Genomic DNA, 284,393 nt, shown 5'->3' on the forward strand with positions numbered 1-284,393 from the left:
TTCAAACATGTAAAACCTGAATATAGTTTAGTGCAGCACTAAAATTGAAATGATAAGCAAAGCAGCACACAGGTCAGAGTGTGAGTCGTTGCCGTTCTGTAAAAACACCCTGCTGGTTCTGAAATCGATGTGACAATCGAGGTTTGTCCTGCAGTGGCATCCTGTCTCAGCAGGCTGAAGCACAAAGTAGTGAGGTCAGTACTTTTTAGCATAAAACAGCAGTGGGAGACTGTGTGTTAATGTGTGTCAGTGTACGAGTGTGAAACTGGTCAGTGCTGAAAAACCAAAACAGATGCTGCATGCTGAGTAAGATCCTTAACAGAGAAAATAGAGGTTTAAATATCATTTTTTTACATGACGTCATACAGAAATTTCATTTATTTTAATCAATATTTTAGCCTACAATAGATGTTCTCAAAGTTCAATTGAGTAGCTGTTTACAGCTGAGAATTTATGTTTTCAGGTTAATTTAGTGAATTAAATACCAGACAAATCGAGGTACTTCTCACATTAATGAAAAAGGAATGCACTTCCAGTTTTTTATGACATTGAGCTCTTGTTTGTAGAGTTTGAATGCACTTATTGTAAGTTGCTTTGGACAAAATCATCTGCCAAACGAATGTCACGTAATGTAAAAAGAAAATCCTGTAAAGCAATTCTTGCCATAAAGTAGTCCTGCTCATTGATTTATGACATTGCCCTCAAAGACCCAATACGACGAGACATTAGAGCGATCGCTACCTCTGCATTAAGTGCCTGGCAAAATCCTTGTGGGGTGACAAATTCAAAAAAAAAAAAAAATTGCTCAGCCCTACAAAATATCATGTTTCAGCTTTTCAGAGAGATCGATTAAAAAAACCATCAGTGCCATAATACATCGTGGAACAGAAGTTAAAGCTTGGTGGTGGAGTGGGACATCGGCTCTCAAACACTTTCACGGGCAAATGAGTGTACATTCTGAGCATCTATACAATGTGAAGCATGAAGAATAAAATTACTATAAGTAAGGTACTACATACACCATACCATACGTACATGATAACTATGAAAGTGTATTGTTGAGAGTCGATGTCCCACCCCACTACCAAGTGTGCTACCTAATAAACTAACAACTGAGTATACTGTATATGGTTTTTTTAGGTTACCTATCTATAGTGTGCATGTTTTTGTACGTCCTTTTCCTGCTGTGACACTTGAATTTCCCTGTGTGGGATCAATATCTTGGTCATCATAACATTAATTTAGTTTACCATAAAGAATGTAAGGTTAAGCCTCCTCTAACTTTCCCTTTAAATGCACCGATAGTAAGAATGATGTATAATTTACGTCACATTAAAGAGATCAGCATCACTGGTGCATTGTTAGTTTAGGATGCAGGTACTGTAGGTCCAATATAAGTCAATACTTCTTAGTCTGACTGGTGTTACAAACCAAATATCATTCCCTGGAAAGGAGCTGGGTTGGCTTGAACATATGTTTTTATCTTTTAAGTCTGCATTTCTACAGTTTTGTTCTATTGTTCTATAATATTATGACCTTCATACAATGATCATCATAATGCAATCTGACACTTTGGTTTGTTGCTTTTTCCTGTGGAAAAACTAAATCCTCACACTTATTTGAGTACATACAGCATGGTATCAGTTTCCTTTTACATATCCAATGTATTAAATATCAGTGACAGTCCCTGACACAGCCCGACATGAGATGTTTATTTTGTTGCTTGTTTTATTGTTATGATTTTTTTGTAAATTCATTACTCTTTTATATGTAGTTTCTTCTGTCTCTGAATGTGTGTGGTGGGTCATCCAGGGGCCGGTCAATATTTCAGTATCATCGTCTTATTGGCTTTGAGTGAAAATGTGATCGTCACACTGCGTTATTGTTTTACAAAATTCTGCTTTTTAAATTAATGATTTCAAGCAAACTTCTATTCAGGACAAACTGATAAAAAAAAACTAAAGAAATTGCTGTTAAAAGCTTTTGTCTGACATGTGTAAAGAGATTTTTTGGCTAAATATTACTATTAATATTAATGCCAGCAACACGGACCACCATAAAGTTGCTCACCCTGACAAGAATAAACCTCTGCAGGAAACACAAAATCACTGTTCACAATGTATCAGAAACCAGCCGCTGGAAAATGTCTGCTTTATAAGTGATGATGTTAAAGAGAGGCGAGGTCAACAGCCCTTACCTTCTCTTGTACTCGTCTCTTTCTCTCTTCACTTTGGCCAGCACGTTGTACAGGGCCCTGATCTCAGGTGTGATGGTGTCGATCTGGACCCCGACACCGTCCGGGTGCGTCCAGGAGACCCCGGGCCCGGTGACGCACGACTCCCTCCCGGTACCAAACCTGCGGGTGTGGTTGAAGGACCAGATCGTCCCGGGGAGGAAGCGCGGGGGAGGAGGGGGGATGTTGTTGGTGTTCGTCCCGATGTGAGAGGAGTCTCTCTCATTGATGTTTGTGAAGGTTTTGGACGGGTCGATGGGACTCCGGGCCGGGCTGCAGAAACCGGACGTGGTGAGGTTGGAGTTTGAATCCGTGGAGACTGTGATCGGGTTGAGGTTGTTTCCCAGCAGGTATTTGTTGTCAAAAAGCGGAGGAGGGTTCAGGGTTGGAGAGAGGAGGCCGCCGGGCAGGTAGGCCGAGTTGTTGGCGTTGTGGAGCGGGATGAGGCCCGGTCTGGCTGGAATTGGCCCAATAAATCCAGTCTGGACCCCTATCTCTTTGGTCAGCGGCTTCTTGTGTCCATCCCCTCCGCAGCTATCCTCAAGAGCCTGCTGCAACTGCTTCTCCAACACTTTGTTCCTGCGCTCCAGCTCGTGCACTTTGGCCAAAAAACAGCGGAAGCGCAGGTTCAGAGTCTTCAGTACGCTGATGTTGGATCCCAGGTCGTTGCGCAGCGCCGTGGCCGCCGGGGGCACGCGGTGCAGGGGGCTGCTCAGGTGCAGGTAGGCGAGGCCCGACGGCGGCAGGGCGCCCAGGTCCAGCCCGGACAACCCATCAGGCCCGAACCCGCCGTGGTCCCCCAAGAAGTAGCCAGGCTCCGGGATGGCGGAGTCGGTCTGGCCCGTCATCTGGTGGTGGTGCTGCTGCGGGACCAGAAAGCCGCTCTCCCCCAGGACCGGATTCATGCTCGAATAGGAAAATCTGAAGTGCTCGAAATCCGGCATGAACCCAGACTTCTTTATAGTCAGCTCGGCAAGTAATTCCGTCTAAAATCGGATTATTGTCCCCAACCGGAATCAGGCCCAGCAGCCTCGTTTTTTGAGTCCTTCTCCTGATTTCACCCGATGATCACCTTTATGCAGAGGAACTCTGGGCTACAGTCAGGTAATGCGGTTTTAAAGGATGCTTTATAGGCCTAAAATCGCAGCAAAATAACAAATTCCCAATAGACTATTACAGCAAACGTATGGGGAATAAAAATAATATAAACTACAGCAAGGTGCCTTTAAACACACAGCTGGTCCCTGCTGCTAAATTAGATTACTGAGTTTACTTTTATACAGGACTATTGTCTAGTCGACAGATCACAGTGGCGACGCGCACTTTCATAAAATGTTTATTCTAAGCCTTAGAATAAAGCGATACGGAGATATTTTGTAGCTTTAATAAAATGTAAGCACCCTACCTGGTAGTCAGGAGGAAACACGAACTTTGGCAGCAGATAATGAGGTGAAATCAGTCCGAGCAGAGAGTGGAGCAGCGGTGCAGCAGAGCTCAGGAATAAACACAAGTGAATGACTGCGGCTTTCAGATACCGTACTGACGGCAATGGAGGAGCACCGGGGGGGGGGGTCTGAGTTACCGTAGTGACCAGAGTAGAGGTGCACCTGTGCTAAAGCCGCCCAAATAGGGAGATTTAATACATCCTGGATTCATCCTAAATAGGATAACGTTACACAGTCGAAAGTGTTTTAAAATATGTTGTAGTGCAACTTTCAAAAAACAAGATCAAGCTAAAATGGCCACCTTTATTCCGGGCTGTTGCAGACTCACAAAAGGTCAACACGGCTGAATTAGCTAATCTAGGTCTAGCTAATGTTAGCAAACTAATTGCCTCCTCCCGTAAATTAAACAATAACGTTAACTTACCGGTTACAAGGCTCCAGTAGTACAGCTTCATTAGTACCTAATTAATCTTATAACACTTACACACGCCTCCAAATTAATTTGTTTAAATTTGAATTTTTAACTCTGCCAGTTAAAAACATGCTAGCTAGCATTCAGAAACTGTTGATCACTGTATGGCCGATTAAAGTCAGCTAGCTAATGTTAGCTAACTTTACACAGAAACATTAGCTAACTATCTGACTCTTTCAGCAAGTCAGACGAGTGAACGGTCAGTAAAATTGTCTCTCATAAACTTACTGGGCTGTTTGTCAAAATTGTGAACCACATATTGAGACTCTTTGTGCTTAACGAGTGGCACTGTAACAAAACACTTTGGAGGTGTCAGATTTTTTTGTGTGTGGTTCATGTACAGAAAAAGCTGCACTGTCGTCTGCACTTACCCCCGCCCTCTCCTCTGGGTGTCAGGCTAATGTTGCACCAGGCTGCTTTTATTTTGGCTTTTCTCCCAGAAACAAATTTCATACACTGCACCAAACCCAATGTCACTTGTCTGGGCAGGACTAACAGAACAGCTTTAGGATTATGACTGAAAAATGGCCAACAGCTCACTGTTAATAAAATATCTATCTATATATCTATATCTCTATAACTAAATGTTTTACTGAATAATACAGACAGAATAATTAAGATTTTGGAGTTACATGTTAACACAACGCACTCCACCACCATTATCTTGTGAAAGTATAATTTTCATCCCTTCCGTAGAGTTCCTCCGACTTGGAGAATTCATGGTAATGGAGTATTAATGTATACTAATGTTAGTTGTTTCCTTTCACTTGTCACCCATTTCTATATTTCAAGGTTTAGGGTAGCAGCATTAAAAAAGGTAGACACTGAAGGCAGGCGCACCATGGACAGTTTCATCTGAACCCATTTAAAATAATAAAAATAGACCTACTGTTTAGAGAGGTATACACACTCATTTTGTACAGTGGGTACAATATACATCATAAAATTGCAAGTCTTTCCACAAACTGAGGACTTTATTAGTTTGCATGCTAATATCTGGAGCCACTGCATGTTTAGTGCAACAAGACCATTCAGTACAGTTCAGTGATGGAAAATCATCTCTACAAACACTGCTTACTGCAGTCCTCACTACTGGACAGAACGGAGGTGACGTTATCATATAAAAAGGTATCATCATCAGTTTGTCGTAGAAGAGTTTGCTCCCGGAGACGGATGGCACAGCATCCAGTTACAGGTGAAGGAAGAGGGAATTATGGGAAGGAACGATGAGTCGTGACAGGACTTTACTCCTTGGTGAACATGTGCTGGACCAGGTCGCACACTCTGTTGCTGTAGCCGAACTCATTGTCGTACCTGCAGGCAAACAGTGAACAGAGATTGAGGTTATAGAGAAAGTAGGATATATGGGATATTAATGAATGGGGGAAAAACATCTCCCATGAGAGGTCAACATGGTCTGAATATTGAGAAAAAGGCTTTAATTTTAAGAATTCAAGGATTCCAGTCATGTAGTCTGGCATGTAACCTTTGTGAGGGTTACATGCTGAAGTGTGTATGTTTTAAGGAATTGTGCTCTAATGAAAAAGGTGCACAGCACCATTTTATTGAATGAAAAAATGGTGGACACAGTGTCAGCACAGAATTTAAATAAAGAAGCATTGACATTTTGGTTATAGACCCTAACCCTTTTTAGAAATTCAATTCAATCGTCATATGAAGTTAATTCTATATAATGTTTGTCAAAATAAAATTAGAAAAGTGTCCATGTTGCACAACCATAAATACAAACTTTTAATTGTCATGTTTGGTATGATGAAAATTGGCTTTTTAAAACTGTTTTTAGTTTCTTTTGTAAGGATGCAGCAACATGGGGCAAATTACCCAAAGGAGGAAAATAAGTGTATGGAAACTTCTTCTGTTCCTCTGAAGAGGCAAAGCTGCCAAATGACCCACATACTCAAACAGCAGAACACCAGTGCAGTTGAATTAGAACCACTTCTTAGCCACACCAGCTAAACAAAGCCGGGAACCCCTCCTCCCTAATTACATATAAACTTTGCACAGCTGATGTTGCTAAATGTGGATCAGAGTTTTCACTGAAGTTACACTGGTTCAGAGGCATGAATGAGCCTGTGGCACTGCGCACTGTTAACTCACCATGAAACCAGCTTGACAAAGTTGTCGTTGAGAGCGATGCCGGCGCCAGCATCAAAGATGGAGGAGTGAGGGTCGCTGTTGAAGTCTGTGGACACAACCTGAGCAGAAAGAGGCGAACGCAACTGTTTACACATGCAGAGGCACAGTGGATAGAGCTGTCCACATGGTCTGTAAGAAACTGGAACAATGCTACTGTATGTCATTTCTAAATGTACCAACTTTAAAAGTACAAATATCTGCAGATTATTTTCAGTTAAATGATACTTTCAGTTCTTTTAAGGCCACAAACATATGAAAGAGGCCAAAGGAATTAAGGAAAAGTGTTAAGTGTGATCTGCCACGTTATTGTAGATGTGCTGCCATCTAGTGGCTCATATATGGCTCTACACACACTCCCATAAAAATTACATCCGACTCCAATTCTGTTGTCTTGTAGGATATGTGGACATGTGTTCTGTACCTGGTCCTCTGTGTATCCCAGAATTCCCTTCATGGGTCCCTCAGCAGCGGCCTTGACAACCTTCTTGATGTCGTCGTACTTAGCCTGAAGGGCAAGACATTTTAATTAAACTAACAGGGTGAATTTACATCATCGACCAGAAACTGAGGGTTAGGTTTCAAAATGGCAGCTTGATTTGAAGTGTGAGCTGGGTAGCATCTCAAAGTCTGAATAACAGTTATGTTTCAAAACTACAGAGGGCTCTGAATGACAAATCTGTCGATCTTCAGTGGAAGGTCGAGCTCAAGATTTTCTTCCCCTTTGACCCCAAATTTACAGTAAAAAACTTGTTAAACTGGGGAAATAGGAAATTATCAGCTGTATATTTGTTCCAAAGTAAAGCAGCCACATGGTTAAACTGTTATATATGACCGATAATAAAGCTTCATATTAATTATTCATAAAAAGGTAAAGAGGCACTTACGGGCTTCTCCAGACGGACAGTCAGATCAACGACAGAGACGTTGGGGGTGGGGACACGGAAAGCCATACCGGTCAGTTTGCTGTAAGAACAAGACAGTCGAGAGTCAGACACAAAGTAAAAACATCAAAACACATTAGTTACAGCTGATTTTAGTTGTGTTTTCTTCTCATTAACAGCCTAGAGACTGATCCCCACAGGGATATGATCTTTTCTTGGTTTTCTCCTCCACAGGAAGGTCAGAGGTCAAGCTCCCATATACAGTCTATGGTCTGTCCCAATGCTTGCCATATTTGCATGTACTCAACTGCAGACTTGTTTGACGCACATCCTCAGCGTCAAATGTTTTCTGTCAAAATTCTGGCAGGATAAATGTCTTTTCAGCAAAGGTGGATATTAGGACAGCCCATTGGCAGGGAATGAGCATCTTGATCAAGGACACTTCAGCAGGGTGAACCAGGGTCCTCTGGCTGGGTGATGGTCTGATTACTCAGGTCACACTGCCCAAACCTAAATAAAAATCAGGTGAAAGTTAACCGTACCCGTTCAGCTCGGGGACCACCTTGCCCACGGCCTTGGCAGCTCCAGTGGAGGCGGGGATGATGTTCTGGGAGGCACCACGTCCGTCCCTCCACAACTTACCAGAGGGACCATCAACGGTCTTCTGTGTGGCGGTGATGGCGTGGACTGTGCTCTGGAAGAGTGGCATCAGAATACAGATTCATGATTTATGTGTTGAATAAGATAAGATTGTTAAGACTACATCTTGTGTATTAGGAAATGCTGTGCTGGCTCTTTTGTTCTTGCAATAAACTGAGCATTTTATTTTACACAGCTACTCTAAACAGTACAAATATTCAGAAAACTGGTAGCTGGTCAGTTATCCAACAATCCAGCAAGTTAGTGAATTTTGCCTGTGGAAGGTAGCTGCTCTGATAATTCTGGTTCTTCTTAAAACACTAGGAAATATAATTTACCTGATAATATGAGACAACAAACCACATTGATGACTAATTATTTCAATTAATAATACAAAAGAAAATGGCTAGTTTCAGCTTTTTAAATGCTTTCACAGAAGTGAGTATTTGGGTTTTTGGCTGCTGGTCAGACTAAGTGAGCTCATCAGAAGGCATCACTTTGGGCTCTGATCGCTTGTAATTTGTTAACGTGGTCTATAAAATGTGAAAATGATCTTAAAAAAATAGATAAATTGATAACGAAAACATTAGTTTCAACTGCTCAGCTCTAACTATGACCAGAGGACTCAAAAGTAAAGTTTCAGGCTCCTTCTGTAATAACAGTTGTCAGACTGAGACAGGATGTAAATTAAGTTGGTGTAGCAGTGTGACTCCAGTGTGTAATTTTAATCAATGAAATGTCTGAGTTCTTTACCATGAGACCCTCAAGGATGCCGAAGTTATCATTGATGACCTTGGCGAGAGGAGCCAGGCAGTTGGTTGTGCAGGAAGCGTTGCTATGTAGACAAGACCGAGAGTACACGTTAGAAACGATACAAAGTTCAGGTACTACTTACATCAGAAGTGCACAGACACTCAGTATATTTTAAGAGATGATCTTGGTTTGACATTTGTTTTTTGGCAGAGTACTTAAAAGCATCCAGATGTTCACATCTGTCCTTGACACGCTGTGTCACACTGACAGGAGGACCAGTGGACGTCACTCCAGCCAAACAGACATGTCTCACTTCAGATAATTAATCTGTCCAATCTAAAGGTCATCATCATTATCGACTACAACTGACATTGAGCATTTTAAAAGATACTGGTTTGGGGCAGTGGTGGCCTAACGGTTAGCGAAGCGAGCTTGTGACCGGGAGGTGGCGGGATAAATCTGGGTGGGGAAAGTGAAAAAGCAGCGCTTGCCCCTCCCTCCCACTGAGATGCCCTCGAGCAAGGCCCCTAACTGCTCCAGTGGAGCTGCTCAGTGGCTAGCGGATCGGACTGCTGCTGTACTGGGCAGCTTCCGGGTGTGAACGTGTAACTGTGCAGTTGACTCCTGCACATCCAGTGTCAGCAGCGACTCACCTGACGACCTTCATGGAGTTGTCGTACTTGTCGTGGTTGACGCCCATGACGAACATGGGAGCGTCAGCGCTGGGAGCAGAGATCACCACCCTCTTAGCTCCGCCCTTCAGGTGAGCCTACAGACACACACAAGGGGTGTGATAATATTTAGGCCCTTTACATGAAGACTTTAATGATGTACTGTAGGTAAGCAATACATCATCATTTCTGTATAATAGTCATTCGTAGCTCCCTTCATGCTCTAGAATAAAACAATTTACTAGTACATGCTCTACTTTTTCTTTTATCTACTCTTCTACAGTAATAAAAACACAAATGATATAAAAAAAACAGACACACAATCAAAAAATAAATAAAATTTTCTTTTTTGAAATATAAAACTGGGGTTATAGTTAAGTTTGAGAAAACCGACTGCTTTTTCCACCATGTTTATGTTACTTTACTGACTTACAAACAGGTGAAAATAAAGTTCAATAATCCTCTTACGTTTTATCAGTTCTCAACAAATAAAAATAAAAAATTCAGACTGTTTTAGGTTTTTTGCTGAAACAATCCATTCTTAATCATCTTCCAGTGAAATCATCCTGGGAGCAGTTGGTAAACTTACAGAGGCTTTCTCGATGGTGGTGAACACACCGGTGGACTCCACAACGTAGTCGACTCCAGCATCGCTCCATTTGATGTTGGCGGGGTCCCTCCTGTACGTCATCACATACAGGAGAGGTTAGACAGCATCCGGACTGTGCTGGAAACAGACTCACAGGGTCCAGCTGCTAAAAATGTAAATCTGAAAGTGTACATACTCGTGGAACACCATGATGTGCATGTTGCCAATGACCAGCTTGCCGCCCTCGGCCTTCACCTCTCCGTGCTTCCACACACCGTGAGTGGAGTCATACTTGAACATGTAGACCTGCAGGAGGGGAAGATAGGATGAGAGGGACATTTAAAAACACAAGTACGGATACCTGCATCTTACAGGAAAAGACCTATTTGAATAAAATAAGAAATAATCAGTGAACAGAGTCTTTAATCGTAGTGTAGCTGCACCATGTAGCCTCAAATCTCCACAGGTAGGTTTCTAAATCTTTTTTAGCTGCCTCCAGTTCTTCTCCCCCTAATTTTGCAGACTAATCTTACTAAATTTGTCCGCCTTTTACATTTAGTCGTTAGCTTACAGGATCGTGCTTGCTCATATTTCACTCTAGGGGCTCAACACAGACAACATTTTACCCAGAATGAACTTTGGAAAGGCTCTGAGAACCATATCTACAAATTGTTCATGAACCATTTGGAAAACGGTTTCTCTCACCATATACTCCAGATCGATGAAGGGGTCGTTGATGGCCACCACCTCGACCTTGCCTCCGGAGGCGGCGGCACGGGTCACCAGGCGGCCGATACGTCCGAATCTGAAATGCATGAGGATGCGGTCAGCATGGAGAAGCAAAACTCAGCAGGATCATAGCGGAGTCAGAGTGTAAAGAACCAATTTATTTGGTTTAGAAAATTCAAACAGCCAGACATGGATGCATGAGCTTTAGATGAGTTTCTCTAGGGATTAAATCAGACAAATATTTACTATTTTAGATACCTTAAGGACGTGAACATTTTTAAGCCGCCACAGATTGCAGGACAAAAATGTCAGGTATATATAGTTGAAGTGGCAGGAAGCAATACTTAGGTCCCTCTGGCTCCAAGCCCTTGACTTGTCCAAACTGAATAATTTAAAAACCTCTTATCTTTTATTTTAGAGCAGCTTTATGTGTAAAATCAAGACCGCTTCCTCCACCTCACACCACATTTTCCCCCTTTCTGACCAGCAGGTGGCACTGAAACCCAAACTAAGATGGGAGTCCCAGCAAAGGACGGCAGGGCCATACAAGGCCTGCCAACCTTGACTGAAGATAACAATAGTTGGCACCGTCAGCCAAAAGCCTGTTTACGCCTAATATGGCTGCCGTCACAGCAGGTCAAACAGCGAGGGCCCTGAAAGCGGAGAGGGGAACAAACGAAGGGCAGATTTTTATTTGACATATTAATCACTTCAATGACAATTTCATCCAGCAGGAAAAAGGAGACATCAGTAGGGCTCTGATAATTAGTGATAATCTAAGAGTGAGAAATTAGGGGAGAGAGATCTCCTACATCCTTCATTTTAACTCAACTACAGGAAAATAGAAATGTACTGCAAGAGAACTGTCCAAGTCCACTCAGGTCTACTCCTGATAAATCTGAACTAGTGTGGGATAAATGGCACTGTCTGATGTCTTAAGGGAACATTTGAGAGCCTGAGAGAAAAGAGAGAAAGCTTAATTAGTTGACTAAAGGCAGGTGATGTTTTGAGGGCAGTTAAAGGGAAGAAATGATCGGGAGCCACATTTTTCAAGTCCTAGTGTTGTTAATACATCCTCCATCTGACTATTATGACAAGTTAAAATTCAAACCACCTCTTGATGATCCAAAAAGCTGATTTGGTTTTGCTTCTTCACTACTGTCTGACTGGCAGAGCCCAATCTGTTCCTGCTCGTTGTTTCATAAGTTTCATGAAATCTTCCAATAAATGCATTCGGTCAAAAGTACAGAGCAGAGTTTCCACATAATAAGTAAAGTTCAGCTGGTGAAATTTGTATGTTTGCACAGTTTGTCCATACAACAGAAATAATGGCTATCTGACATGAACCTTTATCAGAGCACAGACGAGGCTGCTGCAGTCACGCAGAAAATAATCTAAAAAACTTCTTTAGTGAAAATACGTACTGAACCAGGCAGGTTGAACTGACCTCAGTCAACACCATTCACAAGTGCAAATAACTCATTCATAAGAGCATTTATTCGTGACAAGCCAGATTGTGTCGGCTCACTCACTGATTAGGAAATTATACGAACCTGCAACTCTAATCCCAGGACGACTGTATAAATGTCCCAGAAGTCACTGTGTCGCCATAACAAAAAAAAAAGTATATAGGACCATATAAAGAATAGAAAGTTGAAGACATGCCACAGTGTGGTATAAAATCTGTGCTTCACATGTTCAGCACTGACTGAGTAACACTGCATATCTCCAGCACTCAGGAGTCACATTACATACCTACTGTGTGTTCTCATGGGACAGTTTGAAACTTAACCCTGAGACAATCACACACACAGCGTGCCAAAATAAGAGACCCCGTCTATCTAAAGAAAGGTCAAGGTGCACCAAGAAGTTAACAGCTTTAGGTAACGAGGTTGTCCATCAAGTCAATCCTGGGTCATCTGCAAATCGTCATGCAACCTAGAAGCACAACGGCAGCTTTTCATGTGACAGTGGATGTTTGTGTTTTTATCCAAAGCATCTTTGGTAGCATTTGTGTGCACATTATAACACTAACACTGCTGTCTCAGCAGTACATATCAATGTGCTCAATCTCATACCTGTTAGGAAAATGTATTTTCTTTGAACATTTCTACTGATGCTGTCATAAGGCTAATATACAGATATGTAGGAAACGGCACGGTCACATTAGCCTCCCATCCAATAAAACTGTCTTGCACTCAGCTCTGAAAAAGGATGTGATGTCTAGTTCTGATGCAGGTGATAAACAAATATTGAGCAAACTGAAAAAAGTCTATGAGAGCAATTCTGCAGTCTGGTAGTGTGGTCTGTGTAAAACATGGTGAGGGCAAACGGCTAGAATAGTGACGTCTCCATTTTCAAACACAGCAAACCCTTGTATCCACAGCTCGACTGTGCGAGTTTGCAGGGGAAAGTTGAAAAAAGGTGAACTTGCGAGTCTCCCAGAGTCCGTCAGGAGATCGCACCAAAACAGGATACACATAATTGAATAAGTTAGTGGTAAGGGCTTCACTTGAAATGAACGGGAGACAGAGCGAATATGTGCAGAGAGCTGTGCTAATGTGAACCAATTACAAAAGAAAAAAGGTACGCACACACACACACACACACACACACTGAAATCAAGCTTTTATTAGAATCGTTTTGACCCGACAGATGTCCTCCTTAGAAAAAAAAAAAAAAACAAAACTATTTTATTTCAACTTTTATTTAACTCAAAACTGAAGTGACAGAAGTTTTTTGGATTTGGAGAATTGTCTGGGGAGAGGTTTGCACTCGGCACAAGATTTAGGAATGTCAAAGAGTAGGAAAAACTAAAAACTGGCAAACTACTGGCGCATCGCCATAAAACTGCAGGGTTTTTTACTTTCATGAGGAAACTTTTCCTCTGCATTTGACCCCTTCTAACTATGTAGGAGCAGCCAGGGGTCCAACTACTGTTCTGCCTTGCTCAAGAGCAGCGGCGAAAGTGCCAGTGGACATTGCAGTTTTCCTCAGTTAGTTTTTGGGAAGCCACCAAGCAGCCAGAAGGCCAAAATGGACCAGAGCCCATCTTCTGTTTCTGAGGCTCAGTGTTGGTGTTGGTACGAGGCCAGGATCAAGGAGCTAAATCTCCCTGCAGCCTGACAGCAGCTGCTTCACAGAGGAGGAGAAAATGTTTCACCGGTGATCTCCAAGTCTGAGCAGCGTCCATAAACCGCCGGCCAGATGATCTCTGAACTTCAGCGGAAAGGTTAGAGGGTTAAAAATAGACGAAGGGAGAATAAAAGGAATGTGACAGCTGAGGAGAGCAGCGATACAGACAGAGAGGGGATTGGAGGGGTCTGAAGGGTGCGGAAGAAGAGGGGACGCCAACCGTGACACCACAACACCACTGGACTATAAATAAACAGAGAATAGACGGGTCCTGTCCAGAGTCCTCACCTGTCACTGTAACAGCATTTGGGCAAAGGATAAAAGGAAAAAGACGCTCAGGTTTATTTGTCACGTAAAGTGTCTTTCAGTAAAAGACAATTCAGGAAATTAATTCGTTTTTTCTGCTTTCTTCAGCCTCGATCACATCTCGAAAGCATAAAATCTACGACTTCCATCTACTTCAGAGAAAAATCATAATCTCCTCAGTGAATCACATCCTTCTTTCCAATTTCCTCTCCTTCAACTTCTCTATTATGCTCTTGTCTTAAAGTGAAATAAATTAAAATCCACTCTTAGATGAGGGTCACAGAACATTGTCCGGGTCCTGAGGCTAGAGGACCTTTACACTCCCAATAACTGGATGCTTCTAATATCAGTGATTTAGAAAATTAAGGCTTTTCTACTTTTGCCCTCTTATCACATTGTTCTGAACTGGAGAAGAATATAACAAGGTTGTGTAAGGCTGGGGGCTTGTGTATCTGCTGGAGCCTTTCCACACTCATCAGACACCTCTAATGGCCACTTAATGAGCCGCAGGATGCCACGTTTCTTCAGACATGGAAGAAGAGGGTGACCTTGAGGATTTGGGATGCAGCTGACTGAGTAGGGATTTTTTTTTTTTTACCTGCTGTCAAGATCATCATCATTGCCACTCATCAAATACTTCCACCATTAAAAGAAAATGTGGGGAGGTCTCCTTTCTTCTATTAAAAGTTGTTTTTGTTGCACTTCCCGAGGTTTGTGTTTTGCCCCCGTTTCATTTATATTTTTATTAATAAATGCCGCCTTATTTGTTTGCACAAACTGATATTTACAGATCTGCTTCAACGTCCCTTTACACGAGTTGGAAACACTAAATAATTAAAACTTTGGCATGGATTGGTCTAAAGGGACCGGCTAAGAGTAAAGCTTTCATTAGAGTCTATATACTGCATAAGATCCACTGATTCTCCAGAGGACACTGCACAAAATGACTAAAGCTGTAAAGATGAGAGCTTTTCTTAGTGACTAAAATAAAAAACATCAACTCACCCGTTGATTCCGATCTTCACCATTTTTGTCTGATCTGGTCTAGTCCTCACTGGAAGGGAGAAGATTTAGGACACATTTATTATCCAAAAGCAACACAACACACGTCGTTTATGCAAATACCCATAATTACACTACTTGACTAAAACCTGGAATAAAAATACTGAACTTAAACAAGCACATACATGGAAATTTTACACAAACATGAACTTGTTCAGTAAACTAAACGTTTTAAAAGCAACATGCAGATCAATTAGAAGACCAGATCAAAGGAATTATTATAAGATGAGATCCTAAAAAAAAACTCTGTGAAAAAAGTTTGTGTCCCACCTGTCAGCGTAAAAACCAGAACTAAACTCTCAAAATTCTTCCACTGCACTATTTTAACAACTTCAGTCCACCTCAAAACGAAAATAAGTTGACACGTACCGTTTGTGAAGGCACCTCAGTCCGCCTGTCCTCTGGGGAAGAAGTGAGCGCGGGGACGAGCCGAGGTGTCGTCGCCATTTATCCCCTCCGCGCGCCGCCGGACACGCCCCCAGAGTGCCAAGGACGCGCGTGCGCAGCTGCCTGTCAAAAGAGTTTATTTCAACCACGCGTCCAGAGGTTTACAGTGATTTTTACGCCAGCTGAGAGGTGATACAAAAGCCCTAAACTAATCGGAGCTTTGTTAAAACCACTTATTTTACTTTGACAGTCTGTGATTTATAATGGCCTATTTTCAATTAGAGCTAATCTTCCGCCGAGCAAAATAGTTCCTGGGCAGCAGATTAACGATGTGGTTGCTAAGCGACAACGGCTGAGTAACGACAAAACGAGGTGGTGATTTTCAGATTTCTCTTTAGCATGAAAATCAAAGACTTTGTAGATTTTGAATGAAGAAATTACACACTCATCTTACAAATGAAAAGTTTAATTCAACACGCTCAGGTGTTTTGCTGCTACAGCCTGACTTGGGCTGCTATGACCTGTAGCTTATGGTGGCTAACGTCAGCTAATATTAGCAAACTTTTGATAGATATTGCTGTATAAGTGACACAGTTTGCTGACTATATGAGTCTTCTGCATGTGCTATTGTTACACTACCATTTACAGTTTTCCTGTGATTGTCACTTGTCACTGCTACAATGGCTGTTATTCAACAAAAGTCACATAGTTTTCACTTTAAGAGTCACAGGTGCATTTACAAATGACAACATCAATAATATTTTGAGTAAATGTGTATCTCAGCTAATCCAAAACTTAATTTGAATAGGCTGAAACATAGTGACAAAGAAAACGTTTACATGGCATTACAACATCTTACATTACAACATATCTCTCTATCGATCAACCAATACTGGAGTTTTGAGGCGATACTGAAATCGATATTTGAGGATAAAGAAAATCGGATTACAATAAATCTGCTGATCTATATATATATATATATATATATATATATATATATATATATATATATATATATTTATACACATACAGTATATATTTTAATAGTTGAAGAATAAACTTGTCCGTGCTCTCTGGTGTGTAAACTATGTAATAATGACACATTTTCTAAATTATCTTAAACACATCTTTGACATTTCTGTACTGCGATTTCTTCTAAGCCGACATATACACCTGATATGTAAAATGGGCTATGAATCTATCTATAATATATCTATAATAAAACAAACACAATATATAATAGAACCATGAAAGCTTTGGTGCTTTGGTCTAATCACATAACTGGCTCAACAACACAGGTTGTTTCTGTGAACTCTCCATTCAGCTGCAACAAGCAACAGGTTTGTTTTAGTGCCATTGATTTAGAAATAATAGCTATTGACGAAAACACCACTTTGTACATTAATTACTTCACACACAGACTTTAAAGAGGGAGACCCCCCCCCCATCCAGTCTCACATTCACTGTATGACACTTGGTCATGTGATGCTGTGGAGCCCACTCCTACGTGAAACATAGCACGCACAGAGAGGTGGAGATGAAATGTCATGGCAGGTTCACTTCAGCTGCCTTATATACTATATGCATATAGTTTTATCTCACTGTAGGTCACGTAGCTTTTTATATTTTTAGCAAACAGTCTAATTCAGAGCACTTGAGTACAGCTGTGGAATAAGCATAAGAAAACCAGAAGTCCATTTTTTAATAAGAAAATAATTTGTGCAATATTTTACATCTGCTCTGTGTTAAGTTGTTGATCAATACTAATGATTAAAGGATTAGGATTTAGTGGCATCTAGGGTTGAAATTGCAGTTTGCAACCATTTGAATACCGCTCGCCTCACCCTCCCCTTACAAGCGTGTAGGAGAAACGCCCTCTCTAGAGCCAGTGTTTGGTTTGTCCGTTCTGGGCTACTGTAGAAACATGGCGGTGCAACGTGGCGGCCTCCGTGGAAGTGGACCCGCTCCCTCTGTAGATAAAAACGGCTTATTCTAAGGTAACGAAAACACAACGATTCTTATTTTCAGGTGATTATACACTAATGAAAACATACTTAGAAATATTATATTCAATTTCTGCCAATAGCTTCTCCTAAATGTTACACACTGGACCTTTAAATACTCCACTGCATTTTCCTGCATAAACAAATCAATAGACTTATTTATGAAGAAATGATATTGATATCAGTGATTCAGGTGAAACTGATGTAAAGTTGTTTTGAATTGAAATTTATTTTGGCATGCTAGAGAACATGTTTGTTGTTCTGTGATTCCTGGAGGCCTGCTGGGTGTGTCTGATGAAGCTCAGTCTCTGCGCTGCAATCAAGGAGCAGTTAGAGCAAACGCACGGCTCCTGGTACTGCGCTTATTTGCAGTAAGCTGTATGAAATCAGCGTAATAATTTCCCAACATGGGCTCATGCAGCAGTGGCAAAAAGTCCTGAAGTGACGTAGCCACTGTACATGCTGCACAAAAGAACAACTGTGAACATTGCAGAATACACTATTATGACAAAATTCATACCGTACCTCTTTCTGAATCATGACAAACAATCCCACTCTCCCAAGTTTCAACAAGCAATGTAACCCAGTAAGCACTGATTTGGTGAACTTAAGGTCAAAAGATGTTGAGGTTTAAACTGAGCTAAATGTGGTTGATTGCTGTATTTCAACATGCTGTTAAGAACTGCTTCACATTAAAATACAGTCTGTAAAATGCTGTTGAAACAACGGTTATAAGTCATCCAAATTTATAAGACAACCAAATTTAGCCTAGTTATAACGTAGAGAATGTCTCATAAATCACCAAATCTGTGCTTACTGTATAACACTTGGTTTAAATAGGTACCTATTAATTCATAAACAACTACATAATTAATTTTATTTCAACGAAAATTTGAGTTGGCTTCAGTTCCCACGGCCAAATAAAGAAAAAGATCAATGTAATAATGTTTGTGTTGATTGAGAGCGCTGTCTATCTGAAATCTCCTGTGTATCCTTCACAGAGAGACAGTCCAAGTCTATTCTTGGATAATAAGTCTGCAGATCGCCACAGATCATAACTCACATCCATTATATTCTGTCAACACACTGTTCAAACACAATAGAGCAACATCTGTCCAGTCTGTTATTGATAGTGTGGGCAGGGCAATTTATTAGGTAACATGACCGGGCTGAGTGTGCCAAAACAAACTGAAGAGCTTTAAAATATCTTGTCACTATGACGCATAGCATTTAGTTAAAGATCTTCGGCTATTTTTACTGTTATTAGACAGTGACCACAGAGAGAGACCGGAAGGTTTGGGGAAACGAGGTAAGTGGTGATGGTACATTCCCCGTTTGCCAACACAGAACACAAAACAACCAAAGTCCATCATGAAATGTGTGAACTCTCAGTATCTTTTGGCCCTTTAAAATTATGTGTACGTCTGAGCCAAGTCTCAAGTTTTCATGAGCAAATTGCTCAGTTGTAAGTTTTTCATGTCTGTGAATGCTGACTGTTAAAGTGACATGCCATCTGAATGTTTTCGTCTCCTGCTGCATTATTAGTGGTTTTTAAACACCTAAGATTAAGTTCTTTCAGTAGGTCTAATAATCAAATTTTGAAGCAGCGTGGCTTTGCAAAGCCTGTCTGCTGTGTAATTTATTCTTTATTGTTCCGGGATTTTATTTTCGGTCAAAACAGGAGGAAATAGTGTATTTGTTGGGGATTTTTTGGCGGCGGATTAATCCACATTTGGTGTTTTTGGACAACAATGGAGCTCTATGGCAAAGAGGAAAAAGATATATCAGGCAAGAGTTACATCTCAAGTCTACACCTCCATCAATAAGCAACATGAGTCATGCATGGGATCCACACCTGTGCCATTTCGAGTACTCACAATGCTCCGGGCCCATGAACATACAGTTCTTTAAGTCAGTCAGTGCAGGGTGACGTAAAGGTCAGCCTATAAATATGACATCCAACCTTCCCCTGCACCGAGCCCGAGCTCTCTTCATATAGTCTTTTCAATATGTCAAAGGGTGTGACATTTGGCCGGACGACACGTTGAGCCAGGCCCCGCCGGTCGGGGTCAAAGATGGAAAACGTCTGGAAATCAAAATGTGACTGAGGGTTGGTTTGAATGTTTGAATAAAACCTTAACAGCACACAAAAAGAGCAAAAGGACTAAGATTAGATAAACGTGGTTCTTTTGTGTGGACATGCATGTTATGGTGTAATGGTGTACATACCTGCAGTTTATATAAGATCTAGCTTGAGAAATGCATTTTCACTGGTCAAGGGTGCATTCCTGCTGCACTGATAATTCCCACGATCCACCACAACCATGCTTTATCAAAAAATGGGAACCTGGTTGCTATGACAACCCCTGTGATTGGTCAGCTGGTTAGTAATTTAAGTTTCACTCTATCCCGTCTGATATTTGTCTTTCTGCTTCTCAGATTGTAGAAACGTGTTGGTTTTTGGTTTTAAATTTCCACAACAAGCTCTTCAGAGCCCCTCCTTTACCTGAGGCTGTTACTTTCTTTTTTTTACTGTTGGTTTTCAGTTTCACTGCAGGTGAGCTAAAACTCTTCATTTCTATTCTGTGACACTGTGCTGCTGTACTTTACCTAGAAAGTTACCTGTTGTGTGCCCATTATTGGAGCAATAATGCCTTCACTGTCAGCAAGTCTACTGATATGAAATGATGCGATAAATAAAGGTCACCAAAATCCAAACTTGTCCACACAGATCAGCCACACCAGATAATGAAATTGGTTTCTGTGGGGCTGAGGTGTAATGTAAATAAATGTTGGTACCTGTAGTTCATTTAGAATGACTGTGACACACCTTAATTGCCCAATCAATAAATGTGATGCGTATCCTTTTTATTTTGGTCAAATATATTCATATGCTCATGAACAAAAACCCCTGTTTCTTCAGCTGACAGAAGGCCACGGTCAGAAGGCCAAAACATTATTGGCATTTTTTTGCATAAATCTTCCATTTCTGGCCTTGAGAGAGTCACATTTATCATATCAACCATTTATTTTTTGGACTGTAGCTCTCCAAAACCTACGAGTACGGTGTCTTGGTTTAGTAATACTATATACAACCACTAAAGGTCAGAAGACATGGTGTGCTACTGAAAATGATCACATATTTTCTGCTTAGATTCTGATTGACGTCTGTCAACTCTGTCCAAAGGTCACATGTTGAGTTGGCTTTTTAATGGGTAAAGTTTTATTCTGGTTTTATGTATAGAAAATGTGTGGCTGCTAAGAGAGAGTACACTGTATCCTACATAATAGGACATTTCTGTTATGTAAATTGAATCTTTGGAAATGTCCTCTTTCAGAATGCTTGGAACTGTACATTGTGATTTGCAATGTGATCAAATTGGTTTTTGCTGCTGTCTAATGTCTTTAAGTGTTTGAGAGAGAAGATTACAAGACAACAGATGCAGGACACTTTAATAAATAAATAAACCAAACCAATGAAAACCAGAAATACAGTATGACACGATGCTGTTTGTGAGATTTACTTCTAGCAAATCTGTTTCAAAGCTACCTGATGAAAATGGTTAGGTTACTCCCATAATAAACTGGTTTCTGTATCATGGAAACATTTGGGTTGACGTTAACGTCCCTGGCAACAGAAATGAAAAACCACATTCACAAACCAAGAGCCAACTCATAAGTAAAAGGCATTTTACTAAGTTCACAGGGCAAATAAACAGGCTTACAGCTGGCAGCGTGCAGGCAGTCAGACCAAACACATCAAACATCAGCAGGCAGCCAGGCAGGCAGGACTACAGCAACAGGTGATCAGAACAGGTGATCAGCCCACAGACAGGATTTTTGTGTGTCGTCCTCCTTCCTGAAAACAATACAGAAAGAAAACGCAGTGTAAAAATAATTCAGTTCGACTGGCTAAAAAAATGAAGCTGCAGCCACAAAGTAATCAAAGCAGGAAATCAACTTAACTGTTCTCATATTGTGTTGTTTTTTCTTCTCTTCATCATTTTCTATGAAATGATTAAATCCAAGTCGCCCCAGGAGGCTCAAACTGTTTATGGAGATGACCTTTAATAATTTCATTTTAAGCTGATGACATTTACAGCATTTCCTCTTCATTAAAGAGTGGATGTGACGGGTGGATGTGGGAGAAAGAAAAAGAAAGACGCACCACAAAGGTCAAGAAGCAGATTTGAGTCCAGACGAAGCGAGTGGGCGATAAAACCTGCTGAGCCACCAGGACGACAAACACAGAGTCTGTTTAGCATCTTCATGTCTACTCACATCTCCATCTTACAGGAAGTGGCATTTTGGAAGCTTTATACTAAAGTGTGATAAGATATGCATTTGAGTTTAAACTAATCGTCTGTGACTTATAAATAAACGTTTGCTTTGCAATTCTCATTATCAAGCTCTTAACTTGCTGAACACCTATGTATGGTGGCAGGGAAAAAAGTCCTCAGGCGCACAAGAGATGACGTGTTGAGAAAACAGCATCACCAACAGAGACACAAACTTCACCAGGATATAAAGAAGATTAATAAGAGTCTACAGCCATGCCGGCGGCTCTCTGAGGCTTTACTTAGACACAGCGGTGCTTTAAACTAAAGCTAGCATCTAGATGCTAACATGCTCACAATGACAAAGGTAACAAGCTGATGTTTAGCAGGTATAATGTTTACCGTGTTCACCATCTTAGTGAAGCAAAGTATTAGACACATTAAGAATTTGACCTGACTGAGAAGAGAGGGCATAATGGATATGTTACAGTCCAATGCAGAAATAATTTTTCATGCAAACTTTAAGCAAAAGAAATATAGTTTCTGCACCAACTGACAAGTGTGTGGACGTCTTCTTCAGTATGTAGATGTCAGACACACTGAACCACACAAATGAAGAAGCAGTGATCTCTGAACCTCGAGGATAAAGAGAGAAGAGGAGGTTCAGGGACAGACGTGAGAGAGAGAGAGAGGGTGTAGGAAGAGATCAATGTACAGTCAGAGAAAGGAGAGAAAAGATAGTAAAGAGAGCAAAACTGTCTAACCGCAGACACTTGAACTGTGCTTTCAGTGACCGAGCTTTACAGTCCAGTTCAATAAATGGAGCAAAGCACAGCGTTTACTGTTTCACTGCTGTGTGGCGCCCCCTAGTGAAAATATGCCGAGGCACCAGGAGACACCCCATCAACAGAACGTGAGCGTGGAAGTTCGTTCTTGGCTTTTAGAAGCAGAATGTGTAACAAAATAATCTAAGATCACAACTAGACTCAAACACCAGACCAAATCCACCCGAGTCAGCTCCCTCCGCTCAGGAAGTTCATGAGGTACAGTTTGAAATCTCCAAAAAGCTAGTAAGTGGACCTTTGAGCTTAGAATATTTGGTTACACATCAACAAAATGATTAATGAAGCACAGATAATGTAGCAGTACACTGAATAAAACTGCATTAAACTAAGTGGGCACAAAAGTTCAATCTTAACCATGGAAACCGTCTGACAAAACATCTCATGGTGTACTTATTATCTTTGGAGCTTTCATCCACATCTTACGGTTTTCCTCAGTGGATAGAGTTTGCTAATTTTGTTCAGTTGTCATGGATCATTCTCCACGACAACTGGGCAAACTCCAACCACTGAGCAAGACTGTGAGATGTGGTTGAAAGCTCCAGAAAAAAGTTGTAAGTGGATGTTGAGGTAACTTTTTTTTTTTTTTGTCAAACTGTACAAAACTAAAAACTTAACTAACAAATACATCAACGTCAGTTCGCTGTTTTGGTCTGAATCACAGCAGAAAAGTTTATTTTGGTACACATTCCTTAATTTGCAAGTTAACGAGGGGTTTTAAACAGAGTCCACATGGACTCACAACTGTTTATTGTTTACTGAATTTTCATAATTTGACATAGTGGATGGTCAACCGCAGATTGATTGTGAAATTAGTTTTATAGGATTATTGTAAAGATCTGAGAATGAGGTTAAGAGCATACAGAATGTGTTGCTTTGTACTGTAAAATGGATGTTCAACCTTTTTAACCATTAAGGGGTTAAAATAAAAAAGAATATTCTAAAAAGATGGTAATATTATGTTTTTTTATGTACTTTGTCTAAAAGGAAATATGGTATTTTGTAAAAAGTGTTTTCTTTAAATATGACGATGATAATATTTGTGTAGGCTACTTAGTATCTATGGTGATCTATAAGTTACATGACTGATCAATGGACTTTATAAGGATATTGGAAATCAGTGGTGGAAGTACATTTACCCAAATACTTTACTGTACAATTTTAATTACTTTAAGTGCATTACTTGAGTATTTCCATTTTATGCTACTTTATGCTTCTAAATATGAATATATATATGAATATATATATATATATATATATATATATATATATATATATATATATATATATATATATATATATATATATATATATATATATATATATATATATATATATATATATATATATATATAAAGCAGTTTAAAGCTCCACCTCGACCAGCTGCAACATTAACATTCTGCTTATATGTTACTTTGCTTTCACTTTCGATACTTTCAGTAAATTTCCCTGGAAATACTTCTGTACTTTTAATTAAGTACATTTTGAATGCAGGACTTTGACTTGTAGCTGAGCGTATTCATAGTATAATAATCTGAATACTTTTACAACCACAGCTGGAAACAGCCTCAGACACCATATTTTGGCAAGACTGCCAAAAAGGTTTGGTGAGGTGAATAAAGCGTTGTGTACTGGAGTTGTGTGACTCTTTGCCATCATTTTGCCTCTCTGGTGTTCAAATCAATTAAAGAAAAATAGATGAAATTGTGTGAAAATGAGAAACTTGCTGCAGCTGTCAGATGTAAACAACCATCACTTTTTCTCAATTACTTGCTCTGGTGTAATTTCCAGAGGTCGGTTTAGATTATGTTCTCACTCCTAATGAACTATACAGCTGTTAACTTGGGGACAAAAAACCAAGACATAATTTTTTTTAGGTGGCACGTTGCCATTATTTGATGCAATCAAGTTTGAATCTCACTCTCACGAGGCCAAATAAACCAAAATTAAAGGAAGAAACGCTCCAGAGGTCAAACAAACGTGAGCAGAAAATAAAATAAAACTAAACAATGCTGACTTGCAGATCACAACTAGAAATGGCAGCGGTTTGTGATGATCTCATTAAATGAAGTTCTGTGTGACTGCCACCTCACAGGCCGCCATTTTAACCGACCTCCTCCTCGCGGGATTGGACCATCCGTCTTCATCGAGCTGCAGCCTCTGTCTCGGCCAGACCGACTAAACCTAAGAGCTTTTCTGGCAGACGGAGAGCGTGTCGTCCTTGTCTTGTCCTCTGTTACAGGAAGGGGCCTCTAATCAGCTCTGCGGAGAGGATGCAAGGATAACTGGCAGGAAACCAGGTGAGGAGAGGTAAATGAGATGGGATGGATGCTGCTGAGGTGGGCTGTGTGGGATTTTCCATTCATAATTCATTCACCCAGTTGTTTATTAGTTCACACTGCAAGAATGGAATATTTGGAGAAGTGTGACATTTAAAAAATCTCACAGAATGACATTTAAAGAATTGTTTACTCTTTTAAATAATCTTATAGTCAAAAAATCGCACTACACTGGCAAAGTATGTTCTTGTTTTCTCACACAAAACTTTTAATAATTTCTTTTCCCTGTTTGTTTTTTCAGTGTCCATGCATTAACTCACTCAACTTCCTTTCATCTTTCATTGATTAATTTGTCATTCCTCCGGCTCATTCATCATTTTATTCATTAATTCTGCCCTTCTATACTGAAGTGGCAGACACCTTTTAAGGTTATGTTAGGTTACATGAGGTCATCAAACAATTCAGCTGTCTTTTATTTATGAATGAATTCAACACGGTAAAAAGAGGACAGAAAAGTTTCTAATCATCTGATGCTAAAGATAGTGACGTTGGCACTGGGGGAAAATGTCTTTAAGAAAAAACTTTTGTCAGTCTGGATTTTCATCATGAAAGCTCCCAAAATGCATCAGGCGTGGTTTTTACATTTCTCATACCAAGGCCAATGAAAATTCTCAATTCTGATTGGCTGGAAGATGTGGATTAACTTTTAGTAACCGGACGGTGTAACTGGACACCTATGATGCAGGTGTTTGTTTGCAGCTCCAGTATTAAACTGTGGGTAAAGGCAGCAACAGCGAGGCTTAGGTAAAGAGTTGGGAGCTAAGGTTAAAAAAAGATAAATAGCTGCTCTGTGAGAAACACGCAAAATACATTTTAAACATGTTTGATATTTGCTTGAATCCGCATGTCATCTCAGTTACGTCATCTCCATGAAACACACACACACACTCTTATAAACCACACACACTGCTAACTTAACTGCCACTCTGTATGTGTCACCTGGGCTTTGTGCTGTCTCTGGCTCTGTCAGATTTTTCTGCTGAGGCGTTGAGGAGCTCGTCACCTCCACAGCTTATCTGAAGTCCTCTCCGACAACAGAGACTCAGAGCTGGTCTGAGGTCTGCTGCTGTCACTCAGATCGCTTCTTCAGCCTCTGAGAAGACAAAACCAGAAATAAAACCTCTGGGGACTTTTCTCTGTAGCTGTGGAAAAGAGTTTATATATGTTATTGTAATCAGAGGAGCAAAGTTCTTGTTTTTCTGTGTAAGCATAATTAAGTAATACCAGTAAAAATGTCAGTATCAAACATAATGTATGGAAGAGTCGAGCTTAACGTTACCTTTCATCTCCAGACCTGGGGATGTTTTCAGATCAGTTGAAGAAGGAAACCTCATAAAAGAATGAATGGATGGAAAGAAAGGCAGACAGACGAAAGGAGAGGAAGAAAGAAAGAAAGGTACAACAATACGAGAGTATGGTGCGGTGCTGACCTGATACCTTATGGTAAGTTAGCAAACACATTGACATTATATTAACAGAAAACAAAATGTCAAAATGAAAATTTCCCAGCTGAGAAACTCCATGGCTGCTAAAGCTCACCTGAAAGTCCCCTCACACTCTTTAATTTATTATTTTCCTGACTTTCACATAGCCTGACAGCTTCTGCCAGCACACCTTTCTCCTGCCTCTGTAGCACTATGTGTGGAAGAAAGTGAGGATAAAAGTGAGGAGGAAGTGTGTAGACAAAGTACAAACGATGCAGTGTAATTAAAGGATAGGCACAGTTGTTCAAGTCTATCTTAAAACAATAGTCAGGGGTCCATATGAACACTGAAACCGTTTTTGCTGCAATCTATGCTGACCATTAAAAGATCCCTTCCTAATGCACTTCCAATAGTGATGGGGGACAAAAGTCCACAGTTCTTGTTCTGTGTAAAAATACATTCCACAGTTCATCTAAAGTGAATATGAGACTTCAAAAGTCTGATTTTGGCAAATCAAGTGGTTTTCTTCCAAAGTTACGGCCTTTTTAAAGCAAAGTTCACGCTTTATGTTACTTCCACTGGCGCTCAAGAAGGAAAAACTGAAACAGAAAGAGGGAGATTTATACTAAAAAGACTGTAACTTTCGAAGATATTCACTTGATCTGATTAACTCAGACTGCGGAAGCCTCATATTAATTTCAGATAAACTTTGGGATACATGTTTACACATACACACTCCCATCACTTAAAGTGGGAGCGCATTCGGAAGGGATATTTTAATGGCCAGGAATGATTACACAGAGCAACACCTGTTTCAATGTACATATGGGCACCTGACTATTGTTTTAAGACAGCCTTGAAAAATTGCGAACCTATCCTTTAATGTTAGTCCAAGCAGCAACCCCTGAGGTTACAGCCTCATTCAGACCAGAGAGAACATCACATCCACTTAAAAGGGTTCAGGTAGGGATTCAGTCATTCTGACAGGATACACAATGTCGGACATTCATTCATTGTGGCATACAGGTTGGAGCTGCAACCTTTTTTGGAAACGTCCTTTCAAAGTATTAGACCACTCTGCTAATTAGGCTTTTACACCTTACAAATAAACCACAAGAGAAAGCAACAGTAAGCAGTATTTCATTTAGAGAGCTGAACTGAAATCTTCAGCTACTTTATAAATGAAATTAACCATCAGGAAAATGACCAGACGTTCTTCAGACATTATTTACATTTTACACCTTTAGCCAAAGATCTCGTCCAAATCTGCAATGACTTCAGGAGCAAAATTTATGTCTAAGGTGTCCCTCTGTACAAAAAAATGTGCCATGACCACTTGAAATGCCTTCAAATTAAAATGTATTTTCAAAGTTTGCACTTTAAGAAGTTTAAACTAAAGATTAGGTCAGTTTCAGTGAGAGTTGTTATTTTGTAATGCAGCTTGAAGTAGATGTATTGCTGGGTAAGGATTCCTGCACTTTGAGGAGTCATGTTATGTGATTTTAGTGGACACCTGCCAGCCAAAAGGAAAAATGATTTTCTGTGGCCACGGGATAAACGCTTAAAACCACGACTAGCTCCTGGCCTTCTGTCATAAACTAAAAAAAACCCATCTTTTTCAAGATGTACCTCATTGTCTTTTCAGTCTATTTAAAAAGCTCTCCAGTCTCTCTTTCTAGCTCTTAGTCATTGTCCTTTCTTAGCCTCGCTGCTGTACACAATCACTCTGCGTTCGCAGGAAAACATGCAGGACACTGAGTCTGCAACATGTCTCATGTCATATACAGCTGGTACACAGTGCAGTCAGAGAGTATTAGGACACTGATATGATTTTCATTGTTTTGGCTGTGTATTACAGTACATGTGATATTAAACACACTATGTGGTTAAATTTGAGGGTTTTTGCATCCATATAGGGTGACCAGTCTAGGACTCGCAGCACTTTATAAACATAGTCTCCCAACTTTAGGATAATCATGCAGGACAATTATCCTTAACATACAGACACACCAGCTAAGGAGTTGTTTCATGGCCAAATGGGCTGGCCAAGTCATTCACATGACCTCAATCCAACTGATCATATGTTTCACTGCTGAAGACCAGACTGAAGGCAAAAAGCCCCAAAAACAAGCAAGAATTGAAGATGGGCTGAGTACCATCAGGGAAGATGCTGTATGAAGAGTCTGCTTCAGAGAGTCACTAATTGCAAAGGATTTACGATGTCATGGTCACTTATCCGATTGCTTTTTGTCCCCTTAAAGTGTGGGACTTTTCATAAGACGGGCTACAATTCCTACACCTAATGTGAAAGTGAAAGCCTTCTATTAAGGCTTAAAGTCAGCGCTTTAACCTCACAGTCACTGATTAACTTCAAATCCAACATGCTGGAATACAGAGCCAACAGAAAGAAAAATGTGTCACTCCTCTAATCATTGCTGTCTGCACTATATGATAATGCCATACCCTGTGGTCCTTTGCATGATAGAAAAACGCTCAAGAAATAATCAAAGCCGAGGACGGAGGATTTTGCCTTTTGCGCTCTCAGAGTTTCCATTACATAGCTTTGGTTCCCCGCTCTGCACAGAGACAGTGAACTCGACCCTCAGGAGTGGTTTGTTTGGGTTTCAGAAGCCTGACGTGCGGCCTAAATGCAGCTTCAGAGGCCTTTTCACAGCAGCGGGGAGCCGAGCAGCAGGGCAATGCTGTGAGCAGGAAACAAAGAGTATCGATTCAGCCGGACTCAAGTGTGGGATCAATCGTTATGGCATTTACTGTGAGCTCTGTGAAGCCCCGGAAGCTGCTGCTGGACTTTGTGTCCCCGTGTTTGTTTGTGTGTATATCTGTGTGTGGGTGTTAGTATGTGACTGTGTGATCTGTGTGTGAACATCATTATTCATGTCATGATGCTCCAGTGACTCGTGGTGAGAAGACACAGCGCTGATGTGTCATGTGTTTGTGTGAACTGAAGCGACAGCCTTCATGGTGCTGAATGGAGGAAGTTCATATTCAATAGATATATAGACAATCTCCAAACTCGCAATACTGAAGCGTAACTTAGCACTAAATACACTTTTTTGTTAGTAAATTATATAGACACTATATTATACAATCAGTATTCAACTTCCCCGAGGTTTAAGGCAACATAATACCAATATTAAAGAAACTGAGAGCGTGCAACCAAAAGGATGGAAATTTGCCCCAAACTCTTTGTTCAGCACTGTAAACTGTAGTAGTAGTTTACATCCTTCCTACCACTCATTCACATCCCCTATCACCGCCACTCCCCACTGCCTCTGCTTTGCTAACGCTAGCCGGCGTGTTAAAATAGTACAGCCGCCATCTTGTCCGTACTGACACACCCTGGAGTACACTTCTACATCACTGCAGCGAGATGACAAGTTAAACCACCGGAAGGCAGATGCTCTTCAAAGTGAGCAAACTTTGTAGCATCATTAATATTGTATGTTATCATTATCACATGTAGCTGTAGCATAGTATACAGTATATGTATTAAATTATGTAATGTGTCTGCCTCTGTCCCTCGGCCCCGCCCCTCCCGTCCTGCAGAGGAAACCCTGTGTGTGGAGGCCTCTCTAAGCAGTCAGGGCGAGCAGTTAAGGAGCGAGTCCTCCTCTCCGGGTGCCAAGGACAGGATTAGCCAGCAGACAGCCACGCCGCGGCCTTCACCTCGCCCTGACCCGCCCCGTCACCCACACACACATCTCCACAGAGACACGTCTGAGGACGCTCAACACCAACTTTTCCTCAACAACTCCTAACCTGAAGCGAATCCTTTCAAGCCTCCAGATGGCAGCCAGAGTTGACTGAGTTTTGATGTGAGTCTGTGATGATTTATAGCACAATAAACCAAAAGGAAGGGGGGAAAAAACATGTTCACCAGCTAGTCTCTAGACTATCTGTCTACCGTTTGGTACTGAGCAGGTAGCAAACGGTGGGTTTATAAGAGCTTATTTGCTGAAAACAGCTGCTAATGGTTTCATACTGGGGTTATAATACTCAACCATACAGTGTGCAGCCGGAGAACCATAAACAGTGAGCTAATGGAGGCTAAAAGAAACTAAAAGCAAACCTCCATTGTCCAGAAACTATTAAAAACACATCAGTGAGCCGCACTGTTGCACTGGGTGACATGTTCCTTCATTACCATGAACACACACACTGTAGTTTATTTTGACTCAATCACACACACACCGTCCTGCTGCCCCAAATGCTCACTAGAGCACCACATGTGGATTAATCCGCCGCTGAAACTAGTCCCCAACAAATGCACTATTTCCTTCTATTTGAGTAACATTTGCTAAAAACTACAGTGTCCAGCGGTTTGGGGACATTACTGAGCCTTTAAAAAAAAAATTCTATATAACTATATATTTGTGACGTATTTTTAAAGATTTGCGTCTTCAGTAGGAACCAATGGGCTTGGAGCTGAGAGCCACAGACAAGTGAGGGAAGTCATAAAGTATTGAGAGACGGACGGTCTTTTCATAGGATTTGTTGACAAGAAGAAAAATATCACACCAGCCTTACCTCAGTCCTATAAAGCTGCATGATTGTCCTCCTATTTCTGTCTTTGGCCTGCAGGATAAAGAAAGGACAAAAACAAATTGGACAATGCTTCAACACCGAGGTTCAATTCTTATTCTTCATGTGGTTTGTTTTGCAACTAAAAAGCAACTATTGTCCACTGAAGAGCCTTTCATCGTTTTCTTTTGTCCTCGTACGTCCCCTCACAAACACACAGTCACACAAACAGACAACCAACCAGCTGGACAATTATGCATTCATGCACACACACACACACACACACACACACACACACACACACACACACACACACACACACACACACACAGCTATAAATAGTAAGCTACGTGTTTGTCTTCATATGCAGATACATAACATTTCTCCTTCTTGTCAGCTCTCTCTGTTTCTTCAGTTTCTTTTCTCGCTCCCTCGTTCTCACCTTATCTCACCCCCCCATCTCTGCTCCTCCAACTCCCTCTTTCTTGTCATTCCTCTCCTCTCTCACCTGGAATACCAATAAACCTCCTCCTCATCCCTCCTTCCTCCCCTCTCCCTCCCCTCCCCCTCTCATCTCAAGTTTTTTATCCTACAGAAGCTCATATTCCCCATAAATTTTTTCTGCTTGAATTCTTTGTCCTCATCTCTCAGCATGACTCATAGACTTTACCCTCCTCCTCCTCCTCCTGCTCCCTTCTCTTCATCCCTCCATCCCTTCACTCTCTCAAGATTTATTTGGAAAGCATCCACGGTTGCTCGGGTTTTACCTCCCTCTCACTCTTTCTATGCTTCTTCCTTCCTCTATAATTTCTTTCCTCTCCCTTTTTTACCCTTTTCCGTACAGACAAACTCTTGATACTTCTTCACCAAAGACCACCCACCAGCTTTCCATCTCTTCCCCAAACACAACTTTAAATTAGTGAATCCGAATCAACATTTTTACTGTGATCAGAGTAAAGTGCTGTATTTGCATATATCTGTGGGATCTCCGTTCTCTGCACCACAGTACATGTATGCAGGACATTACGTTGTCATGGTGACATCTGTCTGTGAATCTAAAGTGTGTTTACAGACTCATCACGTGACTGTTTTGATCTGCAATGTGAATTTTTTTACTCATAAATACGTCCCCCCCTATTATAATAATAATAACTTTATTTGTACAGCAGCTTTCATGCAAAGATGCAGCCCAACGTGCTCATCAAAACAAGATGAGATGAAAATAAACAATAAGTAAAAAACAGCAACAGCAGCAATAGCAATAAGTGAGAGAAAAACAAACAAACAAAAACAGTTAGATAACAATACAATAAAACATGAACGATGATACCAGCAAAGTTAACCCAAATTAAAAGCCAAATTAAAAAGATCTTTAATAGGTCTTTAATTTCTTTTTAAAATGAAATTAAGTTTGCTGTTTTAAGATCCAAGTGGAGGGTGTTCCACAGTTTAGGGCCATAAATGATCTCATCAGCCATTACATACTGTATTAGATATTTCCTTCATAAAGTTTAAAGATCGATCAGACTGTATACACCTGCATACACTAGCTACACTTTACTCCAGACAAATAATGCAAATACATCCATTTCCCCAATATCCAATACATTTATTTTTGGCTCTGAAAACTTAAGCTGAAAGTGAAATGACTCATTCTGTCATGGACGTTTGCAGTTTGACTGTGGCTGGCTCTCTAAAAGCAGGTACAGGAAATGTGATTGCTTTCAGGAGCCTAAAGTGAATACTTACTGGGCTTTGTAAAGTCTCTAAGTTGCCATGTAATGCTGAGAAAGACTGCTTGGGATCAAAACCTCTATTCTCTGTAATTTAGTGAAAACTTCTTTTCAAATCTTTTCTGTTAGGAATGAAAATGTCGATGCCACTTGGGAAATGAGACATTTAATCATCAAGTCCAGGAAGCACTTGTGCTTCAAATTCACAAGCGACATTTTTGTTAGGGAGGGAAATGCGATTTTCTCAATGCTGCTAGCGTGAGATGTTGATTCAGTATTGTTGTATATCAACTTTTCAGTGGAATCATATGATGACATGATCATATCATCATCTGATAAAGTCTGCTGATAAACCTGCCTTACTGTCTAACTACTATCACAGTACAGGACATCCTCCTGGATAATTTGGCTTTAACAGGTTAAAGAAACAACACTAAAAACAGCAAAACTACATACTACATTTGGAAGGACTCCATGCAGCATCATTACTGTGCCCTGCTGTCAACATCTCAGCTGTCACAATAAGCCGGCAGAGCAAAGCGACTCACTGCTGTTACTGCTTAACTTGTTTTACCTGACTGTGAGCTCAAAGTAAAGATAGAGAGACTGAAAGTACAGAACTGAAAAACTGATTTTCCCAAATGAGATTATCCACCGTTTGAAGAAAATAACCTCTACTCCTTGTTTCAGCAAACATCCACCTGCTGCTCCGTAGCTGCGGCCTGATCCCTGAGCTGTCTGTGTGCGCTAAGATCAGTTGCGTAATTACCGGTGAGTAATTATGTGTTTTGTCCCCATTCGATGACATCAGGATTGCAGTGAGGACTGTAAATCTGTCAAACATCTCAGACTGTGCTGGTACAACTCTGACGACAGAGGAAGGATGACACATTTTGGCACCTTGTGCTGGTGTTTAGGAGAATTATACTGCCCGGTCTGATGGGGCAGCTATAATTAAAAGCGAAGATGAAGAGCTGCCACAGCAGCAGGCCGGTTTTAATAAAACCTGAGGGGATGATGTAGCTTTTTACGGTAAGATTCTTGGAGGAAGACATGTTAACTAGTTTAAGACAGAATATTTTGTTTCTGCTGAATTCCTAACAAATATCTTCGAATCTTCAAAATTAATAAATATGTTTTTTAAATGCATATTTACCCTGCAGTGTGTAATGTGATAAAGCTGAAAAAAGTTTAAAAATCAAAACAAGATCTTGTCTTCCGTCATTAAAAGGATAATGTTTGGGGAACTTTTATGCATGTCTTTGCATGCAGTCTGAATTATGTTGACAGTTTAACTGATTGTATGTAAAGACATATTTTAGTTTTGGTTTGATGTTATACTTTAAAACCATGTATCTCCAATTTTAGAGACTTTTATGTTTCCGGATGACCTGAAGGTTTTATTGCTCCTTTATGGCTAAAGAAAATTTGACTTCCCAGACCAACAGAACTTTCTAACAATCCACTGGATTATCTCAAAAATGCATTTTCAGAAAACATAAAACAAGACTGTTTTAAAAGTAAGGACATACATGTTTTTTATAGGACCTCAATTACTTGTTTACAGTTACAATTACAGTTTATGACAACTTGGGTCTTATTTTTATCATCATTTCTATATCAGTTATGATAACATTGGACTCACCAAGTTAATTGCTGAGCCCTGGGAACAAGGTGACATCTCTCGGAAGGAGTCACACGATCACACAGGTTGTAAACAAACCCCAGGTTAGCCGAGCTTCTCTGAAAGAGAAAACAAATGAGTCCTCCCAACTAAACAACGAAACATGGAATTTGTCACTGCCTTCCAAAACGACTCATATAAGCTTTTTTATTTACATTTTATCCGACGCTCCTATCTTTAGGATGTTTCTAGGTTTGGGAAAGTCGTGGTTACAAGAAACCAACATTGACTGGTAGGAAATGTGAGATGAACGTCAGTCTCCCGTGTCAAAGTCTCGCGCTTTGTTGACTCATCCATTCATCCAGAACTCAACTTTGACTGCGCTCTCACTTTTACTTTCTGTAAATAAAGTGGCTTATTTAGATCACCTGGGATCTGTGGTAATAAACCAGAATTATTCTTTCAATCTAGGCCACTATCTGCACATTGTTGTATGTTAAATACTTGCTTGAGACTGCCCCCCCAAGAAAAACAACAGCATCATTTCAGCAAATTCAAAAGGAGTAAAGGAGTAAATACTGTGATGCTGTAAAAGGCCTTCTTTCCTCCTGACAGTCAACGTTTTTAGCCATGACCACGATCGTTCCCTAACCTTAACCAAGTAGCTATTTTAACCCAAACCACCATATTTTCCTAACCAGGTCGTTTTTGTGCCTAAACCCAATCAAACCTTAACAACAGTGGTGTCAGATCAGAAAACCGGTTTTATTTTTGAACAGTAATTTGTAACAGTTTTGAAAGGCACAGACACTTGATCAGAAAATGCTTACATGTGTAGTTCTGGAGGGAAATTACAAATAATGTATTGTAATTTGGAGGATCTGTTGGCATGCTCAGAAGTCTCTCTATATAAAGACTGGGAGATTGTTTTGGTTAAAGTGTAAGATGTTGTGAGTTCTCAAAAAAAAGCTGTAAAACCCTGCAGCTTAGTTGCCTGTATATTTATTGAGTGTGGAGTTCACAGAGTAGAGTTCAGGGCTGTACTTCTGTCTGAGATGGAGATCGAGTTAATAGAGTCAGGAGCGCCGTCCTTCCTCGCTGAATCACTGTGTGTTTTCATATTCATATTGTGTGAGACTGAGATGGAGGGAGGCAGCTGGGGAGGCAGAGAGGAGGCGAGGGCAGAAATGTTTGGAGGAGGAGAACAGCTGTACTGCATTGTTCGAGGGAGACAGATGAGAGATGAGAGGAAAGGAAGAGGAGAGCTCAGCTGCAGACTCCAACAGGCTGAAGCGTGGCACATATTACATGCATCAAATATCGCTCGTATCAACACTTGCTCGCCTTTACTCAAGCGGAATAAAACTTTCAAATCCTCCAGCGATGATGAATATAAAGAAGATACAAATCAGACAGGTCATCAGGGGGCAGCATCTGAGAGCAAATGATGAGTAAGCATGTTGCTGTAGGAGCAGAGGAGCATGCATGCGGTGGGACTAGTTTAAAGGCCATCAGCTGACACTTCGGCATGGTCAGATAATGAGAGTATCCACGGAATAGCACCAAACCTCTAGCTCACCAACGTTACAAGCAACTTGTAAAAAAGTAAAGGTTCAAATGGTCAGATGCAGACAACATTCTCGCCCAACCAATATTTTTCCAGATGGTGACAAGTCTGAGAGCACAACAGGTTTCAGAGATATAAACAATCAGCGGCTGATACCAGTCCCTCGCAAACCGTCACTCAGTAGCATACAAAAAACAACTTTAATGCTTCGGATTTTTTAAAAACTTCATGTTGCCAATTTTTCTTGAAAAACTAATGACACTACACTGCACTGTGTGCGTTTTAAATGACAGGAGAAGATGAAATGTATTAGATTACATCACATTAGTGCGCAATTACACTGTCAGCAGGGTTAGCTGTTATCTGTTGCTTTTGAAGTAAGCAGACTTACTTTGAAGTGACATTAACAGCTCAAATTATGTTGAATGGTAGCTGCGTATTTTAGTAAAAAAGTGTTTGCAACATTTCGAGCACATGGACAGACAGTGGATTAGGATGCAGTAGTGGTTTATGGTCTATGGTTGAAAGATGTAAACTTTTCAGAACCACCTTTCAAGCCAATAAAGCTGGTTTGGGCTGTTTTGTAGCAAAATCCTCCGAGCTCAAATCTGGTAATTCAGGGTTGGTTATTTTCAAATATAATTTATTAAAACATTTATCTCTTTCTATCTCTGACTGTGCAAATTGTCGGAACTCAAGCGTCATGTGTTGCAAGTAGATATTCAATGCCCAGTGGGAAGAAGCAAAGAGACAGAGATTAGTCAATTTGTTGCGTTACCCTGGAGAGCTAATGGTCAGTAATGGATGTAATAAAGCTAAAATACAGCCTCAGGTCTCAGGCTGGGTCTGAAATTTGGCAGCAACAGTCGAGTACAGCCCGGCCAGCTGACCGGTCTTTAAAACACAGGTACAGGTCAGGTTCAGATCTCACTTTCTGGCCAGCCTGTCCAGACCTAGATTCATCACTGCAGTTTTCTTCCTGGGTGAAAACTGGATTTTTTAAGAAATCCATCCATTATCTATATCTGTTTATCCTTTGCATGGGTCGAGGGCAGTTGGAGCGTATCTCGTCTCACATTGCTGGGATAGGTTTCCTGTTTTGGGGACCTCAGAATTGCTTATCTGCTCTTTGCAGATGATGTGGTTCTGGTGGCTTCATCAGACCGTGACCTTCAACTCACACTGGGGCGGTTTGCAGTCAAGTGTCAAGGAAGGAACCTTACTTTGGGGGTTTTTCGGGCACATCCAACTGGTAGGAGGCGCCGGGGTAGACCCAGAACACGCTGGAGGGATTATATATCTCATCCAGCACAGATCTCCCAGGAGGAGCTAGAAAACGTTGCTGGGGAGAGGTGACCTGGCCCCAGATAAGCGGGGGGAAATGGATGGATGGATAGATATAGATATATACTTTATTTTTTCTTATTTTTCTTTAACTGCAAGAATTTCTGAGCTGTGCTTATCGCAAGAGAACTTGTTTGATGTAAACTATGGTAGCAGTGCTCTGCAGAAAGCAACAACGTTTTGGTGCATGGAGATGTACACTCAGTTGCCAGTTTATTAGGTACAGCTAGCTAAAACCAACGCAGTCTAATACAACAGTGCTGCAATAAATCCTACCTTCATGAAGATAATGTTTAGTTTTTATTGAAACTGTTTTAGTTGGTGTTGGTTCAACTGTATGGCCATTTTGGAGGATGCAGTTTGTGGTGCTGTTGAACTGTATTGCATTATACAGAGAGGTGTTTCTGTTATTTAGCCTACCCTTATTGATATAGATGGGGTGGACAAAATATTAGAAACACCTGTCATTATGGTATCAATGCTTTGCAGGAAGCAACAACTGGCACATGGGGACATAAAATCTGGGTGAAAATCAGTTTGAACTTATTCACAATGTTCACTGAAATCAGAGCATTTTTGATTAAAAATCTAGACTCAGCCCAGTGTTTGTGTCCAATCAAGCTTTGACAGCTTCACTGTGTTTCGTGTGTAACACATTGTGTGTGTGTGTGTGTGTCCATGTCCATGCATGTTTGCGTCTGAATATGTGTGCGTGCATGAGAGCCAGAAAGAGAGAGAGAGAGAGAGAGAGAGAGAGAGCGATAGAGCGACGTCGACAATGACTGAGGGAAACAAGAAGTGTGTGACGACGGAAAGCAGAGAGGGAGAGAGAGAAAGAGAGGAAGCGAAGTGGATGACACGCACATACACACCCTCTCTCTTCTCACATACGGAGGAGAGGAGGACAGTGAAGAAGAGGAGACAGAGAGAAGGAGGAGACAGAGAGGAGGAGAGGGGAAAGCGCAGAGAGTAAGAGAGAAATCCGGGGAGAAATGCCCGCTGGACGGATGGATTTTATTTTCCCCGAGCTGCACGAGCCTCTGTAAGACACCATGGGCTGCATAGGATCCCGGACGATCAGTAAGAACACACATCGCTTCATATTCTGCCATGTGGAGGGGTGGATGGATGGATAGAGATAATTAAAAGATAGAGGAATGCGTGGTTTTGCGGGGCGGGGGTGAAACGAGATGATAAGAAGAGATGAAGCTGGAGCAATGAGGCACCGGCAAATATAAACCTAGAATATTCCTATTATACTTTTATAATAATCCTGCAGGGAGTTGCAGCACTTCAAATGGGATTTTCTGCTCTTTTTCGGTGACATAGGGAGTTGTTTTTTGGGGTGTAGTGTCTGTATAGTTTACTATAGGGATTACATCTCATCGTGTGTGTGTGTGTGTGTGTGTGCATGTGTGTGCATGAGTGTGTGTGTGTGTGTGTGTTGGAGCGGAGAGGCGGGACAGACAGGCAGCAGGGATGTGAGCAGAATAAGATGCGGCTTGACGTTCTCGTCTCCACATGGATGACACCAGGCAGGAGGTAGTGAGTGTGTGTGTGTGTGTGTGTGTGTGTGTGGGAGAGAGAGACACACACACACACAGAGAGAGAGAGAGACCTCCGCCTTGCCATAAAACTAAGGTCATTGCATGCTGGGTGTCTGAGAAAATCCCCCTCTCCTCCCTCCTTTCCTGTCTCCTCCTCCTCTCCTCCCTCCTTCCACTCTCTGCCCTCATCCCTTCTTTCCTTCCATCCTCTCCTCCCCTCCATCCTCTCCTTCCTCACCTCTCATCTCCCTTGCTTCTCTCTACTGTGCGTCATGCAGCGACGTAATAAATTGAAGACGCAGGCAGTGCACACCGGGTTTTCACACACACACACAACACACACACACACACACACACACACACACACACACACACACACACACAGATATGAACAGGAAGCCCGGGAGCATGACTCGTGCAGGATGAGTCAGAACCGGGCCGGTAAACTCAGGTGTGAGCCTGAACACTCTGCACATGTAGGTCAATTCTGCAAAGTCAATGATGCTACACACACGATTCTTTACTATACTTGTGAGGACCGTCTTTGACATGATGCAGTAACCCTCAACTTAAAGCTGTGTCTACCCTTAAAGTCGAACTGAAATTTCGTAACATTTTTGCTGAGGAATTAGTATACATTTCCTTGGTGTTTGTTTTGGAGTCGCTGTGAGATCTGACAATCTGGTCACTCTTGTCATTGCCACAACTGGACCCATGAAAGAGAGACAGCTACTGCTAGTTAGACCCCCCTCCTTCATATAATGTGGGGCAGCAGGTAGAGCACATGGTCCATTAATCGCAGGCATCTGCAGTTCGATCCCCCGCTCCCCCTATCCACATGTCCAGGTGTCCTTGAGCCTGACACTTAACCCCAGATTGCCCCCACTGATAAGGCCGGCGCCCTGGTAGCTCGCTGCCATCGGCGTGAATGAGAGGGAAAGTGTCAAGCGCTTTGGATAAAAGCGCAACACTAATGCAGTCCATTGACCAGTCTGGGACGAACACAGCACTGAGTGTGCAGGAGCTGCCGGGTGTTGAAAAGTAACGTGTGAATCACTGCTAACGTTAGCAAGCTAGGCTGACTAGTTTCCACTAGTAAAATACAAACTTAACCTAGAATGGGTTCTCCCAGTTACTGCATGTTGAAGGGACAGATGTCCTTAATTGCTAACAGTGCATAACCAACGCTAGAGGGGAAAAAACATCTTGTATCAACATTTTAGGCTATACACACTCTGACGTGCCCCAGTCTGTCGCCAGCACCCAAGTTGACGGTGCATCTTTTATCAACCATCAACTGAAACGTCAGTTAACTGCTGCCATGGGAAAAAACCCACCCAGAGGCCTGAAGCTGAGGCGCTGTTTCCACAAATATCCTATATTTAATACAAGTATCATTGCAGTTTATATTCCCCAATACAAAAAGTAACCCTAAAATCAAGCCTTAAATCTGAAACAGTCTTTGAAGAAGTGAGGAGCAGAACAAAATGTCCTCACTCTCAAGGTCTAAACCTGGTCCTCACAAAGACGGAAGCACAAGAGCGCACACACATACAGCTTTAAATCTTCTACAGAAGCCTCATCACTACAGACACTAAGACCCAAGAGACACGCTTCAAACTGCTCTGCTGTCTGTTCAAGGAAAGCATGGTCACTCCTCTGTGTGTGTGTGTGTGTGTGTGTATCATCATTAAGTGAAGCATGCAGCCGGTGCATCCTGCCTTCACATGCCCATGTATGCAGACACACACATTGTACCAGAGGACAATCACCTCCCTCTGTCTTTTAAACGCTCCATCAAAGCCTCATCAGCTCCTTTATGAAAACAAATGGAGGCTGCTGGGGGATTTAAATAAATAAAAGGAGGGGAAATTTGACCTTTGATTGTCATTGAGCTGGGTGGACGGACGTCGAGGGATCAGGGGAGGGATGGAGGTGGCGGTTGGTGAGGAACGATAAGGAAAGGGAGGGTTTTTTGTGAGCAGGAGCCTGGGGTGTGAAGAGCCAAAAATAATGTCCTGGTGTTTTTTGGTTTCATAAGTGGGTGTGTTCCCCTTTGTGTTTAGCTTTCTCCTCTCATCTTATCTCCTCTGGCTGTCTCTTTCTCCCTCCCTTCCTCCCCTTCTCTATCCATTATTTGCGGTGTCAGAAGTAGATCAAAGCATATTACGCTAGCTATGTGCCCGGCATGTTATCTCACGCCGGTTGATATTCTCATTTTTGGAAACGCTGTGAGGAGTGAGGTCGACTGCATCTGCAGCAATGCTTCAGGTTTTCTTTAAAATCTGGACTAAATGCTTGTTTTGCTTCTACAATATCTGCAACTCAATGATGTGATTCAGTCTGTTTCCAGTTTAGTGTCTGACACTGCAGGGACTAGTGTCTTTCTTTATGTGCAGGAAATACACGTTTTACATATGCAGTTTGTTGGAATAGGAGAATAGGAACTGGGTAGTTTGCACAATTAGCAATAGCCACCGTCACTGAGCACATAAACACATGCGTGTCCTACAGAAACTGAACAGAAAATCAAAGATAGAAGACAACACAGCCTCACCCTCATTGATATCTCTTGGATGTGCAGTGCAAGAAAACCACATCAATATGCACTTAGCAAGACATAAAACAACTTTTATGGATGGACGTTTTGTGACCTTGTGTCAGGGACACAGTGGCAGCATTGTTGGGACCAGTGCATTGAAGAACTGATGGAAAACACACACCTATTCTAGTGAGGTGCTGGTTCGCAGGTACTGAGGACAATAAAGAAAGGAGGGGAAAGCCATCGCCTTCGGGATAAAATATTGATATAAACATTGTTATCATAGTTTTTATTGACTTTCTGTCTTAAAGTGAAACTGGAAAACTAAAAAAAAATCTAACCATTTTCATATCTGCTGCCTCTCTGGTTAAGGCCTGGAAAATTCAGCATTATGGGTAAAGGAAATGAACATTGTCTTGGTAGGAAACAGAATGAGAACCCGGGTCTCTGGGGTTGAACTCAAACACTTTGTACGCCCAACCATCTATCCCAACCTCCTCCTTTAGAGGTCGTTTTAAGCAGTTTGACAAAACAAACAACGCTAAAGTTCTCTGGAGAGGACGATCTCCATTTATCTGACTTAAAGTCAAGCCGTGCGGTTTTTGTTTTACCTCTAGCTATGCAGCAGTTTTTCTATGAGTGGCTCCCCGTTTTGTTTGTCTCATGCACGCGAGTCATGTGACACATATTCCCACCGATGGTGTCACACTATTCCACTGATCTACCGGAGGCAGTAATGCGTCAAGATATGCAGAAATGCACCGGCAAAGGCAGAAAAGAAGAAGACTGCTTGCTAATAAACATGAGTCTAAATAATGCTGGTTTCAAACGTTTAACAAAAATCAGCTTTGCAAGTGTTTTATGAGGAAGGAACTAGCATGTCCATATTAGCACTTTGTTTGAGGGTGGTTTCATCTTTATCTGAGGAACCCCCTAGAGCTGACAGTCTTTCAACTCATAGGAACTGCTTCAGTGTACTGGAATACAGAGCCAAAACAATTAAAAAACATATATGTGCTCTAGTACTTTCTGACCACCCAAAATACACTTAATGCAATGCCAAAATCACAGATTACAATATAACAAGGGACCTGAGTCAGAATGTCCTTGAAAGTTCATAATATTCGAATAAACAAAAAGGCAATAATTAGGAGAACAAATCTTTGCATTTAATCCTGCTTTTTACTTACTTATCAAATATTCATATGTGAATGCAACAAATGTCCAACGTGGGCCCCTGTAGGCAGAATGCTGCACTGACGGTTCATTTTTCCTCACACCCAAGTTGGTACACAGAGGACAGCTACTGGACAGAAGACCAATTAGGTTTTTTGTGGGTTGAACGATTTACCAACTCATAAAGTAACAATAATGCAGAGGATGAGGCACATTCTTTCCAGTTAATTCTGAGTGAGAATAATTGTTTATATTCAGAAAACAAGCAGCTTGAAGTAGAGAATATTGGCAGCCAGCATTGTGAGAAAAATACTGATGCCACAGTCAAACCTCTGCATCAGAATGGACAAAAAACGTGGAAGATGGACTTTTTGGGGAGAGAGAAGGCAACAGAACACCACCATCTTCAGTAAGAGCCAGTTGTTAAGTGTTTTACCAAAATACATAAACAGTTTTATAGTCCAATAAAACCTGTTCCAGTAAAAGGACCAGAGCACCCCTGTAAACTCAGATGGAAGGATTGAACAAAAGTGTTGCAAGGATCGAGAGGCAAACTTGAAAACAGTGATGTACTGTGTGACAGAGCTTGTTAAATCGGTCAGAGTGATAGGACAGCCCCCAAATAACTCCAACTTATTGCCTGCAGAATATTTCCTGCTGTTTCTTGCGAGGAGCATCTATTCTTATATTAGGCCTGAGTGCGAGTGGCTGCTGCTAAAAATAGATCCGGGGTAAAAGAGGGAGGTCAATGAGAAACGGAGGGAGGGGAGGGGAGGAAAATGTTACAGTAAATATGGGTCAACAGCTCTCTCACTCTCTGCATTTCTTCCTCCCTCATTCACATCTCACCCTTGACTTTGTGCAAGTGAATCAAATGTCGAATCCAAGAAGAAGTCTCTTCTCTCTGGAGATCTGTGGAAAATAATACAATGAATTAGAAAAGAACCAAAAAAAGAACTGTTCCATTGTATTTTTATACATTACCTCAGACAGTCTGCAGTATCATTGTGGTTTGGTCTTTCAGTGCTGTATTGTTTCTCTCAGCTGTGTGCCATTTAACCAAATCATCACTGCTTTCCGTTTCACTCAATTATCCTCCAGTTACAGTAGAGCTGATGTTTAGCAGTCATCACTCAGACAGCGGGACAGTAACAAAGAGAGGCTTTCAGGCTGACAGTTCCATCTCCATACGTCACAATCAGGGCCAGGACGGCCATGACTTCTGCAGCTGACAGAAGCTTGTACTAATAAAAACGATCACTGAAGACGATCGAGGCGTTTGATGTACTGAAAGGCTGTAAATTGTCATTTCAGGCTTTTCCCATCCACTGTGTGAGAGCTCTTCCCAGCAGATTTAAGACTGCTTTACCTGGGAAATAAAATCTGTACTGCAATGCAGCTGAGTCTAGACTGTGCCTAAATATATCTGTTCGATGGCTAACCGCTCAGGATTTGACATATCAGGGAACTTACACTGTTTAATGTAACTTCTGTGAGACACCAGTTGACCAAATTGTGTAATTTCAGCCTTGAAAGGGAATAATTAGCCTACAACAAAGCACTTGCACACCAGAGTGTCATATGAACAGGTGTGTCGGGTCAATACTGACTGGTTCTGACAGGATCACAAAATCCTGCACACTGTCGATCACTTGGACTCATTTTATTTGCGTTTAGTTGGTCTGAAGGTCAGATGCTTTTTTGGTTCTTTCACAGTCTTGAAAGGGAAAAAAAGATCAGATGAAAGCCTTTCAAGCATTTCTGGATCCTACTACCTAGTTTAGCCCAAGCAGATACAATGTAGATATAATGCCGAGTCAAGCCGCAGAGTATCTGCTCTTTGCTTGGGTGAGTGTTGGATTCAAAGGCAGTTTAAATGTAAGAGGGCTCAGCAGATTTATGACGCCACAGCCTGAAACCCACTGCTGGGTGTTATGATAAAACAGCATCGTAAATCATATATCATCAAGTTCCATACTAAGGTGCAACTGAGGTATCTCCATGACAACTGTGCAAACTCCATCCACTGAGGAAGACTGTGAGATGCTGTTGAAAGTTACAGTAGGACCGTTTTGTCAAACAAAAGACATTTTGATTCAGAGTAGACTGTTATCTACTACTGCTAAGTCCTAGTCCTCTCTGAAGAGAATAAACACGTTGAAGGTTGAAGGCTGTTTCACTCCTTCCAAAATCTGCCGTCATCAGAAATTCTGAAAGCCTGAGCCTTTTTGTCTGGATGAACAGCTTCCAGCAACTGTTTTCTGTCCAACAGATCTCCCTCCAAATCCGACCCAGTGGCTGACAATGGGCACAGCAGCATGGAGGTTGTCTGAGGCTGCATGTCGTCTTCACTGCTGCTTCTCTCTTGTTTATGATAATTGTACTGACGTAGTGAAGTGCAGCTGGAGTTGGACACTGCAAAACAGGGTGTCAGGTGTTGGTCACCATCACATGAAGACAGGGTTTCATTCAACATCAAAACATCTTTTTGTGTTTTTAAAAAAGAGATACAGGCATGCATAAAACCTACTGTAAAAAAGCACAAGGTCATACAGCGAAGCAAAGTGGGACTGGTTGTTCTCACTGAGGGTCTAATAGCAACTGTTACAGGCGAGAAGTTGTGAATCTCTTTGGCACTTAGAGCATTACAAAAAAATTAGGGTTTCTGTTCTTTGCCTGTGTTGATTGTTCACAGTTTCTCCATTTATTTACACGTCTTTTTGTCAAATTCAGTGAATATATCTCCTCACAGTTCGCTAGCTGTCCGTTCTGTGTGTACGCTGAAAAAAACACTCTGGTGTTGGTACACAGCCCTGGCTCTGTAAATGGGAAACAAACAAAGTGGCTCAGACTGAGCCACACAACACTTCAGCTTACTTTCTAGTTTCCCAAGATATGCTGTTGTGATGTTAGCTATAGCAGCAGGAGAGTTGTGAGCGTCGCTGTCTGGAGCTGCTGTGCTCGCTCTGGGAAACCGTCTCGTCCTCTCTGGCTGTTAGCTTCGCTTCACTGTAGCGACAGTTTGACTTACCCACAACCTAGCTAACGTTAGTTACATTACTTGCTGTGTCGTATTTGTCATGGTACACCACCTTTAAAGATATGAGCATAATTGATTAAGACAGCTACATTTCTACTTGAAGCTGTTCAAACAATATTTTTACATTAACAATTGATTAAAAAATTTGTAATGGGAAAGGTGTCACTTGTAGTGATAAACTCACAGAGAGTTAACACCTGTCCCGACTGATTTGGCGTCTTTAAGTTCATTGTTTTGGTTTTAAAACTTTACTGTTTCGGTTCACTCTCACAGCTCTCATTGTTACCTCATCGTTAGCTGGTTGCAAACATCCTCCATATCAACATTGTAAGATGAAAATATGTCAGTTTTGTGTTTACAGCTTGTTACGTGACCAAAAAAATCAAATAATAGAATTTTAAATCTTCTGATGGATGCAAAGCAAACTTTAGAGGCGGCAAAATTAGACATAAAATAAATTCAAAGACGTGAGTGGACGCCAAATCCACCCTGAGGCTTCAAAGTGAGGCACTGAAATTGATTGACATTTCAATTTGTAATAGTCACACTTGAGTTCCCTCTTCTGTGGCGTGAGACAGTGCCTGAAAGCATGCGAGTTGGGAACCCTGGTTGGAGGCTGAGACTCAACACCACTCACACACGATCAGTTTGTGCCAGCTGCCTTACATCTGTACAGTGTACAGTACACTGGCTGTTTGTACTTCTTCACAAGCTGTTTGTCTTGTTCACAAGTTACTTAGAAGTTTATAGCAGAGAGAGGAAATGAGTCTTAGCCGGATATTTATGATTCAGTCCCAGTGCAGTGATATTTAATACGTTATGCCCGTGTTTTAGGTTTTCTGCTGTTCTGAAACAGCTCCACCTGTTGGTCAGTCAGACAGCCATTTGTCACCTTTCAGTCTTAATAACGGGGACAAATATAAGATGCTTCATCAGTTACCATCAGTTGTGTAAAGATTGTAATTCTTTGAACAATTCTACTTTTTACTATTTTAGCAGCAGCGCTTTTAAAAAAAAGCTATGAAAATGAAAAAGAACTCAGGGATATTTTATTCACGTTTCAACCTCGAAGCCCTTAATTAACAGATTTCCTGCTTCAGCATGGTCATTATACAGCACTGGATGGCTCAATGAGCAGTAGTATTGCAGTGTTACTGAGGTTAGCTGTTCACCAGCAATTTATAGTGCTGAATGGTGCATTAGCCAAAAAGGTTCAATGACATATGTAAATATGTAAACTATTATATTGTTCTTTCAAAAGTTGCCTTATGACAATCAGCTGTACGGATTAACTGCCATCGTTCTCATGTGTAACATATCGATATTACAAGGATATTAATAATGAAATCTATACATTAAACAGACGCTTTGTTTGTCAATGTTTGTGTCATCTGAGATGTAACCTTATCCGTTAGTCTGTAAGTGTAGTCCTGTTTTGGCTTCTGTGTTTCAGTTGGCAGGAAACAGCGACTGAGTGAGACGCTCCGACCAAGAGTAAAGAACAGACTCACAGTTTGGCAGGCAGCAGCTCGATTTCCACATAAATAAACACAAGGTTGGATAATGCAAGTCGTATCTGATGTGACACTTGGCCTGTGCGGTCATCTGTGAATGCAACGCGATCAGAGCGGAGTCCTGCTGGTTTTATTTTTAGCCCAATCGATTCAGGCCAGTAATGGAAAAAGAAGGTGATTCTTCCTTCAGGCTTGTCTTTTTCGGAGTCTCTCGTTTCTCGTTTTCCCCTCTAAATTTGCATCGCAATGGCTCTGTGGCCCTGCTCTAGGTTCTCAACATGGAAGCCTGAAGCTGCCATGCCACATGAATTTTTAGTAGACATGTGACAAGCAGCTTGGAAAGTAACTAAGAGCTGCATCAGGCAATTTCACAATTTTCTAAATGGCACTCAGAGGTAACTGCTTGAATTTCAACACTCAAAATTCCTGTAAGGTGATGTCAGCAAACTGCATACAGCTCATGTTTACCATCTTAACTGGTCTGTGTTGCTTTATACAAATGAAAAAGGTGACAGGTTGTATTCTGCTCTGAGTTTTGACTTAATTTCATGAGGTAAATTGTTCAAATTCTCAATTAGGGTCTCAGTTACTTGGGATGCAACACTCTTCTTTGTTGCAGCAGTAATTTGTGATTTAGGCTCAAAAGATGAGTGTATTTACACATATACAAGATTTATACATATAAATTTACAGAGTGAGATGCTCCGCACACATGCAAAGGAGGACAACTGTCCTCTCACATTCGTTAATTAATTGTCTTAACCCACTTACCCTCTCCAAGGTCTTGGGGAGGGGGCGGACAATGTGTGCTGGGACACATTGTCCTTTTATAAAAACGTTTATCAAGACGAGCACTAAAGCTTATCTATTGGCTCGCCACATACTTCGATAGCACAGAATGTCTCACTTGGTCACACAGTCTGGTCTGTTTGTCACTTCTCTGACAGGGAGATTCAGTCCCATTTGTCCGGTAGTTTGCAGGACATCTTGACAACTACATAACACACTTCAGTGAAAGTTAGTTGAGAGTTTTGGCATTGACCAAGGAGGAATGGGTTGGCTTTTGGTGTGAATAGCGACACAATATGGCCATTTATAAAAGCACTTTACATTATTGCTCATAACTCCCTAACTGTGAAACATAGATTCCTTTGTTCTAGATGGATCTATCCATACGGGCCACACCCTTCTCCGTCTACTATTTTCTAGTTATCATAACATATTTGGATGACCCAAGATATTAATTTGCTTTTTAAAATTAAAGGATAAGTTTGGTGTTATTCTATATTCTCTTATTGTCAACCAATCCCATGAAAAGACCAACAACGTGTTAATACGTCTCTCAAGCTCAGCTCCATGCCCACTGGTTCCTACTGAAGATGTAAATCTTTAAAAACCTCATAAATATATAGTTTCATTTTAAAAAAAGGCTCAGTAATTTCCTAAAACAGCCAGACACTGTAGTTTTTAGCAAATGTTACTCCAACAGGAGGAAATAGTGCATTAGTTGGGGACTATTTTCCGTGGCGGATTAATCAACATTTGGTGTTCTAGTGAGTGTTTGGGGCAGCAGGACGGTGTGTGTGGGACTGAGTCAGAATAAACTACAGTGTGTGTGTTCATTGCAATGAAGGTCACCCAGTGCAACAGTGCGGCTCACTGATGGGTTTTAATAGTTTTTGGACAACAATGGAGCTCTATGGCTCAGAGGAAGAAGATTTATCAGGCTGTGATACACACACACACACACACACACACAATACTTGTTAGTAGATCCATTCATTGTTGGTTTGGACCTTTTCATGGGATTTGTTTACAATAAGAAAAATGTAGAATTTCACCACACTTATCCCTTAACTGACTGGACTTTAACATTCTGTAAAACTGGCTTAATTGACATAAACTGCCATAATTCTTGGACATATAGTGTAATTGCAAATTTAGAAGCCACATACATATGACATCTGAAATATCCTAATGGCATTTTACATATCGGTGGCACTACAACATGACAAATTGGAAATAAAACTTTACACAATTCATCTTCTGTACAAAGCCCTAATTTTCTCTGACAGGACTTACGTATTCTCCAAAAGCTGCTTTCTAGTTAAACAATTTAACACTCCTCTGTGTTCGTTATTCTCTGTCAGGTGCATTTGAGGTGTCACCTTACACAGGAAAACCTACTCCCTCCCCGACCTGGACTGACCGACAAATGTCCGGTATACCAAGTGGTGACTATAGACTATACACTCTATTGCCAATTCTATGCAGACACCTGGACATTAGACCCATGTTATTGTTTAACATCTCATTCCAAAGCCATGTGCATTAATCTGCTGCTGTAACAGCCTCCACTCATCTGGTTTCAGGCTTTCTGCCAGATGTTGGCTGCAGGGATCTGCTCCCATTCAGCCACAAGAGCATCAGTGAGGTCCAACTCTGATGTTGGGTGATCAGGTCTGGCTCACAGTTGGCATTCCAGTTCATCCCAAAGGTGTTAGATGGGGTTGGGGTCAGGGCTCTGTGCAGACCAGTCATGCACTTCCACACCAAACTGGGGAAACCTTTTCTTTATGGAGCTGGCTTTGTGCACGGGGGAATTGTCATGTTGAAACAGAAAAGAGACAAACACAAACTGTTAACACAAAGTTGGATTCTGTAGTAACCACCCTGCAATGAATATCTCCCCATGTGTCCTACAGTATAATCCATGTTGGGAAGCAGTCTTTGTTTAATAGAAGCTCCACAATGTTGCTCAGCCATCAGCGTGGACTCTGAGTCTTCTTAAGCTGCTTGCCTGGATAAAGCTTTACTGTTTTTTGGGGGGTTTAAGAAATAGAATTACAGTTTGCCTCGAGGAAGGCTGAACAGCAAGCTGAAACACCAACATACGAAGACGAATTTACTGCATTCTCTCCCCTGGGTGTGAAAATGTCTTTACAGGACCTCACACTAAGAATACTGTACAAGATAAAATCAAATTACAGAGGTATAACTGGAAGCCAGCACACAGTTTAGTATTTTGTGTGTTACTCTGACTGCACAGTTGAGAATCTCACACTAAACAACAGTATCAGAGCGGTGTGAGCGCCAACACGGCAGTGACCTCGCCTGACCTGGAATCAGCACACAAGCCATTGAAATTAGCCTCTAACTCCTTCTTCTTCTTTTTAGTCAAGCACTGTTCAAGGCCATTCGCATGCTGTCAAAGCTTCATGGGAGCCGCTCGTATTTCACGATCCAGTACATACTCATATATTTTTGAATATGCACAGAGAACCCAGGAACATGGTTCAGCTTTTTAGAGACACAGATGAAGGACACTTTCTATGTGAAAATTTAATGAGTCACACCAAAAATACCACAGTGTTAAAGAAACAAAACGTAAGGTAAAGGTAAAAAAAATGAACCGGAAAGTCCAGTTTGAGTAATATGATCATGAGTTTTAAGCTGTTTATATTACTGAGAGATTTTACAAGTCTGGATTGTTCTGACAGCAGCAATCATTTTATCCTCAGTAGAATAACGGCATTCACGTTTACAGTATTTTTGGGGGCATTTTAGCCATTATTTGAAGGTAGACAGAAGAGGTGACAGGAAACAAGGGGACGTTGTGGTCATAGTATATGTAGCATGATATTAACCGCCAGGAAAGCAGGATGCCCCGTGTTACGAGTACTCTTCCTGGGATGTGCGTTTGGATGTATTTGATTGACTAACACAGCAGGGTTGGATGATTTGACAATATATGAATGAGAAATTTGTCAACCATGAGAGCCTTTACCATACCGTTTATATTGATCCTGCTTTTCCTGCCAACTAGTGGGGAAAACAGGCTTTTTCCATAACCGAGGTGAGGCACCAGGTGTGAGGTGCGGCTTGTTGAACTTGTAACCACACACAGCTGTGATGTTGTGTGTGGTTAGAGGTTCAAGAGACTGACTTTTTGTTGGAGACCTCTGACTTGGGATCCCCATGTGCCAACACACTGGTCTCATTGAAGGGAGCACAGTGTTAATGACAGTGCTGATATCGGTCTGAATGAAGCCTTAGAGAAGCTACTGGAGCAGAAGCTAGCACGGAAATTGGGCAGGACTTCTGCTCTGCATTCTTAAACTCAAGTGTTCTTGTTAGCAGCTGGTTGCTCATCACTACATCAGAATCAGAAATACTTTATTGATCCCCGAGGGGAAACTCTTTCGTTACAGCTGCTCGCTGTCACGTCAGTGCACACAGGAATAGAAGCACTAAGCAAATCAAAATATAATACACTATAATACAGCTAAGATAAATTAAGTACGAGTAGATATAAGTGTAAAAGCTAAAATAAGTGTAAGTACCAAAGTGGATTTAGAGGTTGATAAGTATGTACGGTATAATACAATGTAATAATATGAATAATAAGTAATACGTAATATATCTACTGTAGGTTGTTACACTGATTTTGTACATTAAGATAAAGTATTGGAATTTACTGTATATGGATATATTTACTGTTATTATTATTATTGTTTGCCAGTTGTTCATCAGGTGTTGAAAAGATGGTTAACATGGAAATTTAAAACTTTATGAACTGAGGAAGAAAACAGCCATTTATGCTTGTGTAAATATTTCTAGCTATTCAGATTATTACCTCTTCATCTCAACAGTCAAGAGAAAAGAGAAAGAACATTGTGTTTTTCTTTGGGACATCAAGTCCCAAAAAGAAACTTCCAGAAGCTCGAGGGAATCTGGGGTGGCCCAAGACATCTTATAAAATGCTAAACACACACACACACACGCGCACACGCACGCGGTCAGACAGAAGAATGGACGGATGGATGGATGAAGGTATTACCCCGACAAGCCGTAGTGAGGAGGACTCCCTTAGTGTTTGGTGTCGGCTCAGAGCGTCCGCCGCTGAAGCGGAGGTGAGTCAGAATCCAGACTTCGCTTCGGATCACTGTCACAGGCCGTGTGTCACCTCACACACACACCTACACACACAGAAACACACACCCGGTGCCCAGAGCGATGGCAGCAGACAGGCGAGGGTCTGCCAGAGAGAGCTGTCAGGACCTATTGTTGCAGCGTCCCACAATGCCACCCTTCCTCAGACACTCACTTGTGTGGGTGTGTGTGTGCCAGCGTACAGTGCAGGTGCATGTGTGTGTATTCGTGTGTGAGTCTATGTCCATGTGAAGCATGTTGTTGAAATGGCTTGTTTGTGGCAGCTTTCTCTTTTCCGCCCTGCTGATCACCTTTAAGTTCCTCTTACCTTTTCTCCTCGCTCTGCTTTCCTTCCCCATCCCTCCTCCTCTTCCTCTCTTTCCTGTGATACTTAAACCTGAATTTACTTCCTTCTCCCTCCCTATCCACACATTTTCTCTTCTTTGTTGTTTCCTAAGCAATCAATTCCTCTTCCCTAATTTCCTCAACTCTTCCACTCATTGCTTCCCTCTTCATTACAGTCCTTCTCTCTCCCTTTCCCTCACTCCCTGTTCCCAGTCTTCCCTCTCCCACCTGTGTCCCTGTGGTGCAGTAATGCAGCTTTATTATTCCTTGTGGAGCAGTTAAAGCAAGGCAGTACTTTAAATGTAACACATTTTCTACCACAAATCCGCCTTTTCAATCTCTCCATCCCCCTCTCCCCCGGTGCCATTCACCATCCTCTTGTGTTTTCTTTCTGCTCTTAGATAATCTGCAAAAGCAAAAGCTGAACTAGTTAATTTTGTACCCAAATGACAGCAAAGACATTTAGGTCTGTGTATACCAAAGAAAACCAAATAATGGGCTGAAACAATGCAGAGACAATTAGTCAATTAATTGTTGGCAGACAATGAATCAACTGATTAGGTCATCTATCAAGTAAATTCTCTAGTTCCAGCTTCTCAAATGTAACAATCAGCTGCTTTCTCTCTTTCATTTCATGTAAATGGTGTGCCTTTGTGTTTTGGACTGTTGGTTGCAAAAAGCAAACAATTTGAAGACGTCATCTTGGGCTCTGAGGACTTGTGATGAACAATTTCCACTATTTCCTGACATTATTTAACCAAAAAACCAAAAACAAAACTACGACAGATTAGTCAACACGGCATACATTGTTTGTAACTGCTCTCCTTGACGACGCATACTTTAAGCGTTTTCTGATCTAACACGCCTCAGCAGGAGGACAGCCTTTACCAGTGCCCTCCAAAACCAATACAGATCAGTGTTAATGTTAAAAAATTAAACGGTTTTCTCTGTGGCTAAGGTTTGGTTAGGATTAGGGTAAGATCATGGTTTGGGTTCAAATGAATTCTTGGTTAAAGTAAGGGAACCTTTATGATCAAGGCTAAAAGAAACCAACATTAACTGTGGGTAGAAAATGGGAAGTCAAGTCGGTGGATAGATGGGTCCAACTTTTTGTTGACCCATCCATCCACCGCGACCTCCTCTCTCTGCAGACTTTGTGCTCTGTATCAACGTTTCCTCCTGACGGACGAGAGTCACTAGTACTACAGCCACTAGAGGGCTTGGTCACTTGAACGTAAACAAACGTTATTTTGGGGCATTTGCTAAAATGACTCGTGCTGTCGTTTTTCTTAGGGAGGACAGTCTCAGATTGATGAATAATGAACCAAAGATGTGAGAGGAAACAGATAATGAGTGCTGTTTTTTTTTTGTGGATAAACCAAAGACAGTTCGGATTTTTGCTTTTAAGTTTTAATTCCTAACTTCCTGTGAGCAGAGAAATGACCACACAGTTCTAGATAGCGAGTGGAGATGGGACAGTCCTCTCTACTGCTGCCCCTCTTCACATTTAATGCTGATAAAACAGGTGTATTTCTACAGAAATATCTGTTCTGGTGCAGCTTTGAAGACAGATTAAATAAAGTTGCCTAAATCTCTCTCTGACTCTCTCTTTCAAAGAGAAATTTGAACACATTTCAATGGTTTGAAAGTAAAAAACACAACTGTATTGCCAAAACTGTCTAGCAGATTGACTGAGGTAAAAACTCTGTTCTTGGCTAAATGAAGCGTGCAGCTCCAGCAGGCCATTTGGCAGGCAGCACTTCTCTGTCATACATTGATGTCTCAGATTCATTTCCCTGAGACCTTCTGCTTTGTTGCCAAACAGATTAGAGCGTGCAGCACCAACATCTACATCGATGGCCTTGTAATCTTCAGACTACAGAAAAATAGCCCGAGGAAAATGTAGCCAAGGCTTTCTAAGGACAGAAGTAGTCAAAACAAAAACTGTAGCTGTTTCATATGGTTGGAAATATTACAATGGAAACCTAACCTGCTTCTTTTCAATTACGCAGTCAGTGAAGTGAAGTTTAGCTGCATTCACAAACTAATTTGAATCTTTGTTTGTTTTGAGATAAAATGTTCAATTTGTTGTGTTGTTTTAGTTACTTTGATTTATTAGTGTGAATTATCACTGTGCAAGTTAATGGACTACATTACACAGTATCACAATCCAATTATGTACTGAATACAGAAACGGATTGTTTTCTAATTATTACAGAATTGATTACCACTGTAAACAGTTTATGGAAATCATGGCCTTTTCAAGATAATAAGAACAGCTATTTATACTTGTTTATATTAATGGAAATCATAGATCTTAACTATTTTTAAACCTATGCCTATAAATAACATCTAAGGTCATGAAGAAGAAGGCCTTCCCTTTTATATCCGATGGTCCTTTGTTTTTGTTCGACTCCACTGCAGAGACTTTGGTTACGTGCACAAACAGAAATGACCTTTTGCTCAAAGGTCAGTAGCCTCACACATTCTGTACCAAACCACAGAAGCTCAGAGCTGCATGTTTCACAGTCTAACAAGCAAACATTACACTGCAGTCTCAGAAAACACAATTTATCATCACACTCTGAATCAGATTAATTACCAAGTACAATGCACGGGCAAGAATTAGCATCTTTCACATTAGAGTTATGCCAATTTTCCCCAAAGTCATTACACGGGACCCAACTCTCATTTGTGCGAAAAATCCTCTGCTGCACAATAAGTTATGTAGTTTGATTATAAGTCCGTCAATCAACAGAAAATGTATCTAACTAAATTATTTATTATTATATTTAACTAAAATTCCAAACACTGTGTCATTCCAGCTTCTCAGTTGTGAGAATTTGCTGCTTTTCTTTGTCTTAAGTGACAGTAAACTGAATATCTTTGGGTTTTGGACTTGGGCATTTTTCACTATTTTTGGACATTTTATACATGAAACGATAAATCAATTGAGAAAATAATCTGCAGATGATTTGATAATGAAAATAATTTCTGCTGCAGTCCTAGAAATTTTAAAAGCATGAGATGAACATTGCATGTTTTTGAATCCATCAGCATACAAATACATTGATGTTAGAGTTGATTAAAACCCATAACAAAAGTTTCTGGTACTGAACTCATTTTTTGGCTACTTTGGCCACAAAAACCTAAAAAAACCCACAAATGTTTTATGATTAAATCACACAGACCCTCATAGAACCTCGCTGCCTTGTGGCTGTAGAAAGCAGAGACTGGGCTTTGACAAACAATTGCCCGTTTATACATCCAGCATACACAGAGCAACTTTAACATTCATGTCGTGTTTCTGGCCAATTGACAAATGTCAGTTGAATATTCGCTCTGTTTTGGTATTCTTTGGTGTTAAGTGTTTAGCATGAATAATTATTTGACAAATTTGAAAAATGTCACTTACTCTGATTCACTGTTGGTGTCAAATAGATGAAATCTAAATACAACAAGGTCTTTTATGACAAAAATTGAATATGAATGAATATATATTTCTGAAAATAAAATGTATTTTTTGCTTCTGTTTAGCATCACTGTGATCACCAGCTTGACTTCTGTTTTACCCATATTTCTATTCACACTACATAACTTCCCTTCCCTTCCTCTGCTTCTCCTTTCTTCTTCTTGTCCCCCTGCTTTTCTTATCTTTCCAGCTTTTTGCTTTATCTTATTTTCCCAGCAGCCCTTGCTGTTCTCTCCTCGACATACCCTCTGCCCTGCGGTTTTGAACTTCGATCAATCTCTCGGTTTTGTTCCTCCGTTTCCCTCTTCACTATTTCCCCCTCTCTGGTTTTTTGAGAGCCTTCAGCTTCCCTCTATGTCTCTCTCACCCTCTCCTTTCTCCCCCGTGGCTCCGGCAGGGAGCTCCATCAACTCCAGAGGTCTCTGGTGTGTGAGTGTGTCTGTGTGTGTGTTGTGTGTGTTGTTGACTTGCTTGTGTATGTGTGAGTGAGTTTGTATGTGCCTCCATGCGTGTGGGTGTGTTGTGTGGAGTAAATGGCCTCCAGGATCCCCTGGGTCGCATCTCAAATGTACTCACAGAGAGCAGAGTCATGACTAAGACTGCATGCCTTTCATTAACACTGAGAGAGAGAAAGCATGTCTAACAGAGTTGGATAAGTCAGCTGAACTCACTCCGCACAAAGAAATGTTATCCTTCACCCGAAGTACTGGGTCAAGCCTGAAAAATGTCAAGTCAATTTTATTTATATAGCCCAATATCACAAATTTTGCCAAAATTTGCTTCAAGGGGCTTTAAAATCTGTACAGCTTACAACACCTTTTGTCCTTAGACCCTCGATTCGGATGACGAAGAACTCCCCTTTTAACAGGGACAAAGGGAAAAAACCTCAGGAAGAGCAACAGCAGAGGGATCCGTCTCCCAGGACGGGCAGACACGCAATAGATGTCGAGTGTACACAGTAGATTTACAACAGAAAATCAGAATATATACAATTATGATGACAAAATGTAGATTGTAAAACATAAGTGAAGAGGATGGATCCAGGAGGACAATTGAGCAGCTTCTGATCGGAGCCACACCATCTCCTCTCCACCACAGAGACCTGGAAAGAGGACAGGCCACACAAACACAGAAGAGGACAACAGCATTCACACAGACAGAAGAAACAAGCATAGAGAGAGAGAGACAGCCATGATAACAAACTAGGGAGAGAGGGACAGGCTGCATCTCCTGGGGAACGAAGATCCAGATCAACAACTGGATGAGGCACCAAAAACCAGGAGAGAGAGAGAGGTCCCAGGAAGCCTGAGTGCCTCAGCAGAGTCAGACTGTCTGATGTCAGCAGGAACATTATTCCAGAGAAAAGGGGCACGATAGGAAAAGGCCCTGCAGCCAGAAGACTTCTTTTTAACTCTGGGGACAGACAGGAGACCAGTATTCTGGGATCGGAGTGTACGGGATGGGACATAAGGTTTAATGAGAGCAGAGAGATAAAAAGGGGCGAACCCATTTACAATTTAAGTCATCAGAAGCACCAAGTCCGAACATGACATGGATAGGGAGACAATGACACCAGTGAATTTTCTGGTTTTAGTTAAGATCCTAGCTGCAGTGTTCTGAACCATTTGAAGACTTTTAGTAGTAGTGCGCGATAGGCCAGACAACCAAAACGTTACAGTAATCCAATCTAGATGAAACAATGGCATGAATTAGGATCTCTGCATCAGCCAAGGACAGAAAAGACCTCATTTTAGCTATGTTGTGTAAGATCAAGTGTAACACCAAGATTCTTGGCTGTCGAGCTTTAAGAGATCACACAGTTGTCGAGAGTTACTGTTACTTGATCAAACTGGTGTCTATGTCGGGCAGGGCCAATGACCAGCATCTCAGTTTTATCAGAATTTAGGAGCAGGAAATTACATGACATCCAGGATTTCACAGCAGATAAACGGGCCTCTAGATTTCTAGTTTGAGCATCATCATCTGCCTTTACAGGCACATGCAGCTGAGTATCATCAGCACAGTAGTGGAAATTAATTCCAAAACTTCGTATAATTTGGCCAAGAGGTGAAATATATAAAGAGAAAAGCAGAGGGCCAAGAACAGAGCCCTGAGGTACTCCATATTTGACATCAGAAAATAATGATAAATGTTATTATAAGAAGACTGTGTTCTTCCAAAAAGATTTTATCCATGTGAGAGCCAGGCCAGAGATACCAAAGTAGTTTTCGAGACGATCTAGTTGAGTATGCCGTGATCAACTGTATCAAAAGCCGCAACGAGGTCCAGTAATAGAAGTACCTAAGTTGAATTTGAAATGTGTTATGAAAGATGTGTCTGTGTTATGTGTGTTTGTGTGTGTACACATATATAAATGTATGGGTGTGGGCCTCCTCAGGTGTTCAGGAATGACCAACTTTGAAATGAGTTTGATTTTGTTTCCAAAATCAGACAGAACTTGATAAACTCTGATTATATCATTTTGGGTGAAGATGTAAAAGTTTTGAAATACTGTTGAAGTTATAAAAAGTTTAAAAGAAAATTCCTCCTCCTTCGTCTGATGCTCTTACACTGTTAATACCATACCACTCTGTAATTTTAAAGTAGTCACTTTCCTTTGAGATTTTTTTTTCTGCTGTATAAACTCCCTTTCTTGTACAGCATCTACCTCTCCTCTGTGTGACTGTCCTCACCAGACACAGTATATTTATGTTAAGTAGCAAAGTCAGAAGTAGTTGCTGCAAAAAACTCAAAAGGCAAACAAATCGCATTACATCACCTCCGCCACTTCTCACCCGCAACTGTGAGCCTGTCAATGCTTGTAAGCTAGCAAGTAGCTTGCTCAGTAGCAAACATTGTGTAAAGAAGCAACCTCAAACTTTCTCAAACAGGTGGGGTGTGCGATTCTGGAGAAATCCAATAACATGACAAATACCATGATATAGTTCGAACAACGACACAGCAAGTAATGTAACTAACGTTAGGTACTTTATGGGTACAGTTGCTGCTACGAAGCTAATTGCCAGAGAGGACAAGACGGTTTCCTAGAGCCAGCAAACTAGCTCCAGACAGCGATACTCACAACTCTCCTGCTACTATAGCTAACATCACAACAACAGCGTATCTTGGGAAACTAGAAAGTAAGCTGAATGTCCGTGAGCAAGTCATTTAACGTTACCTGACACACAAATCATGGCTGGAATAGTGTTGTGTGGCTCGGTTTCCCATTTACAGAGCCAGGACTGTGTACAAACACCGGACTTTTTTTCAGGCACATACAGAACAGACAGCTAGCGGACCGTGAGGAGATATTCGCTGAATCCCATACCCACCCACCTTTGAAGACTCAAGTTCCTGTTCCACCACTGTATGACTTTTTCGACAAATCACTGCAAAGCTTTCAAACTATTTCTACCGTCATTTGCATAAAGTTAAATCTTTTCAAGTTTCAACCCCTCCCTTTGTTGATATCGCTTGTAAGTTGTATGTCACCTGTTATCCCACAATGCTTTGAGAAGCGATTCACTCTAATCTACAGAAGATGAATAGGCTGAACTTTGCTTTGCCCTGAATAACGTTCAGGGCAAGGGTGTGGCTTTGACACTGGAGAGTGCAGCTCACAATCAATATTGGTTTGTATTACTGATGAAGGATGGTCTTTTGCTAATCTGAGCCAAGTAGGTTTACTTCCCTAACCTTAATCTGGATGTGACAGGTCAGAAAAATGTATCATTAGTATTATTACTTAGTTATTTTCATACATAACAGTCATATTGCTAATTTTGGAAGGTACTTACAGTTACATTACTACAGCTAAAGAGGCAATAATCAATATTTTTATAATAACAATGTATCAGAGATAACAATGTGAAAACATTGTGACAATGTGAAAGGAGACTCTTGTAGTGATAAACCTACAGAGAATGATCTGCATCTCCCCTCGGCTTTATGGAGCTTTATAGTGAGTTTCAGCTCATTTTTTAGCTGTCCAGCCCACAACTTTTTTTGGTTCACTCTCACAGCGTTGTTTTCGGCCACAACGGGCAGCTGTTTTCATTGAAAAAGCTCTAAAAACCCACTGTTCACTACCTGCTCAGCACCCAGTTACAGTCCACTCTGTGGGGCTTTTTAGCCTCTTTTAATTGTTTTGGGTTTTCGGCCCACAACTTTGCTCCAATGAACCTCATTTCCAGTCACAGCAGGCAGCTTTTCCAGCTGAAAAGCTCTGATTAACACACTGTATGCCACCTGCTCAGCAGCAAACAGATGACAGACACAGTTAGCGACTAGCTGGTGAACATAGTGGAGCGTTTAGCAGCTAAAGAGCCAGATATTTCCCTCAGGAGTTTGTAGAGACCAAAACAGAGCTAAAAGAGAGTGAATATTACATTCACCATGTGGCCAGAAACACGACTCCAAATGAACGATAATGTTGCACAGTAACTGCTGGATGTGTAAATAAGCAACTGTTTGCTAACAAGTTTGCCACTTATTTCCGCTGCAACAAAGTGACCAAAAAAATCGCAGGTTTAACAATATCTATAGGGCTGAGAGAATGAGTTAAAAAAAACACTCAGCATGTCTTGTAGCTGCATTGCATTCTGATCTGTTTTCTGTTTCTGTGGAGGTAGAAATTGTTCTTTGTTCATCCCCTGTGCTGATGGATTATGGACTGTTATTGATGTTGGTGCTAAATGGCGATTTAAGAAAGAAGCCCTCATTCTTTGATTCAGTGGGACTGAAACCAAAACATTTACTGTTGCTGATGTCTAAAACGTTTTCTGATATCAGAACCCTCTGTTGCTCTACCCGGGAGGACTCCCCTTGAGAAAAATATCATAACTGAGTGGACCAGCCTGGTGAAATGAACCTGAATGGAAATGAAAACATATCAGGGCAGAGCAGCCTCACTGCTATCTGTAATAGCTGCTGGAAAATTCTGATGTGTCATCATGCCATGGACATTTAGTCAGTTATCAACAAGAGGAAGGAAAATACACCACTTAGCATCAACATGGGGCCAGAAATGCCAGAAAAGTTGTTGCTGTTTAAACAGCAATAATTACATAAGAGTGTTTTATTTTTTCCATTTAAACACATTTCTGGACACTAGCAGCATTTTAGAGAATATAAGGAATTGTTTGGAGTATTTTCTTCCCAAATGGACATATAGCATTTTGCAATCAAGCCTTACATCTAGCTCAACAGTAGGTTATTTTCAACCTGTATGAATTGATTGCTTGGAATGTCTTTGGAACAGAGCTGTCATTTCTTGTCCCTTGAGATGAAGTACAACATCTCCAAACTGTATCTTCTACCAGTGAACAGTGACCACCCCCACACCCTTCGTAGAAGGGTTTTACTGATATTGATTTGGATGGAAAGCTTAAGTCTCCATTGAAGGCTGAGGTATTTTTAGACGCTGTCGATTGGCAGCGCTCCCTTCAGTGGGGGTGGGACCTGGCAGAGAGCACGAAATCAATGCGGACGGCATCGATGTGGATGTTGGGCCATATGTTGAGAATACAATACATAAGAAATATCGGCTCTTAGTGCGAAGTAGACTGATAAGTGAGTCCAGGCTGCTTTATTGATTTCAGCTGTTAAATCCACTTCAATCAGCCTTTCATCAGAAAGGAGATGAAAGCGAGGTAATGGGCTAAAGGAGGATTTTTAAGCTTTGAACAATGAACTGTTCTACTGCTCAAGATTATTCCTGCTTGAAACAATCTTAGTGATATTCAACAACTTAAGCAATTTTCTACATAAGCACCCTTATCTTGACTTCACTTATTTGTAGCTGAAGTCGGGCTAATTTCATAGCACTTTATTTTAGTGTCTCCTGCAGCAGTTTGGATCCAACAGGAGCTGTGGGGAGGCGAAACAGCGTTTTATCTCAGTTCTTATCACGCGATACTAGAGATGTAGGTTATAATTTGTGTTAACACGGGGGAGGCCTCTCCTTTCATCGCCACTTAAATCTAATATCCTTCAACAGCTCAGGCCTCGCTGACTCATACAGGTCGTGCCCCCCTGTGCCAAGGCATGGTGTGGATAATTAATCTAATTTTAGCGCTGGCTCTGAGTGTTATACTGGACAGAGATTGCATTTTTACTCAATGTTGCAATAAAAGATTGATTCCAAGAAGAAACACTGGTTTCATCTGATTCTTTATGATCCATGTGAGAAAACTGAGCATGTTTACCTGCACACTAGTGTCCTGGTTATGAGTCATATCCTGTTTTTGTTTATATTTGGGGATATAATCATTACATGGAACACAATGTCACAAACTAGCTGAGAGGCTGTGACAAAGAAGGAGCCCACAAAGGAGAAATACTTAAACAAAAATAAGTTAGCGAGATCAAGTGTGAAAATTAGCAGTGCATTTAACAACAATTTTGATAATCCATTAATTGTTTGTCATAAAAAAAGAAAAAAATGCCAAATATTTGCTGTTCCAGCTTCTCAGATATGAAGACTTGCTGCTTTTTAGTATAAACTGATAGTGGTAATTTAAAACAAGCAATTTGAAGATGTCACCTTGGGAAATAGTTTCATTTCATTTCATTTTTAAAAAAATTTTTTTTTTACATTTGATAACTAAATAATTCATTAATGAATCAAATATATAATCAACAGATTCATCAGTAATGAAAATAATTGTTACTTGTAGCCCTAAATGCATGGCTGTGTGAGATATGTGCTGTGTAGGTGTTGAAAGCTGCCAAATCAAAGAAGGAAGACATACAAGGTGGATGCCAGCTGGAAGCGAGACAGAAAATGAGCTGATGGGCGAGTTTTAATAGCCTTCAGGGCCCAGGATGACCACATCAGCTGACAACCCTCCCAAGGCTCACCAGACAGAGGGGAAGAGATGACACAAAAGAGTTATTCATATCCCTGATTAAATGACTTAAAGTTCTCAAAGTTTCTCAGTGTCTGCTGTCTGTGCAGGCTGGTCATCTGCATCCGTCTGTCATCTCTGTTGTAATGTTTAAATGATCAAAAACTGTTAAGAATGAACCTTCTTTGGTATACACTATGGCTGCCTGAACACTTGCTGTAGTTTAACGCTGGATTCTGGATATGGCTTCTCAATTTTAACTGCTTGTAATGGAACATAAGCCTGACAAGTGATACTCATACATCCTTTTCTACACACTATTGGCCTTAGAGTTGTACTTTCATTGCAAAATGCTGTTCGTGACTTTCAATAAGAGGGACAAATGCAACAGAACCAAATAAAACAGACACAACAGGTTTTGCTAGCTCCCCCACTTGCAGACAATAATTAAGTAAATACCAAGATGTTTTAAGTTGGTCTTGAGCTCAGTTTTTGGTGTGTGGTGAGCCATTTCTTCATTTTTGACTATGATTACTGTATACCATTAATCATGCTGCTTGTTTTTCTGACTAACTATTACTCCTCTTTATATCACACTATTCAAATAGACCAGCTCACATATTCAAACTTTTCAAATCGAGTATAAGGACGCCTCTGGGTTTCTGTAACAAGTATTTGCTGTTTACATGTGCGAACAGAAACGTGATTTGTGTGCACATAAACATACTCATTCTTTAATTTTCTAACCTCCTTTATTCCTATTGTTCATTTTTATTTAACCTTTATTTATAGAATAGCAGACTGTGCATTGATGTATTTTCAGTTTTCTTCACTATGTCATCTTTGGTTGCTCTTGCAGGAAAAAGACTGTTTCTACTTCACATTCTCATCTGACTTTTCCTGCTTGTTTTGAGAATCCAACCAGGGACCCTACACTCAAAATCTAAACCTCCCCACTGCCTGAGCCACCACTGATGCCGACTCATTATCTCTCCACCGCTAACACACACCATACTAATCCTGGTCTCATTTTGTCTAGACTGTGTGGAATTACCTATCTGTCTACACCATCTATAATAAAAGTGCTGCTCACTCATTGTGAGCTTGGTGACAGAAAAGCAAGTAATGACTTCACATTTGACAAAAGCATGCCCAAAGGTACGTGGCCAGGCAAGTTTCAGGGATACAATTTTTCATAATTTGTGCACACAGATTAACAGAATAGAAAATATCTGTTATAGATTATCCCATAGAATACATATAAAGGATGTAAAAGGACAATGTGCTAAAACCCCAAGTATATCCACATATCTCCAGTTCAAACTCAAACTGTATTAAACCCAGGCACCCATTTAATTTGTCCGTGACAACTTTTACTATTTACTTTACACTGCATTACACAGCGGCATGTGTGCACCAGCAGCCAAAGCTGGCCAGCAAAGAGTAAACAAGGAACTGAAACAACATCCAATGTAGCATCAAAACTGCACGAGAAAGAGAGTACCAAGGGACAATGACAAATGGAAATGACAATATTCATTTGAAATAATGACTTCAATAATTTGATAGTACCTCTGCATTAAAACACAGCTAACAGCCTGTAACTTCAGTTCCTACGGCTACAATAACTGTAGCATTTATTGTAGAGGGAAAGAATTAAGTAATTTGAGGGAACAATTTAATGATTTTGAGTCCATGGATTTTCGAACATCTGCTGAAATGTATGAAAATGTAGAAACGTATTTTATATTTGAATTTGTAAGGGATCAATATGTGGTATATCTCATCAAAAAAAATTTAAATGTGTGATTCTACAGCTCATGCAACAAGAATCCCCAACAATTTCTAGAATGAAAAGATCTGTTTTCTTGCTTTGAATAGTGGACTACCATCACTGAACATGGAACACAAACAAAGGCTGCTTCCCCAGGTGGAAAAACAATTGAGCCAATCAGGAGCTTTGTCTTCGCCAAAAAATTGGCAACATAAAAACTGTGACAAGCTTGGATGAGATCGACACAGTTGCACAGGTGGATGTAAGTCGACTTACAGAGAAATAAATCCCTTAAATTGTCACATTCCTTCGATCAACATGACAAACGTTAAGTTAACGGCTCCTGGCAACCGCTTCTGTGAACCGCTTCTGTGTTGACTGAAAATGACGTTGTCGAGATGGATACGTCACTCGATACTGACTGGTTAGTACAAAAACAAACAACCCCTCCCAAAAAGAAAACTGCTAACACAAAGACGATGAAAATAATGAAGTGAAAACAAAAAAGCAAATCAGTCTGATTATCAGGCTAGAATACTGTCCCTGAACGGTGTTAACACGGACACTGAAGACAATGATTTAGCAGGGATACATTAATGCTTTTCACATGTGTGCTTTCACAGGTTGCATTGGATGAGCTGATTTACTGTTAAGGTCATACTCAAGGTCATCGTGTAATGGAAGGAGAGGGTTAAATCAGTTATCAAAATCTTCAGGTTCTGGCTTCTCTGGTCAACAGCCACTGTTTTCTATTTTATTACCACTAAATTATTAAAGTAGCACTCCATTATTTATGATAATAACTAGCACAACGGCTTCCCCTTTTATCACCCTCAAATACTTTAGAATCATTTCTGGCCTTCATGACTCATACTGGTTGTGCCCTCTGTGTGCCAAAGCTTGGCATGGATAATTGATCTAATTTTAGCATGGTGTGTTTGTGTGTGTGCGAGTGTGTGTGTGAGAGGGAGAAATACTGGACAGCGTTGTCATTTTCCCTCAGCGAGCACGTTGAAGGCTGCATCAGTTTGACATACTGTTATCTCCTTCTCCCTCTCTCTGTCAGTGTTCCTCGCTCACTCCTCTATCTTCCTGCTTCTCCTTCCCTCGTTCGCCCTCTCCTATCATTGACGGTTGAGACAAAGTAATTGTGTATTCTGGACTGATATTTTGTGTTTTCTTGCATCTGTGTTTCCTGCACATGGCTTGATACCTGTAGCAACTGACGCACCTGTGATAATGAAATTATCTTAAATTCATCTCTCTCTGTTTCTTTCTTTCTTTGGCTCTCCAGCAGTGGATGCGGTGCCGGTACAGAAAGATGGGGATCAGGTAAAATGCTATTATCTTTTTTTTTTTAATTCCTCCACCATTTGTGCACACCTCAATCTATTTTCCCATTTTGCTAAAAGCCACTGTGACTGAATACAAAAGACACTGCTGCTGGTGTCCTCAGCTCTCCTCCTACATCTGAACAGTCTCCAGACAGAAATGGCGGTGTGTGACAGTGTCATTTCTTGTCTCCTCAAATCTGAAAGAGGTGAGAAAAAGAAGCGCTGCTACTCACCCAGAACTGCCTCCTGCTGTTAGACGACCAGGCCTCGGCCTCAAGAAAGGTCGCCCAGGTCTAAACTTTGAAAAAAGAAAAACGATTCACTGTGTGTATTTTTTTCTTTTCACAGTATGTGTGTGTGTGCGTGGGTATGAGCATTTGTCTCTGTAATCCAGCACATTGGAATTTAGCTGAATTAAAGGGGAACTCCACCTATTTCACTTATCAAAGTCTGTTTGCAGGTCTCGAGGAGTGCTACTGCAAATGTGAAAAGAGTTGCCTTTTGTGGCTCCAGCTGTGTGAAATTGCCTCACGTGATGTCACTTAAGTCAGCATCGGTTGGGGCTGAAGACTACAAGTTTGAAAATGAAAAAAATCTGGAGGTGTGGAGTTAGAAAGGAGTGACCTTACCGCTCCTCATCTCTGCTTGAGGCTGGCAGTTCAAGGCTACATTAGCCGCTACTAACATAACACACCTGAATCTTTGACTGAACTTCTTTAATGAAGAAGAATGTGTGGGATAAAAAAGACAATGGTTCTGCTGCATCTTTTTTTTTTTTAACTGTCCGTCATGAGTCCGACAATGTTATAGGAGTGCTAAATCAGTACTCTTGTAATGACCAGTAGGTTAAAGTGCTTTCTTTCAACTTTAATTTGAGGGTGTTTAAATTCCTGTTGTGTAAGCAGTTCGGACACGCAAACCTTTTTATACATAGTCCCCCGATTTTAAGACAATGCACCAGAACAATCTTTCTAACATAGACAAGGAAGCCAAACTGTGGGATGTTCTTGACTGGCTGAGTCAGTCACCTGACCTCAGTCCAACTGATTATTCCTTTTACCGCTGAAAACCAAATTGAAGGCAAAAAGCCCCAGAAGATGAAGAGAAGCTGACTGCTGTACAGGTTTGGCAGAGCATCACCAGGGACGTCTGTGAGCCGTAGACTTCAGACTGTCACTGAAATATTAAATATGAGTGTCCAGGTAGCCGAGTGGTTAAGGCGCACACCATATAACCGCAATGTCCCCACTTCAGTTTGTAGCATGTCACACCCCTCTCTCTACCCCCTCAGGTCTTACCTGTCTCGATACTTCTAAACAAATAAATATTATATATGAAGGGGGGGGGGGGGGTTTGTTCAAGAAAGTTTATGTTAATTGGTTATTTCTGCTGCCTCACAGCAAGAAGGTCCTGGGTTTGAATCCTTCGGCCAGCTGGGGCCTTTCTGTGGAGTCTGCATGTTTGTCCCGAGCCTGCGGGTGCTCCGGTTTCGTCCCACAGTCCATTGTCCAGATTAATTAGTGACTCTAAATTGTCCGAGGTGTGAATGGTTGTCTGCCTGCATGTGTCAGCCCTGTGATAGCTTGGCTACCTGTCCAACATGTACCCTGTCTCTCATCCAATGTGAGGAGGGAATGGCTAATGCCCTCCCGCACGATAAGCAGGTATAGATAGTGGATTTCTTTTGGGCTAGGAGAGTTGGGGGCTATGCATAAAAAGGGCTACAGTTCTTCACTGTTCACTTGATGTAAACGTGAAGACCATCAAAAGAAAGCTGAAAATCAGCACTTCATCCTTATTTTTTTATATTAAATCCACTGTGCTGCAATACAGAGACAACATAAACAATGTGTCACTGTCTTAATACTTTCTGACTACACTGTATCTAACAACTGTTCCGTTGTGTGTTTGGTGAAATAATCCTTCACTTAAAAAGCAGTATCACATACTAAAGTTTCTTTTCTCTTGAATGGAAAGAAAGTGTCTTAGAAGAACCACCCTGCCTTAAAGATCTGGCATTTCGAACCAGACAAGAAGAATATTAATAAATACTACCGAGCATGTCTCAATATCTGGCAAGAAAATTGAAAATAAAATGAGGACATACTGACAGAAAATATTGGTATCAGCCCTCAGAAGCTCATATTAGACAAATCTATGTGTACTCCTGCGTGTATGCCTGCATTCTCGTGAATGGGTGTGAAGGTGCGTGTGTGTTGATAGTCTCTTACCAAGGCCACAGAGCCGTTCTCCCCAGGGCTCAGACTATTACTGAGCTATGTATCACTTCTCAGCTGTGGACCCTGGGGAAACTGAGAGAGCAGCAGAGAGAGAGAGAGAGAGAGAGAGAGAGAGAGAGAGAGAGAGAGAGAGAGAGAGAGAAAGACAAAAACGGAGACATCCATCTTATTGTTTTTCCATCATTGGCTGCTGCTTTCTTTTCTTTAGTGTGGTCATTTTTCCTCCTACACACGGTTTGGAAGGCCGTCATACACCAGTAGTTTTAATACTGTATAAATGTTTTATATTTAATATATATAATTTATATATTTGTTAACATCATTACATTACTGCTAAATCAATTACACTGAAAGACAAGTGAAAGAGCAAGATGGAAATAATCTGTAGCTTCCTTCTGATGCCAGTGGTAGGTACTGTAGTCCCAGTGACTTTCTTAAAATTAGGACCATATTTCCCATAAACCCTGTTGCTCTCTGTTCACCTGCCTCCTCCCCGGAGAGAATAAACATGTTAGAAATGATTTCTATATTCCTGCCATCAACAGAAACTTTGAAATATTGCACATATTTCAGACTTTTGGTAAGAATTTGGTGGCCATGGCATCAGTAGCGGAATTCATTTTTGATCAAGTGTTGTTCCTGTTGAGCATTGATCTCATAGCAGCCCTCGAGTTGTTTGCTTCCTCAAACATGACTTATCGGCTGGAATTTATAGGCCTGCAGAGAGAGAGGCCAGCAGGTGGAGAGGGATTTGACAAAATATAACACAGGAGCTCAGAGAGATGACTCAGACTCAGAAACAGGGGGCTCTGGACCAAGACAAACAAAACACTACAGACTATAAATATATACTATAAATACTAAATACTTTACAGTCAGAAACACAAACAGACTATTCTAAATGTTGAAGGAAAAAATACAGGCTGTGAACATGAGAATCAGAGATGAAATCGGAGGACTAGACACAGAGACATCTAAATATAAAACAACAAATAAAGAGTTTACAGAATAGCACAGCTGCAGAAATCTGACCAGAGATGAAAAAACAAGGTTAAGAGTCTACCGCCATTAGCAAGTGGTACTTTGAGCTACATACTACATGGGCATGCTAACATATTCATAGTGACAATGTTAACATACTGATGTTAACCATCTTAGTTTAGCATGTTAACATGTTAATATTTGCTGATTAGCACTAAACACAAAGTATAGCTGAGGCTGATGGGAATATCTTTAGTTTTGCACGTATTTGGTCATAAATCAAAGTATTGGACAATGAAAATATTTACCTGATGATGGCGCTAGATGAAAAGTTAAGGGATCACCAAAGTTATTACAATTCATCCTGAGGGGAACATAAATGTGTGTACCAAATTTCGGAGCAATCAAGCCAAAAGTTGTAGTCGTTTCACTGAAAACCCCAAAATGTAAACCTCATGGTGGCACCAGAGAACGTGTCAGGGGATCACCAAAGTCAGTAGGATTTATCCTCTGGGGACCATGAATGTCTGTACCAAATTTCACGCCAATCCATGCTATAGTAATAATAATAATAATAATTTCAGTCTGGAGCAGAGAGGTGGACACTGCCATCCCAAACAGACTTTTAGAAAGTCAATGAGTTTTTTAAACTGCACTAAACAGGTGTGAAAGCACCCTTAAAACTTTACATCACAGACACAAACTAGAGCTCATGTTTTACTAATGAACATGGGAATCAAAGGTATGAGCTCATCATGCTGGACTCACATGAGCACATTAAACACTGTCAACTAAAATGAAGGAACATCCCTGTAGCATTAGGCTCAGTGAAAGGCACATTAGCTGAAACATCAGCCTGTTTGTGGTTCCACTAAAAGTCAGATCAATACTGAATGCTCCGATCAGATATCCTCTGAGGATATGTGCCTTCCAAATACACACAAGTCTGACTAAAAGGATGGAAAACACAAACAGATCTGACTGAGCTCAGCTAAACTCAAGAATTAATTTATCACCATTTAGTGTTTTTCCTCAGTCCGGGGTTTTAGACTTCAAATGAGTTTCTGAAAGATGATACCACAAAGACATTTTCTTGAAAGCCGCCACTAGATATTTCACCACTATTCAATTTCTTTAATGTTTTCCATTTTCATGCCAAAACTGTAATGTTTTCCCACCAGGATTTGAATAGTAAAAGTTTCTGAAACTGAATTTCCACATCATGTGACACTAAAACTAAAGCAATTCTTTAAAGATTAGCAGCTCTTTAAGCAAGATGATCCCACAGCTCTAAAATTTAAATAAATTACTTATCTTGCATGTAGTACAAAACCCTATTACTGCTTTCTATTACGTACTATTATGTTATGACTTATTGTCCCATTGAACCACTGATAAACTTTAAACCTTTTAACCGACGGGGCCTCCAAACTTCTGATGTTATAAAAGAAAAAATATGAAATGAAAAGACCTCCTGAACCCCAGAATTTATCCTTCACCCTTTAAAAAATGGTTTTCTGTGCTTCCCTGAATAGATTCTTAATTTATTAGAAGATTAAGTTAAACAGTTTTGTCATATAATTACTGTATATATTACTGTATGTAGTGAAATGATTTGTAGCATGCTTCTGCTATGACTGTCCAAAATATCTACAGTACATTACATTATAAGAAAGCAGAAAATAACCACAATAGAAAGTAATTATGTACCCCGCATAGGGTCCAATGCATGCTGGGATAGGCTTACGCACCCTGTGACCACGAACAGGATAAATAAGTATAGAAAATGGACAGATGGATAGAAGGTAGTTATTATTGTGTAAACTATCTGCTCCAGGAAAATGCTTCTAAGGCGTAATTTCCTTCAGCATAAAGAGCTGATTTAACCAGCTGGGCACAGAGTTAAATGTTAGAGCTGAGAATGTCAGTTTACTGAGAGACTGTCAATGTTATCGTAGCTGAATGGATTTGAGTTTCAGCTCGCACAATGCTGCTGCGTCTCACTTCGATTCAGGAAAATCCACAATTGACGAGGCTACAGGGAAGAGCTCAGCTGTTATATATTTTATGGAGTCTGAATACAAAATATGAGCGCACGCACACACACACACATTACAAAGATGGTGATGATGCTTGACTTTTCGTCCTCGGTTGACCATGAGAGCTTAACATTCACACACTGAGGGATGCATCTGAATCCAAATCCTGCGACCTCTGACGCAAGCTGTGTTAATAATACACACACTCACTCTCTCTCTCTCATACACACACACACACACACACACACACACACACACACAGTCCAAGGACAGAGATGACACCACTATTACCACTTGCGTCTCATCACACGTTTGACCATTATAAATCATGGTTGAAACCTCCTACACACACAGTTATTAATTCTTTATGTGAGCTACATACTGACCCTGAACCCTGTTGTGTTTGCAATTTCTGAATAATTTAGAGGGCAATAGCTGCAGTTTTCTGCTCCATAGCACAAAATGATCATAATTTATCTGCAAAGGGTGACAGGGTCATTGATTAATACCAAGGGTTGAATGATTAGCTGGGACAGCTTCTGAGATTTCAGGATTTCAAGACTCACTGTGCTGTATCTTAGACTTATGTAATTGAAGAAAATACTTTTTTTTTTTTTTTGCCATGCTAGCGGCATTACTCTAGGGATGGCAAAGTTTGGTCGCTCAGTCTACCACTTTCGTCCAGACAGAAATAACTCAAACTATTGGAATAGATTGCATAGATGAATTGTTGACAATCCTACTGATGGTTTTTTGTTAAATGTCTTGACAACTATTACATAGACTGCCACTGGTCCACACATTCATGTCTCCATCAGGATGAATTTTAATAACTTTAGTGACTCCCTGACTTTTCATCTAGCACCATCATCAGTTTAAATGTCCTGCATTATCACTGAGCGCATGCAAACATTAGCATTTAGCTTATAGCACTGCTCTGCCGAAGTACAACCTCTCAGAGCCGCTAGCATGGCTGTAGACTCTCAGTCTTATTTAACAATATATCGGTAGCACATTCTTGTAAGTCACTCTTTACATAGCATTTATGACTTGTAACCAACTGTTAAGAAATAATTTACTAATGTTTTATAGATCCTTAATAAGCAGTTAATAAGCACAACTTTGGGGTTTATCCTCCTCCAGAATGACACTTGCTTTTTGTTTCTTTTTGCTCCAAGAGACACTTTGACCTTTAGAAAAGAGCTCAAGAGTAACTGAAGCAAAATCTGCTTATTGACATTGTCAGTGTTGGGGTTCTCACTTTCTAATAAGTCATATCCTCAGTTACAGATGTTAATAAGAGGGTTACGACAACAATCCATTAAAGGCTACAGTTCACAACAAGTTGTTAATAGACATATTCTGGTCCATATGCTAAGATTTTTTTCCAGAAGGAAGCGGCCAAACAGTCCAAAGTCCATTGGAGGGGTCTTCCTGATGGATCAAAGAGTTAAAACGATAAAGCAAGTATCATATCAGGAGGATATACGCCAGCTACAGAGATTCTTCGCAACCTGGCAACCCAAAAGTTGTTCTTATTAATCTAGTTTTATTTCTATAAAGTATTAGTAAATGCTTTATTAACCATAAATAAAGCCATTAGTTACAACTTATAAACACTTTATAAAGGGTGAATTATTAGAGGGTGATACCAATATCTTTCTTTAATCGGTATCCGTTCATAGTATTGTAGCAACACTGAAAGTATAGGTCTTCCATGCAAAAAGGAGATGAGAGTTGACATGACAAGAGTTGTTTGACTTCCCACAAGACACCAACAGGGGTCGATAGAGGTCATAAATGACTCAATGTCACTGAATACATTAACATTTAACAAAATATTTAATAAGCATAACATAATACATTGCTGTTGTTGAGTATATTTCTCTTATTAGTAAAATTCAAATACATTATTATTTTTTAAATAATAATGAGCTGATTCCTTCTCGGTTTCCTCGGATCGCTGAGTGACTTATTCTAGTTGTTGAAAGATTCATTTGCTTCAGTCCAAGCTGCAGCCCCACTGCTGAGCATGTTCATTAGCTTTTGAGATTAAATAAGCCATTATTCAATTAGTTTGGTTTAGTCAGTACTGTGAGTGTTACACAGTAAGTGTTAGTGATTAACGACATGTTTGTTCAGGAAAACTCCTTTCGTGAATAAATGAAGGTTAAAAAGCGTCACTGAAGTTATTTCTTGGTATGTTTTTGCTCAGGTCTAGTTCTCACCCAGTTCACCCAGTGTGAATGTTACTTATGTATCTGTATGAATTATTCCCCAGATCTTTCCCTGTTCTTGTTAATGTAAATCTGAGGCAAAAACCCAACAAGGCCACTGGTGACTTGTGCTTCACTAAATCCCTCTGCCATCTCAGGGGCTGCTTTGTTAGAGGAGGATTATTCTTATTCCTCATTCACTTGTCATGAAAATAAACATCTCTGACATGAATATTACATCGATGCTTCCGAGAAAGCGAAAGGGAGGGCAGAATTAATTCTAGCTTTCAGTTATGGCTCGCCCGTGGTTTCAATTTGCTAACCATCCCCTGGATTTGACACTAGATGAAAAATGTTAATCAGGTCTATAAGGCCTTAAACCAAGTCAGACCCAAATTCACATTCATTCATTTAGATATTCTAGTTATAGAGTCTCTGAGCCAGCAGCTGCTGATTAAGGCATGAATAAATACAAAGACAGAGGCCGACCTCCATCTTAATGTTTTATCACCACTGGTACATTGCTTTCTGTTCTTATTCTTTTATTGCCAAATTCAAATGGGGTTGTGCATCTTCCACCAGCCATGTTATTAAAGTATTAGCATTTTTATTATTATTTGGTTTGTTTCTTTAGATGACCTTATGTCCATAGCCGATCTTACAAGTAATAATAACATCATATGAAAAGGCGTCTGACCTGTTCCATTACTTTTTCTTCTTAATATCTTATCTTTAATGCCTCTTTCTGAGCAGCCACAGGCACGTAGGAATGAATGATGCACTTTTAAAGCTGCACAAGATTAGATTTTTTATGTGTCCACCTCTTATTCATCTGAAATCACACAATTGAGGCTACAATAAGAGAAGAACACCTTTCCCCACAATAAAAATGCTGTTGATTCAATCTATTTGTGTAATAAATTTGTTATTACTGTTGGCTATGGTCACTACTCTGCTGACAGAAACTAACCAAACAAGACATCAGAATGAAGAGAGCGAGCCGTCCATTAAAAACCCCAAAAACAAGCATTAGTGTAGTATGTTCTTCTTCTTTCTTTCCTCTGGTATCAAGCATCATAGACCAGTTGTGTTGGTTAGTCGGGCATACTATTGTTCTGGTAAATGAAGGAAGAGTGCACGTGAAACGCATGTGCAGGTTAAAATAAGATAAAATATAATCATTTTAGTATTTCCCATAAGCAATAGAGCAAAATAATCAACATAAAATCTGACTTAATCTGATGTTCAAATGTTAGTATCCTCTTTACATTCACTAATGTCACATTATATGTAGGGAGGGTTCTGCATTAAATGGTTAGCTATGTACATTTTTCTCACTGAAGCTGTGCTATGAATGGAGATACTGTCCTGCACAAGCAAACACATTTTAAAGATTAAATATCATAGTTTACATTTCATATGACCATAAATTAAACTCCTGAATGTTTCTAAAATCTATTTGAGCCACCTCTGTAGTAGCAGCAGCTTTGTAAGGACAGGAAATAAAGTTTGGCATTTACTTTGACACAGAGTTTAGGGCATTTTCCGTTTCACCTCTCATGCAGTCTGTGATCTGTGGCTTTGTAGGGTTCAACTATGATAACAAGCTTTAAGAGCCAGTAGAGAAACTCTTTGGGGCACTGTGACAAAAGGCCTGAAGTTAAAAAAAAACAAGTATTAAAAAAAAATAAATTTTGACAGCAGTGTTAGCTGTATTTAAATTCTCTGGAGCGACCACAGTTTCCAAAATGTTCCTCTTTCCTTTGTGTCTGTTGTACAGTATGATGAATATGCATGATTGTCTGTGTGTGTATGTACGTGCATGCATATGAGGACACAGAATAAATGGTGTCCAGGTTTGGCCACCCATCAGATTTGTTGTTGCCCTTGGCAACAGGATCACCGCTGAATGGTATCCATTGGTTACCTAAACATTCTGAGCAGTGTAGATGGACAAAGAGGGATGGTGCAGCTGACAACACACACACACACACACACACACACACACAGTACTACACACAATTACCCAATTTCTATATTTCCCCTCCTATTCCAAAAACTGCTTCTCATGTCGTCTGTCTCTCTTTCTACACTTTGACTCAGCTGAAAATAAAAGCTGCACTGCACAGCTCATACTGTACATGTGTCTACGGTACAGTTTACTGGTTTAAGTGCCTGTTCGAATCAGAAAAATAATCATTCTCAAGCTTGCTGTTTTAGTGAGCTCCTGATACACAAACACTATGTAGACTGAAAATGGGGAGACTGTTGTATTTTGCACAACCGTGGATTATAAAATTTCAGAATATAACTGAGGGTCTATCACAAATGCATGCAGCATTCAAAGATTGCATTTTTAATTCAATGTATGACCAGATTCACCCAAAATATAAAGTAGTTCAAGACTAAACACACTTCAAAATCTCTCCAAGAAACGACTTAACTAAGTAAAATTTTGATGTCCTTCAAAACCGAATGTGAAATTTTAGGAAACCTAGGAAACTGCTGACACCCGAATATCCCAAATGTAAATGTTCAAATTACTGTAATTCAGGACTAAGGCTTAAGACCAGTTTCTATGTCCCAAAACTTCTCTTCCCTCTTTCAAATCTCCTTCTTCTCTTCCTGCCTTTGCTATACCTGTACTTTACTCCTCCCCTTCTCCCTCTCTTTCCTCCCCTCTTCTCCCTCCTCTCTCCTCCCTCCCCCAGCATGGCCGTGCCGAGTTTTCCTGGGAAGGAATCAATGTAAGTCTCTTTGTTTAAATCTCCTTCTTTTCACTCACCAAATATCCTCTTCTTGTCATTTCCCCCTCCATCACTCACCCACTACCTGAGTTTGGGCTTTGAGTATATAAGTTGACATCCTGCTTGTTTATCCTTCTGCCCCTTCCCACCTCTTCCTGCCACTCTTTCTCTCTCTTATCTCTCTCTCCCACTCCCTCTCTCTTATCCCCCAGTTTTTATTTTTCTCCCCATAAACTCTCCCTCCCATCCGTCTCCTCTCTTGGCCCTGCTAATCTACTGTACTGCAAGCTTCATATATATACAGAGTCACAGATAACAGGCTGTAATAAGCTTATCCTATCCACAGCTGAAGCCTTCGTACAAGTCCCAGTTTTTAGTGAAAGCACTGCATGATGAAGTGCATCGCTACTGAACTGTTTCTGTACCTTCAGCAAAATTTATTTGCACAATGTGAATTTTGTCGACTCAAATATGCTTTGAGGCAAATAATCTCACAGACACACTTCTGTTTCAAGCATCAGAGGTCTGGAGAAATGCTCTTATACAATTACTGAATTCTTGTACTTGTGGTTTGTTTTTCAAGCCAGGGGGGTCCAAGTTTGCGTTGTTAGTTTAGGTCAAATGCTAGCAAATTTGTTAGCAAATAAAAAGCAAGTTTTATCAAACTTGTCTGACAGCCTGTCATGCTTTACATGGGAGAGAGAAACTTTCATCCATAGCGATACATCAAAGCCCTGGATGAAATATACATACATATTCTCCCTTAAGTGAAGGCTTCCTTCTACATCCAGCAGACACAGGTGTTTGTGTCCACCTGATGAATATAAGTCCAATATTTACTCTCCTTTTAGCTCTGGTTTGGTCTCCAAAACTCCTAAATATTGTACTTCCTTCGCCACTAATTACTACCTTTGTTTAGTGCTGGGCAGGTAGTGTAAAGAAGGTTAATCAGAGCTTGTTTGTTGAAAACAGCTGCTTGCTGCTGCTGGAAATGTGGTTGATGAGAGCTGTGACACTGAACCATGCAGTACACTATGAGCTAAAGGAGGCTAAAAAGCTTTACAGAGTTGATATGTTACTATGAGTGACCCCTTTCAACATGTAGTCATTTGATTTAATGTCAATACAAAAAAGCTTCATGAATGCAGCTTTAAACATTTGCATGTGAGATTTATTTAGGTATGAAGCTAACAGTAGCTAACAGTTTTGCTGTCCTACCAACAGCAGAAAGACATGCTCAGATGTCGTTGTTTAAATGCAACAGGTTTGACATATGATGAGAGCCCAATGCTGCTGCACTAATTGTTTACATTTCTCCAGAACTCTGTTGTTTTACACATTAGTGTGGCTGTTGGAAGGCACAAAGGGAATTTGAGAAAGACTTTTTTTTTTGTTACAAAATACACGTTCACTTCTGGTTTATTACATTTGAGGATGAACAGGCTCTAGTGAACACAAGACTAATGGAGGGGAAATCCATGATCATGGATTGCTATAATAACTACATCTGTATGCCTGCAGACTTACTGGCTGCTATATTATTACACCATATAATGTTACTGTTACATGCAAAGGATATACAGAAGATAGGATAACACTTGGATGATACTCCACTTGTACACCACCGAGGGACCAGATACAATCAGTTTGCCTTTATACAGTAATTAATGCACTTTAACTCGAAATATTACATCACATCTATCACACAATCCCCCGTGTAACACAGTGCACATGTTTTCCCTACTATTTCCCACTATAATTAGCTGTTGGGAGGACCTCATTAAGAGCCAGGCTGTGTCTCTGTGTTCATTAGTTTGCTGGTTGGTTTGCCATGAGCAGTGGTGCCAGGAAGTACTGTAGAAATCACAGCATGAGCAATATCAGGTTAGTGTGCTGTACACCCGAGTGTACTTGGTCTGAGTGTCTTCATTGAGTATCCCGATTCTCCTCTGTCTGGCTAAAAAATAGTTTTTTTAATTCCTCAAACACTGATTCAGTTCTTTAAGCGTCCTGGAGATGTGGAATATGTTTATGAGTCAGTTTAACCTTAAATATCACAAATCATTTGAGGCTGTGTGAACCGATGATGTTTATGGGCGGGTGGTGGTCACGTGACGCTTCATGTTGATGCATGTATTTCACATGAGCTCTTAGTTTTTTCCACTCAAAGGGTGGAGATGACAAAGGGCATTTGAGATGCAGGAAGGCCCGAGTGAGATGGAAGACCACTGTTAAACTAGAGAACACAGGTTTAAGCCCCTGTCTCTGCCCTGAAGAAGAGACCTTGAGCAAAACAATCAACACATTCTCTCATTATCATATAAACATCCTGCTAAAATGTACCTGTATTAATCTCTTGGCCGTTGTTTCCACTATTTACCCATCTAATATTTGTACTGTATATAAGCAATTTTACATTTTACTTGTGAAAACACTATATCCATCAGTAATTGGTCCATATCATCACGTTTTACATGATGATTTTGTGCCAATTACCAGCTGCTGTGCTCACCAAAGACTCTGTTGTCCATTTAAATTGCTTTTGAATCACCACTTAAGCATCCATTTTTCCTTTTAGCCACAGTATATCTATGATTCTCTTCTTTTCAATCAATGATCCCTGTAAGCCATTTACAAAGTGTTCGAATAATTAACCCTCCTTTCTTATCCCCTCTATTACAACCTCCCTTCTCTTCTTGTATGTCCCTCAAACTATTTTCTGAATTTTCAATCATATGCTCTCTTCACCTCAATTTCTTTTATTCCATTTTCTCTTTCTTGCATTTATCTCTTTCTCTCTCATCTATTCTTATTTTGTAATTTTCCCTGTCACATTGCATTTTTTTTATTTTATCTACATCCTCCCTCCTCTTGCATTCTCTCATCCACCCTCTCTGCTCCAACCACACCTCACCCCCTCCCTCTCTCTTTAGTTGTCCATGGAGGACACTACTTCCATTCTGCCTCGTCTCAAGAGGAAGCCCGCCAACTCCTATGGGATCGGTGCCCTGGCTAAGTCCTCTCTGACAGGTGTGTCAGGTGTGTGTCTGTGCTGCTAGATGGTAAAACAGCCCCCATGTTGCCTCCACATGCTCCACAGAGGTTCAAGGGTGAAGTTGTTGTTGAGAACTGACAGGGGCTAAACATCCTTTCCCTGTTGTGTAAAAGATAATTTTTGGTTTCTTTTCGTGTGATATTCGGATGGTTATTTGGTGCCAGAGCACTCCAGCAGCCAAATGATCAATGTGTGGTTTGGTTTAACGGTAATCACCATACAGAATCAGAAACTATTTTTTGCTAGAGCTGCTACAATATAAATGAGAGTAAATGGAGCATATAAACCCACTAAAAGGTTTCTCAACTAATTTGTACTGATTATGACTGAAATTTAAATGTTAAGTTATCATGCATTTACCATTAGCTTCATTGTGTTAAGGTATGTATGGGTGTTGCTAGGCATCCAAACCACTCATTTCACTTTGCAAAATGGAAAAAAAAAAAAAAAAACCCACAGAGTTGTTTGGCAAAAAAATGTAATCTGGCCCAACTTTGCTGCAACGCAGTGCTACGTCATCCAGCAATGCACTGTGTTGGCCTTTCAAATACATGCAAGTGCACATGCCTGGTAGATCACTCTGTAATGTGAACACAGTAGTTTGACTGGTTACATCTACAAATTGTCTAGAGAGAAGAACTTTTGAGTGGTAAATTCCTTCCTCGTAGTATTATAAAGTGTTGTGTATTGTGCAGCGCAGCCTTTAAACTCTGATCTGTTACTCGAACCATCCCCCCTGGATCGTATAGTTTGGGTTTTATGCCTTGAACACCTATGCCAGTAGGATGCCAAAGGCTCCACTTAGGTTTAACTCAACCAATTAAACAATTTTTGCATCCAGAGCAGCCCTTCCTTTGGGATTTGTTTGAATAATAATAACTCCATTCTGCTTCTACTTTCCCCTGGTTTCTGCACTGCTTGCAGGCCAAAGAATCAACTGACACACTTGGAAAAAAACAGGAATTATCTTTTCACCTTTGCCATAAATGGTGGATTTCGTAAATCAAACCTTGCCTCAACAGACAACTTCAATCTAGAGCAGGAGGAGGAGGAGGAGCTGGGAACCAACATGGCCGCCCCTGTGGGTGCCCCTTCCTATATCACTCCCTACTATCCCTTCTTTTCCATTGATATCAACAGCACACGTCAATGACAGACACATTTTGCAGAGTCATTGATGGAAATCCAATCAGATCTTTGATTTCAAAGAAACTAAAGTAAGTGAGATTACTTACTTTAATTACTTACTGAAGCATCTCCACAGGCGTGTTGGGAAATGTAGTGTATTTGTAATGTGGCAGTGTGGCCCACTATTTGTGAAGTAGTGACTCTTTTGTGCAGTGTCGTGACTTCAAGTGGCTGGTACTTCTTTTGTGCTTTGTGCTTCAACCTGTAGTGCGCTGTGCTTTGTAGTGTTTAAGTGTAGCACCTCAGTGTTTGTGTAAAAAGTGTTTTTTGTTGTATCTGGTGCACTTTAAATAAATCTCTCGGTATCATTTAACAGTGTATAGCATTATTTTTTGAGCCTTTGAATAGCCAAGACCCCAACACCCTCCCTCATCCCCATTCTTTCCATTTATTTTTCCATCCCCAATTAGACTCTGCAGGGAGTGTTTGATTTTCAAATGAGATTGGCTCTCTTTGTCTAAGGGGAAAAACTGTTTCTATTTATAACTCAGCCTGTAACTTGCCCCCCGGACCGGGAGAGCAATTTCCGAAGCTCTGTCTCTGTTTATTCATGCCTGTTTGATTTTAATTTAATTTTTTATCGATCGGCCTCTCTGCAAGCATTTGACTCAGTGTACATGTCCCTAGTTTGAATCCTGTATTTGCATCTTAATTGGGCAGAGATTTGCCAGTGGACCCTTCTCAACGTTCTGTTTACACTCAAGGATTACTTTCCTCTGCTTCTCTCAGTCTCTGTAACACGTTTTTAATTACGCAAAGTCTAATGAATCTCATTTATTCTGTTTACCAGGAGATGAGTAATGGCTTTAATTATTAATATGGGTTTGTCAGCATTTCCACCGTCACCCCTGTCCTTTTCTGTTCAATTCAACAAATTCTAAGGAGCACTTAGGCAGCCTTGTCCAATTTGTCACTAAGGGTAGCTCATGTCAGCTGACCTCTGACCTGTGCACTCCTGTCTGTCACCTGAAGATTTAGCAGGTTTTGCAAAGGTCTGCACTATTATGTAGCAGATTCATCAGTTAATTTATTTTATTATTCAAGAATTACACACAGTATGTTCAGTCATATATCTGAATATTTTACACTTTTAGACAGATTACATTTTTAAGCAAAATATCAGAGGTTCAGAGGCTTCATTGCTATATGAGTTCACCTCTATGTGACATTTGACTGGTGCTCTACACCATTCTCTGCTCATCCATATCAGTCACATCATTGTCATTTAAAATGGCAGATAATGATGTGATTGATATGAATAGATGGTGTGTGGTGACAGACTCATTTTGATGATTAGCATGCAAGTATGAAGTGAAAAGCGACAAAAGGTTTAGATGAGGGTTTCCCGTAGATATGGCCAGTAGATATTCTGGGGCTAGATGGACAGATGGAGCAGATTGTTGCTAAATTAGAAAACTTGTTCTCAACGAACCTAGCTTGGATAAAGATTTTTAAAAGGAAATGAAAAATTCAGCATGAAAACTGAAATTTGAAAGTGCAAATTCATTTTGACAATCTTCACAGCCTACTAGATGCATTTCAATATACTTTAGTGCAAAGTAGCTGCAAGGTCATTCATGTTCTCATACCCAATCACAGAACTCTCTGAATTCATCCATACCGTACATTTACTACCCCATTGGCATTATCTATTTTAGCTTCATGTTTTAAACAGTTTTCCTACAACATTACACATTTTCTCATTATCATTCTACTTCCCCCGGAGCCCCAGTTGGAGGTGTCGTCAACTGCAGAGGCCAGAAGTAGTTTTGACAGTGTTTGTGTGTGTGTCTGCTGTGTGTGTGTGAATGTGTTTGTGTGTGTGCTGCTGGTCTGCCCCTCCTGCTCCCCCCATACCTGTTGTAGGTGTGAGTCGCTCCATGAAGGACAAAGTGACCAAGCCCACTGCCATGGCCCAGGGTCGCGTTGCGCACATGATCGAGTGGCAGAGCTGGGGCAAACCATCTGCGGGGCCTCTGGGGGCCGCGGGACATACCAACCTGCAGAGGGAAAAGGAGAGGAGGATGGAGAACGACGCCTACAGCGACCTTAGTGATGGCGAGAAGGAGGCTCGCTTTGCTGCAGGTGAGGGTACATCTGAGTACTGAATGTACAGGTGCTACACTGTCAGAAGAACAGTACTGCTGCATCTCAGCTAGCATTGATACTACTCTTACTCCCTCTTTAGGCATCATGCAGCAGTTTGCGATCTCTGAGGCGACTCTGTTCGGCTGGAACTCGATGGACGGGGAGAGTATGGGAGCTGGCTCCAACCAGGGCAGCGTCGCTCACCTCAGTGAGGTCAACCAGGAGAGCATCACCAGCAGAGGTACTGCAGTTTAAACCTTTCTGCGAATGGCTATTGCGCATGACTACAAGGGGTAGACCCTCATTGCTTCTACTTTTAAACTGCTGCAGTATTTGGTTGGAATCTTTTACCTTGATGGCACATAGTGTGAATCCATAGCAAGGATCTGGAACTGGAACTGTCATAAACCTACAGCGAGAGGTTATATAAGGGAAGGGGATGAGTCATTTGTGTTGTTGAAGCCAATGAAGCCTATCTGCTTAAAAACAGTTACAGCATAACTACAGATACTGCATTCTCACTGTAGACTTACAATTGTGCTAAGTGTAACAGCTCTAAACAGTTCTGACACTCAGTCATATGTCTTTGGACCACACAGTCAACTATTATGTTTTCTATTATGCAGAGATGCACAGTTTGAGAAAATTAGAGCCCAGTTGGAAACTAAAAACAGCCACATCAGTTATTCTGCCGACCAGCTGTAAAGGACTTTTGGAGGGCAGGCACACAGCTGCACATTTCTGCCTTTCATTGCTACTGGGCACTTACTCAAAAACATCCAAATGACAGCCTGTAATTTCTGAAATATCAGGATTGTCATGAGTGCTTGGGTAAGAGAATTTACCCCAAATCTAAAAGACCAGTTGTATTCAAATAAGGAAATGAACTGCATGAAAGGTGAAGTTAAGAGGATTTCACTTTACACTTGGTTGAATAAAACAAAAACAGTTTGGGACAGTAACTCATATCCTGATTTGTGGTTTGAGCCTCAGGTGGTAAGATGTCTGTTTAGTTTAGTTGCACATAGGATGATAAAACAGAAAGAAAGGAAGGGAAGAGAGCAATTTGCTCAGGCAAGATTAGGAAACCCCATCTGACCTCACAGGAACAGCCATGTAACTTCATAAAAATCAAAAACAAACAATTCTGTTTCTTTTTTTCCCTGGCTGTTCAAAACTAAGAAAAAAAAACAAACATTTGAAACCTGGACTTGCGTGCCGCTTTCACTTGTGCACAGAGTAACACTGTAAACTGTTTCTTTTTCAGTTCTTGCTGGTGTTTAGCAAAGCAGAGCGGTGTCCAAACCCTGAGGGACCCTGTAGGTTAGCACAAGGACTTAGCCCTGCTCTCATTAACAACACCATATGGGCTCTGCCCTGTGCTTTATCTAGCATGCAACACCAACAGACACGTACAGTACACACACACACAAACAAACACAGCAACAATTAAAAAGCTACTTAACAGCAGCATTAGGATTGAGGGGATGTTTCTCCTCCGCAGTCTGAGTGTTCAGCCCCCCTCCATGGGTTATACTCTATAATACCAACACTGCTGCTGATAGGCTAATCATACTCCCATTAATGTTATTATAGTTTGCTGCTTTTGGATGAGGTCAGGTTTATCCCTGTGTATGGCTTTAAAAGAGCATCTAAACTATGCCTTTGATGAATGAATCAGGGTCTGAGTTGGATTTAAGTCTCTTCTTTATAGTGTCTTTATGTTTTTGTCCATCACATTGTGATGCATATTTATTAATTTTCTAAAAAATAACATTATTTGCTCGACACTGTTTTCAGAATCAAGGCGTTTGGCTCCCATCCGGAAGTCATTCACAACTGAGAATGACTTCCGGATGGGAGCCAAACGTCTTGATTCTGAAAACAGTGTCCAGATGACTACGACTGAAACCTTTTCTACGATAGAACACTCCTGGACGAATGAGGACTACACCGTCTTATTATTTGCTCGAATCTTTTAATTTGTGAAAAGGCTGAGGTCTCTAAGTCTTATGTCATGTCATGTGTTATGTAAAAACATGCAAATGTTGAATCCTTGACTTTCACTGAACAAGAAGAATATAACTGAAAAGTTGAATTGAAAAGTGAGCAGGGAAATCCTTAAAATTATTTTACAGAATTTGGTTGTATTCTCTTGTAGTTGTTGCCACCACACACGTCTTTTCCGTTTAATAGTGGTGTTAAAACAGATGTCTGTGGGAATCTGTGGTTGTTCCTCTTGTTTTTCCTACACATTTTCTCGGTGCAGTCTTGCCTTTTCCCCATTCATTGCTAAAATTACATTTTCATCCATTACTCTCTCTTCTCTTTTGCACTATCCTCTCTTTCTCAGTTTTTTCCCCTCTTAAACTGTTAAGTTTCTGTCTGTGCCTGTCTGTGTTTCGCCGTACAGACCAGGTGCTCCACCACTCCTCTGCGGATGTGTGGCCTCACACCTACGTCTCACAGGGCCTGTACTGCCTGTCGTCCTCAGATGCCTGGGACCCAATCACCAGCCAGCCCTCGGGCGTGGCCTCACCTGCTGCAGGCTCCTACATCATGGCTACTGGTGAGGATTGAATCTTCGCTCTCACACTGTGTCATTACACTCGGCCGTGTCTCTGAGCGTGTTTTATGGTTGTTCCAGGTGGCAGCAGTGGAGCTGGGGGTACACCTGGTGAGGCGTATGAGGGGACAGTAGGCGGTTACCTTCAGCAGCACCAGACTCATTTCACCCTGCAGCAGCACAACCAACTCCAACAGCTCCAACATATTCACCACTACCAGCAGCAACAGCTTCTGCAGTACCAACAACAGGTTAGTAGTACTAAGACTGTTCATTTATGCAGTGTGTTACTAATGACTCTGGCACTAACAATGCTAAGCGAGCAGCATCAGGTCTACCGGCAACAACAGCTAATACAGAGGCAACAGCATGTCACTAGTACTAGAATACTAGTACAGTATTCACATAGTAAGAGCAAAATCATTAACTGGAGTAACAGGTCAGAAGTATTGCTATTGGACTGTATCCATAGAATGTTTCAGCAATGGCTCAAGCACAAACTCTTAAATTTTGTTCATACAACTAATACATTGTGAAAAAACTCAACGCTGCCTGGATTATGTATTTATTGTCTTTAGGTGTGTCAGTCGGTCGGTCCACCACTTTGGTCCAGATTTAAGTATCTTAACAACTATAAATGGATTGCCGTGACATTTTGTGCAGATATACATGGTTTGGAAACGATGAATCCCAATGACTTTGGTGATTTCTTGACTTTTCATCTAGTCTCACCATGAGATTGACATTTGTGGTTTTTAGTTAAATGCCTCGACAACAATTGCGATGAAATTTGGTACACTGGACACTCATGCCCCCTTCAGAATGAATTGTTAAAACTTGATGCTAACATGCTAAACAAAACATTAGCATTTAGCTGAAAGCACTTCTTGAGTGATCAGACTGATTGAAACAATGAACAACCACGTTTAAATGACAGGCGTCACTTCCTGTAAACTGGTTGGACGTGTAGGCTGTGTGGCTTTTATTGGTGTAAATCAGCTACTAACTTCCAGCTCTCAGGCTGCTGGGAGGTTTTCTGCAAATGAAGTGAGTCATGATGAACTGTGACACCCAAAGACTTTTTTTTTGCTTCGTTGGCTGCTCTTGCATTGGTACATCTCAGAGCTCATTAAATAACTGAGGGTTATGAAATAATAACTTGAAAAGGTCAGGGACTGTTGAGACCACGATGGAAATGACCTTGTTAGCTTTACTGTGTGTATTATATGGTTTCCCTTGTGAAGGAGACTGAATAGATTGAATATATTACACTAAATTTATAATAAAGCTTTTCAATCAGTCAATTTTCTGAGCATCAGGCAATGCATGAGAGCCTGAGACATTTCCCCACTGTTCCCTGCAGCACCATCCCTGACTCATAATTTAAAGGGGTATTAAAAGTAGATGCAGACCATTATTATTGACTAGGAGGAAGTGAAAAAAACTGGCAAAAGTATCCTTCTCCTACACAAGTCTCTGACAAAGACTGCTAAATGCTGGAAGAATAAAACTGCATTGTCATTGGACGAGGCTTTTAAACCCTCCTAGCTGAAATGTGTTGTGATGTAGTAGCTCACTATAGCATTGTCCATTACTGAACAGCTGAAAATGTCAGGAGCTGGAGAGCTTTGGAGTGTTTTGAATCTCATGTGGGTGGCAACATTTTTGTTCCAAACAAAAACAAAAATCAAGACATGTGGCCACTGGTCAAGTAACTGTTATTATTTTATAGTAAATCTTCATTAATTATCTTTCCTTCCTTTCCTATCTCTGACTACAGTCTATGGAGCACAGGCCACATAGTGCCTCCCATTCCCTCCAAGCCACTCCCAACAGCACCATCCACAGTCTCGGTCCTCCCACCCACCCTCGGCTAGCTGACCTGTGGGGAGCTGCGCAGGTCAAAGCACACCACGTAGGCACTCACCTGCTGAATCCAAATGGTCAGATTACAGACTTTGCGGACTAGATGATAGTTTAATATATTCTAACAGAGCAGCTATGACAGTTTGCAAGGGCACAGAGGTGCGTGAGTGTACATGCAGTCACAGGCAAACAGGACAGGCATATCCATTTAGTCAATGTTACAGAGTGAGTGAGACAATAGTCATCATAACAATTACAGCATGTCTTATTATGCATTTAATACTCTCTTGTTATTGTACGAAGGTTTATCTTCTTTGATCCCATTTCTCAGGCACGTTATCTTCAAAGGTGAAAAAAGTGCACTAATCATAGTATTATTGTTAATATTCTGCACAGGAATAGCATTTTTGGTCATTTTCTATCATTCATCTTGGCTAATATGTTTTTGTCTTCTGGATCTGGCTTTGTTTATATCAGCAGGCATATTTAGCACACATCTGTAGTGCAGTGAATGATGGGAGAAACTGCCAGTGAAGTCGGCAAGGTAGGAGACAGGCTGGAAATCTGCATGGAGCACTGCCAAAAGTCTGCATGACGGCCTATAGCGGACTTGATGAATTTTGACAACGGACATTCTTAAATCCGCCCGGTCTTCAGAGTAGCATGCTGTAAAGTCCGCAAGTTTACAACTCTAAGCATTTGGATTCAGCATCTGTGTCTGTTGGACCTACCTAAGTATCTGTCTTTTCTCTCTGATGTCCTGCACAGCAAACCAAGCTGTGGTCGGGGCAGGGGGAGAGCATATTCTGCTTGTCCATCTTCCTTCCTTCCTTCCTGTCTTCTTTGTCTGTTTCTTTTTTTTTTCTGTGACTGTTACCAGGAACTGAAATTGAAGCATTGATTTTAGTCTGTGATAAAACATCTGTTGAAATGCTAGTAACCTGTTGACTCCTCTTCCAGTTTAAAATAGATGCAACAAAAAAAGACAAGCAATTAAATCAGCTAATTTAACTGGTTGCAGGTGGAGATCGTTGGGCAGCTGAGTGGACAGATGGCTGAAATGGTCGGAGGGGTGGTGGAGACAGTCGGAGAGGAGCCAGAGCCTGAGTCTGAAGGAATCCCTGAGCAGCATGAAGAAGAAGAAGAAGAGGAGGAGCTGACAAAGGTGAGTTACCTCTATAATTTCTTTGCTAAAAAGTTTGATAATAAATTACCAAAAACCAAGTCTTCTTTCAACTGGAACAGCCCCAAACCCTTGGTTATGGTTTCTGCGGCAGTCCGAGTATCCTAAAAACTGATACATGAATGAAATTAGATTGAAATGAAGGCAATCAATTCAAAAAGATGAGAAAGTTATATATATAAGCGAGGACAACATGTAAACACTTAATAATAAAAAGAAATAATAGAGCCTTACTTACCTGTGACACAGCGCATCTGTAAGGTCCCAAACTGTCTTTTAAACACTTAATTTCCTGTCTTTACAGGTAGAAGAGGTAACATTAACCTTGGAGCCGGAGCCATGCTCTTTGACCCCGTCCCCGCTGAGGGAAGACGCCCCCTCAACCAGAGGCTCAAGCCCAGGACTGCCAGCCCAGATGGCCGAATCTGTCGCGCAGAGGATCCCGTTCGACGTCACACCCTGCGTTGTCCAATTGCTGGAGGAGAAGGACGAAGAGGCGGAGGAGGGCTCCATTGTTGTTGTCGCGACCAACTGAATCATAGGGCCAGAAGAAACTGACAAAAGCAGAAAATAAATACTTCAATAATCAATCAAGCTATTCTATCCCAACCCCGACCCCCTCCACCTCCCAACTATTTACCCACTTTGAGTCCGAGGAAATGCAAGAAGACTTTTTCCAGATGAAAACGTGGGATGTAATGTACACAAACTAAATGCCAAGAAGCCCCCCTAAGTTACTGGAAATGTGGAATATTACGTATGTGACAATGAACACATAAAATTTAAGGCAGAGAAGAGACTTCAATTCAGTGACTGCTGAAACAAGCTGTGTGAGGATAAGATGGATTCACAAAATATTTGGACCAATCGGACAAAAGAACCAGGACTGCAAGCCGAACAGTTGGCAACGGATGGATGTGAAATTCTCTAAAAAAGAAAAGAAAAGAAGAAGGTAGGAGAAGAGGAGGAAAGAAAGAGCCTAGTTAAAAATTCAGTGCAATACAACAAACATGGACACAACAACAATTGGGTCAAACTGTATTTGCAAATAATTCTGAGTGGTTGGTTCACTCCAGAAGTGTCACATCCTAAAAACCAGAAGATGTACCTGGTCATAGAGAACTGCTTGATTTGCTAGTTAATGTATTTTGCTTTGATCGACAGCTTGTCTGAGCCCTAGTTGAGATGTTCTGATGAGGTAAACCCAGTCCAATCTGATACTCAGAGTGACCTGTGGCACACACTCGGAGTCATTTGCAAACACATGATCTGGACACAACCAAAAGAAAGTGCATGCTTTTTAACAGTGACCTAGCCCTAACAGTATAACACAGTATACAAAGTAATAATATATCAAATTGCTTTTTATAATAAAAGAAAAAATCCAATAAACCGATATGTATTTGTATGAATGTAAGACTGTATGTATGTTTGTATGAATGTAGCTTTGTTTGTGTGTAAAAAAATATATATATATTCTGGGAAACAGATTCTTATTGATGTTCTGTTCCACCATGTGTTGCAAAAGTACACACACATACATATGCACACACATTTGTACTTACAGTCTTGTGATGACCTTCACTAAGATAATGTATTGCCTGGCCCCTAACATACCTAACCAAACCTTAATACTAAGCTTAACCCCAAAAACAGCCTTTTTAAGAGGTGAGGGTCAGACAAAAGCGTCCTCAAACTCAAGGTCACACATTGGTCCGTCACAAAGATAAAAATATAAGAGCACACGCGAACAGTATGCTTGTTGGGATACTGCACTCCTCAGCCCATCCCCCAACCATCTACTGTACCAGAGGGGTTACTAACTGGTGGCTATTCATAAGACAAGTGGAACCAGGTAGACAGTGATGGTGGTTGGGAAAACTGAGCAGGCCATGGCATTCAGATGAAATTGCCTATCAAGCCACTGTAATTTAAACTAAGCATAAAATAAAGATATAAGACCGGGTCAAGCCGCCTAGTATCTGCTCTTTGCTTGGGTGAGGGAAGGATTTAAAGGCACCTTAAAGGTACGTTAGGTCGGGGAAAGAGAATGGTGTCGCCTGTCACAGGGCTCAGATTTATGACAGGACAGCCTGATACTCACTGCAGGACCTAATGACAGATCACTTAACATGAATACTGGGCTTCCATAGGAAGACTCACCCAACTTTTGGCACATTTTTCTGTGTATTGATAAGTTCCTAAGCTTAACTCCCTTGATTTAATCCTATTTCTAACCAAGGCTTGACAGTCAAACAGCTAAAATGTCGTCACTTTCCAAAAGAATCCTTACGCTCATGGCATGACCTAAATGCCCTGCTGCATATTTTTCAAGCTGCAGTGTGAAGGTCAGAGGTTTTCTTCACCGACCTGTGGTAGTTTTCTTGTAGTCATCAATTCCACTAAAACACTCGAACTGTTCTGCTCACCACAACAGCCTCATTCATTAAAGCGGGCCATGTAGACTTCAATATTGTCTGGAGGCAGAGAAGTGTCCTTGCCCGTTCTATTATGCTTTTCACTTCTTTTGGAGGATTTCTGTGTGTGTTTGGTGGTTTTCTTTTCACAAAGTCAGCGGCAAACGGTGTGTTTTTGTTAATGCTATTTCAAAAACATCAATACATTTTAATAAATAAATCAATGGTACGTAATAGAAGAAGTCCTTGAAAGCAACATGCTTTAGTGACCTCATATGAATGTGTAAAGTGGAGTTGTGTGTGGTTGTGAGTTCAAAGGCTGGAAATGAAATCTTCTTCTAAAAGATTCTTCCTAGAGCTGCTGGAGAGGACGATTCACTCTCACACTCCAGTGATCAAGACCCACGATGCCCCCGACTGCTGCGATAATCATCTGTCCTCTGTTTGTCCTCTTCTTGCTTAGAGATGTCATCCTGTGAATCGTTTAATGTCCAAGCACACAAGGCACACTCAGATCACTCCCTGACTTTATGAGGGACGCAAAATTAAAGTCAGCGCTTTTAGAGTGGAAGGGAAACTTATTATGGTAATTTTGTCAGATTGAAATAACTGAGATGTCAGTCATGTGGTGTAATTACACTGGTGTTCAGTCACTTTAATTACTTTTGTAGAGTCCACGTAAACCAGGTAATAGAAAAGTTTTCTTCCAAAATGAGATAGCACTCATTTCAAATCCCTCACTGCCCAGTCGTCAGCAGGGCACTAACTACACGCCTAAAATGACTTTCATTATCAAAATGAGATATCCAGAGTAAGTGACACCTACACTTACAAAAACATGATAAAAAGCATTTAAGGTAATTAAGGAAAATCCTGTCAAGTTAAGTTTAATAGATCAAATGGGCTTTTGGAGGTGTAATGTTATCAATTTAAATGATTAAATACTATTTTTTGTTTATTTAGTGGTTATAATTTAAATTTTTGTGTTTAACAATTTTCTATTGTCTCATGTGATTCCTAAAGCAAACATCTATATTTCTGCCCTACCTGGACTGAGTTCAGTTCTTGGTCCAGCTGAGTAAAGAAACTTTTCTTTCTGTCTGCAGTTAAAATGTGCTGCCTTTCCCGCTCGGTCTGCCTTTACAACGCGCCTGCCCTGGACAAATAAAGGTCAGATTCAAACACATGAAGGCGAACAATTAAAGCTTTATTTCGCTAAATCTTTCACAATTTTATACATTTTGAGACAACATTCGACTCTACTAAAAGATAAATAAATAAATACATTAACCACAACCACAGAGACAAAAGAAATTAGCACAGAGCTCCCTTAAGAAACAGACACACATTTTAATTCACACAGACATTGAGAAAAAGCGTTCTGTTAAATCTGCAGGTTCAAAGACGTTCAAGGCAGCACCTGAGAAACTGAATCCAGGAGATAATGAGATAAGAGTGTAAGAAGAGATGGAGTGATAAATGAAAAGGATGGGAACATCACAAGGAGAAAAGTTCAACAACACATGAATGCAATTATTAAGGTAGTCACTGAGCAGCTCTTCACATTAAATTACTTTTTTTTTGTAACTGAGTTTATGAAGGCGGGGTTCATTATCAGAATTTAATTTTGTAGATGTAAAGAAATAGAAAGTTCATCAATCAGACTTCCACTAAGACGCTAGAGGGTAGTTTGCTGACCATTCATTTTGCAATAACTTTGGGTTTAAAGTTCCATTATGTGATAGTTTTAACATTAACATCCCTTGCAGCGCTGAACTCGAAAAGAAATAACACTCAACTCTGAACCTCCACACAGCCTTTAGCCTCTTCATTAATGTTTCGGTTTTCCAGCTGTTCATGAACTGGTATTGTTGAGTCTCTGAGTCTTGTGTAAAAAGGCAAATGGTTATTTTACTGTATAAATAAGAGAAAAAGGAAGTCACTTTTCATTTGTGCACTACTGTTCAAATAGATTTCCGTGGTTGCCCTGAATTAAAATCAACCTTTTGTAGCCGAGAAAAAGGAAGTCTAACATAAGCAGCTTCATGTCCTGTAATAATCATCATGACAAGTCTATATTAAATAGTTTTGCTAATGAGGTCATTTATTAAGCTAATTAATTGCCAAATATTTCTGTCAACATAAATCTTCATCATCGTTTAACATATAGATATTATGTGACAAAATGTCAGCTGTCATTCACTGTCATGAATGTCAGCCATAACTTTGTTATTGACACTTTGTTTTTGAAGCATGATGGATGTCACATTTCGGAATGAAAAGCTGTTGCATATTTATTCACATTTCTTTGTGAAACATTATCTTCATTATAATCCTACGTAATTTAAAGTAGTCATGTGTGATTTTTGCTAAATCTGGAAGGCATCCTTGTTAGGGAAAAAAATCTCCAGGACCTATGCAGCGGGATTTGGCTGTTGTCAGCCGCCTTTAGCTACAACATCTATCAACTTAACCGTGATGAGATGAGCTCTGAGGCTACATCCACAAGGTCAGCACACAATTTGGAGGTTGTTTTGGGGCTTTGGCTAATCTTCCACAGTGGACTGAGCAGCTCCATTAGTCTACTGCTATCCAGATGGTCTGTTGCCAGTTAAAAAAAATCAATAGCTCCTGCTCTCATCCAATAAAAACCTTTTTTTTAAAGACATAAAAGATCAGGTAACGCAGAACTACTGTGCAGGGGTTCACTGGGTTCACTTCTGGTTTGGGTAGCACAGGTTTGGATTACTCTTCAACACAGCATATTATGTTAATAAAAACACAAAGATGCAACATATGTTGTGCTGAAAAGCACTATGACAAACAGATGTGTCTAATAAATCCAAATCCAAAGTGGGACAATGCAAATGATTGCCATAATGCTGTTTTGGGAAAACAGCAGATATTGGACTAGGGTTCAACCCAAATTGGTTTAAACTTTGAGACTGTATGTGTGAAAAACAACAAGAAAGAGAAAATGAGGAGGAATTGTGGCAGGACAAGTATCAAAAAACATGAAATACAGAGTTTATTGTGGAAAGACAGAGGTTGGGGTGGGCAGGGTGAAGAAAAAGGGTGTGTTTTTGACACCAACTAGGCAAAGGTCTGTGAAATGAGCAGACAGAATCAGTAACTGTGGGGCAAACTGCCTTCAAAAAATAAAAATAGAAATTACACATAAAAATTGAAGTAGCTTCGAGCAAACACACGGTTTGCTTTGAAACCTTTGCTCTACCTAAGTGGTGACAAAAAGAGGTAAATGGGTGTCTAAAGACCAGAGCAACAAATTAAGAACAACAACAAAAAAAACCCTCACACCATTAAAAAAGTTTTCCATTATAAAAAAACATAACCATCACTCTTGTCTAATCTAAACCATTGGCTCATCATCGCTATCTTCATCCCCCTCAAGAAGTCCCTGTAGGGGTCTCTGGGTGGAGAGATGGATGGCGGAGGAAGGAGGAGTGGAGGAAGAAGGGACTGGGGGAGGCGTGGAGGAGGGAGGGAGGGTGAGGTTGCTGTTGTAGCTGCAACTCCTACTGGTTGAGGTGCCGGCCCCCGTGCTGCTGCTGCCACCGCCACTACCTATACTGCTGCTGCTGCTCTCCTCCACCTCCCTCTTCACGCCCTCGATCCACACCTCTGTTTCATTCTCTTGGTAATGATGTTGATGATGGTGGTGGGGGTGGCGAGAGGGAGAGGGGGAGGGAGGCTGGGGAGCAGTTGGAGCTGAGGGAGAAGAGGTGGAGGTTGGAGAGGAAGGAGCAGTGGGAGAAGAAGGTGGATGTTTAGAGACAGAGTTGTGGTTGGTGATGTCGCGAAAGCTGGCGAGCGGAGGACGGAGTCGGACACCAGAGCGTGTGGAGCCCTCGATGGCCTTCTGGAGCTGGAGGAGGAGGAAGGAAAGGAAGAGGGGATAAAATAGTGGAGGAAAAGATGGAGGAGGAATGGAGAAGGAGAGAGGTGAAGTGTAAGAAAAGGAGGACAGTGGGAACAATAAGAGAGGTAAGAATAGATAGATAAAGATGAAGAAATAAATGAATAAAAAGTGAGGGAGAAGACGGCGGTTAGCAAGAAAAGACAGTAAGACAGAGGTTGGTGAGTGATGGGATGAAGGGATAGATAAGGTACGGAAGAAAAGCAAAAGAAAATGAGGTTTAGGGATGGAGGAGTGACAAATGGAGACAGAGACAATAACAAGCAAAGACAGAAGGAATGAAGTAAATCAAAGAAAGCCTGAAATATACAGAGAGGATATTGATTATGCTAACAAAACACTCATACGTGAATCAAAAAGCTTTGTGAGACTACAAGCAAATCGGGGGGCAAAAAACCAATTGGATTTTTTTCCAAGACAGACGAGGGAATTCTTCTGTTGAGTGTATTAAAAAAGGAAGAGGGCTTTTTCGAACTTAGCTCAATGGGAATTTAATTACAGGTGACCTTCATCAGAAAGAGTTTGAGTTTGGAAACAAAGCTATAAAAACAACAACAAAAAAAAACAAAACAAAACACTTGCATAGGTGGAAATTAAGTTTCTTACCTCTTTCAGCGCCACTACCCCCACCAGTTTGCCGATACTGGTCACATAAGCATGACTTAGCCCGAGCAGTGAGAATAAAGTGTGGGTCTGTGGAGACAGAGTGAAAAGGTCACGCGTCAAATTATGACAAACTTCTACCTCTCAGACCAGGACGGCCTTTTTACATCTGTCTGTGAATCCAGACAATTTACAGGCTCTGCGCTTCTCTGTCAGCTCTGTCTAGACACAATGTCACAGAGACAGAAAGATGAAAGCAAACCAGCTCCAGGTGAACCAAAGAAAGAAAAAGTCCTTGAGTGTGTTTCCATGCACAAGGTATTCTGTGCATATCCCAGCTAAGGTCACACTTTGGATGAGCTCTTTGTATGCATCATCACACCTTGACCACAAAACCGCCTTTTGCACATGAATAAGCAGAATATTCTGGATATTACCATGAGAATGAAATTACACTGATGACAATAAACCACCGGCAATGGTACAAGCTGTTTACACGCTTCAGTATCCTGCAAATATCTGCAAATCCTGGATCACCTTCAGCTTTGTCATAATAAGGACGTGAGCGTTTCACAGCGATTGTAAAATGGAGGAAAAAAATGGAAGGAAAGTAAAAAAGTTTTAATAAAATAAAATTAATATTAAAACCTATAATACATATGATAATGTGAAAAATAAAAGCACTCAACATCAATAGGCTGCAGATTTACTAGATTTAGTTAAAATCCCCTATTTGGGCAGCTCAAACACATCCGGGATACATTCACAGAATGTTTGGCAAGGAGACAACACTGCCATTTGAGCTCTGAGGGCACGAAATAAATTCCACGAGAGATCTGAAAACGTCACTGTCATGCAGTTTCTTGAAAATAACAATATGATCAAAGCTTAGTAGAGGAAATGACAAAATGTCAAGCTATCAAAGCCTACATCAACAAAACAAAACAAACTAACCAAACTGCAGTCTAAACTGATGTGGTTATATTCAGTCTACTCAAACAAAGAACGAAATAGTGCAGACATTTCTTTTTAAATTCCTGTGATAATGATCAGATTCAGATTTACTGGGATGACTACATAGTAAAAATTAGGGCTATTGATTCAGTATTGATTCATCTGCTGATTATTTTCTCGAGTAATTGTTTGGTTGATAAAATGGTAGAATATATTTAAAAATTATCATCACCATCATTTGGATCCCAAGTTAACATGTTTAAATTTCTTGTTAAAAACCCAGAGAGAAAACCAGCAAATATTCACATTTGAGTACTTAAATGATCAAAATTGTTGCTAATAATCTTCCCAACAAACAAGCTATTAGTGAGTCCATGTTACTTTTATTTATTTATTCATTTATTTTTAACAAGCAGCTTATAGTGTCAAGTAAATTAACCAAACAAAGCAAGAACATTCTGCAACACTTTGGACCAACACAATCAAATATTTCTTCTGCACCGGCATAAAATTCAATATCAAAACCATCATCTAGAAAACATCAACATTTCATTAAAGTTAATAGCTGGACAACAGCAGTAGACTAGAGGTTAGGGAGCTGGTTATTAGTTTGGGTATGTTAACAAGTAAAGACTCATTTAAGATGTATGTGGAATGCACATCTCCCCTCCCTGAGCAACTATTGAGCTATTGTGAATTAGAATTGTGAAGCATAAAATGTGGGTATTTCTTTTGTTTACTTCTCTGGCAGGAATAATGTTTTGTTTTGTTTTTTAAAATGAAAGTTTTACCTCACAATGACTGTTCACAAATGAAAACTTTCTTCATCTAGAGCCAACAGGCACAACTCCCACATATAAATGTTTGGGTGTTTATGTAACAACCCCTCCGCCTACTGACTACCGTAAATAAGATTCTGCTCTCAGTCAAAAAATTAAATGTTGTTGTCTCTATCTCCATTTAGTCGGACGACACTGTGTGAATAAATCCAGGTCTTCACTGAGTGTTTTTCATGTGCCATTACCCCTCTGTCAAGGTTATCCACATCCTCGGCTGAATGAGACGTTACAGAAGTAAACAACTTAAGGAGCTGAGCGCGGGAACATCAACAAAAGACCTGACGACTGCTCGAGGTGCTGAACTCAATTTATATGCTTCTTTGCTTGAATAATATCTGTGACAAAAAAACATAAACTCTTGTCCACGGCACATTTATGCTTGCAATAAAATCAACTGCAGACCTCCATCCAAGTAATTTCATGCAAATAATTACGTAATGAATAATACATTTGCATGAAAATGGAAGATATTGACAATATTTTCTAAGTTTCTTAGAATATTTTTATGTTCACTTGAGATATTTTCCTTTTTTAATGAAGTAATGTTGCAATAAATAGTGATGGGAATGAGGTTGTTGGATGAATAAGAATTGGCTCAGCCTCATTCAAAGGCGCTGTGACTGTGCATAACACTCGAAAAGAAGATGAGCTTGATTCTGTGGGCACTTGAACAGTTATTTTATGCTGCTGGGGGACAGCAGCATAAAATATTTTTTTTTATATTGAACACGTAGAACAGGAAACCTGCTGCTGAGAGTGGTGCACATTTTGTCACGTAGAGCACAAGTTTTAGCAAGAAGGCCTCAAACAAGTGTTGAATTATTACTTAGCAACTACAAGTGATTCCCACAAATACCTGCAGATTAAAGAGGTGCCTGTTGTGCACAAGGTGTTACAACAAGGGCTAATGTAATTGATGTTTCCAGTCAGAGTGGTAGTGAGCATTTCATGCACTACAACATAAATCAATACTAATTTCAGTGGCAAATTCATTCAAGTGATGCCATTGCATATGCCTAGAGACATTACAGTGTCCTTCAAATCACCCTCAAGTCAACATGAAAAGATGACATTTTCGTCTTCTTCCTCTTCTTTTCTTGGGGAATTTTGACAAATTATTTGTTAAATAATTTCCATATTCATATAATTTTAATGACTGGATATTTTTGTTACTTTAATGTTGACTTCAGTCTGTAAGTGGATATTAAAGGTACCCTGTGGAGTTTCTGACCACTCTTAGTGCTACTGAGCAATGTTTTTATGAGCGGGAACTTGTTTTGTTTGTATCTTGTGCACTAGCACACACATGCACAAGAGCACGGGCAACGCAGTACACATTCATGCCAACAGTTTCATGCTATTCTGCTGATGGAGAGTTGGTGGTGGTAATTCCAAGACACTTAACAATGGGCAAGCAAAAGGTGGGAAAGAAAGGCTACTAGCTAGCACACGTGGATGTATTTAAAAAAAAAAAAGCATTGCAAATGTTTTAGGCCTCACGGACATATGTGAAATGCATTTTGGTGAGAAACACTGAATATAATCAAAAGTCTGTTTATTAGAAAGAAAGCTCAACAGGGTACCTTTAAATTTCCAACCAATAAACCATCTCAGGTTTTAAACAACTCCAACCCTACTAACTGATATCCCACTGGTTCACATTTTTGAATATGAACTGTCCCCACACTGTCCCTATCCAACATCCTGTTTTCACAGAAACTAAATTACAGTAAGGAAGGAAGATGCTCTCAAACAGCTGTTTTGTCTTTCCCCACCAACCTTGTGTAATGATGTTCTCTCAACCAGCTGGAAAGGGGAAGGGTCTACTCGTATCTCATCGATTTCCATCGGCGTGTCCATCTCTGCCTCTTCCCACGCTTTGATCTGCGGCAGCAAAAAAGAAGCAAGGTCACACAGGTAGACGGGCTGGCGTTAGTTCAGAGTCGCACTCATGACGGGAAAAATCCCTCCTTCTATTCAAATGTACGAGTTCAGCCAGAGGGAAAGATCAGCATTTGTTTTATGTTGGGTCATATACATACCGTGTAACATACGGTTAAAACATTATTCACAATTAAATAAATTATCAAAACACTGAGCAGTATTTTTAGTAAAATTGAAGGTGTCTGTCTGTGGCTGCAGGAGGGAGAAGGCAGCTACGACTGAGGAAAGTTTTGCAGCTGTGAAAAACCTTGAAACCCTGTGTTGCGTCCTTGCATGTCACCAAACTCCCCTCTGAGTTTTAGGATCTCAGACACCTTTTAGCCTCTCTATGGATTTTACCTACAAGCCTCAGACTGCTGTGACAGGGGCAGCAGTCTTGTAGAATTTACAGGGCGATGTTATGGGGAATTTTGGGAAAGTGCCAGGAAGAGTAAAGGGAGAGCAGCAGACAGAACAGGACTGGAGGGCACAATATTGTTTTGGTGCTCTTTACAAAAAAAGATGTCTCATTTAAAATTCTGGCTGTGTTTACACTGCAGTTAAAAAGTGCCCCAATTCTGAATCTTCTCCTCAAATGTGACAGAGATTTCTAACACCTGTGACCTACATGGATTTGAGTGCTAATATTGAAGTTTGCCAACACTTCAAAATAAGTAAAACCTTAGAGCACTCATTTGGGACAGTTTTTATTGTTTTGGTGCTATATTTCACTTGGCAGTGCCAGTCTTGGCAAGGAGAAAAACAAAAATGGTAAGAAGGCAAGCAACTTAATTTGATAAATGTTGGCACACACACATCGATTCAAAACTAAAAAGCTGCAATTTTGTCATTGCCACTCTGCAAATGTATGTTTAAATACATGTCAGTTCATATTGCTGACAGATACAGGTAAGGCTCATCATTTCTGATTTTTTTCAAATGTGATTTCACTTTTTAAGGGTGTTTATGTCTTCCCATATTTAGTCATGCGGATTTCTACTGCCACCCCAATACAATAGATGTAAATGGAATTCTGACTGTGTTGTTGAAAAACAATCAACAAACCTTGATGTCAACTGTTTTCAGCTCCACCTTGGTTACTTGGACTTGGGTGCAGAGGACTTGAGACTCATTTTGAACTCAACACAGGTGTGAGTATTTGATCACCATGCTGTAAATAATTAAGCAACAATTTCTGTAAAACCATGCAAATCCATCATTACCATACCTCCTCTGGTGTCATTGTGTCTGACAGGGGAGGAGGACAGGGCTCCTGGAGACAAAAAAGGAACAGACAGATGAGGGATGAGACATGTTTGTGAGTGATTTTATAAAAACATCCTCTGTCACTTCTGTCCCTCTGAACCGGGATGGATGTCATCTCTAAATCGCAAAAGCCTCATCTGAACCTTACATGAGGGGAGCGAAGGGAAAGTAACGCACTACTTGATACACTTTCATTCAACATTCAGTTATACAATCTGATTACTCAACATTTACTTTTGGTAAATTGATTCATGTATTTCTGCCATCTGTATAAGACAATGCATTCCAATGTATAAAATATAGTTTGAATATTACAATCAAATACAACAAGATATTAATCTGTATTTTAAACTGTACATAGATAATAACTACTTGTTTTCCTCTTAAAAATACAATATTTAATCTAGAAATTGTGACAAATTGCAGTAACACATTTTTTGTAATCAGACTGCTGTCATCCAGTTTCGTCTGTTCATCTTTCACTCCCACAACACATCCAGCAGCTTTGTGAGTAAACGGGATGCAGTTGATGAAATTCAGGCCAACACCTGCTGTGACCTGTTTTGCGAAACAGAATTTATTAGTGATGCGTCCCTCATTCATTCACTCGCTGTCGAGGTAGGTTGGCTGCTTCTGTCCTTGAAACAACAAAAATCAACATCAACTTGCTAACAAGAGTTTAACAGTTGTGAGGTTTCTATGTCCAATCACAGCAGGGAGCTAACTTTTGTTTGGTCAACTAAACACATACACACAAATGAATGAAAGATTTGTTCGACACATTTACAAGTTCCCTTGTTATTCTTATCTCACCTGTACAAATCAGTAATTACATCTCTGCATTCTGTGTAGCTGTATTACCTTTCTTATTGTGTAACACTGCAACCACAGCAATTATACTAATGCAAGAATTAACAAGATGTTGACACTATTACACCAGCCAGATAATATTCTAAAGGTCAGTGTCTGGTTACCTGCCATCAGTGGCAAGTAAACAAATACCTGATTCACAGCCAGAATTCAGCCATGGTTTGGCTTGATTGCTGGTGGCAATTTCCTACTGTGTGTCTATTTGATATTCAGGGCTGTAGAATTGTGGCTCACTGCTGTAAAAACAATCCCCATACAGGAATAGGATTGAATCCAAAAACATAATAGAAAATCAGACTGGTAATTCACAAGCCACAGCAGTGGGCAACAGAAATCAAATTCTAATCTTGCAAGCTTACAAGCATATGCTTATTTCCAATGTGGTTTTCATTCCTGCTCGTATAACAAGATGACATGTATTGCTTTCCCTGTGAGCCAGGCTCACCGCCAAGCTGAATAATAACTCTACCTCCAGTATCTGGCTTCCCCATTTCCATATGAGAGAAGGTTGAAAAAAAGATGCTCAACTTCAGGGAGTTTGTCTGAGGATGAGGAAGCAGTTGTGTATTCATGTGCCTCTGTCAATCAGATAAGTGCGTATCTGCCTGAATAGAAAGCAGACCCCATAATGAAAAATTCACCCTGCAAAAAATAATGGATAAATATTTATATCCTAGCAGTGCCAGTGTGAAGATGTGGTTTTGGGATGGCTTTGCCAAAAGGACGGGGATTATTTGCATTTCAATGATTCATAACACAAGGGAAACTTTCTTGGCTACAGAGAACACTCCAGACATGTCTAAATAGTTAGCTGAACAGAGAAAAGGGCACAAAGGCTTACAAAGACAAAATACACAGACATGTAGAAGAACAAGATGTAAGTGAGCAAGATTACCAACATGACATACAGAGTAGCGACAGAATGCTAACACATGTTTTGTATAAGTGTACAAACATATGTTTAGGAATGGACAGACATGCAATAAAAAGTGCACACACATACACACACACACCTGCGACTGTCCCTCTGTTTGTCCGTTTTTAGAGGTGAAGAGATTCCTGAGTGTTTTCCTCACAGTCTGTAGAGGACCTTTTTCTGGGGGGGAGAGAGAGAGCAAGAGAGAGGTGAAGAGGGAGATGCAGCGGGTGAAGGTCAATAAATTATACACATTTTTACTAAAAGCTTTTGAAAGACTTAACTGCAAATGGAGGTTTTTAGAGACTGCATCAACCCAAGCAACTCCTTATTGTTGTTGCCTGGATACCATTTCACTGGGAGTCTGTTGTAGTGTGTGATAGGCTACTGAGGAGCTTACTCTGCCACAATAGATACACACACCCCATCTGGTTACTTGCAGTGAACATGCTGCCAAACCTTTGCTGTTAGGGTTGCAAAGTTATTAATTCCGATCTTTTGACATCTGTTGAGAGCCGAGACAAACAAACTTGTTCAAGTCAATGTAGTAAACAGTGTGAAAGGCTGACAAATAAAAAAAAAAAAATATAATTTTAACCTTTTATCTAGTGAACTAAAATATTTGGCTCTGGCGATGGAGCAGGGAGAGTGATACAAAAAAGGGAAGTTGTGGGCCGGGGAGCTAAAAAATAAGCTGAAACTCACTATAAAGCTCCGTAAAGCCGAGGGGCGCAGCAGATTCAGCTGATAATTCTCTGTTGGTTCATCACTACGAGCTGCTCCTTGTACATTGTCACATTGTTTTCATATTGTCATGTCAAACACATTTTTATCTGAAAGCAGATCCTGATTTTACCTGAACTGGTTGTTTATTTTACTGTTTATTTTATTGCTTTTGTGTATTTTATGTATTTTATTTCTTTATATTTCGTCATTCACTGTGGTATTTTATTTATCTTGTTGTGAAGCACTTTGTACTTTGTTTTGATAAGTGCTCTATAAATAAAGTTTTATTATTATTTATGTGATACACTGTTAATATTAAAATATCGCAGGCAACATCTACCCAATTGTTATGATGTAACTTTAATGAGCGAATGGGTCTTGAATAAGACAAACGATGCATGGAACACATCGCATGGAAACTACTTCGCATTGTGCAGGTATGGTGGCAATGTAAAAAAAATAATAAAAAACCCTTCCCCATCAGCGCTGAGAATGTAAATTACGTACTTGTGAGAGGCAGGAGAGAATTACCCACCTTTCACATGTGTATTGCAAAAGATAGAAAAAATAGTGTTGACCAGCAAGAATCGCATCACCTACATGCACATACGTGAGCGTCGTTGTGTGCTTGCCAGAAGAGTAAAAAATTAAATAAAAATGTATATATATGGTTCATTACATTGTCATTAATGACGCTACTGCTGTGGTTCTACAGATTGTATAACATAACATTGTTCCTTATGATTAGATTAATTCCCATGGTTTATCCTTTCATACTTTATAAGCATCAACAGGATGTGTTGCTGGGTACTAATGTACTTAACACATATGAGAACCTGGTGATTTTCAAAGACCATCTGGGCTCTGACTAAATGCTTAGTCATAACAGCGGACATATTTTTCTGAGGAGAATTACGGGAGACAGAGCAAAGAATAAATCCTATTACATCACCTTAGTGAGCAAAACTTGTCTGAAGGAATCAATATTACTAAGACAAGCCCCATAAGGCTTTCATTGCCCAGCCTTGACTTCGTGTCACACAACTCCACAAGTGTAATGGAGCTAAGGAAGACAGAAATTGTAATTGCTCTCCAAAGTTTGATTTGTTTCTAGATTAAACTGGACATTAGGGTGGCACATAACTTCAACAAAAACTTAATTTGAGGGTTCACAAGTAGATGGTACAAGACAGCAAACTGGAGCAAGTAAGGTCTTTATCCTTTGCTAACCTCCATGCTTTTATCACATCTTATGAAGACTATGGTAATTCCATTTATTCCTTCTCCCCAAAGTGTAGAGATAATGTATGACTATGACACCCCCACTGAGATAAAAAAAGAAAAAAAACAACTAAAAATGTAAATATGAAGTCCTCTCAGCTCACCAAGAACAGGAGCAGTGTGGTTTGAGGGAGGCTCCTGAGGCTTCTGGGGGGGCAGAGGGCCGTTCCTCTCCTCCTGCACCGGGCTGCCCTGCAGACAACAACTGGATGTAACTAAGTAAACCTTGTTAATAAAGCACCTTTCAAAACAAATGGTAAAATGGTGTTTTATTCCAAGATGAAGTTTGTTTAAACTGAAGTTAAAACAAATGATGGTGCTTTCAGTGAATAAAAGGTAACTTGTGGCATTAAAACTGCGGCAGATGGCTACAGAGCAGCAAAGTCCCGGCAACAACAATGATGGTGGCCAGCAGAAAAAAAAAAATGAAGCTACAGTAGAAGATATTATCCATCTTAGACTGTTAAGGCTCAGGACACTGCAAAGGAAAAAAACAAAACACAGATGGCTTAAAAACAAACACAGCCCCACCTTCTCTCCGTCCTCCTCTTCCTCCTCATCTACGAAGGCGAAGGATTCCCAGCTGTGTTTCTGAGACTGGTTCTGCTCCTGTAGGCTCCGACCCTGAATCCAAATCCAGGTAAACAGATCAATACAGACTGGTGTGGTCACAATATCAGAATTTAATTGAGTGTGAATTTCAAACTATTATACTGTGTTTAACAGATGCTTCATTTTAAGTTGTACCACCTCACTCATTTTGAACACCATTAAAACTGTTTACACAGATGGTATTTGATGTTTCTGCTTTTGGTCTTCTTCAGGTGAAGCACAGTACAGTTTATTGCTGTTTGACTTTCCTGTGTGGAGTCAGTGTTAACATTCCTACTTTTAGCTATTCCAGTCTGCATGTATCCACTCTCTCCATCTTACAAAAGGTATTTCAGCTTGCAGAAAACATTTACTTTCACCAATTTTTATCAATAATTTATCATTTTGGAGTTTCTTGGAGTGCAGTTTCCTTTCATGGAATTTGACCTCATCCCAATCGTGTCTAAGGATAGGATAAGATCCTAGTAAAGGTAGTTAAATCCCTAATTTCATGACAGATGGATTTTAACCACATTTAAAAAAATTTTGTCTGGCATCATGGTCTGTCACTCCATGGAAACACGACCTAATTTGCTGACATAATCATCATGTAAATGAAACATAACCTGTTTTGCTATTTAGGTAAAAAATTAAGCCAATTATTGCATTAAAAATTACTTTTATATGCATACTTGTCTTCATATAACATCGAACCAAATAACCCACAGGATGCAATCTGCAGTGTACATATTACGTTTTTATAATATTGTGTACAACCTATAATGGGCATCGCTTCGGGTATTATGTTCATATGAACCTCTGCATACAGAAATCAACCACAACAATATGAGCCTTTTTCTTGAACTCTTGAATAATAAGCAAGACCAAGAAGTCAAAAATATTGATTTTGTGGAGCCAAATTATACTTGAGTAGGTTAACAATGGGAAGGACTTTCCTACATGTCACAGAATCCTTGAGTAAGACAACCGACAAAAGTGTGGACTCTGTCCTCACCTGCATCAGGAGCCTTCTCTCTGGTGACAACCACCAATCACAGAGAGCCAGAAGCTCCAACCTGTCAATGCTGCCCAACAGGATCATAGAATCTGGAGGCAGGAGAAAAGATTATTGGACAACCAAACAGCCTTCAACAGCGGCTGAACTACCATACTCACTTTCATGATCTCATTGATACTTTGACAAAAATATTCTTCAAAAACATTAAGTAGGTTAAACTTTCTCTCATAAATAAATAGATTTGGTTCTGTGTAGCTTAGTGTGTAGATTATGGTAGTAACTGTACAACGTTTTATCTCATTTTTCATTCTATTTTGTTTGATGGCAACTGTTAAGATTAAATTCATAATGAACTCTTTTACCTTTTGAGTCGACCAGTGGGATTGATTTGAGTGAGGAGGAGTCCAGCAGGAGTTTGACTTCTCTGTAAGTGGACTGAGACGATATAAACTTCACCTTTCTCACCATGATGTCTTCTACAAAGATGTTGTACTGGCTGCAGGAGAGACATACAGATGCGGTGGTGGACTGAAACAACTAGTTAATACTTCTAAGACACACATTAAAGAAATACATGCAAATCAAGTTGTGAAACAAGCAAATTAGCCTTCATCATTAACTGGAAGCACAAATTTGATGTTTCAGCTTTTAAGACGGACACTGCACCTCTGTGTCTTGAAGGTCCCATATAACAGGAAAGTTCCCTGATCTGAAATTGTAAGATGGAAATCCTCTCACTTACTTCTTGATTTAGGGCATAATAATTTCAATTTCAATCCCATTTTTTTGTCTGCACACAGTTGCAAGGTTCAAAACAGCAGTTCTACCAAGTAAAACATTTAGATCTCAGTGGCAATTACATCTCTTCTGCCTGTTTTTTCATTATGTTTCATTAGTTTTAATCAGGGTATTTGTTCACAATTGGTCACAACTCTGTCCAGGTGTTAAAACAGTTTGCTTGTTGCATTAATGCAGGACATTAGACTGAGGTTGTGAAGATGCAAAAATAATACAAGAAAGAACCATCTCCTGAAAATCCAATAAGTGGTGACCATTTGGCAGCTCCACAGCAGAGGAGGACCTCTTTATTCCCCCAGATGGAAACATCTGCTGTGTGAAATCAGCACAAACCTCATGTGTCCAAAGCCAAGCTCCGGCAGGTACGGCAGCTTCTTGACCTGGATGATGGAGTCGTACAAGGAGGGCTGCAGACCCTGAGCCACCATGTTGGCCAAGATTACTGCCACCATCATGGGCAGGATGTGGGAGATCTGGCCTGTCAGCTCAAAGCAGATAACTGCCGTGGACACAGTGTGAGTCACAGCCCCGGTCAAAGCTGCCGCTCCTGTCAGATTCATGGGATGGGATGGGCGGGGGGTTAAAGTATGGGTACGGAAAGGAGAGAGGGTGGGGGAAACAGGAGGGAAGGATGGGGGTTAAAGAAGAAAGAGGGTGAGGAGGAGAAAGACACTAAGTAAGACGTGAGGATGGAAAAAGGAGTTGAGAAGCAGGACAGAGGCAATGAAGAAGATACAATACATACAATAGGTGGCAGGGACACAAAGGAGAGGAAGACAGGAAGTTGAGGAAAGAGGGATAGAGATAGGAGGGACAGGAGAGGAAGAATCACATTAAAATACTCAAACATGAAAAAAATAGGGGTGAGAAGAGGAAGAAGAGAATGGATGAGGGAACGGGGAGAAAATAGAATACTGCTGAGTGAAAAAGGGAGAGGCAGTGGGAGGAAACAAAAGTTCCATGAAAGGGTTCGGAAGCAAAAATAGATTAATAAGAAGGTATGTAAGGGGGTGACAGGAAGCAAATATCGAAGAGAGAGGAGGATACCAGAGAGGAGGATAAAAAGGATGAAACAAAGGACAGAGTAGGGAGGGAAGGAGTAACATGAGGAAGTAAGGAGGGATCAAAGGAGAAAAGGAGGGATGGGCTTTGTAGGGCAACAGGAAGGGGATTGAAGGAAGGTCACATTTCTAGGTCAGTGGCTAAGGTGAGGACAGCAGACGGAACCCACAGTGACATTTCACTGTCAGAGCAAAGTGGCCACATGCTCTGATGGAAAGGAGGAAGAGGAGGAGGAGGTAGAGGATGACAAAGGAGGGGAGGGAGATGAGGAAGATTAGGTGGGGAGGACAACTTGACAACAAGTGACAACTAGAGGGCCAGAGAGGTTGACAGGAGAGGAGGAGGAGAAGTTGGAGGAGGAAGAAGATGAGAGAAGTGACAGGAGAGAAGGAAGAAGACATCTTGACCACTGCTGACAAGCTGAGGGCGCAGGAGGATGACAGTTAAGGAGGAGAAAGAGGAGGACAGGGAGGAGGCAGAGGGGAGGTGGACAGCTTGACAGTAAGGCTTCGATGATATGGGTTTGAGAATATGCAGTATTGATGATTATTTGTACTTGAGAGGACGTGTCGTGATATAGGTCTACGGTAATTGCTGGTTTTCAATGTTAGTCTTGTCCTGTCAACAACTAGTCATAATTGGAGGTTGGATGAAGGTGAACAAAAGTTGCAGTTGTAGATATACTGACAAATTGTGATAAAACTAAAGAGACAGGGACTGCTAAGAGGAGGAAAGGGAGACTAACCAATGACTGCGTACCCTCCAGGGATGATACGGTAAAGGATGCCATCAAACACGATCCCATGAGGAAACAGGGTGGCCATGATCTCCCCTACCAGCCTGCCGAATGCAGCTCCTACAAGACAAAAGAAAGTAAAAAAGTTAACTTTCAAACTGCTAAAAGTAAATATACTTTTAAATAAAAGATGTACCTTGAGAGATTTACGTAGGTGGCATTTTACTACAATTAAATAATGATCACATTACTTCTGAGACATCTGTATGAATAATGTAGACAAACAAAAATATCACCAATAAGCCTCTATTGGTCTCTGAACTGCATTTTTCAATGTATATCACCAAAGCAAACACAACTCAAGTCATCAGTGTTTCTAGTGACAGCAGATGGTGGAAAGGCTGATGAAAGAAATCCCTTCCAACATGACTGTGTCACTACCGTCAGGGAGAAATGCCTCTAACAGCAATTATCATGATTTTCATTTTTCATGAAGCCCTTGTAATGGTCTCATTTAAAAAGTTTGGAAAATGTAGATGCTTTGTGCAACTGTACTGCGTGACAGAAGGCCACATTTTAAAACCATAGCGAAACACACACACACACACACACACACACACAAACCACAATATCTAGAGCTGAGTTTTTTCATCTGAGGTTGAGGCTGGTAATGATGAATATTTTAAAGTGGAGCACTGGTAAAGGTCATGCTCCAAAGCATTTCACACTACAAAAACAACAGATGAACGGCAAACTACTGCAAATAAACATTGATTGCTAAAATGTTGATCTGAATAATAATAAACTGATATCTAATATGAAAGTTAATCAAACAAGAACTTTTGGAACATAAAATCAGTCTGGTTAGATACAACTCACTGAACAAGGGTAAAGCCAATCACACAACTCTACAACATATTTCAAAATTTCAGTTGCTAATCATAGAACTTTAGTATGACCGCAATGATTGAACGTAGTCAAAACACTACTGATAACGGGCAATATTCAATATTGAACACAAATAATTCATAACACTAATCATGTCCTCATTGTAGCTATCCTCATGCAACCCCAACTACAGTATATAAAGGCTACAGATGTTTCTGCTCACCCAGTATGAAGACAGGCATGAAGGCCCCAGATGGGATGGGCATGGTAGTGGCCACTGCAGACATCCAGAACTGCAAGACAAGAAACGTGAGACGCTATTCAGACAAGGGAGCTCAGAACTGTTGATGGAAACAAATAAAAACAAAGTGTGCTTTAGTTTGATGGTGGTGCAGCCTCTAATCAATGTTAGAAAGTACCTGTGGACAGAATTAAAATATAGGCCAGCAAGCCATGTTTGAGTCATGTCATTGTTTGAGACACCTATGAGCAGGCATTTGGTCAAAGGTATGTGACCAAACTATGCGTCTTGCAGTCTGGACATGTCATGTCAATGTGGCTGTCGTTTGTGTCTGAACGTAACATTTCATCAGTGTCGCCATTCTCAGTTTGACAAGCTGAACAAGTCAGTCAAACTGCTCCACAGTCAGGGAGAAAGTCTCAATCCCATCTTCTTTTTCAACAGCAAACAAGTCAACAACTATTTTTCTCTTTTCGGTTTTTATTTTCAATAATACCTCCTTTGTTGCTGCGGGTTACCCACCTAATACTAATTACATCACTTCCAAGATGTTGTGTTGCATAGCAAAAGGAGTGATGTAAAGTCCTTGCGTCCTTTTGAGCTCTCATCTCTGATTTTGCATTTGAGTGGGAGAAAAATAATACTCCTATTTGGTAGTGGCTTGATGAGTTACAGAAGGGGAGAATCTGGAAAACGTGTGTGTGTGTGAGTGGTGGGGGAGAGGAACCAGTCACCCTTGACTGTCCTTGAGCAAGGCACTTTATCAACATCTGCTCCAGTGACGCTGCAGAGGATGGTGCTGTATTGGGCGGCTCCCAGGTGAATGTGTAGCTGTGTGACTGTGAAGGACTGAGTGGGTGAAAAGATCAAATGTGCAAACTCCTCTGCAGACTAAATTAAAGCTAAACTCACCCTTCGAATGTCACTTACACTGTTTGTCTCCAAACAATTTCTGTATTCATCAGAATGCAACTTCAAAATAGCTCGCCTAATAATACACTTTATTCTTGGTTGCAGAGAGCTCATCAGAGATAATGATTACCTTTAAACAAGCTCTGGGTTTTTGGTGTGTGTGTGTGTGCGCAGAGAGAGAGAGAAAGAGAGTGAGTGTGTTTCACCAGGATCCCTTCACAGGCACCACATGCTGGGCTTTCTCAATTTGATTTGAAGGGATTGGCAAGAAACACTACATTACCATTTTAACAGTCCAGATTACCATTCTACACATCGTTTGTCATTATCGTTTGAGAACTTAATTACTGTGGTACAAGATAAAAACTCATTAGCACGTCTCTCACAGGGTGGCTGCCATCCTGATGACAGAGAGGACTGTGCTCACTGTCTTCTCTCTTTTAATCCTTACAGTCAAACACAGTAATGCAGAAACACACAACGTACAAAAACAGGCATTCAGCGCACTCTTTCATCACAAATCCTGAGATAGATGGGAGCAGAAACACTGAGACACAGAGTTAGCTCCACTGTTTGATAGAGAACAATGTGGAGATGGAGTGAAAATAGAGAGGAAATAGGGTCTGTTTACATGCGATAAAGAGACAGAAGTAAAAACAGTTATAATCTGACATGAACACCAAAAAAGGTAAATTATAGGAGAAAAATATAGACTGAATACTGAAGGTAAGGGTTCTGACTCATCTTTTTCTTGACTCATCAAAAAAAAAGGGTAACCCTATGACAGACAAAACTATCCAATAAACAAGCTGCTTGTAGGTTTTTTTGCACAACAACTCGCAGAACATCACGTCCAGTAATTCTCACAAGCTAACGAGAAGCTTGCTCATTAGCAAACATTGTTTAAATAAGCAACCTACAACCTTCTCCAACAATTCACATGATCTTGTGTCAAGCAGCACTTCATTCTTGTTTGCATCTATGACCTTGGAGGCGAGGCACGATCTACATAGAAATCCCAGAAGAAAACAAACCCTGTCCAGAATAATATTCTTCTCTTCCTCAGACATTTAACCACAGCCAGTAAAGACTAAACTTCCTGTTCCACCACTACACCCTTTTTCTTCAATCGTTTTTTCAAGTTTCATGGCAAATTTCGCCCTCATTTACATAAGGTAGAGATTTTTCGAATTGTTTCGACTTGTTGTATGTTTTCATAAAGCTTTTCTCATCACAGTGCAGATGTTTACCACCACTGCTAAAAAACAATGTCGAAGCTTTGCCATTTGAGCAACATGTCAAAATGAAAATAAAATATTGTTAGTTATTCTCTGCTGATAAACCAATAAGGCATTTTATCGCTCCCATTTTTCATCAAGGTTGTCACTTGTGATGTTATCATGAAATGTGCACACACATTTTCTTCCAGTTGGAGAACGGATCACAGTGGCCTTCATTCTGACTGCACATAGACCATACCACAGTTCCACTAGAACTGGTCTCCCTTGTTTGTGTGGTTTTGGTTAGGGTTTTTTAATCTACACCCGGGTTCGGTAAAAGAGTTAATATTACAAATATTTTTGGCCAAACTGGTCCTAGATTTGAACTGTACTGCAAAAGTACCCAAGAGAGTGTTTGAGTATGTATTAGAGAAAGGCTGACAGCAGCAGAAGGCGACAGAATAGCAGAAAAAAAGCAGTGTGTGTGTGTGTTGTGAGAGGAGTTTTACCAGCCAGCTGCTCTCAGTTTTGGTTGAATTAAGATTTCACTACAGGGACCCTTCTCTGCTCAACTGAGAAACACCATGACTAAACCAATGCAGTGTATGACGCTGAGTGACAGGCTTTAATATACTGCTGATAAGATTATTTATATTGCATGCAGAAAACAGACTGAGGTTAACTCTAAAAAGGCAAATGGATTTTGAGAAGTCCAAAGGAGAAATTATGACAACTCGCTTTTTTTTTTTTGTTATTTTGGAAATCTAGTAACACTGAACTGTAAAGAGCGGATCTAGGAAAAATTATGGAGGGCCATTTTGAAATCTTAGACATGTCCATTCTAAAAGGTGTTTTTCTATTAAATTTCAATTCCTCTGTTAGGGTTAATTGACAGTTTCTGGTGCTGGGAATATGTAAGCTTAGACTGGTTTGTCTCCGGTTGGTATCCCAGGAAACAACCTGGATGAGTTAGAGAAGCATTGATGAAGGAGGTCAGTTCTTCCCCAGTTGACTTCTTTGTGGTTTAACTGGGCAGAAACACACAACCTGACAACGCTTGATCAGATATTGAGAAAGACTGCAAAGCAAATACTGGAATGAACAGAACTTTGTGTCATGTGACTTCCATGTAGACTGAAAGGTTTGGTTTTGTATTTACTGAGAAAGTGATCTGCTTTCCCAGTTTTTAACGGTTCTCTTCTTGAGCTCTTGAGGAGCCGCAGAACAGGAGGCAGCAACAGCTTGGTGCTGTTTTCTGCAGCAGCCAACAGAGTGTAGGCGGGTCAGGACTCAAGAGTATTTCGAGACCAGACTTTGTCTCTCTGTGTTTTTCATACATGAAACACTCGGAAGCTCTGGTCACATCATTTCTAAACGAAGAACAATACTGGGGGTGGACAAATATATATTATGAGGCTAAACACGAGGAGAGATACCCTTTGGCTTCAAAACAGGTTTGATTTTTGTTTGTGTCTCGATTACAATTCAAGTCAAACTAAAGGCTTTAGTTTGGTGGTTATACCGTTATTTCCCAGTGGGTCAGTATTATAAAACTGGATGACAACCTAACTGCTTTACTAGCAGAAACAGCACTGGAGTAGTTGTTCACTCTTGCCTCATGGAATCATTTTAGAAAAGTTTTGTACAGCATCAAGTACTAAAGTATGTAAGTACAACTTAGCACACATCGAATTAGGAAAAGGAAGCGCATTGGTTTTGGCACAAACTCAGTCTTCCTTGTCCTGCTATATAGAATTGTTTGCAGTGGGATAAAATAATAATAATAATAATAAAGTGTATTCATATAATCACTTTTCAAAAACAAGTTTACAAAGTGCTTCATAGACATAAAAACAGAAAATACACAGTGCAATTACAAACTAAAATAAGTTCAATGCAGCCAAGAAAAAAAAAAAAAAAAAGAGTTTTAAAAAGAGGACACTGAGGTAGCTTGTCAGATTCCCAGTGGAAGGTTATTCCACCCTCTGTCTCAAGCCTTGCCCTGGGGACCAGCTGGTCTGCAGATGTGAGAGCACGAGCGGAGATGTAAGGGGTGAGAAGGTCAATAATCTAAGATGGGGCAAGGCCGCTCAGTGATTTAAAAACAAGTAATAAAAAGGTACCCAGTGCAATGAGGCGAGAACAGGGGAAATGAGCTTGTATATTTTCGAGTTCTTGTAAGAATCCTGGCTGCGGTAAGTTGGAGGCGGTTGATTGATTTCTGGGGCAGTCCGGCAAATAATGATTCACAGTAATCCAGATGGCTAGTTTGTGCACCGCTGAATGAAAGAATTGATCTAATCTGATATAATCAATAGCTAATTTGGTGATATTGCTGAAATGCTTATAGAAGTTTAGATCTGAATCAAAGGTTACGGCCAGATTTCTGGCCGTTTGCACTGCAAACCCTCGGAATCTAATGTCTGACTTATACAATCCCTGTGTGCTTTGGGTCCAAACACCATCATTTCAGTTTATCATTGTTCAGCATTAGGAAGTTATTATACATCCAGGACCTTATGGCAATAAGACAGTTTGTCAGTGAGGTAACAGAGGCGAGGTCTGATGGATTTATGGACAAACAGATATGTGTATCGTCAGCATAAAAATGGAAAGAAATATTGGAGTTACATGTAGATGTATGTAGATACAAAACAGTAAAGGGCCAAGATTAGACCCCTGTGGAATGCCGCAGGTGATATTTGCATAGCTAGAGGAGACATTCCCAATTGAGACAGAGAAAGTTCTGTCACTCAGGTAAGACTTAAACCATTTTAGAGTCCCAGTAACACCTCCCCAGTTTTCTAGTCGATCAATTAATATGCTAAGATTAACTGTATCAAACGCAGTCTAGCAGCACCAAAACAGTAACAGCCAGCATCAGAATTCATCTTAATGTCATTTAAAATTCAAAAGGGCAGTTTTTGTACTATGATGAATTCGAAAACCAGACTGAAACTTTTAAAGAGTGAAGAGTGGTCATTTATAAAGGATATAAGCTGAGAATAAACCACTTTCTCCAGTACTTAGGCAACAAAGGTCTAAAATTATTGCTGTGTCAAGGTTAGATTTTTTAATTAGTATAATCATCACGAGAAAAATATTTTTTGAGGCAGGCGAAGACCAGGTAAATACGCATTGCTACTTATTTTTGAACACGGCTACTTATTAATCGATGGTGAATCATGCTGCTGCCAGTGTTAGAGCTCTCTCTCTATTTGGGTCTGTTCAGATTTTAGATCAGGTGTAATTATACTCATTCCAATCCGGTCTGACTGTCATCAAGTTCCTTTTGGATGAAGTCCTCTACTCTGACATTGTCTGGAAGTTATTGGAAGCACTCATTCATTTTATAGGGCGGGAGCAGATACTGCACTTCGGAGAGGTCTTAAAAAATGGCCTTGGACATTACATGACCATGCAGTGCCTGCATAAGACCTTATGACTCCCACTAGACAGCTGGCTGTGTACAAACCCACCAGGCAGCTGTAAGGCTATGCATCTTTATATCATTTGTGAGCCAGTTTTATGTTTCAGTCCTTGTCAATGAGCTATAACTTGCAGCAACTAGTTGTCTTTGTAGGAGCTAAGTGTCTGATTTTCTAGACTGTTGACTAGTCTAGACTAGACCTTGGCAGTTTTTGTAACTGATGCTACAAGCACCATCATGCTTGCTTGTCCTCTTTGAACCTCTATTAGTTGCCTGATGCCGCTTTGAAGATTCACATATATGTACAACTAAGATGATACATACTACTTATTAGCATTCATCTTGGTCTGTGTAGCTGCCTTGTTAATCTGATTTAGTTATCAAACTTTATTTGGGTTGTTCATAGTGTGTTAGGGATCATTTGTCCACCTGTGTGCACGCGGTGGGATATTTTTTTACAGCCTTTACAGATAGTTTCATCAACTTCCTGCTGATTCACAGTCAACCCAGCATCTAAACCAGATTTGTGTACATGTCAATGCTAATAACAAGGAGATAGCAAGAATTGTAACTCTCTAGGGTGTGTGTGTGTGCATGTGTGTGCGTGCAGCTGCTACCAAGAAAACATAAGAATGCTAGAACTGCTGGCAGCTTGCCACCACTGTTGACCTTGTACAGGAAGAAAAGGAGGAAGACAAACACACACACACACACACACACACAGATGTCCTCGTTACCAACACCCTACATGAGTGACCTGCAACAAATGTCCCTAATGAAGAGGAGGATGATGACGAAAATGCTGACGTCAGGTGGAGCCAGCACACACACACACACACAGTTACACTCGGTCTCACACTTGCACACTCCGAACATATAGACATACACAGTCATGCGTAATCTAAACACTCTCACACAAACACACACTTGCACAAAAACACATACAGAAACAATGACACACACTTGACCTGCACAAAAAAACACTTATCCAATCCAGCAAACACACACACACACACACACATTTCCCAGCAGCCACCACAGACCTTCATAAGGAAGAAGAGCAGCAGGATGAGGAAGACACTGACGTCAGGGTGCAGCCAGGCGCTGGAGCGGCCCAGACCGACTGGATGAGGAGATCCCGAAATCTTTGTCCACGTAAAGTTGTCAAACAGAGAGTTGATACACTCCCTGGGCATCAGCTGGAGAGGGGGAGGAGAGGGGAGGAAAAGCAGAGGGAATGAGGGATGAGGGAAGGGAGTATGGAGGGAAGGTGAGGGTGTGAATTGGGTGAGAAAGAGGGAACGAGGGTGGAAGAGAGTGGAAGAAATTAAAGAGAGATGGACAGAGAGGGTAAAAAGGAAAGAGATAAAAGGAATGGTAAGAGAAGTAGCAAAGAGAGAAAGAGGCAAAAAGGAAAAGAGGAGGTAAAGTGGGGTACAGGGTGGAGGTAAAAGAGAATTAGAAGATAAATACAGAGGGAGGAAGAGAAGAGGAGGAAGAAGGGGGTGTGTAAATGAAACTGGAGATAAAAAGGGGGAGAAAGGAAAGAGAAAGAAGGATGGGGAAAAACGGGGTTAAAGAGGATGTGAAAAGATGGAAGACGGTGAAAAAAGAGCGAGGGGGAGAGAGACAAAGAGAAAGAGAGAATGAATTGAAGGAAGAGAAGACGAGGGAAAGGGAGAGATGTGAGAAGATGTGTAGGGTAATGCAGAGTGGAGAGAAGAAGCCAAAGACAAAAAGATAAAATCAAGGAGGGCAAGAGAAGAAGGAGATAATTGGATGAAGTTTAACAGAGGGAGGAAAAGAGACAATGAGGAAATGGATGACAAAGGAGAAGGAAAAGGAAACAGAGTAAAGACAGAAAAGGGGAGACAAAAAAGTGAAGCGAGGAAGAAAGTCAAGAGGGATAAACAGGCAGGAAGTCATCCAGAAAGCTGGAAGCAGACGGGTGGCCGTGTCCAATGACTCATTCCCTTTAGATGACTCATGAATGACTAATTCACTTCAACTATTTTGCTCCACATTTGCATAGATGCCTCTGAATTTGCTCACAGGCACAAATCGCAGTGCCTACCACATCTGCATAACACCGCTGCGGGGGAAAAACAACACCAACGTCATTTTGATTTTTCTACTTTTGTACTTCCTACTTGAGCTAGGGTTGAATCGAGGCCCTGAAATTCATTGTTCAGTGTGTGAGTGGAAATGTTGAGGATCTGCTCTGTGAAAGGCTGCTGTTGGCCTTGACAGAGCTGGATGTAATAATAGGCTTTCCTGAACCATTTTGAAGTTGTGGGTTCACGTCTGGTTCACAACCCATGTAGCATTTAATCTCCTCTCGCTGTGCTGCTTCTTCTGTCACTCTGCACTGTGCTATCTAGCTGGATTGGAAGGATTTCATTCCCCAAAAGACAGATTATATAAAAAGGGGCAAAAAGTATTTGTCAAATACAGGTGTATTTTCTAAAGTTAAATTATTTAAATTTAGATATAACTTCACTCCCTTGCTGTGTTAAAACGATACTGTGAGTTTGTTGTAAAGGTGTGAGCAGATTCTACAATGAGGGTGTGAAAGACATGCACAGAGGGCAAAAAAAAAACTAACTGAAACTAAATAAAAAAACATTTTAAAAAGGTGTTGCTGACTGACATATGCAAACAGATGGATATGCATTCACTTACAACAACACAGACCTGGTTCACATTAAGTGGTCTATTCTGAGTGTTTGTGAAACACATGATTAGTTCTTTGCTCTAGGTGGGTGAGCTGTTGATATATGGCTGTCTGAGCTTTCACCTTAAAACTCTCTTTGTACACACAACACAGGCTACAAGGCATGTAGCTTCCATTCACTTAGAAACATGGACATTGAAACCACAGTAAAGTGTAGATTTTTATTTGGTTCAAGCTAAGCAATAGAGCTTACAGCTCATATTCTAAATGTTAATCCCAATTATTAACATTAGGGTGCCTCACTTTATTTAACCTGCTGTCCCACTTTGCCAAACACTGAAAAAAATGTGGCTTTGTGAAGAAATGGATCTGATAAGAAAAATATGAATTTCTTTTGAGGTTCTTACACACTAAAGTGAATTCATCCTAGCACACTAATACCATTGCCAGATCAAAGTTTGTTGCTGTTTGTCCCTCAAAGGTGCAAATGGTAATGTTGGTGGCTTCCTGTGGCACAGAGAGGTCATAGTTTGAAAAATGTGAAAACCCAAAAATCCTGGATGTAGCATCAGTAAAGGGAACACAGCAGGCTTATATTTTATTAAGTCTACTTGTCTGTGATGATGCTTTATACCAAAGGAATTGAAAGAGACGAAAGATCTAAGAGATTGTTGGTGAGTGCTCAAACCCTGCTGCTTGCATTTTGCTTTCTGGTTATGATGCATCATGGCCTGTAGATGGATACTGGACAGCACAACTTTGTTCTATGTTGTTTTAAAGCAGGTGTTCTTTTACATAAATATCTGTGTGTAGTGGTGTTTTAAAACATGTAAATTAGATACTGCTGTTTGCTTTTGTGGAGTCGCATTTACTGCTGGTTTTTGTTCATCAGCTCTCGGTAGCTGTCAGCATTGCATGCATGTACAACATATTTACATGCGTTGTATTCTCCTTTGGTTACATGACAGACGGGGGGATAACAAGATATGAACTCTGACCTCTCCTGCCATGAACTGTCCAAACCCGGGTGGGAAGGTCAAGGTGGCGATGACCAGCGTTACCACAGCAGGAAAGACCAGCCGGCTGGGAGGGAAAACAGAAAAAAGGCTTTGTTAATGAAACACATTCAATGCCATCCTCAAGCTTTAGAAAAATGCAGCAAATATTCAAAAATATTGACCCTATTGACACACAGAGACTTACTATTTGGTCAGGAAGCGGGTCATGGCGTTGGGTCTTCTCATGAACAGCACCACCTGTCTGTTGAGATAGACAAAGAATGCCCCCAGGAACCCACAGGAGATCCTGCACAAACAAATAAACTTCACATTAGCCAAGTTAAGTCACCTATACATTTGTATCACCCTTGGAATAAACTATTAATAACAAGGTGTTGACAAAGTGACACGTGACCACTAAAAACAACAAATATGAGGGAGAACTGAAAATGTGTCATTCATTGTTATATTGTATGTCTAGAAAAATTGCATCCTCTAAGCATATAGTTATATGGCGGATAATGCTTTTTAAACTGAAAACACACATCTTCACATCTTATACCGTGACATATAAGGCTGGTCTTAAACTGCATCATCACATGAAGGTGGTCACCTGTGTTCTATGTGTCCCCCCCGACGTTATTGGTGAACTAATAAATTGGATTATCCATGTTTCAAATGATACATTTGCATAAAGTTCAACTTATTAACATTTTCCATCTTGTCCATTAGAAAGTTTGGACACACACCATTCACACATGCACACACACAAAAATGTTGCCATATATGTCTTTGTCTCAGTTTTCCAGTAGCTCACCCAATGATGGCAAATGCTGGCAGCTCCTGCAGGTCAAAAGGGAAATCCATGCGAAAGTTTGTCCTGAACAGAGCTGTGATGGTTACTGGAAGACAAAGAAAAGGCGAAAAGAAGAAGTAAAATTTATTTATCAGTTTTTAGCAACCTAAATACAACATACGTACCGGTGATCCTTTTAGCATTTCAAAAATAGGATTTAGTCTTATAAGAAACAAATGATTTTCTTTACAGCAGCAGCTGTTGTAGGATTTTTTTATAGACCAGGTAAAAAAAGTTGTACATCATCTCTGTATTCTGCAGTACTGTTCAGCTTCCTTGTATTGCAAGGTCATGGGAGAGTGTTGGCACAGTAGAATGAGATAGAAAGATCTTTCTTGGTTTGTCTAGAACTCAATTTAATATTCTTATAAGACACTTATAAATAGCCTGAGTCAAGCATTAAAATAACCTGCTGCTACATGGTGGAGGAGGACACCATCTAGTGGAAAATGTATGACATGCCTACATTATACATTAAGTCAGTGTCACTAAAAAGATGTGGCTTGGTGATGGATATTGAAGTAAGGGCGCCCTCTAGTTCAAGTCTGATAAAGAGGAAGTAACATAATATTGTCCAGTATCTCACACCCATACAAAATTTGCAATGGCTGTAAATATTTTAATACTCTTTCTCCAATCTGTTGTGGTTTTGGGGTTTAGTTGTGTTATTTCCTATTTTAGTGTGTGTTGTGCCTCATGTGTCTTGTGTAATGTTACTTCCTGTCTTTGTTTGCTTTTCCCGCCAGTTTTGATTGTTTGCTCTGCCCTGATTAGTTTCACCTGTGTCTCGTTTTCTCCCTTCACCTGAGTGGATTTAAGTTTGGATGTGTTTGCCTGATTTGGACTGCCTTTTGGATTTGATGGCTGCCTGCCTCAGTAAGCCTGTAAGCCTTTTGTTCTCCAATAAATCATTGAACTTTACCAGCTCTGCCTCTGTGCCTGCGTTTGGGTCCATCCCCTTGTATTCCCAGTGTTCCCTGCTTGACAACCCTCGACACAATCCGTACCTGCGTCTTTGTTGAACACGGATAACACTCTGAATATGAAGGCACTAAATGTAGCAGCAAAGTATCCTCTCCAGTAGTTTCTCACAGCAAAGTATGTGGATGTTACCTCTATACTGAAGAGCACACCTGGTGGAGAAAGAAAAAAGGGACAAAGAACCAGTAATCAAACAGACAGGACCTGAAAACAATAAACTAATCCATAGTTAAAGAAAGGTACATGCAAACAACCTGATATTTCCTGTAAAAGGGCAGAATAGGAAAGGCAAAAGGCTGTGTACCTCCAAGTGGAGTGCCAAAGCAGCAGCCCACCCCAACAGCACAGCCCACTGTCAGGATGTCTGTATAACAGTATGGATTCTACTGATCCAGAGAGGAGGAAACAGGATTGAGACAATAGAAAAACAATAAAACATAGGAATATCTCATGCAGTATACATTTTTTACAATAAAAAAAACAAAAGGTACGTAAATGAAAGTGTTTCCTGACATCAGCTTACCTGATAAACTCCTGAAAAAAACGACATGAACCTGCTCAGAACTGCAGCACAGATACTGGCAATGTGAACAAATGGGCCCTGAGTGGAGATGAGTACAACAGACAAATGAAAAGAAGTACATATAGTACAAGACAAAAAAAACCACTACAGATGTTTCAATGATCAGATGTAAAAGTAGAGAAAGAAATTAGTTAATTAATCTGTGTAAAAATCTGGATGGCCCAGTTTTATCTGGCTTCACCCACCTCTTTTCCTACAGGCATCCCACTGCCCAGGGCAGCAGTCAGACCAATGACTTTAGCAACAAAGGCCTTGAGAGTTAAATATTCCTTTAGCACTACACCTCTCAGGATGGTCTTCAACTCTGGGATGCCAGAACCTGAAACGGAAAGTGGAACAGAGGTTGTTTAGGAGGGAAGGGGGGACAAAGAGGTTTGAATTATAGAAAATTCAAACTGGTGTGGAGCTCATGTCCCACAGTAGTACAGCATGATTTTATGGAAAAAGCTGGACACAGATGTACAATCCAATTTAAAGCACTTCCATAACCTAAAATCTCTAATCCTGTTTTTTTTTAATCTGCTCGAAACAGTGTCATTTTGTTCTTGCTTTGAAGAAAAATTCCTTGTAATCTACTCATGTGAAAAAGGTATGAGATAATGTGAAAAACATTCATCTGTATTCTTGTGAAGCTGAGGTAGGTAATCACGCACCCTGGAGGACTTAGACTCCGCAGGGTTTCACTCCAATCAAATATTACAGCATCTGATTTCACTGATTAGCCGAGATAAAGCTATCAATACATTATTTTGTTAATTGGTTGGTTTAAGATTTTAAGATTGGAGTTAAAACCTGCAGACTCATTATTCTCTCTATTTGAATGACTATCCCACTATGTGACGTTGGAGACTACATTTTAAATGTACATTGTCTAATATGCACTGGATTACACCTCAAAGTAATGATTCTGAGACATTCTACAAGAGACTAAAGGCAGATGAGCACAGAGAAGCATGAGAACATATGCATGATGTGGAAGGGGTTACAGACCGATAGCTTGAGGAGCAACCAGGTGACAAAAGAGGGAAGAGAACAGGATGAACATCAGGGGATATGAAACCCAGGCCAGGTACTGCAGGGGGATGTTCCCCCTCAGCTCCCCATGAATCCATTTATAGGCTGAAGGAGGGAGGGAGAAAAGCAAAAGGAAAAGCAAAAGAATAATGGATTGAAAAGAAGAGAGAAGGATGAATAGCAGGAAGTGTAGGAGGAAGTAAGAAGAAAGGGGTTGAAAAAGGAAAGCAAGAGAGAGAACCGAAGATAGAAGCAGGACACAGAAGGTAAGGAATGAAACAGGCATAAAAGAAAATTCAGAGAGGAAGAGAAAGTGCAAAAATCTGATCTATTTTGCAACTGCTTTTCCTTTACTTTAATGGCTTCTGCAATGCATTTTGGGTTCTGTAGTTCTACCTTGCAGGCTCTTTGCACTGGCATAGTCCATTGTCCAGCTGACCAGCGCCATTGTGATGCCCAGCAGAACAAGGAAGATCCAGTCTTCTCCCAACCTGGTCACAAGGAATCTCTGCACCCGGGCTATGCAGTCTGACAAAACCAAACACCAAAAAAGATCACAAAAAAGGAGTAATAAAGCATCTATCTATTTACTTACTTTTTTATCTTTCTTCAAGATTGCTCACCTCTACACTTGGAGTATGAGCGTTTCTTCTTCATAGAGGACGTAAGGCCTGGTTCAGCTGTTTGCTCATCAGCATCCTCTGTCTCCATGTTGGACTGACGCCTGTTCCTTTGTCTGCTGTGATAGCTGTGCTGATGTCCGTGTCGATTGTGGTATCCATTTTGACCATGGCCACGGCGGCCATGTCCATGTCGTGTCCTCCCATGGCTGCGGGGATGGTTGCCATGTTTCTTGATCTGTCTCTCTGTCAGCAGGCGTGTGGCCTCCCGTCTGCCAGAGCCTCCTTGGTGCTCTTGGTACTCCCCATAGAGCTGTCAATCAATCAGTAAACCAATCCATTATTCAATTAGTACAGAAGAGAACAAATCATATAAATATCCAGCATTCATTCACTAGACATAAACATGCGCAGGTAGTTCCTGAGAAAGTGAGAATGTGGAGTTGGACAGTACTCTCCCTTTGGCCCCGTGGCAGAGAAGAGTCCATTTTAAAAATAGACAGGACCACGTGTTGACCCAAACAGCTCTAATGGAAGCGGAAACATAGGCTCTGTCTCTAGATCTATCACCTCTGGACAGACTCCATGAAAATTGCCTGGGACATCTGGGGAAGAGATCACTTCCCATCTCTCTCTCCCTCTCTCACTAGCACAAATATCTCTTTCAGTAGGAGATGCCCTCTTGCATTTGTTTCATCCTTTTCTTCAAAACACAATATATAATCACACACTTCCAACATCAGCCTCACCATATAGCATGTGCTTTCTTTTTCTCCTCTTTATTTTGAATAAATAACAATAATGCCTTTATGTAGTTTGCTATCATAACAAATTTCTAAATAGCCTTCTCTTATCTCTTCCAAACAAATTACAGTATGCAGGTGTGAAAAAAGTATAGCACTTAAACTTTCTAGGTGCTCAGGTGGGTGATGAGTATTCTGCATCATGATCATTCTTACTGTTGTATATTCACGTCTGGGACCTGCCCAGTGCTTCTACGGGTACCTGCTATGCAGGATTTGTTGGTGTAGCTTGGAAAAATATGGAAAAGCATTTAATGAAACTGACATGTTTAGAGTGGCGTCAGAGTCTGCCAGCGACGGAACTACAGGTGTGTAACTGGCAGAAAATGGATCTTTATATACAGTCTATGATTTAGACACACTCACACACGTGTGTACATAAAGTGCTGGCAATGCTGTGTGAGCAGAGATGCCAGTCAATTCACAGTGAAACTTGAGCAGCATAATACACAATGTGCTGTAACAGAATGCCAACACACAACACAGACTCAAACAATAGAAGCCACAGATGACTTGATTTGGTAGGAGGTGCTCATGTGTTTACTGTAAAATGTAACACACAACACACTGTTCTGCTGATCTAAGCAACAATATACTAAGGTGAGACACAAGACTTCAAAAAAAGGTGCTCCATGCCATCTAAGAAGGGAGGATTTTCTCATCATAGATCTTTGCTTACATGTCCTGTAAGCTCGTGTCTGCAAAGAAATTACACACAAGACACACAAACGCACTTGAAAAGGGACAACTATCACCTTACCATAATGTAACGCCAGACAGATACATGATACACTGTCAACTCCACACCTTGAGTAACCACATCGCACTGATTCTTCTTTAGACTCAAGAAAATGTTTCATTCACACAGAAATGTCTTTCTTGGCAGCCCCTGTATAACATGCATGCAGAGAAAAAAAGTATACAGGCCCCTCATGCTAATACAAATTGGCTGTGCAGTTATGGCTAAATATGTAACAGCCAGGGGAAAAAATGCTGTGGCTTAGGTGTAGGTTAATTCAGCATTGTTCTAATTTTGAGTTTTATTTTCATATTTACAGATCTGCAAAACATTGAACTTTTTTTCCTTCAACCCTAGTCCCTATTCAGCCTTTTGTCACACATATACAATACTTTTACCTTGCATACATATACATTTACATGGGATGTATGGGAGTATACAGTTTTCCTACAGGAATCTGTGGTGTTTTTCATTCCATGTAAACATCTGAGCAGTTTGCTAAATCCGCAATGAACAGGACACTTTGTTACATGCCTAAACAAGGCAAATAATAATTGTCATATTCAGAAACAGCTTTGTTAACTAGCTAACTAGCTAACAGGCTACATTAGCAAAGTAACGAATTTAAAGCAAAAAAACACAAGGACTAAGGATGCACACACCTAAGCAATGATTTATTATTATTAACTTTGAGAATAATCCAGACCATTAAATATTTGTTTGTCTGTTGTTTAAACAACCTTTATCAAAGTTCATTATGTAAAATATTCCTCAGTAATAAAACCAGATATGTTGTTTTTAACAACAAAGTGTTCATCGGCTGATCAGATATTATTGTTAACTAGCCACTATCATGGAAATGGCAACATAATTTCTCCAAAACCACATACATTGAACATCTCTATTTGATTTGGTTTAGACACCCAAGTTGAATGTTTGGAAATGCTATCAGCTGTTCACTTCTATGCAGCTCAGGACAGGAGGACCTCCAATATGGCCACCACAGAGATATGTTGTAAGAAATCCATCCTTCCCAAACTCACCCTCGTTAACCTCGTTCCACCTCGCCTTCCTGTTTTCCCTCTTGACCAGTGAAACTCTACTCTGCACTAATCACGTACTCCTTTACCTCCTTCCTTCGATGCCCCCTACTCTCCTTCCTTTCTTTCCCCCTCTCTCTCTCTGCCGGTGAAACACTACTCTGGGCTAAATTTAGTTTCGGTGTGATCCAATATTCCTCATTACACTTCCCACACCTCTCTCCCTCTCTCTCACCATCAGTGTACCTTGCAATGCCTCATCATATTCCCCCATTTCTCCTATATCTCTATCTCTCTCTCTCTGTCCTTCCAGTTGTCTTTTAGTCCCTCAAGGACTTATGGAGAGGAAGTATAAACTGATAAAACTTCTCCGAAACAGCTAAGTTTCCCAATATTCCAGTTGAATGTATCTGCCAATGTACAGTTATAGCTTCTGATTTACATACTACACAGCTTACAGACATACATTATACCTAGTGGAGGGTCAGGTACAGCACAATACCCCATGGAAGGATTCAGTGCCTTGCTCATGGACACTTCTGCAGTCTAGGGCTGGGTATCATTTGATATTTCTCAATACTAGTGCTAATGCAATAGAAGCCTTTTTTAATACTTTTGAGTAATATAAACACCAAAGCAAAACTTCTTAAATGCAGTCATATAAGAAGTTTGCCTAAATAAAATAGCCTAAAAATAGCAAAAAGTTTGATTTAAATTTATCTGATCAAAGTTAACAAGATAATGCATCTGACTAGACATTCAATGCCAGCTTTCGGAACTTGACAGTTTCAGTAATGCTCATACACATTTTGGTGGGTGCCAAAAAAGTACACAGCCCTGGTCAAAAGATTCTGGATAAAGAGGGACTGAACTAAGATTGTCCAGGTAGTCGTTGTGGTGGTAGTGATGTCATCACCTTTTGAAAACCTTTTCATGAACTCAAAAAGGCCTGGTTATTTTTTTTGTTTTAATGTTACACAATCCTCAAAATCAAATGCATTAACCACCAAAAAAAAAAAACACAGACAAAAACATAACTGCCAAATACCCACATCAGTAAACACAAAGATTAACCAACTGTAGGCATGATATGATGTACATATTAGGAAGGTGGATTAAATCTTAAACCCATAATAAAAGTATTAGCTGCCACCATGAAGGTCACAGCTGTTTGGACCTGATATCTGTCATTAACATTAAATTAAATTAATTAACAGTAATCTGTAACATTTTTGGAGACAGTATTCAGTTTAAATAACTTCGCCTTTTGTTGTTTTAAATAAAACAATACATTGTTATTATACTTATTAGAACTTTATATTTCTGTTATTTGTCTGTTTTTGTAGACCTGGCTCTGCCCTTTGCTTTTGAGTGATCTGGGAATTTACTGTATTTACAGCAACTTTACAACTTGCTCTTCTGATAATCAGAGCCCATGTTTTTCCACTATCTCAAGGGCACAGGTAACACATCATACCTCGTTTCTGCATATAATTGTGTACATAATGTACACATTTGCTGAGCTGACTTTTGTTGCCATGCCAAAAAATAAACAACCATCAAAGAAATACTACATATAAGATATACAATTCTTTCTTGTGAATTAGCTTTGAGGAACAATTTTTTAAATGTTCTGCAGATCAGTAACTCATTACTTTTGGTGTTAAAAACAGTAAACATTAAAATAAATTATTCCCAATAAATAAATAAATAAGCTACAAAGTTCAATGGAAACAGACAGAGAATAAATAATGACGTACATGAAGCATGTGACTTAAACATCCACTGAAGCTTCTGTTCCACTGGAGAAACTAAAAGTTGCTGCAGATAAAAACATGTGTGGAGCGATGGCAAGACCGTAACATTCTTTAGATTAATACATAAAACATAAATGCCATATTTCTATCATGTTTTCTACATTGTTTTGAACAGTTTGAGGTTTGACTGACACTTTTTTAATCATGTCATCGCTTCTTCTGCAATGGTTCAATGGCACCTGACAGGAGAATTAGCTCCACTAGCTGTTTATCTCAATGAACCAACTCCTAATATTTGCATAACAGTTCTGGATGGAAATGCATATTAATTCGTATTATCTTTTGCCGACTTTCTGGATATTTGGTTAAAATTTGCGCTATATTTGGATGGAAACCTGGCTACTGTTATATTGTCAAAATGTCAACAGTCTTGTAGCAGCTGGATCCCCTCTGCTGCTGCTCTCTGCTTTGAGAGATATTTAGAGATATTTATTGATCATGTAGTGATGGTGATATGGTTTTGATGTTTTTCCTAACTGGACCATATCACATTGTGAGAATGAACTCACTGAATGTCAATTGTTGGCCGTCTGATGTCCACATATCTCCGTACGGAGCTACATGTGTACATCTGAATGTGAGCGCATGCCGTTCTAAGCGGTCATTTGATGTCAAACTTAATGCATACGAAGGTCTTCTAAAATAGAGAAGGGTTTAACTCCTTACATTCTCTACATGACTGCCACGACGTGCCCTGTCTTTGTAGCGGATTGCAGTGGGGGAAGTGGTGGTGGTGATTATTATTATTATTATTATTATTATTATTATGTTTTTACTTATTTATTGTGTTTTTTTAATGTTTCCTGTCTGTGGGCCAAGATACTGTACCTTCAAGGGAACATTAACTATTTAATGTACACACAAACAATGCACTGAAAATTACAAAAAGAAAACAAAAAGTGCCATGACACCCCTGTTTATAGCCCTGCTCCCATGACTGACAACATAAACAAAAGGGTTACCACAGCCTGCATGGCCTTCAAAAGCACACACACACAGATTAGATGACTTTGCACTTCCTGGACTACTAGGCATAGGGTTTCAACAACTATAGGTTACCATGATCACAAGACCTCACATACCAGCCAATCAACGCCGCAGAGACTCTGCAGCTGTATAGAATCGTCTTGTAGAGGGTTCTAGAGTGGAATACACCTTTATTTCAGAATGATTCATCATTCACAATAAACTGAGTGTTTCGGGGATTAAACTAGAGATGCAGAAACAAATGCAGGGCTACAACATTAGGCAATATAGCTTCATATGAGACATACAAAAATAGTGCAAGGGAGGACTTTTTTTAAACCCCTTGGCTTCTCTCCTCCCCTGCAAAGATCAACTGAGCTCTTTCACAATGATATTTTAAACATATGTGAACAAATAAAGACTGAAAGACTAAAGTACAGTATCTTTGACCAGTGATTCAGAATATGGAAAACAAAACAAAGAGACCAAATTAGTATTTATCTTATCTCTAAACAAAAAAAAAAAAAAAAAAAAAAAAAAAACACAGAACAAAATCTGATGTAAATAAATTTCAAACTCCCAGTGAAAAATCTAATATTAAAAATGCCAACGCATGCAGGACGATTCAATAACTGTTTCTGGCTGATCTGCAGCATGGTGTGCATTTTCTTTCACTTTTTCTCTTCAACTTCTGAAGGATATTCTGTGCTCGGCACCAGAGGACCCTGTTTAATGTGAACTGTGTACTCACAACAAGGCTATTGTATCACATTGCATAACAACTTACAAGTGTTTCTATTTTTCTGGTCTCTCGATGTACGTCGCAAGAGAACATTCGGGGTTCTACAACAGAACTTCCCAAAGACATGATGAAAATCCTCCGCATGTTCTGAGACAGCCTTCACACCGCCATGTCCCAAAACATACATGTAACTATATGAATGGTGAAGATTAGCACCACTGCAAATGCACGATCAGGTTTCCCCTCTTTGGAACACATGGACAAGCACCTAGCACACACAATGCACACATTCTGTATATGGACACAAATGTACATGCAAGGACAAAAATGCAAACACACTGTGTTACACATATCACAGAAGTACTTTCTACATCTGTTAAGACCAACAAGGGCTTAAGAAACGAGGCGCAGAAAGGGTAGCAAACAGGTGGCCGGCAGAGAAAGAATGAGCAGCGAGACAGCGACAAAGTGTGTATGTGCGTGTGTGTGTGCACGTGTATGTGTATGTGTGCATGCCAAGATCAGGGAACAAGGAGGTGCACAGTGTCTAAGCACCTGTTGCGTGACCATGTGCGTGACCCTGTTGTTATACATCAGCTAATTGGTCTTCACCATGTCTAGAACTCACACACCCACACACATTCATGTGGCTCATTCACAGGCGCACACACAATAAGTTAAACAGGCTCCATTGATGCACATGTAGTTTGCACTGCCAATACAGGTGCGTCATGCAAGAATGACATGAGTGAGTCAGGGAAAGAAACTGAGGACACACAACAGAGGGAAATAAACCTGAAAGACAGGCTGAAGTAGAGAGAGACAGATGGACACAGAAAGACAGAAGGAGCAACAGAGAGAGAAAGAATAAGAGGAACGAGAGAGGGACACTGACCAGGGTTTGCTTGTATCTCAGAGCCTTCCTTTCCGACGCATCTGCGGCCATTGACACACTGTCACTGACCCAAAAATAAACCCACCCGCTCGCGGTCTGTCTCAGCATTACCAGGACTGCGCTGGACGCCCAGCCAGGACACTCGCGCGCGCGCACACACACACACACACACACACACACACACACACACACACACACACACACACACACACACACACACACAAACACACACACACGCTACATTGGCACACAGGGATAGAGATACACATGCATGGATCCCCACACAAACACATACACTCTCACACATATTCTGAAATGGTGTAAACTAGCTCCAGCTGGGGTTCCCACCCCCTCGTGCCCGAAGCTAACTGCCCAACCTGTGAAGTTAAGTCAGCAGTAAACAAGAAAGACAAAAATGCCAGAAAGTTCAAAGTACTGTACCAAATACTTATTGCTCAACATCTAAGGAGACATGGGGCGCCCGGGTGGTAGTGGAGGAGAAGCAATCGCCTACCACTGCAAAGTCCTGGGTCAGTCCATGGCAGCACAGCTTCTGGCTTGTCCAGGAGATCCATCAAACACAACTACACTGTTTGCTTGTGGTAAGCCACTGAGGTATAATTTCTTTGTTGTTGCACTAGCAACTCCTACTGGCTGGTCAGAGCACCTATGTGGAAATGGGTGGGATTTGCGGGGCAGCGTAAACCTCTGTGTATGTTATTCCCCTTCGGTGAAGCTTCTGCTGGCAGGTGAAAAGACAGGTGACTTTGTGCTTATCAGAGGAAACACATGGCAGTGTACCGAGTTAACAGTGTCCCTGTCAGAAAGTACCAAGTACACTCTCATCAGGTATATGGAGCGGGCAATTCTACTAAAAGTTCAGTCCCTAATTTTCCTGATTGTTTCGTAGGATTCCTGGTTTTCATCCAGGCGGCCCTGCTTCGATTCCCATTATGGAAAAAGATGGTATTCCTGGGTGTGTTGTCAGTTCATTGTTTACAGTTTAAACATGCACTTGCTTCCTGGATGTTAATGAGGAATGACATGAGAGTTTCCGTAGTCACATATTGTCTAGTGATCATGATTCATGGTTTTCAGGAAGTCGGCTGGGGTTTGATTCCCGATATAGTAAAAGGTGGTGCAATTATGTGCAATGTATATGTGTGCCAAGTGTGTTTGCTTCCCTACTGCGTTCTCCATTACATCACCCAACGGATTTGCAGTGGTCAAGATTACTGGTTTTAGCCCAGGAATTATTCCTGGCATGGGAAAAGATGGTACTACATTCCTGGATGTGCTGTGTGCTGCTTTAAATGCAAACGTGCTTCCTATGAGGTCCATGCCTTAAAACATCGTATGTGATTGTTCACCTACAGACACTAAACATAAGCAACCCCTGCTCAAGGTAAAACATGCATTAACAATGCCTTTAAGCTTATTTAATATTACTATGATACTGAACGTGGACAAATTAAATTCCACCAAATATCAAGAGTGAAGTAAACCTGTATTTGCTGCACTTTGAGGATTATTGAAAGGCATTCTGGTAAATTAAGGTATTTAACAACAACAAAGGTACTCCAGTTGAGAAGGCTGTTGCCTCAGGAAGCACATGAGAATCTAGAAATATGTGATCAAGCACCAAGTCCCTGTGTTTGTTCATCAGCAGTGAAGATAGTTAAGCACATACAACGACACAGAAACGTAAACGTGTACAAAGTGATTACATTCACATAAAAAGAAATAGTCACACAAACAACAGAAGGGTTGCTTGTCAGAACAATCAACATGATTAGGCAAAATCTTTGGAACGTGAACAATAACAAATGTTCTTTCCAAAAACCAACATGGCTTAAAAAAAAAATAATACACAAACATTCTCACCCAAACATTGTGCACCAAATTTCTCAAAAAAGGGGTCATCCAACCAAAACAGAAAATGCTCTTAAAATGACTTGCTATGCCATAGTATATGATCTGTCACATGTGTCTATGTTTTGCTATGACAATCCCAAGGAGGCCGAAACCAGAAACAGAAGGAGTTTACATGGCAATACAATGGATCAAGACTGATTTAGCTAATGTTTCAAACAAGAGCAACCGCTGTAGTTTCAGTGGCTTCCTAAAGAAACTTTTAATAGGACAAATGGCTAACAAACAAACACTGGCTGCTGTGAGAATTAAATCTGTGGCCTTTGTAGGATGTATTATACAGGTAACCCCAAGGTCACTATAACAACGTTTCACACAAAAGCTGAAAATACACGAAAGGGTGAATCTTTAAGTCCATTAATCTTGTGAAAACATTTAGTTTTAGGTGGGTAAGGATCAATATGGTGGCTATGTTGAAACCTGACCAAAGTGCTTTCAGTGTCTGTGGGTGTGTCAGCACAGCAGCTTGATTTAAGGGAAGAGGGTGGAGGTGACCCAGCAGGTGAAAAGTCATGATTATTAAACATCAGTACTGACAACACACACACACACACACATGTTTGTTTCACTATCCCCATGGGGGACAGTCAATGAAATAATGCTTTCCCTAGCCCCTTACCCTAACCTTAACCTAACTGTAGCCTGCACCCTAAAACCAAGTCTTAACCCTCAAAAAGCAGTCTCTACCCATAGGGACCTCAATTTTTGTACCCACAGGTTAGTGCGTATTCAGGTTAAAGTCCCGACTGGGATATAAGAACATGACTAACACACACACAAGCACCAGTGTCACGCCTTTCAGCTCAAATAAAAGTATAGTATAATATCTTGGCAGCATGAACACGGTAAATAAACTACTGAAAACTGTTGCTATTGTTTCAATGCAATAGCAGCTTCAGTACTTTTTATCTGGAGGATTCTAGACAATAACCTTTCAAAAACCTCTTTTAGTCTTTAGTGAATTACAAAGAGTGTCTGGAGGACAGAGAGAAGGCTAAGTCTGTGATCACAGAGGCCATTTTATATACTTTAATTGTTTGGTTAAAGTAGATGCACATAAACTTCAAACTCTAGGCCTCACATTTTGGACAATGCATGAAATGTCTGAGTTTATTCACACTTAAATAACACAATACGAGCAAGCAGACGAGTCTTGTAATATCATGACAATTGTCCCCTTTGTTACTTCAGGGAATTTCTCTTTTCTAAGTTGCAGTGGGACACAGCAAACACAAGAACACAGCCGTTTCAATTCCTGAACCGTTTCAGCCAACTCAATACTATGCATTACAGTCTATTTGTTTGGACAGAAGTTCTTTGGTGTTGGTATTGCACCTCAGCCATTACAAGATACAACATTAAACGCATCATGGGTGACAGATTAAATACGACATGATGCTCCACCTCGTAAGCCTAAGTCTGTCAAGTTGATGAATGCAGCCAGCTGTCGGGAAACTTGACACACACAAAAACACATGAACGGTGACACACAAATACATGCACGTAGCAAATACAATACTGACTGCAAGGTGTTTGCAGGTGATACGAGTGACAAAGAGTGGGTGTGGCCAACCTGAAAGAGAGAGAGAGAAAGAAAGAGAAACCTGAGGAAAGACACGGGTCAGAAAACACACTGTGCCGGTGACAGCAAAATAGAAACAGAGATTCTAACATCTTCAATGGAAGCGTGTCTGTCTGTGGATATCACTATATACTGCAGACCGACTACGAAAACATGAAAACTGGGAAGGTGGACTTGAATTTGTTTCATAACTCTACACTTATATGGCTTTGAGGGACAGCAAACTACATGTTTTGGATACGAGGAGCACACAGAGTTGGACAGTCCCAGAGAGCTGACTAGGTAAGATGAAAACTGTGGATGTGTGACTGAAACTCTCATTTGTGATGTGATTTCCATATTTTTGCTAACAGGTTCCTACTGAAATGTTATATCACAGCACATATCACATATACAGCAGTCTGTGTCTATGCACTGTAATATTATTCTGTATGTATGTGCACATGTAAGTACTGTATGTGTTATTTTTGGTATTAGCACATGTGATCTGTGAATCCTGACACATTTAATGCAACTGTGTTTTCACACACCATTTTGTTTGTGTGTGTATTTACACACCTATGTCTGTGTGTCTTTAACAGCATATTTTAGTGTCTGTTCCTGTGGTATGTGTGTGTGTTGTGGGATGGCCCAGTCTTTTGTTGTGCATAAAAGGTGTGTGATGATACAGGAGAGTTATTGGTACATGTGAATGTCAGAGAACAATGCAGACAAACTGGTTCAGTAACATCCATCCTTTCTAAAGAGTAGAGGACAGTGTCATTGTGTATGTGCTTTGTCTTGAAAAATGCTTATTACATACTAGTGTGACTGGTATGTCACACAGAGAGTACACTGTACGATTTTTCCATGCTCTACCTGTACTGCACTGTTGTGTTGTGAATGAGCATCTTTACTCTGAAGCTAATATTACCATTACAACACTACAACTGCCTGTGGTGTACATTGTCGTGTACACCAGTGTTTGGTGAAACAGTTCTTTCGATGACAGAAAAAGACAAGGTAGGCATGAGAACAATTTCTTAAGCATTATTTGACTGACAACATATAAGCTGCTCAAAGACAAAGGCATATCTTCAATAAATCCTTTTCACCACAAAGCAATTAGTCAAGTAAGGGACTTATGTACACTAAGTGTAATTCATTAAACGTGATTTCAATAGAAGCTAAATAACTTATTTAGTATTTAAAAGTTCACTAGGACAGTCTGCAGTGACCAAGTAACAACATTTTATGTAATGGCCAATCAGAATTCAATATTTAACAAAGCTGTGTATTTATTGGTTAAATTAGTTAGATTATACGTTTATAAACAGTCTAAAATTGATATTACAACCAAAAAAAGAGAGCAAACTGATTTTAATGAGGAGGCTGTAGTGTTTTTCTCACTCGTCTGTCATTAAACAATGTTTATTTTCTTAATGTTACAGAGCACTTTGATATTTGCCCAGGGTGATAGCATTTATATATGTATAACACTGGCTCATTATCTGTTAGCTTGACATAATTTCTGTTTCTTCATCAACTGTGTGACAGTGGATTTTGGTAGAACCTACCAAAAGTTAGGGAGGAGGCTACCTGTAAAAAACAAATACTGTTGTGAACACCTGAATCTCAAGTCAACAGAGAAACCTCACTCTTGGCTACATTTGTTAAAGAAATTAGATGGACAGGAGGACAACAGTATACGTCCCGAGTGTACCCCTCAATCCTAAATGGGTGCCCTTCTTTTTAACCTCCTGATCTGAATATGATCTACTAGTGGTAGAAAATATGGTTGTTTGAAAAGAGCAGAGGAACAAGTTCAAATATTTAGGATCAAATGTGTTCAGGGGAAATTTGCATACAAGCACACAGACACAGAAACCCTCCCATTCAGTATACACTCTCACTTCCCCTGTAACTTCTCCATCAGTTATGTTTTAATGTATTTCACTTCCCTTGGTATTATTGTGTTCTGCCACTGAGTTTGTTTTACAGTTTTCTTTGATATTGTCATTTGTTAGTCAAGTTACTGTTTGAAAACTGCTTATATAAGGATTAGTGAGGTTAAAATATACACATAACAGTTTCAGGGGTTTTCCTGTATAGAGAAGTTTCTAAAATCTGACCATATCAGCAAAAATAAAAACTACTTCCTTTTTGTTACATACATCATTACCAATTGTACATACAACAGAAGAATTATGGTGACACTAGTTGAAAAGACAATGTAACAGGATGATAGGCTCACATTGGTCATTCATATTATTAAGAAAAGGCAAAGAGAATACAGGACAGCTAGTATCCCTTTTAGCTGGGGACTTTCACCTGAATGTGTCTGTAGTTATCATTTAACTGTCTTGACAAATGCCTTATGGCTGCCTTTTTTAAATTAGAACAAACAATTAAAAGGGGATCCTAGACTCTCTCTGAAGCTCACAACTAGAACATTAGTGACAAACAAACAAACAATCTTCCTCAAACAACAAACCGATCAGCTACTCCTTATGTAGAGGGGGTCATTTAACTAAGTATCAATATACTGTATAGGAAAAATAACACTACTGATGTGAGACCTCTGAAATAAATAACATTTCCCTAGAACTGTTATGTTAAGATACAATATGTCCGGTACATCTGTGTGATTTGAGAAGTTTAATGGGCTGTTGAATGCCAAGTTATCCTTTCAAGGCCTTTATGGATTTTGGGTCACTGCTGAGCGATGGTAATGCTGATCTCTGCTCCTCTATTATCTACAGTATGTAACTGATAGCAGGTTAACTATACACATAAAAACAAGACATTGGAGCACTCCTTTTTATATTTGCTGTGCGAGTCAAGATAAAAAAGGTCACAGTTTGTATTTGCTATGTAAGTATAGATAAAAAAAAAAAAAGGCCACAGTAAATATTTACAATATTTTCTAAAAGTTGATCACTAATCGACATTCTTCTGGGTGTGTGCTCTGCTGTTTACTGGAAATTCACTGATAGCTCTCTTTAAGCACAGTTAAACTCTGAACCAGCTACTTATTCCAGCTACTACTGCATATAGAGTTATTAGAGAAGCATATGCTGCATGCTATCTAAGCTTAGGGGATTTAGGGTGGCTGCTGAGCAGAGGTAATGTTGATCTCTTCCTCCAGCTGATAGTAACGTCGATCTGTGTTCCTCTCTTTCTCTCCAGCATGTCATCCAACTCCACGGCCGATAATCTGTGTGCACCTGACAACAACCTTTGCAGTAAGGAACTCAACTGCCACACTTCATCTGTCTCTTTGTCATCATCATCTCCAACGCTTTTCTCCTTTCCAATCCTTCCTCCTCAACCCGTCTCCTCTCATGTCTCTCATCTCCCTTTTCCTTTACTTCTCTTCCCCTCTTCAGATTCTACCTCTCCTCTGCAAATGTCTTGCCTGCTTTCTCTTCAAACCTGAAGCATGCCCATATTTCTTGTTAGATCTACCTTGACAACAGCTCTGGGGAAAATGAATGGGAAAATACTGGCTTCACCTAATACTTCACGTTTTACATACTATATATTTTGCCACTCCTGTCTCTCTTTTCACCGTCTCTGTTGCTTCCTCTAATGTCTCTATCCTCTACTTTATCGTTTTGGCCCTTTACTTTTTCCACTATTAAGGATCCCTTCCTTTCTCCATTTCCTTCCTCTGTTATTACCAGCTGCCAGGGTTTTACATTTCGACTTTGGTGATTTATTTTTCTATGCATCATCTCATTTTTCACTTCTTTGAGGTAAATACCAGCAGCTACCTAATTTTGGCTGTAAACATCAGCAGACAACAAACAGTGAATGGTTCTGCTGAGGTCATGCTGACATGAGACATACAGCTACATGATTTGTCCTAGTAACCAATCAGCAAACGAAGAGTTTGTATCAAAGCCAATGAGGTGATACCAAAGAAATTAACTTTTTAGTTGTATTTAACAACCATAAAAGGTATATCATTATTTTTATTGATTTAACTACGAAACTCTCCGTTGCCGTCTACAATGTTGTTGCAACATCCAGCCTCCAGATAATGTCACATGAAATACTGGAGCTCTGAGTGATGTGTGCTTACACAATCAGATGGAGTAATAACTGCTGACTCACAGTTACTGCTGGGAAGTCTTTGTGATCACACAGTTAATTCAGCAGGTATTTCTGCTTTCGGAGCTGCAGAGACTGGATCTGTGGTGTAGGCCGCCTGCTGCCCCGTGTTCCTGCTCGACAATCCAAAAACATGTTTAGGCTACAATTGAACAGTTTTTGGCTGGAAACTGATATCACTGCTGACATATCAGTGATTTTAAAATCAGATTTTAATCTAATTTAAAAGTTAATTTCCTATTCTTTGTTGTCTAGCTTTGCAATAAACAGATCTGTAGAAAATACAGAGTGAGGGTATTGATAGTGGCATTCAAATACAGACATGCTTAAATTACAGTGTCATCTAGCTATATATCAACATCGGTGTAAATGGAGGATGATGTAATGTTAAAATAGAACATCCTGTCAGCACTTGAGAAGTGCAACCTTTTTATCAGCCAATGCATTCATCCTGTCCCCTAACCAGGTTGAAACCAAAACCTGTACAACCTTACGGTCAGTGTAATTAGGAATTTTTGTATTTTAACATCCCTCTGAGACACAAACGCATGTACAAAATTCACAAGAGAGGAGCGTCTCTGCACTGTCCTAACTGAAGTAGATGAAACAGGCAGTTGTGTGACGGTCTTCCTAATCAGACCAACTTGTCACTTTGCGCACAAATAACCTGGTACTATACAGTGTTGAAAATACACTGCCTCCTCTTGGTCCTGACATTTACACATGACCTTCTCTCTTTCTCTCTCTCAGTCGTAAGGGTGCACGAGCAGGCGGTGATCATCGTCCCTACACTGCTCCTCCTGGCCACCCTGGTTACCTTACTGGCCCTGTGCTTACTGAGATATTGTCCTGAACGGAAGCGGACACGGATCACAGCCCCTCAACGCCTCCACAGCTCATCGCACAGACACACACAAAGACACAGCCAAAGACATCACCTACAGGGCATTGATGGTGAGCAAGCATGCATAAGTCTCTGTGTCCGTTTTCATCTTATTCTTTTTATATTTTTCATTGTAATTCAATTTTCCAAAGAACTACACATACAGATTTATTATTCTGCTCTGTGTCTATCTCTCCCTCAATAGCACCCCCAGGGCTAAACCCACTGGAACATGAAGAGCTGCCAATGTCAGTTCAACAAGTTCAGCAGCATGTCAGCCCAACTCTGGCTGCAGTACCACAGATGTCCACAGAAAGGCATCATGGAGCCTTCAGCCAAGTCACTGCCCTGCCACTGTCCTTCTGCATGAAGCCTAATGACACTGTCTGCCTCTACAGAGCTCGCATAGACAACAGGGATGTCACCCTGAGGGTGCTGAAAGGTAAATTGGGCTGTACAAAGGCAAATCTCAAAGACAGAGGTCCAACTGTTTACTGATTGTCTGCTGAAGAAGTGCAGAGAAATGTTTTGTTGTGTTCTCTTCTCAACAACTGGGAGATATGAGGAATAGTCTGATAACTATACTTTACTGCTTCTCAGTAAAACTTCCCTGGTTAAATAAAAGTTATCTAACCTCTTTCTCAGAATCAGCAAACAGCAGTGAGAAGCAGCACTTTTTGGGTTTTGCTTCCTTCGTGTCAGGACTGGGACCGCACCCCTTCCTACCTGCTCTGCTGGGTGTGGTTTCAGTGCAGTCGCCCCTAATGATGGTTGTGGAGGAGCTGCAGCACAGAGACCTGTTGGGGTTCCTGTGGAGATGTCGACAGGTACAGTAATCTATTAATTACCAAAACAAAGACAGATTATTCAGAGTGGCAGAGACAGGTTTACACTGTGGTTTACATTACAAACTGCAGGGTATGTGTTCATTTCAGAAGGCAATATTTAAAACCTTTAAATGCCATCTGCAACTGAATCAGTATATTTCAAGCTAGACACGGGTAATGTTTTGAATGTCTAAATGGGCAGGAAAACAAAGAGAGGTCATCATACAATTCTTAAAGGAACATTCAGTCCAGCAATGGTTAGGGTCATGTAGTGCAGAGAAACATCTGCATGGGTGGCACTTCCTGCTAAAGTAATCAAGACCCTCTGCCAACCACTTTAAAAGACACTTTGAAATGTCTCTAAAACCATAGCCCTAAAGCAATTTAAAAAACGTCAAATATATTTGTTATCCCCCAAAATCAATGGCACCGAAGTGGAATGTATGCTGGTCAAAAGAGTTAGGTTAATAGTAGGATAGTTATTTGGTTAACTCAAAACCCTGGCCATGACTGTTAAGATTTTAACATATAGTGTAGTTTAAGTAATTACTGCTCTTGGCCTTTGTGGGGCAGTATAGGGTAATATAGCCTATTGCTAAAAGAGAGACACCAGTATCCATAATTACTTGACAGTGGCAGGTACAGGATGTTCACCTACTTCTAAGACACAGGCATACTAGCCTGACAGACATTTGGTCCGGTGTAGTAGCTGATTATGGACACAGACACGGAGAGAGGTATATCGCATAACAAAAGACAGGTCTGGTAGTCTGACTCAAAAGGCTACTATCCACCCATTACAAGACTGACAAAAATATTTACATGTGTTCCCTTCTCTTCCTTCTCCTCCTCTCTCACTGAAGGATAACTCTGGTTTAGAGTCTTCATGCAAGATGACCGAGAAGAGGATCTTCACCATGGCAGGACAAGTGGCCTCTGCTCTGGTTGGTTAAACTACTGTCATGTCTGTCCTTGTATCTGTCTGTCAGTCTCTCTCTCCCAAATAATTCCCACAAATACAGTATATTGGTCCATGAAACAGTGAGACACCTCATTCTGTCTCCCTGCTTATCTGCCAATCTGTCTATATCCTAATTTATTATTTGGTGGCAATTAAAAGTCTCTCAGTTTATTTCTGTCCATCTCTTAGTTTTTCCCCCGATGTCTCAATTATAGAGCAAAAACAGTCTGAACAGTACCTTCACTTTTCAGATTAAGGTTATGTTGTTATGCTGTCAGGTTAAACAAAATACAATGTGAATTCTGCGAAAGTGTGACTAGAGTATAAATCATTAAAAAGTCTGGTTGATGTTCGTATTTCATATTTTTTGTATCATCCTTGTAGTCCTGAATATTTCTACTACTCCACAGCCAGGTGCTAAAAGTCCTCATTTCCAGCATCCCTCTTATTACCCTGTCTTTACCTGAACATCTTCTAGGAGTACCTGCACAGTCAGCGTTGCATCCATGGCAACGTGGGAGCTCGTAGCGTTCTGGTTGGTGGAGATCTGACAGCGAAGCTGTGGGGACTGGGCCCAGCCTACCACAGGAGAACACAGGCCAATTCACTGGGTGAAGTAGAGGACATGGAGATGAAGAAATGGCAGGCACCTGAAGTGCTGGGCAGAGGAGCCGTCAGTCAGAGCAGTGATGTGTGAGTGTCCAAGTCCTCTGTGAGAATATAAAAAAAATGCAATGTAGATGACCAAATATAAAGCATGTTATTGAAATGGCCCAGCCAGAGTTATCAAAGCTTGATGTTGCAGCTTGATTATTATTATTATTATAATCTCAGGATGCTGAATAACTGATCTATTTGAATTAACGTTTGTAATGAATAGCACATTTCACCAATGTGTTTAACATAATATCACATCAACAGTTTCAACAGAGATCAGCTGGATTTTTATGTGAAAAAGCACACATATTATAATCCTTTGATGTTCCAAAAAGGTGTTTTAATCAGCAACTACACATTTCTGGTGCACAATTTAGACTAATTAACAATGTGTGTGTTTAAAAAAAGCATGCAAATATTGATTCCAGTGTCACTACCCTAAATATTGGGACTTAATAGGGGATATAAAGTATGTATTTCTATCTGAATTTGCACCTCCAGTATATTCCCTTTATTGACATAATGCCCTTCTCTAACTCTTTTTTTTTGACAGATGGTCCTTTGGTATCCTGCTCTATGAAATGGTCACACTGGGTGGGTGTTTTGAAATTCTAGACATACCTCCAAGAGAAATTTTATATCTAATGAATCACAGAATTGGATAATAAACAGTACACTAAGAGCCACTGTGTTGGATACTTGAACACATTCTTAAAATTCATACAACAGGGGTGAGTTAACTATACAGCCAAACTAGATACTATATAACGTTTTTTTAACAAGTGTAGATGAGTATTTCCTAAACTTCTGTGACTTTGGCATTATAGTATTATATTTTTACTTCATATTCATTAAGGGACTTCAAACTAATACTCCCATGTATACAGGTGACCCACCGTTTGCACAGCTCATGGTGACTGAACTTCTGCAGTATCTACAAAGAGGAAAGCATCTCAAACGGCCGGCCACCTGCTCCAACTCACTGTAAGCAGAAACAACAGCAGAAAAGTTTTTATGATACTGTAGGCTGCCAATTTTGCACACTGGAAACACCAATACAAGGGTATTTATCAGCCACAAAATATGTAGTGTCACCATAACGCCTCACCTCAAAAAATGTGGGGGATATTTCATTCTTTTCAGTCATCACTGGCTCACATAATGCTGTTAAGAGACTGTTTTGATTTCCAACCATTGATAATGTCTCACATCTAAAATTTATTTTAAGTTAAGACTAATTCATTTTTGTCTGAAGTAAGTAAGTGAAGATGGGAGGAAACTCTCAGATGGTTACTTTCAGATGTAGGCTGATAAAAATAAAAAAGTTTTATGTTTTGAATACCGACCAATCGGAGTCGTATCACAAGTACCAAAAACTATCAGGTATCAAAAGCTGGCATGAATGCTTTTCCAATTTAATGGTTCTATTTTTTGCTCTTGACATGTTCACAATATCCTTCCTCCTCCTAAAGACTTCAGTGGGTCATACTTATTACCTTAAAAACAGCTGGCAATTCTGGGACATGACTTAACATTAGTATAGAGTTTAACAGGAAAGCACTGTACACTTAAGTCAAGCTGATTAAACAGGAACATATAACTTAGCTTACATTAGCTAGCAAACTAGCTTGCTAGCAACATTAGCTAATTAATTAGTCTGCCCAAGGTGTTTCGTTGTTTTACATTAGCCAAGTCGAATTAGCAACAATTTACTCTAAATGTAACTTAACTTCCTTTTCAAACAAATCGTACTTAAAACTCACATCTATCAAATAAAATTCCTCAAGTATAACTTTAGTTAGTTAGATACACTAACGGTAACATTAACGGTTAGCTCCCAGCCGACAACATTGCTCATGAAGAGCAACATATCAGTAAAATGTTGCGACAACCTGCTATGTAACTATGTTTTTACACTAGGTAGCGATATTTACAAATATATTCTTCGCTGGGTTTAAGTTTTACAATGTTTTACTCTGGTCTGTAGGTACTCCATCATCAAGTCCTGCTGCCACTGGACCCCCCAACAGCGTCTCTCAATGTCGGAGCTGATTAGAAAACTTCAGGCGGGAGAGAAATCAGCCAATGGGAGGACAGTTGTCAGATTGTCTGAACCAATAGTCATTGACAAATACCTTAGGGAGGCGGGATATGAAAGGGCACACAACTATTCTGTGCTCTGATTGGCTGAAAGTGTCATCAGTCAGGATTTCATTGGTGGTGCTGTTGTTGCCCCCCTACGGACTGCTGCAAGAAAGGACAATCAATGATAAAGTATAGCTGCTGCGCAGCTGTGAGGCATTTTGAGGAGGAGGAAGAAGAATGAGGAGGAAGATGAAAAAAAAAAGAAGACAAATGCAGTCCATCAGCAGAACATCCAGGACCAAAATGAGTTAAAAAATAGAATTAAGTGTGTTAGAGTGGGGAGATAACCTAAAACATGCATGGCAGTAGCTCTCCAGGAGCAGGGTTGATGACTACTGATATAAGATATTCATTGTGCATCACCCTGGTCTTTAACTCACAACTGCTGTCATCAATGGCACATCGTGATCATACCCGCAGAAACAGGAGACTCGGAGGTGGCTTCACATTAAGACTTATGCAGCCACCGGGGCTGTGATAATGGCTTAAAGGCAGATTTCAAACTCGTGTCAAAAATGTAGTTATCAAGACAAAATTCTGAGAATTTGTGGACTTCATCTAGACAACACAGAGATGTTTCTAATTTATTTTTTACAAAGATTAATTGGCAAACTTGATGTTTAAAGATGCTCTACTTCCATTGACTGCAATGGTTTACATTACAAAATTCAGTTTTTGAGATACAATTCTGAAATTTACCACACTACATCTACCATAAGTACAACATTTTTTCCCATAAACATCGCAGATTTATTTTAGCGAGAATTTGCAGTAGCTGTTTACAGTAAAACGTTTTGATGCACTGTGGGCTCAGTTTTTTTTTTTTTTTTTTTTTGGGGGGTTAGTGAGTTAGTTTGAGTGAGTGATGGACTTCATAATTCCTGGCAGCTCGAAGCATGTGAACTATTCTGCTCAAGTGGGCCTACATTTTGGTGAAAGTTGCAAAGTGGTAGCACGTAAAACTGATTTGTTTCAAAGTGTTAAACTGTAGACAGTTGCTGTAGCGCCACCATCAGGACTATTGGCCCACAATGCCTGTTGAGGACATTTGGCATAGAACTGGATTTATATGCAAAATTTTGTTTATTTTCACGCATGGGAAGGCAGATTTCCTGGGAATAGGAAATTATAATAATAATAACATTGGCAGTTCCCCTAATAACTTTAGCAGAAACATGCACATTGTAATTAATACTTGTTTGTACAGTTGGAACACTTATGGAAGCCATAAAGCACACTCACTTTATTTGTTTAAAGAGTAATATATATGGATTGTAAATATTTCTTTTCCTGTAAACTATAACTATAGTCACCCAAAAGGCTACTATCATTTTTATATTTCTAGCATCATTACAAGTTAGCATGATACCATGTATTCAAATGCATACTAAACACCCCTTTGCAGGGTTATTTGTCATCATCAAGCAACTCAGCCAGAAAAAACAAAAAGTCAGCCGAAAACGGAGTTTGACAAACTCCTGGAATTAATGTTAATTAGCTACCAAATCAGATAAACAGATAAAATCTGCCACTGACTGTTGTCGTCAATCAGTGATCGGTCACTTTTTGTCTACTTCTGTTTGAAATTGGCAAAATCTGTCACTGTTATTATTTTGAAAACTACAATTTTGCTATTATAACCCCCCAATGATGTACATGCAGGTGTTACACCATATTCTGTAATCTAAAACAGTGTTATCCCTTAACCTTAAGCTGAACCCAACCTTCACCCTAACTGATCATCTCTGTGGCACCTACCCATAACCTACGCCGGACCTTACTGGACCTTCTCAAGGACAGAAGCTCCGATTCAGGTCACAGTCTGACAGGCCACAGAATACAGTGCGACACCTGGCCCTAAACTCAAAGCTCGATAACCCGCAAATAGTAAACTTTGAAATATTGCAATGCTGAAAATGACCCTGTGTGCAAAAAATAAAATAAAACCTTGCCCTATGAACCTGTAATTGTCTGTTTTCACTTGTCAAACAGGGAATGGTGCATATTGAGAGCGATCCATGTAAAGCCTGACATGCAAATGTAAACACTATACAAGAGTTAATTATCCCTTAGGCTTAGGTGACCTTTGTCGGACAGTTCAATTCCATTTCAAAAATAAAAACACAGTCATCACAGTTTTAAAACAGTTCCTTGATTATTTATTTGCATGATAGTATTGTTAGCCTCTCCACATCAAAGTCAGTCCCTTTGAGATTTTGCAGTTTTTCTGATTATTGCAAGCAAACACATTTTGATTCTGAAGTAGCTTCTTTGTAAAAAAAACAAACAAACAAAAAAAACCTTTTGCAGAATCCACGGTTATTTTGTGAGAAAAGTGCTACTTTTTGGGAGAACAATGATTAAATGAACAAAGTTGCAATGGTCTGCTTGTTAACAAATGTTACACCAGTACTCACCACCAAACTGCAATGATTTGACTACGAAATTGTGGCTCACATCACTTGTAATGCAGTACAAGTGCTTTTTTTTTTGGTCTTCACAATATGCCGAGGGACCTGCAGACGTAAACACTCCAAAATCCTGGGGCGACTATGACATAAACACACAGCTATTATAGATTATTATCCTTTTTGAAAGAAAATCCTGTAATAGCCACATTCACTAACAATAAAGCCAAACATAGCTAGCTAGAAAAAGGTAAATACTTGTGGTAGTTACACACTATGTGACAAAGCTATGAGGAAGACAGCAAGTTTCCTTGCTCAAGGTAGCTACTATTCAGTCACGCTTTTTGGGAAAGGCAACAGATGTCATTGCTTGAAATAACAATTGTAAAAAAGTAAGCACTAATATAAAACAAGGAATGATATGAAAAGCAGTTAAAAAACAGACAATCCTCATCTAAACCTATTGTAGAGACTAGTGAGAAAGGCCACAAGGTTCACAGAGAGATAACATGAGAAAACTTCTACAGTAAAAAGCTTAAACAAGGCAGTCCAGCAAACAAATGTGCATTTAAATATAAAGGCAAATTTTACACTTATTACAGTATAGTTTAAGGTTTTCTCATTCACACAATCATTCATTCAGGTATGATTTTGTTTTTCCATCCATCCTAAATGTAGGTCCACATGTGGTACTTCAGATTAACAGCTTATCTTCACATTTGCCATTTCCTTTCCTTCTCCTTCAGCATTTCTTTTCAGCTTTATGTCACTTCACAAAATCAAGCCCATGACGTTACCCTTCACTCACACACATACTTTTGTATAGATCAGGAGCAGCTGGTTGTACCTTTTGAAAAAAGTGACAATCTTGAAATTGCCTGACAGAACAAAATAGTCACAGATTTAGCAGATCATAGTCCTTTTTAAGAGTAGAGTCAACAAAAAGTCCTCTGTTAAAAAACTTAAAAAGGTTGGATCTCCTAGAGATACTGATTGAAAAATTCTTAATGTGAAAACAGTTTTGGAAAAGCATTTTGCACTAGTGTCTTCTCAACTGTCGATGTGCTCTGTATGTAAAAATAGTGGAGATGTGAGAAAACTATATGCAATATCAGTATTTTTGCAGTATTTTTTGCCTCACTTGAGATATGAAATGCTCTCTGAACCTTGAGGGATTTGGGTTTCATTTGGACTCTGGTCCGACATTTCTGCAGCCAGTACCCTGTATTTTAACTAACTATACCCTGTAAATTGAATAGAATAGGCCACTTCCAAAATAAAAGTGCCACCATTTAAAACTGATGATGCCTATTCTTACAAAATGATTATAATTTTTTTACAGACATAACATTAAAGTTATAAATCATCTGAGCGCTTTCCTTACAAAATACTTTAAATAAGTTTTGGATAGATTTGAATTCTTTACTGCATTTCTTTCCTAATTCTGCGCTGATTGTGGCTTAAATCAGGTTAAGAGTTGTAATCAAAAACACGTTTCAGGAAGAATCCATGAGTGTTCGACTAGATGCGACCCAACATTGTTCTCAAAGACAAGAAAAAAATCCCAGAGCCAAAGAAGTGGGCAAATCTTTCAAAATACTTTTCCTGTACAATATGATACAATGAATGAATAGTAGTGTGTTCATCTGTAAGCTTCTTCAGTATTTTCTTCCCTTGTGAATGTTTTGTTGAACTTCAGCAGAAATATGAGATGTAACAAAAAAAATTAAACAAGATTAGCACAGCCTAGGTCAAAGCCTGTGAAAAGGGCAGCCCTGTTTGTACAGAACTTTTAAAATGTGGGAATACTGTGCAAGTAACAACCCTAACCCTGACCACACAATACAAGTGATTTCTGCATTGAAAATACATTCAAAACCTTCATTTCTGCATTTTACAAGACAGGCATAAGACTGAAATTGTGCATCAAAAAGCAAAATGAAATAACTTGGTAAAGCCTATTTCTGACTGCAAGATTTTGCACAGAAATGGCATTTCAGGGAACATGTACCTTCACCAAAATACAACTCACAGACAGACAGATTTGAACGGAACAATACAGTAACTGTAAGATTACTCCTGTGCGAGTACAACATTTGAAAATGTGGTCGAGAGTGGACAAATCAACAAAAGATTCAAGTGCTGCAGCCCTAGTTAGGGCTAAAGAGCCTTGGCTTTGTTTTGCAAATGAGCTGTACCTTATACATTCACCTGCAGGCCTCTGACTGCTCTGGAACCACTTCCGTATCTGAACTAGGTGCGGAACCAGGAGTTTGGGGTAAATGCGCGGGGCTTGACTTTGAACATGGTGGATTTATGGAAACACTGACATCAGTCTCTCAGATTGTTAATGTGGGCGCAGATCTTGAGGGCAGGACCTAGCTTGATGTTCATGGTGGACATGAGATGCTCCTCCTTCAGCAGCAGCAGGGCCTGTCCGTCAATCTCCTGCGACAGGAACTGGGAGGCGAGCTCCTCACAGCCTGCGAAGAGGAGGAAGAGGAATATAAACAGAGAAAGAAAAATGGGGAAGGAGGAGAAAATGAAGAGAAGAGAAGAGCAATGAAGTCAAATGTAAATAAAAGAGGGAAAAATACAGAAAACAAGAAAAGAGCAGAAATGTACAATATTTTAGCAAAAATGAATGCAGAGAACTTTGCCTGCAACTAATCATTATTTCCATGATCGATTAATCTGCCGATTATTTTCTCCATTCATTGATTAATCGTTTAGTCTGTAATACATCAGAAAATAGTAAAATATTGTTTGTTTTGACCTCAAAACCCAAAGGCATTCAGTTTCCCGTCTTTCCTATCATAGAAGACAAAATAATCAGTAATTTTAGGCATTTCTGCCCAAAAAATGACATAAATGATTAACTGATTATAAAAATTGTTGCGTTTTTACAAAGACTAATGAAAATGAATTTAAGATTTTTGTCTCTAATGACGTGCAATATGCACAAAACAGAGTATCTGGAATATCAGTATTTTACTGTAAAACATCTTCCAACCTTGTAGTGAGGAAATAAACTGCGACACGTCCTCCACGCTCCACTGGGCGGGGCTAGCAGGCAGGCAGCTGGGTGCTGAACTCTCCGTCGGGAGCAGAGGAGGCGGCTGGTGGCAGGAGGCTGAGGAGGCGGGCGAGAGCGACATGGGGTCATCTTCATCCTCCTCTCCAGTGGACTCCTCATCTGAATGGCTGGACTCTGAACGGCACTGCGGGGAGGAGAGGCAGAGCGGGACATTAAATGGCTCAGTGGTTGACAGTGGAAGCCTGTAGTTGCGCTGGACTGTTTCCCAGTTTGACTGTGCGTGACTAAATGCATAAATAAAGATCAAAGCTGTACCAAGAAACATTCTTTATGTATATATCAAAAATGAAAAGTGTCATTAAAATAAAGCCCTCAAGACAGTTTGGCAGCATCAAAGAGAGAAGGTGAGATAGTGATCCTTGATGTTGTTTGTAAAACCTGCAGTGTCTACTTGCAGCCACTAGGGGGCAGACAGGCTTAACATGAATGACTGGAAGTTACTGATGGATCCTTAAATTGCTTTCCATCTCAAAATATGCACAGTCCACTGGCTAAGTCACAAACTGTGGCTGCTTTTATGCGTTAATATGTTCATATCTGTTGTGGTTTTACGCCGTTTGTACTTCACACTATGTGGCCAAAAGTATGCGGACACATTTGTCCATACATTGCTGTGTACTTTTGGTCTATGGCTGTTTTTCAAGGTTTGGGCTAGGCCCCTTAGTTACAATTAAGGGAAATCTTAATGCTACAGAATACAGTGATGTTTTAATGATATGATATATAAGTGTCCTCCCAACTTTAAGGCAACATTTTGGGGAGGACCCTTTCCTGTTTCAACATGACAATGCCTCCATGCACAAAGCCAGGTCCATAAAGAAATGGTTTTCCCAGTTTGGTGTGGAAGAACTGCACAGTCCTGACCTCAGCCCCATCCAACACCTTTAGGATGAACTGGAGCGGAATCTGGTGGAAAGCCTTCCCAGAAGAGTGGAGGCTGCTGTAGCAGCAGATTAATGTCCATGGTTTGAAATGACACCATATGGGTGTAATGTTTGGGTGTCCACATACTTTTGGCCATGTAATGTACCTTGTACAAGTTGAATTTCTCCCTGCTAATTTAGACACATAACTGTGGAATCTTCTTAGCAAATTGAAACCTATGAGCAAATTACAACACCTTACTGTTGAACCCTTTGCAAAATGGTTTTTGGCACCATCTCAATCCCCTCCAGTCAAATTTACCAAATTTAGTGCATAGTTATCAACAACACACTTTTCTGGATAATTCTTTTTTTCCCCACTTTTCATTTTGTTATGGGCATTGAGCACTGAAACATTTACCTGCGTCTCTAGGCTGAAAACTTTCAAAACTTAAAAACAACAAATTCATTTTCCAGATTTTCTTTGGATCCGTGTAGGAAATGTGCAGTTCCTTCTCACCTTGACAGGTATGGGTCTCCCTGCTATCTTGGCACTGGCTATTTCTGAGCTTGTCCTCCGGGGAACCCTCCGCCTGGTAATTCCTCCCTCCTCGTCCGAGTTGGAGAGGTGACCATGGCTTTGATCCTGATCTGGCGCGTGACCTTGACCTTGACCCTGCCGCATGCAGAAGTGCTGCCTGAAGCTGACGTTGTACCTGGGGAACCAATACATACTGTATCGTAGACAAAGAATGACATATACGGTACTGAAGCCAAGACGAGCAACACATACAGTTTTGATCTCTTTGCACCATACGTGGTATATAATCTATACACATGTAGTGGGCAAAGGGACAAATGCAAAGCAGAAGCAGAAAATGTAAAATCATATGCTGACAGCATACTATTTCAAACAGTGCAGACAGTGCATTGTTTATATAGTTAAACACGATAAATACAATGTACATTTTAATATGGAGCAAATTCAAAAGAGGAAAAAAATGAACAAAACTAACTGGACTGCACTTTTACATGAAAACAGACAAAAGTTTACATGCCTTTTTTTTTTTTGGAGAAAAGTTGATGAAGTGGCACTATCACAATATTCAAACATAAGAATAAAACATGAGAACAGACAACATACATGCTGTGAAATATACAGCTGTAGCCACCTGAGAATTTACACACTGCTGTCAAACTGTTTCCTCAATCATCACTTTGTGAAAAGTTACAATAATTAGTTTTAAGTTTTATTTTTAAAATGTGAGAGATATAAAGTCTACAGTGACTGCAGCTCGCAGCAGTGCATTTTTACTTTTCTAAGATGGCTTCCACTGTATATATTATATCTCATGCATGTTGAAGTACCTCTTGGCACAAGTCATGGAGCAGAACCTTTTGGTGCCTCTGAACTGGCTGGCAGGAGCAAAGTTTTTACAGTACTCGCACTTCAGCACTGAGGAAAAAGTTTAGAGAGAAAACAGAGCAGATGGTAAATATATAATGTCTACGATTTGTAAATAAATAAACGTGTTGCACTACTATAATGTTACATCAGAAAATCCAGAGAAACACAGAGAACTGCTTATGCACTCAAACAGCTTTAAGGTCTTGTTCCTTATTCTACACCATCATACCACAATGAGAAAGAAGACTGTAATGATATTTCACTGTGTTGTTATGCTGCCTTCCAGTCAAAGTCAGAGGTGGCAAAGGTTGTAATTAAAACCGCTGTGCGTTCCTGCTGTCCAGCTCAGACAAACAAGGGTCATTTTGTTGCACAATGTAAAAATCCTGCCCTCTGTGTCCATGTGATGTTAATTAGATTTGGCAAATTAGCAAATTAGCACGGACAGTTACCTTTAAGTGCATATTAACACTTAAAATGTAACTTTTAACTACAAAGCTGTTCCGAAATATTTTTATCAAATGGGGCTAAAAATTCATTATCAGTATATTTTGAGGGTTGTAAATATTTTATACTGTTGTCAAACAGACATCCCCTTACAGAGATAACTGCAACTCCGAAACATCATAAATGAGAAATCCCAACCACGTTTCTCACTTGGAATTCTGACTTTAAGCAATATGGCAATTTTCTACCCTCAAACATGTCTGGAAGGCAGCAGTACTTTCAGAGCAGTTTGGCTGTTACCTGTTGCTGTTGTAACAGTCTCTGATTGGTTAGTGTCTGGACTGTCATTAGTTAAATCCTCAGCCGAGTCCTTTACTGAACCACATACCTGTAAATCAGATACAAAAAGCAGTAAAAGAAAAGGTTGGTGACCAGCAGACCAGTGTCATACATGTCTTATTAGAAACTACAAATCTCATGTACTCACAGGGAAAGGCTCTGCCCCTTCCTGGATAACGAAGCCCTCTATGAGGTGCGTAAGGACGTTCGGTTTAACCACAGCTTGGGGGGGAGGAGCTCTCTCCCCCTGGCCGCAGACCCCACGGGACACTGACAGCACCGGGGAGGGAGAGGAGGAGGCTGGAGGAGGAGCATCAGAGCCTGGTGGGGAGGTGAGGGGGAGAAAAGAGAGGCGCAGCAGTAAAAAAAAGTATTGTGTTATATTGGTCTTATATTTTCTGTTGTGAGTCTGCTGAGAACAATCCATAGAAATGCGTTACCTAGTTATTCATGAACTTTGGAGATTTACAAGTTTCTATGTTACCTGCTTCGATGGGATTGGTCGGGAGTGATGAGGCGGGATCTCTGACTGGCTGGAGCCGTGGAGGAGAGGGGCCATCTTCGTCATTAGCTGAATTGGAGTCTGATTTTCTTTTTAGTGAGCCAGTCAACTGCTTTCCCTAAACAGAACAGATGAAAGGACAACAGAGCAGCTATTGGAAGTGTTGGTCATTTTTATAAATCTGATAATTACACTAGTCAGGGGCAGTTATGGCAGAATTTCTTTAAATTAATAAATTAATAATAAATAATAATATTTCAAGTAAGGAACTTCTATCAGACTCATGTAGGACCTCAGACCACCACTGAATGAGATTTTGTTTCCAGAAGCCATTTTAGAGGAGAATAACTGTTTTGGGTTGAACTTTTGCAAATGTCTACTATGTACATAAAAAGTGGTCAAAATTTTTATTTATACATGTAGCCCAAAATCACAAGTTTGCTTCAAAGGCCTAAAAACCTGTATGGTATTTGACACCCTTTATTTAGAAACCTCTATTTGGATAAGAAATAATACTTACACAGGTACAGACAGACAGTAGACAAAGAACTACAAAGCGGCAATGCTGCAAAGTACTAGGAATGAATGGAAAATGTACTAGGAGAGAGGTGAAAATTAAACCTGTGCTCACAATAGTCATTTAAATCCCACCTCTAATTGAGATAAATGCAAATCAATAATCAAACTGTTGTGAAATTAAACTTCATCTACATTGTTTTGAAAACAACACTTGTTCAGTAAGCACTGTATGAAATCTCGACTAATCAACAGTAATCAGCTGACCTGTGGTGTCTGACTTCCCGATGAGTCTCCATTGGTGGTCACGCCAGCCGATGCTCCTCTCTGCTCTTCCGTCACCAGAGGGAGGGAGAGGGAGGAGCGAGACCTCGAGGTGGGAGGAGAGGAAACAGTCGGGGACTGGGAGGAGGCAGGGCTCGAAGCCAGGGGTCCATTCTGACTTTGTCCAGAGCTTTGATTGGCCTGCGGATGCACCTGAGAGACCTGAGCCAATGGGGAGCCTCTTGAGGCGACTGAAGCGTCTTTAGCCCCACCCCCCGGCCCACGACCCCGCCCTCCCTGGAAGCGATGGACGCCACCATGGTGAGCAGGCTGGACGAGCTGCTGAGGACGGCGGCTCCGTCCTGACTGCAGCTGCCCCGGGCCAGAGCCAGAGCCTGGGTGTTTCCCAGCGTGCTCTGCCTCGCCCCCACGATCTGGACCGGGATGTGCGGCGGCTGGGGAGGCTGGGCGGAGCTGCTGGCGGGCGGCGGGGCAGGCAGGATGGGAGGAGGGTTCCTAGAAGGCAGCTGGAGGGGCAGGCGGAGCCCCTGCAGAGTTTTGGGCTGGATGGGGATGGGGCCATTGCCATGGCCTGATTTCTCAGTGCTGAGAGAGGTCTTCTGCAGTGGCTGCACCACCAGGGTCTGAGCGTTGACTGCTGGTTTGATGGTCGCTGTGCCAACAGGATACCCGTGGGGCTGGGATGCTGCGCTGGATGTTAGGACCAGGGTGTGTGCTGCTGTGGGAGCTGTGGTTCCTGTGGTGAGAGTCCGGGTTCCGTGAAGCAGGAGCTGGGAGAGAGGGATGGAGGAGGACGAGGAGGAGGCACCAGAAGAGGAGGAAGGGTGGGCTTTGAGGTTGGTGGGTTGAGGATACGTGGGGATTTTAATGTGGGGCGGCTGGGGCTGAGGCTGGCTTGGTTTAGAGGGAGACTGGGAGTTAGATTGGTGGGAGGGCTGGACCAGGGAGTAGGCAGCTGAAAAAAGACAAGTTACACACCAACATTTAGATAAAGAGTTCCTACTGTTTTCTTTCTACCAACAGCTCCTACAAGAAACTGCTCACAACAAGGTCTGTGGATTTTCTTGAGTAACCAGGTCATGATTTCAGAGAGACATTGCTGCCGAATGCCATACAGTCCCATTATATTAAAAAAAGGCAGACATCTCCATGGCCGATATCTCCAAAACTCAGCAACACAAAACAATCTAGATAGATAAAAAGCACTACAGGTAAAAGGAAAAATATGTATTTTTGATTGTGGGTTGAACTGTCCCTTTAAGTTGTGAGGTGGAAAACCAAAACAATGAGCTGAAAGATGCTGAAACGCTCTGTAGACCAGCAGTCAGATGATAATTCTCTGTGGGTTCATCAATACGAGAAATCCCTTTTCAAGTACACGTAATCATTTGATCCATTGTTAATATAAAAATATTGTTTATTGCAGCTTGAATGAAAATTAGTGGAATCATTTACGACAGTCCATCATCATCCACAGTTTTCAGATCATGATTATGCCAGTTTGTAATGTTACAATTAGAGAGCTGGAATGAAAGACATGCAGTTTTCAGGTTGCCTTTCCTTTCCCCCCTACCTGAGTCATTCCTCTCTGAGGCTTCAGTCTTTACGCCAACTCCTTTGGGACTGGACACACCTCGCATGGCTAGATTCTGCACCTGGAGACAGGGACGGAGAGAAAGAAGAAATATAAACAAACAATCTGTGGCAAGGAATGTAGTGAGACACAACGTTAGTACTCTCCTCAAATCAACACATTAATTCCACAAACCTGGTCATTATCTGATTGGCTGCTGGAAGAGGAAGCTGGTGTCACTTCCTGTTGTTGTTGCTGAGCCTGTGGCTGCTGGGTTACGGTTGCCACGGCAGCGGTTGCTGTGCTGCCGGGCATAAAAATGAGCTGTGAGGAGATGGGGGCCCTCAGGGAGCGGTTGACCTGCAGGACGACACGACAGCCATCAAACAGGCAGAAACGAAGCCAATACTGGTGTCAAGTATAAGCTGCACGTTCACTTGAGCCTGACATACATGGGTATAACTCAAACTGCTATAAAATGAGTAATGAAAACTTCCTCACCCTGCTTTATGGAAGTGCTGTATAATGCTCAATACTTGTAACATTTTGGCATGAAAATGATCTGATGACGATTTAGAAAAATACTAACTCTTGATATTAGATACTAGTCACCAACAGAAGGTTTTTCCCCCAAAATACTTGAAAATGTATAAAAAGCACTACATTCTTGCTACAGTGTATAACAAGTGATTCATGACAATGCAGTCTTTCTCAAAGTTAGGATGATACTCACCCTCAGGTACATTTGTCCCTGCCCCCCGGCCGTCCCACTCAGCAGCACTGATTGGCTGATCGTGGACGTTGCTGAGGCGCCCAAAGGACGGCTGCTGGTTGTAGAACCTGATCCAGATGTTACACTGGCCTGTCAAACGATAATGAGTAACTTCAATGTGTAGAATTTATGTCAGTTTTTTATGCATTACTTAAAAACGTTGGCCAATTAGGAGAAAACGTTACAGTGATACTGGTTGTCCTGTGGAAAGCAGAATAGGTTTTCTTAGCTTGTAAGTGGCAGAGAGCAGCCATTCTAGTGTAACCACAAAAACAGTACATACAGCTGTGGTGCTGGTGGTCTGAGAAGAGCTGCTGCTGGAAGGACTTGACTGACGACTGGCAGCCAGAGTAGCCTGGGAGGGAAAAGAAGAGGAAAAAAGAGGAGAGAAGAGCTTTAGGTTTCAGACTACTCCAAACAAAATCAAAAGTGGGATGTTTGCAAAGGCTGTCAGCCTGCTGGATGAATCACTGCGAGCCAAGTCCAATATACTAACTACGAGCTACTGAAGGATCTTATGAGTCACATGACACTATTTACCAGTTAACAGGTGAGGGTGTATGTGACAGTGTACTGCTGTAATCACAGCCAAACGTGGCTCTTTGTTTTGGGTCACAAACATACCATTCTGACCATGGGTGACAAAGACATGGGCATACAGCAAGTTTGAATTATTTTGTTGTTTCTTTTTTGTGCATGCTGCTGGCCTGGTTCATCAGGACGTTGCCATTTCATTTTGTTCTGTGATTCCTGATTTATTAGATTAAGTATTATGATTTTTCTGTCTCTGTAAAATCCTTTGTGAATCTGTTGTCATAAGGGTTATAAAATTGGACTTGCCACAGTATTTGACATATATTGAGGAAGAAATTATGAATGACATTACATACACACACCTTTACCTGTTGCACGGCGGCCAGGTTCTGCAGCTGGGCATTGTTGATCTGCTGTTGCAGCATCAGCTGCTGAAAGTACTGAGCTGCATTAGGCTGCCTCTGTAACGCCTGCAGGGCCTGGGGGGAGGAGGAGAGGAGACAAATGAAAAATCAAGGGGCAGTAAAGAGAGAAGAAGAAGAAAGGAGCACATGAAGAAGAGACAGAGAGGAAGCAAGAAGGATGTAATGAAGGATGATAAAAGAGACAAGTTGAGAAAGGGAGCTGGAGAAGATGACGGCAAGCAACCAGAAGATGTTGAGGGAAGAAGGACAGAAAGAAGTGGGAGAAATTATAGAATAAAATGCAAAGACTTGGAAGAAAAAGAAAGTACACTGCCATGAAAAATGAGAGAAGAAGGTAGTGGAGTAAGAGAAAGGAGGGCAGAGAAAGCAGAGAGGGAGGGGTGCTGTAGCAGAGTGTAAAGCCTCCTGCCAGCTGCCTGATGTATGAGCAGAGGCTCGTACGGTAATAAGTTGAGGGATGAAAGCGAGCGCGGCGGGCTAGATTAGTGTGTGCAGGGTGACAAAGACAGATGGCTGTGCAGGGTGACAGAAGCCAGAGAAAATCACACAGAGCCTCCATCAACCCAGCACGACTCAATCTCTTTCTCTTTCTTCACCCCGTTTCAGTCGATCACTTTCTGTCCTTCATCTTACACATAAATCAGAAAATATAAAGACAGACAGAATATAAAGTGCATCCTCCTAATCGCGCTTTTACACAAACAAGCTCGGTTCACACAAGAATCCAAATTCTGTTTTGTTGTCATATGAACACTGATGGAGTTCATGAGAAAATGGCAGCATTCAAAAAAGAAAATGAAAAGATTTCAAAGCTATTATATTTTTATCACAGATCACAGCTCTCAAGAAAGTATATGACCACATTAGCCAGATTTTTGTTCCTAGAAATACTAGGTCATATTAAAACGAATAAATTAATTTAATGTCATCATTCCCTATTTTCTCAATAACCTATTGGAAGCAGATTTATACTTTTTGGCACCTGTTAATCACTTTTTAAATCTGTGAGCAGCCAAAAGCTTCCCAAAGTCTCATATTTTAAATCCAGACCTGAAGCACATGGTTATGTGCTATCTGATCCCCAGGCAGGCAGCCTACTGTGTATGGGCATTTGTAATGTCCAGCAATAACAACTCACAAGCTGAATCTTGCCATTTTCATTTACTGGTAGTCCTCAACTTTGCCTCTGAGCTTTGCTTCTGGACCATCATCCTCTGGGTGAAAGAGATGGCCGCGTGCTTTAGAGCGAAGGACCAAAAGTGAGGTGAGTCCTTTCAAAGTTTTGTAGTACTGGTAAGTGCAGTATTATGTCATCAATCCCTAATAAGACACAAAGAGCTGAATAATCTCACAGCACTTACAACTACAGCAAACAGGCGTAACAAGAGCCACAACAACTGCAGCATCTTGCCTGTTTGTTGGTAAGCAGCAGACAAGACAACATCAGATCTGCTTATTTAAAGGTCCAGTGTGTAGGATTTAGTGGCATCTGGCGGGGAAATTGCACTTTGCAATCATGTGAATACCACATCACCCTCTCCTTCCAAGAAACTACGGTGGCCGCGAACCTCGCTAAAACCGCGTACAGCACTATCTAGAGCCAGTGTTTGGTTTGACCGTTCTGGGCTACTGTAGAAACATGGCGGTGCAACATGGCGACCTCCGTGGACACTGCTGTTGACACTGCTGTCAAGATAAGAAAAGCACCAATCTGGACAGAATGAAAGCATGTAAACTGTGAAGAAAGCCTTTGATAACTCAGGCGTGCACGCACACACACACACACACACACACACACACACACACACACTCGCTTACCTGCACGGCCTGTCTTTCATACAGAGACATGGAATTCATTGGAGAGGGGCGGGAGCTCGTCCCAGATGCTGCGCTCCCGTTGGCCGAGGCCCCCTGCTGGTTCTGCTCTCCATCCGTCTCCATGGCTGCTGGGGAGACAGAGGAGCCGTCCATCAGTCAAACACAGAGAAACAGACTACACTTTCTCTGCGAGAGCCCAGCTGAAGAAAAACCAGCCGTCACTGTTCCTGACAAACACCGTTCTTCACAGAGCCGAGACGCTGCACAATACTGACTCGATATTTCACTAGGTGGCTGATGATAACACTGACTGATGCAGTCCGGTCATACTGATGTAAATACTTTTAGACTGATGTTGACAGTTACTGATGTTTCCTTCTGACACTTTAAACATTGTAAAATTTGACCATTTTTCAGCATCACATCACAATAATTCAGTGTCTTACAAACAACAGTTTTCTTGCTGAAAAGAAAAGATGAAGATTGGACACTAAGCTCTCCACTACAACACAGAGTGGTAAAACTGTATTGTGCACGTTGCACCTTCTTAAATACATGGCTACCCAGTGCACATGGACGAGGAAAAGCTTTTAAATAAAAAGTAAAATTACAAATGAAAAGCAAAACTGAACAATTAATTAATAAAGTGTGCAAATAAATTTTATTTATTTTCGCAGCGTTTCTATAAATGTACTGAAACGTATTGAATGCACTGAAAAGCCTGACTTTTCCATAAGTACCAATTGTATTCAATTGTGGAAATTTGTGTCATTTATGTGTGAAAATTCACACAAACACAAATGAAATGTCAATACATCCACGGCAAGTGTACACAGAATCTTCCCAAATGTTTTTAGACATTAATGGGGAGATTTCCAAATGCAAGTTGGTTACTTGACATTTTTTCATGTTTGGTTGTATTTGTGGATTAGAAGATGCGGTTGTGATTACCATAATTTATTGCCAAATGGAATACAAATTTATATTTGCAAATCTTGTTTTAAATAGGAATCATGAAAAATGCATTTGTCACTAGCACTGAGACAGATTTCTCTCTTTAATATCAAAGGTGTACTACATTAACTGCATAATATCCACGACATATAAAAAAAAAAAAACATAAAACAATATCACCTCCCATATATCAGTCAAACACTAGCAGCAGGGCTGTTAGGATTCCCAAAATTCATGGTTCAGTTTGATTGACGCTCGGCTGTTATGAGAATGACTGATATTGGGGCTTCCTTCTAAAAATCTGTGTTTTAAATAAAAACAGACATATGCTGGTTGAGAATTGGTGGGTTATGGGTGCGGGTGGGAAGGTCCAACATCTGACACTTGGGACAATACATTCATTGGCTGATATTAGGTTTTTTTTGTTGTTTTTTAAACACATACAGTATAGAAATAATTTGATAAGGATGTCTTTGGCTGATAAAGAATTGTGACTAAAGATAAATGCTGAGCGGGACATTTTACAGTTGAAAAATAGACTTGTCAATACTGTGATGTCAAACCATGAAATAGTATTAGTAGTAGTAATAGTAGTAATAATATAATATTGCCGGATACTATTTTTTAATCTGTATTTTTTTTAAACTGCACATGAACGCACAATAGCAGAGATTAGAGCTAGAGATTAAATCTGGAGTTACAACAAATATAAATAAAATTGTTTTAAAAATCAACAAATAAATCATATATTTGAGCAATACTGACCCACTACATTCCCCCCCACAAAATCAGCACCCCATCCCCCGGAACATGGTCCAGGGTCTGGTCCAGAGGTCCGACAGACTATTTGCATCTTCAACTCTCAGCTCTTTGAGCTTTGTTTTACAAAAAACATAACATATCCATTTCATCCCTGCAGTGTCTTTATTAACGTCCCCCCTCCTCCTCCTCCTCTCTGTCTCTCTCTCACACACACACACACACACACACACACACACACACACACACACACACACACCATCCTGTCCCAGCACGGCCAGTCTGCTAGCTTCAGCCTCCACAACCTAAAAAAGCTTCCCCTTTAGCTGCATCAGTCATCTGAGAAACAAACACCGAGCTGCTGGGAGCGAGCTGCCCTCCATGTTTCAGAGCAGTTCACGCTGGATCCACCGGAGGCTACTCCTCCTAGCATCCCGCTAACCGTTGCTGCTGTCTGGCTCGTTAACGGGGCTCTCGGTCCGTCCTTACCGTCACCGGTACGGGTTTCTCAGCCTCCTCCTGCACCGGCTGCCCGCTGCAAAACGTCTCCCAGCGGCTGAACGGCCTGCGGCGCCGCCGCTGCTGCTGCTGCTGCTCTTTGTGGGTTGCTTTGCAGGACGGCCGCAGAAGCAGCAGCCGTGCTTTTAGTGTTTTGCATAAATTAGCAGCTGATGTGTTGTTGGAGGGCAACGCCTCCTTTTTTCCGCCGCTCTGCCTTTTCCGGCGCGACGGAATGACGGAGCAGCAGGACGGAGAGAGGGGGACACTTCCCCCCCGGTTCGTCCAGGGCCGGACCGAGCCGTTCTGGCAGGATCCCCAGATGTGCACAGGATGTTTTTTTGATGTATTTATGGGCGTACAAAACACATCAATCCAAGGGATAAAATGTTAAAGTGAGAATACTTTCCAACCCAAGATGTTAGAAATATCAACCAGGTAATTTATGAAAATCACCTAAAAAAAAAAAAAAACCTGTAAAACTTAAATAATACCTAATCTATACAGTCTCATTCATATCAAAGGGAGTTTTGTTTTTGTTGTAATCCCAAAATTTGTTATCCCAAAATGTCCCACAGTATATTTTTTAATGGATTTTTTTGTTAATATGAGGGTGATTTAACATGTTTTTCATACTTGTCATATTTGTTGCTATTTAAGTATTTGGTTGAGAACATCTTAATATATTTAGAAAATACAACTCAGACTTTATCAAATATCAAAATATATGTTCCTGCAGTGGACATACTGTATGTATTTTCATAATGTTCCCTAAAATATATGAAGATGGAGACGGGGCTTCCAGTGTCTGACCTAAGAAATATTGGAAGGTGTCATGTCATATTCATTTTATTCTTATATCCACTTTGTACTTCATTTATCTGACCTGTATTATAGTGTGTTATATTTTTTGCTTAGTACTTCTCTTCCTGTGTGCACTGACGTGACAGTGAGCAGCTGTAACGAAAGAGTTTCCCCTCGGGGATCAATAAAGGATTTCTGATTCTGATATCATGTCTTCAGTACTGGCTTTGAATTTTATCACATTTATCTTATGGCCAGCTTGACTGCAAAATAAAATAAAAAAATCTAAATTACTTAAAAACGTTTACCCAACTTACTACTCCTGCAATTTTATTAAATTTGTGTGGTTTGTGAGAGATGTATTTAAAACAAATGGTCAAAGGTGGTGCTGCAAAGGCTGAGATTTGCTGACTCTGCCTTTATGGCCACAAGCTCCAAAAGATGATGGATCCTACACTTCCCATAATGCAACTCCATTATCTTTTGTAGATAATGTAGTAAACTGACATGTCTTTCAAACATGCAACCAGTTTGTAATGCGGGCTTTCTGTTAAAAATGTTTAGTCTCCAAGTTGACGTGATCAGGAAAACATGTTAAGACTTTAAAAATAACAGAAGACATTTTACAACTGTTCACTGATCTTGATGTGTAAAATCAGTGGAAAGCCCCTTTAAAGATATTGATATAGAGTGTTGACATAATGTCATTATAATGGTAGTTGATTGCTGTATGACCACTTACTGAAACCCACAGTTCCACTGCCTATAATGTACAGTATGACTGCTCTCAACTTTGTTTCATTTATACTCAATTGCCCCAAAATTCAGAGAAAAAAACTCTTAGTACACATTCACACCATGTCTTGTTACATGATGAATACTTTATTTAACAACATTATATCTGGTATGTACAGTACAAACACAAGTGAAACAAAAACATTCGGGGTGCATCACTGGTGTGGCACAGAGAAATGTTTAAAAAGCCTGGATATTCACACCGAAGCTACGATGTTCACTTCACATTACAGAAACCGAGGTTGTAGTTGATCACCCCGTCCTGTAAATATCATTTGATTGAGTCTTATCTTAGTCACTGGCTGCCACTGAAACAGCAAAGCATACAGATAATGATTGTTGTTGAGTGTGTAAATTACAGTTATGCGACACAGCTCCTGATTGAGCAACCTGTTGTGTATCATTAAGTGACTGAGGGAGTGATTTCAGACACATCCTACATACAGAAGCACAGGAAACACACACGTTGAATAACATTCTATGAATGCGTGAGGTGCAGTGAGGCACAAATAGCCGACTTACAGTACATGATACTCAAACATACAGCACAGTCAGTACATTTAACACACAGATGAGGACCAAACAAGCAATAGACGAAACAAAGATCACAGCAGCCAAAGCATGTTGATGAGACATTTTTCTTCCTGTTAGATTCAAGTCTGTGACACTACGTGATTAATGTCACAGCTGGTTTATTATACAGTTGTTTGGATATTTTGCAAATGCCATGGTGCCTTCATTATAGCCAAGAACGTTTCGACGTACAGAAAAAGACAAAGCCGAGCCAAAAACCTGACAAAACTCAACTACTATTACTACTATTACTAGTGTAATCTGATTAGGCACACAGATAAAAGTACATGGCTGCAATTGAGTGATGAGAAAGACATGAGATGAAAATGAAAGAGAGGAGACAGTAGTGTTAGTTGGTGATTGATTCTTGTTCGCACACAGATGGAGCAAAATGTGCCAGGGGACTATTTAAAGAGCAGCCCGAAAAGAGATTTTCAGCTAAAATCAGCTAGAGTCTGTTCCTCTCTTCTACAAAATGAACGTGCGCACCCCAAAAGACAAATAATCCCAACACACGTACGGCCGTGCAAGTCAACATATAAACAGTACTCTTTTAAAAAATACATATTTACAAATGAATACTTATACTCTCCTATCTTTGTACAGTGAGTGGAGTTTTGAGTTCATACATATGCATAAAGTAGATGGCTATGGTTAGGAGCAGTGTGCACCTGGGTCCACATGTTTGTTTCAAATCCTTTCACATACGTTTGTGAGCGGTCTTTTAGAGGGCAGTCACACCAAACAAGTTAGCTTGAACTCCGGAGCATTTACTTTGTTAGTTCAGTTTTAATGGCCAGGTTTGGATTTGCCCTGACTCGCCCAAACTGCAAAAATATCTAATCTGCTAGGATGACAAGTTACCAAATCTCTTTCGAACAACAAGGCTGCCGGTGAGTGTAGACGTTTCATACGCAATCCTTGTTTCACTTGGTTCAGTTTTACCCACAAACAAATCATAGCTTTTCCACAAGGGTTTGAACCAGAGAAAAATAGTTGTAGGTGTGATTGCACCCTTAAACTGAAATTCTTAACTTGGTTTTGGATGTGGCACACCAAAAACAAATCCCTGCTTGTCATAAGTGACATGTAGGCTTCCTTTACACCTTTAAAACTCCATATTAAACGCAGTTCTCAGTTTGTTTCTTCACTTTTACCTCTGAGACACTCAGAGAAAAAGCATAGCGTTGAGCACAAATTTCAGAGGTATTTCAAATTGTGATATCGCAAAACGCAAACCCGACTGGGCAAGCCGAGTAATAGAAAGCATTTTGAATCCAATTAGTCTCAGGTTTGGTCAAGTTCAGTGTTCAGTGTTAGTGCCACACTGACGGAGCAGTGTAGGTGTAGCCAAGAACAGAAGCAGGACCCTGCAGGAGAGGTTGAATACAACACTGAACACTACCACTACAGAGGAGTGTACCACACGCCTCCCGCTGTGCAAACACAGTACGTCACTATCATCCACAAATACAGCAATACACAGCGAAGCCATGACTCTGGCCACAATCTAGCCCCTCACTGTAAGAAATATTCATCTTAACAAGCCCTTTTACATCGCATCAAAGGAGTCTTCTCAAAACAAGTGAAAAATGGCAGCAGAGTGATATTTTCATGTTTTCAGTCAGGATTTTAAAACAAGGCAGGTATCACGCAAATCAAATGTTACACTTCCGTATAAATCACTTGTCAAGATAAATATTTTTCCAGTGTAGCCAAGAAATAAACAATACATAAATAAATAAATATGTTCTCAAAGTGCAGCATGAATTACTGTCTTGAAAAACTTGTTCAACAACAGTAATTCACAGACACTATAGAATATAGAAAATATACTTTGTGTCATACACTTATACACCAAACATACTGTACAATGTCTGTAATAGATAAATATGTAAAGGCTGACAATGCTACACATGGCTAACTTTTCAGACAATGTGTCACAACGTAGACAGCATCTGGTCCCGACAAATAAAGCCAGAAACACACCGGAAGCAGTCTGAATTTAATTTTTAGTACATTGTTCATTTTATTATCATCTAAATAGGTATTTCTATGTTGGAATATATCGTTTGCTAAAAGTTGCAGTCAACCATTACAGCACAATTTTAGATTTTATTATTTAGGAACTACTACTGCTCTTGGCAGGATTGGAAAGTTCAATGAGCATGTGAGCAGAGTGGCAGCTGACTATTTGGGACTCACTATACTTAATATAATGACGTGTCAAAAGTTGTGTTCAGTGCGTTTGGGCTTTAAATGTCATCCAAAGGATTTTTAAAGCATTAACACATCCATCAACACATGATGGATCACAACAACATGTCATGTTAGCATTCTGAAACACATGGAACAAGTTAGCACATCTGAAAGTTTCACTCCAAAATGCTATTTCCATTTTCAAGAAAAATTGTTAATTTTGACTTGAAGGCAGATTGTGGTTTTAGTTCTTAAACAAGAGTCCGTTTGCACTGCGCTGGAGGCAGAAATAATCTCATTGGTTTGAGTTACAGATTTTGGAGCACAAGATATCTAACATAGCCAACAGACAAAGTTAAGAGATAAATAGAAAGAAGAAAAATCTTTTTTTCTTTAAGACCACACATGATGTCAGACGATAAACTGTCTCGCTAGTTTACCTACACAGGTATAGGCTAATTTAGCATTCGGTTGGTAGCAAGAATGCCAAGCTTATATCAGCGTCTTACTCTTGTAGTTTTTGCCTTTTAAATTACTTAGAAAAGTAATCATGCTTGCCAAAGTAGTCCTGCATCTAGAGCAACTCTGCTTCAGAATATTGTTTGAAAAACTAAAACTTCAATCTGTTCAATTCAAGGTGCTTTAAATGTGTCAACAGATTAACTCCCAGTCTTATGAAACTACCATAACTTAATGCCAAGCTGCCAGTCACGTAATAAAAGGTGTCTAGTTTTAAAAATGGCGGACATCTCATTTTGGAATGACACTCTTGTTTTGATTTAACATATAAAACACACAGGACGCAGATTCCAAATGACTTTCTCAGATTATCATAGAGGTCAACACATTCGAGTAGTCAAAGTAGTCATTTCTCTCTTTGTGAAAATATGAAATAATAAAAAATAACATTAATTAACCAGATTAGTTATTCTACTCAAATGACAGGAACCATTCAAGGCAATTTGTCTTCCACTAAAATGTTGTTTACCCGTTGTTTATACAGTATTAGCACTTCCCCTTTAGTTGCCTCTATTCATTATCAGCTTGCAGATTTTTTTAGGTTCAAGTTTTTTTATTGATTGCACATTTTCTACAACTCTTATCTATTCTAATAACAGCTTGGCCAGATATACGCAATCGCTCAGGTAAATATAGTTTTTAATTATTATTCAGTTAATCTGACATAAAGCTCTGTTGTGCTCAATGACTTCTATATCAGTGATTATGGCTTTGCTGCTTATTTGGTTAACAAAGTGCATCTAAATAGAGAGCAACAAATGAGATTTACAGTGTTTAACTCTCAGTCAACTCAAAATCTCTGAGCTGCACTTGGTGTGATATAGGCTGACTCCACCACAGCAGGAAAAGCTCACTACAGACTCGTTCAACTTTTCATTACTCGGGGCTAGTCTGGAAAGCATTATGATTCTAGATTAGCTTTAGTCTATTGTAACGAAATACTTTATACAAAAATGACTTTCTATGGTAATAAATACTTATAATTTTCTCTTCAACAAAAAAATATACATTGCACGTTACCCTACTGTAATCTACATGTCTAAAACAATTCAGCCAACATGTTTTTGCCCACAGGTCACAGTGATTAGCAAGTCCTAAAATTCTTAAGCCACAGTCATGATCTTACCATTTTACAATACAAAAGAGCCTCCGGTAAAGCAATAATCCACAAGATTTAACAACAAATGAATGTCTATTTGCCTCTATATATTTGCCTATTAATACATCAGAATAACAATTCAACCAATAACAAGTTCATGACAGTTATCTTTTAACAAAATTCTCTTGTAAACAGGAAATGTTGTTTATTTGGAATAAATGTAGAACTGAGCACCAACTTCACCAATTGAAAAGCCAAGAACAAGCAGGACAAGACCACAAAAGGGTGGCACTTGTAGATTACAGCTTTAACCACCAAACTGGCTTTCAGAATTAATAAACTTTGCATGACCTGTGGCTGCTGCTAATTTCCCACCCTGAATTTAACAACCAGAAGAAACACATTTGAGGTCACATGTGTTTCACCAGGTGACAATTAAAGTTCAGTACTTTGGCATTGCTAAAAAGCTCTTCGGTTTGTCAGCTCATATTCAACAGCTGAATCTGAAGGCAGAGCACAAAAAAAATAAATCCCTTCTTAGACCTGTGATTTGAGAATACTTCCGGAAAACATGACTAGATGAAACTACAGCTATGTTATATTGCACTAAAATATCCACTATAACAGGAATACGTGAATTTAAAAAAAGTGCATCATCGGTATCCATGTCAGCGCCTTCACACTACATGAACCTGAACTCAGAAGTGAATGGACTTAACATGTCTGGAAACACCTGTACACCTGCAGAAAGGCTGTGCCATTGTCAACCCACTCTGCTTCTAGTCTGCACGATGGACATTTGACCTGGACCTCAATCAGACACCTGTTAGTAACAATTTCCATTAACACAACCTGTGTTTGAAAAGTGTTGTCCTGACTAGACACACAGCTGTCTTGAAAAAGACAGGATTAGAATAATAAGTCTAAGGAGTTACCATGAAAGCAGAAAGTATGAGCCTATAAATTGATAATGCTGTCGTAGATCTATTATAAAATTATATAGTTTCTATTATTCCAAGGTGTGATAATTAACTACAATTTACAGCATTTTTGAAATCTCTGTGATTCTTCCTTAATTTATAACCCCCATTCACCCTTCAATATATCTACAGCTGCTTTACACACTCTCCTGCACTGTCTAGTTAGATTTATTTTCAAGGGGTGTGCTTTCAGCTGCGGGAGGCGGAGCTGCTGAAGCCGCCTCCACCAGCGGGACCTTCTCCTTCACCGGTGAGGCGGGAAGCGTCACAGCGGCGCTGGCGCTGGCAGGAGGGTCCTCAGCAGACGAAGAGGTGGGAGGCAGGGCGCCGCCGAAGCAGCGGGCGATCTCGTCAAAGGTCTTGCCCTTCGTCTCTGGGACTTTAATGAAGGTGAAGATGAAAAAGAGGACGAGGAAGGCCGTGAAGATGAGGAAGACCCAAGGCCCGCACCACTCCTGAGGAGACAAGTGAGGGGAGTCAGAATTTTCTGAGTTCTCATGTTATAACTGAATGTGATATTTAAGAATATATATATATATATACAGTATAATATATAATAGAGAAGGAAAAAGTAAAAAACAAAAGAGAAGAGGGCAGGAAAGGAAGGAAGGAAACAAAAAACTAAACTAGAAAGAAAATGTCTAATGTGATCTAATTTAAAGATTTTATATGATATAAAAGATTACAAAAGGTGAAATCAAACCAAGAAAAACAGCAGAACAAAAAGTTACAGCAAAAGAAGGCAAAGCAAAAGAAAAGACAATAATAGGAGTCCAAACTAAACCAGTTCAAACCAGGACGATCGCCTGTCCCTTACCACTAGTTTAGGGAAGCTCATTCCAACCAGGAAGTTGGCCGTCCAATTGCAGCAGCCAGCCACAGCCATGGCTGCCGGGCGGGGCCCCTGGGAGAACAGCTCAGCCACAATGAACCATGGGATTGGACCGGGGCCCAGCTCAAACATAGCCACAAATAGCATGACAGCAAAGATGGCTATGTAGCTCATAGCTGGAATGTCCTTCTGCTCAGAGGGAGAAAAAGGGGAGAAGAAACATCAGACCATGGCATATACTATATATTCACTGATTGACAGAACTTTTTTTTTTAATTGAATGATTATCTAATGGTTAGTGAGAGCATCTGTTGGTGAATACGCAATACATTCAAGGCTATTCATAACATTTAATGTGTTGGTGCTTAACTGGTAGTGATGACTGCAACCTTGCATAAATTGTCCCTTAATTTTAGGTATTCATCAAAGACTGACTGGTTTGCTAATTGTTTTAGTTATAGTCTGATGGTTACTCTCTGCCATTCAAAAGTAGCTGCAACAATATCACATTACATAATTAATTGTATTTGTATGTACAGTACTGTATGTGTATATAGTTTAGTTTAGATGCCTTGTTTGAGGAAACCCACTTTGGTTGTTGAGGGTGGGGAGAGAATAACTTGCCCACTTTCCTCAGCTGTTCTATCCCTCTTCAACCCTGTGATAGTGCTGAACTCACCAGCAGGAGGGAGATGGTCATAACCAGAGCGCTGACCGCCATTCCACCTAATCCCAGGAGGTGCAGAGTCCTCCGTCCTGCCTTCTCCACCAGGAAGAGCTACAGGACAGACACAGGAGGCAGTGATGTGCTGCTGAATGTCCACAAACACATGCGGGAACAAAGACAAACACACTGATGTCACTCACAGAAACAACAGTGAAGATGGTGTTGACGATGCCGGCTCCAATGGTGGCGTAGATGGGCTTTTTCACACCGGCTGACTCAAAGATCCCTGTTGAGTAGTAGAACACCTGAGGGACACAGAGAGGATAGAAAAGAAAAAGGGAGGGATCGCGATTTACTTTTTGTTTTATAATTATACTTAAACAAATGTGTTATAAGTTATTTACTTTCTTGACCACCTCCAGCTTTCATATACCGATTTTTTCAATAAGCACCATCTAGAACTATGCTTATGACCATCTCAATTTTATATAGATTCTAAGTCACTCTAAAGACAATTTTCAGTCAACTACTAACATTTTTGGGTATTTACCGTACATGACACTCTTATTCAGAGCCAATAACAGGTCCAATCATATAATCATGTTCACCTAGACTCTACTAAAATGCAATATATCCCCGACTCTGCCTCATACTGGGAGGATGTAGCTGACATTTGCCTCCTCAGTGATCCAGCTGGACAAAGTATTACAAAGTGACCTTTTTTACTCTCACTGAATAGAGCGTGTGTTTAGTTTGAGTTATTACAGAACCTCAGTCTCTCTCTACTCTGACCTATCTGTGTTATACAGTTATGTATAGAGCCATATCTCACTGGAATAGTCTGTCACACTTTATATTTAGAAGACAGAAGAGGAGACTCTAGACAGCAGCAACAAGAATTTTTTCAGTTTTTTAGTTCAATTTTTAGATGTAATATGTTTAAAATGTGTTTGGTTTTTGTGTTAAAGTGATACTATATTAATAGGTGAGATTATTGTTTTAACTGTATGTACTGTATGTAGTGAACACGGTGATTATACTATGGGTATGTTTTTTATTATTTAGAACGAGTAGATGTTGCCAGGGTAACAACTAATAAGGATCAGTAATGTGAACAGTAAATAAATATGTGTGTAAAAGCGTGTATTTGTATGTATGCCATCTGTGTGTGTGTGTGTGTGTGTGGACACGCTGCCTGTCGCTGACTCACAGCATTGATTCCTGACAGCTGCTGGGAGAGCTGCAGCATGACGGCGATGAGGAGGGGCTGTCGATACGCTGCTGAGCGGAAAAGCTCGGGGATGGTCACCTTCTTCTCCATGGCCATCTTGGCGCTCTCCTCCTTCATCTCCTGCATGTCTTTACTCACATCCTCGCTGCCACGCAGACGCACCAGCGCTGTCAGCAGAACAGAAACACAATGTGTCTTTGTCTTTGACAGATGTGGAGGGTTGTTGCTTTGGCACACAAACGTAAAGGCCGAGAACAGGAAAATGCTCTGTTGTGCTAACAGGTTGGTGATACTGAGTCAGTGCGCTAACACACTGGTGTAAAGCTCAAGCAGCGACAGTAAACAGTGGGCGACCACAATAAGTTATTATAAAATTGTAGAGCCTTCAATCGGCCAGAAAGTTCAGTACATAATCTTTTACAGTATATTCACATATAAACTGTAACTGAGGATTGGATTGTAATTCTTGATCTTGGAAATAGTTAAAAAATAATCTTAACACAAGGTCCACTAACTAACTTTTTTCATCGTAACCCCGGCAGCCATCTCCATGACAACTGAGCAAACTCCATTCCCTGCTGAAGACCATGAGATTTGGATGAAAGCTCTGGACAAAGCTGGTAGAAGCTATACCCCCTGTTAAGATTATTTTGTGGTACCTCTACAGCCATTTTAGCTTTAAAGTAGCAACAAGAGAGTAAGTAGACCTTAAGTTGAAATTGTCAACTGCATTTTGTTTTTCTCTCAGTTGAACATAAATGACTGCTGTCTTTACAAACGGTTCTGATGTAAATAGATCAGTATATTAAATGACCTGTCAATCATTTAGAAATGTCCAATATTGTGTTTTAAATATTTAATTGTGGGCAATCCTTTTGTCTACGGCCTAGTGGTTTAAAATGTTGACCAGGTAATTGCAATATCCCTGGTTTGACTTCAGGCGGGAACCCTCGTTGCATGTCCTCTCCCATCTCTCTCTCCCCTCAGTTCTTAAAGTTCTCCACTGGATACTATCCAATAAATGTAAAAAAAATGCCCCAAAAATACTTTAAAAAGCCACTACAAGTAGAATTTGAAAATCCCAAACTATGGCACCCTCCAGTGGTAGTACCCCCTCCTGACCTGGGGACACTGACATGAACTGAATGCACACATAGACTACACCAGTTTTCAGCTGGGTTGTCTCATTTTTCTACGAACAAACACTTATGCCATTAGAGTGATTTTAAAGATACTATAATCACATAAAAAAACTACACAAAGTGGCTTTAAAGTTGATTTATATTAGCCAAAAACTATTACAGTATTATCCAAAAAGTCTGCAGTGACCTCTGCGAGTTCCACAATCAGCTCAGAGTGACCTGTTAGTTGCTTTTTGTTGTTCAGTGTTAGTAAACACTAAAACAAGAGGCAGAGCTGATTATCTTCACCAGACACCACAAACACCACACAGTCACAGAAACCAGAAGGCAACTCTAGCTGAGGAGCCTGAGCCTTGAGCTTGTTTGTGTCAGGTGAGAGGTGTGAAGGAGAAGTGGGTCAGTGCCTCAGAGTCGACCCTGACAGGCAACGTGTTGAATAGATGCCAAAACCTTCTGCCTGTTCAAGGACTCTTCTCTCCAGGCTACAACATCATCCAGACTCACCTGAAGTCAACCCTGTGTATCTGTAACTACTGCTGCCTCTCAGTCTCATTTTCTTTCTTTCTCCTTGATCTTTCTATCCTGTTTTTACTCACTTTCATCTGCTCTTTTTCTCTCAGCACATCTCTCTCTTTTTCACTCATTCCTTTCCTTAAAATCATTTCCCCTTTCACATTTATGGGATCTGATATTTCTCTGATTCACTCTCACTTCCTTCCTCTCAATTTCTCTCTCTCCTTCCTTCCTTCTCCTCTGTCTCACATGTATTTTTTCATGTTACAGTATTTCTCTATAACCATAGCTGTAGCAACTTGTATAACTGAAGTAGCACCCGTAATGGTAGCAGCTGTAGTAATATTGACAGAAGCAGCAGTATTGCATGTGAGGAGCAGTATCAGTGGTCACTGTAGTTTTTATCAGTAGTGGTAATTGCATTCCAAGTAGCATTAATAACAATATCTGTAGCAGAAATATCAGCAGAAGTGCTATTAGTGGCAGTTTTTGCAGTAGCAGTAGCTGCAGTATTAGAACTGGCTGTAGTATTATTATTTTTAGTAAAACAAGTAGTGGTGTGAGTAGTTGCAGTATACTAACAGAAGTGGTAGCAGAGGTTGTATTGTAGTAATAGCAGTAGTAGTGATAGAAGCAGTGGTTATATATATATATATATATATATATATATATATATATATATATATAATAGAAGTAATGCTGTATAAGCAGTTGTAGCACTGATAGTAGAAGTGATAGTAACAGCAGCAGAAGCAGTATAAGTAGTAACTGTAGTTGTGTTTGTAGTAGTTACTTGTAAAGTGTCAGCAGTTAGTAATAGCAGCAGTATAAGCAGTAGTGCAGAAGTAGAATTGGTATTAGTGGTGAGTGGTCAATATAAGCAGCGCCTAGCAGTGGCTGTAGTGGCATTGTAGTAATGACAGTAGTCGTCGTAGTGAAGCAGCAGGTGAAACAGCAGTAGTGTTAGTAGTAGTTCTAGTAGTGGTGCTAGTTGTGAGTGTGGTAATATTTGTAGTTGTAGTGCCAGTAGTTGCAGTGGTGTTAGTAGTTGTACTAGCAGTATGAATGACAGTAGCAACTGTAGTTACAGTAGTAATTGAAACAGTAGAAGCAGCAGTAGTGTAGTTGTAATAGCACAGGTAGTGGTGGTGATAGTAGCAGCAGTGGCAGTAGTGACTGTAGTAGTGGTGTCTGTAGTTGCAGTAGCAGTGTTAGTAGCTGCTGTACAATAGTACTGTTTTACTGGCAGAATGGATAACAGTAGCAGCTGCAGAAGCAGTAGTATTGTCAGTACTTGCAGCAGTAATAGCAGCAGGAATGGTAGTGGTATAGCAGTAACAATTGTACTATTGTCAGTAGAAGAAGTAGTAGTATTGTAGCAGTATCAGTGCGTACCTTTGCGTGCCTGCTCCTCCTGTTTAAGGTTGATGAGCAGGAAGCGAGGGCTCTCGGGACAGAAGGGCAGCAGGATGCACTGCAGCACAGCAGGGACCACAGTGAGGGCCAGCAGCAGGGGCCACAGCTTGGCTGAGCCCAGAAGAGCCTCCAGACCAAAGATCTAAACATCAAGGGCCACAACAGCTGGGTCAGAATTACAGCAAAGCTAATGCCCAAACAAAAAATCCAAATCTGTAATGTAGCTAACTATATTATACAGTAAGAACTTTCCTGAGAAACTGTTGTTGAAGAAGTTACTCATCTCAACATATATGGCTTATAAATCAATAGCTGTTAGGTCATTAAATCTGAGGTTTGTTAGGAAGCCTCCTGCTGACCTGAGCGATCAGGATGCCCACCACCACACCGAGCTGATGAAGAGTGCCGAAGGCTCCTCGGAGGGGAGTGGGTGACACCTCGCCCACATACATGGGGGTCAGGCCGGTAAAGAGACCACAGAACAGGCCGATGACCAGGCGACCGGCGATCACCATCTCATAGGAGGAGCAGATGGTGGAGAAGCCCATGAGGAGGCCGCCGATCACCGCCAGACAGTTCACCAGGAACATGGAGCGACGCCTGAGGTGCAGCAGGGTAAGAAACGAGAGCTGTGAACAACTGATTGTACAGTATTTCTAAACATACATGCCAATTTTAATATAGTTTAATAGATTAGATTCAGTGTTGTTTCTGTTACTGAGAAAAGAGGAAAGGAGGTTTGTGGTGGGAGGAGCAGCTGAAGGAGATAAATATTGACAAGCTCATTGATTAACTGAGAAATTACCATAAGTGTGTCAGGACTGATTGACCGGCCTGAGTGTATGTGAAGGTCAGGAGCTTTCCTGTCTAATTAGTTATTTGACAGATGGGTGTTAGTCCAGTTTTACAGTGCAAATATATGCGTGTGTGAGCGCACCCTGATTCCAGTCTTTATGCTAAGCTAAGACAATCGCCTCCTGGCTCTAGCTCTGTTGTTAATGCACAGACATGAGTGGTATCTTTTGATCTTACTCTCGGAGAGAAGCGTACTTTCCCCAAACACTGAAGTATTCTTTTCCAATTTTTCTTTAATCTGAATTATTTGACAATTTTGGAGCATTTTAAGTGTGAAAGGAATAGTGGAAAAAAAGCCAAATGTATTTCCACTGTGCACCCCAAATTTCTTTCACTGTATGTGGAAAACACATTTAAGGCAGTGGTCAAAACAACAGCCTCACCCCAGAAAGAAAAAGGATTGTGGTTTGATGCGCAGGGTAAAACAAAGAGGCAAATGAAGGAACAACTCTCAGGGACATTAGAATCGAGCAGTGGGCTCCAGACAAACACGCTTCATGAACTCCATTAAGAGTAATGTCTTGTGACAGTTCAGCTGAACCACATAGGAATACACAGAGCCATTAAATGACGAAAAAAACACTCAAAGCAAAGACATAGGCCAGTGACAGTGAATATGTACCAAAAATATCCAGATTTCCTACCTGTGCATTACACAGACAAAAAGGTTTAGCTTCTCATTAAAGATGAGAGAAATAAAAGTTTACACCTCGGCTGGTTATATCGTGCAAATGTAATTCCTACCTGCCAAATCGGTTCGCCATGACGCCCACGCTGAAGGAGCCCACCATGCCACCCACGCTAAAGATGGCGACGGCGACGCTCCAGACGATGGTACAGACCCCCGGGCTGATGGGTTCGCCATAACGCTCAACCCAGGTATCGTTGAAGAAAGATCGTAGTTTCTGAGACAGATGAATAAAGAGATGAAGGGAAGAGAAGAGAAGAAAAAGCTCAGAAGTAGCTGGAACTCTTACCAATTCAACAAACTTCACACTAGAAATGGGTTCATGATGCAGCTCTTGTGTTTTTGTCTTGCCTGTGTTTAAATATAGAAATGCCCTGCTAATATTGTAATACTTTCAGTATTGGTCAGTTAAAGGAATAGATGATTGTTTTGGGAAATATACTTATTCTGTTTCTCTCTGAGAGTTAGATGAGGAGATTGATACCAATCTCATGTCTGCGTTAAGTACAGAGCTACAGCCAGAAGGTGATTAGCTTAGCTTAGCATAAAGGCTGAAAGCAGGGGGAAAGAGCTAGCCTGGCTCTGTCCAGACCTACCAACACCTCTATAGCTAACTAATTAAAAGAAGTCTCTTGTTTGTTAAACAAACAAGATACAACCTGTTAATCAGGAAGCATTCAAGGTGTTGGCATATTTCAACTAGGCTAGCTGTTTTCCCCGGCTTCCAGTCTTTATGCTAAAATAAGCTAATCCAGTCTGTCACATTATGCAGCTGCCAAATTAGCAACAAGATAAACAAATCATGGTCTTTTCTCAAGAAATGTCAGAAAAGCTTCATCTTTACATATATATTTGCTCTCAAATAATCCAATTTAAAGCTGCACAGGGTTAAGATTTTAATTTGAGTTTAAATCCACTCATCGTATCTGCCTAAATCTAAAAACAGTCCAACAACAGAGACGACTCTCCTATCTGAACTAATTGAGATGCTGTAAATAGCCCAGATCAAATTCTGGTGTAAAGTATAGCTGCTTCTCCGCAAACAGGCATTTAGTGATCAAGAGATAAGAGCAAAATTCAAACTGTCTTCTAAACAGCGGTAAGTGAGCCCTCTGCTGACTCACCACCACTCCTCTCTTATCTGTTTGGTTTGTTTTGGTGAGAAGCATGACACACCAGCTGGGTGGTTAAACCCCAAAGAGATCTGTGGCTTCACATCACAGGATTTGCCATTTACCTTTACAAATACCTGTTGTTCACATCTGGAGAAGCTAAGGTGCAAACTGTGTGCAGCTTCAGCCAGAGAGTCTTACATCTTGATGTTACCAACTAATCACAAACCTGCTCTGGAGCATTGATGACTCCTGTGTTGTAACCAAACTGCAGGGAGCCGATGACAGCAGTGCCCAGAGAGAACAGGAGATAACCTGTTATCTGCTTTTCCTGCAGTGAGATAAGAGGGGGAAGAACGGTTGGAGAAAAGGTCAGGAAGAAAGAGAAAAAGAATGGAAAAAGCAAAATGGAGATGAATGTGGAAATCAAAGGATGGGTGGAGGAAGGAGACAAAAAAAGAGAGAGATATAATAAATATAAAATCTGAGCTCATAATGAGATTTTCAATTATTGCAGACGGCCTACAGATGCAATAAAACTGCGATGCTGACGGCAGACAGGTCAGTGACGCAGTGACACACATTCGCATAAACAACAATATCAGGTATCAGAGAGTGAACTCGTGCTCAGACTACACATAAATACACCCAACATGAAGCCACATACGATTACTCATCATATTTATACTGAAATCTCTACGACTGCCACTACATCGGCTCTTTATGTAATTCATGTAAACATTTTTCATTTCGTATAAAACTGAAAAATCATAAAACCACCAAATAAAACTTTAAAAGGTGAAGTGAGACCCTTACCAACACCAATACACAACATTTTGGAAATGTGCTATATATGTGTTAAATTTTAGAGGCCCTACACACTATGTTTCAGCTAGGTAAGGCAACTATCTCTGTAATGACTGTGTTTTTCTTTCTTGAACATAATCTGCTAATTGCAGATGAAATTCAATACTGAAGCCGTCCACCTGCTCCTGTTACCGAGCCAGCCCCCATAATGCCATCGATTCATCTCTGTAATGAAATCAGGTGAGCCGTCGCTGTCGTCATGATGATCTGATGTTATAACGTCTGACCCTCATCAAGCCTCCATTAGATGCATTATATCATTAATAAATCAGCTTATTACACACTGATCAGAGCAGTGATGTCTTCTGATGACTCCTCTAAACAAGTAAAACCATTTTGTAATATAAAATCTATAAATGAATCCATAATAAGAAAAATAATGACGTAATTTATACTGAGACCATCATGTCTATTCTAAAATAGTTTTACATTATCCCATTTTTCATTATTCCTCTATTAATTTGTTTTCCATTTTTCTTACATTTGTAAGGAGATCCAGTCCCCTAACTACAAGACCATCAGTGCAAAAATACCCAAAGTTGGTTCTCACAGTCATTGTTGGGAAAATGGACAGAAACAAGGGCCAATTTTTCCAAGTTTCCCCTGAGCAAGACAGCAGAGGAACGTTCTAACTCTCTAAAATAAGATGATAATAATTCTCAGAGGGAAGGTGGAACGATTAATTGGAAAATGAATATGAGGCAGGGCATTCATGAAAAGAAAGCAAACTTTACCTGGATAAAAGGTTAGGTTTAAAGTTAAATTAAGGTAAACTGAATACATTTCCTCACCCATTCACACACACAAGCTACCATGCGAGGCGCTGACCTTAACCATCAGGAGCAACTTGAGGTTCAGTGTCCTGCTCGAGGACATTTCAACACAGATCAGGGCTATAAGTAACAACACTGCACAAAACAAAGAACCGATCCCAAACAGTCTATTAGAACCTGATAAAAAGCAGTTTCATGACAATTCTTCACTGGTAGAATTAATATATAGACATGTCTGACTATCCTGTAAGCTTCCTGTTTTAGAAAAGCAGATTGATCCTGGTATTTGAAAGTCAAATGTTGTTTAAACAGCTGCAGCAGAGTGGTTTTGTTTCTCCAAAATTAAGCTACATGAGCGATTATTCTATATAAGATGTTCCATCTAAACTGCTAATCCTGTTCAGGGTCATGGGGAGCTGGAGTCTATCCCAGCATGCAATGGGCGGGATGCAGGGTAGACTTGGACAGGTCACCAGTCTATCAGAAGGCAGCATGATTACTTGTTCAGGAGTTTTCTGGGTGTCATACACTTTTTATTCTGCACTTATTCTCAAGTTCTTTAAGTGTAGTTACTGGACAGCAATTAGAAGTCAATTAAGGTCAAAGTTTTTACTTCTTGATTGATCTCACATATGAAATCCCTGGCAGGTCAAGCTGGGTCACAGCAGTAGAAATGTTGTGTTTCTGCTGTCTATGTCTGTAATACAGCAGTCAGTGATAAGGAGACTCACTGCTGATGGGGCAGAATGTGCAGCTGTTATATGAGACAGTACAGAGACCAGGACAGGCCTCAGGTGATCCACTGCCCTTGGTACAACGATATAAGAGCGAGGTCCGATAATATTAGCATAGACTGCACTTCTCAGCATTCATTCTAGCCAGATGGGTGTTGGCTACACAGGACCAATCAGGTGAAGAGAGAGAAACATGAATGGGAAATGATATGAAGGTCAGAGTGGAATTATTCAAAAGAGGGATGTGAAACTGCTGAGAAGCTCAGGATGATTTCTTTTACATTTTGCAGTCTGTACATGAAGCGGATGGTCTCAGAGCATCAGTAGGAGTTCAGACCCGATCAGCAACTTTTGACCACAACACCTGACTGTCCATCCTCTCTACTGACACTAAGGAGGTCAGATGTTGTGGTCATTGGGTGCAAAAAATATTATATATAAAATATATGTATAAAATGTATTGTCTGTGGGCGTGGTCGCCCTTCCTGGCTTCCTGGCTCACCTGTCTCGCATCAGCTCATCAGCTCGCACCTCTTCAACCCCAGCTCTTCACACATCCAGTGCCAGATTGTTGTTCAACCCCGGTAGTAGCTACACCAACTCAGTTTATGTTCTTAGTGATTTTGCATGTCCATGTTACATTTTTCTAAACTACTTCTCTGTGTTCCAGGATCATCACCCGCCTGCCTGTCTTCCTGCTCATCTGCCTACCTGCCACCTCACCTCCATTCCCTGGTATATTTCAATAAATCTGTTAAACTGGATCTGCCTCCTTGTCTGCGTTCTGCATTTGGGTCCACCTTTGAACTACAGTGTAACATGGTTGTGAAAATTTCACTACAGACACCATGTCTACTACCCCCCCCACCAAACCCAATGAAAAAAACCCCCAAAACAATGAAGGTGTTGCACTGTAACTAGATTTTAACATAGGGACCCTGTTTAGGACAGAATATACTCACTGAATATTTCAGTTAAATTAGAACAAACCAGTTGACACACAGTGAGGCAGGAGCTTTTGGGGCTGTTGCCCTGCGTTACCCGGTTGGTACACCAGCACTGGAGGTCACAGTATCTTCTGATCATGATGTAAAAATGAAAAGGAAATAAAAGCAACATAAGTTAGTAGGACGTGTTTTGCCTGTAATGGCAGTAAGTTTTGTTGTAACCATTAACCATTATCATTTTATACCATCATACCATTAAACTGCGCTATTTTTCATTCATTCATTTTTCTTCTTGTACATACCTGTGTTTTATGTTTTTGTTGTCCTTGACGTGATTTATGCTCTTGGTCAGTTTATATCATAATTACAACCAACAACATGTTATAGAATCATTGTCACATTTATATGTGAATGCCTTGTGTATGTAAGTGTGTATCTTTTTACAAACATGCACACACAAAAAAGAAACTGCACTGATCCCAACCAATCACAAATGTATGTAGCCATCTGGGATGTATGTACATTTAGAAACGCATTACAGTAGTTCATTAGTTGTTGCAATTCACCAGAAATGTAGGTATTCAGACTGGCTTGTGGTTTCTACATCGACATACTGTATACTTTTGGGAAATGTGGGGAAGTCTGCACACTGAATATTACATGATCAAAGAAATTTAATGAAGCACCTTTTCAACCTTCAAGGTCTTCATCAAGCAAACATCCACCCAGTCCTGCACCTGGATGCACCCAACAATACCCACCTTCTTTGTTCTTCTTATTCTTTGCATTCATTGAGTGAATCGTCATCTTACTCAGTGAAATCCTTTCCAGCTCTCAATGTTAATGAAATCTGCTCTTTGGCCAAACAGCCTTTTCACTGTTTTGCTGCCTCCCTTTGTTTGCATACGTTCCCTGAGGATTTAGGTGACATTTTTGAGCGATCAATAATCCGGTGAGACCACACAGACTGACAGCCACTGCATCTCTCTGTGCAAATGGACGGTTGGGGATTTGTTTGGTCTTGTTGTGTATCTTAGTATCTAAAATGGATACCAAATTGACATTTGCCTTTAAAATTCTTATATTTTTATGGTACCCTAGTAGCTCATCTGGTAGCTCACCTGGTAGCTCGTGCACTATAAAGCTATTACTGCAGCGCCCCAGGTTCGAATCCGGTCTGGGCCCTTTGCTGCATGTCATCCCTCTCTCTTTCCTGTTTCTCTACTGTCACTATCAAATAAAGTGGAGATACCAAAAAAAAAATCTTTAAAAGTTTTATATTTTCTCCCATAAATTAACTGATAGCATTCAGTTAAGACAAATTACAATGACATTTGTATTTAGTCTTATTAGAATAAGGACGTCTGAAAAACATTTGCTGATTGCTCATTTTCAGTTTTAAAGTAGTGTTCCAGTGATTTAGTAAAATTATAAAAAATTGATGCAGCAGAGGCCGATTTATCCTCATCTTTAATCCCAAGTATGGGTACAAAGATACTAGATCCTATAATTTCCATAATACAACTCAATAGCATCTTTCATTAGACTTTCATTAGCCCCTGCTTGGTAAATGTCTTTGTCTTTCAAAAACCAGCTTATAACGCAGACTCACTGTTAGAAATTTGTAGTTTGTAAACCCAAGCTAAAATAACCCTGATGACATCATTATTTAGATTATTTTGTTAGACTTCCAACCAGATCCACAGTAGTACGCCTCATGATGAGTAAACTGAACTTCATGTGTAAAATCAGTGGATTGCACCTTTAACTGCTAGGATGAATTCATAAAAGTCAATGTCAAAGAGTTTGAAACAAACTCATCTACTTTTACATAATCTTTTGGCATTAGGGCAGGAAAACGATGCTTCAGTACTAAATTATGACGTTGTTTTTGAAGATGTAATGAATTTCTAAGAAAGAATTTTTGACTGGAACTTTTCAAATTAACTTCGAACTTGTGCTTCGTCATCCGTCTGAAATCATCAACGTCACTTAAGTTAAAAGTTCATTAAATGAGACAGAAAGAAAAGAGCCCTGAGCTCGCCACAAGACCCTAATGCAACTCATTGTGGTGCCACAGAACACTGCAAACAGCTATATCAACGCCATAACACACACACACACACACACACACACACATCCTGCTATATTTGCCCTGAAGATCACCTTCCTCTTCTCTGTCTCCCTCATCGACTGTGTCCGTCTCTGGTTTTTTGTCAAGTCACAATGACTCAGTATAAATTAATGGTCATGTGACGGCACCTAAAACGTCTCAGATAAGGAGATATCAATAGCAATAGATAACTAGAGTGTGTAGGTCAGATACCAAGCTGCTTTTTAGTGACACTTTAACATTTATGTTTAAAACTTTTCCTATTTAGAACCAAAATCTTACTTAGCTGTAAAGTGCGATGTCCCCAGAGTTATAGAACAGTGCTTTATTTTGTTCAAACAGCTAAAATCCTTTTTAATCCTATGAATGTTTTTTTCCAAACCTGGAACAACTTTTTTTTTTTTTTTTTGCATTATTCAGCTCAATCTGATTGGATCTTTGATTGGATTTCAAGCATTTACATCTCATTGCTCCAAACATGACAGAGATTTAATGTCCCATAGTGTTGAAAGAAGAGCAGAAATCGAGGAATACCAGCTGAGAATGTTACATAACGCATATAATTAAGCTCAAGACAAACTTGTTGCAGCACCCAGATTTGCTGAACAGATGCTGTGTTACTATGGTAACCGATACCATGATAACAGAATGTGATCATACTATCCTAACCTGATACCATGCATGTGGCCTTTAAGCTTTAACACTCAGATTTGACAAAACAAATAGGATTTTTCTACTGCCTGCACAAAGAGTGACACACCTACAGGTGTTTACTACTGTATGCATGAATCAGACGACCGCTATGACTCATCTAGCTGTCCTTCTCAAACTCCACACTCATATTTTATCTTTGAACAACACCGCCATCTTTCTTCTTGCCTCATTTAGGCTCCCAGTCTCTTTCTCTCTTTCCCTCCATCTAACCAAGAGTGTCCATATAGCTCCCTTGCCCCCTCCCTCCTTCCGTCGTCTCCATGGCAACAGCCTGGCGGTGACAGTTTTATTGACACAGGCTGAAAGTAGCTCACACACACACACACACACACACACACACACATACACACATTGACTACCCACATCTGGCCCAAGCCAACCAAAGCCGTTTCTCTTGGAAGAGCCAATCAACTCAGCTTTCAAGTGAAGCGAGGGGGGGAAGGGTCAAATGTATCGAGCTGTTTTGGGTGATGAAAAACGGACAGGGTTCCCACAGCGCTTGGGATGTCTATTGATAAGCTGGTCAATATTTGGCACGAGTGATAAGATCAGGATGCAAAGTCAGAAAATGACCGGACCCCCTTCAGGGACACAGGAATGTGTATACACGCACCCACGCAATGACACACATTTGTGCAACTAAACTTACTACTAGTCACAGGAGTCTACGGTCATGTTTGTGATTTTGCTTCACACTGAATTTGGCCTTTGATGCCGCTTAAGAACAGTTTTTACCACAAACTTTAAATTAGTCTTCAGTGAACCACTAAGCTCCTGATTGTTTTACAGACTTAGCAGTTACAGCGTGTTCCTCATCACTTTTAAGTCAAACAAAGCTAACATTTTCGCTAAACTTATAAAAGATTGTTTTTATTTGAACGACCAAAGATTTTACACAGAGCACTAATTTTTCAGCAGACTTGCAGAGATATTCATCCTGATTTTGGTTGATCTACAGGCTTCAACGTGGTATCGACTGTTTCAAAGTTTAACAAGCAACAATTCACCCATGGAAATATGAGAATGGCTGTTCCTTATGTTACACTGTTAAATATCATCAGTTGGTGATGATGGTGTTATTTTATAAAAACACACCGTAATTTACTTTTTCTGTTGTAACCACTTTGGTCCATCTCAGTCTCCTGCCTCATCTACTTCTACTTCATGCATAACCTTTATTTGATCAGATAATCTCATTTTCTCATTTTCACTTTTGCAAGAGAGACCTGAGTACAAAACAAACATGGCCAGGCATCTCAAAAGCACTTAGGCTACAGCTTCAGATACAATCACAGACATCAGCCTTAATATTAGATCCACTTCTACTTTGATTTCCTACAGTTCCCAGAGTTCCTTTCAGCACACCCCAGAGGAAGGGTGTAAACGTGTTGCATTCGTCCGCGGCTAATATGTGTACGTGCAGAGTGACAGCATAGTAAGAGAGACGAGTGGGATTTTTCAGTACTGAAGAGGTGTCTGCATTGCATTCTGGTCTATTTTCGGCTACTGCAGTTGTAGAAAATGGAGTCTAAGCCTTTACAATGATGCATTTATAAACATATCCAAAGTCTACTTGATGTTTTGCATTACGGAAATTTGAATCTTCTTTCAAACTCTATTGTAGCTGTTCAAAACATCAGAAAAAGATGTTATTAATATTATTCTAATCTATGTTTTGAACCAGTATTTCCTTTAAACTTCCACCATGGCTTCACCAAACATAATGCTAAACCCAAACTGCCCACGTGAATAAATGGAAAATGAAATGATTTTTCACTTCAGTCTCTTGTTTTGAGGACGTGTGGTCCTCATAAATATACAGAATAAACATGACAAAGACAAAGGCTACATAGTCATTAGCTCTGTTTCTCACACTCACGCAACAAGTCAACCAACACTACTGAACGCAGATACACACAATATCAAAAATCACGCATGCACACTGAAAACCATCCCAAACATACACACTCTCACACACATTTAACACACATCTGCAGGGCTCGTGGGTGACTCATGGAGTCATTATGGCATACATACAGGCTCACACCACCCACTCAGCTTTGCTTAGACTCTGACTTTATATAGAAACACATGCATTATTCAGAAATCCCAACTGCAGGGACCTCTTGAGACAGACTGAAGTAGCAACAAGCACTCAACTTTTTAAAATACATTTTCTTTAAAAAAAAAGAAAGAACTGGAACAGAAATTCACCCCTGAACGTGGGTCACAACAGAAACTATGAACTAAGAAAATCACTTGCCTGCCCTTCCATCTTCGGAAATCTAGCTGGACGATGTTACTTCAACTGAAGGATGCAGAGAAGATATCTTCAGGCGGTGGTTAAAAGCTTTGCAGGACCCGCCCGCCGGCGCTGAGAGCTGAAAAAAAGGAACACACCTCATTAGGCGCTGTCCGTGGTACCGGCCGGCTCTGCCAGGAAGGACACGACCGCTTATCCCCTCCATCCCATCAGGAAACCAATCACTAATAATCGATATCATGCATTTCACAGGACTAAAGGACAGGAAATAAATGCAGAGGAATTTCTGCAGGTTAACCTCTTTGTATTTCTGTAATGTCGGTCAAACTGGCGGTACGCACACCTCGGCTTGTCCAAAAAAAGACCCTAAATCCGTGCAAAAGCAACACAAACCGGACAATAAACTGACACTCACCTGTGGTGACTACCGGGCCGGACAAAGGAACCCCTCGGTGGGCTGCAGCAGTCGGTTTTCGCAGCAGTACCTCCCTACTTTTCTCTTGTTATTCGGCTCACACAGGAGCTGCGAGGAGAACCGCACGTAACCGCACGTAGTTGTTTTTATTATTTCTTTTCGTCTACTCCATCAGCCTATGAAAAACTGGAATGCTGGGATGCCGTGACGGTGCCCCTCCCCTCAGCTTTTACGTGCAGAAATCCATGACTCTTGTGCATCATCGCCGCATCCCGTGAGGCGTGGCGGCGTCCATGCCCTATTATGGTTGCAGCCTTTATTCGGTTAGTTGGTCAGCACATCTGACGAAAGCGTGGGCGCATGCGCGAAAGGGGGCTTCCTGAGGGTCGTGAGGAGATGATTGTGGCCGCCCCCCCGCGGTTGCTCTGGTGTCCTCGCCTTCCCAGGATGCCTCTCGCTGGCGACCTTGACAGTAGCTGGGTGACTGATGCTGATGCTGCGGATGCTGATGCAACGCGGTCCGTTACTGAGGCAACGGGTCATGCGGCGCGGCTCAGATGATGCGCCAGTTGTAGAAATGATAACTTTTCAAACCTTTTTCTGTATTTGCACACGATAGTTTGTGACCAGCTACCACACGAGGCAACTGTTCATATCAATGTGAAAAAAAACCGGATATATCAGGTATCAAACAATGAGCACCTGCAGTCTTATGATTTGCTTGTGAGTCAGAGGCAATAACTAAAGTCAGCTGACTGCATCATGGAGGTTTGCTTAAAATGATTATGCAATGATTTCAGCATAATTCAGTTATGACATAATGTGTTTAGAAAAACTCAATTTCATCTCAAGCACCGGACATTTATATCAAACTGTTTCTCAGCAACATAAGACATTGAATTACATTTCTACTCTCAGTGATCAAGAGCTCCAGAAGAGCTGCTGAATGGACCTTATGGTGAGATTGTTTCCCAGGTCAAGAATAAATGTTCAATTTCAGGTTTTAGAGTCGACATGGAGAAGTCCTTAAAGTGCTCAGATTTCAACTGGGCAAACCCCATCTGCTGATGAAGATCATGTGATATGATCTAAAGCTCCAGAACAGCTACTAAATGGAATTTGTGGTATGTTTTTGTCCTATTTTGACCTGAAAGTGGTGTCCTAGGTTTGAGGTGCAACTGTTTCTTTTTTTTAATTTTTTTTTTTACTTTTTTTCTTTACTCCAAAAACTTATATTTGTACTCTATTTATGCAATTCTGTTTCTCCATATTGTAATTTTACTACTGTTACTTTTTTCTACTCTGCATGTACGATACCCGTTTCATAAATGTTTCTTTATGAAAATGGGTTAGGGTCTAAGGACAGAGGGTTTCGTATGGTGTTCGTATTGCGAAGACCTCTGATTGTGATTTTAGGCTACGTAAAATAAAATTCACTTGATTTTTAATTAATTTCTTCTTTATGCCAAAATGTTTGCTATCTTCCATCTCACATGTTTGGTATACAAACAGCAAAAAGTGTCAAAACCCATTCCTCAGTTTCTCCTCACTTTTCGACACATTTCCATTTCCACAACGGACCGAAACGTGTCCGCCTTGCTAATACCTTGACACTTATATTCGATTCTATCCCATAAACCTCCATCAGGATGTGTTTTGCAGCTTGTCAGGCTGCCAATGTGAATAAAAGTGGTCAACTACTTGCTGATTTAACTACACTGTACATACTCTGGACTCTATTAAGTGGTACTTTGCTTTCACTTTACAAAATAAAAGCGCTTGAGGCTCTATCCCTTGCTTGTAACAGATTTAAAGCACATCTTCAAGGCTCTTCTTAGATTTTGGTCATGTCCAAGGCTGATGTCCTGGGTAGTTGTCCACACTAGTTTCAGGAATTAATATCAAGTATAAATCAGGACAACTACAACAGGGTTCACAGTAACATTATATAATTTATTTTGTTGCTTCTGTACAGAAAGAGCAGATGCTTCACATTAAGATACTAAGATGAAGACAGGTATAGAGGGCTGGAGAGGAATGTCTGTTCAGATCTTTCCGGGGAAATTTCCCGCCTCCACCTGCTCGTCCCATTTCTGAACCTGCAGGACAGAGAAAGCGAGAGAAACTCAAAAAAGGACCAATATATAATGCTTAAGGTAAAAACTGGAAATGAATACCTGACATAATGTAATTAAGATTTCTACAGACAGATGATTTAAATGTGCTGACGTGAAATGACGTGAAAAAAGCAAGCAGTTATTCTGTGTTGAGATAGAGAGACATCTGTGCAGTTACAGTTGATCGCAGCAGTTGTTAAATGATGAAAACAGTCACTATGAATATGAAAAATTGATTGATTACTGTTATTTGGACTAGAAAATTAATCTGGGCTGCAGCACAACAGGTGTCAATTCTTAATGTGGAGCTCTCTGGTATGAACATGTATTTGGTGTAACTTACCCAGCTGATGGGGCAAAGGCTCTTGTAGACCCTCTGGTACCAATCGCAGGGAGCCGTGTCCTGGTCTTTGGCAGACAGGGCTTTGTTACATCTGTGGAAATCTGCAGAGAACACAGAGAGAAAGAAGAGATCGGGAAATAAACAGCCAGCAGTGATCCCTGACATGGCTGCTAATCAGAGTGAACCATTAGTCTGCCACAGTTTCAAAGTCCAAAGAATCGACAACTTTCTATAACAGTCGCTATGACAGTTTAATTCCATATGAAATATTCATTAAATTAGAAACTTATTACAATTTCTTAGCAGTTTTGAGAATAAAATAAAATTATTTGAATTAAAGACATAATTTAGGTTGCAATCATGCCGTTTTGGAATTCATTTTAAATCTCTATGTCTGTGTAGAGTGTAGTTTCACAAAACACCGTCTATAGCTACTTTTACTTTGAAAATCAGCAGGGGAGCAGCAGTGATCAATACTGAAGATGAGTGAACAAGCCGTTCATCCATAAAGGAGGCTGACATAGTGTGGCCGGAGAAAAGAATTGTCCTCCCCCCCAAAAAATCCAACAAGGCTGAGACAGAAACAGAATTCAGAAAACACCTATCAGTTGGCTGCTACGCTAACAGAGCAATTAGTCTTCAGCGGATCAAACATTATACTGCTTTGACACAGCAGGAAATGTCACTTTATTTACTCTTGTTCTTTGTGTTTTCATTTGAAATAATGCAGAGTTCCAGCAGCAGCATGACTGCTTCATGTAGGCCTCAACACAGCTTTGATTTCAACCCTCAGGTCAAGACATTTGTTACTTGAACAAATTTGAATTTTTTGGCAGGTGTTCAGCGGGATTTTGTGACTGTTGTCAAGTTTCTTAGCCTCAACACATGACTTTTAAAATCAAGATTATTCTGCAGAGAGAAATACACATTAATATCTGAAAGGACAAGGCATAAAATGTTTAATCATATGAATTTTGGGTAAATTTGTGTCCCTCTGTTGTTTCAGCTCCTGTCATCTCTTCTGAAGACAACAAGTCCAGTTGTACAATAAGTGGGAGTGCTCAGTACACGTAAAAGCCTTCGTGTGAACAGATGATGAGGGAATCAAGATGAGGAAAAAAAGCAAGCGAGTGAGAATGTAAGCTGCAGGCCTTTTAATACTTTTTTTCAGTTTGACCTTACAGTTAAAACTCAGCTCTCCCATTCACACATGCATTCACTCACTGCGAACACACAGAAGCCAAACAATATGGTGATGTTAAGGATAAAGTGAAGACAGGCAGACAACACTTGTGTGAGACTCTGAAGTAGATGTGACCTGCATCCATCTTTACCTTTTTTGTTTAAAAGTTCAGGTTGGATTCAGCATGAGAGGAAACTGCAAAGTATTGGTCTGACACAAGAAAAAGTGTAGATATATTCTACATCAGTGGCAAGACACCTGAAGAAATACCACCTGAGGGATCCTGTCAATCTTTTTACAGCCTTGATAGGGTCCAGACTTTATGAACTAGAACTATGACAGTTAAGTAAAGTGTGTGAAGCAGGTTGTCTTGTTTACCCAGATAGTTTTGGAAACAGTTGCGGGTCTGGTTGGTGTTTGGGAAGCGGGCGTCGAAGGGAGCCGTCCTGTAGTTCTTGATCTTCTCATCGATTTGGTCAGACATCTTCAGCTGCTGGATATCTGCAGAGGACCAACAGTGTGTGAGCAACTCTAAACTGAGATCACACTGACTAGAAACAGTAGAAAGACCGTGGATCTGCATTACAAGAGAGGGCATTTTTATCCCCAAAACGCACTGGCCATGGCAGTGGATATCAATGAGCACCAATTGCTAAACTTTATCATTTGCTCAGTTTAAGCAGGTCTTGGTAACTGTGTTTAGAGCCGAAATTACCAGATGACTCTACTGACTGCTCAAATACCTCCAATTATGCTCTACGACGTATGAGTTTAGTAATAACAAAGCGCATATTAAAAATACCGCTTTATTTCTAATGGAGTTCGGCATATCACGCCTACACACAACAGATAACGGAACCTTCTAACTTAACACGAATCAGGTTTGGCTAACGTTAGCTAAGAGTCGGTAATCATTCAGTGACAGCGACTGCTTAGCTGTTTGTGAAGAACACAATTAACGCTGGCTCAAAAATACCAGTTATTAAAAATAATTACAACTATAAACCTGTTCACTGACGTTAATCTTTAGGGATAAAGGTACATTAACGTTAAGCCGGGTCAGCTGTCACTGGACGTTTGCTAATGATTTAGTGGACGCTTTTAACATCTAACCTGATAAATACAGATAAATACGTTTAAAAGCAACGATTAACAATGTTCTGATGAAGCAGAAAACATGACATTGTTAAGAGAAACTGTTTACCTTTCGCAGAGAAATTCCGCTATTATGTTGTCCCCCGGTGTCCTTCGGTCTGAAGGGCTGCTCGTTCGCAGTGCATGTCGGGAAACAGAAATGACGCTTAAGGTAATGTTTGAAAAGGCAACACCGCCACCTGCTGGACACTGCGAGGAGGTACAACTGCAGACTGCAAACAGCAGCCAAGCATGATGCGGTACAGTCAACTTACTGACATGATGATTGTGATGATGAAGGTAGCCTAATGCTAACACAGAATGGTTATACACCACATTCAATTGCAGCATTAAAGAATTACGTTATATAGGCCTATCACCTCATCTGCTTAAATACTGAGCGTTAAAGTTCATGCCTGGAAATAGTAGTCTGACAGAAAATCTTAAGGCAAGGTCCGCTGACGACTAAAGCTCTGGAAAAGCTAGTGAGTGGATCTAGTGTTAACAGTGCTTATATATAAAGTGGTAATGTCATATATTATCTAATCCATTTATATTTCTTGTAAATTATTTAAAAAAAAACTAAAACAACAACATCAAATATATTAAACAAACAAGACTTATTTTAGTGAGTTAAGCATTTTATTATTATTATTATTATTATTATTATTATTATTATTAGAACAGCTACTAAATTTACATTAACAGCACATATAGGCTCATATCAGCATATATTGCATGCTTCTGAATTGCTTCTTACTAATCTGGTTTTGTTTTGATTCTTTGTAATTCATTTTGTTTCCTCCTCTCCTCTCCCCTCCTCCTCTCCTCCCCTCTCCTCTCCTCCCCTCCTCCCTTCCTCCCTCCTCTCTCTCCTCCTCCTCCTCCCCTCCTCCTCCTCCTCCCTCCCTCCTCTCCTCTCCTCCTCCTCCTCTCTCCTCTCCTCTCCTCTCTCCTCCCTCCTCTCCTCCCTCCCTCCTCTCTCCTCCTCCTCCTCCCTCCTCTCCCTCTCTCTCCTCCTCCCTCCTCCTCCTCTCCTCTCTCCTCCTCTCCTCTCCTCTCCTCTCCTCCTCTCCTGTAGAGTAGCTTGTCGCCTCTCCTCTCCTCTCCTCTCCCCTCCTCCCCCTCCTCCTCTCCTCTCCTCTCCTCTCCTCTCCTCTCTCCTCTCCTCTCCTCTCCTCTCCCTCCTCTCTCCTCCTCCTCTCCCCTCCCCTCCTCCTCCTCTCCTCTCCTCTCCTCTCCTCTCCTCTCCTCTCCTCTCCTCTCCTCTCCTCTCACTGTAAAGTAGTTTGTCTCCCCTCCTCTCCTCTCCTCTCCTCTCCTCTCACTGTAAAGTAGTTTGTCTCCCCTCCTCCTCCTCTCCTCTCCTCTCCTCTCCTCTCCCCTCCTCTCTCTCTCTCTCCTCTCCTCTCTCCTCTCTCTCCTCTCTCTCTCCTCTCACTGTAGAGTAGTTTTTGTCTCCTCTCCTCTCTCTCTCTCCTCTCCTCTCACTGTAGAGTAGTTTGTCTCTCTCTCCTCTCCTCTCTCTCTCTCCTCTCTCTCCTCTCCTCTCCTCTCACTGTAGAGAGTAGTTTGTCTCCTCTCCTCCTCTCCTCTCCTCTCCTCTCCTCTCCTCTCCTCTCCTCTCACTGTAGAGTAGTTTTCTCCTCTCCTCTCCTCTCCTCTCCTCTCCTCTAGTTCTCCTCTCCTCTCCTCTCCTCTCCTCTCCTCTCACTGTAGAGTAGTTTGTCTCCTCTCCTCTCCTCTCTCCTCCTCCTCTCCTCTCCTCTCCTCTCCTCTCCTCTCCTCTCCTCTCACTGTAGAGTAGTTTGTCTCCTCTCCTCTCCTCTCCTCTCCTCTCTCTCCTCTCACTGTAGAGTAGCTTGTCTCCTCTCCTCTCCTCTCCTCTCCTCTCCTCTCTTCTCCTCTCCCCTCCTCTCCTCTCACTGTAGAGTAGCTTGTCTCCTCTCCTCTCTCTCTCTCCTCCTCTCCTCTCTCTCTCATCTCACTGTAGAGTAGCTTGTCTCTCCTCTCTCCTCTCTCTCTCTCCTCTCCTCCTCTCTCTCTCCTCTCATCTCACTGTAGAGTAGCTTGTCTCCTCTCCTCTCCTCTCCTCTCCTCTCCTCTCCTCTCCTCTCCTCTCCTCTCCTCTCCTCTCTCTCCTCTCCTCTCCTCTCACTGTAGAGTAGTTTGTCTCCTCTCCCTCTCCTCTCCTCTCCCTCTCCTCTCCTCTCCTCTCCTCTCACTGTAGAGTAGCTTGTCTCTCTCCTCTCCTCTCCTCTCCTCTCCTCTCTCTCTCTCTTCTCCTCTCCCTCCTCTCCTCTCACTGTAGAGTAGCTTGTCTCCTCTCCTCTCTCTCTCTCCCTCCTCTCCTCTCCTCTCCCCTCCTCTCCTCTCCTCTCCTCTCACTGTAGAGTAGCTTGTCTCCTCTCCTCTCCTCTCCCCTCCTCTCCTCTCCTCTCACTGTAGAGTAGCTTGTCTCCTCTCCTCTCCTCTCCTCTCCTCTCCTCTCCTCTCACTGTAGAGAGTAGCTCCTCTCCTCTCCTCTCTCTCTCCTCTCCTCTCCTAGCTTGTCTCCCTCTCTCCTCTCCTCTCCTCTCCTCTCCTCTCCTCTCCTGTCCTCTCCTCTCCTCTCACTGTAGAGTAGCTTGTCTCCTCTCACAGATCCTCCTGATCTTGTTGGAACATCTGTAGGTGAACCAGCTCGTCCTGTAGTTGTCTCCTGGGGTGAGTCGACCACACAGCTCCCTGCTGTCTGTTTTATCAGGCTCACGCTCCCAAAACCTGCAGAGATGCAGGGAAACAGTCTTTAATCTGTTACCACGGCAACCACTACTCCTCCAAATGAAAATTCATCATAAAATTAAAACAGCCTCCCACTGTCTTTTAATTCCCTCCTGTCAAGGCAAATATAATCACAGTATATATAAACTAAATTAAACTAAAATTAAAATCCATTTTTAATGGAAAATTACCTAAAAGCTGTATTTTTTTCACTTTAAAGTCCAGTCGACTATTGATTTGAGTGCGTTTCACTTTTATTCATAAGAGAATTAATTTAATCACCACAACAACTTTTTATGCTTTGCTCTGTTTTTATACATATATTCACATTGTAAATCAAGTCATTTTAAAAACTACTGATGATTTTCCAGAAAAAATAACTTTAATGTTCTTTTCTGTAGATTTTTTTATTTTTAATTGAAAAACTGATACAGTATATAATATAAAAACAAACACACTGAACAGAAATCTCTAAAAGTTGTGTTCTTGTTGCGTTTTCTTTTAACTGTTACGCACATTTATTTCTCATTCATTAATTTTCCTTGCCGTTGCTTCTCAATTTGACCTTCCTGTGTATTTTATTGTTTTATTTTATCTTCAAGGTAGGCTAATTTGTAAACTCTCATCATCATTTTAATATCTTCACATGGAATCACTCATCTCAAGTTTCCAAACTTGTGTGTCCTCATCGGTGAACCAGCAACATGTGACCAAACTCTCAAGCTGCTGGAATAGAAATCAGCGTCTGGTGGCTCGTCACCTCAGGAGCCCCGTTTGTCCCTGTTCAACCCTCCTCCTCCTCCTGCCTGTCATTACTCACTGTGGTCCCTTCCCCACCAGGGAGCCGTCACTCCACTGCCAGCCCCCGTCACCACCACCGCTTCTCAGGCCGAGCCAGTACGAGTCTCCCTGGCTCAGACTCTGGGCCTTTTTCCACAGAAACACCTGAGAAACATGTCAGGAAATGTCATCAATTTGTCCCTCTTCTTCTAAAATGATTTCATTTGTGACCCCCGCCTCACATCTTACCTGGGGACAACATCAAGTAACTGTGTTACATATACAGTAAGACAAAACCTCAGATGACCTCAAGCAGCGACGCTCCTGCAGACATCTCCATATTTCATGGAGGTCTTAAATCTATTCTTAACTGCTCTCTCTCATAGTGTGTGTGTGTGTGTGTGTGTTTGCATGCACCAAATGTGTGTCCTCATATTTGATATTTCAGGGAAAGCATCTCAAATGTTTACAACTGGACAGATGCAGAATATATCATCAATGAAGTTCCATGCATGACACATAAATACTAAGAAAAGACGGCGGATATTTCCAGTTTCCAATGATGTTATGTGTAATATAATGGAATATAAACACACTTATCATAACTTAATGAATAAAATATGTAAGGAAAATGAATCCGAGTGTGTTTAATGAATGAATAAAACTAGAAAATGATAGGACAGAGCAGAAACAAAGTGTGCGTCTACCTGCTCCTCCTCTGTTCTGACTGTGGCCACAGCGCCCCCTAGTGCCATGCAGCGGTACTGGCTGCTGATCCAGTCCATCCTGTCCTGACTGAACAGGAAACATTTCTCTCCCTGAGGCGTCCAGCCAGCTGGACATGGGCTGCACACTCTCTCTAGGTGAAAAAAAAAAGGACAGAAGACAGATGAAATAACTTTTCCACAGAGTGTGTTTTAATCTGCTTCAAGCTCCAAATGACCTTTTCACAACAGAAACGCCACGACTGGGTCAACTCAGCAGTGATACTCATGCTCTTTCATGCATGAATTACATAATCATAAAGTACTTTTTAATTTAAAACAACACTAAAAGCATGTCCGAATGTTTTCCAGTGGGTTTTGTTTTGAACAAGTGAACCTGTGTGTTTGATTAAAATAAACAGCTGTCCATTATGCATAGTTGTGTTAATCAGGAAAATTGAAAATGTTTAATACATGTATGCGAGTACAAATTACATCATTATTTTACACAAAGCTATATTTTAGGGGTGAATGAAAAATAGATAGTTCAATGCAATGAATGCTTAATGTCTAGTACAGTGGGCAGTTTCAGCTTCAGGTACAGAGACAATAGCAGAGAGAATTCCTGGTATCTCACTCTAAAATGCACAGCTGACATGGCCATGCTTGAGCTGTTTGTGGTTTGTGTTCTTTTGCAAATCACTAAGCAAATCAGAGCTGCTGGGTCAAACGGTTTTTGCAAATAATTCCTTGTGTTTAATCTGCAGACGCATGCCTGATTATACAGAATGACTGGAAAGTCAACACTGACAAAGATAATTTAAAAAGAGCTAAAACAAGCAGTTCATGAAGGGAAACAGATGTGATCCACTGTCAAGAAAGTGTTAATGTAGGTCTACAGATATGAAAACTCTGATGTAAATGTTTAACAATGCCAAACACCAAAACACAAATCTTTGTGCAAAATTGCATTGAATTTGCAGGCCTTATAATCATGTTTCATGTTTTAAAACCCCTTATATATTCAGGGGAGTCTGGCTGAGAGCCAGTCGCACACATTCACACCTGGGAGCTGCCAGGCACCACCAAAGTCTGCTCACATGGCCACTGCAGCTCTGGAGCAGTTTGCGGTTAAGTGCCTTGAATCTTCACTGGTGATAATGAGGGAGAGGAAAGCACTGCTCTTTCACTTTTCTCACCCTTTTTTATCCCGACAGCCTGATATCTGCATATTTAACTTAGTGCCAGTGTTTTTTTAACATTGGTCTTTACCTAACCGGCCTTTGAAGAAGTGAGGACCGGACAAAATGTCCTTGCTTTCCAAAAATGTCCTCACTCCCAAGGTCTAAAGCTTGGGTGCTCGTTAACCCTTACCCCAAGAGCGCACACACACACAGCGCTTACCACCGGTGGTGGAGTTGCTGACTGGGCAGTACTGGTTCAGAGCTGGATACTGGGAGAACAGGAGGTGGTACGACTGGTTGAGCTTCTCCAGTCTGTTTGTCAGATCCTCCAGTTTGGTTTCCTGCAGGGCTGACTGTGACTGGAACACCAAGATGATCTGAACCACTGTGTTATAAAACACACACACACCAGAAAGACACAAAATTATATACACAAAGTCCCATCACCTGTTTCCATGGATACGGGACAATAAAGGATGTGTCGGGGAGAAAACCAATCACATTGACAGAGGGGGAAAAAAAGAAATCCATTCAAAAGGAACATAAAGAGTTAATCCTCTCTGTAAACCTTTAAATGAATATATTCAGTCTAAAATAAGATGTGAAAAGAAAGACTGACAAAATAACTGATGGTACGACACTAAAGAATATTCTGGATTTTTTTTTAAAGCCAAGATGAAGACATTATCAGTTTATGGCTGCTGTGAAGTTTTAGCTTTTAAAAATTTATCTCAACAACATTTTCAAGACCCTTTTTGTCTGGTTAGTTATAGCCTGATGTATCTTTTTCCTCTGTGCCATGGAGCCCCATTGTTGTCCAAAAAACATTAAAAACACACCAATGAGCTTCATTACCATGAACAGACACACTGTACTTTATTTTGACTTGGCTGCTCCAAATACTCGCTGGAGTAGCAAATGTGTTTTAATCTGCCACTGAAAATAGTCCCCAACAAAAGCACTATGTCCTCCTGTTTGAGTGACTAAAACTAAAAACTACAGTGATCAGCTGTTTTAGCCTTTAAAAAAAATTAAACTGCATATTTGGAAGCCGTTTTAAAGATCTACATCTTCGGTAGGAGCCAATGGGCTTGGAGCTGAGAGCCACAGACAGGAAGTCAGAAAGTACTAAGAGACGGACTAATACATTGTTGGTTTTGTTCTTTTCATTTGAATTTACTGACAATAAGAAAAATACAGAATGACACCAGTCTTACACTAAATTAATCTCAATGTAATGTCGGCTACATCTGCTTCTGAATTATATTTTATAATTTACTATATACTGTAAATTGTGTAAAATATAAATTACATACAATATCTCTTCCTATAAAATACCTCTTTATATAGGCTATATTTATTTTTCCTTTCTCTTTTCTGTATATTTCACTTTTTGCTGTAAGCATTTTAAAGTATAGCTCATTGAGTTTATCTGTAATGAAATGGGCCTTGCCTTGAAATCCCTTCATTGTTAGTGTGTATCAAAAATGTACATGAATGATAAAAACTTGCACCTGTTTGCATTGACGGGTCAGTATTAAAACGTCAAACTATCATGCAGTACTCACAGCAGAAAGTCTGGAGCAGAGTCACCATGGTGAGCAGAAAGCAGAGCAGAGAGAAGTAATGAGCCAGCTGTCTGTACTGACTGAACCAGCCTGAGAGATAACACAGCAACACAGACAGAAAACAACAACAACACTTCAACTTTACATAGACTGTTATTTCAGCAGGAGCTGACTTATTGCATTACTGCAAATTTACATAAAGGGTCAGTTCACCCAAATCAGTCCAACAGTTCAGCAGATAATCCTGTCTTTATGAGGCTGATGTTGATTTTTAAGACTGTGTTGCACTAGACTGCATTACAATGAAAAGCAATTCTACTACACACAGAATCATGCTGATTAGCTTGTTGTACTGCACGATTGTTGTATTGGATTGCATGAGATTCTGCAGGTGTTCCTAATACGTTGGCAGATTGTATTTCCCACTTACCTCTGATGGAATCCAGCCATGCTGATAATTTCAGTTTTATTTGCTGAAGTGTTGAGAATGTTGCTGGGACTTCAGCAGCTCCCCCCCTGCAGCGAGGTTTGTAGATTATCCCAAGTAGCTGGGGTATTGTTTCTAGAAAGAAACATTTATGTTGAGTTTTCACTTTGATGCTTTAAACACAACTAATGAAATTCACTTTAATTGTAGGGGAAGTGGCACTTCTCAAAACCTCAGCAAATAGGCTAAAGGTGAAATTATCTGCATGGGCAGACATCACTGGGGAGAGGTGGAAAAATGTGTATTAATAGCTATTATTGCTGTTTGGAACAGAACCTTTAAACTAATCACTGCATCCTCAAAGCAGAAAGAGCTGCTCGTTAATAAAATCAACATCTATCGTAATAATGAGTGAAACGCAACAGTAGTCCTCTGAAACCCACTTGATACTGTCCACGCAAGTAGTTGATTTTAAAGTAAAACAGCATAAAATATAAAACATGGAAATCGCAAACACTCAAAAACTCACTTAATACACTTGATCTCTGTGTAAAATGAAAATCCTTTAATTTGCTGTATTAAGATCATGATTTTATAGAAAGAAAAATGAATGAATACGTATCTTGAAATTATAAACATTTGAAGTTTAAATGTATACATGTGGCTGTAGCAAGAAAGAAACAATAAAGAAAAATTACTTTTGTCTGTAGATGTTTCCTGTTGTTCTTCTTCCAGCAGAGCCAATCCATTGTTCACTCCCATAGTTTCATCAGTTCCAACCGGCATGAAGCTTTGGTTTCTGTAAGTGCTGCATTAATGCATAATGTGCATTAAGTCCTCATATGTTGTTTCAATACCTAAAATCCTTTCTTTTCCAAAAGCAGGCACAAAAGAAGAGCCCAGTGTTCCTCTGGTTAGTGTTTAATGTAGAATTATATATCTCATATGAAAATAGTGGCTCCTCTGCAGCCGTATGCAAAGCAGAACTGGATCTGATAGCCAAACAAGCCTGGGAAGAGTTCAGCAGTTATAGCCACCATGGAAGTCCCCATCACCATCTTCATTTTTCCAATATTGTAAATTGTTGTTGGCAAATACTGTAAGTCATCAATGTAATACAGAGACATGCACACCTGCACTTTATTTTGGTTTTTAATCATTGCCTGATCAACCTGCTAGAAGGCATCGGGGGAAACATTTGCTGCTGGGCTCCCATTAACTGGGACAGATGCCCACTTTGCTTAAATGGTAATCCAGCATTTACTGTATTTGACGTACGTCTTGAGCTTCCATTGTTTTTTGAATTCTTACAGTTACATCTGTAAGATCTTACAATCTTTTTTTTATGATATCACACCCCATTTTTTATACTATTTATGGCTTTCATGTTTTTCAGCAAGAACTTCAATGTATTATGCATTCTCTGATGACCTCTCTATATAGTAGTTGTCATCGCCACTGAGGTGGGGCCATCTTTCCCGCTCTGGATTCATATTGTGTGCACAAGGGGTTCACAGGTAACAATGTATGCCTCTATTTTGCATAATGTAGAAGACAGCATTTGATTGTGAGTTCAGTGTTACCGAATCAGATAACAGTGTTGATTATCCTCTTTATAGTCTTATAAATTAAAACAGTGTGAGGCAATGAATGGTCTCAGCCTACTGTTTGTTTTGTTTGAGACTGTCTTCCCAAGAAGAATGACAGCATCAGCCATTTCAAGAAGTGCCCCAAAATTACATCTGTTTACTTCCGAGTAACAAAGCCCTCTAGTGGCTGTAGTAATTATGATGGGAGCAGAGGAGGAATTCAGGTGGAGTAGTTATCTGCGTAAGGAGCGTCGGGGTGGATGGATGGAAAATACTGGACTTTAACACTTTCATGCATGATCACGATTGTTCCCTAACCTTAACCACGTGCTTTACTTTTATTGTAACCACGACGACGAAGGGATGTCCCCTAACCTTAACCCAAACCACAATGTTTCCCTAAAACGAACCAAGTCGTTTTTGTGCCTAAACCTAACCAGACCCTAACCAGAGCGCTTCTCTGTGTCGTTCTAGAGGGCACTGACAAACGATGTATTTTGTCGTTTAATTTGGAGGACTTGTTGGTTTGTTTGGGTACTCTGTAAAAATATACATCAGTGGCTTCTTTTGTATTTGTTGCCCCATGTGGTTGACTTCGAATGGAACTGTACTGCTGAATTGCTATTTGAAATCAGTCACAAAACAATACAACATGTGCATATTATACATTGTACAGAGCGAAATGTTCAAAGAAACTAGTTTGCAGTCCAGTTTGAATTCATAAAATATTTTAAATAGTTTTATTCAAAATCCTGACATATTTACAAATATTTGACAGTGTTTATAGTGCATTATCTTCCTCTTTCAAGTTTTACAATTCAGCTTATAGTTTTGGCTTACTTAAGGGAGGGACTGTTGACTGAACACAATGTAATACTTTGAATATTTACAGCCAAAGACACAATAAACATAACAAAAAACCTAATAAACATCAAAATGTACACCAAAGGCGAGAATAAGCAAGTCTTCATGCATAAAGTTGTATATCTTATTTTTTACATGTTTTATGTCAACATTCAGCTTACAAACTACACAGGTCAGTAGTAGGAGGAGGTGTATAAACTGAAGTCTATGTAACAAACATGCATTTGGCCCACTATCATAAGAAGAAAACAGTAGCATGATTTCAAAGTGCTGTTTGTCTTGGCATTACAGTCGAAGAAACATTTCGCAGATATTTACAGCTGTAGTGCGACACTGTCGGGATGATGTGGTCCGGATGCTGAGAGATTCTATCACCATGGCAACAACAGATACCCCTTTTTACTATCAATAAAGACAGTTGGAATCTGAGTTTGACTCTGAGGGGATAGGGTTATAATAAAAAATAATAAACAGGTTACTCCCAAAAATGTGCTTTACAAACAAACACAGGGTTAAGAGTGGGTCGAGAAAGTGCTATGTCCTTTTTAAATGATTTACAATGTGAGAAATGCCATAATAAATACTTTTAATCATTAAAAACAGACTATCTGATATAATGTACGTGTACAAAAACCTCTTTTGTAATAAAAACATGAAGGTGCATCTACAAACAGTTATCAAGAGATCAACAACGTCACTTTTCACCTCTTTATCTTCTCTGAGCTTGTGCGCTGTGAACACTCTGTGTGTGTGTTTGTGTTTGTGTGTCTGACTCTGCCATGTGGTTTGAGCTGGTCAAAAATAGGCAAGATCAGATCACTTGTCCACAGGTAAATCCTGCGGTAAGCCACCGGTTGCCTAGGAGACATCAGCAGTACCGAGGTGACATGTTGAGAGACAGGTTAACACTGTAGTGATGCAGTCAGGTGGCTCGTGGCCATAATGTGTCATGTTTGACGTTGAGACGTGGTGCGCTTACGTAACGGCCGTTTGACTTTTGAACAGAGAAACAGATCCACTTACAGACGATTGTTTAAATTTAAAACATCAGACTCTGCATTGACAAAATGCTATTTTACAGTTAGAAAGAACACATAACACATGGATTACATTTTTTTCTTTCTACATTAAGCCTGTTGTAGGGTTTTCAATATGAAATACTAATATAAAACAGCCAACAGCTAACTCCGCGCCAAATTGGACCTGCATTGTAGAAAAATCCTGTACATGTACATTCCAAACATGTGTGAATCAGCACAGTTCAGGTCTCCATGTGACTTTATTTCTAAGAGATCCTGTGCCTTTTAGCCACTTTTTCACCTCCTGTAATGTTTATGTGGCTCACATACCAAACAAAACAAGCTAGTGCATGCGAGCTAATGGCAACAAGCAACCTTTGGACCTGTTCTGATGGAAAGAAATCCTATTATGTGTGTTGGCTGTCTCAGAGCAGCTGTAGTCATGACCACACAGCCGGTAAATCCAAAGCCCTGCGCTCTTTGGAGCCTTCAAAGTCGTCCTGCTGAGAGCGTCAGAGTGAGGGTGTAGGTGGAGAAGGCAGAAAGATCGAACAGGAATGGCAAAAATATATAGAAAAAGCAAAATAACTCATTGCTCTGTCTATTGCCCCTGGCTGAGCTTGTGTTATTAAACTTCTGCAGACCAATATGATGAAAAACCAGAGCAAGCAATGAAATAAATGATTCCCCCATCTTTGATCCATGACAAAATAACATTTTCCATTTCTCCGACTATTTCTGATACGGGCATGTAATGATAAATGTGATCCTACAGCTCTGGGTGTGGGGGTCCAGTGTCAGTCCTTAGTGGCAGGGCTCAAAGGAAAACTTGGTGAGCCCTCCGTGGAGCTCCACTGATTCCTCCGACCAGGACATGACATCACCAATGAGGTGGCCTCCGCAGGTCGCCTGGCTGTAGATCTCGTTGGGCGTCAGGACTGTGGACCAGAACTGGAGATCGGACAACTCTCCCATGAAGGACTGAGTGACATCGAAACGGCCTCCCATTGTGTCCTGTGAGAACCAGTGAAGAACAGGTCAGGGATTATTGACTGAAGATCTAACCGTGAGCTTTTGAAAGTCATAAAACAATTATTATGATTATCGCTAAGCTATGCTGATTCAAAACCTATCCGTCACTTCACAGTATGAGTAACGGTACGGCAACGATTTGTATGTCCAACGGCAGATTATTTTACAATTCTGTGCATGGAAACTACAATATGGTCAAGGTTGACACTGAAAGATCATGGTTCCTGTTCCAGTAGTAAAAAGGCAAACACTGATTGATGTCTGTAATGGCAAACTTTGGTCTCTCGCAATAAAGTCGCGCCAAATGCCGACCCAACGTCTTGACCTACACCATTACTTTCCGCCTTGCTACATAAAGGTCACACTACTTTTTAGACTGGCACTGAACGTTGTGAGGTGCAGAATCATCCAATATGGACTTAATTCTTAGGGATACTGGGCTGATGTAACTGTATGGGCAAGATCTCCATATTTTCTGGTCCGAACTGCTTCATCTGAACTTTTTGTGGTGGGAATGGTCTCTTTAAGACAAATTTGCATTGAAAGACATGCTCATTTCATGAAATTTCAGGACATCTAACTGCCACCTCTCACAGCTTCAGGAAGATGTCAAATCCAAAGAGGAATGACTGTCAATTTACATGTTTGTAGAGTTGAATATGGCTTTAATATTTTGCCCAATAGCTGTATCCATCTACAGTTTTTGTACATACTGGATCTCTATTAGAAAGCATACTGCATGTCTTACCTGCTCCTGGCCCAGGATGAAGGTCCCCCCTGGTTTGATGGGGTGCCAGGCTGACAGGTTTTGCCCTGAGCCTTTCTTCACTCCGTCCTGGTAGGCCTCCCAGACCCCATCACGTGTCGACCACGTCACGCACACGTGATGCCACTTCCCATCTGTCATAGTTATGGGCAACGTCACCGCCTAAACTCACAGGTGGACAGACAGGTAGACAGAGACAGACATACCGTTAAAGGTGAAGGTGAGAAATGTTCTTCTTCTTCCATCTGGAGGTGCCTAAGTTGACCCCATGTTGGGAACCACTTCGAGTTTAAGGCCACAGTCACACCATTATCTATGGTCTAAGTAAAACTTCTTAAAAACAGGAAAGAAAATGCAGAAAAACTCTTCCATTCTTTCCAAACGGTCACTGTAACATTGTGGAAACAAATTTCAATGACAAACCTCTATTGGATGATAGCTTTCGACATGCAAGTGCTCACTGATGTAGGAAAAGTGGATTAGTACAATATGAGAATCTCCACTCTGTTCATCCTCATAAACTCTAGAAAATGAATTAAAGAGATTAATCTGCATTCTGAAGATCATTTAACTGTGTCATTGAGCAGTTTGATGACTGCCGAGTGTGTGACTAGAAGAAAACAAACATGACAGTTTCTCCCTCCTGGTAATGTCTCTCCTACAGAAAATTAGGCCAATCAATTACAATAATCAGATTAATTGGTTTGTTGATTTGTTTGTTGAACTCACTGCTCACAGTACTAGGGCAAGGAAGGGAAAAAGACAAACATCTGTCTTCCGTTTAGGGGAAAAGGGTATCAGCCTTTCAGAGAATGAACGATTAAGAGGCTAATAGAATAAGTGAACAATTTGTATGTCAACAATCTGTGTACAAGTTAACGTCATGTGTCATTCAAACTAAGATGCCCACAAGAGTTTTTCAACCTTTTGTGGGAAAAATAGCAAAAACAAAAACCCTTTCTTTGCAAAAAGAAAGTAATTCTTAAAGCTTCTGATGTATACACACAGACTAACATTAGAGTGGCTGCACCAAACCATGCAGATAAGTAACCTCCTTTGTAGGTCAACATTTTTTCATGACCCCAGCAATTGTTTTGACTGAACATGTCATGTGAGTTTGTGTATGGCATGTTTATATTCAGTGTTCCAGAGCATGGAGAGAGCTCCAAAACAGAATAGAAATGTTAGATTTGAAATCTTTAAAAATATTACGCTTTAGTGTAAATATACAACACTAAACTAATGTATTGTAAGTGATCAGGCCATGTCATACTTATTTTATTTTTATTTCCCACAATGACTGTGTTCACATTATTTTACTTATAATGAAAGATAGAGAGTGACAATGCGTTATACGTGTACTTTAATATACATGTATGTAGAACTGGAGTTACACCCAGGTAACTTCTATTTCAATATATACGGGACTATTCTGTGCAGTCGTTACATTCACTCAGATAAATACAGTTTCTGCAATTCATGGTGAGCAGAAGGTTTGCAGTAGAAATGTCTTTCCTAGTACTGATACTCCTAATCAACAATCCCCACCAGCGTCAGAAACTTGTAATAGAAAACACAAGCAGCCCAAGCTGACCAATTACAGTTCTTGTGGTCTCCACGTGGCATTACTGTGGCCAGCTTAGCCCCAACATGTAGTTACATTTTTAAGGGGGTGCATGCCAGCTATGATGTAGCTACAGCGTCTATGTGCATAGGCTCTGTACCTGTGTCGTAGCTAACCATTTTATATACAGTACCAGAATAAATTGCTGTTGATACTCCAGAAAAGAAACAGTTTTATTATTGGATTGGCCTTGAGTACTCCTTCTGTCTGCATGGCACATCTGCTGTGTGTATGGACATCAAAAGATGTGGTGGGTGTGTTTTTCCCTTACCCCTGCGCACACAAAATGTGCCTCTTTTTCATTTCCATGCCTGCCTTTTAGTCTGTGCATGCAACTGACAACTGACAAGTTCTTCTGACTAACCAGTCACTGAGAGCCTGACATGGCTCTGTGTAAATATATTTTGCTCCTGAGTCTGAGGTCACTGTCCTCTCCTTAGCTCTGACCTCCACTGGTGGGGTGATGCTGTCCTGTCAGTCTGAGCTGTGACTATCACACCTCACTGCATGCAATATTATCTACACTCCAGGGAATGGATGTGTGAGAACTGCAGTGTTACCTACTGGTCTCCTAAAGCTCAGAGAAGCAGTTTTTTTGACTAGAAAATCCCTCAATAAGAACTTCATAGAGGGTCCTAACTAAGTCTTTAATCCTTTAATATACAATAGTACCAGTGTTTTCTGTCCCAGAATCAGCGAGGACCACCACACAAAGAGGAGCTATGTGTCATCTTAACAGTTTCTTTTGTAAAAGCTTCAACAAAGAGTTTTAGTGTCCAAATCTGCGTTTCTCAACATTTTCTGGCCCTGGATTCTGTACATTACTTTTTTATTGCATTGCTTTTACCTTGTCGTTGATTAGCAGCTCCATGGGGTTGCTGCCCCATTCGATGAGCACAAGCTCATTGGCTTGTCCTGGTATGGCGTAGGAGAAGGGAGTACCAAGGCCAGGACCTGCTCCTGCCTTCAGCCACAGGCAGATGGTCAGGGCAAAGATCTCGTTGACCACCGACCGCCTCATCCTGGCGTACATGTAATTGGTCCTCATGGGGAAGTCGAGCAGGAAAGCGCTGGGACTCTTTAGCTTCTTGTGGTTTCCTGGTGAGACAGAGAGTGCAGAATTTAGATTCAGGTCATTCATTTGTATACATATACTGTTCTACCACCAGCAGTTGGTTTCAGTTGAATATCCTGTTGCTAGTGTCAACCGCTACTGGTTTAACTGACATTGTTACGTCCACCATTTTGTTAGATCTGTGACCAAGCAAATACTTTTATCTACTAGCCAAATGCTATTGTTGGACCACTATCTGAAGGTATTTTAGCTGTTGTGAGTGTGTATTTGTGATTTGATCATTTTCTTTTTCTGCAATGAGTTTACTGCTAATTAAGCTAGCCATTATAGGCTACTAGCTGTCTGAGGCTAATGTGTTGCTAATACAACATTTTAAGTAACTGTTGACTGTAAAAAGCAAACATATTTAAATGCAGCCCACAAGTAAAATGCTCACATGATTATATCAGAATAAATCATTACATGTAAAAGTAATGCAATCTAAATGCGATCTATTGGGATTTTGATATTCAGAAATGTATTTTATGATCAAATGATTGTTGATTTATGCAGAAATGCAATGGCGTCACACTCCTCCTTTTTTTTAACAAGCACAACAAGTTATATTTTGTTTAGATTTACCTTAGGATTGTAAGCTTGTTACTATTCTCTACCTAGAGTTCTTTTGTGTGATCCATTTTGAATGTGTGAACCCAGTTTGTGCTTATTTGTTTTTTCATACGAGACTTCTGTATTTATGATTACATTCAAGTCACAGAAATAAGCCACTGGTTTCCTCAAAACAGATACAACTCACATTTGGAAAAACCTTTTTAGAAAAAAAAACAACCTGTTTTGAAGATGTTTCTGAACTCTATAAAGACAAAACATATCCCTCCTGGTGAAAGATAAAATATTTTTTTAAAGGCCATTTCACAAAGTGCAACTATATTTCTTTAACCAAAGCAGACAACTGGAGGATGTTTTAGAAGTCTGTAAAAATACAGTATGAGCTTGATGAGGTAATGTGTTGTAGCTACAAGAGCAAGAAAATAATGTTACTTCCAGTTCTCTATCTTTGTTTTGTTGAGGGAAGTTTAATAAATTAACAGTTAAAAAAACAACAAACATATTTCTACTTCCTAATACCTACTCCAGCAGTGTTAACTGACCTGCCACCTTTTCTGTGACTTAAATGTAGGCAAATCATCACTGGACAAGTTTAAAATGTAAAAACAATGATTACATTAGAGGCTATACTGCACAGTAGTTGTGCGTGTGCGTGTGTGTGTGTGTGTACCGTGGTCAGTGTTGCCGTGGTGCAGTTGGCTGAGCACTGTTTCCAGCTTGCTGTGCCCCGCGCCATGCAGACTTGTCTCTTTGCTGCTGAAAGGCAGCCGCTGTGGGTTATGATCGTTACCATGGTGGTTGTCATGGCGGTCGTTACCGTGGCGAATATCATGGTGATCATCGTGGTGGTCATCGTGGTGTCCAGGTCCGTGGTGATAGTCGTGGTGATCTTCGTGGTGACTGTGGTGGTCATCATAGTGGTCATCGTGGTGGTCATCATGATGGCCATCATGGTGGTCACCATGGTGGTTGCTGTGATGGTTGCCATAGTGACCATTATGCCGGCCGTGGTGCCAGTCATAGTGGTGGTCGTGATGGCGATTATGATGACCGCTGCGATGGCTGAACCTGTGGCTACCGCGGTGGTTGTTGCGATGGCTGTCGTGGTGGTCGTCATGGTGACCGGTACCATGGTGGTCATCGTGGTGGTCGTCGTGGTGATCGCTACCATGATGGTCGTCATGGTGACCATTGCCATGGTGGTCATCGGGGTGGTCGTCACGGTGGCCGTTGCCGTGGTGGTCGTCATGGTGGTCATCGTGGTGATCATCGTGATGGTCGTTATGGTGACCATAGTCACGGTGATCTCGGTAGTAGCTGTGCAGCTGCTCCTCCAGAGCGGTGATCTTCCGCTGGAGGAGTTCTCTCAGGGAGCTGGAGTAGGAGCTGGAGGAGTTCCTGGCCTGCAGAAGCATACACAAATCGGTCAGGATTTCTGAAAGTGGAAGCAGTGGAAGCCCCAACTCTGGTCTGTAGGATTCAGTTAAATAAATAAAATAATGGCTTTAGAAGTATACATTGTCACAGGTCAAACAATGAAAAGACTGATGATTTATCTTTATGCCAATGGCATACATGTTCCATGTATTTGTTTAGCCTAGATATTTATTTGGCTCCATTTACATTTTTTTTTTTATCACCACGTGCTACTATCTTACTCTGCAATAAAACCCCTAAAACTGTGGGGTTTATTTCCATCATCAAAATCCAAATAATCACCACCATCATCACCACCATCATCATCAACATCCTGCAAAGATGTTTAGTAGTAGGGAAAAGTAGGGATCCAAAGTTACAAAGTTACAAAAAATCCCTAAAAATCACTAAAGAGTCAGACGTCAGAAGTGATATGCAGAAATTCAGTGATATGCAGTGAATAAAGAATTATGGTATGACATTTAAAGTTACAAGGGAATAGTCCTAGTTATAAGTCCTCCTCTCCCCTGCTCATCCTCGCCTTCCTCTCCAGCAAATCCGGCTTTGTTCCCTGCCGGTGCACGCCACGATTAATAGCCTCGTTAGGGAGGATGAAGCTAATTGAAGGTGAGGCTGGCCCTTCGGTGCGTGGCCAGAGGCTGGTGGCGTAGACATCCTGTTAGAGGGGGGAGCGACAGAAGGTGAATTCTGGCTCCGCTTCTGTTTTGTCTCGCACCTTCGAAGGAGATTGAAGGGGATTTCTGGCAACACTATCCCTGAGCGAACCGGAGACCACCTACACTAATAGAGAGGCTTTCACAGGCTAGCGGGCAGCAGGGTTTTAGTCTCGCAATGTGACACCAGCATCATTAAATGTTGTAACACAAGTGAGACAGCAGAACCACATGCATGGCTTGTTTTAGGTGCTGGAACACAATTTGGAGAATGTGTCACATAGTAGCAAATGCTAAAATACTTTTGAATTTGAAAATATGTATTATTAATAAAAAAGGGCCTTTTAATGTAGTGAACACAAACAGTGTGCTATGGTTACCATATCTTCATGAAACACATCCTTCTTACAGTATTTTGGTACACTGGCAGTTGATTCGGCGGCTGAGCTTGTGACCCTTCATGACGCAAGATGTGACCCCAAATTAGTCAAACGTTTGATAGGCTTCTGTCTCCCTGCATACTGTTCAGCCTTTGCAGACACATTAGTAAGCATTTCAAAATGTTTGCATGGTGCAGAAGGCGTCAGTCCTCCTTCAGGAGCTCATACAGAATGTTTACCCTTTTCATCTAAAACATCAGAGATTTAATTACAGCCATATGAATATATTTAGATAGGAGACAGTGCAGTGCCTTGCTAGCCCCGCAGCATTTTTGTATAGTAAAGAGAAGAAACTATAAAAAAATGTAGAAGCTTCTGTAAAAGGAAGTTTTTTCTCGCCAGTGTTGCCAAGTGCTTGCTCACGGTGGGATTTGTTGGGTCTCTGTAAATAATATAAAAAGTTACGGTCTAGACCTGCTCTATAAGAAAAGTGCAATGAGATAACTTCTGTTATGAATTGAATGAAATTGAATTGAATTGAACTGAATTAGGAGTCAGTTTGGATTACTGAACTCAAGAAATAGCAGTAAAATAATGTTATTAAAAATGCAAACTTTCTACCTCTGAACTATCTCTAAACAGAATCTCTGGTCCCTCATTTTGTGTATCAGTGCTGCCCGTGACACTAGGTGTTGTCATTTACATTCAGTTGTCAGACAACTGCTGTACAAAGTGCCCTGTATATTAGCCCCAAACACGGAGCTTGCCGTTAACACTAAACATCATAAAACACTTTTGAGATAATTTAAAATTTTCAACAATTAATATCAGTAAGATATAATACAGTCTTGAACTGATTATTTATATACTGCAAATACAAGCTCTACTGCTCCCTCTACCTCCCTAGGGCTGGAAGACAAAATGCTAATGTTGTCATTTGTTTTCGCCCATTACTTGAAACTTACTACCTTGTTTAGCTGTAGTGGCCGAAGCTACAAGCCAGAAAGTCAATACTGCTGGTCAACCTGTACAAGCTATCTTCAAGGTGGAGCTCCAACTCTCAATTTTGGGACATGAAGCTGGTCATCATGGGAATAATAATGCAGAAGCTTGTGGTACAAGATATGAAACAGGCTACAAACTGTCACATGTAGGTGCATTTTGTACTGAACTTCAAAAATGTCAGGAGTCCATCTATTAGTACATTTGTTTCCTGGCATTGCTCAAAACTATTTAATTTTGGTTGCGTTCCTCCAATCTCTTTTCTAAAAGCAAATTCTCCCTTTTCACAGTTCTGCACACCTGACTAAACACTGCGGAAATCAGGCATGACTTTCGGTTTGTAAGTTTCAAAAAGTTACAAAAATTGGATGAATCAGGCCTGCCTTGTGAGAAACACACATTTATTTCCAATTGTGGTACAAACTACACAAAGCTTATTTTACCTTGTTCTTACCTACCATGTGTCAGTATACAGGACACTATCAACATATTTAGGCTCTAATGTAACCTATACCAGTGTCTCTAGGGCTTATTTAAGTTATTCTAATTTGAGCCACTTACTTTGCACATTTTATTATATCCACCTGTAGAGTTTGTCTGTATTTAAAATTATAATGGTTGACATTTTTAGTGGTTAAACCCACTGCTAAGGCAAAAAATGCCTTTTCTTTGAGTGCACATTGCAGATCTCTGCACTCACCTGCAAGTTCTCCAGCCTCTCCTTCAGTGTCTGCAGTGTTTTGCCTGTCTGTTCAGGGGAGAAAGAGCTGTGTTTTCCGTATGTCGAGCCCTTCCTGTGGTGGGGGTCCGACCTGTGGCTGCCATGAGAGTAGTGGTGATCGCTGCTGTGAAATGCAGAAGGCCCGTGGTGTGACGATGATGATGTATGGTGGCTGCTGTGCTGCCCGTGGTGGTCATCATGGTGGTTGTCATGATGGGTATCATGATGGTTGTCGTGGTGATTGTCGTGGCGGTTGTCATGGTGACCAGTGCTGTGGTGACCACCGAAGCCCTCGCACAATGTGAGCTTGGCGGTCAGCTCCCTGATGGTCTCCCGCTGGTCCAGTATGGTCTCCTTTTGCCTCACAAGGCTCTCACGCAGGTGCAAGATGGTGGCTTTGGCCTCGTCGGACATCACGCTTCGCCGGTTACTGCCATTGTGGCCATTAGTGTGGCCGTTACTGTTTGGTCCATGGGGCACACTGGGTGGGGAATAGCAGCTGGGGTCTGCTTCTGGGGGAATTGGGGTGCAAACAAATTTGGGGCTAATGCCATAGTCATGTTCTATGCCAGGCAAACTGCCTGCTGCTGCTGCACATGACAGGAAGTAGTAGAAAATTACAGAACGTAGGGGGAGGAAGGGGAGGACGGACCCCAATGAGGCTCCAACCCATTGCTGGTGCCTTGCAGACATAGGCATGAGGCTCAGAGGACTGACGTCTCTGGCCATATTTGGCCTGAGACCAAGTTATTCCTTGACAAATGACAGTCCTCCCAGGCCTTAGCTTTGTTGTGATAAACACCATGAATGGAGGTCATATGCGTTGGATTGAAAAATGTTGGGGCAAAGCATGTCAACAATAAAATAGCAGATGAAATCTCCTCCCAGACAGCATAAATCACTTTTAGAGGACAAGAGCACAAACTCCAAGGCAGTATTCCAAAAGCACAGAAAGGGTGCTGCCAAACTCTTAGCTGTTTGCCTTCAAGACAACCCTGTGGTATCACGCAAGGTTTCTTGGCTCCATCGCAAGTTAACAAACCATGAGAGCTGTGCTGATGTATCCCGATAGGTCCTTCTGCTGTCTCAGGGAGGAGGTGTTGGGCCAATGCCAGCCAGGTGATCCCTCTTGGCTTCAAGGACCTCCTGTGTACGACAGCCAAGAGTAATCCCTTTAACTTCGGCTTCTAACCACCCATCAGATCCCAGAATGCTCTTGCCTGTGGGACAGAGAAAGGAAAAAGATAAAAAACATGATATCAAGAAACCAAGTCAAGAAAGACTGAGCTATAATTACCCATTATTGCATATTTCAAAATGATGGATTAAAATGATGTTATTGAATGTAATTTCCAGTTGGAAGCATGGATAACTTACATTGCAACCAATCAGAACAATAAAACAAAAACTAGAGATCATCTTAGATGAATCATTGTCAAGATTTGGTTACCTTCCATTGAATGAGTAAAACTCAACTCAAGTGGAAAGATTGAGATTTAAAGGAAGGGAATCTGGGTCACAACTGAATTAAGAGAAAACCTATAGTAGTTGTATAGATAGATACAATTATGTTTAGATAGATAACAAAAGAGAATGTGTAAGTGAAGGTGATCTGCATCATGAACAATTAATCTCCAATTATTAAATCGCTCCTTCAGTCCGTCAGCATTTTCCTTTCTGCAATGAGCCAGCAGACTACAGTATAAATTCAGTGAGGCCAGCAGGCAGGTAGACAGTGCTAAGGGGGCGGCCGGTGGGGGGTTGTCAAAACTGCAGCAGGCCACAGGGTAATAAGATTACAGCCAATTAATCTGCCCCCAAAACAACAGCCCAGCAGTTCACATGATGAAAGCTGGTTTTCATTTGAAACATGGGCAGGCCTGTGGAGCACAGTCACTCACACCAGGGTCTCATGAATTAGTGTCCGAGCTCATCTGCCCTCGGACAGCATGTTTATTGGCTATTAAAAGACAGTACAGTGAGCGTAGACAGAAGTCAGGGAACGGATATATTTTAATGTTCGTGCAATGATGAAGAAGCAAGAATCAAAACTAAATGTCCCTAGTCGTGCATAGTTGCATTGTTTAATTATATCAAGAACTGAATGTCTTTCTGATGTGAGTTCAAAACAGTTCCCATGAATATTTCCTATGTGTATAAATATAAATATATATATATATATATCCTGATATAAACTTGTCAGTGGAAACAGTAGACACATAAACTCCTTCTTCTTTCTTTCTAACACTGCTTGGTAGTGATCCAGAAAATCAAGTTTGTTTGTGCAGGTGTAGACAACATTTCTATGTAATTAAAGTGAGCAGAGTTGATCTATTTAAATGTTTCCTGTCAGAGAAAAACAAATTTCGTATTTTGAATGAAACAGCTAAAAAGTCCAAAAACTTTCCATCTGTATCACAGCATCAGGTGAGTCTTCCACATGCAGGTTGGGTCAGCCAGAGAGCAAGATGCGCAGCCAAGAAGACGCTTCAGAACACACAGGATGCTGTTCCCTAAGCTCCTTATTTCCATAGCCTATCACCAGTTCAAACACCCAAAGCTCCCATTAAGTACAAACTGCTGAGTCTCAGGCACTGGAGACAAGGGGAAACAGCTAGCCTGGTTCGGTACAAAGGTGACAAAATCCGCCTACTAGCTCCTCTAAATTTCTCTAATCAAAATGCTATAGTTTGTTTAATCTGTACAAAAATGTAAAAACAACAAGTTGTGATTTTAAGGGGGGTTACGTGTTGGACTATTTCTTGGGCAGAACCAATAACTTCCTGGAATTTCTGCTGGTAGCCTGACAACCTCACCTCTCATATTGGAACACTATTTTCTCATTTAGGTATGACAGCTTCTTGCTCTCTGTTCGAGATTTATCTTCAAAGACAACACACCTAAAGGCTTTTTAACTGTTATGAGCAAGGAACTTGGCTATTCAGTTGCATAAACATAAGACAATCACTATTAAAATTACCCTTTTTTTAAACCAAATGTAATCAATCAATGCACTGAATGGAGGAGTATACATATACAACTCTTCCACTCTCAGTGGTAAGTGCATAGATTTGATGGATACCTTACAGGTAGATACTGACATTTTGTTCTTTTGGCTGACATTCAGATCATTAACATTTTTGATTTGAATGCCAAAAATGTAGATGACATCATTTAGATCATCATGGGACTCTAAAACTTTAAGAATAAGTACTGACGTCTTACCCATTTGCTATCTAACAACTAACATATGTTTTTTTTTTAAAGTCAGTACACTGAGTGCTGTTTAATGAGTTCAGAGGTGCAGCCAACAGACAACAGCCTTAATCTGACAGTGAGCCCCGCTGTCTGATACTTAAAGACAACATTGGAGGAGATTTAGGAGACATGATACTTCACTAAGGCACGTGGCATCAAACATGAGCCCAAAGAGCATCACTTCATGTACAACATCACCAGGGGCAATGATCCTGAGTGTTACTATTTCCCGTTTTTTGAGACAAAAGGAAGGCATAAATAAACCTGTATAAATGACCACTTGTGTAGCTACTGCAACCTTAAAAAAGTTTAGCAGCTGTACATCTTGTTCTTCATGCTGCTTCACGCTATATGTTTCTATATGATTTAAATTAACTCTACAGGCATCTGTGAGCTACATTTAAATACAATATAGTTAAGGTAATACAAATAACAGTTCTGACATGCAGTATTTTGGTTTATATACAATCAAAATTCAAATATTTGTATTTGATGCTATCACACTTTTCTTGACTGAAATGTAATTTAGCAAAAGTAGGCTGCTCTTTCACAAGTCTGAAGTAATTTCACACAAAATATTATGTACAACCCTCCACCCCCACAAGAACAAACAAACAAACATATTATTTTGAAATATTAGTGGTGTACATGGATATTTGTAGGACTGCAATGCATGTAAAGGGGTCCACAGTGTAAAATATAATTACACTAGACATGTAAAAAAAAGACCAATAGGTCATTAGTTGGTTAATAATGATAGACCCAATGTTTTTCTGACCATGGATTCATAAATAGCATCAAATCACTCGTCAGCTCCTCTCAGTGGGGAAGTAATGAGATATTCCTGTCATTTATGCTAAAATACTGATTACTCTCTACTGTATATGCAATTTTAACTATCTTTATGAAACATTGACAAAACAATCTTATCTCATTTATGTCATTTTTTCTATCACTGGCTACTTTTCAGAAAAAAATTACTGTATGTTGATATTTATGATTTGTAAAATGTGTATGTTAAATAAAAAAACATATAGGTTACTAAAGTACTAGATATAAACTTAAAAATAAAACAAATAATAATATATGGTACTGAAATATTACCATACCTTTAATAACCTAAATATTTAATTTCTGTCTGTGTGGCAGAATACATCTATGTTGATATACTAAGATAATTAACAGTCTATATTTTAAAATATATATGATGTTGATAAAATGTGTTCATATGGGCAGTGAAAACAATAGCCTATCAGACATTATTAGTAGTTTTTACACTTCCCCAATTTCCATGTGTTTGTTATATTTATTTTCTCTCTTCTTTCTTCTCCAATTTTCTTTTTTGATGACAATTAAAAAAAAAGTTTTAAATGTTTCTTGCTCCCAAATCATAATTTGTACTCATTTTTTCTTAAATTTTCTGTCTTTCAGTGGCCAAAAGTACAAAGTGAACAAGGCTCGCAGTGGCCCTTGAAGGTGCAGTACATCAGGCCGATCGTATCTGCCCATGTTTCCGTCAGCGGAGGCAGAGCAGACCACAGGAACACGTCTCTCGCCTCTCTTCCTCACTAAGGTGACAGACTAATAGGATTGGTTGGATTTAATGCTATTTAACGAGGGACTGGCTGCAGGGTCCTGGAGAGGAACTTGCCCTCCACACACACAAGGTCAAGCCATTGTTGTCAGATGTGTCACTGCAGAAGAAGAAAGTGTGTGTGACATGCAGCTGGTGATTATGAGACAATCAACAGCCAATACGAACACTGTTCAAATGTATTACTACAATTAATATTTCCCAGTTTTCAAGATTTGATTTTTCAGTGAGAATCATTGGTGATATGAGATATAAGATTTTTACTCTTAATTTCAACACTTATGATTTGAAATTGTTCTTACTATGATGTCAAAATGTAAAAAAAAAAACCCAAAACGTTATGGTTTATAAAAAAAATCCCTCCTCCAACATGTGTATGTACAGTGTCCGTACATGTGCGTGTTCAGCTTCTCAAGTCAATCCCAGCCCCTCACGGGGGTCAGTTATCCAGGTTCAATGGATATACGTCCCACCATGTGGCCTGACCCTCCTTGCAGCTTAACGACGCTCCTCCTCCTCCTATTCCTCATCCTGTGCGGATGCTGAACTCACTTCCTTGCGTCACGCAGCACGAGTCAACCCTTCCTCCCTCCCTGCCAGGTGCTCCGGCTGGACGTGAACTTCGGTGTAGAGGTGAGGCACGCCTTTCTGAACGTGGCACTTTGAGGGCTGATGGTGCAGTAGGTATTGTGACATCATGTGTCAGAGCTAAACGTCTTTACTTCTTTAAACGCAGTTAGGTTACAGCCTGGGGGAGCATTCCAACACTTGGATGGACATTAATCTCTCCCAGTTCATAAACCAGCACAGAAATGGGCAACGTTTTCATTGAGGGAAAGACAGAAGTAGACAAAGAGAGTGCACATCAAAACTTTTGGGAGATAATTTTGAGTCACTGCAGCGAAAAGCGTCCAATCAGAGAGCTTAAAAATTGGTTGCCCATGCCACTAATGAGAGGGTGACACTAAAATGTTGTGTTGCTCCTTACTGCATAGATTAGAAAATGCTAGGTTTCGGATTTCTGTGACGAGTCTTTATAAGAGAAATTTAGAATGGGAAATATTTGGAAACAGCAGCTCCCCCATATATCCTAAAACTTTCCATTGAGAAAAACTTTAAATGTTCTCTTCTTACGAGCAATTATTCTTCTAATTCTTACGTTTTGCACATTACTTACTTTTAAATTTGAATTTGTTTTTAGTACCCAAAACACAAAAAAACTACACAAAGAGGATATTAAACATTTGAGTCACATTAGCATGGCTAAACAGACAAAAAGAATAGTTTAGCCCACAGAAATTCAACAAAGGAAAAAGTTCATAGGTCATAGGAGTGAAATCGCCACTCTAAACTGTTGTCCTAACCTGTACATTTATTTAATCTTTATTTAACCAGTAAAAGCCTCATTAAGATTAAAAATCTCTTTTATAAGAGTGTCCTGGCCAAGATAGGCAGCAATAACTATGAATAACAGACAAACAATATGAGACAGGCAACAACAAGCTATGTCACTACTGCATAGCCGGTTTATACTGCTCCAAATTAAATGAAAATTTAACTTCAAATAATTAGAAACAGTATAACAAGCATATGGAACAGTATGTATTTCCTATTCGCATTAAACCATTGTTGTAAGTATGGTTTTATTAGTATGTATGTGATGATTTTCATTATTAAAACTTTCTTTTCAGTGTGTTATGCAAAACAAATGCATCAGAGTGCATTCATGGGCAAGACTGAGGCTTTAAAGTTATGAAAAACTGTGACTGTCTCTCTCTTTAATGTCCTCTCAGCAGTCTTTATATCTGTCCTGATAAAAGCTACCATCTAGCTCTCTGCACTATAAACAAGCTATCTGAGTGCTGAAGCCTTTGTTAAATCTGACAAAAGTGAATTTCCTCACAGTGATCTCTACCATTACATACATTTACTTTTTTTTGGGGAGTAAATAAATGGGTTCAGTGTCTTGTTTAGTTGTGAGGACTTTTGGTTCTGAGAACTTTTTGTTGTAAATACTTTCAGTTTTAAGGCCTTTTAGTTGTGAACCCAGTGAATTGTGAGGATCTTCAATTTGGAGACATTTTCTTTGTGAGGACTTGTAGTTATGAGGAACCTTTAACTGTGAAAACAGTTGAAAACAGTTCAGGTATGGGGACTTTTCATTATAAGGTCATTTAGTTTTTTTTATGAGACTTTGAAAGTTGTGAGGAGGTTTAGTTGTGCCGACTTTTTGTTATGAGGAATTCAAGTTGTGAGGACCTTTTGTTGTTGTGACTTTCACTGACTCCTCTGTTACAGGACATCTAAAGCCACCCTGTCATCCTTATTGATGTGTTAATTAGACATTTTAATGCATACTACATATCACATATGGAAATATCATTGTTCAGGCCTTTATCTATTGAAAATGGCTCCACTTGTCTCCTGTCATCCATAATTACCACCGGGCCCATGTAGTCAATCAAAGTTAGGAGGGTGGTGAAATATGACCTCAATTAAAAAGTCCACATGCACCAATTTAGTGTGCTGATTTATGTCTTTGTGTCAAATTTCCTGTTTTACACGGATGCCCTCTACATTTCTGCAACATAACAAAAGCTAAAAGAGAGTCATCATTTTCTAAAGAGAGAGCGCTCGTTTTCATTTGCTTTAATGGTATTCTTACAAAAGCACCAACACTGTAATCCAAGATAATATCACAGCAGTGTAATACTTCTGCTTTTTTAACTTTGACCTCATCTCTCAGTCCTCGCCATCATGCTACTGTTGATCAATATCCTCCAGTAAAACATAGTGTGCTTAGTTATAGTCAAAGATAAAATGTGGAAAGTTGGTAAATCTTACTCCTTTGGTAGAAATACAACTAAAATGTTCCATGTAATTCTAAAACAACCCTTGCACAACTACTATTTGTCTGTTTCACAGTGTTAAGGCACCTAAGCAAATACATTCAATACATTTTAAAAGTGTTCTTGTTCCCACAGATATCACTCTAAGTCGGAGTTAAACTGATTTTTTGACCTTGCAAACATACTGATATATCTGCTATCTCTGGTAAGAGTTTACAACCAGCTGACAGACAAACACTATCAAGGATGACAACAACAGCTTATTATAAACAAAAACAAACTGTGTGCCCAAATATGCCCACTCACACACTAATGCTGTGGATATGCAACAAATATCTATCTATCTTCCTGTCAATTAAAATCAACTGAAAAGGGCTAAAGACGAGTTACGGATTCCCTTTTTGAACTCAGTCCCGCTTCACATTCATACAGCTACAGGTAATTACAGTTTAGAGCTGCCCGGGTTGACAGCCTCCTACTGTGGAGCCGCTAAGTGCCCCGTGTGCTGAGTGGCTTTACTGCACCTTTGTACTTTTTAATTTTGGCACATTTTGATGTCAGTAATTTTGTCTTTTTTTTTTTTTATTTTCATAAAACTGTAGTCCTTCACTTTAATTCATTTAAACATGCATCCATTACCCTGGACAGATTGTGTCTCCGCAAGCAACGAAACCTGGTGGCAACACGTTGTCTAACTGTAATAGTAAATGCTAAAATTTCTCCTCTCTTTTTTATAGAAGAGTAGCATTTGACAAAGGCCATCCATCCATGACTTCCTGAAGTTAAATGAAACAAGCACATCCTTTGTGCACAGAGTGAGACCTGACTAACTGTAACCCTAACCTCAGCCAAAGTGGTTTATTTTGCAAACATTACCATTACCAAACCTTTTAATGTGAAAAACAAAAGAAAGCAGTGTGTCCAATAACTCATGGTCACAAAATGGATTCTGCATCATCGAGTTTAAGGTAATTTCACTAACTTTTATTAGAAAGCCAACAGCAAAGGAATCTGCAATGTAGTAATGCTATATAAAATTAGACATTTTAACATAAACTACTTAAGAAGATTTTTACACCCGCAATTTTACTTATTGTCAAGTAATATTTTAACAAAGTAGCATTTTGGCATCTTCACACACAACTCAAATTGGACCACCTACAAGGTAATAAAATACTTGCTATTCAAAAAAACATTGCCCCCAGCAGAGGAGAGCAGAGCACTCTCAAAAGTATCACAAGGTTCAACTTTTCTGGAAGGACAGGGTTGTGCGAATCATGAAGACGTTTAGGATTTATGTTTCCCACAAGAATATTAAGAGGGGAAAAACTTGGTGACTTTGGGCCTAAGTGAACTCTGGCTAACCCCTGCTGCTGTGAGTCAGAGGTCAGCGCTTCATTAGAGACCTCCCTGCCTGGGGTCGCCCTCGCCAGGCCGGCTGGGAATGCTTGTGATGCCGTGGAAAGCTCTCAGGCTCAAGTGGAGGGAATGAAAACACTAACCAGCTAATGTGACAATATATTGGCTTAGTGCAAGAGTTCACTGGAGGTGCTGCACTGCAAGGAGCTCAGGTTTCTCACCAAAGGTCTGGACCGGGTAGTGTAACAGAGAGATATTAATCATACGTTTCACCAAAGCAAACTTCAAAAGTGTCAAAAGTATCAACAGCTTAGTAACAGAGACAGATTTTCTGGCCAATAATGAGGGACCATTTTTAATGTTCTCATTCTGTGAAGCACTCTGTAACTTTACTTTAGTAGGCACTTCATGTGAAGTTGACTCTACTCTACTCTGTGCTATTTTATTTTGATTTTGCTTTGTCTGTGAAGCACTCTTGTGTTGCAGGAAAGTCTGATGATAAAGAGTGCCCCACAAACAAGGGGGCTATAGTTGTAACAGCTGCTTAATGTGATGACAACAATAGAAATGAAAACATACAGTAGTAGCTTGGTTTCCTCTGCAGACCCAGAATGAGAAAATACTCATTTTTAAAAAACGTTGTAGAACTTTTACAGACTGGATCTCCTAACTTTTTGAGACTGAATGATGAACTTTAGGAAAAACTTTAACAATGTCTGTAAAGGTGGACTATCTCCCTATCACTGTTCAATCTTATGTTGAATCACTGTTCAATCTTAAATATAAAATAATACCATCATTTATCTTAATTCTTGGCTGTCAGTGATTTACTGAGAGCCGGCGTTACGCTTGTCAAGAGGTGGATTTCTGATCTGAGGGCTGATAGATGTCCTCACCTTTTGTTTGGCCCCTGTAAGCTGACTAATAAATAGGAGTCAAGCCAAGGTCTCAGTGCTGCACGTGGCCTCTAGCCCATCAGCGCTGCACCAACCGGGCCAGAGGCTCAGCGGGATACACAGGAAGGGAACTGGAAAGGATGCAAAGGCCACCACAACAAAAGACTCTCTCTTGTATGTCTGTTTGACGCATTTTGCTGATGTTAAAAACCATGTTGGTAGTGAAATTTCAACTGAAACAACAATTAATTAACTTAATAACTACAACAGTTCCTTTGTTAAACAGATACAATATCATCTATAGGACAAATTTGACATGCTGAGCAGTGACAGTACAGCAAAGGATTACCAAAAAACATACAGCTACTACAGTTCTGTATGTGTTCTTACAGAATTTAAGAGGATGTATTTATGCATGCAATCTCCAGCAGTTCAAACGCATAAGGCGATTGCATGAAGGCTAAAGACGAGGTGTCAAACACATCATGATCAGAGAAGCACGTGATCTAAAGCTCATCAAAACTGCTCCGAATATTAGACAAGACTGAAGGTGTGGCACGTGCAGTGATGGGGATAGGGACATGGGGTTTAATTTAGCCAGAAATTATCGGCACTAAAAAAAAAACATTTGCACCCGTTTGGGACCACAAAAAAACTTAAAAGGAATCATATTCAGTCACGTATGCACTGCTTTTTACTGATGCCGCCCCAAGTCAAATTGAACGAAATTTTAAAACGTTTTAATACAATAACTGATTTCAGTTCAAGTCTTTTCAACATAAAACAATATAAACAAATCAGTTCCTCTCAACACAACTTCATATCACAACTCAGCAACGCTCGTGCAAGCAAAGTGAATTCGGCTGAGTTCAACACGTCTTTAGTTAAACCTGCTGCTTATTATCGGCTGACACGAGATGCAGTTATTAAAATGAAAGGGCCTTTTAGTAATATATGCACCCAGACGTTTACAGAGATTCATAGAGCTACTAATGCAAATAAGGAAAACTAAATATTCCTAATTATGATTATCACATGTCTGACCTTTTGATAAATCTGTTTTCTCAAAAAATTCTTGAGGGCCAAAAGTTTAGCCAGTAAATTCATTGATTTTAAGGGTAGGATTTTATTTCAGAGCAAGTTCAGATATATTTTCAGCTGAAATTGGATTACTGCTGCGGTGCTGTGCTATATGTGCAGTATGTACATATAGTCCATAAGCTTCCAGATTATGGTCGACTGTCAATTCTGGCCCCTTGAGAAAATCCTTATACGTGCATTACATAGCTAAATTAATCTCATATTGTATTTACAATATTAAAAAAAATCTAAACAGGTTTCCCTGAAAGTTACAGATGATTTGAACAAATAATATTAACATCTCATTCAGTTAGCAGGAGCATTATTTACATTATTTGTGTCACTGTAAACAAAGTACCTGAGATGTTCCAGCAAGACTTGATCGATTACCTCGCATGAGAGGACTTTTAACATTTCTTGGTAAAAAGTTTAAAACCGAGAGGTTTGCTTTAAAAAAACAAACAAAAAAGTTTTCTTACCTGCCTGCAAGTTTGAAGTCCTCAAGCCGGGTAGTCCATTCAGCACACTGATCAGCTTGAGGAGGATTGGCTTTAGGTGGATAATTTTACTCTCTCTCTCTCTCTCTCTCTCTCTCTCTCTCTCTCTCTCTCAAACACACACCTCTCTACTGTATGTTCAGTCAGACTAGCTAACTGTCATTTTGTTTCAGGTTTTCTCACTTTTGTGAGCAACTTGAGAATATGTTATAATGCAAACCTGCAGTGCAGTACTTCAGCAAAAAATTATTCTTTACTCAAACGTTACGAGAAAGTTGAAGATGTCTGTGCTCTGAGCAGAAAAGTGATGCATCAATGATTTGTTTTGAGAGTGGGTTCAAAAACCCAGCAAGGAAGCCGAAACCAAAAAGAGGCAACAAGAAGTCGTTAAATTAAAAGACAATCATCAGTTTTTTTTTTTCATACAAGCTGCTACACTGTACATTATGCTAGGTAGCTGACATAGGTCACCTTATGTAAAATACCAATTTTACTAATTTTTTCGTTTTTTTCAATCATTTATTATAACACTGTTTTTCTACTTTGTAAACACATTTCAATGTCTTAAACCGACGGTAAGCAGTCGCTGTGAAATCCCGGAGGTGGGTCAAACTGTATTTGAATCCACTCCAATCACTTTGGCATCTGAAGTCCTTTTAATTAAAGATTAGGTTGAGCCTTTAGCCTTGACACAACCCCCACGAAACTCAACCATGCCCGCTTATTTACAATTTTAAGTGTTTCACAGGACCTGTCTGAAGATTCAGACTGGAAAAGTCCTACATACCTGATTGGCTGGGGGACAGACCTACTAATCAATCAGAGTACACAACAAGCCAGACATGTGATTTAAGTTAAGCAGTTTGTGTTTTTGTCAGGTCTTCAGAAATGTAATGACATCATCTCAATAAGAAGAAATCAGCTGTAATTGTATAAGAATATGTATTAAGATGACAGAGAAAGATTCTGGTGATTAGACTCCATTAATGTGTAGCAAGATTGCAGGCCCATGAAAATAGGAGATAAGCAGAACAACTTATCTGTAATTAGCCTAAATGTCCTCTGTGGTACTGTGGATATTTTTCCAAGATTTAAAACAGAAAATCCACCCGTCTGAAAACACATCGACCATTGTGGGTGCAAGACAGGAGGGTGGGACAATTAGTTACCGTTATCGGGAGGGTGGTCATAGAATATGAGACAGATACAGGTTTCGGCCCTGGTGGCGAAAAGGGAACAGGCAGAAAAGCAGAAGCAGGCACCGACAGACAGATTGGTTCATGTTCTGGCTCTGAGTGAGAAACCGGTTCAACATTTTCTAACTTGGAGAACACACACACACACAGTGAGGTGAGGACCAGTGTGAACTTTAAACCAAGTTAATCAGAATTGAACATGTCGTACAACCAACAAGTCATCAAAATTAAATGACAAAATACGTTGTTTGTCCTCTAGAATGAAACATAGAAGCGTTTTCTGATCTGATGCCCCTTTCTGCAGGACGACAACATTTGTGAGTGCTGTCCAAAACCGTTCACTGTTAAATATAATAATATGTTTTATAACGCTCTGGTTAAAGTTTGGCTAGATTTAGGCACAAAAACAACTTGGTTAGGTTTAGGGAAAGATCATGGTTTGGTTAGGGGAACTTTGTTGTCATGGTGACAATAATAAATACGTGGTTATGGTTACTGAACAATCGTGGTCATGGTTTAAAAAAAACCCTCGGTTGGAAACAGGAAAAGAATAGCAGTCTCCCCTGTTAAAGTCCAGTGTTTTGTTGACCATCATCAACCTTCCATATGCTGACTTTATTGCTCTATAACAATGTCACCTGACTTCCTCCTTTGCTCCTATCAAAATTACTACAGCTGTCAGAGGGCTTTGTCACTTGAATATAAGCATAATGGGGCACTTGCTGAAACAATTGATGCTGTTTCTTCTTTGGGACGACAGTCTCCACACAACTCTTGCCCAACAGACCATGGTTTATTCCCCAAAGGTTTGGGGACGAAGGCATAGGAAGACAGGTTCAGACAGAAACACACTCTGGCTGAGAAGTGGTTACAGGCTCTGACAAAGAAGCTGATACAGTGCTAATATATTAATGTTAGGTCATGTTGTCCAGCTTCTGCAGCACTAGTGATTTCCAACAATTCCCTTGTAACAACTACCTACAAAACAGGCCTTAAATGTGTTGCATTCAGTTGTGTGTTTTATATGGAGGTGGAGAGTGGTAGTGATAGTAAGAACAAAAGTGTGAATGTTAAGTGAGTTTCAGTCTGCAAAAAAGTGAGAACTACCCAAAAAAGGTGTTGTGTCTGCATTGCATTCTGGTCTATTTTCTGCAACTGCTTATGGGTGTAGAAAAAGCTTTCTGCGTTTCCTCCTCTCAGATGGATTTCTCCCTATATGTCTATATTGGTTGTAGAAGGAAGCCATTGTTCCCTTATGAGAGACTCTCTCCAACACCTGACATTTACTGTACTTTTGACTGCACTTTAGAACCCTGGAACATTGAGTTTAATACTGAAATTAAACTCTTAAACTGGAAACATCTTGATGCATCATCAACATCAAAATTTACTCAAATACTATGCATGGGAAATCGTCAGTAGATAATTTGAAGGTGATTTTTTTGCCTTTCAAGTTCCCATGTAAAAAACATGAAAAAGTATTTGAAAAATGTATTAAGTCTCTATCTCTTGGACATTACAGTTATTAATGCAAATTCCGCAAATGAGCATTTTAGCAGGCTTTAAATGTTACCATGTTTTTAGCTAGGGTCTAGAAAGAACATGGATAATTATATAATTGTTCATGATACAGCCCATTGACTTACCATTCTTTTTTTTACACTCGACCCCCACTGCATGTTTATCCTTACAAATCATATTTTATTGTGGATCAAATCTGTCCTGCTTTGCTTTGTGAACAAGCCTTCAGGCAAAAAGTGTGTGAAATATTTTGACCTAATTTGCCAGTACGTGTGCACAAGGCAGAACTCATTGTCTGGCTCTGCAAACTTAAACAGAATTTTGTAACCGTTCATCTGACTAGTATTTACATACGCTATATACGTGTGTACATACCGTATGTACATTTTTCTGCTTACATGCAGGTCTGGACCTTTCCTCAGCCTAAGCATGTTTCATAAGCCTGTTTGAGGCTGGCCTCCTAACCCAGGGGGAGGCTAAATCCAGGTTTTTTCCCCTGCTCTGACCCTTGTTATTCTGGTTATGGCAGCACAGTGACAGCCAGCCAGTACTTAACTGTTATTATTGTAACCTTCAGGTTAGGTCACCATGGCAAAGCCCTCTATGGTTTGTTCCATGTATAGAAACATGCTAAAAATACGGTGGAGTGTAGTTAAAAAGAGAAGATTGTTGGCTGTTATGTGTTTACTTTTTGGCATTCACTCTAATTTAGTAACAACCTGCTGTTGCCTTCCGTTGTTCCCTCAGCTCATCCACAATAAAAGAAATACAACATGTATATGTTTTCTGTTGATAAATAGAAGTAAATCTGATTTCATGCTTCAATGAAGAGTTTTGCTTGATGTGTTTGACAGCCACTCAGTAGGTCAACATTTGACAATTATACAAAATAAATTAATCATTCAAAGCACTAAACATGCATTAATGAAATACTTAAATATTTCTCAAACAATAAATGTGGCCATTTTATAAAGTAACATCTTAATAGAGGCACTAATATGTTTTTTTGTTTAAAAGTTTTGCTCTAATGACGCATAATATTCATGCTCTTTGTAGGATTTTAATTTTGACATATAATCTTTCAATTTCTATTATACATAGTTTCTTCGCTTATGGTTCAGGTTGTTGCTCAGGGACTGCTGTAGGAAATGAATCTGAGACTTGGGGAATCGCAGTCATTACAGAAATGTAATGACATCATCTCAATAAGAAGAAATCAGCTGTAATTGTATAAGAATATGTATAAGAATACACTCTGAATACTATTACTACTATTACTATACTACTACTATACTATATTACTATTTAGTTTTGAAAATATGAATTATGATCTGCCTTCTGAAAAGCTCCAGTCGGAATTACTGTGTTGGATATACAGTATCTTGGTATAATTTATAATGGTCCAAATGATTCTTACAGTAATAGCTTCCAAACCAGTGGTATTTTTGAGGTTTAGGTTCTGAAAATTGAGACCGCATTCCCCATACTCGTGCTTGTTGTGTGTAACAGGATGTTGCTACTCTCCTTCCCTCTCCGTTTCTTCATTTGTTTTGTGCCATGAAGCAATCGATTACTGTGAGTCTCAACAACTCTTAATATCAAAGGTGTGTTAATCAATATTTGGCAAGTAGGGGGCAGAATACCTCTATATAGCCGACAGACACACAGCCCTGATGGATTAATATTTTGGCAAAACAATTGTCTACTTAGACATCCAGCTGACACAGAGCAACATTATCATCTGTGTTTGTGTCTACTTGAGGAATGTAAGTCCAATATTCCCTCTCCTTTTAGCTCTGTTTTAGCTGGGAACTAGTTTAGTTGGCGAAAGCGCTGAGACTGAAATGTAACGCAAAACCAAAACAGTGAGCTAAAAGAGGCTAAAAAGCTCCATAGAGCTGCAAAGAAAAAAATCCTTTTTCGTTTTTGTATTTATGACTATATTATCATTATAACTTCACACATACACATATTACATTTGACTCAATGTTATCTAAAACTTTTTCTTGAAATACTGAAAAGAACATTTTAGCCATTTTGGAGAGGTTTTGTAAGATTTGGCACACAGAACGACACCTAGGTACACACATTTGGTAGTGTGTTTATTGTCCTATATTTTCATGGAGATTAATGAATTCATAAATGTATGCTTATATGTTTAATGTACACGTGTCTTCTTCAATTTAAACCATTAACTATGGTTCTGTGGTGTTTACAAGAGAATAAGAAGAATTATAAAATAGAGGTAGGTGAAATCAGTCGGAAAAAGGCCAAAAAGGGCAATAAACGGATCCTTGACGTTAAAATTAACTAACTCTTTTTTAGTTGAGGCTCTAATATTCTAAACTGGAAAAAAAACGTCACCTTCACAAACGATCGCATACATTTCCTAGTTTTTCACCATCACTGTCCCCCATATGTAAATGAAATGACTCTTGTGGATGATAGATTGTCCACATAGGGACTTCAGCACTAATAATTATCCTGGTTTTCCAACAGACAGCAGGTACATTGAGTCCCTGCTTGGCAAAATTCTATTTTTACAGACAAGCTTCCATTTTCTAGTGCTGTTGAATGATAGCTGTCAGGAAATTACTTTATTCCCAAATGTATTCATGCCAGAATGAAACAAAGCTCTTCATGTGGTAAAAGCATTTCAGTCAGTGTAGGACTGACAGATACATAATAGTTTCAGAGCGAGATAAGCACATTTTAAACACAACCACACAGGAATGAAACTATGAATAAATTTGAATATTTCTGTTCAAACTGTAGATTAGAAAACTTTATCATCTGATAAAACATTTGATTGACAGCTCAGGAGCTGCAGTGCCATTACAAATGGCCTTATAAAACCTCTAAAAGTTCAGCCTTTTGTGAAGTTAGAGAGAGAATATGTGAGTGAACAATAATGAGAGTTTTTTAATCCAAATGTGTCTGAATCAAGCTATTTGATGGCAGTTGTAGAAAAAGACTTTAAATAAGAAGAGCTTTTGTTGCCTTTGAATACCAGTTGTTACCATAATGATGGTTTGTACCTTGTTGCTGCTGTTAACATATTTTGTTTCAGCCTCACAAAACAGCCTGATTTAAAGTTCAGAGGAGCTTTATTGATTTTGAGTGAGGTTTTATGATATTCCACACTTATGTGCAAGATATTTGCCTGAAACCAAGCACTTGTGTTTGTGTTCCTATTGCTTCTCGCAAACTAAAGGTATAATATCGTGTGATGGAAACTGACATTTGACATCTGTGTTGTAGGTGAGGCAACAGCAGTGTAAGAGTGGCATCATTTCTCAACCAACTCAGTCCACATATATGTAAAATATTTTCTTTTTCTTTTGTTAGATGCATACAATCAGTGCTGCAGCTTGGAGATTCCATTGCTGACTAAATGCATAAAGAAAATGAAAAAGAACACAAGAACACAAAGAAATGTACAACATTGGTCTTGTGCAAAATTGCACATGCACATAAAGTTTTTAAATTTTTGCTTCAGAGTCCGGGGTTCGAGATCGAGAGTCCCCTCTGTGGTTAGGTTTAGGCAACAAAAGCAATTTGGTTAAGGTTAGAAAAAGATTGGGTTTTGGTTAAATGTGAATAAACATGTTGTGTCTCAAGTCAGACTTTTTCTGTAATAAACCAGACCATGATCTTTCCCTGACCTTAACTAAGTTAACCATAAAAAGTTTCACAATGCTATTGTCGCTACAAGCGGATATTGTATTGCAAGATCGGATATTTTGTTTTCGGAAAACAATTGAAATACGTTGTCAGTGAACATGTTACTGATTTTTTGCAATTCGTGTAACCAGTTGTTAGTCACACAAAGTAGGAGCCAATCATCAAAAAGAAGCTGAGATGTTTCAGATATTGAGAGGCACACAGCAGGTCTTCCTGGCAGTCACAATTATGTAATTGTGGAGGTTTTCGGGTGCACATAAAAGACTGCCCAGACCAGTGCTCATGGGTCTAAGACAGTGCTACAAAAGACAGGGCTAAAAAAACTTGTCTTGCCAGAAAGATACATTTAATAGAAATATAGTTCTTCCAGTATTTAAGACTAATATATCTTATATATCATGTCCTCACAGTAGTTGTTTCTTTCGGATATCCGCTATCATTGGCTAGCTTACTTCTCGGTCTTGTGAAAATACGACGATTGTTTGTGTCAAATAACGGCCACCAAAGTTGCAGATGCAGTTTATTTCAAGACCTTTAAAGGAAGACTTTGAAGTGCTGATATCCACAATAAGTAGACTTTATTTTTATTTTTTTACAAATATTTTGGTGATGTACCACAAAAGTTATCTGTACTGCGTCTACTGTCTGCTGCATTTCTTTGTCAGACTTCATCTGAAAAAAAAAATCTAATGGCACTCACAGAAAACACGATGCTCCCTTTGTCTGAGTTTTGTTCTGCCATAATTACCGTAACACATCATCAGGAAACTGGAAACCTTTTTACATATGATTATTTGGACCGTGACCTGCAGGTCATCACTGACGCAGATGGATGAGTATGTCTAATTGTCTCTTATACAATCACAACTAAAGATGGAGGAGAGCTGCTGATGGAGGGAGTGAGCAGATGAATAACAAGGTCGCAGAGAAAACGAAGAAAAAAAAGAATGCACTGTGTACAGAAAAGTTTGTCTCGGTTTGTGTGCAGCTGTCTCCACATTTGTACAATATCAGTCACAATTTGAGAGAGAAGGATCAGGAAGAAGAGGTGAGCTTGATTAGACGCACCAGCAGGCTGCCATCATCACCCTTCTTTTCTTCAAAACCCCTCTTTTCTGCTTTCCAAACATTTTTTATTTCTGTCCTCTTTTCTCCAATTCTGTCATTTGATGGCAGTCTCCATTTTCTCTCTCTGCATCAGCCACTGCCTTAACTCAATCAGAGAGGAACGAGGAAAGTAGCGGTAACCAGCTTCAGTAATGCTGCCACTATTGACATATCTCTCACTGTGGTAACATAATGATCTAACTTCTTCAGACAATATACAAATACATATATAACATCACTTACAAAAAGATAACTGAGCTTTTGATGTCCTTGAACCTGATGAACCTTGATTTCCTTTACACCTGTGTGGATGAGATTCAGATCTGAATCAGTCTAGCATTTGTATGTATAGTATATAATAAAGTGAATTTGAGATGGAGATACATCTATGTCACAAAGAGCAAAGGAAAGAGACGGAGACAGCAATGTAACCTCCTCGTTATGTTTTTATAGAGTCCCGAACTCACAGCCTGCGCACGGTTGTGGCTGGGGGCTACACACCCCACTGCCCAAACGTTGGCGCCCAGAAAAGTCTGAGCAAAACATTGTTAAGCCTCATTTAGCTATGATGCTGCACACAGATGGAAACAACTTCCCGATGATCTTAAATGCACCCAACTTTAGCTAGCCTTCGTCCTAATCAATGAGTAGCTACTAGCGAGTGACATAGCCATTTTCAGTCAACACGGAAGCTGCAGTAGTGATTGGTAGGCGCAGTTAACTAAACATTTTTTATGACAAAAGACATATGCCAGTTTAAGAGTTATTATTCTACTGTATTGTGATATGTGTATATTGTGACTCAACTTACAAACAACATGTAAAGGTATATCAATCTCATCCACACTTGTCGCATTGCAGCCATTTTTCTGCTGCCATTTTTTACTGAACTGAGCTAGGAAGCTAGCTAGCTACAGGAATATCATGACCCCATTCTTAATCCCACCTACAAAGCTATTTGGTCGACTGTTTCTCCAATTGGGAGAGTTGTCCATCTGATAAAGTTTGTATGACAAGATGTGACAAGAATTGCAGTGGTGTAGATTCTCAGTCTTTAAACGTGAACCTGGACTGTAGTCTGCTTCATCCCCAACACGTCATAAATCCTAATGAATCCTCTTGCCCCCTTTGTGTTGTTGTAATCTCATCAGACTTCACTGCAACACACAAGTTCAGGGTTGAGAGTCCTGACTCTCTGCGTGTCTGAGGGATCAGAGCGGCCCAGTATCACACCTTCCACCCCTCCCTCTCTGCATGCCTCCCTGCCAGGTAGTGACATCTTATGGTTAGGCCTCTCTACTGCACCGGGGACTGATGCACGGGCAGGAATAGTACCGCAGTTTTCCTAAGATACGTGACTGAATGAATACATACATTTTTTAATGACACTTACGTTTATTGGAAACTAATATTATGCTGATAAGGAGTCAGCACACCAGGCGGTCACTGGTTCATATCCCATGATTGGCTGGGTGAACTGGAAGTAAAGTGAATAAATAACACGTTTTTTCTCTGAACACGTAGCGTCCAATTGTCCTTGAACAAAGCACCCAACCTTCAGTCGCTCCTGTAGGGCAATAGCAGAACACTGTGAAGTCTGGTGTCACCTTTCCTGCTTAAATAATAGGGTAAAATAAAAAAGTGAAGTAAGTTAAGCCACACAGTTAGGAGGTGTAGCGAGGTCGCAATAACACGGCACAGTGGTACAAAAGAAAGTAATACATCAATAAATCTGTTGATTTTTTTTGCTATCATTTCTCAAAACCACACATTTCTGTTCCATGTATGAGTACTACTTTTGTTAAGTGGAAAGATTTCAGCATCAAGACATCATCAGGTGAAACATATATTTATATTCACAAGTATGTGAAGTCATCCATGCATTCACCTCATCAGGTTTGGAAGAAAAGCTGTTTTGCTTTATGGGACAAAACAGAAGGTAGAAGGTTGAAATTCCAAAGGAAAAATTACTTTCAACATTTCATCATGTTTAATCACTTCAGTGAAACCTTTTTGTATTCACCAGTCACAATATTAAACCATTTCAAATGTTAACTGGTGCTGAACCAGTATTTCCCAGTAGCTTCTGGGCCAAAGAACCCGTGTAATCAGTTGATAACTCTGGACTGCTCTCCATCAGCCTCCACCGTCCACCGTCCACCTCAGCATGCTGTGCATTTTAATTTGGCTGCTCTGTCTCAGCGGTGAGGTAACTGTCTGATCCTGTCTTGTCTCCGTGTCCATCATTCTTTGGTTCTTCTCTTTCCTCTCTGTCCTTGTTGTCTTTTACTTAATTTTACACTCCCTTCCATTCAGTCCTCCATCTCTGTCTGTCTGTCTGACCTTGTTGCTTGCACACACACCATTTATCACAATGCCAGGCACATCTGACTGCAGTATTCTCTCTCTCTCTCTCTCTCTCTCTCTCTCTCTCTCTCTCTCAGGCAGCAGAAGGACCAGGCAACTGCTGACCCTCTGATCAGATGGATGGAAAAATTATTGAATGAATACTTTTACCATTGTGCAAAGCCAGTGAGTTAGAGTATGTAAATGTTATGATATCAGTATCATATTAGTATCAACATCAAATTAGTTGGAGGGACTGCTCGGTTTGTATAAAGTCTTCTTAGTGGATTTTTTGTATTTTATCTTGTCCATTGTGTGTATTGTGTGTATGAGTCCAATCCAGAGGTCCTTCAAGTAAAATGGAAATTATGTTTTTGTTGGCTATGACTGTCAACCATAACATAAAAGCAAAAGATTTACAAACATTTTGAGAAGGATCCCTTGAATTTATTAAATAAAGTATTGTGACCGCAAGTATTGTAACACTGTTTCTACATTACTGCAAACATACATATCTTTGACAATTTTTTTGTTTTGTTTGTTTTTGTTTGTTACTTATTGGCCGACATATACACCAATATCAACATATCTGTGACGAGCTAATATTAGCTGATAATATCGGCAAGACAATGTTTCAGTCAAGCCTTAGTTGAGACTGAGGGCAGAGCTGATTTTACATGCAGTGCGACAGAGGACAGCATTCCTGCAAATATCACACTTGGCAAAAAACAACAAAATTATGCTGCATCATCACTCTGGGGACTGCGTCCAGGCGACTGCTAATCTCTTCTCTGACAGACTGGAGGAAACTGAAGACGCCTTTGGTGTGTGGACTGCCCTCATGACTTACATCACCAAGGTGTGTTCAATGACACAATTGTGCACTATGGAAGTACAGAAGGCGTAAAAGTGTATCTAAAGTCCTTGTGAAACTTGCAACTCTTATTGATACTTCCTCATAGGTATTGCCGTATTTAAATTAATAACCTGGGCTTTTATTTGCTGTCACTGAACTCAACCTGCCTAAATTTGGGATAGACGTCTATATGGGACATGCCTTAAATTCCTTTTGCACAAAACTCAACATAGATGGCAAATACCTCGTTTACCATGCTGGTAAATCTGAATGAATTATACTCATGGTTTCCGTAACGATTGAGTTGTGGAGACTCTAACCGATCGACCGATCTGTAGCATGTCCATGTTGACAAAAGTTTGTATTATATTTTCATGTGTGATCTTAGCAGCTTAGAACTAGCTCGAGCGTGCAACCTGGTGGGCTTCAAGAGGTTTTATACTTCCAAAGAATTTCTATAAAAACCAGACCCGGCGTCTAATTGAGACCTGCGTTTATTTATCAAAACGTGTAGCCACACGCGGCCAGTAAAAGCGACTCTGCGTTTAATTGGGGCTTTAATTGAAATTTTAGGGGAATATGATGGTGATAAGTTGGAAAACAGGTATTTTCTTATTTTTGTGAAAAATTTGTAAGACTGCTGCACGTCTTTGCACATTGTTTTTTTGATGCAAAGTATCATCTCACCACAAAATCCACCCAGAGACTATTACGTCTTCTTTAAGTGTCGATCCCAACTGTCCTCTTCATGGAGCACACCATATAAACATTTTAAAATAAATGTTTACACTGTTATTGTTATAATGCCCAGAGGACGGTCGTCTTTTAGTGCAAAGAAACTGTGGATAATCCGCTGCATTGCATGTGTCAGCAGGCAGTGGGGTGAGAGGTTTTCACTGTCCGGTTGGATTCGATCTCACAGCTTCAACATCCTACCATGTGAACCAAATGACAGCCAATCGGCAGTGTTACTTGTTTTCGAGGTGTTGATCTACAATTCCCTCTTCAATCAGCGGGATCGTGGCGGTGGCCACAGACATGAGCCTCGCAGCCAGGGTCGAGCTGACACAAGCCCCCTGCCGCAGCCCTTTCCCCTGGGTCGGCATTAATGTCATTAACAGGTGGGGGGCAAAAATAGATAGGAGGGAGGCATAACATGCACATGCACACACAGTTAAGGAGTCGGGTTGTGTGTGTGTAGTGTGACACATTTCCACACATTTTAAAGCTGAGAGAGTCCAGCACAACTGTCCACGTTAGCATAAACAAACAGATTTACTTACAGAAGCTACAGTGTGACTGCATACCTCACACACACACACACACACACACACACACACACACACACACACACACACACACACACACACACACACACACACACACACACACACACATTTTAGGCATTTGGCTCAGGGAACACACACATACACAGGGGCCTGCAAGCTAATACACAGGCATGCACATGCGCACTCACAGATACATGCACATTTGCAGACACACAGACACTCACACACACACAGATATGTATTCCTGCAACCCTATATGTACGTGGGCACGCGTACACACACATCGTACACACGCAATACACAAATATATGCACACACACACGGCCGTTTAGCTGATGTTCTTTTTCATCTCCTCCTGCACACACACACACACACACACACACACTCTTAAACCTTACACCTGCCTTCGACGTAACACCGACTCCTACTTTGACCTCCGCCCTCTTTTCCCCTCCCTCACCCATCCACATCTCTCTCCCTCGCTCACTCCCTCTCCTCGCCTCGCCCACCGTCACTCCGAGCAGAAGCACACACACAAAACCAGGTCAGCAACTTGTTAATATCATTGTCGTGATATTTGTGAAGTGGCGGCGAGCGTTGTGAAGCAGGCGTACAGCACGTGTTAAAGAGTGAAAAAATAAAACTAATGTGTCTAATTTCAGCATGATATTTTCTGGCTGCTGAACCGTTCGGAGGGGTGGGAATAAACCTGAACGGGTTGCCTGCACAGAGTGTTTATGGAGTCGAGTGTGCTGTTTGTGTGATATAACACAGGAACTTTCTCCTCAGTGCCGATTCCATGTTGACTTAGTTTTGGAGACAGTAAGAAGGATATTTTAAGAGAGTGAAATTGTTAAAGGGTGTTTGTCGCTGGTCACAGCTGCTGAAATGAGTTTCTTCCTCGTGCTTCAATGCTACTTTTCCAGTTGGATGCCGTATAAGGAGAGCTGTGTTCAGTCTTGATGAGTAAGGACAGCAGTGTTTACGTTATTTAATATTCCTAACAGTTACCCTGACGCTTTGTTACAGCTGATTATTTTGGCCTCTAACATTATACTTTAAACTAGCTAACTTGTTCTGTATTGACAGATGTGAATGTTGTTTTGTTGCTGTAATGGCAATGATAAATTGATTGAACTTTTAGATTGAAATATACTTTTTTCCTTGACATATTCGCATTGTGATTTAAGGTGTTACCCCTTGCTGTAGTGTTGGAAATAACAGAAACTGTACGATAAAAAAATCTGTATAGAACATAGTAAACCTATCGTAAAAAATGCAATCAGTATTATTCTTAAGAACAGTATTGCAGTTGTTTGTCTTCCCAGAGCAGTGTAGTTCTCTAATGTAACAAAAAGGTTGCAGGTTTAAAACCTGCATCTGAAGCATGAGCCTGTTTAAGTGCCTTTAAGCAAGATGCCCAATATTTCTTTGATTTAGAGCATTGGCTTACTATGTACCTGCTATGCAAAATATACTATTACTATCACTTATAATACTTCTTCTTCTACTTCTACTACTAGTAATAATAATATCCTAATATCCTTTGAATCAGAAGATCAACTACTCAGTTTAATATTTGTACTGAAACGTCCTTTTGGTGTGAAGATTTAATACTATTTGGTAAATTGTTAATTACATTTTGTAAAATATTTTTTTCATTGTGTCTGAATATCTCATTCATTTGAAGATTTATTTAATCATTTACCCAACTGCAACAGAAATATGACCTTTCTTCCTCTGGTCAATTTAAATATTTTCAAATAATAAAACTGAATGTCTCAAACAGCTGGCTTTTCCCAAAGCTGATTTTATGCTCAAGAATTGTCAAGATAAAAAGTAATAAAATGTATGCATTATGACAAATACATCAAAACTGCAGACTGAGCTGGGCTTAAATGTCTGTCTCAAAGTTCATAAATGTTCATAAAATTGATGACTTAGTTTCTGCATATAGTATACTGTACATGAAGCATCTTATCACTGACAATCAGTGTGCTTTGATACATTTCTTTGCATGGTGTACTACTGCAGCATAAATGTCTTAAGAGAGATAGATAGATAGATAGATAGATAGATAGATAGATAGATAGATAGATAGATAGATAGATAGATAGATAGATAGATAGATAGATAGATAGATAGATAGATAGATAGATAGATAGATAGATAGATAGATAGATAGATAGATAGATAGATGGATAGATAGATAGATAGATTCTCTTAATGAGGTAGTTGGTGACTGACTCTGAAAAGCAGTGTTGAGTGTTTGAATTTACTGATACGATGTGAATTAATAACAGGACATGAGGTAAAATTTTGTATGAAATTGGATGTATTGTAAGTGTGCTGTTTTGTATTATTATCTGTATTCCACAAAGAACTTTGCCGAAAAACAACCCTAAACTTACAATCTGTAGCTTGTTAGCTTGTTAACAATTCTGATGGTGATGGGAAAGTAAAGTTGTGTGTTCTCCCCAGGGGATGTGTTTCATTTTTGCTAACAAGAGGGAGGGCTGCATGTCATGTCAGTTGTCACTACAATCCTGGTGAAACGCGGCAGGACAGCTGCTTCATTCACCCTACAGACATAAAGCGTTTAAGATTCAATTCATCGGCAGCGTATCTGTGTGACTTCTCTATCAAAGAGCTTCTCGGAATAGATAATTGGTTATGGCTTGAACATGATGAGTGTTTTTGTGCCTCTGAGGTACCACAAAGCGTCTCAGAATAGATAGCAAGTTATGATTTCAGTATGCTGACTGTTTTTTTCTGTGTGTTTGCTGTCGCATAACATCTCAAAATAGATAATTGATTGTGATTTCACTATGCTAAGTGCTTTTATATTGCTTTTCTGTCCTAATGAAAAAGTAGAACAGACAGCACAGATAATGTGATTGGAGGCAGCTCTCTCCAGTTCTGTGCTTTTCTTCTATCAGAAGCTCACACTGATGAAGCTTCTGAATTCTGAATAATAGCACAGCGCTAATACTGCTGGCATCAGTAGTGCATGCACTCTGTTTACCAGTGTTCATGTTCTGTTTCTTGGTTTATTTTTGTACCATGAAATGTGCAACATGCAGCAATTTCTACGCGTGCATCATTCCTCCTTCTATACATTCTGTTCTTTATAAACTGTGGGTGATGTCATGTGAATTTGTGCAAAAGACCAAAACCTCTGTTTCAGGTGATTATGTATCTAAATGCCTTACATAGTTACAACTTTCTCCTCCTTCCTTTTCTCCTTCCATTTTCATCTCTAGAGAGCATCACTTCATCCACTCCTGACTTCTACCTCTACAGACTCTCAGTGGCTACGCTTTTCTACACATATTTTCTGTCATTTTCTTTTTTCATGATGATTCATTTATCAATTTTATATCCATTGTCAAAGCTACCATTTTTTTAAGGCTTTTTCTCAAGAAAAGGCTGATTCCTGCCTTTTCCTGCTAAAGTTTTCAGAAAAATTGTATATTTAGGTTTAAACTTTTTCTTCTATTTTTCTACCATACATTTTGTTAGTTTTCTTTATTCAGTTTATCTTTCTACTTCTGTCTTCCTCTGCATCCCCATCATTTCTGTCAGATACACCTGTATGACAATATTTGACTTTAATACTGTCTCAAGTTTTCTTTATGGGCACAAACTGAGAATAAACAACAGTTTTCCTCTGTTTTTCTTCCCGTCTTCAATTTTTCTTTTCCTAAAATTTTACCATCCCTGTTGAGGGCAAAGCTCGAAGCAAGCTTGGCTGCCAAACTTGAATCCCACTCGGCTGTCTTAGTTGTTTTCTATTTTGTCACAACATGTGGTCTACCTTTTTGGTGACCGATGAGGACGGCCGCACAGTGGGTCCGGCGGCGGCAGGAACAGTGGGAGGTGCACTTGGAGGAGCAGCCCCTGGTCCGGGAGGTTTGACCAACCTGATGACTGGACGCAGTACGTTTGGGGGGAACAAGCGCCGTAGGACGACGTCAACAGGACACACCATGAGTGAGGCCCAGGAAGGGAAGGTGACTAGTTTCATATTGTGTGAATGTGTGTTCTCCCTCAGGCTGTATGAAAGTACTCTGGAGCTAATGGAACCAATCAATCATACCGTGGTCTTTTCAACTGAAATCAGGCCTGTCCACAGGGCAAGAAACACTACACAAGAGCAGAAAATAAGTATTTGCAAAAGTTCAAATGCAGCGGTGTTCAGTAGGGATATAATAATAATAATAATAATAATAAAACTTTATTTATAGAGCACTTATCAAAACAAAGTACAAAGTGCTTCACAACAAGAGAAATAAAATACCACAGTGAATGACGAAATATAAAGAAACAAAACACATAAAATACACAAAAGCAATAAAATAAACAGTAAAATAAACAGCCAGTTCAGGTAAAATCAGGATCTGCTTTCAGATAAAAATGTGTTTTGAGACGAGACTTAAACGAAGACACTGACTCAGACAACCTAATTTCTTCGGGCAAGTTGTTCCAGAGCCTCGGGGCCCTGATAGCAAAAGCTCTGTCCCCCTTAGTTTCCATCCTGGACTCAGGAGCAGACAGTGTAAAGTGAAAGTGTTATGTGGTCGTACTTCTTGGTCCTGGTTAACAGCCGAGCAGCTGAGTTTTGTACAGTCTGCAGTCGTGTCAGAGTTTTTTGATTAAGACAAGTGAACAGGCTGTTACAATAATCGAGGCGTGAGGAGATAAAAGCATGCATAACAGTTTCTGCATCACTAAGATTTAAAATAGATCGTATTTTTGCAATATTTCTGAGGTGATAGAAACATGATTGGACAAGCTTAGTGATATGTTGCTCAAAACATAAATTGTTATCAATCAGGACACCAAGATTTCTTGCAACAGGCTTGATATGTAATATAATAATGATATGTAATAAAAGTTGGCCAGCTGAGATTTCAGGATCTTCAATTTCACCACTTTCTGACATGTACCCACATGTACATAAATTGCTTAGAGGACCATGTCTCTGGCAGCCATTTGAAGAACTCAAGACCAGACAAAAAGTCCTCACTTTCAAAAAACGTCCTCACTCTCCACATCTCAACTCAAAGGTTGAAGTACAAGAGCCCACCCACACATCTCAACTGCTCCTTGGAGGGTTGATATTTCATCTGTTGAAGACATTAAAAACAACATGCAGATTTTTCTTTCCCTTTGGTATTGTTACTTCCTCACTGCATATTACTGTAGGATATCTGCTCTCAGCATATTTTAATTACCTACATAGCTCTCTTGTTCTCTTTGAGAACACAGCACAGACATTAAATGACGTCTTGAGCATGATCATTGCAAGTGCCTGACAGGTTGAGAGGTTGCAGGGGCGCTAAATGCTGTACGAGGAAATGGACATGACTTTGTGAAATCGCCTTAAATTCCTCTGTCTCTTGGACAGAGTAAAGTGTAAAGTGCCAGTAAAGTGTAAAGTAAATCCACATAAAATCTATGTATGAAAGTTGCTGAAACAGAAATCCACATGATCACACGTTAATAATAAAAAGCTAGACATAGTGCTTACTACTATGTGCATGTAAACTTGTTTCTTTCAATTTCTTTCTTGATTTGTTTTCATAATTTCAGATTTCCCCTGCCAATGATTTTAACGTTAGCACACTATGATTTATGGGTAAGAAAGTCTGAAGAATTGCAGAATTACAAAACATTTGTAGAAAGCAATCAAGCACTTGCCCATGCAAGTTGATGTAACTGAGCTCAGCCAGACACCTCTGAAACTGACTAGTTACAGTAAGCAACCTCTTGACTCTGCATTGCTGGGTCTATTTCTATGCTGCCATTTATTGTCTCTATAGAATTCTATAGAATATAGAATACTGGTCTGTCATAAAGTTATACAAGCTATTTTAACACCATAGCTAACTTGTTAGCCAAGTGTACTATTTCAAGTTATATGAACGAATTAGCACGGTAAAATCCATTACATCCGTTCGTTATACTTTGTAGTAGCTTTTCAAGTCACAACAATAACATGTTCATACAGAGAAATACATTAATATTAATTCACTACATTTGCGTGGAGCGCTGAGCTAAACACCATACCATGATCATATCTCTCATGAACTGGCAAAGTTAATACCACCATTTACCTACTGAGAGAGAACGCTGTGAGCCACTAAACCTACACTACTGGATATATGGCATGCTGTAGAAACTACTGTATTACAGCTATTTCACACTGAGAAAGTATGCTCGACAAGGCTACAGCTAAAGTCAGTCAGTAAGGGAGGGAATTGTAACTGGGGCTACATCATAAAGGGCTCGAATACAGGTCAATACAGGTTGCTGACAGAAGTAATTGATTTTTTACTAACTCTTTAATTCAGTAATGCAAACTTTTAAATCACTTTTGAAATCTATTGAAATTGTTTTGTATTGTGTTCTGTCACCAGATCAAGTTGGCATTCTTCGTGGCCATTGTGGGCGTAGTCCTGACAGTCCTTGGGGTGGGGACAGAGTTCTGGGTGGAGCTGGCCCCTCCCAAGAGTTTCTATGACAACCAGGTGAAATATTGAAATGGGAATTAATAATAAACAGTAACTTTTGTTGATGACTTACAAGATACAAGATAGATTAATTGATCAGTAGATCAGTGAATAAATAATAAGTCATAGAAATGAAAACTATTTTACATGGTGGAGCGCTGAGGCAGTCTCACAGCCTGAGGGAAGAAGCTGCTCTGTAGTCTGGTGGTACGGCAGCGGATACTTCTGTATCTCTTGCCAGATGGCACCAGGGTGACCAGGCTGTGGCTGGGTGGGTACTTTAGTATCCTTTGGGCTCTGCGCAGGCCCCTCACTGATATCACTGATGCTCAGTAGGTTGGTACCAATGATCTTCTGAGTAGTTTTAATCACCCGCTGCAGGGCACTCCGGTCCTGGGCCGTGCCAGTTTGTGATGTTTCCAGTCAGGATGCTTTCTATTGCAATCAACAATCTCCTGTGACAGTATGTTAAAAATGTCAGTAACATAACTAGCTGATTGGCACATGTTTTTAGTACACGGCCAGGGATATTATCAGGCCCACTTAATTCATATGTTGTTGTTTTTCAGTGATACACAGACACAGTCAGGGTGTCTCAGATATTATTAACCCGTCCAGGGATGATTTCTGCAGTACCAAAAACATGGGGACAAAAACCACAACTGAACAGTAATTTCCTGTTAGAAATGAATCACTTTTTGGTGTCTAAAGCTATACCCTATGATGGACGGAAAAAGAATATTACTGCTGATCTTGTCTTCAAAATAGCTCTTTGATCTTCGTTTTGCAGACATGTCTGACGGCTCACTACGGCCTGTGGAAGGGCTGCACCAAGACCTTGTGGGTGGCTGATATCGACCCAGAGAGAGAGAGCTGTGGACCTGCTGAACTACCCGGAGGTGACTCAAAGATTTACTGACTGGTTGGGTGGTTGGCTGTGTAACTTTTATGATGGCTGACTAGTCTGTGTGAGGGAGGGGGTTTTAAGATGATGATTGACAGGCCAGCTGGTTGACTGGACGTTTGTCAAACTGTCGAGCCTGTTCGACAGCTCAGTTTGAGGGAGTGAGTTAGCATGGATGAGTGATCTACCTGACTTTCTGGCTCAACAAATTATGCTTGGCTCACTGTTTGATGGCAGGCTAGCTGAATGCCTGAGTCACTGTTACATAGTTTGAGTGAAAGAATGAGTGCACAAGTTACTTTTGGGTCAAGTAAAGGGTTACATCATTTGGATTTTGGAAGTCCTCAGCTCTTAGGCAACAAAAACCCAATTTTCTGGTTTGGGTGTCTAAACAAGTGTTTTTTAATTTGTGTTGCCCAAGTTTTGCCCAACATTTATTTATTTGTTTGAATTTTAATTTACATTAATTTGACAGTCCCATTGAGGTCAGAAACCTCCCTCGCAAGGGAGAACTGGCCAAGACAGCAGTATACTGAATAATAGTTTAGGCTACTAAAACAGACAGACAAAACAATGTTTAAAAAGACAAAAAAGTTGTGAGTATGTTGTGAGCCAAATAAAAATAATGTAAAAGTGTAGAAAAATATAAAAAAGTAATAATGATAACTGAATAAAAAAATAATGTTAATGTGAAATTAAAGTGTGTGATGTGAAAATAAGATTATTAGTATATGGGAAATAAAGGAAAGTAAGAGCATTTTCATTAGCCTGGTTCTCCAGCTATACACCATCATATTCCAGTCGCAGGTTGTTACAGTCTAGCTAAAGTCTTTTTAATTTTTTCTTATTATAGTTAATAGTTTATAATAGTTTCTTATTACATGTGCAAGAACAGCTAATGGAAATAATGCAGGACTGTGGGTTGAAAATTACATCTAACAATGGATTTTTTTTTGTTTGTGGATTATTAAAGCTTGCAGTATTGCTGCCCTTTTCCATGACTCACTTGTATGAGCTCCCCTTTTAAAGAATGACTCACATAAAAAGCAAAATAGAGGCAGACTGAGAAAAGCCCACCAGGAGCTCTGTGTGTGTTCGTCATCGGTTTCAGACAGGATACCTGTTTGATTTTCATCAAAAGAAGTGAGAGAGTTTCACAGGGTTACTGGCTTAGTGGTTAATGGGGTTGCAGTGTGCCGTGCAACTTTTTAACATCTAAAGAGTCTGACACACAGTAGTACATTTCTGTGCTGTTTCTTATTTGAAACAGTTTTGCCTACACGATGGCCTACATATGCTTGATTTTCATTTAATTTGCTGGCCATACTGCAGTTAACTGTCTCTGTCATGGTGTCACCATATTTCATTTGCAAACAAGGCAGCCTTTTTAATCGTGTTTTAGTAAAGAGTAAATCGTTTACGCCACATTGTTCTATCAAGTGGACTATTCAGTTTAAATGTTACATGTTGTTATTGCAAGTGTATAATGGATTTAGGTGTGCACATGTTCTGTGGTCAGCGAGAGGAAAGTCCAGTCGTTGTCTGACTGGCCGGTCACAGAGACCCCTTCTTTGTTGATGGGATTTGAATTTTATCAATGGGATTTGAGTGCAGCGCCTCAACAGAATCAGTGCTGTAACGCTGATCACTATGTGGGGAAAACAACCCAGAACACTCTGAGGATTTGGCTTTGATCACACTAATTAAGAGTGATGTGTGTGCGTGTTTTGCTCGCTTGTGTGTGCAAATGTGCGAGGGAACAGATAGAGGTGTCACTTTCTATTTGATGGCCAAACTCTAATTACTGTAACACATCATCAGGACGGCAGAATACTAATTGTGCAGGAAGCATTGGATTGTCACCTTGAGCTTGTCATTGACACTCACAGCTGATTATGTTTGATGGAGAATTATTTAAAGTGTACAGGGCTGAGAGAGATTTAGCTCCATGAATTTCAATAAGATGTTCATCAAGATTAACTGCAGCCACAGCAGATTACCTGTCAGTGTTTATATTTCTCTCATTTACAGTAGCTGTTTCTCTTCCTCCATCTTTTTCCTCCTGCAGAATCAAACTGCACCTACTTCAAGTTTTTCACCACGGGGGAAAATGCTGTGATGTTTCAGAAGACAACGCGGAAGAGTGAGTCACACACCTCTTTTGGCTCTCTTGGCCTCTCTCAACTGCTGTCCCACCTTACCCGCCCACTCCCTCCTTTCTTTATCCCTTTTCTTCTTCTCCACCTCTCCCTCCCGCTGCCTCTCTCTTTCCCTGCGCCCTCATTGCCCCTTCATATTTCTCTTCTTTTGCTCTTTCTTTATTCTTCAGTCCTCTGTCTGTCATCTCTCCCACAATCCATCCCTCTCTTTCTCTGTCCTTTCCTTTTCTCTTTGTCTCCCTTCACCTCCTCGCTGCACTCTTTCAGGTTGGCCATTGTCTGCTCTGTGAGTGTTTGAAATCTATTCCGCCTACGCTGTGTTCAAGTGTCTCCGAGCTGCCGTCTAACCTCTCATTTCACTGGCAGCTCCATAATGTATTAAGATCACACAGTGCCACACGCTGAATGAAGAAAGACAGATGTATATTAAAATCTCATTGTTTGCTGTTGCCACATCACTGTCACACTATAGGCCTCAATGTAGTGATTTATAAATACAGCCATGAGTGTATAAAATACCATACCAGAATTGCTTGTTCAAAATGTCTTACTTCATGTAAATCTTGTTTTATGATTAAAATAATTATTAAGTGGAATCATAAAGCGACAAAATGTTTACCCTATCATATCCAGTGGTGGAAGAAGTATTCAAATCCTTTACTTAAGTAAAAGTACTAATACCACACTGTAAAAATACTCTACAAGTAAAAGTAAAAGTCTTGCATTCAAAACCTTACTTAAGTAGAAGTATGTATTATCAGCAAAAATGTCAAAAGTATAAGTACTCGTGTTGCAAAAAATGGTCCCTGTCAGTGTTTTACTATTATATATGATGTTTTGGGATTAATGTTACACATGCATTAATGTGTATGTTAACGCATTTTACTGCTGCAGATTGCTTGAACTACTTTATATACTGTTGGGTAGTTTGATCTAGTTACATTCCACCACTGACCACATCCAAGAACACCAAGTTGACATTTGTTTTGTTGTGATGTGAATGATCTTCCAGAGTTTCTTGAGAAGGATGACCTTCTCAAAGACCTGAGCAAACACAAAAACAAACACATCCCCCAGCTTTAAACTGGCCATTGATATCACAATGATCAATTATAAAGGGCATCGCATGATCCTAAACTCAGAGCGTAAGCAAACGTGCATGGATGTCGTTCATGTTGGCTGTTTTCTTTCATACTTGTACAGATTTTAGGTATAGGTTTCATTCCGGTGTTCCATTTCAAACCTGTCTCCTGACAGGGAGTTGAATCAACCAATCAGCTTGTTATATGCCCTAGGATGATTTCTGCAGTACACACAGATTTAAAAGCCCTGTAATTTACCTCATCAGTCCAGTTCCGAAAACAACAGGCGTTCCTAATATAGCGAATGTTAGAGTTTATGATAACAGCACTGTCCTCCTTCCCCGTGCAGATCTGAATGTAGCTGCAGCCATGTTGGCCTTGTTCAGCTTGTTCCTGATGGTGATGGGGGCCATATGCATCACCATGTCTCTCAGTAAAGAGATCCTATTCTTCCTCAAGCCAGCGTCTGTCTGCTTCATTCTGTCAGGTCAGTAGAGGCAACAGCACACCGGGCAACTTTTGCAACAAATCAGGTTTTTAGTGTATGAGATCTTTCTTGATTATAGTGCAGTGGAGGCCGACAATTGTGCTCTCATGTGTTTAAAAATATTAGGACAGTGTCTCAAAATTGATGTGGTAACAAATAACATCGTTAAGCTCCGTAACTGTCCGCTGTCTCCTCCACAGGTGTCATGGTGCTTCTCTCTCTAATGGTTTTCCACCAGTCTGTCCTGGCCTTCCTGGCCAGCAACCACATGGTTACTCTTCACCACGAGCTCTCCTGGTCGGTGTCATGCATGGGCTGTGCGGGGGCTGTCCTCATCGTGGGTGGGATCCTCTTCCTGCTGCTGGCGCTGCCCTACAGCCCCTGGCAGAGGTGTCTCCCTCAGAAGGACAGCAGCAGCTAGTGGCCCGGAGGTGGTATTGCACTTTATCTGCCCTTTCTGTTTGTGAGGAGGGAGGGTGCAGAGGGGCGTGGATGTTTCCCAAAGCCATCTTAGCATTGAGAGATTGCTTTTTCGTTGAACTTAAAGGAATCACAAGCATGTTTATGGGAGTGATGGGAGATTCACTGACATGTACAGAACACTTCCTGTCTACATCTTGTCACTACAATATTCTTGTTTAGTATTAAATATCTTTTTTTTTATCACTGTTTCGCAGTGAGCCATTCTGGATCCCTTACTGTAGATAAGCACACATTTTCATTTATGACTCTATAATTTGACATAATATCATTAAAATTTATCCTGTTAGCCAACATAGAGATAGCTAGGTTGTTAAAGCTACAATGCCATGTTACAGTGAAATATCCCTTTTAATGTTATGGAATATGGTGATCTTAATGCTCAGATGTGGTTGGGAAACAGTCCTGTATTGTCTTACTAATCATCCTGCAGGGTTTGGAGGCAATTTACTGTTAGTTCATTCAATAAATCAATACGTCCTTTGCATAATGCAAACTTTTAAATACTAGCTATTCCATTCCTTTGATGTGAACTCATTGTCAAACAGTACTTAATAAAAACACAGTTTTAGATAGTGTAGCAGCTAAAAGAAGTGATTTAAGTCAACGGTTCAAATGTTACTCATTCTGGGATGGCTAGCTAACATGTTAGTATTTGGCTAACCTGAATGCTAACATGCTTATAAAGCATGTCATAATGATATAATATTAAAATGTTGGTTAGTTAAGTTATCCACCCTTATTTAAAGAGTACATTTATTATTACTGCTGGTAATTTAAACCATCAACTAATTAACCTTTATTTTCATTGAATGCCTGTTGTCCGAATGTGCGAACAGTAGGCCTAGAATTTATTGAATCCCCAAGTTAAAGAACCATTCAAAGTTTTAGATTTTCAAATAAGACATTTTTTTGTGTCTGTTCATTCTGGGAAAGTCTCGTAGATGGACAGATCATAGGCAAATTATTTGGACTAAGTGTACAACAAATATATAACTTTAAAACAACATTGACTTAAACACTGTAGTTACTGTAGATCATTTAGTGCTTTGATTACTTTCATCTGTTGGATCACAGCCACCTGTCTGCTCAGGTAACAAGACCATCAACACCCTCAAAAACAAAATCTATACTGAATGAACAGTTTATTGACCTCCAATCTGAGAACCTCATTTAAGAAACTCATTTTTTTTCAGTGATGTGTGAAAAAAGCAATATTATGTTTGTCCTCAATACCTTCCTGTCTGCAGAGCTGCCTTTCTACTGTCTAAGTTGGATGTTTTGTTGTTCATCAATTAACATTGAGATAGACATTCATTTGACATTACCTGCATATTCATGTGACAGGGCTCTAATGGTATAAATACATTAAGCTTTTTTTCATTTATCATCTATTTTCATTTATTTTACACTATATATTTATTATCTGTGTCTGGTCATGCATTGCATAGGTGATGCGACATACATTTTAAGAAGAGTACATATGTAATATTTAAAATTAAGTGTTTGGTAGGTGCTACACTTTATGAATTGTTTGACAAGCAGATACAACTAGAAAACATTGTAAAGATTTATAGTGGAGTAGAGGGAACACTGTTAAATCAGCTAAAAGTGTGAGATGCTGCCATGTTCTTACCTTCAGTGTTTTTCTTGGATGATTTATGTTAGAACAAAGTGCTTGTGTGCGCCTAAATGGAAGGTGAATCGTCTCTGCAAGTTTTTTGAACTGAATCAATTGACTAAGAATGACTTCATTTTATTATTAAACATGACATGAATATTTAATGTCATCCTCTCTCAGGTTCCATTTCTCTCTTATTCTGCATTCTCAACACGTTCTCAGCTTACAGTCACTGCCACCTCCATAGTTGGTTTTAGGAACCGTCCCACTTTACACCTCATGATAAAAATGCTAACCAGCTACATATTTGATATGTCCTCTTTTTTTGCTGGAATTTCATCAGTTTAAAATGTTAAACATAAAATATTACATATGTTAAAGTATGAATAGTGAAATACTACTAGTCAGAACAAATCATCAGTCATCATTTAGAATAGTTTCCATATTGTATTTCTGAAATATCCACAAATCTCTGTGAACTAGTCCTAAACTTCTGAAACCCAACATAAACAACATTCTTCATGAACTCTTTGTTGAACAGATCACTAAAGCCTATAAATATATCATCAAAACCGTCCAATGCATGAGTTCCCTGTCAGCCCATGTAACATAATGGCTTTTTATGTAGTGGCAAGGGGAGGGAAACTCGATTACAGGTGGCATGTGAGTGGCATGATGTGGCATTAATTATTCTTTTTACAACTTTGAAGTTTCGGCAGAGACGGTATAGTACATTTCCATTTGGATTTAGTCAAAACCAGCCATTTAAAATATGTTTAAAGTTTATTAATTTTTAGCAATGCTGTTGGTACACGTGGTATTTTGTTTACGTACGTGCAGCACAGTGCTGTCGATTCAGGTGCTGAATTTAAATGGAGCGGAAATGCCGCCCACCTGGCTCAAACTGGCACTGTGCCGGTCAGGTTTTCGGAGCTCACCTAATGTTGACACTTTTCTTTGTAAGGAGTAAATCCTAACAGGCTTTTTAAATGCAGTACATATGTACAAACAAATTACCCATTTGAATTCAAACTATGATGAAAAGAAAAAACAACTGTCATTGGCCATAAAAAAATCACGTATCAGCTACTTCATGATCATAGGAAATTCCATCATTCCTCACTTTAACCTTTTGGATATTAGATTTGTGCCATTTTCACCCTTTATAAGACAGTAAACTATCAAGAGCAGCAGGAAATGAGAGGAGTGAAAGAGGCTATGACATACAACAAAGGTCCATGCTAAATTTGAACTCAGGATGTTGCAGTTGAATGTTACATGCTGTAATATGATACAGTACAAACTTAGACTGCCAGACCACGAGTATGGCCCTTTTACCTTCTTCTTTATATGAGTCGTATACGTTCAAGTCATAATTCTGATAATTCTGACAGCATCTGAAGGCAGCATAAAAAGTAGATTACAGGCATTTGGCAATATTATCATGTTACATGCAGAGCTGAATCATCTTACATTATTACTTTCAAATCATTCAACCAATTATGGTCTTTGGACAACATTTGGGATGATTGTATGACACTGAAGATCACTGAGGTAAACAGATAAGAGTTACAAACAGTGATAAGAATGCTTTTAGGTGTGTTTGGATTTCTCTGACTTGTAGTTTCTGCTCCTCTTCGCCCCCCCCTCCCTCCGCTAACATTACCGCTGGTTCAGTTCTTGTTATCTTGCTCAGAGCACATCTCAGTCACCACGCTGACCTCCTTTCAGGCTCAAGTCTCTCTGAAGTGTCTCCCATGCTGTTTGGCTGCGACCTCCTGGCTAAATATAGACCGTGGCCAATAGGACTGAGGTAGCAGGAGAAACACAAACCTGAAGACAAGCTGTGCACACAAACACTCTCAAATTCACTTGTTCAAATGCACGTGTGCAGTTACATTCGTTCACACACAGGATCTCTGCCCTGGGAGCGCAGGAACGCACAAATATAATGATACACACTTAAGTGTTCACAGCGTGAGCACAATCTGAACCTGCTTTAAACTGAGCCCCCAACGTCATACATTCCCAACGTCATCCAATCTACTTTACTGCACCACAGAGAATCAAATTATCCTCCTCAAATTAATATGAGAAGTCATGAAGTGAAGGGAGCACAGATCATAAGTTGTTAAAGCTAAAACTGTTCTTTTTGAGTCAGCAAAGTGTGCTACAAACCCTGCCCCTCCTCCTCCCCTGTGTTAGGTAGGTTTTTACTCACAGCACCTGTCACCTATGTTGATAGGTTGGTCAGAGACCCTGTTTATTTAGCCTAATTTCCACACTGGAGACAGATTAAATAAAAAAAGAGTTTCAGGTTTTATCATTTTTTATGAGAAGACAAAATAAGATAAACACAAGTAAGGACGCAAATAAAACACTAAAATAGTCAAACAAATTGCATGGACACATAAAAAATACAAGCCATGTAGACCAACAATGAGTATTGTTAAGTAACTTGATGACTGATGGGATAAATGTTTTTTTCTCATCTTGAGCAGGTGGTAGCAAATACCAAGCCCAGTGCCCCTAGAGATTTTGTTTACATTGGACGAATCTACAACACACAATTTACGTCCAATGCCGGTGTCCAATTCAGTGTCATTGTAGTTGGAAATGTGCCCTCGGCGGTAATGTGCGGAGGACCAGAGTCTGCGTCCCATCACAGACTTGAAATGTATGTTCTCGTTTTTTAAACTGTAAACATGATCTTTCACTAACACGTTTTAGTTGCCTAACCCTGGCCACACCTTAACCGTACGTTATTTGCCATAACCACAATCTTTCCTTAGCCTTACCATAGTTACCATGTGCAGAAAGAAGACATTTTAAAAACATTGGCATATAGAACATAAGAATCGTCCAATATCAGTGTTGTTTTTTGGATGATGCACCTGCATTTTGAGTACCGATGGTTGGATGATGGAGGATAGATGATCTCTTTGGAGCTCTGTAGTCTTATGTTGCTTGTACACTTCACATATGAAGGTGCTGAGTGCCAGACCTTTACTATGCCACACCCCCAAAAGTCATTCACTCTCAACATCATCCAATCCACCGGAAAGAAAATACACTTCTCCAAGAGTGTACTCAACGAAAACTGATATTAAGCCCTTAAATATTTGCAGCTTTGTTGGCTTGAACCCACAGCAGAAGTGTGGGAGAAGTTAGTTGGACATTCCTAACTGGTCACTCTACAGTTACTCCAGAGAACACACAACCAGATGGACATTTAAACTGTCCAACAGAGCAGCGTCCAGCTCTAACACACTACGGTACATGTCTGCAGTATCACAGAGACATTAAATTAAGATCTCCAGAATGTCACACGCGTCTAGACAGCCGTCGTAAATTTTAGCAATGAGCTAAAAAAAGACTTTATTGCTCATCTACCAATACAGCGTCATGTGGTGGTCAGTAAGTGAATATCAGATGTCTTTATAAAGAAATATATGCCTGCGTGATGCTACATGAATGAATTAAACTTTGGTGTGTTAGCCCCATCTGACATTGTATTGACCTTTCTTGGAAGCTTACCGTAACTCCACTGTATGCGTGACCCTAACCCTAAATCTAAACCCTAAAAATGAATGTCCTAATTGAAAATTGCAGGTGAGTCCAAACAAAGTGATTAGGGAAATTAAGGGGGGGGGACTTTTTTCGCCTTCTTAAGGAGGGCCTGTTTGAGAACCGCCGCACTACAGTAACATGAACATGAACTGCTGTCTCCAAACATATGACTCTCTGCATCCCTCCCCCATGTCCCCCTCCCCACACCCACTACCACATTGTATATATGGCTTAACGTTGTAAAAGAGAGAGACTGTGGCTGATGGTAAAATGACACATTACAGACTTTAAAAAGTGATTTTTAACTCATACTAATTACAAGGCTCCGGGTTCTGTTCCCTGCAGCTTACAGTGTGTCCATCATCAGGTGTATTCTTAGCCAGCACACACCTGCTCATTCAGGGTCAGATAGAGGCGTAAATTACAAATCCCTTTGCTGATTTGAATTGTTTCGTTCAGTTCACATTAAAGATTCGTAGTCACTAACTATGCAGTTCCTTCCCTTTTTATCTAAGCTAAGCGATCACAAGGGTGATGAAAGTGAACGCATCACCATTCATACTACTGCAACGTTCAGCGCTGATTCAGTTCAATAGTATGTTCAGTGTGTTGCTAGTCCAAGCTGTCAAATTAGGTCTATACAAGCACTATTTGTAAGGTTAATAGCTCAGCAGCACTTATTTGACACAGTTATCAGATTATGATTTCTTCTGGGGCTTTTAATAAGCTTTTAACAAGGAAGTAACGTAATGTGAATCACAGCTGGGCTGACAACGGTGCTCTGTCACCAGTGAGGGGCTCCACTGCTAAAAGCTACAAATTCAGTCAGTTCACAGTAAAGATTCAGTGTAAAAGATTTGTTCGTACATGTACTGACCATTTCTAGTGTCAGACGGCCGAAATGTAACATCAGATCTTCTACATATACTGTTTTTTTTACCGACATATTTGATCTTAATCTTGAGAGAGAGAGCAAATTAAAGACAGAATAAATAGATTGTATTTGGACTCATACACACTGGGAACAATTGGATAATACTTGTACATTTGTCATTCATTCAAAATCAGAAATCCACTAGTGAGTGTCCGACTTTTAAAAATAATACAAACAATATCTGATTACACCTTTGTTGAGAAATTGATCAGTGTTACAATGAAAGCCTCTATGATGCCATTTACCTTGATTGATTCTGGTGTGACACTGATCAAGTTCCACACATGAATGAATATATAATTGTGATTTTGTTTGTTTCTATGGAAGTGTTTAACGTTACATAATGTTTTGATCCGTGAGAATAAAATCCCTGATACAAACAAGGAATACTTTACATTTATTGGAATTTATGAGATGAAATGTGTCAGTTAAATGTCATATCTTAGTAGAAATACCTGTTGGTGTTTGCCTTTTCCAAAAGCAAATCATTTGATTCCCAAGGTGGGCATACATATGTGTCTACAAAGTTCAATGTGTGTTTTGGTTTTCAAGAGAGACAATGTGGCTCAGACAGCCCAGGTTTCCTGTCGTGGGATCACCCTCTCCGGGAGTGAGGAAGGATTTGAGGACAAGAGGAAATGAGAGTGTAATCTTGACTGACAGACCTTCCCACCGGCATATGGACGCCTGTCAGCAAGCCAGGAGCCGTTATCAGTGACTGCAGGCATGAGCTCTTCACCAAAGAGCCCTGGAAGGAGAGACAGCCGGACAGCGAGCATCAGAATGAATGAAGAGAGGAAATTAAAATGCAGAATGTCTTCACAGGTGGTAGACTCCTGTTGACTCATGAAAGCTGACACAAGGCGGTAGCTATTATCGTACTGTACTGCATGTACGACAACTGTGCTGCTAGCTTCAGACATAATAATACAGGAGAGCCAGGTGCACCATGGGAGAACCCCAGTGTATGCATTGTCCTGCTGTGAAGGGTTACAGTACATTGGGCTTTTATGCAATTCTGGACATTGGACACACAATGGTGAAACAGAAAAACTGTCTTAGGGAAATTTGCAATTATGTGTTCTTTTTTCACACATATCAACCAATCCAATCCAATCTCTGTCCACGTTGTGGGCCATGGATTATGAGGACTCCAACATGGCGCCCATTAATCCATCAAAAGTAGCTCACCCACTGCATACACCAAAAGACATATATATTTCTTCTTTTCCAGGTTTGCGTCCTCGTTTCCATGCTCATTAGTGTTTCTTTCCCTCAAGTCGCCTACTCGTTCCATAGTCTTTACACGGAGATGATGTCTCACAAATAAAAAAAGACTCCAATTGTTAAAACTTTATGGCTTAAAAATTCATAATACAAAGAGTAATATTTGACCTTGTGTGCAGTTTGACAACAGTTCAACAGTTTAACAGACGGCCACAGTTTTGTTGCAGTACCGGCCACTTGGACAGTTGGCAGTAAGGCTGAACACCATTTGGAGCTATTTAGCAGAGTTTCAGGAGCAGGAGCGCACCTCAATCACACCACTTCCGGCATTCCCATAAATATCCACCTAAACCATTTCCTCCTATTTCGCTCTCATATTCTGTGCCCCTCCAGTCCATCTGTCTGGAGGTATCTAAAATTAAAGACAGCTGATGTACTGGATGGAGTTATGCCTAAATCATCAGCAAAAAACCAATTAACCTTTTTTGTCGTTGCTCAAGACTCTTTTGCTTTGCCTCCTCCTGTGTTTCAAATTGCTGTCTCACTTGTGACTGTGTCTCAAACCAGGTAAACTAGCTTTTTTAATGAGAGCACAGCTAATGGTCACTAACCCTAACCACGTAACCAACAGTTCAGCTTAACCTCAGCCACCTTAATTTTTCTCCTAATTACCTTGTATTAGTTTGAAGGGAACCTTTCATCTTAGATCATTGGGCCTTTGACTCTGTATCCAAACTGCTGAGTCGACAAAGCAGCAAGAGTCACAAATACAGATTACGTTTCTACATCTCAATTCTGCCAATCAAAATAGCTTTCCAAATCACAGATGCTCTAACCATTGCTGGTTATATTAATGACATGATGCTAACATTTTAGAAATGCAGGTTAAATGTATCTAAACCACTAAGTAAGGCTCAAAATGTTGTTTCTTTATGGCAATAGCCAGTGTTCAATCTTGCCACTGAGCAGAATGAGCAGGTGTTCTGACTGAGTGCAGTGAACCCACAGAAATATCAGGCTTCTTATGTCTTTGCATAGTTCCAAAGATATAGTAAAAATGCAGAAATACAGAGACAACTCTTCACTTCGCAGAAGCTGCCGGTGCAGAGCTGCTGTGCCTGTTCCTGCTGCACAAAGACATGAAGACAGCACTGTAGCATCAGGAGGATTCCAGACAGAGAGGCCAACTAATTAAAACTTTGACACCAAACACATTCCTCACTGCTTCAACCAAACACATCTCAGTCTCCAGTGTGCTCTGCCAGCAGATCTATTGTCACATTTCCCCTGGGCTGACAGTCCCTCCCTGTGTTTTTCTCCAGAGAAGACATCTCAGCATTATTAAGAGACCGCACGCACAGTCTTAATTACTGTCTGTCTGTCTGTCTGTCTATCTAGCTATACAAGAATAACAACACCATTGGTAGTTTTTTCAAATGCTTAAAATGACACTTGTATTTTCCTGACAAGCAACCTCTTGTATTTGTGTGAATAGTGACTGTTGTCTGTCAGTAGAAAAGGTAGAAGTGGAGTGAAGTTGTTATCTTGGTGGCAAGAACATAGAAAAGAGAGATCACATAAACTACAAGAAGATCATTCTTGTCTACAGACATGTATCCACCTTTGCTAGAGACTAAACTTCCAAGATTGTGTGACGTTTTTTTCCAAACAAATTTCACCCTATTTTGCATAAAGTCAAAGATCAACTTTCGACTGCCTCCCTCTTCTCAGTTGGTCAATTCTGTGTAGCCTGCGATCCCACAATGCTTTGAATCACTCGTGAATTAATCGCCTCCCGTAGAAAAGGAAAGGCCAAACTTTGCTTTGCGTCCCACCACATTAAGGGTCTCCACCCTTAAATGCAACACACACCTGCTGCCCCATGCAGTAGCATTGCATCATTTGACGCATGTCAATTGACACCCATAGCAAACACCAGATACATACAGAAGAAGTAGTCATGTTACAGTAGCGACGCTGTTTGAATCTGGAGAGCAAATGTGATAAAATTGCTGCTTTTCTGAAAAGTTGACACGCATCTAAGCTGGGAAATAGCACATTGGCGTCCATACTAACTTATGATGACGTCAAGATGCTGCTGTTGTGTGGGCTTATGTAGAAAACAATAGGTGCAGGTGTTTTGACACGCGTTATACGCTGCTGTGTGTGCTACCCTTTAAAGGGGATGTGGATGGTTGGACAACAAAGTGTATGAATGCAACATCTGAGATCGCAGATCCCTCCACTACTCTTCTTTTTAGACTGTGAACATGATCTTTCTCTAACCCTGACAAAGTAGCTTTTGTTGCCTAAACTTGACCAAACCGTAACCACATGTGGCAGATCAGAAAACACTGGTCATATGGGTCTGTTTGGGAGTCAGTGACACCTTGGAGGCGTCGGTGCATCAACATAGTAAATTTTATTGTTATTTGCACTCAATAATTCACATGACACAACCACATTTTCATATAGAACTTTATTTAATATATCTATATATTTATATATATATATGTATATATACCTTATATTTTTTGTCTTTTCCAGTGAGGATCAGTATATTGTATTGCTTCCCCTTTTCCTTATTTTTCTTTACATGTATTGGTCTGCTGAGTGGAAATATACCAGTTTTCCATTTGAAGAGTTTCAGGTTTGACTTGTGTCAGTAGCCTAAGTGTTGAGAAAAAGGAGCTGGTGACTCACACTGCCTTTAAAAAGGCTTTCACATCAGGATATGAATTAAAAACGAAGGAATAGAATGACCATGTTCTCACAACCACTTTAGAAAAGGTAAAATGCAAGTTTAGGATGAGTGTTGGTGATTTCGTAACAATATAACAACACATATTTCTCAGAAGCATGAGGCTGATGTATTTTGTTATACTTATTGTTTACCATGTAACAACCACTGACAACACCAAAGAAGACCACATTTAGCCCACTCTTCCTCTTCCAGCACTCAGGCTACTGACAATATGTCACAGGCAGGCGTGAAACCTTTGTAGCCCAAAGTGACAGGTGTGGGAACTCTGAAACAATATAACATTAAGAATATCTATACATACCACCACGAAAATAAACAGATTAATATAAATTCTATCGCCTACAGTTACACACTAGTCAGAACATTAAAAAACACTGATTATTAGGCTACGTTGGTAATGTTTAGAAAATTAAAAAGAAAACAATAGCCTGCAAGGAAATGAAGACAAAATCATGATGGATGAATAACAGTGTAATACAAATATTACAAAAGAGAGAACAAACAACAAAAGCTGAAGTTGAAATAAAAACTAGGGAAAAGGACAAATTATAGAGCAATTACGAATAGAAATAGAGAATAATTAAGACAAAATTAAAGACAAAATAACAGTAGGGAAAGAGAAAAATGTTTTCAAAAAATCTAATCAAAGAAAAAAACTTATAAAAAGAAAATATAAAAGAAAAACAGTACAACAATAATATCTACGGGAAATGTAATGCACAGTCAAATTTAGAGAGATATTTGAAAAAAGTGGACTAGAAGGCCCATTAGTATCTTTAGAATGGCTGGAACAACCAAGATGGAGGAAATAAAATGACAAACACTCTCGCTTTCTTCAGCATCTATCAGTGTGCTTGAGCAAGGCACGTAGCCCCCAATTGTTCCAGGGAAGCCGCTCAGTAACCAGCGGAGGACTGGTTTTACTGGGCGGGTGCCAGTGTGAAAGTGTGAGTAAAGGTGAAGCAGGGTGTTACTGAAAAAGAGCATGCACGCTCAGTCAACCCTCCCTGTACAAATAAATGTAATGAAATAATGAAAATGAAGATGATCCAAAGATGAATTTACACGTTATCACGCTCTCACTTTTGTGCACATGCTTTCCACGTGACACCACTGACTTTAGTGTACATAAGCAAGAGAAAGAAAATTTAAAAGTCATTGAAAGGAATATAAAAAAATTACAAAAAGAAAAGATTTCAAAATGTATAAATACCCTGCAATAACCATTACGATCATAGAAACACCAGCAAGAGATGATCAATCACTCAGAATGAAAAGACAACCCAAAGATTACCATTACAGACATTATGTGCTTTTGTTGAAGTGAATGGACCGATAATATACTCAATAATACATTTATTATTCTAGTTTGTGAAATAGTATATAGTTATAGCTTAAAGAGAAATGGAGGGAAGGGTAACTGAAACTAGCTGTTGTGCTCTTTTCTCTTTCCCTCCTAATCCAACTTGTCGTCAACCAGGGTTGGGTTGAATTCACTTGCAAACGCGGCTGATTCAGAAGTGCATTCATAGTTCAGTATATCAGTCCAATAGTCAGATTTAGGACACATGAAGGGTACAGTCCAAAATGTTTTGCAGCACATCCACTACGGACATTTTTTGCCCTCAAATTATCTTTCAAAACCCCCCACAAAAATATACTGCGCTCAAAATCTGATTGGTTCTTCAGAAATTCTTTAATAATAAATAATGTGCTTCAATTTAGTGTTATTTTTTAAGAATAATTGAGGAACTTGGTTTGATAAAATGGCTGATATCTCATATTGGAGTAACACATGATTTGAATTTTTAGCTTAGCTTGGCTGATCTAAGTTCTAACTAAAACTCCACACCCTGAGTGTAAACTGAATTGACCCTCACCCTGTTGCCTGTGGTTACAGCCCTTTGCAGGAACACTCAATGGATGCTGCCTTGTAGCTTTCGGTATCAAATCATCATCATCATAAACAGTCATACAAACCCTGGAATCAATTTGGGCAATTAAACATCACATAGAGTGCATAAAAATCTATCTTTACAGGTACTTTCATCGACTTTGAAGGTGCATTTTGCAACATTTCTACTGTCTGATGACACAAATTGACCATAATTTATGAGCTGTGTTGAATGTGCTGTTGATCAATACCAAAGACCACCAAAGAATTATTGGCCAGCTACTGACATTTATGAGTTTGAAATTATTATTATCAGTTATTGAAATTTTTTCCTGCTTACAAATGGAGATTGGTGAAATTTACGAGCGACTGGCTTCACAACAAATTTACTCTGAGACCAGAGTTTGCGTCAAGTCACAGACCTGCAAGAACTGTCCAATATCAACATTCTTGACTGGCTTATAGGGTTGGATAAAAACTACTTAATGCTCAATAGTAGGCTTAAATCAAGTCTGCTCACAAATTGAAATGCTGTTGTTTAGGGATCAAGAAACAAGTGAAATTATCTTGAAACAAGAAGATCAGCCTAGTTCAGTGTGGCCAGAATTCAGAAAATATTTCACACATTTGAACAAAGACTCTATTACTATAATTTAACATCAGATGAAATGACTTGTTCAGATGGACATTTGTTGCAGTGTTTGACCAAACTGTGACAACTGGCAGTGGTGTAATGGAGGCGTACAGGGTAAAGCTTAAAGTCTATGGCTGTGTCTTTCGCTAGGAGTGTGGAGAATGCCCATCTGTCAATGTAATTACCTTTGACATGCAATGAAAAATAAATAGGCTCACAGTGTGTCAGCCTCTTCTGGTGTGTGTAGGTGTGTGTGTGTGTGTGTGTGTGTGTGTGTGTCAGTAGGTTAGATATGGCTGATGTCACTTTGTTAGGACCAGAGGTTAAGTAGCTACTGTTGACAACTCGTCAATGAGCAGCTTGTTACTTGGCTGAATGTACCTATGTGTGGCTCTCTGTTCTTTTTAAAATAGAAATGTAACAGAGGATTGTGGCGTATACCATCTGGCCACTTTTTAATTGTATTATTTATGACGTTTAAAAGTGTTGTATGATTTAGAATACCAGACAGCATTGTTTTGGTGGTTTGCAGGTGAAAAGACACCTCAAGTTCAAGTTAAAACTGGATGTCTAGATGTGTAAAAACTTTCACTTTTAAACCAGATTCAGTTCAGTTTTAACCCATTTGTCTTGTGACTTACAAATCACAAGATCAACGCTTAGTAGGTTCTTCTTGTTAAAGTGAAGTTGTAGTTTAAATCTCCATAGCAGCTGACAAAATATAGAAGGGAAGAGTAAATAACGATTGAGCTCCCATGCCTCCTCAGCAAGGCACTTAACCCCCAACTGCTGCACTGGGAGACTGGTTTTACTGGGAAGCTCCAAGTTGTGCATGTATGATTTTGTACAACAATGGGAAATGGAGCAATGCTGAAATTAAAAGTAAAAAAAAAATCCTTTGTGCTGAAGCCTCCACTGCACCATTGCTGTATAATTAACTTACAAACAAGGTTTTGAAGCTAAAGTCATGACCATTTTAAGGCAGTTGTCATGAATTTGCACATAATATCAGGTGTTTTATGACTGTTTATATTGGTAAGTAATTATGGCAGCTAGATACCCCAGGCACAAGGGCAGAAACATTACCATCAAAGTGTCACCCACACGTTTTCAGCCCTACTCTTCTTCTCTTTCAACTCAGATATCTCTAACGTCTTTCTTAACTCAATTCCACTTCTCTTTTATTTCAACACTCTCTCTTTACCCTCTCCCCCTCCTCTCTGAGGTTTAGCTTTAAACTGGCGTAGTTTTCCTGTTAAGTGTATCTGAGTTGCTATCCCTGTCCCTTTTGGCCGTCAGTCGGTCCAGGGTTCCCATGTTGCCCCTGTCCCTCTCCATGGTGGCTGTAGATATTGGAGCTGGCTGGGCTGGTGTGGTGGCTGATGTGGAGGTATTCAGCGGTGCTGAATTCTGGGCTACAGCCGCTGCTGCCGCCAAATTGGATTTGGAGTGAGATGGGAGTGTACCGCTGCTTATCACCGCTCCTCCTCCTCCTCCACCTCCACCACTGCCACTGGAATCTTTTGGGAAGTAGTTGTGGAGCTGGTACAGTGTGGCGCGGTCCACCGTGCCGTAGAGAGGTGGGGCGCCGCCTCCGAGGCTACCCAGCTTGGAGTCCCTCGACAGGGTGTACATGGAGATGTCGCCGCCTCCTCCACTTCCACCGCTGCTGGTGTGGTGCGGGTTGGGCAGAGTGGCCACAGAGAAGGGTGGGGCAGAGGGTGGCAGGCTGAAGGTCTTGGAGGCGCCAATAGGTGAGGTCTCCTGTGAGTGTGGCGGGTCGGTGGAGCGTGAGCTGGAACGAGAGCGCCGTCTGAAACGGTAGCTGGGAAGTCGCAGCATAGCGTGCGTGGTGCTCTTGAAGAGGTCGGTGCGAGAGCGGCAGCGCAGCTCCTTGTTCTTCTCAATGTAGATGTTGACAGCGAGGACACCCACCATCTCGGCCAGGATGAAGGACAGGCCACCAAAGTAGAAGGACCAGCCGTAGGAGTAGTGCCACTTCTTGTCCTCATCTTTCTTGGGGGAGATGTCGCTCAGTGCTGCTGAGATGTACACGATCACTCCGATGATGTTGCTGAGGCCTGAAGAAATATACAAGACTTCTACTGTAAGTATCAAATTAACCTGCAGCTTCATTAAATTGTTTTTGAGGCAGGGATACTGGTACTGTTTCCTTTCAATTATACAGAGGAGAGGAAGGCCCAATATAATAATCAATCTACATATCATACATAAGAACTTCTTATTATGCCTGAAAAAGCTGTAGTCTTACCTGCAGCTACAAAGAGAATCCCTCCACCGAGAATGATGTTTCTTTTGCTCTTGTAGAAGCCGCTCGAAGCAACGCACACGCCACCCAGCAGGAGCAGTATGGCGCTGAGAATGGGGAAGATGCTGGATGCTCGCACCACACCTGCAGTTGAGGACACCCACAGAGATACAACATCTTGTGTACTGAAATGTCATTGTTTCTCAGCTTTGTCAACTTCAGGGCTGCCAACTTTTCAATTTAGTTCGGAATGAGATTCAGTATTGGTGAAGTCGGTGCATTTTATGAGTAGGCCTTCTGTGACATCACTCCTCAACCCTCAGCCAAAGTGTTTAAAAAGTGAAGCAGCCAAATTTCTGTGTTTCTTTGCAGCGCATTTGTGTATTTGGTTGTGTTGTGTGTATTTGCAGGGCGTTTCGTGTATTTGCAGCTTGTTTTCTAAATACTGCTGCTGTACAAAACTAGTAACGTTACCACTCTAGTCACAAACTGTCTGCGACTCACAGTGCCAGAGTGCGTCCACTTGATTACTATCGCGGTGTACACTGGTGTCGCATCAGCTGGGTGGAGTTGATTCGCGCCACGAGATTATCAGTTATAAATTTGTTTTTCACTGTGTGAGAAAATGGACGTGTGGCGTGAGAGCGTGTGAAAAGTGTCAATTGCGTGAGTCTCATGGTTAGTGCGTGAGAGTTGGCAGCTCTCAACTTTCGTTGGACTTTGTTGTGTCTGATAAATATGACTATTTCTGTACTTTTCTTATGTAGTACAATAAGTGAGTTTCTTTTTTTTTAGGTTCAACGCCATTTGAAGGTGCAAAGTTAAGTCTTGTGACACTGCTGGGAGAAAAAGTGTTACCAAGAGGTGCTATAGCTGACACTACGACTTGGCTCTGGAACAGCAGCTATCTATTTATTTAAGTTTACTACATAATATTTAATACATAATATATTTTGTGGCTCTGGAGGAGCTTTGTCAAGAATATATCTCTCTTTAGGCTTGGAGACAATCATTTGAGCTCTACCTGTAACAAACAAAATAGGACTAAAAGTTCAACCTCATTGGAGGTAATTATCACTTGACGAATTATTCTGTTGAAGTACCACACAGTGGGGTTTTGTCACCTGAGCACCCAAAGGTCAGAAAATGACCCCAACCCCCCTATAGCTCAGCATTCTTTATTATCAGCTACTTATCAGATAATCAATAAATTGTGCTGAAGAGGCGAACACCACCCACAAGTCCCTTTTCCTGTTAAAAACAAATTCAGAGAATCATTTGCAACCACTGTTTGACATGTCTGACAGAAGCTTCTATGAATATATGCTTATCACAGCATTATCTTTTCCCTTCACAGGCAAACAAAAGCTAACGCAGCTTGAAAAGTCACCTTCATAACTTGAGGGCTCTGCTATTCCACATGTCCCTGCCAGAGATGGATAGTCAGCATTTTAATCTTCTCTTTCTAATTTCTCTCTACGTTATCACTACTGCTTATAGGTTTGAGGTGTCTGCAGAGGAATATACTCTAGAGGGGTTTTAGGTGATGTAATGCACCTTTTGCAGCGTTACTGAAGGTCCTGAGCTCCTGGGCAGCAGTGGCTGTGAACTGCTTATTGAGAGTCAATAGATATTTTTGATCATTTTTGATAATGAAATTATAATTTTGTTGCTGATAAATGTAATTGATTTCATGTTTGGTACCTGCTGCCATAGTCAGAAGAGTTAAATTTCCAGTCACCACTATAGGAGATCTACTCTTTTTTAACCCATAACCATTTCAAGCTACTGTTTTAGGCCCTTGTTGAGCAGGGTAATGATCATGCAACTCCAATCTACTGTAAAATATAATATAGACTACTGTTAAGAGAGTATTCCAGCAGTTTAGTTTAGTGACTTGCTGAGTTTCATGAATAAATCCCTTGACCTCAAGTAAAGTGGAACCATTTGTACTTGTCATAGAGATGTCAGTAATGTTATAAGGCCAGTTTGACGACAGAGTACAGTACTGAGGTGATTTATGGAGTTTCCTGGTGGACAGATAGCTTTACTTGTTGCTAAAGTAACATTAGCTAACCTGACCACATTAGTGGTGGTTGATGTAAGTTTCCCCCCTTCACTCGGAAGCATTTTGAGTATCAAGATAAAACGCTAACGTTATATAAACATTGGAAAATAAGGCGTTTTTTTTTTACATTTTCACTATTTTCTCATCAACTGTGGCTGTCACTTGAATAAAAAAAATCTGGATCATGTATTCCATGATTGTCTATTACTCTAAATTCTGAACATTTTCTATTATTAAAACAAAAAGGATTGTGCATCTTCTGGAGAGGTAAAAGCTTTCTTGATCAGTCAAGGTTGTACAGCAAAGCAGACACGAGAATCTAAGACAGCATCACAGCCTCCTTCACAGAAATAGATCTTTATATAATATATGGATGGAACATATACTTTGTAAACCAAAAGGTTCAGGGTTGTACGAACAGAATTTGCTATCACAATGGAGGCAGGATGTGAAACCTGAATCTCGAGCTGAAAATAATCCATTAGTGAAGGCTGTTCTTTCAATCCATCTGTGAAAAAAAGCTTTCTGTACACCCCCAGACTCCCAACCCCATGCACCTGGGCATTTAAACACACATACACACACTATACAGACACACACACACACACACACACACACTTACACACACCTCCAGGAACGCTTTGCTTGAATCTGACATCCGTGCATTGATGTCCGCCCACCATCCCCTTCTGTCCTTTCTGTATCCGTGTGTGATGGAAACTGTAGTGTGTGTATGTGTGTTGTGTTCTGTTGAGATGTGTGTATGCGCACCATGTGTAGTGCAGGCTAAATATGTGTGTGTGTGTGTATGCCAATGCATTTGTCGTTCATTTTTAAAAGTGTGTTTGTCACTCACGCAGCAGATACTCTGCAGAATCTTGGTCATAGTCTGCGTCGTCTGGGAAATGATTGATCTGGGAACACACACCTCGCTTCAAGCCTGCAAAAAGAGAGGAGGGGGGTGAGGAAGATGGCAGAAAAAGTAGAGATCACAAGGAAGAGAGGTAAAATACAGAATTGCAGAAATTAAAAGATATTAAATTATAAAAAAGAGAGCAAAATTAGGCAGAGAGAAAGTGATGGGGAAGAAAGTGAAGACAGACATGGGACTGACCAACAATTATTAATCTGAAAACAGGTGTCTAAACAACAAAAGGTCTTTCCATATGATATAGCTTGCAAAAACTACATATTAAACTTAATGAACTTATTCTGGACTAAACTTGTGAAGCTAGAAAGCCAACAAATGTCCTTCCATGTCAGATTTGATTGGACATGCAATGGAAGCAGTGGAAATGCAGTGAAAAGGATGGTGTCCTTGATGCAGTTCTCTTGTGTATGATAATTATACCAGTGCCTCAAAATGTATGTGGTAATTTACTGGCTTTAAAATGCAACATGTCACACCTTTAACTAAAACAAAAGAACCTTTATGACCTTTATGATAACTGTGGAAACCTTATCTTGTGTATGTGTGGGGGTTTATTCTGTATATGTATGTGTGTGTCCTGTCCTATCAAACTGTCTGTCAGCTGCAGCAACGCAGAAAAACTACTTAATCACTCACTGAATGAGTCACCACTCATTATGATGAGCTTTATGTTGAATGCATTGTGTTGAGTGTGCATGAGTGTTTATATGTGAGTGTTTGTGTCTGTCTGTGCATGAAAGTAAAAGAATAAGTGCAGCAGGGGAAAAATGAGGCAAAGCTCAGATCCATACATCTGGAAATCCTCTTATCTGAATTATGCAACAATGCCAAGATGGAGCAAAAAAGTCAACGAAGGGGGTCACAGTAGCATTTCTAACATCTCATTGTCATGTTTACAGCATGCCATGATGATATCATAATGCATTATAGGTATAGTTACAACTACAGATATATGGACATGCATATGCACATCACCGAATGTTTTATATCTGCTTGTAGCTATTTCATTACCATAGGTTTTAAGATTCTTTCAGACAGCGAGCTGCTACTGCTGCATCTGCTGCTTGGCGAGATTGGTGTTCTGTATTTTGAATGGGCAGCAGCAGGGTGCAAGGCTACCACCGCAGATTCTGGATAAGCTCTCAGCATTTAGAATTGTAGTGCTTACGGCTTGTAGTGACTACAGCATTATTAAATATTTTAATGGTTATGTTTAAGTAAGTACTCATAGCACTTGGTTAAGGTTAGGGAAAGATCGTGGACTGGTTTAATACAGAAAAACTCTGCAGTGACTTGAGACACAATGTATTTCTTAACATTTAACCGAAACCATGAGCTTTCCCTACCCTTAACCAAAGTGTTGTTGTTGCCTAAACCTAACCACAGACGGGACTCTAGATGCGAACCCTGCCCTTTGTGCGCCCACCATCCAATCTGACCATCTGCCTGTGACTCTGGTGTGCTTTATTCAATCAAAAAAACATTGACAATTTGAGGTGGCAGCGGCAACTGCTTGCACCTTACCAATTACGAGATGTCATTCTCATTACTGACCTCAACGATTCCAAAAGGTTAAAAAACAGATCAACAAAACAGACAAATAAACAAAAGTAGAGCAATATAACATACTGGTCAACACATACTCATACCTAAACGACAGAATAGGACGTTTGCCAGTGACTCCCAAAACGACATATATGAGCGTTGGAGAGTACCAGCGACAGGCGTACCGGACCTTCGTCGGCATGGTAACAATAAACACGTGGTTCACGTTGTGAAACGGTTGCAGTTTGGTTAGGTTTAGGCACCAAAACTACTTGGTTAGGTTTAGGAAGAGATCATGGTTTGGGTTCAGATAAGTAAGTCACGTTAGTATGTCACATGACGTAACTTAAAATAAGTCAACGTTGACTTTTGGTTTCACACGGGACACAAACAGCGGCCTCCTGGGTGAAAGTCCAGTATTTGACCCATCCGGCCACCCCGGCTTCCTCCCTACGCGGACTTTGTTGCTCTTTATACTTACTCACCTGACTTCCTCCCATCATAATTACTACGTCCACTAGAGGTTGCCACCTAACGAATGTCAATTTGGGTCGTAATAAGCTGTTTGCACAGACGATCTATACAGCCATATTTTGGGGGAGGACGGTCTGTACTGGTGGTGTGTGTGTGTTTGTGAGTAAGAGAACACCTATTTATGTCTGTTCTGATTACAATGATGAGCACACTGACCTTAACAAGACCCTCCAGTGACCAGCTCATGAGAAACACACACATTCAACCCCCAACACATCCAAAGGTTTCCACGGCCTCGAACACACACAAACACACACACACACACACACACACGCATGAACATGCATGCGCATATACAACCAGCTGTACCTTCCAGGCAGCAGATCCTCCAGAGGCCGGAGTGGGTGAGTGCCCCAGGGTCTTTCTTATCCTTGTTGTTGGAGTCCTCCTGGGACGAGTTGGCTGTGCTGTTGCAGATGAAGGCACGGGCGTACAGCCAGTAGTCTGTACCGATAGCAACCGTCATCAGGGCAAAGGCCGCGAACGCTCCCATGGTGGTCAGCAGCACCTGGATGCCCCGCTCACACCACACCATCGCTGGACGGGGAAGGAAGCTAATATCTGACAAGAACACAGACGCCAAAGTCATATGTCTGTGCAAAACAGGATAATACTTTAGTTCCGACTATGCCAAGTAAAATTAGGTGACTAGCATCAGTATCATCCTTTAATGATTCAAAGTTAGTACTGTTTTCCTTTTTACGGTCTGTAGATTTACTAAAAGCATAATCTTAATCTTCATCGTTAGCGGTCCATCACAAATCAACAGTTCATTATATTGGCATGGCATTACATAATCTATCATCTCTATCAACCTGTACTAGTGTTCAGCAGGAGTTGCACCACGATCACCTGAACCTTTCTCCTCCTAGACAACTGTCTGGTTAAATCCACTCATATCTCTTGCTTTATTGCTGCATCTGTATAGCCTACAAAGAAGAGTTTCAAAAGAAATGTCTTCTGAGGTCATTCATGACATTAAAAAATAAAAACACTTTGTCCTTTGCTTTTTTGTCTTGAGAAGTATTTTTCCTTTCACAGTTTAAACGTGCTCTGACACCAGAGACTTGCAACCATCACTGAACAGTTGACAAACACCATAGGTGGGGTGGAGGATCCAGAGTGTCTTAAAAAGACAGCGGCTTGAATGTTTTTGCTCTTGAACAAAGTCATGGGACTTGCTCATGGGACATTCTGAGGAATATGTTTTTTTGCCACCAGGGTCCCAACCAAGTTTTGTTTTTTGTAAACAGGAAGTGTAATATTCCCATGGAGTCAGTGCGTTAGATGAGGGCTGCAGCTAAACCTTGTTTTTTACCCTAAAGATGAATAACATGTAAACATTTTGGCGAAATGGAAAGTCATACTGTAATGGCTGCTAACAAGTCCTGTTTGCACTGTAACCATGGATGTACAGACAACAATCACCCACATTATGTAATTATGAATATGTTTGATGCTGAATAAACTTTAAACATGATGATAATAAGGCCAGAGCTAAAGTTATAAGCAACACATTTTTTATATGATTTCAATGTGCAGTTTATTGTTGATAGACATCAGAGAAATCGGTGGAAAGATTAATACTCATACTACAGATTCCATCAGTACTGTATATGATGTCTGCGTGTTCTGCTTTGACTAACTTGTGATTCTGAGAAGGAGTGCCATTTTGCGTCAATTAAGTTAAGCTCTAGAGGACTAAGAGCACTATTTACAGCGTTCATCTGGTAGTAACTGATAACAGACAACAAGTTTGACAGTTATACCTAATCTGCACAGTACAATCTCTTATTTATTGTCACTTAGGGATGAACGTTTTTGCTCAATGGCACTGTGGTGTCAGGAGAGAGATTCTTTCACTTCCTGCACTCACGTCAGTCTGAGAAATCTGCTCTCTAAGGATAGAGGTGTGCTGTACAGATTATGAAGCCTCTTGAGGCAAATTTGTGATATTGGGCTGTATAAATAAAATTGACTTGACTGTAACGAGTGATCTTCTGGTCACAAGTCCGATTCTTTAACCTGTACAAACGTTATGGTCACCCTACTCAACATTACTGATCACAGTCACTGTGTTTTTTTCTACAGGTTACTGATTGAGTTTAAGACTGCTACTAACATAGCCAAACAATCCATTAATTTCAATATTCAGGCTAATGTGAAACTAAATAGACTCTTGTTTAGAGATTTAGAGTCATTTATTTCCATGGCTCAAGGTCCAAAAATGCCCTCAAAAGGTTGAACACACAAGGAATTGAAAATGAGATGCTAAAAATATGACATGTAACCATTTTTGCATTCTACCTTGTTCACAATTTATGCATTGAACTGTCAAATAGTCATGCATTTATAGAACTACTGTCCCCCATGGGCTACTGTGGGTGACTGGTGGGAGCTGATGATGGCGTTGAGTCTTTCCATTGCATTCTGGGTGAGCACACTGGAGCGGTTGTTAATCAAAAAACATCGTACACAGCCTGAAGCAGTGCAGAAATGTTGGCAGCAAGCAGCCAGCAGAAGAACAAAATGCCAACCCTGCTACATCAACAAAAAAATATAAAACATCAAATATCATTACGAAAATGAACAGTGGCAGGTGGAAGATGGACTGCTAGGAGAGGGAAATAATCCCCAAGAAAATTTGAATAAAGTTAGAAAATGCATTATTTCATAGGTCAGTGGATTCTCTCAGCAGGTAGGCACATTTGGAATTCTGACCTTCCTGTCAAGACCTTGATTTCCAAAAGACTCACTTTAAGAGGTGAGTTTGCAGGTATGGAACAAAAGTCTTTGGAATTTGGTTGCTGAAGATCAATAGGACTTCTGGGGCGAAAAACTGTTAAGCTTAAGCAGAAAAGACACCAAAGTGCATCTGCAGAGGAGCCAGAAAGAAAAGGAAGGAGAGGACGGAGGTTTACTAGCACATTATTTAAAATAGGAGGGTAAAAGAGAAGAGTAGATGATGAGACAAGAAAAGACGAGTGGAGAGGAAAGGAAAGAGGAGAGAAGAGACATAAATCGAAGCTGAAGGTGAACAGTGAGAGGGACGACATGAGGAAGATTGAGATGCAACACATCTGTTGTGCTTCAGGAAACATAAATAAAACATCCAAGGAGCGTGGAAGGGAGGGGGGTCTGCATAGGTTTCATTTAACCATTTAGTTCCTCAATAAGATTCAGCCATTTGAATAAGAATGGTGGACTCATGGTGGCAGGGAAGCTAATTTAGCGTTCTGGAAACCCTGGACTACAATTTATGTTCATGTGATCACAAACGGGAGGTTAATGTAAACAGTCGCTCGCATAGAGAATATCAACCATAGTGTAGGCTTTTTAACTATTTGGCTAATTCAGCCAGCCTGAGGGGTGTTTCCATGGCAACACAAATCCCAAAATAACAGAGACCACTGGTACTCTGACCCTGAAACTGACCTGCCTGCTGGAATATGCATAAGGTAAGTCCCACTTAAGAAAAAGTACAAAAGTATTAACATCAGCATATACTTAAAGTACCAAAAAAAAACCATGCACAATGGTCAATTTCAGATAAAATATATATTTTATCATTGAATATTAATTAATAATGTATTAATGTGTAAGCATCACTTTAATGTTGCAACTGGTAAAGGTCAGGCTGATTTGAACTATTTTTCATACTGCTGGGTAGCTTAATCATTAATAATGCATCATAATTTATTTGTTAATTATATTTTGGAATTTTCATTGGAATCTGCATATAGTGACTAAAGCTGTCATACAAATGTAGTGGAGTAAAAAGTACAATTTTAGCATCTGCAATGAAGTACAATTGTAAACAAGTGTAAACTAGCAGAAAATGGAAATACTCAAGTCAAGTACAAGTACCTCAAAATTGTACTTAAGTACAGGACTTAAATGTACTTAGTCACTTTCCGCCACTGCACCGATCAGACAGTGGGTAAATAGATCCATGTCAAGAAACATTTTTTTAAATTAATTATAATGCACTTATTGCAATACTTTTGAGTTATTGTATATTTTGCATTCGTAATGTAATTCAGTCTTGATAGCCATCTGACTGGTAGCGGTCACTAATTTTCCATTACTTAAACTTTTCTTGTAAGGTGCTTGTGAGTCTCTATTTGTCACTTGCAAAATCTGTATTCCTGTCTGTATCTTTACACATTTTTGAATCATTTGTTGAAATAAATACTCAAAAAACTTGTTGACAGAGTGCTGCTGATTTAATTTAATTAGATTTAAGAAACCACTGAATCAATTTTAAATAATTCAGTGCCCATGTAGAATAACATCACAGCAGTATTGAAACTGGCATCATATGCATATGGTTTAGTAGTAGCATGAACGAGAAGGTGAGAGAAGGCATCTGAAACCTCCTCAAGTGTCTCTGACCAAAATACTCATCTGTTAATTGTAGATTTACATAGCCCAATATCACAAATTTGCCTCAAGGGGTTTTTCAGTCTGAACATTATATAACACCCTCTATCCTTAGACACACTACATGAAAATGTGTCCCATTCTTCAAATTAAAACTTTTTCACCAAGCTGTTTCATGCTAAAGTTGAAGTATAAACCTGTCACGTGATCTGCACATCAACCTGGCAACATTGCAGCAACAGGCTTCCTCTATGTTCGCACTGGATTGGTCCACTCACATTTCTGCTGGACATTCAAAAGCTTCTGATTAAATGCAACCCTCTAAATAGACAATGAGGTCTTCTTAATCATCATATTTGGTTTCCAGAAATCTTTAATTTGAGTTAGTTATTGGCTTTTTTTTTTGCATTGAAACAAGCTGTAACATGGATGCTTAGTATTGACAAGCATAATGTTTTTTTAGGATGGTCATTGATGTATTTGGTGAGTTGTTTCCTCGTAAGATATGGAAATATATTAAACCCAAGTCAGTTAAATGGCAGGTTCATGTGTGCACAGATTTTACTACAAGCATACTTGTAGTAAAAGTGTGTAGATATGCTTCAGGTTGCAGTGACAAAGCCAGTCCAGGCAACTGTGTCGATTTAAATAAAATATTTTCTACTCTTACATATAAAAATGAAACTCAGTTGCATCTAGTGTAGACACTTAAAAGGGGTGGCACAATGTTTAGTATCCTAGCTTTACTTGATCATGGTTAGCCTCGTCAAAAAAATGCATGGGATCCAACCAACCAAGCTTTTGCATTTGAAAAACAAAAAAATCTGTCGCCCAGGGCCACAATGTATGTTAAGACAACATAATGACAACTGAATAATATTTCAAGTTTCACGCAGATAATTTCAGTATTGCAATAGCTGTTCAATTAAACCACCACAAATTAATTTTTTACAGCATGCTCCCTGAATTTTCTTAACCGCTTCTGTGTCAGCACTCCCTTCAGTCATCTCTGTTCTAAAGCAAACGTTTAGCTTGGTTACACAAATGCCAGCGCAGATTAATCAAAGCCACTTGGCTTCTGAATTCAGACCTCTGTAAACATCTGCACTCCAGTGTGTTTGTGTGCAAATGGGTGGCTTCCTGCACGATTGTGTTTGTCCATACTTGTTTGTGTGTATGAATGTGCTTGAATGTGTCATGTATGTGTGTGTGCATACAAGGATCCACATGTGCATCTGGTTGTTTGTGTATGTAAGACCACATGCACGTCTGCCTCTGTGTGTGTATTTGTGTATGTGTGTGTGTGTGTGTAAATGTTACCTGGGGGCATGTTTCTCCCTTTCGCCTCCATCTCCTCTCCCCCCCGCTGCTGCTGCTGTTCTTCTTCTTCGTCAATGAAGAGCGCTCCGTAGCCCCGGTCCGAGCCGCCTCCATCCACCGTTTATCCTTCACTTTCTCTCCCCTTCCCCTTTCCTCGCTCCTCTGCCTCTCCCTCTCTTCTTATCCCTTCTTTCTCCCTCTTCCTCTTCTCCCTCTCCTCTCTTTACCTTGAGCACTCCTTCTCTTCTTTTCAGCGAGCGGGGGATGCTTCACTTGGCGTCCTCTCCTCTCATTGAATTGTCATGGCAGTCATCTTAGCTACTGAGAGAAGGAAGAAAGAGGCGGGGGGGTAAAGAGCAGATGAGAGAGAGTCAGAGGAAAGACAAAAAAGAGAGGGAGAGGAGGAAAGAGTGAGAGGGAGAGATGAGAAGATGGGGGGGAAAGGATGGATTCAATTAACAAACGTGACATGAGTCTTGAAATCAGGGGATGCTCCTGTACAGAAGCATCTTCCATACAAATATGTTTTATATATGAGAATGATGATATGTCATTGAAAAAACAAACAAACAAATAAACAAACATCCAAAACCTGATGCCGACGGCAAAAAATGAGCCCCCTGTCAAACAAGAGAAGCTGGTTTGCCTCTACAGAGAGAGAGAGAGAGATATAAAGCAATAGAAAAGAACAGGCGATGCGAGAGAGCGTGCTCTATTCCATTGCCATGGCAACAGTGAATTCCAAAGTCTATGGTGGAGTCGGCGAGCTTGCATGTGCGTATATGTGTTTGTGTGTGCGTGTGTGTGCATGTGTGTGTGTGTGTGTTGGGGGAGTAGAGGGATGGATGTAACAGCTGAGAGGATTTTGCTGAGATTTAAAAAAAAAAGTGTGTGAATTCCATTAGTGTGCAGAGGAGCCCTGGATGTCATACATGACAGATGCAAACACACACATGTACACACACACACACACACACACACATTTATGTTTTGGATATACATGGTTGCATATAGTACATGGGGAAGGAACATTCACAGGAGAGATGACAGACTTGTGAGTCATTAGCACAGTGTCTCGGCATGTTTCATCCATCCAACTTTCTTCCTGTTGGTGCGATGGCTTAATCACAAGCATTTAGTGCTGTTTCATGCTTTGAAATGCACAATGCAGAATTCTCAAAGCTGAAAGATCCGGAGCAAGAAGGGATTCAATGTCTTGCTCAAGGGCATTTCAGTAGAACGGTCGCTTTCCTGCTTGAACTCACATCCTACATTTCAACAAGCAGAGTGTTCCTGAAAAGAAAATCCCCATCAGCACTGACACAGGGTCAGGTTTTGCTAGTTTTTTGTTATGCAAGCTGTTGCCAAAACTGCAGGGCACCCAAAATCCACATGAAAGGCATCAGCAGCAACACAGCAGGAGATCCCAAGTTTTTTCCAATCTAGAGACGCTTCTGACCACAAACCCCCCTTTGGAGACTTCCAAGTCCTTTGTTCAAATGCCAAAATACAACACATATTTACATTGAACTGACAAAGGACCTCTATCAGATTTGTTACTCTGACTAATGCCTGTAAGGAGCAAAGGCTAAACTACTGTGACGATTTTATACAGCAACAAATCTTCATTCAGACAAAGTTTGGGTGGACAAATGGCTTAATGAAGTGTGTATCTTAGACATGGGAGACCCCTGTTTCGTATGGACAAACAACGCTGGTTTTCCTTCAGCCGTAACCACAATTCATTCCCCAACCTTATCCAAGTAGTTTTTTAAACCCAAACCATGATCTTTCCCTAACCCTAACCAAGTTGTTTTTGTGCCAAAAGCCTGACCAAATCATAACCCTAGCAGTGTCAAATTAGAAAATGCTAATATCAATCTTTTGTAACCTTCATTTGTAACTCTTTTGGAAGGCATTGACAAGCGATATTCTCCTCAAATCACCAAATGCTATGGGTCGCTTCGAAAGGCAATTACAATCAACATATCCTGTCATTTAGATTGGAGGACTTGTTACCCATTTGGTAAACTTTGGTAAAGTTTGTCTGTTGTGGAGGTCTTCACAGGTCCACAATTTTGGACCAGACACAAAACAGATCTGTGGAAAATCACAAAATGACATGCATAAATTAAGACTTGATTCAAAGGGACTTGAGGACCATCAGAAACTGTCCTAAATAGACATAAGAATAATTAGGCCAAATTACGTGATCAGAGATGATAGGATGTCTAATACATGTGTGGCTGACACACAGACAAAAGAACCATGGCAAAATAATGGGAAACCTACTGTACAAGGACCTGATACGAATGATAATAATTTGGACCAGGCTCCATTTGGGTTCTGGGTTGGTTCTCAGTTACTACAAACCATGAGGACCCATGAAGACCTCTAGTCTGTAAAGTTGGTAAAAGCTAAACAGCAAAAAAGGTGTGACATCTGGATACATTCTCTGCCAGTGCAGCCGCCTCTTATTTTATGAAATATTAACACTGACGCTCCTCTAGGCGAGATTTGACTATATTTGTATAATTTCAAGCACAAATGCTTAGGATGCACTAAAATCACACACATTTCACAGTCAAAGTGATTGTTCAAGGGGGTTCATTTGTCTTCTCATTCTGGAATAAAACTCATTAATTTCTCTAATTTTTAAGTAAAAGCATGCCCATCTTATTGTCTAAATCACAAACTGGGGGTTGCAACAGAACAGAAAAGAGTCTCCCACCTCATCCCTTATAAATGAGACCATGCAGATTCTGCTGTTGTGGAGTCACAAACAGGAACTGTTCTCAGTGAACACAAAGTAATGAATCAAAATTACAGGCAGGAATCAAAGCAAGCAAGTAGTCCATCCAGAGAAAACTGTATGCTGGCTGAAACTCTTCAACACCTCCACCCCCACCCGAGAATAATAATAAGACATTTACAGTTGCCTTGCATGGATTTTGGCTGGTGAAACCCTTTAAACTTTCAAAGTCATTGTGAAAGTGCCAAAGTGTGAAGTTTGCTCGTGTGGCATTTAAACATGTCTTTGCTTGCCATAGACAGAGGAAAAGCACTGACGTACCATCTGTGATGTCACTCTCAGGTTTCTAAAGAGAAATTGAAAATTAAATTTTGGTTTCCTGCTCAGGGACGAGTTTCGATGGAGCATGTGGGATGAGCAAGCAACACAATGTCACAGGCTGAGAATCTTGTCAATTTAACAAACATGCTCCCTAACATCTAAGTACATCTCTGTAAGCCCTGCCATCTTTTCAACAGACAGCATATCTAACTAGAAGCCACAGTTTCTGGAGAAAAATGCTTATGAATATTGCAAGCTACTGAAAGCATGGATATGGGATAATTCATACCCAACTGTAAATTATGGCAAAAGTGTAAATTGTGGCAAAACCTTAGGGTAATTTCAGCATTCCATGATATGCTATTTACACTATATTTCATCATAAGTGCATCTACAGACGGCCCATTGCTAACCTTGTCAAATTGATGCTGAAAGCTGATAGGCTTTAGTATTGGGGCTTTTGACAAGAATCAAAGGTGGGGTATGCGATTCCAATCCAATACACATCTTTTTGTCAAATTCAGCGAATATCTCCTCACGGTCCGCTGGCTGTCCGTTCTGTCTGCGCGCTGCGCGTCTGGAGATGGTTTGCTGGTTCTGGGAAACCATCTCGTCCTCTCTGGCTGTTAGCTTCACAGCAGAAACTGTAGCGGCAGTTTGCTAACCCACAACCTAGCTAACGTTAGTTATATTACTTGCTGTGTCATCGTTCGCTCTATATCATGGTATTTGTCATGGTATTGGGTTTCTCCAGAATTGCATACCCCACCTTTAATTCTGCCAAATGAGGCAGACTCATGATAACTGATTTATGGTCTTTTCAATGTATCATGTTGCTGTAGAACCTACAGAATTGCTCTGAGGTAATATGTGCATCTAGACTTGATTGGAATTACATTGTGCAAAGTTATGGCGGTTTATGTCAAATAGGACATGCCTATAGAAATTTGGCAATTACAGGAAAGAATTATTGCATATCAAACTAATCAATTAAAAGAATGAAATAAGCTATTGTCTTATTATCTTGAATCTTGTGGGAAAATATTTTTGATTGTGTCATTTAAAAGGGAATTTCAGAGTTTTGTCAAAACTGTAATATAATCTGAGTTTTATTGAATGGCCCATCTAGTGGTCATTAGAGGAACTGCAGCTGAACACTATTCAGCATTCGTCTGATTGCTGATTTTTGGGACCCCTTGAAAGGCCTGTAATCAGTAACAACAAACAAAACAAAAACAGGAACTGAGACATTGTTATTTTGTGCTCAAAACCCCTAAAATAAACCTGCTTTTCAGGCTGACAGCATGGATTATGAGGAAGGCTCCTGCAGCACAACATGGAACAAACACATGCTAGAGGGGCTCGCCGGTGGCAGCACAGATGCACAATGCAGAGAATAAAAGTTCAAGGACAAATCAGCCATGCTCTGCATCATGAATGTAGCGATGGTATGAATCCTGCCATGAATACAGAGCAGCAGCAGAAAGTGGACGTAGTGTAGGAGCTGTTGGAGCATTGGTGATGATTAGAATAATCAACATACCACAGTGGCGAGCCACCATCAAAAACCAAGTCCATAGAGAGATGATGATGGGATGAATGGCCCTGTGTTTACAAGTTAGAATTACACTACAACACTGTAAACACTGTAAAAATTCGATCTGTAGAAGAAGAGGATTGTATGGATGCTACTTCACAGAACCACATTATGAGAAGATTAAGATTTGTTCTCTCTTTCTCTCTCTCTCTGACATCTGTCTGTCTGAGCATTGAGTTTCACAGACACACACATTCCTGTAGGAGTATTATGGGAACCCCTAAAACAATATTACAGTAGAACAATGACCCATCTTCCTATTTTAAGTTATTTGGCTACAGGTTCACAGGAGTATTAAAGTAAAAGGGATGTTGAGAGAGAGAGGTGAAACCTTTTTATTATTTTTTTTGTTATGAATCAAAGATATTGATATTGTGCACTCCATCTGGAGCGAAGTGAAACTCAATAGCAGTAATATTCAGTACTCAGACAGAGAAATCTAAATCCAGACTCCTGCTGGAGCTCACACTCTGTACATCCCGCCTGCACAGCGGATCCTACATAACACAGACTGTTCTCTATAGGACAGAACAAATGAAACATATCAGTCACGTTGATGTTCTCATTTGTTATAATTAATACTGATTAAACATTTCCTTAAGGGAAAATCATTGTGTTTCCCCCCTAAGGATTGTCTTACCTTTCAAAACGGCTTTACACACAGGTCTTCTTCACTTTGCCCAACAAACAGTTCTTAAATAGTTTTTAAATAAACACAAATGTAAATGCAAAGCGGTGCGCGGTCGTTCCCAGATGACTATATCAAGAGTACAATGTGTACATCTAGACTACATGTGGTGCGCTCCTCTCCAGCTCTAAGCATGCGTACACCGGTCCGATTGACACGCTGTCATGTCGTTAATGCATGAAGTGGCGAGATGTTGGCGATGGGTTTAATAAATATTTCCATCAGTAATAAGCTTACCTTTGCAAGAGCAACTTTTGCAGCCGGCACTGATGCAGGTGGCGGCGAGGCGCGTGATTGTTGAAAGGAGAGAGAGGGAGAAATTTGGGGGGGGGGGATGAAGGATGTCAGAACTGGATGTATGTGTTTTTTGTGCGCATGTGTGTGTTTGTGTGGTCTCTTGTTGTTTTTGTTGATGTAATCACAGATGGAACAAATTGTGACATACTGGAGTTTTCTCTTAAATGTAGTTAACAGCTTTTGTAAACGTTTAAACCAGCACAGAGAATCCATTACATCATTTTCAGGTTTCTCTCAGTCTCTGTAACGGTGAAGATGTGCAGTGGAGGCTGCAGTCTGAAGGAACAGGTGCTTTAATATTAGTTGATGACAGAGGTGTGACCAAGTCCTTCTAATGTCACAAGATTTGACAAGTCCATGTCTAAATGTGTCTCAGGCCTAAATGTGGAAAACAAGGTCAAATTAGAACACAACAGCAGGGGCGTTGCTACAGAGTCTGGGTCCCCTGGAATCAGCTCGGGCCCCAAAAGAAACGGCTATAATCTCCTGCTTGTGTCAGTGCCCTAATCACCTCCTGGTCCCGAATCATTCAGACCACAACCACTATCCCCTCCACATACTTCTGATCAATTTAATATGTAAAATAAATACAAAATCTGTTGAAACTGACTTTTGCTATGTGATGCCATTGGGGTTTGGTTTGATCTTGTTGTTGCCCAAATGATCTCTTCCAAGCTATTCAGGTGTCTTCTTTTCAAGTGTTCATGCAAATATCTACTCTAACTCTTTTAAACTCTTTTTTTTTTACTATATTTAATTATAAAGCAAAAAACACACAATGAAGTCAGTGTACTGAGAAAAAAGTTAATCTTGAACTTATTCAATCATATCTCTATCATTATGGGACTGAACCTTACAGGGCATATCACACTTAATGCAACATAATTAATACAAATAACCTTTTCTCTATGAACTTAAAAAATGACAGTACGTTTAGTGGACAAAACTTTAGGAAGACCCACTCATTCCCCAAACCAGGCTGTCACTAATCGTTTGTCCCACATCTGTTATGAAGGGGAGGTGATGAAGACGAAGGGTTGGGTTACTTTTTTTTTTAAAGTTCTCTTGACAATCAAGATATGGATTAAGCACAGTGGGGTGAAACTCAAAAATAGGTACAGTCGGAGTGCCTAATCTTTTAAGTGTGTGCCTGCAGGGGGTTGATGATTGCTGAGTGATTGCTGGGGCAGGTGCTGAGATTTTGGCTTTCAAAAAAAGCCAGCAAACTTTCTGGATTTTGGGTCACTAACACATGCATCCTAAAATTGGGTTTTAGGATGTTTAATGTGAAACTGTGTCAGATATGAACACAAATGCTTCAGCCTTCACACATCTTGTTCTGTCTGTTATGAACTATCCACTCTGTCATTTATTAAGTGAACCAGTTCAACAAGTGCTAATAAAAATCAGGTAATCACATCAGTGAGGTAATCGGTGTCTGAGTGCAAAAATCAACACTTTGCCAGTGTGCTGAAATGTACATTTATCAATGTCAATGTAATGCTTTTAAGTTGTTCTCTAAGTGTTATCAATGTGGACAAAGAGCTGTATAAAATCAACACCAGTTAATTGTCACGTAGAGATGTAAGGTTTTAGCCCCACATCAAAACATAGTATGGTATAAAAGTGAGAAAAATGTCTTTATTACTTTATTGTCATATAGCAGTGGCAATACTACTGTGGATTATATCATGAAATTATAGTGGAGGTATTATCAGCATCTATGTATCAGTATTATGAAATAACACACGTCTTCTGCCCTTGCTATATGCAGTGAACTAAACACACTTCCAACAAAGGTTGAAGTCGGGAGATGGCCTTTGAGTTTACTGGAGGAAATTGTGAAATAGTGACAACAGTATTGGGCAACAAATTCAAGATGAGATACCCTAAACAAGAGTTAGTGAGGAATTGAAACAGTAACAAGGAAACTGGTATAGACTATCTGTCAAATTAGTTGCATTGTCCCTCATGATAGAAAGAAACAAATATCGCTTTTGAAAGAATATAAAGAAGTCCTTATAGAATGTAGAAAATCAATTCAAACTTACACATAGAGCTCATGAGACTCTAAAAGTAAAAAAGAGTAAAATAACTGCGTAACACTTAGCCCAACAGTAAATTAACAGTTACTTAAAATGTTGTTTTATATTAGCCTCAGACAGCCAGTATAATGGCTAACTTGGTTAGCAGTAAACTGATTGTAGGTGACAAAATTTAAAAAAAATCAATCGACAATCACAAAACAGGTACAATGAGAAGAGTACCTACAGACAATGTTCCAAGAAGGGCATTTGGGGCGTTATGACAACATTTGACAAAAAATCTAATATTCTGACAAAATGGTGGATGTAAATATGTCAGTTAAACTGCTATGGGACTCTGCCAGCAGGGGTTGTTATAGCAACAGCATGTTCAACTGATGGTGGCAGAATACAATTATCAAAGTAGTAACAGGAACATTTATCACCCACCATATTTTTTACCCATTGCATATGTGCATTATGCAGGAAAACTTAAGATTTTATAGAAAACAAATATTGGATTGGACTCTCAATCCAAGTCTCAGCAGATACAACCATTAAAGAACCCGTATCAGGATCGGATGCAATATAACATCATGAATATGTAACTGTTTAATGTCTTTGTCAGGTGCGATACTGTTGTGATGCTCTCTGTCTTTCCCTGTTGTCTTCCAGAAAAGAAGAACGAGGCAGAAGAAACAAGTAAGGGAGGTGACTAGGAAAGAAGAAAGGAAGGAGAGAAGAATGAGAGTGTGGAAAGGAGAATAGACAGGGAGAACAAGACAGCCTTTACAGGTTTAATAGGGAACAGTGAGGGAGCTAAACCAAGACAGATAGTCAGTATGGATCAGAAGGCTGCCAGGGGAAGAGGAGAGTTAAGACATTTGTGTTGCTGTGTGTGTGTGTGTGTGTGTGTGTGTGTGTGGTGGGGCATACACAGGAGGGGAGCCAGAGTAATAAAGACAGATGGAGAGGAAATCAATGCCCAGGCCAGAAAGACAAACATTTAGAAATAAAGTGCAGTCCCCGCTGTAGCGACAGTAAAAGCCAGTCAGCCAGAACTTCCACTGATATTCACAGTCCAGTCACACAGCGGGCAGAAGATTACACAAGACTGAGGTCATAACATGGCAAGCACTGAAAAGCATCTCACTCAGGTAAATGTAAACAAATATTAGCAGTAAAATGTACTGAAGTATCCAAACTCTAAAACTATGCCTATTGTGAAGAAGAGTACAGTTTTGTTTGCACAACTTCCTGTTAGTACATTCATTTCTTGTACCAGGGACCACTATGATGAGCATGACATAGGTCACATGGGACACACATGAATTGGGGAGGCCAAAGGCATTGGTAGGTTACTCTTTGTTTTGCTGTTCTATTGTAAAACGTGTGTTGTAAATTTCAAAGTGATCAGACCAAGCAACTTGTTACTGAAACTTGAACATAAGTAAAACTCTACTTTCCTTGAATAAAATTAAAAATAATAGTGAAGTACCCTATGCATCTCAACCCTCAGGTTGTGGTTTGAGACACATGTTGAAAAGGTGAAAATGCATACGTAATCTTTTCTCCTCCCATGTGTAACTGCATCAGTAAGCAGTTTGTGGAAGTAGCCTCTACAGTGTCTGTCCCCTGTGATAATGGCAGCTGAAGTTACACTGAAATTATACTGAAATTAGCCGTCATTCTCCCTGTCACATGAGTGAGGTAGAAAAGCAGCTCCAGCGATTTCAACACATATTCACACAAAAGGTGCTGTGGCGTTTACAGAGGGAGCAGCGGGAGCTGCGAGAACGACAAAACTTTTGTCTCGCTCAAAGTTCATGAATAAGTTTCATCCATGTGTTTGTGTTAGTTTATGGATCGTTGTTAGCTAGCTAGCTAACTCCTGAAGTGCGTGAGTTTTTCTTCTGGCAGTTACCAAACAGCTTCAGGTGCATTACCACCACCCTCTGGGCTAGAGTAGAGCCGACCCTAGTTTGGTATGTAGCCTGGGAAAACCAAGACCGATACAATCATATTTGTGATGCCAATGGAGACATATAAATGTGGCTAAATGTAAATTAAAGTGTATAAAATCTCATCTGGATTTAATACAGGTACGAGATACTTGAAATGACAACTGTAAATGGGGCCGTCGTGTTCCTGTGTCTCCTTCTCAACATCATATTATTTGAACATACATGTCATGAGTTTATTTTCATGGTCTTCCCACCTGCCAAGTAGGCACCTTCAGTGATTTCTATCGACTAATCACCCCTGTGACCTGCTCCCTGCCTGCTCAGCTGACCCTTATTGGCTCACCAGGCTGCATAAAATTTTAAAAGCAGTTATTTTCCGTTAGGGCTAAGTTGCCCTGGTGTTCAAGCCACTCTAAATAACTTGCCTAAATTGGGACAGACCAGCTGCCCAAATAGGGATCTGTCTCCAGAAAATTCTTGGAACTGCCTCCTCTGAGCAGAAGAGTCTGTTCCTGCTGCTGAAATGAAAAGTGCAGCTGTGAGCTCAGTGGTGCAGACAGCATTACATCATTCTCACCCCCATGTAACATCAAGTTTGAGAGGAACTTGCAAACTTTATAATTAGTGTTATCTGAAATCAGAAAGGGATTATAAGGTTGTCCAAAATAACATTGGACCAGAGAATTTTAGCAACAGCTCTGTTTGCTCTTAAACACCCCTGAATACCCATGGTGCATCAGCACAGGTGTGCTCTGTTATTTGGGCTGATTAGACTTTTTCTCAGGAACATCTATGTGTGAAAAAAAACATGCCTGATTGACAACTCTCTAAAGTGCTTGTAAGATTTGCAGGCTGGATAAATTATTCTTCTGACCTCAGTTCATCTGCAGCAGAGACCCGCCCACGTTCAAACTGAAAAAAGGGTCTAATTAGCTTAAGTGAAAACACCTGCAACACCTTTCACAATGTACCTTGTGGAATTTAATTGTAAACACATTTTTTAAAAATTCACATTTCCTCACAAATGCATTGTGTTGTGTGGCATAAAAACACTTGGACTACCTTATAAAACATTTGCAAAGCCAAATTTGTGGATGTTTTAAAGTTTGGTGGATGGGGCTATACTACAACAAGGACACCAACCTCTTTTTGAAACAGTTGTTTAGAAAGAGAGAGATTTGTGCATGATTTGTTTTTCTTCTGAGAAAACATACAAGAAAAACATGTTTATATGATCTCGATCCTTAAATCCTCTGTAGTTATCGGACACATACGATGTGTTGCCATCTTCCTTCACTCAGTAAAAGTTTGCCTCCTCAACTAATAGCAGGGGTAAGAAGGATCAGATAGCAGGGTGCCCACTCCCATGTCATATAATATGACATATCCACATGTCAACACCTACAGTAACAATCACTACATAAATGATATTGCTATGGTATGTTTTGTAATAAAAATGATAATAATTCACTTTCACTTAATATTCCACAAACATCCAACCTCAAAATGTTGTTATTTAGTAAGCAAATGTATTATGCAAAGGCTGACTCATGCTTTAATAATGCACCCACCATAATGCATTTCATTTTCGGGCCTGCGATTGTTACAGACGTGTTGGTATTAACACATGCAAATATCTTTTGGAACTAATCAATCTGTGACAAATTTTGTAACCCTTTTGGTTGTTTTTTTGTTTTTGTCTTTACTACATTTGAAGCACATTCCAGTCCCTCAGAAGGTAAATCAAATGACTAATAATACAATGTAAAATAAATGAAAATGAATTACTATCAAACTAATATCAACCTAAGTTCTCAATTTCTGTTCTCGTGTATTCCAAATGAACACTTTGAGTAATTAGTGGGTAAAAATAAAAATAAAAGTTTGAACATCTCAAATGAAGAGCAGCACTGTGACCCTGATGTATTTCTCTAAGTGCTTAAGTCAAGTAGTTAATGCAAATTACCAAAATGAATCAATTTAATCAAAGTCAAGAGTATATCCCCTACAATTAATTTTGTAAAACGTGCAGTGTAAATATGTATCTCAAACAGGACCATACCATCTGAAAAATGTGACTGCTCCTTTGTATAAATACAGATAAAACAAAGTATGTATATTTTTGAAAGAAATATCAAGTACCTAAACTACTTGATGAAAACAGTTTTACAGACAAGACCATGGAGATTTAAAATTAAACAAGATTTTATTGTATTTTTCTCCCCCAAAATGTATTTTGACACAGGCATTTTTAATTTGCACTATAAGCTGCCATCTCATTTTACTCAAAGAACAGAAGTTAGCACTGAACCACCGATTTTGAATTATGTACAAACTTGCTTTCTAACCACTGCTTTAATTCCCACAAGTGTGTTAAATGAGCAAATATGATTTAAAAAAGCAAATAGGAGGCTGGAACCAGGCAAGCTTTATTGGTTTTAAACTTAGCAAAACACTGCTGGCAGATAAAAACCACACTCCTGTAAATAGCACATTTGCAGGAATGATGAAAACAAACTATTCAAACTCACATGAATTATACGGTCGGTTTTTGACAGGTATTGAGTCAGTGAAATGTCATTGGACTCAAAACATACATGACCATGTAAACTTCTCTACCTTTATAATGTAAACTCGTCTTGGGTAGACTGCATACAGCGTGTTCAGTATGAATATTTACACCTTAATCACAGTTTGAAGAAATGTCTGCTTTGAACAAAGGAAGTAAACACTTCAAAAAGCGGTTCACTGCATCAGAGCTCTGCTTCACTGCTGTGATGTCCTCAGAAAACACTGTTGGTTCTGATTTATTTGTATCAGAAAAAAAAAACTCCTCAGAAGTCAGCTACATAAATATATTTCTGTGTATGTCTGTTTGTGTGTCTGTGGTGGTTGTGTGTGCTCACTACACAGCATGAATGCTCAGCTTTGGCAATTAAAATAAACATCTCAAAACATCTGCAAAAGCTCTCATACTCATATATTAAATGATTTCCTATTTAATTTCCACATAGCAAATATTCATAAAAGATGCTAACACCGCAGTTAATTTGCTACACTGTTTTTCTTTAACAGTACCACAGATTGTAAGCTTAACATTTTTCCCCGAAGGTCTAAAAATGGCTACAAACAATGTCCTATGCTGGGCACGATTGTTAATATGCTACAAAAACAAGCAATCTTTAAGTGTGTCACTTTAAGTCACTGTGCAACATGAGAACTTCAATGGGAATCAAACTGAAAATCTCCTGTTGTCAATGTAATTTTGTCTGTGTGTAGATATAAGAAATGTCAATCAACCAATACAAAAGTATGTGGACACCCCTGATTGTTTTGTCAACTGTGATTTTCAAGTTCGAGAATGACCTGTTAACCTCAACTTTTGAGTCAACATTGATAGGAGGTGATAGAGGTGCTCATAATCAGCATCACTACAGTTCAATGGGACCTAAACTTAATCGGCTAATGAAGGCCATGTGATACGATCCTCCTAAATCTTACACACTGGATCTTTAAATGTGGGAAAATAATTCTGTCATACAAACTCCGGTCTCCGGTGTCAAAGTCAAACAATTTATATGCCCCCCACCAACGTCCTCCCTGTAACTTTTTTGCTGCGCTATAAGAATGTCACATGACTTCTGTCAAGTAATTTTAAGCTGCTGGTAAAAAACAATAAATATTTTTTGCTGGGGAGTCTGCAGTATAATTTTACCTGGGGCCCTGTGGTATATTAATCTTGCCATGGTTGACACTTTTAAAAGTTTTCGGTGGCTCAATGGATACTGGAGAGTGGCCGGACTATTCCCATCCCCATTCTCACTAAACACATTGGCTGAACTTTCAGGTATTTCCAATCAAATTATATTAGACAACATTTCTTGAATTAGCCTTTCCTCTTATCACAAGACAAAGGATCTTTCACCTCTGAAATAAATCAATAAGGATATTGTCTGGACCCAAACGTGTGTGAAAAGACGTATCATTTTTCTCCAATTAATGGTAGCTGAGCTAATTACATTAATAATAGATTCAAACTGGAGGTAAATCGGAATGCAAAGCCATCTGTCACAGTGCACTCAGGTTTTCAGTTTGCTTCTCATGTAAGCTCATGTTCATCAAAGTGACATGTCTGTACTTCTACGTATTCTTTATATAAACCTTCTAATCCTTATGTAAAACCAGGAAGAGTTAGATTCCATTTCAAATCTGTCAATTCAGGAAGCACATCGTCATTCAAACAAACAAAAATAAACTTTACTTTTTTGAATTGGGAGTTGATCATTCTGAGTCAAACTCCAAACTGTCAGGAATAATATTGACATGATGGAAGTTGGCATGAAAATAGTGCTCAAAGCCTGAAACTTTCCACTGACAGTCTACCATTATTATCACATATTTTGTAATCAGTCAGGTACTGAGCAGTATAGTCAACAGATAAGTCAAGTTTTTCTGCAATGTTTTATTTTGTTTTAAGAACTGATTGGATTAAAATGGAATGCAATCAAAACCTGGCTTTAAGGGTTCTGGTTTCTCATATCTGCGTGCATCATTACATACACCATTAGATTTAATCACTTCCGTGGCAACTGCATCAAAACTCCAAGGCAGCCATTTTGATTGTACCATAGGGATGATCACCGTGGAAACAGACATTCCCTATTCGGCCAATGCTAATTTGACAGAAACCTCCTGAAGCTCCCACAGAAGTTTTCCAACTGCGCTCGGCACTTTAAAAAGTCTCACAGTTACGTCTTGGGTTTCATTCCTCAAAATGTTGAACATTCATCCCCAAAGCTTCCCTCTCAAAATACAAACAGCTTAGAAAATTCAATAGCTAAAACACCTAAAACATACTGTAATATTTACACCCGATGATAGAGGTACAAGATTACGTTTTTGTAACACTTGTTTCAGCAAGAATGTAGGAGAGGGGAAGAAGAATTTCTATACAGTTGAAGTATAAATCTCTATGCATATACAGTTAATCTCCGATTGTGTATATAATAGTTGTGTTTGTAGGTCATGGTACATGGGCAAAAGTTGTAAGCAATACTGATTATTAATAATATGGACATTCTTTATCATATTGGTATTTTTCCTGTATCTTTTCAAATATAGTTTTTCATGAATAGGGTTGGGAAGTAATATAATACACAAAATAAAAGTGGAAATTGGACAAAAGTATA

At 40.2% G+C, this 284,393-nt stretch overlaps 12 protein-coding genes and 3 long non-coding RNA genes across 37 annotated transcripts in view; 4 read left to right on the forward strand and 11 right to left on the reverse strand.

Annotated features, from left to right (window-relative positions):
* iffo1a (intermediate filament family orphan 1a) overlaps positions 1-4,953 on the reverse strand; it is a 20,619-nt gene extending 15,666 nt beyond the window's left edge. Inside the window, exons 1-2 of one of the 4 annotated variants that reach the window (XM_044171958.1) lie at positions 4,103-4,953; positions 2,198-3,368 (exon numbers count right to left, since the gene is read on the reverse strand). In XM_044171958.1, the coding sequence (XP_044027893.1) occupies positions 2,198-3,177 (980 nt within the window). In that variant the 5' untranslated portion in view covers positions 3,178-3,368; positions 4,103-4,953. Of the gene's footprint in view, positions 1-2,197 lie in introns of all 4 variants that reach the window. The other 3 variants (XM_044171959.1, XM_044171957.1, XM_044171960.1) reach the window with 3 other exon arrangements.
* Positions 4,954-5,105: 152 nt separating this feature from the next.
* Positions 5,106-15,549, reverse strand: LOC122864489 (glyceraldehyde-3-phosphate dehydrogenase-like). Its single transcript, XM_044171973.1, has 12 exons — positions 15,442-15,549; positions 15,016-15,064; positions 10,546-10,645; positions 10,037-10,146; positions 9,841-9,931; positions 9,234-9,349; positions 8,581-8,662; positions 7,731-7,882; positions 7,192-7,270; positions 6,729-6,812; positions 6,269-6,366; positions 5,106-5,464 (listed from the first exon to the last, which is right to left on the reverse strand). Exons 2-12 carry the CDS (start codon positions 15,036-15,038, stop codon positions 5,395-5,397), a joined length of 1,005 nt encoding a protein of 334 aa, XP_044027908.1. The 5' UTR covers positions 15,039-15,064; positions 15,442-15,549; the 3' UTR covers positions 5,106-5,394.
* A 15,312-nt stretch (positions 15,550-30,861) lies between these two features.
* Positions 30,862-44,820, reverse strand: LOC122864495. The gene is made up of 4 exons (XR_006375235.1): positions 43,404-44,820; positions 43,269-43,331; positions 34,265-34,362; positions 30,862-30,940 (listed from the first exon to the last, which is right to left on the reverse strand). It is a non-coding gene; the product is annotated as an uncharacterized LOC122864495 (long non-coding RNA).
* Positions 38,032-89,813, forward strand: LOC122864486 (protein FAM131B-like). Of its 9 annotated transcripts, none has more exons than XM_044171961.1 (11): positions 38,032-38,234; positions 65,639-65,676; positions 75,866-75,901; positions 78,835-78,940; positions 82,011-82,229; positions 82,333-82,473; positions 84,646-84,801; positions 84,880-85,049; positions 86,579-86,713; positions 87,686-87,829; positions 88,152-89,813. In XM_044171961.1, the coding sequence occupies exons 1-11, from the start codon at positions 38,207-38,209 to the stop codon at positions 88,380-88,382; spliced, it is 1,404 nt and encodes a 467-aa protein (XP_044027896.1). In that variant the 5' UTR covers positions 38,032-38,206; the 3' UTR covers positions 88,383-89,813. The 9 variants fall into 9 exon arrangements, with proteins under 9 accessions (XP_044027896.1, XP_044027901.1, XP_044027902.1 ...); XM_044171966.1 differs by having other exon boundaries at positions 84,727-84,801; XM_044171963.1 differs by having other exon boundaries at positions 38,033-38,234; positions 86,579-86,698.
* Positions 89,814-91,450: 1,637 nt separating this feature from the next.
* On the reverse strand, positions 91,451-129,331 carry LOC122864491 (chloride channel protein 1-like). Its single transcript, XM_044171975.1, has 23 exons — positions 129,204-129,331; positions 122,205-122,514; positions 121,978-122,109; positions 120,753-120,886; positions 120,508-120,585; positions 120,289-120,367; positions 120,011-120,136; positions 118,965-119,049; positions 118,353-118,454; positions 118,148-118,232; positions 115,519-115,674; positions 108,896-108,965; positions 107,794-107,904; positions 106,320-106,533; positions 105,551-105,684; positions 105,186-105,277; positions 104,111-104,203; positions 103,684-103,771; positions 101,670-101,752; positions 99,749-99,793; positions 98,377-98,481; positions 94,808-94,894; positions 91,451-94,150 (listed from the first exon to the last, which is right to left on the reverse strand). The coding sequence occupies exons 1-23, from the start codon at positions 129,309-129,311 to the stop codon at positions 93,635-93,637; spliced, it is 3,033 nt and encodes a 1,010-aa protein (XP_044027910.1). The 5' UTR covers positions 129,312-129,331; the 3' UTR covers positions 91,451-93,634.
* Positions 129,332-132,212: 2,881 nt separating this feature from the next.
* LOC122864493 lies at positions 132,213-142,248 on the reverse strand. Its single transcript, XR_006375232.1, has 5 exons — positions 142,116-142,248; positions 141,037-141,122; positions 139,968-140,193; positions 138,330-138,504; positions 132,213-132,708 (listed from the first exon to the last, which is right to left on the reverse strand). It is a non-coding gene; the product is annotated as an uncharacterized LOC122864493 (long non-coding RNA).
* styk1a (serine/threonine/tyrosine kinase 1a) lies at positions 132,734-144,252 on the forward strand. Of its 2 annotated transcripts, none has more exons than XM_044171970.1 (10): positions 132,734-132,999; positions 135,886-135,941; positions 137,563-137,766; positions 137,901-138,137; positions 138,341-138,522; positions 139,386-139,466; positions 139,962-140,176; positions 140,694-140,734; positions 141,028-141,124; positions 142,128-144,252. In XM_044171970.1, exons 2-10 carry the CDS (start codon positions 135,887-135,889, stop codon positions 142,321-142,323), a joined length of 1,308 nt encoding a protein of 435 aa, XP_044027905.1. In that variant the 5' UTR covers positions 132,734-132,999; position 135,886; the 3' UTR covers positions 142,324-144,252. The 2 variants fall into 2 exon arrangements, with proteins under 2 accessions (XP_044027905.1, XP_044027907.1); XM_044171972.1 differs by lacking the exon at positions 132,734-132,999 and adding an exon at positions 133,522-133,719.
* A 169-nt stretch (positions 144,253-144,421) lies between these two features.
* Positions 144,422-159,820, reverse strand: LOC122864492 (polyhomeotic-like protein 1). The gene is given in 16 exon segments (XM_044171976.1): positions 144,422-147,176; positions 147,707-147,914; positions 149,174-149,369; positions 150,022-150,109; positions 150,809-150,896; positions 150,996-151,168; positions 151,332-151,467; positions 152,133-152,365; positions 152,368-153,105; positions 153,724-153,805; positions 153,919-154,083; positions 154,457-154,585; positions 154,779-154,850; positions 155,398-155,508; positions 157,273-157,400; positions 159,475-159,820. Coding segments are annotated over 15 exon segments (2,694 nt in total). The 5' UTR covers positions 157,396-157,400; positions 159,475-159,820; the 3' UTR covers positions 144,422-147,024.
* Positions 159,821-161,148: 1,328 nt separating this feature from the next.
* On the reverse strand, positions 161,149-185,579 carry LOC122864496 (solute carrier family 2, facilitated glucose transporter member 1-like). Its single transcript, XM_044171978.1, has 11 exons — positions 183,735-185,579; positions 183,320-183,437; positions 175,138-175,239; positions 173,853-174,013; positions 172,613-172,853; positions 172,233-172,395; positions 169,162-169,349; positions 168,152-168,256; positions 167,964-168,062; positions 167,270-167,473; positions 161,149-166,907 (listed from the first exon to the last, which is right to left on the reverse strand). Exons 2-11 carry the CDS (start codon positions 183,329-183,331, stop codon positions 166,611-166,613), a joined length of 1,572 nt encoding a protein of 523 aa, XP_044027913.1. The 5' UTR covers positions 183,332-183,437; positions 183,735-185,579; the 3' UTR covers positions 161,149-166,610.
* Positions 175,274-178,046, forward strand: LOC122864498. Of its 2 annotated transcripts, XR_006375237.1 has the most exons (3): positions 175,274-175,469; positions 175,868-175,955; positions 177,953-178,046. It is a non-coding gene; the product is annotated as an uncharacterized LOC122864498 (long non-coding RNA). The 2 variants fall into 2 exon arrangements; XR_006375236.1 differs by having other exon boundaries at positions 175,274-175,955.
* Positions 185,580-185,666: 87 nt separating the features above from the next.
* Positions 185,667-188,725, reverse strand: LOC122864497 (cytochrome c oxidase subunit 6B1-like). The gene is made up of 4 exons (XM_044171979.1): positions 188,582-188,725; positions 187,756-187,878; positions 186,195-186,295; positions 185,667-185,833 (listed from the first exon to the last, which is right to left on the reverse strand). The coding sequence occupies exons 2-4, from the start codon at positions 187,859-187,861 to the stop codon at positions 185,780-185,782; spliced, it is 261 nt and encodes an 86-aa protein (XP_044027914.1). The 5' UTR covers positions 187,862-187,878; positions 188,582-188,725; the 3' UTR covers positions 185,667-185,779.
* Positions 188,726-191,123: 2,398 nt separating this feature from the next.
* On the reverse strand, positions 191,124-197,497 carry LOC122864350 (galactose-specific lectin nattectin-like). Of its 3 annotated transcripts, XM_044171645.1 has the most exons (7): positions 196,636-197,495; positions 195,941-196,072; positions 195,511-195,600; positions 194,163-194,327; positions 192,762-192,913; positions 192,095-192,219; positions 191,124-191,274 (listed from the first exon to the last, which is right to left on the reverse strand). In XM_044171645.1, exons 1-7 carry the CDS (start codon positions 196,721-196,723, stop codon positions 191,124-191,126), a joined length of 903 nt encoding a protein of 300 aa, XP_044027580.1. In that variant the 5' UTR covers positions 196,724-197,495. The 3 variants fall into 3 exon arrangements, with proteins under 3 accessions (XP_044027580.1, XP_044027581.1, XP_044027582.1); XM_044171646.1 differs by lacking the exon at positions 195,511-195,600 and having other exon boundaries at positions 196,636-197,497; XM_044171647.1 differs by lacking the exons at positions 195,511-195,600; positions 195,941-196,072 and having other exon boundaries at positions 196,636-197,491.
* Positions 197,498-198,237: 740 nt separating this feature from the next.
* Positions 198,238-220,264, reverse strand: LOC122864834 (neuronal pentraxin-1-like). Its single transcript, XM_044172532.1, has 6 exons — positions 220,224-220,264; positions 208,688-209,928; positions 205,186-205,918; positions 203,679-203,929; positions 201,190-201,369; positions 198,238-200,423 (listed from the first exon to the last, which is right to left on the reverse strand). The coding sequence occupies exons 2-6, from the start codon at positions 209,435-209,437 to the stop codon at positions 200,214-200,216; spliced, it is 2,124 nt and encodes a 707-aa protein (XP_044028467.1). The 5' UTR covers positions 209,438-209,928; positions 220,224-220,264; the 3' UTR covers positions 198,238-200,213.
* Positions 220,265-232,717: 12,453 nt separating this feature from the next.
* On the forward strand, positions 232,718-247,475 carry LOC122864781 (voltage-dependent calcium channel gamma-6 subunit-like). 3 transcript variants are annotated; one of them, XM_044172426.1, is made up of 7 exons: positions 232,718-232,784; positions 235,504-236,253; positions 238,663-238,773; positions 239,546-239,654; positions 241,728-241,802; positions 243,250-243,387; positions 243,588-247,475. In XM_044172426.1, the coding sequence occupies exons 2-7, from the start codon at positions 236,047-236,049 to the stop codon at positions 243,806-243,808; spliced, it is 861 nt and encodes a 286-aa protein (XP_044028361.1). In that variant the 5' UTR covers positions 232,718-232,784; positions 235,504-236,046; the 3' UTR covers positions 243,809-247,475. The 3 variants fall into 3 exon arrangements, with proteins under 3 accessions (XP_044028361.1, XP_044028360.1, XP_044028362.1); XM_044172425.1 differs by lacking the exon at positions 232,718-232,784 and adding an exon at positions 232,793-233,206; XM_044172427.1 differs by lacking the exons at positions 232,718-232,784; positions 238,663-238,773 and adding an exon at positions 232,793-233,206.
* A 6,147-nt stretch (positions 247,476-253,622) lies between these two features.
* LOC122864764 (voltage-dependent calcium channel gamma-4 subunit-like) lies at positions 253,623-275,265 on the reverse strand. Of its 6 annotated transcripts, none has more exons than XM_044172385.1 (6): positions 275,157-275,265; positions 269,562-269,882; positions 264,168-264,419; positions 261,705-261,788; positions 258,784-258,924; positions 253,623-258,592 (listed from the first exon to the last, which is right to left on the reverse strand). In XM_044172385.1, the coding sequence occupies exons 2-6, from the start codon at positions 269,590-269,592 to the stop codon at positions 257,745-257,747; spliced, it is 1,356 nt and encodes a 451-aa protein (XP_044028320.1). In that variant the 5' UTR covers positions 269,593-269,882; positions 275,157-275,265; the 3' UTR covers positions 253,623-257,744. The 6 variants fall into 6 exon arrangements, with proteins under 6 accessions (XP_044028320.1, XP_044028323.1, XP_044028322.1 ...); XM_044172388.1 differs by having other exon boundaries at positions 269,562-269,879; positions 275,157-275,261; XM_044172387.1 differs by lacking the exon at positions 275,157-275,265 and adding an exon at positions 274,872-275,091 and having other exon boundaries at positions 269,562-269,879.
* Positions 275,266-284,393: the final 9,128 nt, after the last annotated feature.

The sequence above is a fragment of the Siniperca chuatsi genome, linkage group LG17 (genome assembly GCF_020085105.1).
Source record: "Siniperca chuatsi isolate FFG_IHB_CAS linkage group LG17, ASM2008510v1, whole genome shotgun sequence".
In the NCBI taxonomy this organism is placed as follows: domain Eukaryota; kingdom Metazoa; phylum Chordata; class Actinopteri; order Centrarchiformes; family Sinipercidae; genus Siniperca; species Siniperca chuatsi.

Coding starts and splice junctions, on each gene's coding strand:
- LOC122864350 (XM_044171645.1), bottom strand. CDS start 196,723: ATGCCGGTTGGAACTGATGAAACTATGGGAGTGAACAATGGATTGGCT. Junction 196,073..196,635: donor GGAAACATCTACAGACAAAA/GTAATTTTTCTT, acceptor GTTTCTTTCTAG/AAACAATACCCCAGCTACTT. Junction 192,914..194,162: donor CAGCAACTCCACCACCGGTG/GTAAGCGCTGTG, acceptor TTTTTCACCTAG/AGAGAGTGTGCAGCCCATGT.
- styk1a (XM_044171970.1), top strand. CDS start 135,887: ATGTCATCCAACTCCACGGCCGATAATCTGTGTGCACCTGACAACAAC. Junction 135,942..137,562: donor ACCTGACAACAACCTTTGCA/GTAAGGAACTCA, acceptor TCTCTCTCTCAG/TCGTAAGGGTGCACGAGCAG. Junction 140,735..141,027: donor CTATGAAATGGTCACACTGG/GTGGGTGTTTTG, acceptor CCATGTATACAG/GTGACCCACCGTTTGCACAG.
- LOC122864834 (XM_044172532.1), bottom strand. CDS start 209,437: ATGGCCAGAGACGTCAGTCCTCTGAGCCTCATGCCTATGTCTGCAAGG. Junction 203,930..205,185: donor CCACGGCAACACTGACCACG/GTACACACACAC, acceptor CTGTCTCACCAG/GAAACCACAAGAAGCTAAAG. Junction 201,370..203,678: donor AGCTGCTAATCAACGACAAG/GTAAAAGCAATG, acceptor CTGTGAGTTTAG/GCGGTGACGTTGCCCATAAC.
- LOC122864491 (XM_044171975.1), bottom strand. CDS start 129,311: ATGCTGAGACAGACCGCGAGCGGGTGGGTTTATTTTTGGGTCAGTGAC. Junction 120,137..120,288: donor CTTTGGCACTCCACTTGGAG/GTACACAGCCTT, acceptor TTTCTCCACCAG/GTGTGCTCTTCAGTATAGAG. Junction 118,233..118,352: donor ACCCGCTTCCTGACCAAATA/GTAAGTCTCTGT, acceptor TTTCCCTCCCAG/CCGGCTGGTCTTTCCTGCTG.
- LOC122864486 (XM_044171961.1), top strand. CDS start 38,207: ATGGGCTGCATAGGATCCCGGACGATCA. Junction 84,802..84,879: donor CTCCTACATCATGGCTACTG/GTGAGGATTGAA, acceptor TGGTTGTTCCAG/GTGGCAGCAGTGGAGCTGGG. Junction 85,050..86,578: donor TTCTGCAGTACCAACAACAG/GTTAGTAGTACT, acceptor CTCTGACTACAG/TCTATGGAGCACAGGCCACA.
- LOC122864496 (XM_044171978.1), bottom strand. Junction 174,014..175,137: donor TCATCAATGCTCCAGAGCAG/GTTTGTGATTAG, acceptor CATCTGTCTCAG/AAACTACGATCTTTCTTCAA. Junction 172,396..172,612: donor TGGGCATCCTGATCGCTCAG/GTCAGCAGGAGG, acceptor CTTGATGTTTAG/ATCTTTGGTCTGGAGGCTCT.
- LOC122864781 (XM_044172426.1), top strand. CDS start 236,047: ATGTGGTCTACCTTTTTGGTGACCGATGAGGACGGCCGCACAGTGGGT. Junction 238,774..239,545: donor AGAGTTTCTATGACAACCAG/GTGAAATATTGA, acceptor TTCGTTTTGCAG/ACATGTCTGACGGCTCACTA. Junction 241,803..243,249: donor TCAGAAGACAACGCGGAAGA/GTGAGTCACACA, acceptor TTCCCCGTGCAG/ATCTGAATGTAGCTGCAGCC.
- LOC122864489 (XM_044171973.1), bottom strand. CDS start 15,038: ATGGTGAAGATCGGAATCAACGG. Junction 10,646..15,015: donor GTGAAGATCGGAATCAACGG/GTGAGTTGATGT, acceptor CATGCATTTCAG/ATTCGGACGTATCGGCCGCC. Junction 9,350..9,840: donor CCACCATCGAGAAAGCCTCT/GTAAGTTTACCA, acceptor GTGTGTCTGTAG/GCTCACCTGAAGGGCGGAGC.
- LOC122864764 (XM_044172385.1), bottom strand. CDS start 269,592: ATGGAGGCGAAAGGGAGAAACATGCCCCCAG. Junction 264,420..269,561: donor AGGGAGAAACATGCCCCCAG/GTAACATTTACA, acceptor TGTTCTTGTCAG/ATATTAGCTTCCTTCCCCGT. Junction 261,789..264,167: donor GAGGATCTGCTGCCTGGAAG/GTACAGCTGGTT, acceptor CTCTTTTTGCAG/GCTTGAAGCGAGGTGTGTGT.
- LOC122864497 (XM_044171979.1), bottom strand. CDS start 187,861: ATGTCTGACCAAATCGATGAGAAGATCAAGAACTACAGGACGGCTCCC. Junction 186,296..187,755: donor CTGTTTCCAAAACTATCTGG/GTAAACAAGACA, acceptor TGTTCTCTGCAG/ATTTCCACAGATGTAACAAA. Junction 185,834..186,194: donor GCCTTTGCCCCATCAGCTGG/GTAAGTTACACC, acceptor TCTGTCCTGCAG/GTTCAGAAATGGGACGAGCA.